The sequence below is a fragment of the Manis pentadactyla genome, chromosome 8 (assembly GCF_030020395.1).
Source record: "Manis pentadactyla isolate mManPen7 chromosome 8, mManPen7.hap1, whole genome shotgun sequence".
Lineage (NCBI taxonomy): Eukaryota > Metazoa > Chordata > Mammalia > Pholidota > Manidae > Manis > Manis pentadactyla.
In genome coordinates this window covers 130,219,745-130,508,102 of record NC_080026.1, presented here as the reverse complement: position 1 = coordinate 130,508,102, position 288,358 = coordinate 130,219,745, and the positions used below count along the sequence as shown (strand labels likewise).

At 44.4% G+C, this 288,358-nt stretch overlaps 1 protein-coding gene across 2 annotated transcripts; it reads right to left on the bottom strand.

The window, feature by feature from the left end:
- Positions 1–57,518: 57,518 nt before the first annotated feature.
- On the bottom strand, positions 57,519–181,943 carry PLPP4 (phospholipid phosphatase 4). 2 transcript variants are annotated; one of them, XM_036898974.2, is made up of 7 exons: positions 181,286–181,930; positions 135,368–135,476; positions 126,609–126,699; positions 121,877–121,940; positions 119,868–119,992; positions 71,735–71,905; positions 57,519–58,066 (listed from the first exon to the last, which is right to left on the bottom strand). In XM_036898974.2, the coding sequence occupies exons 1-7, from the start codon at positions 181,339–181,341 to the stop codon at positions 57,867–57,869; spliced, it is 816 nt and encodes a 271-aa protein (XP_036754869.1). In that variant the 5' UTR covers positions 181,342–181,930; the 3' UTR covers positions 57,519–57,866. The 2 variants fall into 2 exon arrangements, with proteins under 2 accessions (XP_036754869.1, XP_036754871.1); XM_036898976.2 differs by lacking the exons at positions 119,868–119,992; positions 121,877–121,940; positions 126,609–126,699 and having other exon boundaries at positions 57,931–58,066; positions 181,286–181,943.
- Positions 181,944–288,358: the final 106,415 nt, after the last annotated feature.

The following is a 288,358-nucleotide window of genomic DNA, read 5'->3' as shown; positions in this document are numbered from 1 at the left end:
CACCAGTACCAACTGGAACTTAGGAGCCCTGCAACACATGTGTGCAGACACAGATTGGGGCAGGGGAGCTGCGACTCAGAAGAGCTCTTGACTCCTGATGGATCAATGCACATCCCTCCCAGTTCCAGAGAAATAGCCCAAAGCCTGTGCCTTTCTAGTACATGGTCAACAGAGCACATCCAATTTTTGCTAGTGAATCACTAAGCAAAGAAATCCAAGGCAAACCCAGAGGGAATAATTATATTCTCCCTCGGACATTGCATTTAAAATATCTCTCTTTGCAAATAATCCAATAGAATGAAGCTGCTTGGCTTTAGTGCAAGGTCTTCTAAAAGGCATGTTTTGAGAAAAACAGCAATTTTCAGACTTTTTTGCTTACACACTGCTAGATGAAGGCGCATAAGACCTGCCCAAGCACTTATAAGTAAGAAAGAAATGATTTTCTTGGTGGAGACCCGAAGCCTATGGGGCCTGAACTTTTGCTGTGCTCACCTCCTACTGGGCTCAGAGATGGTGGTGTTCTAAGAACTCAAAGGAGCTCAGATTCATGGCTTGTTGTTATTATTATGTACTTGTTCTAAAAGGATAATATCCACATATTAAATCTACATACACATTTCAGTGATGTTACCATTAAGATTCATTAAGGTTCAGCAATAGAATCGGCTCAGAGTTGAAAATATGCTTACTCTAAAGCAATCATCATCTCCATACATTACATTATCAGGGCAGAGAGGACGTAACAGATCGCTCTAATTTGAAAACTAGCCTGAACATGCATTTGTATTCCCTCTGGTACTGACTGTCCTGGGAACGCAGGCCAGAAGCCTCTCTGTGTAGATGAACTCAATCTAAGGTCAGGGCCACTCCAAGCATTTTCTAGAGCCTTTGGCATTCTCGTCTTGGACAAGTCAGAGAAGGCTCTGTCTGATGCAGCCACGTGGACTGCAAACTAGAGCTTGCCTAGGAATCACCAGGAGGACTTGTTAAAACAGGTTGTTACATCCACCACCAGAGTTTCTGATTTAGTAGGTAGAATAGGTTCTGGGAATTTGCATTTCTAGTAAGTTTTCAGGTTGCATTTCTTACAATCTTCCCAGGTGATTCTGAAGTTACTGGTCCAATACTTAGAGAGCCAATGGCATGGCTGGTGCTGCTCATTAGAATGTGACTGTCATTAGGTGTGACTGACTGTGCATTAGAGTCATCTGATAATTTGACCCCTCCCCTGTGTCTGACTTAACTGAGACTAATAAAGTAGAGCAAGCAGCCTCTCTGAGATAGATGACAGCACCACCTTTTTAAAAAATAAAACAGACATGAGAAACACACAAATCTATAGTTCAATGAATTCGTATACGGTGAGTATAATTGTGATCACCACATGGGTCAAGAAATTGAACTTTGTCACCCACCCCAGAGTTCCTCCTTAGGCCCTTCCCAATCATAAGGCCTTTCACCCTGACTTTTATAGTCATAACTTCCTTGGGGTGTTTTTTTTTCCACACTTACATAGCCCTAGACATTAATTTCATCTTGCCAGTTTTAAAATTATTTGATACTTAAAAAAAAATCTCTTTTAATTTCCAGAGTTACCATCATCCCTTTCTTTTCCTTACATTTATGTGTTGAAAAACCTGAACCATTTCACCTACCAAGTTTCCAACAGTCTGGAGTTTGTGGATTATATACTTATCATGCGGTTCGGTATGCCCCTGTTTCCCATATATTTCCTGCAAACTGCAGTTGGATCCAAAGGCTTGATCAGACTCCAGTTTGACTGCATTGGCAAAGGCAGTAGGCATGTTGTGTTCTTTCATTAAGAGGCAATATCTAGCTTCTCTCTCTTTGTGATGTTAGCAGCTATGAATCCATCATGCTTAGGTCTGTTCATTCACTGGGGATATCAAGATGGTGGTGTCTCAGTTCCATCATTTTTGTTTGCTTTTAACTAAAATGCCTTCAACTGAAATGAAGGAAATGATCCTTTCCTTCATTTATTATGTGGTTACCCAATAGGACAGTTTATTTCCCAGTTTTAAGATAATGAAAGCCCATGAAGTTGACCCATCTTTTTAAAACTATTATTATGAATCACGGACTTAAGAAAAGTACTCCTTTGTTCTAAGCAGCTCTGTCCAAGAGAACTCTCTGAGACAATGGAAATCAATACATGTGGTTATTGAATGCTTCAATGTGGCTAGTGCAAATGAGAAACTGGATTTTCAATTTCATTGCATTGCACTAATTTCAATATAAATTTAAATATAAGACACGGGAGCTTGCGGCTACCATGCATATTTCTAAGGAAATCTGACTGCTTTTACTCACTGACATTTTTTCCTTTGGGCTAAGCTGTGGTTTATTAGAGAGACACAGATAGTATAATACCCTGGTCTGAAGGAACTTAACACTTTTTAGTAGGAATCTGTTGAGAGGGGGTAAATCCCTGCATTTCACAGACCAAAAAGTAGTTGGTGTTTCTGCAATACAGAGATTATACCAGCAACCTGGAGTCAAACCTGAGTTTTTCATGATACACAGAGTAATTTCAGAGAACTGCTTAGAGTCAAGACTTTTGGAGGCATTGCTTAGAACATGAGTAAGTGTAAGCTACTGTTTTCCCCAAACTTGAAAATATCCTTGTTTCCAATGTTTCCAAATAGTAATATAAGAGCATGAATTGTTTCTGTTTTGCTCCTCATAAATATCAGATGCTCAAAAAATATTTATTGACTCCATGAATTAGTACATATGAGTCAACAAACTATTACCCATGGGCCAAATCTGGCCTGCTGCCTGATTTTTGTATGGTCTGATGGCAAATGGTTGTCACATTTTTAAATGGTTGTCACATTTTTAAATGGTTGGGGGAAAAGAAAAAGAGTAATAATATTTTATGACATGTAAAAATGATATGAAATTCAAATTTCAATGTCCATGAATAAGGTTTTACTGGAATACAGCCATCCTTACTTGGCTAGTATTATCTATGGCTGCTTCCACACGACATGGGTAAGGTCACACAACAGAGACTGGGATGGCCTGCAAAGCCTAAAATATTTCTCATCTAGCCCTTTACAGAAAAAGTCTACAGACCCCTGAATTACTCAATACATGCCCATTATTTTCCCAGGAGAAACTTGAGCTTCACATTTTAGAAGAAATTAAACATTTTAAGAAGCTCCCTCTTAGCTGTGTCCAGAGAAAATTACATTCCACACCCAAACATACACAGCTGGGTATTGGGAGAAAAGCAAGAGCTTTAATGGAGTTATTAATGTTGCAGCATAAGAAATAAAATTCTCCACAGAAATTCTTTTAAGCTCAGAAAACTTGAGGGAAGAATTTAAGACCCTGTTTCTTATTTGATTTCATAAAAATGCCTGGCGTGAAAGCAATTACCCATCCAAACTGCTTCAACAGAGAAAATATCCACTTATTCCTCCCAGATTTGGGGGTGAAGCAGGCGACATTAGCTAGTAGCATCATAAATCTTCAAGGGATCTGAACAAGAACCTTCTGAACATTTTAAAACTTAACGAGAACTAAACTCCAGCCCTGAAGAAATGAATCAGGGTGCAGTTCAGCCCTCTGTGAATCTCCATTTCCATCTGGAGTCTTTCTTGCAGGGGGGAAGTAAACATCATCCTTTTTAAGAGCAGACAAGATCAGAATTGCCTGTTTGACCCTCATATAGCTTCTCCACAGGAGCAGAATTTAATGTATCCTATTTGGGTATTGACAGTCTACTCGTGAATATTCCTCGTCACATAAAATAAAAGGAGATACGTTAACACAGCTGAATAATTGCAGTCTCTCTATGGAGAGAGCAAGTGGTGTTACAGCAAAACCATGCCGAAAGCTGTGTCCCCAAAATGACACTGCAACTTTTCAAGCTTTATCAATAAAGATGATGGTGCATAATCAAATAAAGCCACTTATGAGACAAATCAAGATAGAAATGGAACCTTTGTCATTTGATATTAAAAAAAAAAAAGACAGCATAGTGAGGACAATATATTCTAATATTCTAAGGTGGCTGCCACCAGAGAATTGCTTGAGATGGGTTCACTTAGAATCCACATTTCCTACCCCAGATTATCGACAGGGTGTTAGCAGTTTCAAGTACGTTCTTTTATTTTTGTTACCTTTGAATCTTAGGTAAGGACTATCACGTGATTGCAAAATCTTCCTAGGAGCAGAATGATGGTCCAGAGACAGACAAGGTTTAAGGCAGAGGAGCAGGAACAAGAGAAGTCAGTTGAAGCCTCATGCGATAAATTTGCTGCAAACAAAACCACATAGACAAAGACATTGGGCTTATTACGAGGTGAGAGATCCATAAAGAAATCAGGAAACTATGAAAGGTGCCACAGCATGGTTGCCTCAAAGCTTATGGTTTGGAGCTAGATGGATTTGGGGTAGAATTTTTGTTCTACTTCTTACCAGATGTGTGATCTTCAGCAAGCAACTGAACCTCATCTGTGATATTGGGATAATGATAGTATCTGTCTCTTGGGGCATGTGAGAATTAAAATAAATGGCGCTCTTAGATGCTTACACCGAGCTAATTTCATGTACTTTTCACATGGCACTCCATAAACAATTACGACAGCCAGGGTAATACAGATGGCACCTGTTGCCATCTTTAGGCTAGTGTTGGATGCAGTCTGGTATGGGATCTCATCTCATGTGGAAAGTGGAGACCACCTCAAACCCCTAAAACTGCACAAGTGAAGAACTGGGGAAAACTAGGGGAAGAAATTGCCTTATGTATAACAATGCTGATTGTCAGGCAAGAACAAAAGAATGAGGGGAGGGCCTATCTCATGAGCTTCCTGAGAATCTAGGGTCCATTTGACTTGCCCGACAAATAGATATGTTTGGGGGTGTCCACTATTTTTTCCTCCCCTTTCTTCAGGGACAAAGGTGCCCCCGTGGTCATATGTCTGCCATAATGGGTCATATTTGAGCAGGGCCAACTCTCCCAGCTCCTCCCTGGCTATAGTCAATAAGACCAGTGATAGACCCCAACCAAGACCACACGGGGCCAACCTAATCCCCTTTCCAGGAGAAACTCCTCTTATGCCTGGATGCCATATTATCTTAAGTCCTTTTACAAAATTCACCAGCAATTTTCAAATAAAATTAATGTAGATTTACAATTATAAAAACAAACACTTGTAGTAGAATATTCGTAGGGATGAGAAAGAGGTTGCAACCTTAGATCAGAAATAAAGGTTCGAAATCTAAAAAGTCAGTGAGCGCAGTGTTGGCATAGACAACCTGGGGGTACAAGAGATGAGAGCCTGGCTGGGAGAGCAGAGAAGGCACAACGCAGTGCGGTGCGTCAAGGGCCGAATGGTTTGTACAGAGAAGAGGTGAGCAGTGGGGCTCTGTAGAGCAGTGTGTTCATCACCCTGTTGCTGAAGCCCTTTGTTTATTGCAGTGAGTAGCTGGGAATGGCTCTTGGGAACCCCCAAAGTCTTCACTCTTCCTGCAAATGTCCCCAGGGGACATTAGCATGGTTTTCTGTTTGGTTGTTTTTTTTTTTTAATCTCTATTTGGCCACAGGTAGGGAATATTTTGAATTTTTGAAGAAATGAGAAATGGGATTTTCATTTCAACCAAGGAGTAATAAACTGTACAAATTAAATGGAAATTATAAAAAGCAAGCAAAGGGTCAGCTTTCTGCTATATTGTCTTTTATATTTCTCCTTTGTTCTTTCTAGTGAGCTACAGGAAACTCATTTCAGGAGCAAGGGAAGACCCTGGGTGCTAAACAATCTGGCTCCTTATCTCTGACTAACTCACAGCACCAACCCACCCATTGCACCCTGCTTCCTCTTACAAGAAGACTACACCTTATACCAAGGAAGAGCAGAACCACTTTCCACAGCCTAAGGGCACCCGACAGGATCAGCCATCTCTGGATCCCCTCTCTTTTCCTGAGTTATGACTTAAATTTGCTATTTCTCCCTTGCTTTTCAGCCATCTTTTTGGGCCAGTGATCTTGTTACACTATCAACATTACAACACAATGGCAAGATTTCACCCTGGTCCTTGTGCTAGCTTAAGAATAATGCTCTAAGCATCTAATCCTTGGGAAAGTTTGACACAAGTGGAACATAAGAGGCAGGAATGGGGACAGGAAAACTTAGTCATTTACTAAATAACCATAAATTCACTAAGCTGGAAACGGTCCAGTTCAGAGAAATATTTGCAATAATCCATATACAAAGGGAGATCATTGGACTGTGTTACAAAGATTGAGAGTATTATTCCTGAATGTCAAACTCATCCAAACACTAAACCCATTGGAAAGGTAAGTTTGGGGAATTGTATGAGGAGTATTGCAGAGAAAAGTCATCCACAGAGCTGAGTTGTCCCCCACTTACACACCCTCCTAACACTTGCAGTTCTCCCTCAAGGCTCTGGCACCCACAAAAAAATGATTGTGTTTATTAGTCATTAGAGAAATGCAAATTCACACACAACCAGAAACTGTGACCCACCAATTAGAGTGGCTAAAATTTTTTAAACTGACCATACCAACTCCTGGCAAGGATGTGGAGGAACAGAACTCTCATGTACTGCTGATACGGGTGTAAAAAGAGTACAACTACTTTGAAAAGCACACAGTTTCTTCAAAAGGTAACCATATACCTTTCACATGATTAAGCCATTCTACTCCTAGGTATTTACCCAAGAGAAATGAAAGCATCTCTCTATACGAAGATGTGTGTGTGTGTCCACAGCAGCTTTATTTGGAGTAGTCAACAACTGGAAACCACCCAAATGCCCATCAAAAGTAAGCAAACAAACTGTAGTATGTACACACAAGGGAATACTACTCTTGCAAAACTGGAATGCCAGACCCATTAAATAATTACTCCCCATTCCCCTCTCCCCTCCGCTGGCCCCTGGCAACCACCATTATGCTTTCTGTCTCTATGAATTTGATGACTCTAGGGACCCCATCTATCTTAGTCAGTTCAGGCTGCTATAGCAGTATACTGTGGACTGGGTGACTTATCCACAACAGGAATGTATTTCTCAAGTTTCTGGAGGCTGAAAGTCAGAGATCAAGTGGTGCTGGTGAGACCCCCCTTCCAGGCTGCAGATGGCTGAGTGGCATGGTGGAAGGGCTGGCTAGTTCTCTCGCCTTTGCTTATAAGGGCGCTTGACCTCATTCCTGAGAGCTTTACCCTCACGACCTAATTAACTCCCTAAGGCCCACCTTCAAATACTATCACATTGGGATTAGGGTTCAACATATTTTGGGGAGACACAAACTTTCAACTCATAGCATCATGTGAGATGAATCTCATAATTTTAAGGGTCACATTTATGTGACTTAGGTTTTTAAAGATTCTTTTAAAAATCAGAATAGTAAATGTCTCCCTTGGGAAGAGTGCAGACATATGGCTACAAGATGAATGAAGAAAACAGCCATCCTAATACTATACCGCTGAGTTCTTGGGATAGAGGAATAGTTTTCTAGGGAGAGCAGATTCACAAACTGTTTTAACTCAAGGCAATTAAAGAGAGGCAAAGATAAGTGGCTCAAGTAATTATGATGCCAACCTTTCTCCAAGAATGAATGTGAAGAATTTGAATATTTTTTGAGTATCTGTTCTCCTCTCTAAGGTACATTACCAAAACTTTGGATGGAGTAAGTCAAAGCATAGATAATTTTTCTTTTTATGTGAGATCAAGTCACAAGGTACTGTTTCAGTCTTGACTTTAATAATTATAGGAACTGTAGTTCAGATATTCTTTAAAAGACTTAAAAACAGGAAGTACAACTTTCATTCATACTAGAAAATAAAGGCAAACAAATCAGAATGAATATGCCAAAGAGAAAACCAAGGTACTAGCAAGGAAGTGAAACCAATCAGCACTCTCCCTATCCCAAAACACCCCCAAAAGCATAGAACAAGAGACGACAGAATTAAGACCAAACATATAAAAATCACTTCAGTAATTGTAAATGGTTTCACTTTACCTATTGAAAAATAAAATGAGAACAAACGATGAACAAACAAGCTAGCTTGAGCACCTTCCTCCCCCACTCCCTCCCCCACAAATGGCATGACCAGGGACAGTCAAACTCGGGGGTACAGGGTGGGCTCAGGACCCAGGGAAATGGAAGCCAGACATTCCCAGAGGCCTCTGAGCTGCTGGGGACCCTGTCCAAGGAGCCTGGAGGTCGCAGAGAAATTCCACACCATGCAGGGAAACCTCCTCCACAAAGGCCAAATTCCTCCCAGCACCTCATCAATTCTGGAGATAGTAAATTAAGTGTTTCTAAAAAAATAATAATCTGGTGATGGATTATTAGAGAAAGCAGGAAGGGTGTGCAGTCACCTCAGCCACAGGTTTTCAAATTAGAATCAGATGGAGAGGCCTGTCTATAAACTTAAAATCAGATGGGAAATTATACATGAATGAGAGCAAGTGTGATTTTTCCTTCGCAGGGACAGTCTCAACACCTGCGACCAACTGGTGTAATAACAAGCCCTGGAGTTAAAAGCATACACTCTATGTTCAGATTCCCTAGATTCTGGGCAAATACAGGTTTTCTAGGGCTCAAAATGCCCACAATCTTTTGAGCTCTCTTTAAGAAAAAGAGAACAAAATATATGATTATGAAGTTAATTTGGAAAGAGAAAAGGAATTTTTTAATTCCTTAAAAATTCTTAATTATAGCAAATACCAGTCTTAAATACCAGGCAAATATCAGAAAAAAAGCACAATAATTTTATTGTCTTCCATATTTTTCCCACATTCCTACTTTTTGATTACTTACTCTCTGATCTCCTCTTCACTGACAGTGACTTTATAATATTTTCTATACAGTAAATAGAAAAACCAGCCTTTGCTCTAGCATAATTTATCAATATTTGTGTTTATTTACCAATAACCAAGCAACATTTCTTTTAGCTTTACACCTTCCTAACAGTAATATCATGCAATTATGAGGATTATTGTTAAATTTGGGGAAACTCTATCATGTTTATGTATTCAAGCTGTAACGTTTGGAAGAATTTTCCATAGACCTACCTCGGAGCTTCATACAATTCAAGCTTTGTTTCTTCACATCTTACCTAATTCTGGTGTAAAATACCAGAAACAATGTGTCATGATTTCAGGTGAGTAGACATGTGGTAGAGCATTCCTGGAAGTCATTCTTACATCCAGAAGGAAAATATTAATTTAATTCTATACAGAAGTGACCACAAACCATGAAAAAAAAATCTCACTAACTAAACCAAATGTTTTCCAATTCACCACCCTTTCAGCCAGGTGCCAACCATGCTCAAGCCACTCCACCATTAAACCAGTTAAGGGTGAAGCATGGTGGGTGGAAAGATGGAGTGCAAAGAGACAGTAGTCTTAACTCACTGCAAACAGAACATCTTCCTTTTGCAAATCTTATCAAAAATATACAACCACGTGAACATCCCAGATCTTTGGAAACAGTGTTTGCAGAGAGGGTCCCTGAAGATTAAGCTTGACTGGCTTCCAAGGAAATCCACTTCTGCTTACAATCAAAGCCTGGCTCTGCCAGTTACTAGAGCTTTAGACAAACCCCTTATTCACTTGGTCACCTCATCTCTAAAATGGGGAGAAAATGCCTACCTAAAAAAAGGTTTATTATGAGGACGAAGTGTGATAGTGCATAGGAAGGCCTGAATCAGGCTAATGCTGGCTGCTGTAACAAATGCCAACCTTTCAATGTCTTGCAGAGCAGAGGTTTATTTCCCAAACATCAGCCCAGTGTGGGAATGCATGGTCAGCAGGTGGCATTGCTCCAAGTGGCATTCAGGTATCCAGACTCCTTCTGTGCCATGACCCTCCATTCCCCAGGGACTCAGAGATCCATACTTGAAACTAAAAAAGGAGGAAGAAATAGTGGAAAAAGGAGACCCACTTAAAACATGGACCTGGAAGTGGCCCGTTGTACAAACTCATTATATGGACAAGAATAGTCTCGTGATCGCAGCTTCACAGAAGGAAGATTGAAAAAAGTAGTCCAGGGCTGGGCAGTGGCCTCCCAGGAATAACTGGATCCTGTGCGGAAAGGGGATGGGGGTATGCTTTTCTGAGGGACACCTAGTTATCTGCCACGCGTGATGGGAGCTCAGTAACTGAACAAAAAGCCCAGAGGGGCCCATGACCTCCACAAGGTCTCTGATCTAAGCTGGGGCAGCAGCCTCAAGTGCATACAGGGAACCAGGTAGCACACATGCCTGAGGTAGGCCAGGAGAAAGAAACGTATCTCTGCCGGCCTGAGGAGGGCTGGCATGTGACACTCAGCCTCACCACTGAGGGGACCACACGGTGGGGCTGAGGCAACCTGGGGACTGCAGGCTTCACCTAAAGATGACCAGCAGCACTGAGGCCTGGGGAAGTGTAGCCCTGTGGAAATAGAGGTCCAGCGGCCAGAGCATGTGATGTTTCAAGAGAAGCTAGAAATCCAGACTTTAAAGTGAAATTTTCCAATTGATAAATGAAGTCATCGTTTAGGTATCATTAATGTACAATTACATGAGCAACATTATGGTTACTAGACTCCCCCTATTATCAAGTCCCCACCACATACCCCATTAGAGTCACTGTCCATCAGCATAGTAAGATGCTATAGAGTCACTACTTGTCTTTTCTGTGTTGCCCAGTCCTCCCTGTGACCCCCCCTACATTATGTGTGCTAGTCATCATGCCCCTTTTTCCCCCTTATCCCTCCCTTCCCACCCATCCTCCCCAGTCCCTTTCCCTTTGGTAACCGTTAGTCCATTCTTGGGTTCTGTGAGTCTGCTGCTGTTTTGTTCCTTCAGTTTTTGCTTTGTTCTTCTACTCCACAGATGAGTGAAATCATTTGGTACTTGTCTTTTTCTGCCTGGCTTATTTCACTGAGCATAATACCCTCTAGCTCCATCCATGTTGTTGCAAATGGTAGGATTTGTTTTCTTCTTAAGGCTGAGTAATATTCCATTGTGTATATGTACCACGTCTTCTTTATCCATTCGTCTACCGATGGACACTTAGGTTGCTTCCATTTCTTGGCTATTGTAAATAGTGCTGCGATAAACATAGGGGTGCATCTGTCTTTTTGAAACTGGAGTCTTTCAAAGAAGGCTCCTGCATTCTTAGGTAAATTCATTCCTAGTTGTGGAATTCCTGGGTCAAATAGTGTTTCTATTTTGAAGTCACTTATCTATTAATGGGTAAAAGAAACTAACACAATTAGTGTCCAAACACTCCAACTCTTGCTCATGATTCTACAGGTGAGGAATTCGAGCGGGTAGGGTAGGGACGGACTGTCTCTGCGTCATGTGATGTGTATGACCCAGGCAACCCTCCAGGGTCTGGAGAACCTGAGGTGGCCAAATTCACACGGCTGGAGCTGCAGCTGAGGGGGCTGGAGCAGCCGGGGGCTGACTAGACCCCTCCCTCCTTCAAGTCACTCATGATCCAGGGCAGGGGATGCCTGCAGGATCTTGTTTTTATAAATAAAGCTTTATTGGAGCAGAGCCATGTCCATTTGCTTACATATCGCCCATGGCTGCTTTCACTACAAGGCTGAGATGAGTAGCTTGACAGACATGATTGGTCGGCAAAGCATCATGTGTACTGTCTAGCCCTTTACAGAAAGAGTTTGCTGACCCCTGCCTATTAAATTTCAATAAGAGGTGCTGCTCACCCAGCTTGGACTCTGCCTGCCAGAATATCCTTCATCTCATTTCATCCCCACACTGCTGTGAAGCATGTGTACTATTCCTACTCTGTAGAAGAGGAAACAGAGGTTCAGGGCAAGGGGTGACTTGCCCAAGGTGTCCACAGGCAGTAAGTAGATTCACCTCAAGTTTGCAGGCCTCCTGACTCCAGTGACCCATGGATCAGGCCACACTGCCACTGGAGTGGGCCGTGTAGGGTCTGGTGTCAGGAGGGGGAGTGGGAGATGCAGGGGAGAAGAACGGCTCCCTCTGTCTAGAGGATCATGTCTCCACAGAGGTGGTCATGGAAAGTTCCTCTCTGGGCTAGTCTGGCCTCCCCTGGCAGTGTCATCTGCCTCCCTGTTAGCAGGCCTGAGCGTTGTAAACAAACTTTTACTTAAAGTGTTGTTTGCAAACTGTGTGCTTGTAGGAATCATGTATTCACGTATAAATCATGTATTCACAATTACAAGTGTTTCTCGAATGATTTAAGTATTTATGCATTTGTATGGGTTGTAAAATTTGTATATTGAGAGAAGTGATTGGTTCCTTCTGTAAGCCTGCGCTCCTCTGCAGCCCCCAAGAGGAAAAAGGCCCCCATAAACAGGAGCCACATTGTAGTGACAGGTAACTAGTCACCAGGAGCAGCCCTTGAGGAATGGCTTCCCGGGCCTGTCCCCAGAGAAATTCTCTGCTGCCACTAAGCCAGCAGGGGACACTGGAAGTTCCACAGAGCTCCAACATCCTCCCTGGCTGAAGAACCCCACCACCCAAGGAGTACCCCCATTCCTCCTTTCCCCCTTCCTCCTGCCCTGGGGGCCAGTTTGGGATCCAGGACAACCAAAGTAAACTGGGGAGCTGGGTGGGTGGCTACACTCTATCATCAGGCAACCTTTGCTGCAACCACATCTACTTTTATGGGGAGCCACTGGCGAGAGCAGGTGGACAGACCCCAAACCCTCCTACCACAGATTTGCCCGGCAGCCAACCCCAAACCCTCCCTCTGCCTCAGGGGGCTTAAGGGCAGCAGCCCAGAAGGGCCCTCTCGGGGGCATGGGAGAAGTGGGGACTATTTTTGTTTCTGAGTTGGGGAGATGTTCAGGGTACCACCAGGGGTGTGTGGGGATTGACTACACAGACGGCATCCGGTGGTGAAAGTGAGACCATCCGGTCTGGTGGTCAGAGGTGTCTTCTTCAGAGACTCAAAACCTTGGAAGTTTCACACCGGGTTCATCTCAGCTGTGTAACAACACAGATGTAATCACTGTAAAAGACTGCAGGGCAACCAGTGGTGCCAACCTTGATTCCGGGTGCCCAGGATCCCGGAACTCTCCCTAGGGAGTCTGGCGGCTGGAGAAGGAATGAGAGCCAGACCTCGCCGGGTGGTGAGACCCCTCTGGCAGTGAAGGTGTTAGAGCCCCATCAGAAAGCTTGCAACAGGCAAAGCCCTACAGTTCTTGGGCACAGAGGAGGAACTTGGCCTCATTTTCCTCCCAAAGGAGTTCCCACTTAGCAGGGACCCTGGAGCGAGTCTGGATGGAGACAGGCCAGCCCTTTCTCCTCTTCACCTGTTCCTAAAGGGCCAGAGCACAGATTGGCCGCAACCATCCTATGTGATAAACCCACAGCCAGCCCAAGAGAGGACGGTTCTCTATCTGCGTGGGCAGGGGCACAGAGTGCACGAGGTAATGCTCAGTGCCTTGTTAACTAGTTTTAAACACAGGTGCCTAGACATGTCCTGCTGGAATTCAGAAGCAGATAGAAAATGCATTGCAGAGATTTAAGATGTGGCTGAAATGATCCTCACCCCACACAAGCATATTGGGTGAGGGTTTTACACAGCGAGGCTTCGTAGTATCATGCCGTCAGCATCCTACTGTCATTTAGAACCGCGTCTAATTTTACAATGCTGCCCTTCCTCCCACCCCTCCCCTCCACCAGTCACTGTTTCTCATCTCTGGCTCTTTGTCTGGATGTTTGTTCATGGAATGACACCCAGGTATTAAAACAATGTTCCTGTAATCTTCCTTCCAGACAGACCAGTGAGGTATAAAGGGCTCTGGAAGGGTGTCAGGAAACCTGAATTTCGAAGGCTCCTGCCTTGGACAATTCACTTAACCTCTCAGGAATTCAATTAACTCATGTCAATAAAGGAGTAGATTACCTCTAAAATCCCTTGCAGGTCCCAAAACTATGACTCTAAGTAGGCAAACAGGAAATGTCTACAAATAACAAAGGTTGGGAAAACAGAAAATCCATTAATGTGGAAGAATTGAAGGAAGCATTCCAGTATCGAGGCTCACTTCGGAGGAAATACTTGCTGTCCAGGCATTCCACGAGCCGTTTGCACTGCACACGGATAGTCCTCACTGTTCAATGGCAAGGGTGTTGAATTTGCATATTCAAGGACAAATTCTCACTACCGTTGACCACCAATGCAATTAATCAATTTAGGAACATGCAAAGCTCTAAGGGTAAACTCGATTTGGATAAAGAACAGGTAGTTAGATACTACATGCCCTCCACCCTAGAAAATGAAACAGATCCTGTTGTGATTAACCTATTATTACTTTTTATGAGGAGGGAAGGTAAAGAGTCTTGCACCTAAGATATTCTAACAGTGCCTCACTCCCTGATGAGAGTATGCACCGAATGCTAATTAGTTCAGGTGGAATTCTCCAGGGCTGTGTCACGCCTGGCCTCTTCCAGCCTTGGCTACTTTTCTATGAGATTGGGATAAGGCTGTCATGTCTGCAGGTTTATGGGGAAGAATGGCACTCACCCAGGGGCCCATAGACCATCAGAACAGGAAGACACAGGCTGATCTACTGATAAACAGTAGGTTGCAGAGGTTTATAAATAGTTTACAGAGTGATTGAGTGTTACACTTGAAGAATCACATGCCTTGATGTCAAAGTAGCACAGAGATGTTAGTCATTATTTGGGGCATCCGGTTCAAACCCCCTTTCTACAGATGAAGAAACTGGGGCCCCTGGAGGAAGTGATGTGCCTCAAGTCACTAGCCGGAGAATGGCAGAACTGCTCCTGGAAGCTGAGGCCCGGAGAAGCGGCAGACACCTCTGCTCCTCCCCCAGCTAGGCTCTTCGTATAAATCACATAACAGCTATAGAGGACAACTGATCTTTTAACAGCTTGAACCCTTGGACTTCACAGAATCATAAAATGCTTTATTTGGGATCCCAGGTGTGTTTGGGGAGCCACAATTAACTCTAGGACTTCAACAAATCAGAAAAGTAAAGCCCTGATGTGCAGAAATCCCATGAAATGGGGAGTTTAGTCTAATTGAAGTTTATGGCAATTTTTATCTTCCGATCACAAGTTTTTGGAGTACCTCTTTCATGCCGGGAGCTGGAATAGACATTTCAGCAGCACTTTCTTCACATAATCTTCACACAAACCCTCTGGATGGCTGGCATTCCCACTGTATGGTGGCCACCCCAAAAACTGATGCTGATCGGGGTGTCACACACAGGCCTCTAGGACAGGAGCCTCGCTCATGCCCCCAGCTCTGCTGGGATGTTGGCCCCCAATGTGGGCTGGGCACAGCCAACCACAGTGGCCCCTTTCCTGGATGATGTCAATGACCCTGAGAACAACAGCTAATCTGAGACAAGCCACCAGCTCTGTCCCAACCCTGGGACAAAACTACACAAAGAGGAAGCCAGCTGGGGCTAAGTTATTCTGAGGACAGTACTCTCAAAACAGAGCCCTTGAGTTCCTATCCCCAGACCCCGAGAGCTGGGCCACAGACTTTGTCCTTCTCAGGTCAGTTTGTCCCACAGTCCTCCAATTCCTTCCTTTCACTGAACGTGAGCTCCTACCCTACCCCTGCTTTTTGTGTTACGTTGTTTTAACGGGAATCTTTGCTTACAAATAAACCAAACTATACATCGTTGTACTGTTACAAAGGAATCTTTTGTTTTTAAATTTCAACCTTTGTAATAACATTCTAAAATCTATACCATCCACATTTTTGCCTTCTTACACACAACAATGAACACAACATACAATATTATTTAATGAAAGATTTTGGGTGGCATAAAATAAATGTAGAAGGCACAGTAAGTTGGGTCAATTCTTTGCTGAGCCCAAGACACAGTGGAAGATACTCTTGGGAAGGGAGCATTTGCTTCTGTTTTTTCTTGTCTGCTAAATCCAAACATGAAACTGGGCTGTGCCTCAGTCCCCTGGATCTCCTAGGTTACCTTGGACTCCCTACTATAAAGCCTGAAGCAGACCTCTCCCAGCCCCCAGGCGTCTCCCCTCCTATCCTCCAGTTAGTGCCAACAATGCTGCCTGTCGTTCACCTGGCCTCCAGGGCTGTTATTACCCAGCAAGGTCTCAGCCTCATTGATCTCCTGCAACTCAAGAGCCTGGCCCTAGAGGGGGACTCAGAGAGAAGCACACAGCTTATGCAAAGCTATTTTAATGCTGTGGAAGGCAGGAGAGAGTTTGAGTAACAAATACAAGGAAGGTTATAGAAGGTCCTTTTGAGTCTCCTGTGCCATGCCTGCTGTCACTGGCCCATGCATGCTGCTTGGCCCCCATTTACTCAGCAGGCTCCATGCACCGCTGAGCCCATTCACTCCCTGGACTTCATACCCTTTGCCTAGCAGGACAGTAGAAGCCAAGCTACCCCAGGGCTGCACAGCATCTGAGATTTCCCTGCACATGAGTGTACTCTCTCTCATTTACTCTGCCAAGTGGGCCAGAATCTGAAAAAGTAGGACTAGTTCCTTATTCTCAGGGATCCCCTGCTGGGTTTGACTACTGACCAATACCTGGAACTGCGTCCACACCTACCTCTGCACCAGGAGGGGCACCCAGCGAGGCTCACACAGGCTCCAGACCTTTGGTGAGCACCTGGGCTGTATGCCAGGCACTGTAGTAAGCAGTGAAGATGTATGGTTTGATAAAAGAGTCCCTGCTTTCAAGAACTCCAAGACCAGGAGGGAAGCCAGGCAAGTGAAGAGATCATCACATTGTGGTGGTGGGTCCCATGTGCGCCACACGAGACAGGTGGGTGGGCATGCTGGTGCACAGGCTGCAGAGAGGCAGAGGGCGTCTGAAGCCCCGAGAACACCCCCTTCTCTACGCGCCTGCTAATGGAGAGCTGTGCTAAGTGAAGAGTTGCAGTCTATCCTGATTTCTATTGCTGTTTTGGGTTCATGCAAAATTCAGGCGCAGACCTTAGCTTTCTTATGTGATGATTAATCAGTCAACGCATATGTATCAGACACATCAACATCCCTGGCTCTCCCTCCGAGAAGGACCATGTGACAAGAAGCCTCATTTAGGCGATGGGCACCTGAGCCGGCCTGTCATCACAAAGCATCCCCGGCTGCTCTAAAGGAATCACTGGACCCTGTGGGGAACACCACTGATGCATTTCCCAACTGCTTCATTCGTTCCCCTTAAATGTATGAGGCTCATGAGTGCTTGTCACTCAGGGATTTTCGTCCTGGCCCCTTTCGGCAGCCCACACGGAGACTCAGTCACATAGCTTCCTCAGTGAATTCACATCTAAGGTTGGAACTGCCTGGAGTACGCAGGCTGGTCTCTGCCTAAAAACACAGGCACATGGGGCAGCTAGGCAGGGCCTCAGAGTGGACCTGGGCAGCCGGCAGTGAGTTTCAACTTCCTCTGACTCCTCTTCTCTGTGCTGAAGTTCAGAATTAACTCGCTGTCCCCCAGACCTCAGCTTTCTTTCCTACCCCCTAAACATGGAATGCCCTCTCTTTCAGCTGCCTTCCTCCAGATCTTTGTAAAATCGCTGGTTAAAGTCAGCTTCCCACAGGAGAATGTAACTTCCACTAGGGAAGTATCTACTTTGCCCTCTGCTGTATCCCCAGCATCTCTGGAAATGCCTGGCACATAACAGACCAAATCGCTGCTGGGTGAATGACACTCTTCTCCTCTTCAGTGCCGGGCTCTGTGGGGACGATGTCAGTCTCAAACTTTCTCCTAAATAGTCTTAGATTTCCAGTTGCTTGTCTGCATTTCATTCTGCTGCCAGCTCACACTGAACAGGCTTGCCAAGGAAATCTTCTTCTTTCTCTCCAGACCAGCCTCCCCATACGCTCTTCCAATTTCTGCCAGTAGCACCATCATTCAGTCAGCAATTCCCGGGGAAAAGCCCCACGTGCCTCCTCTCCTTCTACTGAACACAGGATGCATAAAAACCGGCATACTTGCTCACTGCAAGGTTTCCAGGTACCTTCCCTTCCTTATCAGTCCAGATCCCAGGTCTAACTCAGAATCTCATTCCCTTAGATTTACCCTATTACAAACAGCCTCCTTACTGGTCATCACCTTCCTAAACCACTGAACACTCTTCCTCCAGATTACATTCCCCAATTCCTATATGCCTCTGCCGCTTCTCTAACCCAATCAAAAGTCATCAGTCACTCCCTGCTGCCTCCTGTTCTGAGCTCTGGCATTCAGGGTCCTCCAGGGTCCTCGCTTCAACACCTTGTCCAGTCTCACCTCCAGTGATTCCCAAGTAAGGACCTTCCTATGATCCAGCATTGTCCCTTGACAACATCTTACCTCCTCCCCTATCTGGACTCAGGTCCTCTCTGCCCCCTGCCCCAGGAATCTCTTCTCAGTTCTGCACAGGGAAATCTCACCTAGCCTTCAAGACAGCCCAGGTCACACCTCCTCCATGAAGCCTTCCCTTCCCTGACCACAACTCTCTTCCTTCTCATCTGAATTCCTATAGTTTGAGTTCTCTGCACCACTGACTTGATCTTAGCATGGAGTACACTGAGTCATTAGTAATTTTGTCATCTGTCTTATCTCCACAGCCAGCTTGTAAAGTCCGTTTGAACAGGGCTCATGGCTTATGGTCTCTTACATTCCTTATAGCAGTTAAGCTCCCTGCTTTCCAAATCCAGGCCTAACAGAGTAGAGAGTCAGTGGATATTAGCTGATTTGAAAGTAAGATAAGATTGATGTAAATGTACATCATAGGAATCAAACTATGCATATTGAGGGAATGGCATTTCCTTAAGGTATTTTTAAACCATTTTCCCTTCAATAAACTTGGATATTTTGAACAGCACCAATGTCTTGTATTAGATCTGAACTACACTAGCTTACATTAGGACTTATTTCACTGTTACTAATTTACAGAAGAAAGAAAACTGGAGAAACAAATTCCAGTAATGAAAGTAGGCTATGGAATTGATCCTAGTTTTCCATAGTTAAATCTTAGCACAAATAGGGAGGGGCGGAAGATGGCGGCGTGAGTAGAGCAGCGGAAATCTCCTCCCAAAACAACATATATCTATGAAAATATAACAAAGACAACCCTTCCGAGAATAAAGACCAGAGGACACAGGACAATATCCAGACCACATCCGCACCTGAGAGAACCCAGCGCCTCGCGAAGGGGGTAAGATACAAGCCCCGGCCCCGCGGGAGCCGAGCGCCCCTCCCCCCAGCTCCCGGCGGGAGAAGAGCAGGCAGAGCGGGAGGGAGACGGAGCCCAGGACTGCCGAGCACCCAGCCCCCGCCATCCGGGCCAGAGTGCAGGGCCCTCGATACTGGGAAAACAGGGCAGCAAGAACAGAGAGCGGGCACTGGAGGCTGGGCGACAGAGGACATAAGAAAAGCGCGCGACCATTTTTTTTTTTGCTTTTTTGCTGTTTTGTTTTGGCGAGCGCTTTTTGGAAGTCTTAAAGGGACAGGGACCCCAATACTAGGGAAACAGGGCAGAAAGACCGGTGAGCAGAGGCCTGAGGCTGGCACCGGAGAATAAAGAAAAACGAACGACCACCTTTTTTATTTTTAATTAAAAATTTTTTTTTTTTTTTTTTTTGGTGGGCGTTGTTTTGTTTTGGCGGGTGCTTTTTGGAAGTCTTAAAGGGGCAGGGCGGGCCACTTAGTCCAGAGGTAGGGAATCCGGGATCTCTGGGCACCCTAACCCCTGGGCTGCAGGGAGCAGGGAGGCCCCTTACGGAGATAAATAGCCTCCCAGCAGCTCCTGCTCCAACGCGACTCCACCACTTTGGAGCAGAGGCCCGAGCCAGGCCACGCCCACAGCAACAGCGGAGATTAACTCCATAGCAGCCGGGCAGGAAGCAGGAACCCTGTCTGCGCGCAGCTGCACAGCACAAGCCACTAGAGGCCGCTGTTCTCCCAGGAGAGGAGGGCCACAAACCAACAAGAATGGAAGTTCTTCCAGCCGTCACTCGTCCCAGCTCTGCAAACTATTCCTATCACCATGAAAAGGCAAAGCTACAGGCAGACAAAGATCACAGAGACAACACCAGAGAAGGAGACAGACCTAACCAGTCTTCCTGACAAAGAATTCAAAATAAGAATCATAAACATGCTGACAGAGATGCAGAGAAATACGCAAGAAAAATGGGATGAAGTCCGGAGGGAGATCACAGATGCCAGAAAGGAGATCGCAGAAATGAAACAAACTCTGGAAGGGTTTATAAGCAGAATGGATAGAATGCAAGAGGCCATTGATGGAATTGAAATCAGAGAACAGGAACGCATAGAAGCTGACATAGAAAGAGACAAAAGGATCTCCAGGAATGAAACAATATTAAGAGAACTGTGTGACCAATCCAAAAGGAACAATATCCGTATTATAGGGGTCCCAGAAGAAGAAGAGAGAGGAAAAGAGATGGAAAGTATCTTAGAAGAAATAATTGCTGAAAACTTCCCCACACTGGGGGAGGAAGTAATCGAACAGACCACGGAAATACACAGAACCCCCAACAGAAAGGATCCAAGAAGGGCAACACCAAGACACATAATAATTAAAATGGCAAAGATCAAGGACAAGGAAAGAGTGTTAAAGGCAGCTAGAGAGAAAAAGGTCACCTATAAAGGGAAACCCATCAGGCTAACGTCAGATTTCTCGACAGAAACCCTACAGGCCAGAAGAGAATGGCATGATATATTTAATACAATGAAACAGAAGGGCCTTGAACCAAGGATACTGTATCCAGCACGACTATCATTCAAATATGACGGTGGGATTAAACAATTCCCAGACAAACAAAAGCTGAGGGAATTTGCTTCCCACAAACCACCTCTACAGAACATCTTACAGGGACTGCTCTAGATGGGAGCACTCCTAGAAAGAGCACAGCACAAAACACCCAACATATGAAGAATCGAGGAGGAGGAACAAGAAGGGAGAGAAGAAAAGAATCTCCAGATAGTGTATATAACAGCTCAATAAGCTCGCTTATTGCCTAACAGCTCAATAAGCGAGCTAAGTTAGGCAGTAAGATACTAAATAGGCTAACCTTGAACCTTTGGTAACCACGAATTTAAAGCTGGCAATGGCAATAAGTACATATCTTTCAATAGTCACCCTAAATGTTAATGGGTTGAATGCACCAATCAAAATACACAGAGTAACAGAATGGATAAAAAAGCAAGACCCATCTATATGCTGCTTACAAGAAACTCACCTCAAACCCAAAGACATGTACAGACTAAAAGTCAAGGGATGGAAAAACATATTTCAAGCAAACAACAGTGAGAAGAAAGCAGGGGTTGCAGTACTAATATCAGACAAAATAGACTTCAAAACAAAGAAAGTAACAAGAGATAAAGAAGGACACTACATAATGATAAAGGGCTCAGTCCAACAAGAGGATATAACCATTCTAAATATATATGCACCAAACACAGGAGCACCAGCATATGTGAAACAAATACTAACAGAACTAAAGGGGGATATAGACTGCAATGCATTCATTCTAGGAGACTTCAACACACCATTCACCCCAAAGGATAGATCCACTGGGCAGAAAATAAGTAAGGACACGGAAGCACTGAACAACACAGTAGAGCAGATGGACCTAATAGACATCTATAGAACTCTACATCCAAAAGCAGCGGGATATACATTCTTCTCAAGTGCACATGGAACATTCTCCAGAATAGACCACATACTAGGCCACAAAAAGAGCCTCAGAAAATTCCAAAAGATTGAAATCCTACCAACCAACTTTTCAGACCACAAAGGCATAAAACTAGAAATAAACTGTACAAAGAAAGCAAAGAGGCTCACGAACACATGGAGGCTTAACAACACGCTCCTAAATAATCAATGGATCAATGACCAAATCAAAATGGAGATCCAGCAATATATGGAAACAAATGACAACAACAACACTAAGCCCCAAATTTTGTGGGACGCAGCAAAAGCAGTCTTAAGAGGAAAGTATATAGCAATCCAAGCATATTTAAAAAAGGAAGAGCAATCCCAAATGAATGGTCTAATGTCACAATTATCGAAATTGGAAAAAGAAGAACAGATGAGGCCTAAGGTCAGCAGAAGGAGGGACATAATAAAGATCAGAGAAGAAATAAATAAAATTGAGAAGAATAAAACAATAGCAAAAATCAATGAAACCAAGAGCTGGTTCTTCGAGAAAATAAACAAAATAGATAAGCCTCTAGCCAGACTTATTAAGAAGAAAAGAGAGTCAACACAAATTAACAGTATCAGAAACGAAAAAGGAAAAATCACGACGGACCCCACAGAAATGCAAAGAATTATTGGAGAATACTATGAAAACCTATATGCTAACAAGCTGGGAAACCTAGGAGAAATGGACAACTTCCTAGAAAAATATAACCTTCCAAGATTGACCCAGGAAGAAACAGAAAATCTAAACAGACCAATTACCAGTAACGAAATTGAAGCGGTAATCAAAAAACTACCAAAGAACAAAACCCCCGGGCCAGATGGATTTACCTCGGAATTTTATCAGACATACAGGGAAGACATAATACCCATTCTCCTTAAAGTTTTCCAAAAAATAGAGGAGGAGGGGATACTCCCAAACTCATTCTATGAAGCTAACATCACCCTAATACCAAAACCAGGCAAAGACCCCACCAAAAAACAAAACTACAGACCAATATCCCTGATGAACGTAGATGCAAAAATACTCAACAAAATATTAGCAAACCGAATTCAAAAATACATCAAAAGGATCATACACCATGACCAAGTGGGATTCATCCCAGGGATGCAAGGATGGTACAACATTCGAAAGTCCATCAACATCATCCACCACATCAACAAAAAGAAAGACAAAAACCACATGATCATCTCCATAGATGCTGAAAAAGCATTTGACAAAGTTCAACATCCATTCATGTTAAAAACTCTCAGCAAAATGGGAATAGAGGGCAAGTACCTCAACATAATAAAGGCCATCTATGATAAACCCACAGCCAACATTATATTGAACAGCGAGAAGCTGAAAGCATTTCCTCTGAGATCGGGAACTAGACAGGGATGCCCACTCTCTCCACTGTTATTTAACATAGTACTGGAGGTCCTAGCCACGGCAATCAGACAAAATAAAGAAATACAAGGAATCCAGATTGGTAAAGAAGAAGTTAAACTGTCACTATTTGCAGATGACATGATACTGTACATAAAAAACCCTAAAGACTCCACCCCAAAACTACTAGAACTGATATCGGAATACAGCAAAGTTGCAGGATACAAAATCAACACACAGAAATCTGTGGCTTTCCTATATACTAACAACGAACCAACAGAAAGAGAAATCAGGAAAACAACTCCATTCACAATTGCATCCAAAAAAATAAAATACCTAGGAATAAACCTAACCAAAGAAGTGAAAGACTTATACTCTGAAAACTACAAGTCACTCTTAAGAGAAATTAAAGGGGACAATAACAGATGGAAACTCATCCCATGCTCTTGGCTAGGAAGAATTAATATCGTTAAAATGGCCATCCTGCCCAAAGCAATATACAGATTTGATGCAATCCCTATGAAACTACCAGCAACATTCTTCAATGAACTGGAACAAATAATTCAAAAATTCATATGGAAACACCAAAGACCCTGAATAGCCAAAGCAATCCTGAGAAAGAAGAATAAAGTAGGGGGGATCTCACTCCCCAACTTCAAGCTCTACTATAAAGCCATACTAATCAAGACAATTTGGTACTGGCACAAGAGCAGAGCCACAGACCAATGGAACAGACTAGAGAATCCAGACATTAACCCAGACATATATGGTCAATTAATATTTGATAAAGGAGCCATGGACATACAATGGTGAAATGACAGTCTCTTCAACAGGTGGTGCTGGCAAAACTGGACAGCTACATGTAGGAGAATGAAACTGGACCATTGTCTAACCCCATATACAAAAGTAAACTCAAAATGGATCAAAGACCTGAATGTAAGCCATGAAACCATTAAACTCTTGGAAGAAAACATAGGCGAAAACCTCTTAGACATAAACATGAGTGACCTCTTCTTGAACATATCTCCCCGGGCAAGGAAAACAACAGCAAAAATGAGTAAGTGGGACTATATTAAGCTGAAAAGCTTCTGTACAGCAAAAGACACCATCAATAGAACAAGAAGGATCCCTACAGTATGGGAGAATATATTTGAAAATGACACATCCGATAAAGGCTTGACGTCCAGAATATATAAAGAGCTCACACGCCTCAACAAACAAAAAACAAATAACCCAATTAAAAAATGGGCAGAGGAACTGAACAGACAGTTCTCCAAAAAAGAAATACAGATGGCCAACAGACACATGAAAAGATGCTCCACATCGCTAATTATCAGAGAAATGCAAATTAAAACTACAATGAGGTATCACCTCACACCAGTAAGGATGGCTGCCATCCAAAAGACAAACAACAACAAATGTTGGCGAGGCTGTGGAGAAAGGGGAACCCTCCTACACTGCTGGTGGGAATGTAAGTTAGTTCAACCATTGTGGAAAGCAGTATGGAGGTATATCAAAATGCTCAAAACAGACTTACCATTTGACCCAGGAATTGCACTCCTAGGAATTTACCCTAAGAACGCAGCAATCAAGTTTGAGAAAGACAGATGCACCCCTATGTTTATTGCAGCACTATTTACAATAGCCAAGAATTGGAAGCAACCTAAGTGTCCATCGATAGATGAATGGATAAAGAAGATGTGGTACATATACACAATGGAATACTACTCAGCCATAAGAAAAGGGCAAATCCAATCATTTGCAGCAACATGGATGGAGCTGGAGGGTATTATGCTCAGTGAAACAAGCCAAGCGGAGAAAGAGAAATACCAAATGATTTCACTTATCTGTGGAATATAAGAACAAAGGAAAAACTGAAGGAACAAAACAGCAGCAGAATCACAGAACTCAAGAATGGACTAACAGGTACCAAAGGGAAAGGGACTGGGGAGGATGGGTGGGTAGGGAGGGATAAGGGGGGGAGAAGTAGGGGGGTATTAAGATTAACATACATGGGGGGGTAGGAGAAAAGGGAGGGCTGTACAACACAGAGAAGGCAAGTAGTGATTCTACAACATTTTGCTATGCTGATGGACAGTGACTGTAAAGGGGTTTATAGGGGAGACCTGGTATAGGGGAGAGCCTAGTAAACATAATATTCGTCATGTAAGTGTAGATTAGTGATACCAAAAACAAAGCAAAAAAAAAAAAAAAGGGCAGTTCCTGTGTGGTAACCTCCAACGAGTTCTACACAAGGGTATAAAGGGCATATAAAAGTGTAGGCAAAGGGTCTGTTTGTGTTTATACAGAGGATCAAAGCCTAATTGGGCTACCCCGAAAATGAACTAAGATACGACATGAAAAAGAACTTCCAACATCTGCATTCTCTGGAAGACTCATGCCAGAAGATGATCATCAAAAAACCCCAACAAAGATCCACGCACTGCTACAGCAGTAGATGCACTCATCCCACCAGTTCCTGGACTTGCCATGGGAATGAGGAAGGAGATATCTAAGCTGGCCTGTGCATACAGTAAAACAACAAATTTGACTGGATCTATACTGTTGGAACTCAACCAAGAATTTGGAGAAGTGCAAATTGTAGCGCTCCAAACTCTTACAACTACAGACTATTTACTGTTAAAAAAACATATGGCATGTGAACAGTCCCCAGGAATGGGTTGTTTTAATTTGTCTGATTTCTCTCAGACTGTTCAAGTTCAGTTGGACAATATCCACCATAGCATAGATAAGTTTTCACAAATGCCTAAGGTGCCTTAATGGTTTTCTTGGTTTCACTGGAGATGGCTGGTAATTACAGATATGCTTTGGTTATGTAACTATACTCCTATTATGTTAATGTGTGTGCGCAATTTAAGTAGTAGCTTAAAACCTATATACGCTGAAGTTACTCTACAAGAAGATATGTCAAAGAAATAATCAATCTTCCCATGTTTTCTTCCGCCTGCTACTTCTATAGCTTTTCTTCTTCCTTCCTAATTACAACCCTTAAATAGAATTCGTGCCTCATATCAAATTTACCGAGTATCATAATTCTTCCAAGTGGTAAAGATACCTCAAGACAAATGCTGGGCATAGAAGCCACAGGGCATAAATATGCAAAGAAGTAAAAAGCTAACTTTTTCAAACAATAAGGCTTCTCTCTCACTTACCAACTTCACATTTCCCTGTATGGCCCCGGAAGATGACTGGTTAGCCAGAGACGGGTAAGATTCCTCAAGGGAGGAACAACCTAAGACAGGCACAGTCGCAGGGGGGCCATCAGGTGAGAAATTGGGGATCAACAGAGGTGAGGCTTAGAACCTCACCCCCCCTGTTCTGAGAGAAATCTTCTGCATACGTGGATGTTTTATTGCCCTGGTCTAGCTTGGATTAACACATAGTCTACAGGCACACACCTGATCATCTACATTTGCTCTCTTACAACACTAAACTATGTTTTCTACCTTTATCTTGTATCTACCTACCACTTCAGCATTTTATTAAAAATAATAATAATAAAGAGAGAAATGTGGTATCCACATATAAATCAAGTATAAAAACCAAATGAGTATTCATATTTGAACTGACTGTTTAGAGTTCATAATGCATGAGCAAAACCAAAAGTTTCTGTGATGACTGCCCTTGTACTGTTCACCATGTAACTTATTCATTATGTAAGAATTTGTTCTACATGTAAGAACTTGTTTGTTATGCCTCAGAAGATTGGAGACTGACGAAAATTAGGCTTTGGGTGGATTAATGATTGTGCATTGAGCATTGACTCCCCTATACAGAATTTTATTGTCGTCAACAACCATTTGATCAATAAATATGAGAGATGCCCTCACAAAAAAAAAAAAAAAAAAAAAAAAAAAAAGGACAGACTTCCAATGGTAAAATAAATAAGTAACCGGGATGTAATGTATAGCATAAGGAATATAGTCAAGATATTGTAACAGCTTGGAAGGGTGATAGCCGGAACCTCGAATTATGTATATAAATGTTCTACCACTGTGTTGTACACTTGAAACTCATGTAATGTAATACTGTGCGTCAACTACCCTTCAATAAAAAATATTTAAAAAAAAAAAAAATCTTAGCACAAATAGTTAAATCATCTTATTTCACTAATAACACAGTAGATTTGGTAATGATAAAGGTCTCACAAAGTAACTCTTTTGTCATGTTTGTTTTAAATGAACACAAAGGTGTTATTCATTTTGCTGATTTAAATTGATTAAACTACATCAGCTTTGGATTTTAGGAAACGTTTCCGTGCGGTTCTGGATTCTAAAACTCAGATTTTCCTCTCCCGTATGAACTGTTTGTTTCCCCCCCCCTCCCAAAATTCATTCGTAGAAGCCTAATCCCCATGGTTGTTTTAGGAGGTGGGCCTTTGGGAGGCGATTAGCTCATGAGCATGGAGCCCCCAGGGGTGCGACCAGCACCCTTAGAAGGGACAGAAGAACGCCGGCTTCCTCTGCCTCTGCCCTCCGATTCCTCATCCCTGGTCTGCCACAGAGTCTCACTGCACCTGATGAGAACCCTTCTTAATGATTACATCTCCAGAAGCGCTCTATGGATGTGCAGACATGTTATTCCCTCTGGGTCGAGCCATTCAGAAACTGGCCTCAGACAACACAGCGACGCAGCCTCTGCTGAGCCAGGTACCACAGGTACCACAGTACCCGCACGTGTGTGTGTCCCAAACTAGACAGGGCTCTCAAACTGTGGCGCCGGGACCAGCAGCACTGGCGTTCCCTGGAGACTTGTTAAAAATGCAAATGATCAGATGTCTCTCCAAGTCTACTAAACCAAAAGCTCTGGAGGTAGCATCCAGCAACCTGCAATATAACCAGTCCTCCGGGTGACTCCAATGCCCGTGAAGTGTGAGCACCTCTAGAGTGAGGGTTAGTCCCCGAAGGCAAGGAGCACGTTTTATATTTCTCTATGTCCTTCCACATGGCTAGCACCACAGATGTTCATATGTTTGTACAATGAAGTTTTATGAGTGAGTTGAAGAGATTAGTATCAATCAAATAGAACTGAGCGTGAGCCTTAAACCCCATACACCTGTAGATGCAAAGTAGGGAAGTGAACACTGAGGCGCATGTGCTGGGAGAAGACACAGAGCGGTAATGGAGGAGCGAGAACGAGAGGATGGCAGTGCCAATAACACACTTAGCCTGGTAACAGTTCCACCTGTGACGTCCCAGAACACCTGTATGTTTTGCTTTGATGTTGGTAATAAAATAGGGCACAGATGGAGAGAAGAGTAAAAAAAAAAAAAAAATGCAACTCTTTCTACTTTCTCCCTGTTATTTCAGGATGGAAGGACATGCACGCATTTGTGCTGTACCCAGCCCACCGAGATGGGCAGCCATGCACTCACTGGCCTCCCCGACAGCCGCCGTCTGTGGAGTTGACCCTGGTTCCCGCCCAGCTGTAGGATGACTCAGTGGTGGCCTCCAGGCCCAGCCTTCCACACAGTTTCCACCCAGAGATCGGCCAGCCCTCTGATCCATCACCACCTGTCTTTAATGTCCTTCAGCTGCCTGCAGGGCATTGATTATTGATGGGCCTGGGCGGGCGGCAGGTTGAGCCAAAGAGGAACGAGTGAGAACAAAGCTGCTGCAAAGGGATGCAGGTCTGCAAAGGGTGTGATGAACTATCAGAGCTGATCACTCACCTGCTATAGTGGCCACAGGGGTGCTTATACCTCAGCTGCTCCCTGGTCTGTTTCTGTTCCCAATGAGTAGGCACCCCCCTCCCCCACCCTGAGAGCCGGAGACATACAACTCTGCTCCTTGGCTGTGGTGCTACGGAGAGAGGGGAAGTGGCCGGTCAAAGCCAACGGTAGTGACAGCAGTAGCAAAGACTCAGCAAGCACATGCTGAACACCAGGCAGTGCTGCGCACTGTACATACCCTGCTCCATTTCACTGCTACAAAGTCACAAGTTTGGTTTTAGTTGGGGACTCCCGTCAAGGTCCAGAGGTAGAAAATGGAAAAATCCACCAGACTGTAGGATGGAACCCCAGCAAGCATTTCCCGAGCACGGCTTGGGGAAGAGCACAGGGTCTAGTTGAAGAGCCTGGGCTCGGACTCTGGTTCTGCCTCTCAGCGCCTCTGTGCCTGTTTTCTTCTCAGTAAAGTTGGAGCCATAGATACACGCTTCATATGCAAATTGTGAGGAGTAGGTGAGGCATATGAGGCGCGTGGGAAGCCCTCAGCGTGCAGCAGCCCCTGCTAGGCGCACTTGAAATCTTAACATTCGCTGTCCTTTTAATCTAGACAACAACTCTATGGAGAAATAGTTTATTATTCCCATTTTGCTGATAAAGAAACTGAGGCTTAGGTAGGGAGCAAAGCTAAATATTTTGTTCAAGACCATAGAGTTGGGAGGAACCAGAGAGGGGCTGTGAGCTCAGGCCTCAACCCAAAGCCCACTTTGCTAAATTCATCTTTTCCTTCCTCGACTCTCTCCCTCCGACAAGAAGAACTTCATACACAAACACAAACAAAACTACTTCCAGAGAGCACATTACCATGATAGCTCAGGTCCTCTGAGAAACAGGGGCCGCCGAGAGGAGACTGTGAGAGATGGCGTGTCAAATGCTGTGGAGGAGAGACAGCAGGAAGGAGCAGGAAGACTGCACAGCCATCCTAAGAAAGGTTTGGCAAGGCCACGGGGAGCCTGGAGCCCAAGTCTCCTGTCAGAGGATTCTCGTGTCTCCCAGGCACAGGCCTCCTTAAAATTCCTACCAAGCTCAGTCACTGGCCAAGAGCATCTTGTGGGAAGCACGATGCAAAAGGGCTGATGGACTTCAGCTGGGAACCTGGCCAGCTGCGCTCCTTGCAATCGGAGATCTGAGAGGTGCATTTTCACTATCTTCATCATTATCAATTGAAAGCAAGAATATCTAGTGAAATATTCTGGTGGGGGGGGGCACTGGAGCTCTGACCGAACAATGTTTTGATGTTATGCTTTATAAATTACATCAGTTCCCTCATAAGAGAAAAGCTCAACACAATAAATGCCTCTTGCTCCAGGCAGCCTTCCCAGGAAACACAGGCCAAGGCAGGTGCTGCTGAGTTCTGCCACCTGGGCAGCCATAGGCTCCGCCCTGCATTGCTCCTTTAGGCCCTGCCAGCCTCACCTCTTCTTTGGCTTCAAAAGCCCCCGTTTGCCCCCTACTGTTAACTTCTTTTGTTCTTTGCGACTGTGCCCTTGTGACTTGTTTCAGCTCCTAAGAAATGCGTCCTGATTCCTGAGTTGGTCCAAATATCTAGAGGCGCTGTCAGATTCCTGGGCGGTGGGGGTATTCGCCAGGGAAGTTAAAGATCAGGTGTTTTGTGCAGTCACTGAATCTTTTGTTTTCAGATGTGTGTGTGTGTGTAATTTCTAAATCCATCCTTTTCGCCACATTTCATCTCCTTCCTCGCTCTCGGGCAGTGCGATTGCTCCAAAGTGCAGTCGGGGAATACAGAAAGCAAGTCACACTGATGCTTCTGAGTGGGAGACTGATTCCATTTGTTTTAGCCCAAAGGGGTTTAAGGAAAATGTAAAATAGAAACATACATTAATTTATAAAGCCACAATCTCTAATAACCCATGCTTATTACTGTTTCACTTAGTAAATCATTACCTCGGTTGGCCTTTTTCCTGGATTATGGCTGAGAAACAGTATAAATTGTACCTTATTACCATTTGTCATTTATGTCATTCTTTTCTTCTTGACCTAGTTCTGTAAAATTTTTTATTGAGGTACATACAATAAAATGCACAAATCTTGGTCTACAGCTTGATGCATTTTGACATGTGTACACACTCATGTAACCACGACCTGCTCATCCAGTTCTTTTATGTTTTTTAATAGAAGTTTCATGATTTCACAGAACAAGTTTGCTCTCAATCACTTACTGGATACTTGACATAGGCTGACTTTCTACTTGCTAACTTCTAATGACTAGAAGAGGTCTCCCCATCTAGACTGTGTGTCACCTATGGAAGGGACTGTATATGTTTGTGTGACTTCCAGCACTTAGCATAGTGACTGGCATATGGTTAAGTGTATTAATAATCCTTTTTTGGAATGAAAAGATACACCTTTTCCAAGCACTGAAGCCTAGGGTTGGCAGTGATTCCGAACCCAAATGCCCTTCCAACAGGCAACTGCTAAAATAAAATGAGAGATTCATTGTGAAAAGAAAAGAGTGACACACAGCAGCAATTCACCAGAGAATTCTGCTTTATTAGGGAAAGGTGCTGGGTTATATAGGAAGGGGCATGGGGTGATTGTGGTGTCACTTCTATGGGGCTGGTGGCTATTGGCTAGGTGCTGGGATTAGGGGGGTGAGGGGTGATTGGGCTTCAGGTGGCACCGGCGGGAACCGAGGACCCGGAAGAGAAGCAGGAGGTTCGCCATCTTATGGGTGGGGGCCCTTCACATTGATGACTCCACCTAGTCGTTTCTGCAGCCAACACTTACTGAGCATCTCCGTATGTCAGGTTCTAAGTGCTAAAGATACAGCACTGAATGAAACAGAAGCTCCTGCCAGCAGGTAGGCTGCACGCTCTGACTTTTTCTCATTGCCAGGTGTATGTTTCCTGCCTCCTAAGAAATGTAAAATCTGATTCTTGAATCTCGTTCAAGTCAAGACCATACTGGGGTAAATCATGGAAAGAGTCCACCTGATTTCCATTTTGCAACTGAAAATTCCACTTAATCCATGTTTCCATTTATGTCAACATACAATTTCACTAATAAAACGCCAAATACAGCCATTCTTCAGTATCTTTTGAAGGTCAATAACCTTGCAATTACTATGTAAGCTAAAGACTTTATAAAGATTTGAAACAGTTTACCAGGTGCTTTTGTGTAGAATGAATATTCATATTGCAGACTGAATCGTAGGTTAATTTATAGTTGAGTTCACAGCATAAAATCTCAGTATTAATTTTAAAGATTTTCCTTGTAATTTTAACCTGCAATGTAGCAAAGGGTTTCTATAAGCTCAGAAGGACACAAGAGAGAAATAGCTGAAGGAGCTCCCTTAGGGGCCATAAATGTCAAGTTTTTCTTTGGTTTCCCAAATGAAAATTCAGTCTTCTTAGGGAAGGCAGAAATACTGCGGTAAGCAGACACACCGTTCAGAGAGGCATGGAGAGAGGCAGATGTCCAAGCAGTGTTCAGAAATATCTGCTTGAGTTCCTCCTGATTTAAGCCTTTGTTACCACTTCCTGATTAAGTACTTATCTTGGTTTGTACAATGTCCAGTTATTATTGTGGCTAATATTCTGAACCAGGGTTTCTGAGCCTCAGCACTACAGACATCTGGGGCTGGATCATTCTTTGTTGGGGGGCTGCCCGTGCACTGCAGAATGTCTGGAAGCCCTGGCCTCTCCCCACTGGATGCCAGTAGCCCCCACCACTCTCTCACTCATCCTTCCGTTGTGACAATCAAAAATGTCTCCGGATCTCACCAAAGGTCCCCATGGGGGAGGAGGACAAGATCGCTCCTGGTTGAGAACCATTGCTCCGAACAAAGACTATGACTATTAGCTCCTTGTTCTTTGCAATCGCGTATCCTCTTGGTACTTAGAAAACAAGACTACCAGTTATGGTTGGCAGGTTTCATTGTGCACAGGCACCTGGCCAAAGATATAAGGAAGAGCTGAAATCCAGCCCTTGCTCTGCTTGCCAAGCCCTGCGCTGCAGAATGGGGCTAGGTCCTGGAGAAGAGGCCTCTTTAGATCTCACGTATAGGGCCTTGTGGGCCAACTTAGCAAAATCAAAAAATGATAAGAAGACTAGAACGTCAGATGCTAAATTCATCAAGCCCAACTCCTTCCACCTTACAGACCGGAGAGCTGAGGTCCAAGGAGTTCTTTAAGGACAACTGTGAGGAAATGATTTGGCCTGAACTTTAGACAGAGCACTTGGGATGAGAAAGGGGAAGTTATTGCTCTTCAGGGAGCTTGGCCATCAAACAGGAGCATATGTTTGGGAGAAGGGCCCTTCCATGGGGGTTGGGGGGACAGTGAGGAAGTACAGTCCAGCTTGCTGGCAGCTACAGACAAAGAAGAGATGACCCTTCACGTGAAAGATGGCCTGTGGGGAGGAATGGAGTGCACTCGACCACACAGGAAACGTCCTGGGGGAAGAACACTGTGGTGACACTGCTGCAGTGGGTTCAGTTCAAAACCAAGTCCCGTGTCGGATTCATCTTTGCAGCCTTTGGGTTTAGGCGTGGCCCATATTGGCAGGGAGCAGAAGCACAGCTTAGCCCAACCCTGGGCAAAAAGTTGTTGACAGTGGAGGCCTCTCGGCCGAAACAGGAGGCCCTCCTGGGTGGAAAGGGCAGGCTGTCCAGGAAAGAGAATTCCAACAAGCCAGCGCTTCAGCCCCCGTGGCCTCGGAGGGTTCTCCTCCATTAGAAAGCGTGGCCAACTGTGACACCCTGCCTCATGACACCCTGTGACACTCTCCTGCAGCCAAACACGCGACAGGTCTCACAGAAGCTGTAGCAAACGGCATACAACCTCAGGAACCAGCACCGGCAGGTTTCTCCTCCCTGGGTTTAGGGCTGCAAGCGCAGGCAGCGCTCCGCCTGTGCTCCTGCCGGGAGCTCCAGTTCACTGACGCCTCTTTCCTGTCCCTCGGCGGTGGTATTCTAATAGGGACTACAATGCACCAACTAATCAGAACAGGTGTGAGGCAGCCCCTCTCCCCGACCCCGCAGGGTCACGTGCTAACTGGCTAGTGGTTGGATCACATGGAGACGCTGGGTCCTGGGCACGGTCCCCTTTGGTACAGGAATGTATTCCAGTGTTTTAACTCGGGCCGGGTCTTACCAATGGATATCAGCCCCGAATCTCCCCTCCTTCCTGTTAGTGAACTTGACTCTGCCTGGCCCCTGCAGACTCACCCAGGCTTCTTTCAGCAGGACCCTTAGGGGCACATAAGCTCAGGAGACCCACCCTCCTCAGAGGTGATGGGGTCGAGAGATAATATTCCCTGGCAGTCTGGCTTTCCACAGAGCACCAGCAGTGGCACCATTTTAGGGAAGAACCTCATAATATAACCCAAGCTGCCGACTCCCCTATTCTGCTGCCAAACTTCACAGATGTTTTGGCAGGGCCTGGCTGTAACAACCCATAAGGCACTAACCACAGCTATAACTAACCTGTAAAAATCAATCCAGCTGCGGCATGCAGCTGGGGAGGGGTCCGTCTCCGGCAGCGTCCCAGTGGGCCATAAGCTTCCTCCGACTGCCAGGCATGTGGCAGAGGGCTTTATGTCAGCAGCGTGGAGGCCCAGAGCACACCTCTGGCTGTTAATTCCACTGCAGGGGTTTGGGAATTCATTATTGGCGCTGCGGTGACAATGGCATGGAAAATTACCCCCTAGGGTAAGTGTTAAGATGAGGGCCTCTGAGGCTGGAACTCTTAAGAACTCTGCAGCGAGGGTATAAGATCTGGTGCTGGGAAGGGACCAGCCAGGGTTAGGTGCACAATTGGGCAGAGAAGGTAAGAGACCTGAGCCCAAGAGAACCAAGGAAGAAAATGATCCAGGCCAAAGAGGAGGCAGAACCCCCACACTTCAGACTAGGATTTTTCAATGGTAGAAATTACCAACCAGACCCATTAATTTAATTAAATCCACTTGGCATTTAAAATTTGTTCATGTCTACTTAAGATAACATGGGTGTGTATGTACATTATTTCACAAGTGAATTTTGTTTTCAATGACTCCTTCTGTTATCCTCAAAAAATTCTGGAATTACAGGAATCTCCTTGCCCTTGTTTATTGAATAATAAACTGAATCTGCATTTGGCACAAGTGTTCTGCAGTGTGGACCGAAAGCAGTCAGTGACCACAAGCCTTTTTCTCTTTTATGTGCCCACCCCTCCCTCTCCCCAAGGGTATATCACCAGTGACCTATGAAGTGACCTTATTTAGGAAGAGTTTCCCAGAAATAATTTAAGTGAAGGAAATCAGGATGCGTTCATCGTGAACTAGGGTGGATCCTAACCCCAATGACAAGTACCCTTAGAAGAGAAACGGAGGGAAAGCACAAAGGAAAAGTTGATGGGAAGACAGAAGCAGAGATTGGAATGATACGTCTCCAAGCCAAGGAATGCTGTGCATTACTGGCACCCACCAGAAGTTAGGAGGAGGCCTGGAATGAATTCTCCCTCAGAACCTACCCAGCCGACACCTTGATTTTGAACTCCTGGCCTCCAGGCTGTGAGAGAATGAATTTCTGTTGTTTTAAGCACCCGGTATATGGAAATTTGTTATGGCAACCATGGGAAATTAACACACATAATAACTGTTGACATGGCTTGGGGAACAGCATCTAATGCTGGCTGTGGAGTCAGAGGAACCTAGATTTGGATTTAAATCATGCCCCTGACACTTTCTACTTGTACAATGTTAGACAAATTATTTCTTAATGCTCCCTTCTACGCAATCAGGATAGTAAATAATATCTATTTCACAAGGTTATGAAAATGAAATGAGATACAGCTACAGAGCACCTGGCGTGGTGCCAGTACTGGATGTATTTTAGGTTATTATCAGGACCTATTATTAGAAGTTGATTGAACCCCTAAGTTACTGACTAGTAAAGAAGGCAGAAAAAGACATACGTTACTTTGAAGCAGGCATTCCGGAAAGAGAAGAATGGCTCCTCTTCTGAGAAGAAGTGGGAGTAGAGGATATCTGGGAGAAAAATTAAAGAAAAGAGTTCACTGGCTGTCTTTGAAAAGAGGAGAGAGGAGAAGAGAGGAGTAGGCTGGGAAAGACACAGGAGGGGGACTGATTTTAAAATAAAACAAGTATTGCTATTTTGGAAGATGAATGGGGGGTGTCGCTTTGTATTTGGGAGGAGGATGGAAATAGAGAAACTATTATTCTAGAGAGCAGAGGCACAGAGGCTATAATTACAAAGGGGGGTTACATATCCTGAGTGCTATGTGATTAAATGAAGGGGCTTCAGGGAGGGAATGGGAAAGAGAAGCCCAGGGAAGGGTGAATGTCCTACTCAGGATGCCTCCAGGCAACTGAATGAGCATCTGCCCATCTCCCAGGCTGGGAGTGATGGCAGGTCACAGAGCTTTCCAGGCAACTGCCCAGCAAGAGGGAAAGAGCACGTCTTGGAAGGCATGTTGAGCAGAAATTTAAAACCCTGCCAAAAGGCTGCAGAACACGTCCATGGAGATCTCACCAAGACCGAGCGGGTCCTGGAGGTGTGGTTTTGACAGCAAAGACGGTGGAGTGTGTTCTGGGAGGAAAGAGCAGGTTAGGCAAAGGTAGTGGGTGCATCATAAATGACGGGGCTACAGGAGCAGGGGACAAGCATACAGGGTGTTTACAGGGAATACAGTAAAGAAAGGAAAGAGAAAGTGGGGCACCTATCACTCCTGAGCAAGGGGGTGCTATGAGCAGTACTCAGGTTAATTAGGCAGCTCTGTGTAGAATGAATGGGAGGGGGATAAGACCTCACAGTGTTTTATCTAAAAGCTTCAATTAGTGCCAATATTTAAAAATCAAGAGATTTCACTTAAAAGCCAGATTACTGGCATGTCTTGAAAAATCAGAAGGTCTGCCAGTTCTGGGCCCATATTCTGGTGTGGCCTCAGGGAGTTTGAGGCAAGGCATTGCTGATACTCATGCCCTCCTGGTTGCAGCCCTACCTTACCCCCCACTTCACTCATCTCCATGAGCTGCTTGGGCCCTGCGAGCCAGACACAGCAAATGGCACAGAAGGGTGATGCAATATACGCCCACTCTCTTTCCCTGCAGGTCCTAGTGCGGAAATGCACCTCTGATTGAGGCAGTTGATTGACAGTGTTACTCAAACTTTCTGTACCCTTAACTACTTTTTTTTTGGTTTTGTCTACTTGTTCTATGAATTTCTGAGAGAGGAATGCTAAAATCTCCAACTACAGTTGTGGACCTGTCCATGTCTCTGTTTAGTTCTGTGAGTTTTTGCTTAATGTGTTTTTGAAATTTTGTTATCAGATGCATATACATTTAAGATTGATATGTCTTCCTAGCAAATCAACCCTTTCATCATTAGTCTAATATGGGCTCTCCAGCTTGCTTTTAGCCACAAAAATTGAGATTTTTAAAAATTGTTGTATTGTTGGCATTGGTGGTGGTGATGGTGTCTGAATCAGCCAGCGTCTTAGGGAGGAAAATCTGCAGTTAAGAATCAGAGCTCACACAAAGTCTTCATAGCTTGGCATCTAAGTAGTGGACTCACATGCATCCAGTTCTCCTTCCAGAAGGTGAATTCAAACATTCTCTGGTACCTTCATGATGTCTTTTGCAAGTTGCCAAGTATGTAGATACAGCCCCTGGGTAGACCCTATCAGGCTTATTAAATCAAGATTCTGGAAGTCAGAGTTATTAAAACCAAGTTAACTGCTACAAATTCTATATTAACAAGGTTTCTTTCTTTCTGGGTGGAATATAGGATATAAAGAAAAACTATGGGATTTTTTTTTTGTTTCTTCCATGGTTTCAGTCTTAGGGTAGACGTATCTATGGAGCACATTAGCTGGGTCCCAGACCTTGTCTCAATATAGGCATCACCCCCATCTTGATTTTCCCAGGGAAAGGTTCTGGCAAGTTCTCTTAATGTGAAGATACTATAACACTCTTCAATCAACCTTGAAAACGTTAAATGCAGCTCAGACAAGGAATCTGGATTTAAAAAGATTGAATTCCAACACTCTTAGCAGAAACTGCAAACAACTAATCGTCACCATGCAATTCCATTTGAATTTAATTAATACTTATTATTTTTACTGCTTTGTGGCATTTCCTAAAGTTTGTTTCCATCCTTTGAGCAAACTTCTCTTTGTTCTCCACCAGAGAGTTTTCAAGTTCTGGTCCCAGCTTATACAAGTCAAACAGTGACAACAGAGGCCCACCCTCTGACCTGACTAAGAATCAGTTCCAGGAGCAAAATACATGCTGGAAAAGAACCATATACCCCACAAGAATCCTGGCACACAGGCTATAACAAGATTGCAGTGGCTATGAGCTGGAGCTGAACTTGAAGGCTAGAATATTGGTGGGCAGAGAAGACAAAAGAGGTTTTCCTGACTGGGGAGTTGGGGAAGGAGTTTAACCTAGGGTAAGCCCTCTCTAACAACAGCCTCTCCCATTTGGCCTCATCTGCTGCATGAAGGCATCATCTTTCACGGGCATCCTGTCTGGGTGAAGGGCCCAGGTCCTTGGGGGAAAAGGCAATGCATGGTCCAAATTGGTTTATTGGGTCAAGATTAGTATCTGTTGTCATTCCTCAGAAAAGCATGGCTGGGACAGGGTAGGCCAATATTGATAATGGGAAGGGGAAGAATTTTTAAGTCAGGTTTAGATGGGTATCCATGTGGGGACCCTGGGAAGATCAGAGTGTGGTCAGCCTATGCATATCTACTGTCTGCCCAACAGGGGACTTACTTATATGACTCTTTTCTCACTGAGTTACAGTCTCCTCTCCAACCCCAACCTCTGTGACCTACTTCCATTCAACTGCTCATGTTGACCACAGTGCAACAAATGCATTGAGGGACTAGGAAACTGAGAACTTCTACTTCTGGCGCTGACAGACTAACTGGTAACAGACTTGTCTTCCAACCATGAACTACTAGAAAACCAAACAGAACATATGAAACAACTATTTTTCAGACATTGGACAACATAAGACAGTGTTGGCATAAGGCAGCATAAGACAGTGATCCCTAGAGAAGAGAAATGAACAAGGTGAGTCCTACAATCACCCTGGCTTTCTGCTTGGAGGCACCTTCCAGATCTCAGTGTAGGGACAGAGGTCCCAAGCAGAACACAGCAGTCTTGCTGAACTGAAGAGGCAGAGATCAGAGTTAAGAGGCAGCTTCACAGAGGAGAGGAGTGGAGAGGAAGGAACTATGCAAAGCAAGAGCTCCAGGAGTCTTCCTAGGTGTCCTTTTGAGTCTTTGGCTGTATAATAAGCTAAATATTTTTAGAAGGAAACTCCATGGGACTGGGTAAAGAACAACAATCTGTGAGCTGTGAGCTGAGTAATTCCCAGAACTCACGTAAGGTAGGGAGATACTTAGTTGCCACTAATCAGAGTGGAAAGACCATGCTGAATAGTCAGTGTGTTTAGTAGAGACTTCACAAGGGTCACCACACTTGTAGTAAAGGTAAATTAGCCCCTAGAATAAAGGCTACTTTAGGACCACTCTAACAAAGCTAAATAACAAGGCTCCACAGCCTAGATTTGATCTTCAAATACTTTAACTGCCTGCCAGGGCAAAGTCCAACTCTCTTTAAAGGAAGGCAATAGAATCCAGATGCTCAAAAAGGTAAAATTTACAGTGTCAAGCATACAATTAAAAATTACTAAACATGTTGAGAAGCAAGAAATGGTGGACTACAACCAGGAGAAAAATTAGTCCATTGAAACAGAGAGTAAGAAACTAAATGCTTACATGTATTTGTGTCTCTTATCCAAATTCCTCTTCTCATAATTAGCAATTAATTTTACTCTTGTCAGACTCTGAACATGAAGCTACTCCTGTTTATCTACAATCTGATGTGCTAGACATTTAATTAACTAAACATTTATTTAAAAAATCCTCAGAGACCAGCTGACAGCCTCTGCCTTAGCAGAGCTCTTGGCTGGCCTTGCTTGGATGGTATTTTAAAAAGCTGCTCGCCCATGGCACATGAGAATAATAAATACTAGATAGACTCCTTCTAGGGAGGTGATGTGCCCATTTCCTTTTCACCTTCTCTGGGCTTTGTAAAATTATCTCCGATCTCTACTTCCCCGTCTCCACACCTATAGTCATTTAAAAGCAAATGAATGAGAATCCACATAGCAAATATTGGCAAGCTCTTAGAAGATGAAAATTGGGAAATATAAAAGTGAGACTCTGTTCATTATTCTTGAGGAACTGTACCAAATTATGTCTTTTCCTTAATGAACATGTTAAGAAGTGACCCAACATTCAATAACCATGATTTTACAAACAGCTACGGAGCACAGCCTACAGAAAGTGGCAGTCACCATGTCCATAAGACACAGTGTTGCAGGAACAGGTGGGAGAGGGAAATTTTCTTCTCTAAATGGTAGTCCAGGAACTTAGCTTTTGCTAAGTTTCATTAAAAATGTAATCAATTCAAATTTAAGCCTCTGTTTCACATGTCAGCCCCCCACATACACACACACACACACACACACACACACACACACACACACATGTACAAGGCTCTTGATGCATAGATTTGTGTGTGAAAGCCGGTCTCTTACCATGAGGAGGATGTTTGTGCCCTCTGCCAATACACTGAGGATCACTGAATTGCAGGGCCGTGCAAGATCTCCAAATGTTATATGCTACATGTCCTGGAGTTTAAGTGGCTTCTGTCATGCCTCTTACTCATGTCATTGTGTGGGTGGCAATGTGCTGGCCAATAATGACCATGCACAACTCGGGACTGAGTGACTTTTATAACGATCTCACTCGGTTTTGAGAGCCCTCTAGGGTTGACAGCATAAGGCTAATTGGAAAGGTGACTCAAGTTATTTACCAAATAATGAGGGGAAATGCCTGTGATTTAACTTTTTACCTACTATTGTTCCCTGTGGGGTTTTTGAAGGGAAGTAATCGCCTCCTCATTATTGCAAAGAGCTACTGGTGTGTGTTTTGTTACCGCAGCCATAGTTGTTTCCTCCTCCGAACTCTCCATGGGCCTCAGTTACCTGCTTCCAAATGGCTCGAGCTTCTTTGAAGTATTCCATGAAGATCACCTCTTAATGTCCAGGAGTCACACTTGAACCAGAGGCTTGCAGTATTAGCCGGTCTAACATTTTCTAACAATGTATGAATTCCCCTTTTAACACACCCCCTACAAGAGTCTCCTTGCCATGCAAGAGGCAAGTCCACTCAGATGCCCAGATGATGGCCCGAGTCACACACTGCTCTAACCCTTCAACCACACCCCAAGCCCTGTCAACCCTTCAGTGTCCCCCAGCTGATGATACTGCAGTAGAATTCTGCCCCTCTCCATTGCTCTTTCTTTTCCTTTCCCCTTTTTTCTGTTTTTCCCTCCGTTCTTCCTTTGTCCTCTCCTCCCTTTTCTTTCTTTCCTTACTCCCTCCCTCCCTTTATTCCTTTTTACCTTCCCTCCCTCATTCCTTCCTTTCTTTTTATTAGAAGACATGCAATTTGAAACACTGTTCAGAACTACCATAACTTTCCTCCCCCGCCACCCCCCCACTGTTATTCCCCCATCTCTTTTCCCCAAGACTCAATCAGCTCCTAATAAGGACAGCTCTCTTGATCCACAAAAAATAGAATCTTGGGACCTATTTACCCAAGAAGTCATGGCAAAAAGTTTGCTTTCGGGTCTTATTTGGGCTCAACTTTTCATTTCACTCTATCTTCTGAGCTCAAAATGGAGCTGGGGGTCAAGACAACTACTTAACTCGATTCACATAACAAACTTTTTGGTCTAATGTAGCAGGTGGTAGGAGAAAAAGTATTTCACGAACCTGAGCCTTCTGGTGTATGTCCCAAGCCTCCACACAATCACATAACGTGAAGGCTCAGCCTCCAAGTGTACACCAAGATCAGAAACTCCTTAAACCTCTAAGCTAGGTGTTTCTTCTCTTAATGAGCATAAACTGAGATCCTAGAAACTCCCCACCTGCCTGCAAGGGGATATGTCATTCAGGAAAAGAGGTAATTGTTACAATTCTTGTGAAAAGCTACCATTGTAACTGCAAAAATAATTTACAGATGGTATTCATGGTGTTTCATTATTGTTTGTGATATTGCCAATGTATTAATCTACTTTTTTGTTTCTATGGGAAACAAACCACAAAGACTGCATTTCCCTTCAGATCACACCAAAGTAGCAGTGGATTAAATTGTATTTATCTACACGTATTTGGAGAAACTGGTCAGCCATACACCTACATTTTCCAAATGACATAACGGGTATCAATAATAGGGTGAAATTGTGGCCCTGAGCCACCAGACACGGAAGTTGCCCCCCAGCTGCTGCCCAGTTGCAGTCAGGCTGATGAGGGGAGGCTGTGGAACTCAAACCAGCACGCTGTGGTGCTCTGCGTTCAGCCCGCACCATCCGCGACAGAAAAACAGTGTGCTGCCGAGGGAGCGAGATGAAGGACACAGAGGTTCCCGGTATCAGCTGGACACATGGAGTGCCACGGCTGGCTCAAGGGCTGGGGGAGGGCAAGAGCAGCGATCAGGAGCAAATGAAACTCACAGAAGAGATGTCAGCCTCCAGCCGACTCCCACTCGGGAGGAAGGAGGGCAGCGGGAAGGGAGGAAGCGGGCACTGCCGTGTTTTAGGATTTGGACTCCTTGTTGCTGACCCTTCCTGGAAGCAATGTCCATTTTGCTTAGGTGCCTGGGATACAAAATGAAAATAAACCTGGTGACGGAGAGAAAGGGAATTCATTGGCTCAAGTAACTGGAAAGTCAGGGGCAGGGCTGGTGTCTGGCACAGCGGGATCCAGAGGCCCAGGTGTCACCCGTTCACTCCCTCCGTTTTTGGCACTGATTTCCTCTGTGTGGGCCCCACCCGCGTGCAGGTGGCCCTCTACTGCTGGTAAGGTGGCTGTGGCTGTCCAGGGTTCTAATCCATCCTCACCAGCAATGCCAGGCAAAAGAGGGCTTCTCTTCTTCAGTGGTTCCCACAGAAGGCCTGGATCTGAGTCTTAGCAGCTCTTATTGGTCTGCTGTGGGCCATATGTCCATACTTCAACCAATCACACTAAGGACAGAGGATGTGACATTCTGATTGGCCAGGCTACGTCACTCACGTGCTTCACCTCTGAAGCTGAGATGCGGCCAGCCCCACACTTACCACAAAGACAGAGGGAAGAATACATATTTCCCCCCCAAAAGTTGAATGCTATCAAGCAGACAGGACACAGGACAGAAAGCCAAAGTAGGTAACCACCTCAGGGTAACAAAATTGATTGAAGGGACTGGGACAGAGTTCGTGGATGGCAAAGGACTACTAAACAGAACATAAACGGTGGCCTCACATACCATCATTCTAATCAATCCACACATTGTGGTTATTCTTTAACCCCTTCAGGTTCTGCTCTTTCAAGCCATCATCTGACCATGGTCATTGCCAAAATACTACAGCTTCCAACTAAGTCTTGTCTGAGGATAAAAGCATGAGATTATCCAGGATGGTTAGAAGTTAATTTGTCCTCATCAGTCGGCAGACATTTGGAGGACTGATCATGTTTAAAATATGCAGTGATTGCCTTTAATTATTCTTGACAGCTTGTAAGTTTCCATATTTTTTTACTGACTTAATGGTGAAACCACTTTTATGGCTATTATACAGAAGGTAAGTTTCCAGTGTGAACTTGCATAGTTTAGATGTTTCTCTGTCATTTTCTGTTTTATTCCAAGTACTAGAAATCATCGTTTCTGTTTGTTAATTATGTTGATGCCTCTCTCAACTGTCCTGTTGTCCTTAATGTTAGACAAGAACACTGTCTTGTCTAGAGAGATTGTTCTGAAAGTCACAGACAGCAAACAAGAGCCTTCTGGCTGGTGAATTCATTTAGGAGATCATGAAATGGCAATGTATTCTCTCTAGAATCTCTATTAGTCACTTCTACTGACTCACAGTAATTCCCTCTCTGAGCAGAAGTTCCCTTGAGGCAAGTCCCTACCATATGGCTATTTCAAAGGGGAAGAGTTTAGAGTGATGTTTACAAAGCAGAGAGGTCTTGTGACTCCCAGGCAGCAGATACGTATCTACTGAAAGGAACCAGGCCCAGTGGTTGTGCATAGCCCTGGCCGGCACTGCCAAAGGTGCCATTTTAACCACCTTACTCTGCTTCATGCCCACTTACTCCGCTCCAAGTCTAGCCATTCATCCCACAAATGCCTGACAACAGATAATAAGGGCATAAGAGGGTAAGAGAAAGAACATGAGATCTTTTCTGCTCACAGTCCTAGGCTTTCATACTCATTATCTCACAAGAGCCTGAAGGAAATAAAATTCTGTCACCCCAAAATATCACACTTTGACATAAGGATCACTTTGAGCTCAAGGCAGTTAAGACAAAAAGATACAAAAAACAACAACAACAAAGGGTTCTCTGCCCTCCCCTATATGCTTAAAAGCAGGGTCTCCCTCTCCTTCTCTTCAACAAGAAGGAAGAAGTTGTAGACACTTATCAGTCTGGAGACAGCACCAAAAGAACCTTTATTTAAAACTTTACTAACTAGCCTTTATCCACCATCAGTTTCTAATATATTTGCCTTCCTGAAGCTTGCCACCCTTTGCCATCTCTACAAATTTGTTTGTTGGAGATGTTACTTAAGCCTGAATTCTAAGCCACCTCTTTGAGTTACTCATCTCTGGGTATTCCTCTGTGCTACATGTGCAATATATATGTTAATAAACTTTCTCTTCTCTTCTTAATCTGCATTTTCTTATAGAGCCTCAGCCAAGAGCCTGGAAGTATAGAAGGAAAAGATTTTTTCCCTGCCCCTACAAGCCTAATAATTACCTGTGAGTTCAAATGGCAGGTATCATCACCATTTCACTGATGAAAAGACTGAAGCTTATCCAGGGTCACACAGCCCTCTTGGGTCCACTACCTAGTAGTGTGTGAGGAATTCTTCACTAAGGAACTGACGGTCTGCCCTGCAGATACCCATTAGTCAAGGTCATTGGTGTATTAAGGACAGCCACTGTCCCTGCCCTCCCACTATTTCATATATTGCCCAATCTCAAACTCTAGGCCGACTTGAAGCCATTTTCCCTCATCTTTCCAAGGGACCAAATGTAAGATACCCAAAGGGCCCTTGAATGTTCCAATCCAAAGAGAGACCCAGAGTTTACTCAAGTGAAAGGCTTTGCTAAAACCCCAGCTGCCATCTAGAAAATGCTTTTACGGTAGGATCAACCTACTTCATTGATTCAATGTCCTCTCCACTTTTATTCTTCTTCCTTGTTTATTTATCAATCTATTACTCACTCTTTGATCTGATTTTCATTACCTACTGGAGGACCGAGGTTTCCAATGGAGGTAAGATGAACTGTGCTGAGAATGCTATAGTGTACGTAAACCAAACCTTGCCCTATCTTCTCCCTGACATGACTCAGATTGTTGGTTGGCCTTCTATGAACCCCAGATCTTTCTCTTAAAAGAGTTAAGCTCTGCATCATCAGTCCAATTTGTAACCACTGTATCATCAGTTCAATTTATAAGCATGTTTTTTATGCACTGTTAGTTAAAGAGCGAGAAGAGAAGAGACAAAGTCATATGAGACAGCCTTGTCTCTGGGATTTAGAAAAGGACAACTTCGGAAGCCATGTAGATCAAAGCTTCATGGTGGGTGTTCAATAATAGTTCCTTTCTCCAAGATCAGTCACTAAGAAATATTAAAAGAAGAACTATTATTGCTCAGGTACTTGTCAGGGGCCCAGCATTTTTTCTACAAGCTTCACATGCATTGATTTAATTCTCATAGTAACTCTCAGGTGAATATTGCCATTATCACCATTTTATAAATGAACAAACTAAGGGTAAGAGAATCTAGGTAATTGGCCTGAGGCCACATGGTAGAGCTGAGATACAAATCTGTGGGTATGAATCTGTGTCGAGATTAGATCTGAATAATTCTAGAGCTGTCACTCTTACCCACTCAGCTATGCTTTTCTACCAAAACATAGGACTGAGCTAATAAATCTATGGGAAGTAAGGGACAATATTCTGAATAGCCAAAAAGCAGTTACCTGTAGAGTGCCATTAAGCACACACCTTCCATCACAGTCTGGGAAGAACTGAAAATTATAAACTTGGGTGGGCAAGACATGTCAGGTAATTGTCTTTAAATCAAATTAGTTTTGATACTGAGTTCCTACCCTAATCCTACTGGCCTATCAAGGAATTCAGGCTCAGTGAATCAGGGGCCTGGTCCTACCCAGCTCTGGGGTTGTAACTCCAGGGGGGGAAATCCCAGGGCAAAATACCTCTAAAACCAAAATCCATCAAAGGGAGAGATAAAATTAAGAAACCTGTTTATTTCTTGCAAGCAGTCCTCCCTTCTCTCTCTCGCCCAGGCTGCAGTAGAAGAGCGCTCCACCCAACCTCTCCAGTCCAGATAAACCCTCCCAAGCCCTGTAATTATCTATTGATATGTAAATGAACTAATTCTCTCCACCCTTTGGAAACACCTATTGATATGCAGATGCACTAGAGCCAGGCAAGAGATTCTGGAAATCCTGCAATTTTACCCACAGGGGTCTTACATAAAGGAGAACATTTCAGGGGCTCCATGGCTGCCCAAGTCTTTGCCAATCCACTCACAAATCAAACCTGTGGTTTCTCAGGGGCAGATTCTGCTGCCTTCTTGCTACTCTTGTGTCTGTCCATCTTTGTTGAGGTTGAGGGCTCCAGGGCTGAGGCCCGGGGCAGGGGGGGGGGGTCCTTCCTCTCTGGGCAGACCACACAGCCAAACCTCCACTTCCCTCCCACTTGACCCAGGAGGCCCTCTCCCCCTCACAGAGACCATCACGGTGTGAGCTCCGTGAGCGCAGGGATATTCCTCTGTTTTGTGCACTGATGTTTCAGTTCCAAGGCCAGAGCTTGACAGACTTGTGCCACCTCTGCCCCTCCCAGGAGGCCCTTTCTGCCTCCCCACCCCTGGGGATCACCCATCACCACCCCCGTAGTAGCCTCAGGCCATCCAGAAAAGCGAATCCTCAGCCTGGGGAGAGAAAAACCCCGAGAACAGGACAGCAATGCTCTCATTCTTTCTAATTCTCTTTCAGCAGCAAAGACAGAATCCAAACTAATATCTCAATAATCCAGCCTACCCTTTATGGACCAGCCAACAAGCATTCAGCACTATTTACCCCTTTTAGCTGTTGGAAAAAAAGACACAAGTGTGAGGATCATTGTAAAGATTTCAAAGTTCTTCCTCGCTGAAATGCCATGGCTTGAGAGATTCCACTTTCCAGACTCGGGATAATGAGACAGTATTTGCCTACCTAAAGGGATCTTTCTTTCTCTGGAATGTTCTTTTAGTCCACCAAAGAGCTTGGCTTGCAAGGTGGAGTCCCTGGATGACTGAGCCGCCTGCCAAACTGCACCCATCGGCACAGGCAGCCTGATGATACGACAGCCAGAGACACACCAGGAGGCAGAGACACGCTGGCACAAGGGGCAGATGAATGTAGAAGTCACAGACACACAGCAGCGCACAGAAACCAGATAAGTCACTCTGAAGGACGTAGAGGCAGAGAAGGAGTCACCAGAAAGAAAACAGCACTGAGCAGAACAAGCGGTGGTGTGCAAATCAAATGTTCCCTCATTCCCCAAACTCACTAATGTTGCATTAAAGCAGAAGCTATACCAGTTGGGCACCTTGGGAAAAAATGACTTCATTTAATGGACTTAGTGCAAACCTGCTTCAAGGCTCAGCCATGTAAAGAAGGAATATATTTGCTATCCTTTGCCTGCTCTCATTTCCCAGAGTTGTCTCCACATCCCTCCACATGTACTCCATGTTTCGGGTTTGCCCTCTCAGAGCATCAGATTAAAAGCTGCCCTGGCCTCTCCTTTCCTGGCCTTTCTGGCAAATGCCTCTTGGTGTGCAGGGATGTTTACATCAACAGGCCTGCAGCTCTCAGTATGCAAGAGGCAGCTTCTTGAAACGTCTTTGTAAATCAAATTGTAATGAATTACATCATATGGGGATGGATTGAGGTGTTTGCTTTATAAATTATTGTGATGGTCAACACCGAGGTTAAGAAAAGAAGGCTTTTGTTAAGGTGGTTGGCTTTACTTTGTTTCATGCAAATAACCTCCTTCGAGGTATCTGGGTTTGGTTGATATATTGCCATTGCTATTATTTTGGCTTCTTTCTCCCCAGCCCAAATGAGATAGCTCTGAGCCTTCTGAAACACTTCCAGGAGAATAAGCATTCCGTACCCCATAAGAAGGGAAGGACAGTGATTTTTTTTATTCAGGGAGGCCCTCTGGGAACTGGGGAGTAACTGGAATGACACGGGACCAGGAGTCAGGAATTCTCTCCTTCTGGGCTGTGTCACCCTGAGTAGGAAGCCTAAAGTCAATGGGACAACCTTACAGGGACAATGATGAGAACAAATAACATGTGGTGCTGTTCATTAATGCAGCAGTATGCCCAGGGCCCCGCTCTGTGCCAGGCCCTGGGGACAAACTGAATGAGACAGACAGGATCCCTGCTCTTGTTACAGAAAAACCTGAAAAAACCTGGACTGGATCGCTGATGGAAGAACCAAGAGGCACTCAGAGGTCTTGGAGTGTTGAGGTTTTAATTTTACTTCGGCGGGCTCAGAGGGGAGTCATCTCCCAAGGTCTGAGCCCCGAACAAAGGCAAGGGGAGCGAAATATATATATATATCTTTCTGCTTCTGTATGTGCAACATTTCTACGTGCACAGCAAGCAAACAAGGGGGAGTAAGTTTAGGGAGTGAGCGCCTGGCAGAGCAGGAAGTTAAGGGAGTTTCTGTTGTCTTTGCTAAGAAGAGAAGCAGAAGGGAGTCACCTGGACTAGATTGATGTCCTGGTAAATTTTTCCCTATCACTCCCATGAGACCTACAGTCTGGTAAGGGCAGAAAACGGGGGGATGGGATAGGGGGTGGTAGCATTCGTTTGTTAGGGTTACAGTAATGAGGTATCACAGACTCAGTGCCTTAACAGACATGTATTGTCTCACCCACAGATCTGGAGCTAGATATCCAAGATCAAGGTTGTTTGCTCCCGAGGGGGTGAGGGAAGGATCTACTCCAGGCATTTCTCCTTGGCTTGCAGATGAACCTCACGGTGGTGGCCTTCCTGCTGTGGGTCTGTCTCCACATTTATGCCTCTTATAGGGACACCAGTCATACTGGATTAGGGCCCACCCCAATGCTCAGTAACCTCTGTAAAGACCCTATCTCCAAATCAGGTCACATTCTGAGGTTTTGGGAGTTCGGGCTTCAACATCTGAACTTAGTGAGAGACACGGTTCAACCCATAAGGATATATGAATACTACAACTGGGACATGAAGGAACTTCCTAGGAAAATATGAGACAAGTATCTGTGTGGGTGGGAGAGGAGGGAGTGTCGCGGGAGGGGAGGACCCCTCGGCAAGGAAGCGCTGAGGAGGGGCATCCGAGCTGAGCCCTGGCGAGAAAGACACAGCCAGCTTAGGAGGGGCCGGGGCAGAGCTCCCGGCACCAAAGGCACAGGGTGTGGAGGCAAGAAACCGCTTGACAAGAAATCACTTGGCTTAGTGGCCCCAAGGCACACAGCACCCTGGGAAGCATCAACCACAGACAAAACAACAGTGTCATTTCTGAGACCCTTCCCAGCCAGCGTCGGGGACACTGGCCTCTAAGCTAGTCTCCTGTCCACTCTGCCCCAAGGAGGAAGGAGGCAGGGGAAGCCCTTCCCCCGCTCTATGACCCCGGCTTGGATCTTCAGCTTGGGCTCTTCGTCTTCCCAGCCCCGACTTCTCCCCAAATCCGCATCCCTCAGTGACTCTGGTCCCGCTGTCCCTGCACACCGGTGTGAGGAGATGGCCCTTCGGCTTCTGAATCAAAAGTCTGCTGATGGGATTCCAGCCGACTAGGAACCACGAAGCAGGAGACACTGTGAGGGCAGGGGCTCTCTTCTCCATTCCTCGCTGTTCCTTCATTCAGCAAACACTAACTGAGCCTCCAATGTGTGCCGGGTGTGTCCTGGGGCTGGGAATGTGCTTGGGGACATCAGCCGCAGTGGATGGCCCCCTACTAAAGCTGTTCAAGTAATAAGATGGCAGTGGCTGGGACGCACAGCAGCCGAGCATACCTGTGTACCCTGCTCCCTCCTGAACCTGTGCACACTGAGAGTAAAGTCATGAGGACAAGAAAGCCGGACAGGAGATCAGCAATATTTTGAAAGATAAAAATCTGATAGACAACAACTTTGACTTCCTTTCTCTGCTCTGGCAAGTGTCCGCAGAGAGAGCAGTGCCAAGCACCCCAGAAAGGCCTGGGGACTCGCTGCCAGGCTGCGAGAAGGGTGAGCACATTCACCGCGAGCCAGGGACCTGCGGTGGTCAAAGTGTGCGGTGGTCAAAGTGCTGAGGGCTCGCACCCTAGTCCTCCACTTACTCGCTGTGTGACACACGTCCCATTTCTGAACCTCTCTGTGCCTCTCCTCACCTGTGCACTGGGGAGAGCGATAGTGCCTCTCTGATGAATCTGTTTTGAGTGTAACAGGGAACACAGAGTCATATAGGGCAGCCACAGACAGAGTGGGCAGTCAGGAAGTGGCCGCTGTTACTAGTGTCAATCTTTTCTCCCTCTGCTCCAAGGATCTTCCCAAGGACCCTGTGGTCTCAAACCACAGGGTCCCTGGTCACGAGGCTCTGAGCCTCCAGGCCCCCAAAGTCAGCATTTCCCTCTGGGCCTCGATGACTGTCCCTCACCCAAAGGTGCCTGGACAATCAGCCATCAGAGGAGTGAAGAAGGCAGGTCAGGTTTGTCTGAGGAACGGAAATCAGGTAAAGGGACCACCACAGCAGGGAGATGAGCAGGACGCCCCAGACACAGTGTCCCCACTGGGTGGCCTTTCCCAAGTGATTTCAGGCTGGACAAGACCCCCAACTTCTGGGCTGAGGAGTCCGGGCTCAGCTCTTAGGGCTTGGGGGGCCCCTGGGGACCTGCCTCCTGCCTGTCTCCAGTCGTGTGCCCACAGTCGGCCCCTCTGGAAGTCTATCTGGCAGCTGGGGGTCAGGGAGGGAAGGACCTGCTAGCCTAGCCCTTGGGGCCTCCCTATAGCCTCCAGGCCACCTCTGCTTTCTCTGCTCCTCCTGGAATGTGAGGGCTTTGGCCCCCAGGAGCCTGGCCCTTCCTCCTGACATCAAGGCAGGAACTGACATAGCTATAGCACAGACACAACCATGTACATACTTCTGCAAAGCCACAGGAAGTGCGGGCTCTGTTGTCTCACAGGCTGGATGTCACTGTCTTCCGGTGAAAGCTGTGTGACCTTGGCAGGTGGCTTGCCTTCTCTGATCTCCAGCTTGTTCATATATAAAGTAGGAGAAATTATATGAATGTCCCCATTATTACTCATCACACAGTATTGAAGTGCTGTTTAAAATCATGGCGCTGGGTTCTTCAAGCAGAGATTATGTTCTAGGAAGCAACCTCTGGGAAAGGCAGGCAAGGGGTACAGCATTCATCTGTCAAAGATTTTAAACAGAAAGGGAAACCATGTGAGAAAGTCTCCTGAAGCTGTTTTTCTGGAAAATGCACTCATGGGGAACATCCCGTGCTTCACAGCACAGTGACAGGCTCACTGAACAATAACATCTCATGTTTATTGAGGGTTTACTATGAGCCAAGCCCTGTGCTAAGCACTTTCTGTGCACACCTTTCTCATTTAGTCCTCACCAAAGCCCCATCTTACACAAGGACACTGAATCTTCAGAAGGGTTGGGAACTTGTTCAAGGAGGTGTCCCAGCTGTATTTGATGCCAGGCACAGCCCAGAGCCCCCTCTTTCCTGTTACGTGCATGGAACACAGTGTGCTATTGTGACTGTACTTGTTAATCAGATCAGCCTCAAAAAGCAGCCCCTGCTTTGCTTTAAGTTTCTGCCTCTGAGCCATCAGCAGTGAGCCATGAGTGCAAGGGCTTCCTTGATCCTCAGGGTGTGAACGTGGGGCCCTGTGGCAGGCCAGGAGGACCAGCTCAAGGTTAGACTGTCCTACAAAGTCTGCTTCAAGCTGTGGCAGGCTGAGGTGAGGCCTATAAAAAAGACCCACCTTCAAACAATCTCCCAAGTGTGTGTGTGTGTGTATGTTTACAAGTGCACGTGTGTAAGGGGGTATGTGATTCCCATTTTAAAACAAGGCTGTGCTCACCATTTCCCGAAAGCCCCTCTCACTGAAGCCAGCCCTGCCCTGTCTGCAGGCACTCACCCTCTCTCACTCAAGGAGATCCTGGGCACCTGGTGCACAGGGACAAGCAGTGTGCTGGGGCTGTCCCCATGTGAACTAGAACCTTCTGCCATCCTTAAGCTCATGAGCCTTGGTGCCTTGTGGCTTTTTTGAATTCCAAGTGTTTCTCTAGTAATTCCAGTACCTGTAGGTTTGGCTGCCCTTCGTCCTGGGGTTCTAGGAGGTCCTCCCCGCCCTCTTGCTGCTCCTCTTCCTGCCAAGACCCCTACCACCCCTGAGCCGCCTTTCTACCTACCCTGCCTTTACCATGGGTGGACTCTTCTGTCCCATTAGTTGGTGGCTGTGGCATCAGACTTATTTTGAGCACTTCTGAGGTATTAATTCTTCTTAAAACGCACAGAGTGAATTTTTCTGTAGTATTAATTCAACCGTCTTACAGCGGGGACCGGAGCCCCCTAAGAGGATAAACTGTACTGCAGCAATTAGTGGACAGATCATAATCCAGTTAGGGCTTCACTGCTTGATTGCCATCACAGCATTGCCAGTGAGGAAGAACTCTTCTTCCTTCCCCTAAAATGATCCTCCACTCTTCAGAGCGTTCTCTGCACCTGCCTCAGACGCCCCAGGATTTCTGAATAGCACAGCTGTCAGGGCCCGGCATCTGACCTACCTGACCCCTAAGGCATCTCTGAGATGGTGCTATTCCCATTTGCAGATGCAGACACTGAGGTTCATGGAGATGAAGCTATCTGAAGGGCTACCCCACCCCATTCTGCATGCTTCCCATTCTCCCTGCAGTGCCTAGGGCACAAGCATCTAGACAAAACTGAGTGTCCAGCACGACAGTGTGGGAAGTACCCAGGGGCACCCATGACCATGGTCTGTATCAGTCCAGGGAAATTTCCAGGGCAGATCAAGACGCAAGGCTGTATCAGAGCAGAAGGGCCATCACTGGGCCTCACTCACGCACCACGCAGCATTCCCTGTGTGAAGGTGGCACTCACACGGTCCTTCGAGCACTGTTATTCCTGATCATTTGTAAAAATCCACCAGCAGGCTGTCCTGGAAGCATTGCAGCAAGCCCTGGACTGAACGTCGTCATCCAGAATGAAAAGAGCGTGATTCAGGGTCAGTTCTTACGTGCAGGACATTTCAGTCTTTAATACGTTATTGTACATTTTGGAGCTCTAAAGGAGGAATTCAGACTATGTGAACCATACCTGTATTGTATTGTGTTCTATTGCACGTATTACATCATATCATACTATATATGCAGAGCCAGAACAGTTCTGTGAAACTCCCTTTGAGAAACACCAGTTTAAGGTCACCTCTTCTTTTCCCCTCTCCTCGCAAAAGAATTGCTTCTGGAATTTTAATTATAAATTTCCTCTATGTCCCCAGATGCCCACCCCCAAGAGAGCAGCAAAGGTGCAAAGCACACTGAATTCTTAATCTGAATTGAGACTGGGTTCTTTTACACTGGGAAGGCTATAGCCATGGGTAATCAACATCATTTTATAATATGTTAATAGTTGTGCTTCATGAGAGCAGGGTCCCCATGTCCCCAGGTATGAGCTGTGATGAGAGGAGCTGGCTCATGCCCATCAGAGTTCTAAAGGCATAAATGCCAACATACACTTGAGGGAAAAATACTCCCCAGGGAAGTCCCAACATCAGGGTAAGTTTTCCACTGAAATTGGTGTTTCACTTTCTAAAACTTAAAAAGATTTTTTGTTTTGTTTTGTCTTGTTTTTTGAACTGGGGACCAAGGGTAGGATCAAAGCACCGTGCCAGGCCTTCCTCACCTTAACTGTCATGCTGGGTGTTCTGTTTGGGGTGTGTGCCAGGGTTCGGAACCACTGGCCACTAGACTTGGAGAACCCTCCAGTTTAGATTACTGCCTGCAGGAGTTCTCTGGAATTTCCAGCTGGGGTTTGCATGATGGACAGGCTCACCTTGGAGGGCTCAGTTTTGAGTTGGGAGTGGAATTTGAAGGCTGGTATCCTCAATGCAATGTCTGTAAACTTAGAAATAATCCCTCCTCACCTGGGAAGCTGTGACTGATGAAATTAGAGGGTTTTTTAAAAAGTAGTTTGATTGTAAGGAACAGAAAGCAACTCCAGTGGGGAGAAAAAGTGCATATCGGCAGGCTCCAGGTAACTCATAGGACTGAGGAGGGCAGGCAAGACAGGGCGCTGGATCTCTGGAAGTGCGGGCTTATGTCCATCTTCTCTAAGAGGCACCAGTAAGGCAGCTTAGCTCTGTCCAGCTTTCAGGAGCGAGACTGAAATTGGCTCACACGGGTCAGGTGTCTCCTTCTTGACCAGTCACCTTGGGTGGGGAGGGGGCACGGCAGGTTGCCAGACATGGCCCTGGCTCCCACCCCTTTGGGTGGGGAGAGATTTTTCCCAGTACAGTGAGGGCTTTCCCAAGTGGGGTCAACTCCAGATGTAATCAGGAAGCAAAGAGCCACAGATGTGACCCAGTGACCCTGAGCTGGAAAGAATGGGCATGTCACTAGCACTGAAGTGGAGGGAGGTGTGGAAATGATGAGTTTAAAGAAAATCACAGTGATTCCAAAGAGGTAGAGTTGGGGAACAGATTGTGCCAGAATGCTCCAGGAGATGGAGGATGCCTACACAAGTTCCATGGCTTTAGTTAGACAAGCTTTTTAGAAGGGAAATTCAATAGGGCTACCGCCTGACAGAAGAGCTGGCTCTTTTGCTCAGATTCTTACCCACCAAGAAGTCATGTGATCTGCAAGGGAGATTGCAAACAGCCTGCCATACACTTTATTTGATCTACATTTTTGTTTGCATTGTAATTAAGTTACGTGCTATCTTAGATACTGTTGGTTGTCAACTTAACAGCCATCCTTCTCAACCTCTTCCCAAGCAGGTAGAATCCACCTCCTACCAAAAGGCTGAAAATACTGGATATTTCTGTGATATAGTTCTAGCCAATGTAGATAAAGGGAATTTTTCTTAGGGGTGCTGGGAAACATTTTGCCCCTCCATAAAGAAAGACTCAAAAGTAATTATCTTGTCTAATGATCGGAGTCCTTTCTTCCTGCATTTGAGCATGATTGGATGAAGATATGATTTCTGGGGGTACTGCAGCCACCTTGTGACCATGAGGGAAGTACCACTGCTATATTGAAGATGGTGGAACAAGAAGATAGCAAGGGCTGGGGGTCCTTAGGACCACCTACCTCTCAGTTCGTTGTTATTTAAAATACTCATAAACCCCTATTGATCAGGCTGATTTCGATTGAGTGTTTTGTTACTTACATCCCAAAGCCTCTCAGTGGAAATAGTTGCCCGATATTAAATCAAACAATTTTACATTAAAATGCAGATTCTTGACTTTTCTTGACTGGCAACACTGGGCTTACCTTCCTACCTGGCAATAACAGCCTAGGACTTACAGAGGATCAGCACCTTTTGCCTGCGGTGTGCCCCTTAGTTCTCCAGTCAGTCTCCACCACTCCCTAACGTTCTGACTTACTCATTCACTGCATTCCTTTCCTAGTCCTTCCACGTATTTGGCCTTGTGCCCAGTGATCTCTAATTCAATTCTGAGCAGGTCCACTTGGAAGGAGAAAAAGTCTTCTGGACCGCAGGTTCCAGGATTGGCTCTGACACCCTGTATCATGTGCAACCTCCTTTGCCAAAGAGACTGAATTAGTAAACCCTCACATTCAAAAAAAATCAGGGACTGAGCAGCAATGCCTTCATTCATGGCCATTTTATTAGTGCATTACGGTGTTATGTTTCCTTTATATTAATGGAACACGAAGTAAAATATATGGATCTACAAAACCACCTGTCTTTTGTGAACAGCCTTACACATTTACGACTCCCAAGATTCTGGCTATAGCTTCATATTATTATGTCCTTTGTAATTTTAATTACAATTTAATGAAAGCTTTTACATAGCCTGTCTTCGGATTTTCAGTTTAATTCTCGGCATTAACAATGCTCGGTTCTTTGTTTCTTTTCAGAGTCCTTCCATTTATCTTTAAATGCAAGTGTTTATGTTAAATTTACATTTCATGGTCCAGAATTTTAAGTCATCATTAACCAAAGTGTTATTTCTTCCACTTTCCTCCTGCTTGCCATGTAGAACGTGGATAAAACTAGAATCAAAGAAGTATACAGACTGCATCTGGTTTGGAGATTTTTTTTTTAACAGCAGCAAAGGATCCTTTTCCTACATTTCTTTTCATTTTTGAAAATTATAAACTTTTAGTTAAATCAAAATATTTAATTTTCTAATTTAAATGAATTGTAACTCTGGATTTTACATTTTAAAACTTAAAACTTAAATTATGTCTTAAGAATTGCTATGATTTAGCTTTTCAAATATCTCACATTCATTCTCAGAGTTGCCTGTGAGTGTCAATGCTGTGATTTAAAAAATCAATACTCTGATTTTGGATCTGTTAATTTGGGAGTAAATTCAAGCCATCCTAAAACAGAATGGCCGCCGCATGGCTCTGGGCTGACACTGGTTTGGAGGGATCATAACAGGAGAGGATCACACCAGGTTCCTTTGATGAGGCCTTCACAGGGTGGTATGCATGCTCAAGGGTGGAACCCACAGGCCAGATGGCTGATCACGGACATCTTGATGGTTCTAACTGACTTGTCCAGCCCAGAACCACTCAGGTAACAATTTATACAGCCACTTGAGTCCTTCTAATTGAGTCTAGTCTGTTACACTAACTGCTGGAAAGTGACAGTCTTTAGACATCAAAAATGCATCCCTTCACAGCAGACCAGGAACCTGGAGAACCACATGGTGCCTCTGGGCCGAAATGAATGGAGGGAAAGGATGCCGCTGTGGAAAGAACACGCTGGCCCAGGAGCAGTGTGCTCTATACTCAGACTAAAGAAGGTTTCTCGACTTGCTGCATTTAAACAACACGAGGAGCTAAGCCAGAGAGACGCAGGGCATCTGGAATTCTGTTCTTGCACCTTCTACACGAGCCTGATCATGCTGAAACACTCTCCACCAGACAGGACTGGGAACACACTGCCACTTGAACTCTTCCAGAAGAGTCCCGCAAAGCTCAGACCCTAACGAGGAAAACCCCCCACGCCGCTCACCTAGCTAGCGCCTAGCAAGGATGTGGTACCACCAGCCCTGACAAATGCAGTGACCTCTGCCCCATCCTTGCACTCAGGAGTCTTTATCTTCACTGTATTTGACGGAAGCCTATGTATGAAGTTACTCCTCTCGTTTTCCTTCCAAATTCAATGATTCAAAAGCCCTGGAAACGCTAAGGCTACAGCTCCAAGCTGCAGCTGCATTTCAGAGACATGCGCTCTGAGAAGCTGACCATTCAGAAAGCTTCCGAGCCTTTGCTTCCTGGCTCAGCAGCTGGAATGATCTACAGCTGGAGCTAAGCTGAACGGGCTCCCCACCCTGGCCTCGGCTGGGGAACACACTGCATCTCCAAATGACTCCTGTTGCCCTGGACATCCAACACCATGTCTTCTTCCAAGTGGGGGGTTTTATTATGGTTTACGACCATGAAAACATAGGATGGTAGCTGTTACGTCAAACATTTCAGGTAAAGGGAGTGACCACGCTGCACCCACACCACCCTGCAGCCTCTTTCCACACGTCTCTCAGAAGCTGTTCCTGGGTCCTTCCTTTGCAAATTCAAGAAGGTTGAAAGGAGATATTGAAAGTAGCAGGAACACCATCAACAGAATGGAAGCAGAAGGGTAACTTGAGAAACAACTGAGGAGAAACACGCTACAGAAAACCTCTATGGTGTTATGGTGTTGGGGTGAAGAGTGCGCCCCAGCTCATCGTCCCTTGCCCTGAGTCACTAGTCATACGGGGCCTTCGGTGATCCCCTCCAGAGGCATACTGGGCACGCTGTCGGCTGTGGGTCCCTCATCTTTCTTCAGCGAGGTTGGAACTCGGAGACTGACGTACGGTTTGTGACAGGCCGTGTTGGCCAGAGGAGGGTAGTGCTGTCTGTAGCAAATGTATGCAAAAATGAGGCCGATGACTCCACCGACGAAAGAATCTAGGCAGGAAAGAGAGAAATGGGAGGAATGTGTTATGATTCAGTCAAACATGGCCAGTTATGTTTAGGAAAGCACTTCTCCACCTGCCCCGGAAGCTGGTTGGCTTACTAGACCCCCTAAAAAACTAAAGGGAAGAGAAACCATGCCAGAGGCATCAGTCTGGGTGGCCTCTGCAGGCTCTTAGCGTTGCCAGAACTTAAAGGTTCCCCGTACATGTGTGTTTGATTCTCTTTAATTCTTTAATGTGCACCTGAGCATTGCACAAACTCATATTTGCATTCCTGACTCCTAAAATCAATTCCAGATTACAGAAGAAGAATTCCAGCCATCTCTATAGGATCAAAATGCAAGCAGGGGCTGTCATTTCTTTTTCTTTAGCAAGCTCCTGCTGCAGTCCTATAGTAATGCTGGAGTGCCACAGGACCCCAGCTAGTGTTCTGGTCTTGGCTGTGTGGAAAGTGACTGCCCAGGGAAGAAATGAGCCTCCTGAGTGACAGGCAAGTGAATAAAAGAACTCATGACACACCAGGCTTGGCAAACTCAATGGACCTCTGTGGAGAGGCCCAGTGCCTCCAACAAGCTGCAGAGCTTGAGCAGGATGGCGAGCGGGGAGGCAGACAAGGCAGGCGGGTCACCTGCAGGCAGTGCAGGCCCCTCTACTATGGGCGGCCCCTTGCGAATTAGGGCAGTCAGCTGGTGCCCAATAGTGACCCCATGAAAGCAGCCTACCTAATAATCATCATTTTGTGTGTATGTGTGCAAGTGTGTAAGCACACAAGTGCACTTTAACTGTGTCTATGGATTATTCTTGCCAAAAAGATCCTAACACAATAGAAAACCTCTCCTGACAAAAGAAACTTTGAATTCTCATGAAGCTTGCTGCCACGAGGCACTGGCATTCTGTATTTCTCCATTTGGGGCTTTGCCCTTCCACACTTATCATCTTGTTGGATCGCACGTACCTCCTCTATGCGGGTACATCAAACCCATTTTACATTTATGGTTCAGAGAGGCCAGTGGAACTCTCCACAGCTGCACCTCGTTAAGAATACAAGTGCACTTGAACTCAGGTGTCCTGCTTCTGTGCCCCACTGTTCCACAGGGCTGTGCTTGGCCCCTCGCAGGTTTGCTCCAGGCTTTCTGACATCCCAGCTTGCCAAATGCAGCAGGCTATGCCCGAGGGCAGTCCACTGGGATTCAGTGAGGGACTGTGGCTTCCTTAACTGATCACGGTGGTGAGTTTCCAAACACTTCCCACTAAGCAACACACTGTATACTGGGCTCATTGTAAGTCACAAGCTGATTCTCCTGTGTCTCCTGCAGGGTCTTCTGGGCTGGCTGTCAAGGAAATGTATCTTCTGAGAAAACAGTTTAATGCTTAGGTATCTGCACGATATTGATCAGTCCTATGATCCCATTGTAGGTATCCTGGCTCCAACTAGACAGATAACAATAATTTTTGAGGATAGAGACAATATTTTGGTATTTTATTATCTTTTGAAGAATTGCTTTTCTCTTCAGCATTTTTGTTAGACTAATAGTAAAAAAAAATATTAAAAAGTTCCATAATAGCTTTAAGCTCTTTTAAATACATTCAGTAATTTTGCACACGTCACATTGTTTGTATGCAACAGCAAAACAGCTAAAGAACACAGGCTTTTCTGGGGTGGCAGCATGTTCAGCGGCACCGTGTGCAGAACGAGGGCCCGGTTGCTACTCTGGCAACAGGAATGTGGGCACAGCAGCTCAGGACGTTTTCTAAGTGCAAACAGAGAAGGTTATTCTCCCGACTAAAAGCCATCCCACTGCTCGCAGGGAACTGACCCAGTCCCCTCGGCTGTCAGGGCTGCACACTGCGTCCTGCCAACCCCCAGCCATCCCTCCACTCTCCAGGGCAGCTGCTGTCTTCCCTTCCTTTCCTCATCATACTTGCTTCTACTCTCTTCCCCTCCTCTCTGCAGAAGCTGCTGCAATCCTGGGAATCCCTTCCCTTCACCCCCTCACCTATTCACCTTCTACTCCCCCTCCACAGCTCAACTCAACATCGCTGTGTGACAAGGCCCTCACCTGACCCCAGACTAGACCAAGTTTCCCAGATACATCTTTTTTTTGCATGTATCTTCTTTTTTAAAATTGTATTATTATTATTATTTTTTGGTATCATTAATCTGCAACTATATGAAGAACATTATGTTTACTAGACTCCCCCCATCACCAAGTCCCCCTCACACACGCCATTACAGTCACTGTCCATCAGCGTAGTAGATGCTGTAAAATCACTACTTGTCTTCTCTGCGGCACAGCCCTCCCCATGCCCCCCACCCCCACATTATACATGGTAATCGTAATGCCCCCTTTCTTTTTCACCACCCTTATCCCTCCCTTCCCACCCATCCTCCCTAGTCCCTTTCCCTTTGGTAACTGTTAGTTCATTCTTGGGTTCTGTGATTCTGCTGCTGTTTTGTTCCTTCAGTTTTTCTTTGTTCTTATACTCCACATATGAGTGAAATCATTTGGTATTTGTCTTTCTCCACCTGGCTTATTTCACTGAGCATAATACCCTCTAGCTCCATCCATGTTGTTGCAAATTGTAGGATTTGTTTTCTTCTTATGGCTGAATAATATTCCATTGTGTATTTGTACCACATCTTCCTTATCCATTCATCTACTGATGGACACTTAGGGTGTTTCCATTTCTTGGCTATTGTAAATAGTGCTGCGATAAACATAGGGGTGCATCTGTCTTTTTCAAACTGGGCTGCTGCATTCTTAGGGCAAATTCCTAGAAGTGGAATTCCTGGGTCAAATGGTATTTCTATTTTGATCTCTTTGAGGAACCTCCATATTGCTTTCCACAATCGTTGAACTAATTTACATTCCCACCAGCAGTGTAGGAGGGTTCCCCTTTTTGCACAACCTCGCCAACATTTGTTGTTGTTTGTCTTTTGGATGGTGGCGATCCTTACTGGTGTGAGGTGATATCTCATTGTGGTTTTAATTTTCATTTCTCTGATGATTAGCGATGTGGAGCATCTTTTCATGTACCTGTTGGCCATCTGAATTTCTTCTTTGGAGAACTGTCTGTTCAGCTCCTCTGCCCATTTTTTAATTGGATTATTTGCTTTTTGTTTGTTGAGGTGTGTGAGCTCTTTATATATTTTGGATGTTAATCCTTTATCGGATCTGTCATTTACGAATGTATTCTCCCATACTGTAGGATGCCTTTTTGTTCTATTGATGGTGTCCTTTGCTGTACAGAGAATTTTCAGCTTGATAGAGTCCCACTTGTTCATTTTTGCTTTTGTTTCCCTTGCCCGGGGAGATATGTTCATGAAAAAGTCACTCATGTTTATGTCCAAGAGATTTTTGCCTATGTTTTTTTCTAACAGTTTTATGGTTTCATGACTTACATTCAGGTCTTTGATCCATTTCTAATTTACTTTTGTGTATGGGGTTAGACAGTGATCCAGTTTCATTCTCTTACATGTAGCTGTCCAGTTTTGCCAACACCAACTGTTGAAGAGACTGTCATTTCCCCATTGTATGTCCATGGCTCCTTTATCATATATTAATTGACCATATATGTTTGGGTTAATGTCTGGACTCTCTATTCTGTTCCATTGGTCTGTGGCTCTGTTCTTGTGCCAGTACCAAATTGTCTTGATTACTGTGGCTTTGTAGTAGAGCTTGAAGTTGGGGAGTGAGATCCCCGCCACTTTATTCTTCCTTCTCAGGGTTTCTTTGACTACTGGGGGTCTTTGGTGTTTCCATATGAATTTTTGAACTATTTGTTCCAGTTCATTGGCTGTTGGTAATTTGATAGGGATTGCATTAAATCTGTATATTGTTTTGGGCAGGATGGCCATTTTGATGATATTAATTCTTCCTAGCCAAGAGCATGGGATGAGTTCCATTTGTTAGTGTCCCCTTTAATTTCTCTTAAGAGTGACTTGTAGTTTTCAGGGTATAGGTCTTTCACTTCTTTGGTTAGGTTTATTGCTAGGTATTTTATTCTTTTTGATGCAATTGTGAATGGAATTTTTTCCTGATTTCTCTATTAGTTCATTGTTAGTGTATAGGAAAGCCACAGATTTCTGTGTATTAATTTTGTATCCTGCAACTTTGCTGAATTCCGATATTAGTTCTAGTAGTTTTGCAATGGAGTCTTTAGGGTTTTTTATGTACAATATCATGTCATTTGCAAACAGTGACAGTTTGACTTCTTCTTTACCAATCTGGATTCCTTGTATTTCTTTGTTCCAGGTACATTTTGATTGCCCCCACCCCACATGCAAGGACAATGGTAAATAAGGCCAGACTGTGCCACTGTTTAACCTTTAACCTTGGACTCTAAACTCCATGAGGGCTGTGTTCATCTTGATGACTGTTGATTCCTCAATACCCAGAACAATGCTTTGCTCACACAGAAGTTGGTTGAGGACATGGATGAGTGAGCGTGTACAGTAACCGAGGGGTTAGACTCTGGCTGCTGCCCTGTGTGTGCCCTTGTGTGGGTCCCTGTCCCCTCTCTGGGCCTGTTAGTTCATCAGTAACATAAGGGCACCGAACAAGCACATGGCAGCTGAGAGGCCTTCCCACACCAGTGTTCCAGCAATTTGGCCCCTAGGGTCAGCCTACTGAGACCAGGCATTCAGATTATTTGGAAACTCTGCCAAGGCATACTTAGAAAGTAGGTTATATCCTTGGTTGGCATTAAACCTCACTTAGAAGCAAAGATCATTCTAACTGGTCAATGGGAGAGGCCAGTAATTGTGGCTACTTCCTCTCCACAGCGGCTCAAATATAGTGAGACTGCATGGCACCATGTGGCAGCAGAAAGGCAATTAAAACATATTAGTGTCTGTCAGCTCTGGTGGGCAGCCACCAAGGTAGGACCATCTGGGACACAGGGGTGAAATCCAGGAGCCCATGCTAGCTCCAGGACAGGCACCTGTGGCCACGGTAAGGTACCCGGTGCCTACTCTCACCCCACACCCAAGAACCCTCCAGCTGCGGAATCCTCTAGGGGAGACACTGTAGCCCCCACCAGGGCAGGTAACTGCACCTCTGAGCCTCAGTTTCCCTCCCTGTCAGTACCCACATCATTGAGTTATGATGGTGATTTAATGAGACTGCTTCTAAAGATTATGCCAGATATGCCACCAAATGGGACCTTAAAATACAGTGTCTAAAAGACATAGTGTCCATCACTGTTGTTCTTACTCAGTCCCTCTTGGAACTACTGGGGGCTTCCTACCCCTCCCCTGCCCTTCTCACATAGCAGCTCAGCAGCCTAGGACTCCAATCACCTTCACCTAGCCAGGCTTGCGTAACATTTTAAACACACTTCTAGTGAACTTAAAAAACATTTGTTACCCAAGAAATTAGAAAGTAATATGTACCATGAGTTCCTGCGTGGGGTCACAAGGTGTAATTAATGGTACTAAATCACCCTCCTCAAAGGGAGAAGCTCTTCACATAGCCTGTGGCCAGCAGCCTATAAAAATGTGCCAGGGTTTTTCTAGTTCAAAGTCTTAGAGTTGCACCAATGTCCTGGTTTGCCTCCTACCCTAAGAAGCAGATCCGTGGGGTGTTATTTTTATTAGCATCGGAGATGATCCACAATGTCTGCACTTGAGCCACTGACTACTGAACAGCCCAAAGAGCAAAACCTACCAATGATGTCATTTGGTTTTCTATTTTCCATGACACGGCATTTCATTAGGGGCATCACTGACCTAAAGATAAATCACTCCAAGTATACACTCCTAGGCTTACTGATGTAGCAACATGTGTAAGAACGGTGATTCCTGCTGACGTGTTTCCCATTTAATGGAATGAGTGGAGAGTGGCATCGCAGGCCCACCAGAGTTATCCCCAGTAACAAGGCCAGTGACGGGTCTGGCCAAGCCGCCTACTCAGCAAAGTCACTCAGGGCTTGGTTTATGACGAAGGTGGCAAACAAGATCCAGAAAATGACTTACCGTATGAGGGGGCTGGTCATCAGGGGCCTCAAGCACGCTATTGTTATTCAGACAAAATCGCACTCACATCCTGAGGGATATGTGCTGACAGTAAAGCGGGGAGGGGACAAGCAGACCTTCACTAGGGACAAAACCACTTGGGAATGACTTTGCCCTGAGTATGACAGTATAGGCTTAGAGGGCTCCAAAGGGGAATAAACAGACGTCAGTGTCCCTGGAGCACAAGCGTCGCTATCTCCATACTGAGCATTGATGCCCTTCACCTGACACACGGTTATTGTTGGGGTATCATGTGTAATGCCCCATCCCAGGCCACGAGGCTGAGCAAGACAGACATGCTAAGGGCAAGATGACACTAAACAGTGCCAGCCTCATCAGTGGGCTGCAGCTCTGATATGCACTGTGGAGGGGAAGCATGGGTCGGTGACTGCCCATGGAGTGGCCTCTGGACCAGGGGCGTTTCACTGAGGACCTGACCACAGGCCAGCCCCGCAAGATGAGCAGGCATGGGCTGGGGGAAGTGGGACATGGAGGCAGGCACCTGCAGTCTTCCGGGTAGAGGAGGGAAGGGGCCTGGCATATTTGAGAAACTGAAGAAAGGCCCATCTTTTCCCAGAGGGGTGGTGTCTTTATAATGCTGCTGGACATAAGGTGACCAGGCTTCAGTGCAGGCCAGAAAAGCTCTTCCATGTACACACACGCTCTACTGAGCCCTCAGCATGGACCAGGTCCCCACTGACTCTCAGGACTAGTGTCTGAGCACCCCTTAGCCTGCACCTACCACTCAGCGATGACTCCCACCTAACTGCCCAGCTCATCTTCATTTCCCCAGAGCTCAGCAGTTGTTCAGTAAATGTTTGGGGAACTGAGATGCACTGAACAACATTTACAAAGTGTACCGAAAATAGACATCCCCAGCCACAAAAATCCACACATTGTGTGACCCAATGTATGTGCAATGCGCAGTCAGGGAAATCCCTAAAGCAAAGCAATAACTTAGTGGTAGCCCGGGATTTGGGGGAAGAAAGATGTGAGTTCCTTTTTGGAGTGACAAAAATTTTCTGGAATTAGATAGTGGTGATGGTTGCACAACTATGGATATACTAAAAACCACTGAAATGTACACTTTTAAAGAGATGAATTAAGAGTTATGAATTATACCTCAATATAGCTCTTTAAAAAGGTAAGAGAGAACCAATACCCGATGGGTTTCAACGGTAGTGGGAAGCAGGCTAGACTGAATCAGGCCACCTGGATTTGAATCCTTAATGTAAAATGGGCAGGACCCCACTCCCTTCTCATGAGGTCAAAGGACAGCAAAGGATCCCACGGGATCTGGTACACTAAGATGCTCACCTGTGCTGGGGCACAAACACGCAGAAAGGCTTGTCAGGTACCCAAGGAGGGAGGGGGCAGGAACACATCCCTCTCGGTCACCACAGCAACATCCAACGTCACTGAGCTGCCTTGACCCGGGACCTTGTATGCCTTGGGCTCTGTGACCCAAGATATTAGGGTAAAATCAGCTCTGGCAAACTCAAGAAACCCACGTGATTCTTGCTGTCCTTTTTATTCTTCTTTCAGTGAAGCTTCCTGTTGGGGCCTTTGAGTTTCTATAAAGACCTTACATAGCACAGAGGATGCGTGATCTCCCTGGGAAACTAAATTGGAAGGGCAGTGGTATGTCTGTCTTTCCCAAGTCCATGCCTCATCCAGAGAATATGCCTGACATCCAGGCACAGGAGACACAATGAATGAATGAATGAATGAATGTTTAAAGTCTAATTTTTGGGGGGGGTCATTTTTTAAAGGGAAATAACTTATAGAAAGTAAGGTTAATTTTAGTAAAACCAGTGAAAAGAAAAAGTGATACTATAAGAAAGGAATAAGATTTAGTCAAAATCATTCATTCATTCGTTCAACACATATTTATTGAGCATTATTATGAATTGAATTGTGTCCCCAAAAAAGATATGTTGAAATCCTAATCCCAGAACCTCAGAAAGTGATGTTATTTGGATATAGTCTGTACAGAGCTTATCAAGTTAAAAGGGAGATCATTAGGGTGGGCTCTAATCTGACCGTTGTCCTTATAAAAAAGGTACATTTGGACACAAAGAGAGACACACAGAAGAAGACAATGTGAAGAAACAGAACAAAAACACCATGCGAAGGAGGCGGCGATTGGAATTATGCTGCCGTAAAACAAGGGACATCTGGGGTGACTGGGAGCTGGAAGAGGCAAGGGAGGATCTTCCCCCTACCTGTGTCAGAAGGGGTGTGGCCCTGCCACCCCTCGATCTCCGGACTTCTGGCCTCCAGAACCATGAGACAGTTTCTGTTATTCTAAGCCACTCAGTTTGTGGAACTTGGTGACAGCAGCCTCAGGAAACTAACACAAGACCTACTACGTGCCACACCAACAAGACACAAAATCCCTGCCCGCATGGAGACTATATTCCAGTGCAGAGGTCAGCAAACTGTGACCATGCATTTGAATATGGCCTGGCAGCTTTCACACTGCCGCAGCTGAGTCAAGTACTTCCTGCAGAGACTGTACGGCCCACATACAGTCTAAGATATTTACTATCTGACCCTTTACAGAAAAAGTTTGCAGACTCCTGCTCTGGAGGATAAGGACAGACAATAGTGGGTAATAAATGACTTAAATTGTAAGATGGTGGTAACTGAGCCAGGTGAGAGCAGTAGGGAGCATGGGGGAGGGGAAGCACTTTCAACACAGAGGTCACCGCAAGGCATCCTCACCTGGTAAGTGACAACCTGCAGGGTGAGAACAAAGGCAGGAGAGGGAGACTGGCTGGGAGATTTTGAGAATCCTGTGGTTTGGGCTACAGGAGGAAGAAGAAACTGGATTCTGGAAAAGTTTTGAACATACAGCCAAGAGAAGAAACCCGAGAAAATCACAGAAAGCAGAGGGAGGAGCCCCTGCAGCAAAACCAAGCAAAACAAAGCTGTTGATGGGACGGGGTGGAGGGAAGGGCAGTCAATGTCCATCTTCGCTGGGAACCTTTCCCCCCATCTCCACAAGGGGAAAGGCCAGGGCCAACCCAGAGGCAGAGGGGGCAGAGGGGCAGAGGGCCGGGCTGAGAAAGCCTCCCTTGAGCCCAAAAGCACCCCATCCAGGGTGTCTGATCCCAGGGAGGGTGACCTGGGGCTGCTCGAGCTTCCCTGTAGGGATGCCCTGGTAGGAAGGCAGAGATGGGCGACTCACGCGGCAGTCAAGGCTCAGACCCCGGGTGGCATCTGGCAGCTGATAATAAATGTGAATGCAGCCCCCACCGCACAGGGCAGTCGACTGTGGAGGCAAAATAAGGTGAGATCAGTCCACCCAGGACTGAGGGCATCAGAGGGAGATTCCGTTTATGGTCTGTGCCAGGTGGGTGTGTCTTTGGTAGTTGAAGGGCTCCTTCTCAAGTCACTTCATTTAGAAAATCCAGAGATTGATTCTGATGGCCAAAGAGAGGCCTGGTCAACAGTGCGTGTCCCTCGCTGGTGTCTGGGGTTGGGGGGGGCTGCAGGGTTGAGGAAGGGGGGCAGGGAGGGAGAGGAAGGAGCAGCTTCTGCCTGGCTTTTCAGTGTGACACATGTACAGTTGTTCAGAGCACCCCTGGCCCCCCAACACCACATCTGCAGGGTTGGCAACCTTCTGAAATCTGGTAACAACACATAACTTCATTTCAAATCACAGCCCTTCACAGCCCAGTCAGGGAGATGTGGTGAAGGTTCTTGAACACTTCAGCCCTGTCTACTATGGTGACATGGATGTCCTCGGACCTCGGGCTGGGTGGGAACAGGTGGCTGTGTCCTCCCTTGAGACCCTTTGTTCGGGATGACACTTGGAAGAAGATGCTCCTTCTTATAATGCAACATCACACAAGGCACCCAGGGCTGCTTAGAAGGACCTGTGGTGAGAGGGAACCAGTGCTGGCCAGAAGGTCACCACCAAAGCTGGGGTTACAGGAGGAAAGCCTGGGTCCAGACCCAGGGATGGGAAGGGCAGAAGGAGCTTGTGATCTGCCCACGAGTGGAGTAAACAACCCACTCCAGCCACTCCACCATGACCTTCCGCAGGCTGGAAACCACAAACACACACAACGGAGTCGAAGCAGAAGAGGGCTCAGCGATTTGCTCTGCTCTTTCTCTGCATTTTTCTCCATCTATGATTCCCCTAACATGGGAATTCCACAAGTCTTAACACTTGAAGACACACAGTTAATCACAAAAGTAAGCCTCTTTGTAAGGCCCCTGGCTTTGTAATTAGTATCACCCATGAAACTCTACGGCTTCCAGGTGACCTGCAAGCCAGCATGTCACAAAGACGTGGAGAACCTCAGCCACACACAGATTTAGCATCCATCCAGCTGGTTTTATTTCTGAAAGAGTCCTGTTAGCTAAATGGTTCATGTGCCCCTGCACACCAAAGCCTGTGCCCTCCATTTTCCCTTAATAAAGCAACATACATGTATTTGGAGTGGAGCTGGGAAGGCAGAAAAGACTGTAAGGATACAACTACGATAATAGGCAGAGCAAAGCATTTGAGATTATGGGCTATTTATTGGATATGAATATATAATCAAGTAATGGGATGTACTTCCCCATTAGGCACAGTTGCTTAAATCAAAATTGAAATGGAGTCATAAAATCCTCATAATATTAATGCTGTTAACCAAAGTCTATAATGAGAGAGACTCGGGTTCAGCTGACGCCTATGGGGCTCCGCATGAATTCTTATCCTGATGGATGGCATCTGCCCATGGGCACCGGGCAGCTCAGCCCACCCGAGAAAAGCAACAACTTGTTTATCTCAATCAGGCATCCTGCCTCAAACACCCGCCTACACGGCAGTCGAAGGCCTCGCCATCCATCCCTTCTCCAAGCTGGGAACCTCGGAGGCCTCCCTGATTACTCCCTTAACAAGTGAGGGCTGAATGAATACAATTTGCTGCTCGTGGTACACTCAGCTTCTCACCGCGTAACAAGCGAAGGACAGACCGACCGGTGCGGATCAGGGTTTTCCAACGTCAGCAGCAGACATTCAGGACTACTGGCCTGGGCAGTGACAGATGGTCTCACAAAGGGGAATCAGGTAAAATGGGCCTCACTCAGCCCATTAGAAGATCCAAGGAAAGGCACACACTTTTCCTGGCTGATTCCAGGGGCACATACTGAAGAGCTAAACTAGTACTTGGGCCACATCAATGACCCTTACCAACTACTGCACACTCAGCTTCGGCTGCACCCGTCCACCATGACACAGCTATGGTTCACCCCCTAAGTATGGCCATAAACACCTCTGAATATCAGTCTCTTGCTTTGCTTTCCCATTTGCCCACAGAGCATTAATATTCTCTTTCTACTGCTCCAAGTTCCTTTCTGTGCCAGCTGGATGGGATGAATGCAAAGCCCCGCTGCCAGCAGGCCGTGGGTACACCAGCTGCATCATGAGCCCGCCGTTTCCCCAATGCCCAGCACTGCTGCTTCTCCCTTTCCTGACACGCCGGCTACAGCTGGGTAATGACCAACAGGACCGGTGAGTGCCGAGAAGGTGTCAGTGAGGCCAGCCTCATGTCTTAGGTTTTTAGGCCCAGATCCCTGCACAAAGTCCCTTGCTGCCTTCCAAGATGAAGCAAAAATCTATTCAATTCTGAAACCCTTAATCATTTCCCAAATCCAAAGTAACTGAATAAAAATGAAAACCAGGGATTAATAGCTTACAGGAAGATTGTGTTCCAAAGACACATCTGCCTTCAAATCAGTTGTTTGGGAAATAAAACACATCCCTCTTTAGAAACAATGCCCACAGCAACAGCAATACCAGTTCGTATCTCTGCAATATGCTTTCATTTATAAAGTACGTCCAAATTCATTATTTCATTCACTCCGTGAAAGATTTGGGGATTACTGGTCCCATGTTTGGAAGAAAAAAAACTATAGTTCACAAGGGATCAATGAGAAGCAGTCCCTAAAACACCATAATATTGTGGCGTGTATTTCCCACAGTATTCTTCAGCCCATAATATTCTTCATGGAGGAATGCCCCAATCAGATGGGTGACAATGATTCTGCTGGAAAATATTCCCAGTTCTCAGGGAAATGGGGCTGTACTTCTGCTATTGGCTCAGCAACTCTCTCCCGGCTTCCCTCTCATGATGGAGCTTCATACTATCCAGAACTTCAGCCAAGTCAGTGCTGAAAGCAGAGAAGAAGGGAGGGGGCAGGACGCAGCCTCATGCCCGGCACTGACCTCCCCGTCAGCACAGCCATAGGACCCTGAGCTGCACTGGACGCAGTCACATGTCCAGAGTAGGAATTACCTCTCTTTCCCCTGCACCCCGACCCTTCGGATTGAAGCTGTGCTAGAGGCTCACTGCACCCAGAGTGTGGGCTCCCCAGGGGACAAGGAGGAGGCAGAGGCCAGGGAGGAGCTAGAGAAGCTCAGGAGGTACTGGGAGGTGCAGAGACCCCCGGAGAAGATGGGGAGAAAGGGTCTCAGCTAGGAGTCCCCCTCACTTCTGGCCTCATCTGTGGCCTCACTGCCACTGGAACAAACACCTGGGAGAGGTGAGAAGCAGGCAGGACCACAGGCAGCTGGCTGCAGAGACAGAAATGAGGAAGGATGGGGACAGCGCCTGGTGGTAGCAGGACAGGAAAGGAAGAGAAGGGGCAGGCCCCAGACTGATCATGCCACTCAGCCAGGGAGGCTGGATTGAGGCCCATTTAATTCTGTTTGTTTGCATAAAGTTGACCCATTGGAGCCCTGCACCAGGGCTGCTCAGGCCCTGTCAGAAATAACAGACTCACTTGTGAATGCCAGCTCCCGGCCACGGAGCCAGACCTACCCCAGGAGTCTGATTCCTAGCTCAGGGTGGCCTGATCAAGGTGATCTGAGGATTGCCCTTTGGGAAACACGGCCCCTAATCCTGCCCCCCCAGAAGCCTGAGAACATCACCTATGTCTCTCCTTCCTGTTTGCTGGGACAGGTGCTGCCACGAGCTTTTCATCCAGTCAGGTCTAAAGCACAGTCGCAACTCAGTGAAATTTAAGGTGGCCCAGCAGTTCAGGCAGGCGTGAGCTGCAGCTTATCTGCAGAGGGACACAGCGTGGTTCAGTTTTATTGCAGGAACAAGCCCTGGTTTTGTGTTATTTTAACTTTTCCCAGATACCCGAGGACTTTATATATACAGGTAAGCCTCATCCCAGCCCTGTAGCGGCTGCTCGGAACACTGCATGTGACTGACTGATCCCTGGGCTGAACCCCGCCTTCGGAAGGGCATCTGCACTGCAAAATATGTCCTTGTGAGATGGATGTGAGAAATGAAAGGAGCCAAAACCACTTGGCACCAAGCCCGAGGACTGAGGCAAGCACTCCAGCAGGGAAGTCACAACTGGTTCCAAGGCCAAGGGCCTGCCCCCCTGGCAGGACTCAAGCAGTCGCCCTAAACATGAAGGCAGAAGAGAGCTACCCATCTGTCCCCAGCAAGGGCATAACGGAGGCCCGAACTCACTTAACAGTCATGTTTCCTTTAAAACTGTATCTGCTCTGCCATTTCCGACTCCTGACAGTGCGCGCTGAGTTCTCCCTGAAAAGGTGCATTTCAACCCATCCCTCCAGGAGAGTGTGAAGCTGCCCTGGGGACCGGGCAGGCCCAGGCAGGGACTCACCTTGCCAGTGATGCTTGTAGTCACACATGCGGGACAGGGCGATCATCATGGCACAGTACAGGGGCAGGATGGCAGCGCAGAGCCGCCAGCTCTTCCCCCGCCCGCTCTCGGTGAAGCAGTGCAGCTTGCCAGCCAAGTAGAACGTCGTGAAGCCAAGGCCCGAAAAGGCAACTGCCAAAGAGAAACAGCAGGTGTTACTCTAGCAGGTAATGAGTGGCAGGGACATAGGGCATCCTGGGCATCCTGTCTGCCATCTTGAACACCTCCAGGGCCAAGGCCATGTTGGCACCAGTCACCATCCAGGCAATCTGTGCTCTTGTTAGAACCACGCTGGTATGAGGCTTTCCACGGTGAGAATGACCTTCCAGCCTGCATGTGACCAAAGCCTGTTTCATTCATTCATTCAGCAGTGATTTGTGGGCTAGACCTGCCTGTTCTGGGTGGGGGGGATATAAAAAGATGCATCAGATGCCATCTCTGGTCTCAAGAAGCTCATGGTCTCATTGAAAGCCATGGCAATGCTAACAGATAATTTTAATATAATGTGTTGCATTCGATAAGGAAAAAGTGCATAACAGAACAAGAGATTGGGATGACTGCTTAGATTTGAAGGGTGAGGGAAAATAAGGGGTTTGGGACTAAGTGGCATTCAGTAGGATGGGACCAGCAAATGCTATGGAGAAGGAGGTTTGATGGAGAAGCCAACTCATGACAAATTCCTTGTTTCCTCTTAGAAATTAGGGCTGTTGGTTATTGATTTTTAGAATTGCAAAGATGACCCATGGCTACGCTAAATCCATCATCAAAAGTGTGGAGGTTGGATGTAGCACAGGTAATCCCCAAGCTTTTCATCCAGTCAGATCTAAAACACAGTTGCAACTCAGTGAAATTTAAGGTGGGGGTCTTTTGTGGGCTTAGAACCATGGTCCTCAATCCTGGTCACACATGTTCACCTTTAAAACCTCAGAGCTTTAAAAAATACTGGTAGCCAGGTCCTGCTGCCAGACATTCTGGTTGTAATGGTCTACTGGTCTGGAGTGTTATGTGCATGCATGTGCACATGCCCATGTGCATGTGTATTGTGTGTGTACTTCCCAGGTGATTCTCATGGCAGCCAGGACTGAGCTCAGGTGCTTTTGTTGAAGTCAGGTTCTACAGTATCTACCATCTCTGGACACCAGCCTAATCAAAACTTTCCCCTTGACTCAAACATACTCCTGACTGGCAGAGGTCTTAGGTAACCAGCCCACATAGCGACTTGGTAAAGAGGTGTTTATCAATACAGTAAGTGCCAAGACACCAAGGACCTTAGGTCTCACCTGAAGCTCGAGCAGCAATCTCAGTATCAGAAGTTGTTGCAAACACAGAATCCCAGGCCTGCTCCAGACCTACTAAGCAGCATTTGAATTTCACAAGATCCACAAGGGACCTCCTGCACCCTGAAATCTGAGAGGCCCTGGCCTAAAACATCCTCATCCTCTTTGTAAGAAATCTCAGAGAATCCATCGTAAGGAAATAATATAAAACTATGGGGGGGATCTAGAAGATATTTTTTTGCATGAAGTTATTAATGATTAAGAAAAATTAAAGTGATCAATGCAGAAGCAATGAGAAGGAAACTGTGATATTTCCATTCAACAGACTATGATACAGCCATGAAAATTATTGTGATTATGCAGCACTATGGACAATACTTAAGACACCACATTCAGTGAAAAAAGCAGGACCCCAAATTGTAGGCTCAATATAATCATGGCTATGGTACATACAAATGAGTAACCTGCAGCTTTAAACAAATGATCTCTGATAATAATGTGCCTTCTTCAAAGGGATCCCCCAGGTCTGAACATAGCTTGTACCAAAGAACTTTTTCAGCAACCAAATTAAACAAGGTAGCATATTTTTCTTCTATTTTAAACAGAATATTAAAGTGGGTTTATCTCAGGAATAAAAATGAAGCACTTAAACATAGTTGAATAATGACCAGCACTCAAACAGCAGAGCTGTGCCAACATACATTGACTAATTCTGTTTAAAGTAAGAAATGTGAGAAACTTCATTGCCCAGGCCTGTTCTAGACTGTTTGTTATGATGTAAGACCTTTAAGTGATTTACAGGGCCTTTCAAAGTGCCCTCGTTTGGCCACTGTCCCAGCAAGCACAACGGGTTCTTAATTTCCCATCCTCTCCCACTTTGCTCTGTTCCTTCTATCCAATTACTCTCCCCCAAGGTATCAGAGTGGGAGGGGGAGGCTGGACAGTCGGCTCCGATGGGTACTGGCCTCATCCTGAGCTCTTACGTGAGGAGTAATGGACTTCAGTCAAATCAGACAGTTTAGCAAGTCTAACACCTAATTACACTGAATGTGGGAAGCAGAAAAGAACTGCCCTGGGCTTTGTAGGGTTATGGATGAAAAATCTCCAAGATTTCAATCATAGGAGAGGCAGCCCTGAGTGTTGCCAAACTGCCATTTCTTAGGAAAAGAAACAGGAAAAAAAAAAAGGGGTCAGTGAGTGCAGAGTGGATATGGAGCAGCAATCTGCACATAAACCCATAAATGGTCTGGAGACTTTCAGACAGATGAGCCCCAGCTCAAGCAACCACTGCCATCCGAGCCTCCAGGCACATTCACAAGACAGGCAGGGGAAGAGGCTACTGAAAACCCTCCAAGGTCAAGTACCGGGGCAGATGGCCCAAGGTCAGACCCTCGGCCCACCCTGGATCACCTCCTTGCTCCCCAGTAACTCAACTTTGGCCAACTTTGGCCAGTTTTCAGGGCAGACATCTGTGGCTCATGTTTGGAGAGCAGGTGAAATGTCTTCTCTACCATGCAGTGGGACCCATACTGCAGCCCTTGACAGTGTCGAAGCACGTGCTTCTTTGAAAAGGCAGAGCAATTCAAAGATATTTCTAAAGGCTGAATTCTACAGTCTACATCCTCTGGGCATCGGGCAGCAGCCAGTGTTCTTTAACACATTCTACCAGGCCTCAGGGCAGTATTTTTAAAGCAGCACAGTGTGCCTAACTTTTCTAGGTGACATGGTAGACTCCAGGTTGATGCTTGTCACTTTCTCACTGACATACAGTTATTGAACCAGCATAATGTCCTTTGGCAAAGGGCTTCTAAGGCACTTCCTTCTGACTCGGGAGGCACATCTAACTTTGGATGGCATGGGTGCTTTGCATTCCTGCTCTTCCAAATACCATCTGAATAAGAATAAGGCTCTCCCAACCATACTGAAATTATCTGATCCTACATTTTTTCTGCCACCTCTTCCTGTGTGATTGGGGGATTTGAGACCAGGATGTAATCTTCCTTAGCTTTCCAGCTCTGAGATCCCCAAACCCATCAACGCTCAGATTCAAATTCAACTGGGAGGAAAATAAAACAGGGAGTTTTCTTAAGGAAATGCTTTCCAACTCTAGTCAAACTACACCCTATCCTCTGCTCAAAGAAACATGCATTTGAGGCCCCAGAGGCTGTAATGCTTCTGATGCTGGTGCAGAGCAAGCGAGATGATGTTCAGTCCAAGTGACTCTTTCCCCCAAACACAGCCCTCGCTTCCCACATGGTTAAGAAATGGAACTGAGGGCAGAGCATTCAGAGCACTGGACATTTTAGAAGATAGGGATTATTAAATAGGATAAATGTATTCACACTTAGCTAAATTATTAACAACAGAAATATGATTAGAACGCTCCGAAGCCAGCAGGGTAAAGGATACTGACAGTTCCCAGTCCTTGGGGTTCAGAACTTGTTCATTTGCTCTCCAGAGTGTAAAACACTCACACACACACACAGACGTGTTCACAGTGATCTGTGCGGAAGAGCATATGCCCCTTGCTATCAGAGCCTGTAGCAGGTTTTCTTGGCTAGAAGCAGCTGATGGTAAATATTTATATGTTGATCTGGCTGTGGAAAGCAAAGATACTCTTGGAGCCTCTAAACGAGGGAGCAGATGAAAGAGGATGGGTTCCCCACCCTGTTTCTGTCACTTCCAGCGCTCACTTGGTGGTTGTCAATGGGAATAGACAAGCAAAGTATCACAGTACAAGCTGCTGGCCCAGGACGAGACTCCAGGCCTGGTCCATAAACAGCACTACCTGCCTGCCTGTTTGCAGGGAAAGGGAAGCACTGATTCTTCTTCCAGGCTATGCAGATGACTGCCACAAGTTTACAGCTCTCCCGTTGCAATAAAGGTCTACTTATTGACCTGGCATAGTGAAATAATGTGGTTTGCTTTCCTCCCAAGTTGACTTTTAAACCAAGTGGAAGGCCTCTGGATCCCAATGATTGCAAGAAATAAGAAGGTTGGCACAAAAAAAAAAGACAAAGCTTCAAAAATAAATGAGACCAGAATCAAGGGGACAGACCCTGCTTTTTGTGTTGTATTTTTCACTTTTGCTAATTGTAATAAATCTCCCCAAACTGATCATTCCTGTCACTGAAAATGAAATCGCACCCTGATGAGGTAATCTTCACAAACTGTCCATATTACGAGGCCCAAAGAGTTAGTATTTTCATCTTCAAAAGAGAGAAGGGCAACATTAGGTGGCTGAATACATCTTAATATTGAAGGATGTTTTGAGGAGGATGTCACCTCTGCCAGACCATCAAGGCCATGGACATGAGAACAGGCGTGCCTGGTCAGCAACCTGCAGACCCCTCCAAGCAGGAGAGTGCTGATGGGAGTCAGGGATCCGGGTTCCGTCTTGGCTCTGTCACAGACTGAATACATGATCTTGGGCAAGTCACTTTCCTCTCTGGGGCCTCAGTTTGTTCTGTACAATGATAGGCTGAGCCACAATGGGCCACCACGTTAAGCCCATGGAGGCCAGACACACAGCAAACATGAGAAAACAGCTGGACACTGAAGTCAACTTTTTGTAACAGAAAGCCCTCTTATTCTGTCTTCTATTAATGTACTGTTTCTAGACACTCAGGTAAGAGATACTTTACTTTCTGAAAAAAAATCAATGGCCCATTTGTGATGATAGATGCCAACTAACACCTGGACTCCCTGCTGAGAGACAATTGGGAGTGGTGAGGACTAGGGTGAAATGGACATCATGGTCTGTTTAAAGATACAGCACTGCATCCACTGCAGCTGGGGTTGCCATGTAGAAATGTGGGCTCTGTGTTCCACAGGTTTTGATCTTCTGATGGAAGAAGGAAACCCTGATATTTATGGGAAATGTTTCCATTTAAAAATATTAACAACTAATCAAAAATTAATACAGTGTGGACCAAACAAAACTTCTCTGTTGGCCAACAGGGCAGAGTCTGCGAGCTACCAGTGTGAGAGTTCACTCAAGTCCCCGCCTTCCAATGCTGCTGATTGTAGACTGTTTAAATAACCCTCTAAGCCTGAGCTGAAAATCAAACATGTCAGCTCATGCCTACTCTCCACAGTAGAGCAAAGAAGCACTTAGTAAATTTGTGGTGATTTTGTTTAAACCAATAGCAACACAAATTAAGTCATGCAGGATATACGGGGACTAAATAATCCATTCAAGAGTAGGGGCTACAGATGACCACCGACTTACGAGGTTCTACAATTTTTCAACTTCACGAAAATGCAAAAGCTTTATGCTAATTCAGGAGAAACCATACATTGAATTCTGAACTTTGATCCTTTCCTGGGCTAGCAATATGCAGTACACTCTTCTCTTGTGAGGAGGCAGGACAGCGATCCGCGACTCCCAATCACGAGGGCAAACAACTGATACACTGACAACCACTCTGTCCCCATACCATCATCTGTTTTCAGTTTCAGTACAGTATTCAATAAATTACATGGGCTATTCAACAGTTCCTTATAAAATAGGCTGAGTTACATGTTTTTGCCCAAAAGTAGGCCAATATAAATGCCCTAAAGTATGATATTCAGTAGGTTAGGCATATTAAATACATTTTCAACTTAATGGTATTTTCTACTTACAATGGGTTTATCAGAACATAACCCCATTCTAAGTCAGGGAAGACCTGTAGTGTGTGCTGTTGAAGAGGGTGGGCAAAGAGAAGGCACGTGGCACTCAGCTTTGCTACTAACCTCCATGTGAGCTCACCTCTCAGGGCTTCAGTTTCCTCATCTATACAATAGCGTGAGTAGCACTTAACTCACAAAGTTATCTTGAGGATCAGTTCATGAGGAATTGTAAAATGCTTAGCACAGTGTTTGGCACCAAGTGATCACTTGCCTAACACTTTGGGTTGTAGCAGCTGTTATGGAAATTTCCAGAAAGTTCCATTCAGAAAGAAGATGACTTCACAAAGTCTACTCCTGCAATCTGCAGCTCTTTAGTTGTATAACTGCATGCTTGCTTAGAAAGAATTCTAGAGTGAAACTCTCAGGCTGTTATAATTCCATAGCCCCTGAGGCTCTCAGTAGATGTAAAATAATCTTAGCTGGTAGAATGAACAAAGAAGACTCAGTGAGAAGAGCCAGTGGAGGTATCTCTCCCATCCCTCCTCGCAGAATACCTGCAGATGAGAAGGTCTGACAGCCAGGGGGCCACTCCTGTCTTCAGTGACTTATAATACAGCTTTTCTCCTAGGATTCCAAAGAAAGAAGTTCCACTGTGTTAGAACCTACTTTAATGTCGCCATGGCCCCAAGTCCTTTAATATGACTTGTTTCTCATTCATAGTTTCAATTTCATAATTTGTCAATTCATAGTTTGGCCTAGCTAAGATGTTTGTTCTGTTTTCTTTTTATGACGAGCTCTATTCATTAATACTCTAAGGTATTGATCAGAGAGAATGTGGGCCCACAGTGCATCTACAGCCGAAACCATTCAACAGTTTTAAGGAAAGACAGCTATTTATTCTTCATGGAATTATCAATAGAAGATCATTAACACCTGATTTAGCTTCCCAACCAGTCTTAACAATTTCAATGGAAAATTTTGATGAAAATTGCATTATTAGATTCTGGAGCCAGTGGCTTTTTTTTTTTTTTAAGCTCACCTTCTTTCCAATTCAGCAGCTATGACACTGTTTTGCTCTGATATAGGACAAAAAGTCTCTCTTTGTTGGAATGAAGAGAATTCTCAAAATCCTTGAAATATGGATCTCACACCAATGATTCCTTTAAAATTTCTTTTAAGGACAAGACTTCATCACAATCAATGTAACTCGACAACCTCAAAAGTATCAATTAATCCCAGTAAATAATGTGGGGAGAGGATTTGGGTCCTGATATATCTTAGTAAGCATGTACACATAATTCCTTTTCTTTGCATGCGTATGGCTAGGTAGACATAGATCCCACTAGACTGTAACGCCACTAGGGCAGGTCTTACACCGCCTTCTTCACTCTTGTATCTAGTCTTACATACTGATTGTCAATTAGCAGCCCCTAATAAAAATGTGTTGAATGGAAAGAACTTGGCCCCATGGTATGCTGTTATCATCCATTCCGGCATCCATCCTCCCAACACCTATTTATTAACATCCTCTCTGTGCCAGGGATTTTGCCGGATGCTAGTGATGGGAAGATGCATAAAAGACCCACTTCCTGCTCTGGAGGAGTTTTATTTGGGAAGAGAACTGGAGTAACAAAGGAACCTCCATGGAAGCAATAGGACTGGAGCCTGGGAGACAGACAGAGGGAAGGGAGTGTAAGATAATTTCACTTATCTGGAATTCAGGGGTTAAATTCATTCAAACCTGCAGTAAAGTTGCCTGCAATTCTAGGCAGGGTCAGAATGGCTGTTGGTCTCAGGTAGAATTACTTCCTCTAATACCATGGGCCTTAAGCTTTAACAAATATTGCTGGGCTGGTGAGCAGCTTAAACCACCTGCTAGGACAAAGGGGATGGGGTGGGTCCTAAGCACCAAAGGGAAGGCAGGTTGAGCCTGGGGCTTGGAGCCAATAGCACTCGACTGTCTGAGCCACAGGGATGGAAGGAATCATCTTGGCCCCACTGATGGAGGCCAGGTAGTCAGGCAGATCTGGTAGATACGACCCCCAAGGTGTGGAAATTACTGAAACCTATAGCTGCTCAGAGGAGGAGGGTGGATCTAAGCACAGTGCTCCTGTAACACAGCCAGGCGGCCCTGGGTATGCACCTGGGGTATGCCCTTTCTGTGTGACTGAGGGCAAGGTCCTGAACCGCTAAAACTCAGGCTTGCCACCTGTGGAGTGGACAAGCCACAGCTGTCCAGCAGAGCAAGTGGGGAAACCAATGAGAGAGCGTCCGTGAGCTGCTGGGCAGAGTGCCCGACGTGCATCAGGCCCTCAAGGAGGTCTGTGTCTTTTCCCTCCCCTCTGCTTTCTCTGTTTAGGCCCTTTCTCAAAACCATGCTGCCTCACCAGGAATCTGAGAACATGGAAAAGGAAACAAAGCAAATGCACATACAAAGACAGAATGAGAATGGGAGCTCCGTGATGCAGTGTGGCCCCGTGACCAAGGCGGTGCCCACATCGGTTGCCATGACATACCCTATATCAGTGTCAGGCACATCAATGATGCTCAGTAAATACAAATGAATGAACAAATTAATGAAAGGAGGGAATGGTAGGATAATAGGGAAACTGGACCAGACAATGTGTACTCTTGGGGGTTCGAAGGGACCCACGTGTTGGGCATCCTTTTTCTGCCTAGTTCCTCCTGTTCACTCTGTTCCAGTTTCAGTTTAAATGTCATTTCCTTAGAGGCCATTCGGGGCCCCACCAGTAGGTACGGCAGATTCTCATGCTGTAGTGTCTGTCCTTCCTGACACTTGCCACCACTCTTTATTTAGGTCCTTCTCTCTTGTCCTAGATTCTAAACTCTGTGAGGGCAGAAGCTGTGCCCCTGTGCCTGAACTCAGTAGGTGCTCAATTAATGTACATACAGAATGAAGGGCTGAAGACCTAATAATAAGGGTCTTCACCCTTCACAAAAGAAGGCAGGGGTGCACCCAGTGGTGGAGAAGGGTGAGATCAGGCACTGGCTCAGAATAATGGGAGGAAGGTGAGCTGGGGTCTGAATTCCCCCTGACCATACCCCTTCTCCAGACATGTGCACAGCGGCCCTCCCTCCCTCTCCCTCCCCACTCCCCTCCTTCACACAACACACTTCCCTGTGCTGTTCCTACAAGGATGACCCCAGAATCCTCCTGGAACCTTCAGAAGAGAAATCCATCCCAGATACCTAGGCTAGACTCCAGGGAACAATGTGGGCTGCTCTCAGAGTTCAGAGAGGGTGAAGCTATAGAAAGGGAGGCAATACAAGATTCCAAGGGTCTAAGGTATAGACAGGTGAGTAGCACTTCAGTGAACTAGAGGAGAAGAAAAGAGAAATCTGGCAACTTGAATGGGTAGCAAGAGCATTCCATCAGAAGGACAGTCAGGTGTTGCAGGCCCCCCACCTGCCAGGCACTGTGCTAGAAGACTTCATTACCTGGCCTTACTTCATCCCCGGAACACCACAACGACATAGGTAGTAGGTCCATTTTATGGATGAGAAATGTAGGCGCAGAAAAGCCAAGTTATTTACCAAAGTTCAGTGTAGCCCTTAAGAAACTGTAAGTGATTTCTACATAGAGCCAAAAAGAGCAGCTTTTCTTAGCATGATTACAGTTATAGCACTGCTCACTGCCTGCTTGTTTTTATGCTGCCTATAAGTATGTGTCAATCGGGTCACCACTGAAGCCCTGGGACCCAGCTCACTGCTGGCAGGAGAAGTCACCAACATATGGTGACTGAGTGAACATAGAAATGGTGGAGACCATTCATTCATTCCACAAACACAACTGGATTCCATTAGGTACTCTGGCAACAGGCCAACATCCTTGGGGACAGAAGGACATATTTGGCCAGGGACGGTCATGCCCCTCATCTCTTGCTTCCAGGCAAGGTGATAGCTTAGCTACCTGGGTCGGATGAGATTTCCATCTCATGATGGAAATGGCGGCACAGCCTTGTTTGAGGATGAGCAATGGGGAAAAGGAAAAGGAAGCAAAGGCTCATAGTCTGAAAGCAAACGCCAGAGGCAGGAAACGCAGACAGAAAAGGCAGACTACCACGTAGGCTCCCCGAGTAACCCCCGACCGCATCCCCACAGGGGATTCTGTCCGGAGAAAAAGAACCCACCCGGGATGCACAGGAAGTGCAGGGGGGGCACGAGCCACAGGGAAGGGACTGGCTCTGGGGGAAGGACATGGCAGCTCTGTCGTCAGTCCCCAGAGGCGCTGATCTCGGAAAGGGGCCGAAGCAACAGCAGAGGAGGATTAAGGGTTTTTAAATGACAGAGTCACTTTGCCCCCCCCATACACCCCACACTGCTGGATGAAAAATTCTTATTAGAAATCTTAAATGTTACTCCTCACCCTAGAGAGAGCTGTGAACAGTCATCCAGATTGTGGGTGGTTTGAGCAGAGCACCCTACTCTACAGCAGGTCTAAATCCCCAGGATAACTTTTGCTTTTTTCCATTTTAATTATATGCCACAATGATCTGAAATACACATGCAAGAATAAGTCTTCAAAATGGAGAAATGACCTATTTCCATAATATCATTAGGGGAGCTGATAAAAGCATGGGCGGAATTCAGATAAAGATAACATTGTAATGAAAACTAATTTTATTTTACCTTCAAAGGCCTTAACAGAACATGCATTTGATGGCAAGATCTGAATACTAAGGCACATGTCTGAGAAACAACTAAAAAGGCACTAGCCATTAATGTGCCCAGTGTGCCCATCTCATTAGCCTCTGCATGGGGTGCACGGACTCCAGGAATGGTTGCTCCTGCCCAGCTGTCTCCTAAGGAAGTGACCTCAACTGCACCTGGCTTTCATGACCTGTCACACCACCTGCATGCAGAATTTGCTAGGGAAAAACAACCCTTCCAACTTGCCCCTAGCAGCCGTGAACAGACCACCACCCATCCAGGAAGAGAGTGTGAGAGAACAGGAAACATATACTTGTCTCTCTCCCTGGTTCCTGGCACAGGGCTTCTAAAACCCTTGTAAATTCCTAAGTGGTAGGAGTGCTAGGAGCATCTCTTGTTCTAATGAGGCAACTAGGTGGGCTCCTGGGTGGCTCCCAAATGCGGGCTGGTCACCAGAAAGATTAAGTCCGGGTTAGATGCTTGGAATTTTCAGCCCCTCCCCACCCCCACCCAATTCTCCAGAGCAGAGGGAGGGGCTAGAAATGGAGTTAATGATCCATCATGCCTACATGGTGAAGCCACCATAAAAACCCAAAAGTACAGGGAGAGCATCCAGGTCGATGAACACATCCACATACTTGGGCTGTGACCCCAGTTCCATGGGGTAGAAACTCCTGTGCTCAGACCTTCCCCACCCTGCTCTAAGTATCTGTTCATCTGACTCTTCATCTGTACCCTTGATCATACCATTTCATGGTGAACTGGTAAGCGTGTTTCCCTGAGTTCTGTGAGCTGCTCTATCAAATTCATCAAAGCCAAGGAAGGAGTCTCGGGAACCTCAGATTTGTAGCCAGTGGATCAGAAGCACAGGTGACAGCCTGGACTTGCAATTGGTATCTGAAGTATGTGGAACAGTCCTGCGGCACTGAGCCCCTAACCTGCAGGATCTGAGGCCATTTTCAGGTAGACAGGATCAGAACTGAGTTAAATTGTAGGACACCCAGCAGAGAACTATCTGGTGGGGGAAAATGCCCACGCGTCTGGAGGCAGCGGTGTGGTGGATGTGTCTGTGGAGTGATGTTAGCGGAGAGCCACGGGAGGACACACTGGGCTTTCCTACACAGAAGGCAATGGGCTGGGCATCAAGGGGCACGCCACCCCTGAGGCGCTTGACTCAAGCTAAGAGGAGCAGCTCCCAAGAGGCATGGAGGCTGACCACACAGCCCTGTCAAATGGTCTCAGTCCTGCACGAGTGGCAAAGGAGCACCACACTGACTTCACAGTTCTGTCTTGAGCTATGCTGGGCCATTGCTTTCATTACTGAAGAGAACAGCCTGCCTCCCAGTCTCAGGGCTAAAGCCGCACATGCCCAGGTACTGAGGGGGTGGCTTCCCAAGCTCCCCATGTCCTGGATTCTTTCATAACCAACTCCTGTTACTGAAGACGTCCGTGCTCATCTCTCACTTACCCCCTAAGAAGACAGACCATAATTATAACAAGAGCCTAGTGTATCTGACATACACAAAGCTGCCCCCCACTATCACTTACATCATCCAACTTAAAAAAATATGTGTTTTATGTTCATGTAAGAATGTTAGACTTTTTTTACATTAGGAGGACCATTTAAACTTTGGATGCAAATATGTGGCATTTTCATCTCCTGTGACTTTGGAAGACACTGCTGATTGGTCAAAGGGACTCCATCAAGAAACCATCTTTGGGCTCAGAATCTTCTTCTAGACAGTGTCCCAATAGTAATATGACCCACACAACAAGTTGAAATCCACCTGGCTTCTTTTAAATCATTTAATCCAAGACAACACAAAATAGAACACAAAGAGAATCTTCTAGGTGTTAGAAGATTTGGGTTCTGGGTCAGAGTGGTGTCCCCCACAGTGGTCTCAGCTATTTGCCAAATGCAGACAAGGTCTGCCTCACCCAACTCTCAAAAGACATGATACAGATAACCAGAAATAATGAAGCTGGTCTTGAACCCTCATCTGTCTGCTTCCAAACTCAAGTTTAGTCCCCTTTCCAAATAGAGAAATAACTTAATTCCCAAACCCATGGACTTTATTTTCAGCACTGTGACAGACTATATATCCTGACTTAAGTAATTAGATATTGGATGAAATATAAAAACAAGAAAACAATCTTTTAAACATACCACTGAGTTGATACAAAGAAAAAAAATGAATGAAAGTAAGGTTTCCCAAATGAAAGGAAAGCAAGGGTCTCAGACATAAGGGCGCAGCAAAACCAGACTGGGCACTGTGTCTGCAGAAACCTGTAGACCTTGAGCTTCTACTTTGATGTCTCCATGGGGCACAGGATGAAGAGACAAAGTCTCAGCCCTATACAAGGAGGGAAAATATACCAGGAGGCCCTGAATAAACCTTAGATCCCAAACGCTTAAGTCAGTAAGAAAGGGAGCCTGCTCTTCAGAAGAAACAGGGAAACTTGTCTGCCTTCACGCGCTGTGTGGAGAGATCTCACAAGGACAAGATGACTCTCATATGTTTTTGCTGCCCAGTTCATGGTTCTCATATGGTCCCCAAAAATCTCAACTGTAGATTTAATTTTGGATGGCCCTGGAGTAGGTAGTACTCTCTGGAGGAATTCATCTTCAATCCAGACATCAAAACGCTCCACAAAATAAAGTTCTAGGAAAAATTAAAAGCCTACGATAAGAAAACTCAGAAAGACAAAAGATTTCAGGGCACATATAGGAAAAACTGACTTAAAATAACTTTAGACAATATAAAGCACAGAATGTAAAACAATTATTTGCAATGTTTAAGGAAATTATAGAGAAGCAAGAAAATAAGGATGAAGAACAAACATAAAAAACTATGAAGCAGTTTCCAAAAGACCAAATAAAACTTCTATAAATAAAAATATATTAACTGAACTTAAAAACTCAAGAAGATAGATTGGACAGCATGTGAGACAAGGCTGAATAGAAAATTAGAAGATCAAAAGATAGATTCAAAATTTTTCCAGAATGCAGTTTAGAAGAAAAAAGAGAGAGAGATGAAAAATGTGAAGGACAGGTTAAGTGACAAAGTCAAACAAATGTCTGTCTACCTGGGGCTCCAATTCAGAGGAGAAGATAATAGAATACGGAGGAAGTGCTATTCAAATAAATAATGGCGGAGGATATCTCAGATTGTTGAAAGACACTAACATGAGATTTGGAAAGCCCAGTGAATCTCATATAAGATATATACCAAGATATCCACAACCAAGACACATAATAATAAAACTTTATTACACATGCAAAGAAGCAAGATGCTAAAAGCACAGAAAGGGAGAATAGAGTATTAACCAACTGATTTCAAAAATGCCAAAAAACCAAAGCTAGAAAACAGAAAATAATATCTTCAAAGTTCAGAGAGACAGTAACTGTCAAATTAGAACTCCGTATTTAATAAAGCTGTTTTCCAGAAATGAGTTCAAATAAAGAATTAGAAAAATAAAAAACATAGCATTTACCACAGATGAATTTCAAAGCAGGGAAAGGATCTATTTTAGGCAGAAGGCAGAAAGGCTGAGATGGAAGAGGGAATGGTGAGCAAAGGTGGAGTCATGTATGTGGTTCAACTATGCACAGGTTGGTGGTTTTGTTGTAAGGAGAGAGAAAGAATCAGCGAGAATTAAAACACCGAAGAAAAACACCAGACAAGTTTGAATGCATTTATTAGAACTAAAGCATTTGATGTCTTTGAATTAAAGGTCCAGAAAAAAAAAACCAGACACTAATTAACTTGAAACTTTGTTAATTATGTGTGTTTAACTACAGGCTTGATAGAATTTCCAAACAAAAAGAGGAAATAAGAATGAGAGCATGAAAACAGTTAAAGAAGTAAGGAGAAAGCAGTACATAATGAATGATATAAATAAACCCTAACATGTGAGTAATGATATAAACAAACCCTAATATATGAGTAATCACACAGATACACAATTGATATTTGCTCCCTAGCTAAAAGTTAAAAAAATATATACATAAAATATAGAGCACAGTCATAGGATTAAAAAAAGATACAAGAAGCAAATATTAACCAAGAGGAAGGTAGTGTCAATATTAAAAGTCAGATGCTCTTTTCTGTAAAAAGCAGCATTAGAAATAAAGATGGTCAGAACTATGACATCTACCACAGAGTGGAAAATTTTAATGTGCATTTTTATAATTGATAAATGAAGCACAAACAGAAAAATTAGAATATATAAGGTTTGAAAAGCACAAGCTCGGTCTAATGGACATATATAAACTGTATGTCCAGCAATGTAAGATTTTACATTCTTTTGAAGCCATATAGTACATTTATGAAAATTGACCATATGCAAAGCCTCAGAACTAGCCTCTAGATGAAAGGATTGGTAATTTTTACAGATCTCATTATCTAACCACAATTCAATTAAAAGTATAAATCATTTAAAAAATATGACAAGAATAATATGTTTAAGAATCTGTTTTTAAAAAGCTCTCTAAACAACTTATGAGTCACAGAAGAAAAATGAAAATTAGAAAATTTCAAAAGTAAATTTAATGAAAACAACATGCCTTAAAGCTTATACAATATTGTTAAAGGAATATGAATAGGATACTTCATAGCCTAAATTGCTTAAGTTAGAAAAAAGAGAAAGATTTGATTATTGAGCAATGCATTTAAGTTAACTCAGTCAGTTAAAAAAAGAACAGAATAAATTCAAAGCTGAAAGAGGGGAATAATGAAGATAACAGCAGAAATAAGGTAAAATAAAACAAACAGCAAAGAGGCTCAAAACAAAAGTTGGCTCATTGAAAAGACTAATAGATTGACCTCTGGCAAGATTAACAACAAAAATATTTGGGAGATGGGGGAAGGCACATCTAAGCAAGATAGAAATGAATAATGCAGATATTAAATTTATGGATATTATGAAGTACTTGTTACAATCTTTTCATGCGAAAATAGAAATTACACACACACAAAAAAAAAATAACCTCGAGAAAAATTTAAAACACAAGAGTTTTATAACCTTAAGTAAACTGACTCAGTATTTTAAATTTCTGGACCAAATATTGTAGGGCCATATCTGCCAGACATCCCAAAAGGAAACAAATAATCTTATACAGACTTTCTAAAGAGAATTAAAAATGAGGGAACACTCGTTTTATGAAGCTGTTGACTGTGCTGTTCAAATCTTATATATATTTCCCATTTATGTCAGCTCTCTCAGTCACTGATATGAGTATTAAGGTTTCCAACCATTTTGGGTGGATTTTGTAGATCTTTTACTTCTCTTTTGTGCTTCTGTCTGGTTTTGATAACAGTGACTACAAAGTCAGACAAGTGTGGCACAAGAAATGAGAATTATCAGCCAATATAACTCAAAACATATTGATAAACACCTTAAAGAGAGTATTATCAGCCAAATCTAGCACTAATTAAAAAAGCGAATGCCTCTTAATCAAAGTGGGTTAATTCCAGGATTTCACACTGGTTTAATACTTTATAAAAATTGGTTACTATAAATCACCACATTAACAGATTAAAGGGAAAAATACCAACTTCTCAGATGCACAAAATTCAAAATTGATTCTTAGCAAACTAGAAATAAAAGGAACCTAATAAAGAATGTCTACCCAAAAGGTCATACTTAATGGTCAAATATTGAAAGCATTCCCTTTATATTAGTAACAAGACATGGATTCTTGCTTTCCCCACTTCAAGAATATTGTAACAGGAGGTCCTAGCTAGTAAAGTAAAATAAGATAACTAAGTAAAAGAGTTAAGTATTGGAAAGAAAAAAATAAAACTGCCATTATTTGCAGGTGATACGGCTTTCTTTGTAGAAAACTCAAAATAATCTATCGATAAATAATTAGAATTACTAGGCAAATTTAGCAAAATCAATCACCAAAGTCAATTATATTATATTTCTGGATACCAGGAAACAATCAGATAGAAAATGTGATTTTAAAATGAAATTACAATAGCAGTAAGAATATAAAGTACCTAAGAATTAATATAATAAAGAATGTGCAAGTCCTTTAAAGAGAGTACAAAACTACTAAAAGACATTAAAAACCTAAATAGACAAATAAATATACTATATACTCAGATAGGAAGATATCATTTCTCCCCAAATCGAACCACAAATTCAATAAAATGCCAATCAAAATCTCAATAAGGATTTTCATGGAACTTCATCAGCTGATTCTAAAATACATATGGAAAAGCAAAGGACTAAGAATAACCAAACCCCAACCAAAGAAGACCACAGTTGGAGATGTGGTAAACAATCCTCTAATTCCAGTAATACAACAATTATATCCCCCTACACCCTTGAAATAAGGTGTGGTCATGCAACTAGCTCTGCCAATGAAATATGAGTAGAATAGGAGGAAGCATTAATGTTGATGTGTAATTCTCCATGCTCTCTTCTCCCTTGTGGAAGCACATGTTGACATAACAACAGAGCCTCTGTCTATCTGGACCCCTGAGCATCTATAATTAAAATGTAACATAAGTAAGAAACAACCCTTTTTAATTTGAGGCCATTGAGATTTATATTCAAAGAAAGCCCAATCTAATCTGACTAACATGGAGATTTGCCCGACTAAATCTCATTGCTATTAGGCTATAATGGTTAGAACACTGCAGCAAATGGTACAGGAATGAGCAGAGAACACTGGTGGTCAGCCAGGGAAATCTGAAGATGGTTTGCCTATGTCATGGAATAAAAATGTACTCAAATGGGGAGGTGGAAATTGCTGGTTGGACTTTCATTTTGATTACAGACACACACACACAAAAATGTCCAAGCCAGCAGAATACACGTTAAGGTCTTCATACTGGAGACTTCTGGGCAGTAGGAATATAAAGTTCTTTTAAAAAAAGTTTGCTTCTCTGTATACCCTAACTTTCTACATTACACATGCACTGCTTCTATAATAATAAAATAATCATTAAAATAAATGAAGGAATAAATACATGAAAGAATGAATACACCAACTATGGAAAGCAAGGCCCAAAAAACATAAAGATAATGAAGAAGACAAGCAGAGAGAGGGAGTAGATGTTTGTCACACAAATAACCAACAAAGAACTAATATCCAGAATATTTTTTAAAACTCTGTAAGTCAATGAAATAAAAGCAGACAAGCTGATTGAAAAATAGGCAAAAGGCATGAACAGTAAAGTCATCTAAAGAGGAAACTAAATTCCATGAAACTTACAAGATGGTGATCCAGTTTATTAGTTATCAGGAAGATGCAAATTGCAACCCCCTGGAGCTACCATCACACTGTCTGAACTGGCAAATACTCAATCCTGGCAACACCAAGTGTCAGCAAGGCTGAGGGCAATGGGAACTCTCAACTCGCTGGTGAGAGTGTAAAAACAGGGGGCATTATTTCTTACAGCTCAAGGTGAGCAAATGCCTCAGAAATCTCACTGCCAGGAATACATCTGAGAATTACTTTTGCAGTAAGTGCACCAGTAGTTCACAGCAACACTGTTCATAACTAGTCCAAACTGAGATGACTCAAATGTCCAATGACAGAATGATTCTTTTAAATTATGGTATAGGCATGCCTTAGAATGTCACACAGCAATGAAAATGAATAAATGTCTACTACAGACATAAACGAATAGAAGTCTCAAAAAGCAATGGTGAGCAAACCAAGTCACAAAAATATATTCTGTATGACTCCATTTATGTAACCTTCTTTTTTTAAAATTAAAGATAATCACCATAGTGGAAGAGAGAACAATAAGCCCCAAGGAGAGTTATATAGGATATCTAGGAGTATAGTTAAACCGTATATATGAATCTAAGTGTTGAACACGTGATAATCTGTTTCCTGTTGTTATTTAATATTTAGAAATACAACTATTTAACAGTAATAATAATATTTATGTAAACCACACATACATGTATTTTACTGTTAACTAATTATCCCAATAAAACAACATTAGGGTACTAAGAAAACTTTATGGCCCAAAAACAAATGCAGAATTAGAGCCAGTGTATTTTAAATATTTATAAATTGTTTGCCCTACCACAGGGACTCTTCAGCCCTTCATTTGCTCATCGAGCAACTTGGGCCACTTAAAACAAGAACAAGTTCAAGTCCCCTAACCCTGGTCTCCTTTCATTGTAAAGCTTAACTAAAAACTCCAAGATCAGAAGGCAGGCAGTACACATGTCAAGGCTACAGGTGCCAACTCCAGAACACACTGGTGAACGTAAAATACAGGATCTGGTCTTTGGAGATGCTAAGTATCATAATTAAGAAGGTTTCAAATTACATTTTTATGACAATACCAATTCGTTTAACCAGAAAACAGAAGCAAAAGTCCTCAAGAAAAAAACAACAAAGGAAGCCTATCCAAACATCACCTCATTATTCAAGTGCAATGAACCCCAGCTAATACTTAATTGCAAGGGGCATTTGGGGGCTGCAAGGAGAAATAAGACATGGCATTCTCCCAAGGCATGTGATTGATTTTTCAGATTACAAAATTCAAGCCACTGAGAATTCTAAAAACATTGATTTAGCCAAAGAGAGCCCAGGGAACACTCAAAGCTTGTAATGGGAATAAATACAGAATAAATGAAACTGGCCAGGATGCCTGTTACAGCTCTTACACCGGGACATATTTCAAGCTTCACTGCTATTTCATTTTTCTAAAGTAGCTATTTCTTCAGGGTGCAATGACAGATCTCATCTTTTTCTCTCCTGTTCATTGCAACCCATACCTGTGACTCTCTGCCATTTATTATGATGTGTTTGCATGGTTTACACATGCTCAGAGACATGCTAAACCAAGACTTGGATTATTTATTTTCTTTGGAAATTATTAGCAGTGAAGCATGCCTCACAAGTCTGAACATAAAATAAAATGCTTTTGTTACAAAGTTTTTGAAGAAGAAAATAGCTACGTTGTACATGAATCGTCAATTGGAAATTTCTTCACTGGCATTTTGAACTAAATATAAGATAGGTAGCCATTTATGCAAAGTAGCATCCAAGTGCCTGGGTTTGAATCCTAGCTTCACTGCTTACTAGTTGTGTGACCTTGGGCAAAACCCTTAACCCTCTAGGTCTCACTTACAAAATGGGATTAAGAAGAACATCTATTTCATAGGGTTTTCCTGAGGATTAAATAAAACATTGCATGTAGAACATTTGGTACAAGCCTAGAATAGAGTAAATGCTCAATAAACATTAGCTGTACAGTCAGTGGAAAATCTCCATGCTTAGTTTCATATGCTCTGCAGGAGACTGAACTTTCTCTGTGTTCCTTCTATTCCAAGTGGCAAGCTTAAATTTAATACTCGTGTCTACAGCATTTGATGTCCAGCCCATGAAATTTGAATACACCCTGCATACCACTAATCAGACACTTGGGCCAGAAACTATTTCACTCCCAGTATGATTTCAACATGAGAAACAGGATAAACACTCCCTAAGACACTAAAAGCCCTTCCTCATGGGATCAGAAATTTAAAATCATGGACATCAGGAAAGGTGCCAGAAGTCCTGATGACAGGGAAATATCCTGATTTTTTAAAATGAGACTTGAAGAAGAAATTAGAATTCTGGAAATTAAAAGACAGAAACATCCAATATCAGTCCCTGGCAACATTCATACAATGGAGTGTGTGATCTCCAAACAGTGTTCACCATTTTCCTAAGGCAGCCAGGGGAGAGGGAATTAGTCATGCAAAAACAATAGATCCTGGGTAACCATGTCTACAAGTTGGTCTCTCTCAGCATACAGAGCCAGTTACACTCTTGGAAGAGTCGCTTCTTTATTGTTTTAACTTCCTTGCTAAACCAGAGTTCCTGGAGAACATGCTGTCTTAATCACTTTTGTAGCCCCAGCACATAATTTAGTGTTTGGAAGCCATGCGGCAATCAAACAATGTTTGTGGGGTGAATGAATACAGACAGCATCAACCTCCTTAAGGTCACCACCGGAAGTGATAGATATGAGACTCAAAATTACATTCAGTCATTCAGTCATTCAGGCACTAAGCTAATCAGACCTGCCAAGTCCCATGCTCTTTCTGCCTTGCATGATGACACTCTCAATGGGTCTTAATCTTAGTAAGGCATTTACCAAAGCCACACCTGAGAACTTCAACAGACTTAGCGACAGGGGGGCTATTTTGGAGTTTTGGTAGCTGACTGAACAACTAAACTAAACAAGCAGCAATGCCAAACACACCAGGGGCCTTGGTCCTGTTTGTGTCCACAGCCTTTCTGAATGACCAGGCTCAAAGGGACTCAAGAGCAGGTGCCGACTAAAGTTCTTAGGATGCTGAAGAGAAGTCAAGGTTCTTTTCCTCTCAGCAGTTTCACATGTCAGGTGCTCAATGCAAGGAAAATATAAAGTGTGATTCAAACACCAAGGAAAAAGGCCAGTTGGGGTCAGCCCACCATTTGGAAGCTTCTACATTATTTAGGTCAACAATAGTACTATGGAGTGAAACTTCCTCCACGGAGCCAGGAGTTCCTTTTCTTCTCTAGAGGCAAAAACAAGGGCTTTGCTGTTTGGGTTCTGCTTGTTGTCAGTGTTTTGGGTTTTTTTTCTCCCTTTCTGGTACTATTATCTATTCCTTCCCACCTCCACTCCCTAGATTTGGCCCTCAGTTTAACTAACAGCCTCTGGGACATTAGCAGTATTCCCAAAACTTCCTACAGGCAGGTTTGGGGACAGGCCCGGCAGTCATATGCTGCCCAGAGTGGGCAGGCAAGGCCAACTGCCGTGGACCTCTGGGTGGGCAGGCGCTGGGGACACTGAGGGGAACAGCCAGCTCTGGGTGGCAGCTCGGGCCACTGCACTGGTCCTCCCAAACATCTCTCTCCTCCTCTGATTCTGGGGGCATCTCAGATACCCATGGGCATCAGAAAGCCCCAGGTACATGAGCCCAGGGTACTGCGTGCTCAGGCAATCTCACTGACAGCAAACAGCTAAACTTACAGGGAATTCACTCAAAACAGAGCAAGATTTCATACTAAATAGTGCAAAAAGCCTTTAACTGAGATTCCAGCTTGACAAGTTAAACTATAACTCATGAAAATAAATGTATATTTAACACAATATGAGTTACAATTGCACTAAACTAATTGGCTGAACAAAGACTAAATCAATTTTTGATTGTTTTTGACGTAATTGAGGAAGTAAAAGTATGCGGCAACACAGCACAACATTTTTCCCTCCAAATCAATCAGGGAGATCTATTTTTACAGAAATAGTAGCAGTAGTCATCACTTTTCCTCATTTATCTCTCGTAATTCTTTGGTATTTGAATCAGTCTCTTCTGAAGCAATTGCGCTGGCTTCATGCTACTGGGTTTGCTCTATTTCAGTTGTTAACTGGTCTAACTCTGATGCAGCAGTTCTGCAACTTGACTTTCACTGACTTCATGAAATCCTGCATCTTTCTAAAGAGAGGAAGTTTTATTTCATCATCAAGTTGCCTTGTGTTTAGCTTGTACTCTCATATTACTACATCAGCCAATGATCAGTGAGAACTGAACAAGGATGGGAGGCTCCCCCAGGAGCAGGAACAGATGTTTGGGAGCAGGTTGATTCCGAGAAGTGGTCGATTCATGACCACAGATTTCCTGTCACGGCATGCTGACTTTAGCTTCCCCACACAACTGCGTAACTACAAAGAATCAGGTGAGAAGAATTTGGGTGCTGAGAACCCCGATTCTTTCCAGTGCTGTGGAGCTCTGTCTATTCTATAGCAGTCATCTGGGGATGAGAATTTTAGGGGCGGCGTTCCAGCTCCTTCCATTGTGGCTTTCAAAGGCTTTTCCTGCATCAATTCCAGCTCCAGTCCTTGGCACTCAGCTCCTTGAAGAGATTTGGAATTCAGCAATGCTGATGTGCCTTTCCAATCACTGGTGCCGGCCTGCAGCTTTGGAGAAATGAGACTCAGAGGGGAAAGCTGGTTGGTGTTCTGCAAAGTAGGTTATGGACTCAGTCAGTTCAGTAGAAGAGAAGCGAGAAGGAAGGGGAAGAGAAGTAGGAGAAATGGGAGAAGGACAAGAAGAGGAGAAAGCTGTCACCACCACTTGTCAATTGAGTCAAAATGGTCCATCTGGTCCACCAGTCAGACTGCTTTCCTGGGAATGAGCATAAAAGTATGTGCATGTGGAACACAGGAAACGATAAACTTCCCAAGACTTCCCAAGACACTCTTTGATGGCCAACAGCGATAGAAAAGGGATGGAAAATGTCAAAACCCTGCAATCGAATCAAATGCCAACTTTCTACCCAGAGGGATGATGATGTATTGTCCCAATTTCAGCTTCAGTGTTTTACACATTAAATAAAGAAGCTGTGATTCAGTGAAAGGTCATCTAACTACAGGCAACCGAATATCTGAGTTCAGAGAAAAAGCACTTTATTCCCTATGACGGTACAGGTTTTTGTCAATGAATAAGAATCTGGCCTGCCGGGATTAGAAAAATGTGTGGACTTCACAAGACATACATATTTACTCAAAATAACTATCATCATCACCACCTGGGGCTCTAAGGTTCAGAGTTTTATTATGAAGCCAGTAATTCAACAAATACTTACTCAGTTCCTGCTATGAGACTGGCCAGGTACTATGCTCAGCTGTGGGGAACAGTGAGACAGACCTGGCTCTTGGCCTTATGGAATCTAGAGATAGACGTAATCACAAACTGTAGACAGTATTAAGAAAGGAACAAATAAGCTTTGGGGAGAGAGAATAGCTGATAGGGCCAGGGAAGCACCACTTTGTATAAACTGGAAAGATGAGGAGTAGATATGCAAAGGGCCCTGGAAAGGTAGGGAACAGCAATGGAGGCCTCGAAGAGGGAGAGCTTCATACCACCAGGAACTGCCAGGTCAGTGTGGCTGGAGCAGAGCATGACTCAAGATGAGGCTGAAAGATTAGGCAGAGGTTAGCTTTTTATAGGGTTTTGTGGAACATGGTAAGTCACTTGAATTTTATTCTAAGAGTTTGATTTTTATCCTAAGACTTTAAAGGGAAGGCTAATGGAAAATAAATTGGTCACTGCATGAGTGGTAGGGAGATGAGCAAACGTGGAAGCCGGAAGACTGAGGAAGAGTCCTTTGGCCTGAATCACTGTGCCAGAGGACAGCCACTGACCTCAGGTTGCCCTGTTGTATCGCAATGTCATTTCACATACCACCTAAATATAATCACAATTTATAACCCGCTTGTTTCCCAAGTAAATGCTATATGGAAGCCATCAACTAATCAAGCTGTTCTGAAATATCCTTGAGATTCACTAATAGGTAGTCAGTACATTTTGAGTGTCTGAAAATTGTTGTTTTTGGTCTAGCCTTTTTCTATTGAGATAAAATTTATATACAAGGAAATGCACAGATCTTAAGTCCTGAAAAACTTCTAAGCAACTCCCCCCAAAAAGATACTTATAGACATTTCCAGTCCACCCTCCTCCAGCCTATGACCGCTCTCTTTGTCAAAAAGTAAACCAACCATGTGTGTGCGGGTCTATTTCTTGACTCTGTTTGGTTCCATTAATCTATTACTTATCCTTAAGCCACGCTGACTTGATTATTATAGCAGTCTTACTGTCAATACTTTAAATTTATGCTTCTTTTTCCAAATTGTTTGGCTATTTTAGGTCCTTCAAATTTTCATATAAATTTTATAGTCAGCTTTTCAATTCCTACAATAAAATTTTAAGTAGGATTGTGCTAACCTCTAGCTCAATCTAGGTTCATATTTTATTCTCTGCATGTCTTTGTCAGATACTGTTATTGGGATTATTCTATAACCTTATTTGCACTATCTTACAGAACTGATGGAACCAGTTGGGAAGTATTCCCTCCTCTCCCATTTTTTTGAAAGTTTTCTGTAAGATTGATAATACTTCTTTAAATGTTCAAATGGAAGATACCACTGACACTATCTGAGCCTGGAGATTGATTTCTTTCTACAAACATTTTAAATTACAAATTAGGTTTCTGTGTCATCCTTGCCAGTTTTGGTGAGCAGTGGTTTGCAAGGAATTTGAGCATTCTGCATACATAGTTGAATTGACTGGCATGAAACTGTTCACAATATTTCCTTATTGTCCTTTTAATGGATTTAAGGTCCTTAGGAGCAGCTCTTCTTTCTTTCCTGATATGGGTAATTTATGTGTTTTATTTTTCCCTCAATCAGTCTTGCTAGGAATTTATAAATTTTGTTCATCTTTAAAAATAACAATAAGGGTAATTCCAGCACCAGTTTTTCCCTCATAGCTGGGAGTTTTGGTATGCCAAACAATTGCTGGCATCTAAATCAATCCCCAAAATCTAACACCAATCATCTTGGGTCCATATGTACTCATTATTCTTAAGAAATTCAAAAGCATGTGACTAAAGCAAATGAAAAAATTAGCATATTTTGAAAGTTTATTGATACAATCCTCACATCATGAAATATTATTACATCCATTTCAAAAAATGAGAAAACCAAGGCTTAGAGAAATTAAGCAATTACCAAAGTCACAAAAGCCATTTTGGATTCGAATTCATATGCTCCAATTCTAACACCTATGCACTTTGCACTCAACCTCCAAGTTTCCATGAGAAAATGATTCAGGACCACATGACCATCACTTGAGCAGCCAGCCTTTGGAAAAATATTACACTTCATGAAACTGGGCTGAATGCAACTGGGAAAAGAACTTTGGAAGGAAGATGTCCATTGGTTTTTCACAGGGCCGGAAAGGGTCACATTATACTAAATAAGCGCTATTGTTGATGGAAATTACAGAAAGCAACACTTTGGCCAAATCTAAATGAAGGTAGCTCCTTTTGACTTTCTGATAGTCAATCATTCTCTCCCTGGGTACCTCCTCCAAATTACCAATTGTTTGCTTTTTTCTTTTTTAAATACAATTTTCAACTTTTGCTCCATAAGTTATGATTGATAAAGACGGGAAATGTCACTTGCAAGCTTATGACATGCTGTTTGATCAAAATCATTCCATTTCTGTTAATTTAACAATAGGTCCTTATAGAAATATGCTTTGCCTCCCAATTTCTAGACATTTCTTTGAAAAGCATTTGTTTCCTCTTAGCCAAGAAATACCAGGGTTTAACTAAATACTTACTTCAATACTGTTCTTACTGAATGCCTGATTTTAGGAAATGGAGAAAAGTAACTGTCCTTTACATTATCTTTGCTCATCACTCTTACAAATTTAAAAAAGCAACTACTTCACGGACATCGATTTTGGGAAGAAGAACATTGTCTTTGAACTCTGTGAAATACTGGACATACATATCAGACTGATTTCTTGTGAGCTTCTGCTATTCATTTCACTTGTTACTCAAGGCAGACAATAAATTATTCAATTCTAGAAAACAATCTAAATGCTAAAAACAAACTGTGCTTTCCATTCTCCTTTACATTTGAATTTACAATGGGCAACCGTCTGTGTGCATATTCTCTGGCATTATCCACATAACCACTCTGCCAGAGCAACAAGGTAACTGGTGCAGAGAAGGGAATGAGATCTTTCTAATCTCAGAAGGTTTCCAGGAAAAGATGGGGAAAAGATGGGTAGGTAGGATGTACATCCATTTTCTCAACATTCTTCTGGACCAGCTGGGGTGGCCTGTAGAGAAGAATGCCCTTGGAGGGGAAGAAAACGGACTGCAGGCCAGGGCAGTGACTGTGGGTACTTGAGGCTGATTGGTTAGAGAGCATGTGGTGGAAAGGAGAGGAATGTGCTCACCTTAAAGGGGGTCAGAGAGTGTGGTGATTACTTTATGTGTCAGCTTGACTGGATCACCAGGTGTCCACAGAGAGTTGGCTACACTTTATTTCTGGGTGTATCTATGAAGATGTTTCTGGATTAGCATTTGAATTGGTGGACTGAGTAAAACAGGTTGCCCTCCCCAGCATGGGTGGACATCGTATCACTCAATATATTGAGGACCCGCACAGAACAAAAAGGTGGACAAGGGAAGAACTCGCCTTCCCTCCCTGACTGACAGCTTGAGCGGAGACACCAGCCTCCTGTCCTTGAACCATCAGCACTGCTAGTTCTCAGACCTTCAGACTCAGACTAGAATTTACACCACTAGCTCTACCGGGTCTGAAGTTTGCAGGCGGTAGATCATGGAACTTCTCAGCCGCCATGATCACATGAGCTAATTTCCCATGATAATTCTCATTATATAGACACTACTGGTTCTGATCTCTGGAGAACCCTGACCCTGACACATGCAGAGAGAAAATGCCAAGTGGTTCACGCACAGTTTAGGAAAATCCCCAGATTGGAATTCCCCGATGAATTATTAAAGCCACTGGTGAGTGACTGTGAGTGATCCAGACCTCTACATCCTCAAGGCTGGTGCCAGAGGGCCGCTGACGCCACCACAGTGAGAGAAGGGAAGTCTGCATTTGGGGGCTGGGGGAACAGAGTCCAGCTCAGTATTTCATTATAAGGAAGGATTAAATGAAACCCGGAGGCCAGCCAAGCCTCCATGCAGCCCACCTTTATGCTGCACTGCCATTTTCAGGGCAGAGTCGGGGAAGGAAACAACATCCCAGGACCCTCCTCTGGGTCTCACGGACCTCGCAGGCTCTGGCTCTTCCCACCACTGGAACTGGCAGTGGGCCACAGGACGGCCACACAGGCGGGGCAGCCTGTGACAGGCAGCTGTGCGGGTGCCAGGATCCCCAGGCCCCACCGCGACTCTGCCTTAGCCATCTACAGGCAATGCTGGTGCTGCCTGAACAGGCAGGCTCTAAAGGCACCGGTCACGAGGATACAGCTTCTCCTACCTGCCTGCATCCCGGAGACCTCCTGGCGTCTGAGGCCTTGGGACATTAGGCGCTGAGTCTCAGTGCACGGGCAGGCGAGTCTCAGGTGTCAGTGGGTCCTGCTGGCTCCTCCTCGCAGCAGTGCCCACCAAGGTGGCCCAGCCCTGCCACCCACACCCACGCCAGTCCAGTGCCCTGGCGATGGCTGAAAGCTGCAGACGGGCACCGCGTTCTTCACAATCCCCTCCTACCACTCATAGGATCCCATAACAGATGCTTCGTGTACCAGCCTCTCTTAAGAGAAAGCATATTATCAGACTGCCCTGGGAGAAGAAAAACTCCATCCAAGTGAGTGTTGCAAGGGCATGGAGGAATTTTTGCAGACTTTCCAAATGAAGTCAGTGTTTACCAACAATCAGGCACCTAACTGTTGGGAATGCCCGGGGTGAGAAAGAAGCATCACTGAAAGTCACTCTGCAGTGGGCTGTGGCTGTTGTGGCCAATTGCAAAGCTTTTGAGTGCTCATTTCTCAGGAGCAGTTGAGGAAGGAGGGCATGGGCTGGCTGCAGGGGAGTTGCTGAACATACTTGCACAAAGTGCCTCTCCGCTGAGGTGCACCCAGTTCCCTGGGTTGGGCCAAAGCCCTCCAACAGCACCTTCTTTTCTGGGGCAGGCGGCCAGCTCCCCTGCAGCGCACTTGTGCTGCCATGCCTGTGCTAGCACAAACCCCGTCTCTCCTGAACAGACCGCAGGAGGCCCAGTAAACAGTGGCTCCCAGGTTGCCTCCACATTTTTAGGACAACCATCCTAGCTGTACCCAAGGACTTCCCTTTGCATCTCACACAATTATGTCCGTAGAGTTGGCCATTCACTTAGAGAACTGTCCCTTCTGTTCTTCAACTTTAGCCACCATCCAATGGGCAATGCAATGGAGGAAACCGCAGGTAATGACACTCAACATGAACATCAGGCTCCGACTCTGGCCCTCTGTGTCTGGGTCGGCGCTGGCTGACACACTGGCTGACCTCACTCTCAGTCCCTGCCTCTGTGACCTTTCCAGGTGTGGGGGCAGCCGTCAACTGTTCTTGGAAATGACCCTCCAGCCTGAGGCAGACAGGCAAGAGCGCCACCCTGGGCTCACTGACCTGGCCACGTGCAGAGGCCTTGCTCAAGCAGGGCGCCTTGGAAAATACATTTGTTTTCAAGAATGCTCTAAGTGGCACACTGCAATTCTTAAATGCACAGCAGGCATGATTGGAGAAATGTTTTTTCAGTTTTTTTATTTCTGCTTTGAAAAATAGTAAGACACTGAGTTTCTGAAGCATAGAGATAGGTATTTAGAATCAAATTAATTCTGCAGGTATAGACATGAGAACCACCACAAAGTAGTATGTTGACTGAATGCACCACACAAGTCTCACAGCTAAACACAGACCGGGAACAAATTATTCAGAACGTAATAATCAGACACATACCTTTCGACAGGGGAATAAACTCAAGTGATGCATTTGTAGTCTACTGTCATGCTGCGACAGAAACAGCACATTCAAGTAGACACCTGCTGGGACAGGACATGGCACTCCATGACCTCATTCAATTTTCCCCCACACCTTGAAAGGTAGAGATTAGCTCTCCTATTTACACAGGCCCAAAATCTTGAATCCACTTGCCCAAAATCACATTGTTATCAAGTACTGGAGGCAAGCCACACTGAGCTCTGTCTGCATTGGAAAATATTTCTCTATCGTAATGAATACAGAAGTGTTCTTGGATACAAAATAATTTATTTATGTAGAGCAATTTAATGCCTAGAAAAGCAAATATATCATTTTGAGCCCTAGGCTAAATCTTAAAATGGCATTCTTTTGACATCCAACAACATATAATTATGATCATATGGAGAAAGAACAAAAAAGTGAATGCTCATTGTATTTAGGCAGAAATACAAACATTGTAAAATGACCTGCATGCCCTGGCCTTCTTCCCCATCACCAAACAATTACTTATTGCATGCCCATTGCTGTCCATCAAGGCTGCCAAGAATGGCTGTTGGAATACTGACTGCCCAAGGATGCCCAGGTGACAGGCGAGGTCTGGGCTCTGCTCGCTGCGCCTGTGCATGGGATGAAATCTGCAGGGAGGAAGAGATGCCCTGTCCTCATCGGCATGAGGCACCAGCTGGGCTCACAGTGGCCCTGTCCTGTGAGCTCTGCTAGGACAGGGATTGTGTCTGTCTTAGTCACCACTGTTCAGTCCTGCGTCATGCGCAGGCCCAGCCCAAAGCAGGCATCCAATAAATATGTGTTGAGTAAGTGTCCACATCACTAAAGAAATGAGAGAATGAATACCTTTTAAAGCATTTACAGAGCATTGGGAGTTTCACCTAAGACTTCGTGCCCAAGGCCGAATGGTGAAATATTTGACACTACCTCCCTTGGCTGAGCAGCTCGAGCTGGAAAATAGGCTGAGATGACCTCTCAGTTCATAGGTCATGGGGGCAGAGGGAGGGCAGCTAGCTGTTCACAAGGCTCCCTCGCTCCAGCCAGTCAGCAAACACCAGTCACCCTCCTTCTCTTTTCAGAAGGGAATCATTTTGAAAGAAAACAAATGGAATTTGTTTTATTTGTGAGCTGTGGTAAATAGCATCCAGGCCAAAATATTCGAACACCTGACCAAAAGACCATACTAATAAAGGACAAAAGCGTGAACCATACTGTTCACACAGGGATGCATCACTGCAGGGTCTGGGGAGGCTCGAGAAGGTCAGGCTTTACAGGGCATCTCGTCAGTAAATGAACTACAAGGAAAGCAGAGGTTTCCTTCCTTCCTGCCTTTTTGATAAAAAACAGCAGAGTTCCTCCTGACCCAGAAAAGGGAGATCACCCAATACGGGCAAACTGTTGCCTGAAATGGAGTCCATTCATTGGTGGAAATAGGCACAAAGAGGATCCCAGAGAACTTTGAACCTCTTAAAATGTCTGCTTATTAAAAAAAAAATCATGAATGTCAAAGCTCTGGAGTGAAAAAGCTAGTTCATCTCTGTCCCCACAGCCCCAGTCTCCAGGACCCACTCAGGCTTCCAGGCAGAAAAGACCCCAATTCACAGCCCACATGGTCTCCACAGACATTATCAGCAGGAATCCCCAGCTCTGCTGCAGGAGGCAGAGACGGGAGTCAGTGTTCCAGAAGCACCTACTATGTGCCTGGCATGGTATAGGGTGCTTCCCTGCCTTATCCCCTTTGATTCCCACAACAGCTCCTCTGGTAGGTATGTTTAAACCCCCTTGTTAAATAAGCTGATAACACTGCGACTGCAGGAGACCACAGAATTTCATAACTCAGTGTGAGCTCTGAAACCCCACCCCAACCCCATCCCTTCATCTTCTAAGTAAAGAGAAGACTCAGCAGTCCAGGGGTTTGCCATTAGAGCCCACTGCTAATTAGCAGCATTGCTGAACACACTATCCCAACAGCTCAGGTCTCTCTCTTACTCTAAACAAAGGAGAGTGTTGGGTGTTCTGAGAACTCAGGGTCAGCGGTGAGTCTGAGGTCCTGATCACACATTCACAGCATAAATGTGGCTTCAGTTGAGTCATTACTCTACTAAGCTGATGACTCAATTAGTTCAGTAAATATTTTGGGCCACCCATAATGAGCCATTCGCTGCACGGGGCACTGGGAATATACCAGTGCTGGGAATGGTCGCGGTCCCTGCCTTCAGGGAGCAGTTGTGGACAAAAAACAAATAAATACAAGCAGGATGAGTGCAGTAGACACAGCTAAGTGCTATGCCAAAAATAATGAGAGTGGCATCCAGGGTATCAGGTCAGTTCCCTTTAATAAGGCCACATTGAGGCTGAAACTCAAGGACTGAGCAGAAGCCACGGCAAAGTCTTAGCCTGAGTTCCCTCAGGATGAGACCCTGAGATGGGCTCAAGTGCAAGAGGTTTATTAGGACAATGATCTCAGGAAACCTCAGTGGGGAAGTGAGACAGGGGTGGAGAGAAAGCCAGCAAAGCATGTGACATCAGGCTGGTAACCACTGTGAGCAGCAAGGACTCAATCCTGCTGGATGACTCTGGGAGACAGTGTAAAATAAAACATGCTCCTCAGAGTTGTCTCACCTCAAGGGCAAGGGAGCTGGGGTACTTATCACCATCCCCCACTGATCAAGGGCTGAGGGCTGCCCTAAGGGATGGCGTAAGGGTTTACTGACTGCATGTCCAGTCTGCCATGAGCACGGGTAGCCAGCAAAAGCCCTCAGAAAGAGAAGCAGGTGCTGGTAGTTGGAAATTGGATTGGTGTGCATGACACAGTAAGTGCTGAAGAATATGGGAAGGGTTCTGACAGCATTTGAGAAGTATGGGAGAAGGGCAAGGAAAGAAAGAATAAGAATACCTAACGCAGAGGAAGCTGTCAGGGTCAGGCTCTGAAATGAAGAGCTTGGGTTCTGAAGTCACTGATCTTGGTGTAAATGCCCACTCTGCAACATGCTGGTGGCACGCTGTTGGTGCATATTATCATCCTCTCTAAGCCTCAGTTTCCTCATCTGGACAAGAAGACTAATAATAATAAAACTGACTGCACAGGTCTGTTGTGAGTATTAAATGGGTAACTCCTTTAAAGCCATTAACACAGTGCCTGAACACATTTTACATGTTCATACGACAGCTGTTTGCATTCTCATCAAGAGGACAGGGAGGTTGGAATACAGGAAGCAACTATTTGTGAGGAGCAGGACATGAGATTAAAGAGGCAGCAGGGACCAGAGCCTCATGCAAGGGCCCGAAGATTATGCAGGCAGACTGGATTATCCTTCAGGTGCCCTGGAAGCCACTGAGGTATTTTAAGCTGTGGACTGACCTGATGTCATCATTCTAAAATGCCATTTTCTTCAAAGGCTTGAAATACTTTTTCTACTTCCATGTCCCCAGTGCTAAACCCACTCCTGGCACTGAAGGAAGGTGCTGTTTAGCACTAATTAGCAGACTCCAGAGGCTGATGGAAGGGAAGATGCATTGGCTTGAACTACCCAAAGACTGCACAAACTTGGCTGTAGAATGATCTCTTTCATTTCCTTTTGGCAGAATTAACTTCCTAATTAGGTTGGCTCCCGCACACATTAAAATGACTTTGCATTTTCCAAATAGACGCCAACAGAGGCAGGAGGGGTAGCCCTCAGACCCACGGGGAGGCATAAGGAAGCAAGCCTAGAATGAAATGTTTGCTGTGGAACCCCCACGGGAATAACTTATGTACTTTTATGAGTTCTAACCCAAGGAGAAAGGAAACACACTGGATCAAAGGATATGCATTCTAGATATGAATCTGAAAAACCACAAAGAAAGGGCCTGGTGGTTAAGAACCCGAAAGATAATGTTTCTATGTCACAGCCCCAGCTGAGGATGGGTCCCACCTCAGGATGGGACAATTTCTAAGAAAGGGAATTGTGGAACAAATCTGGCTCATGATTGATTGGTTGAGTTCTTTCTTTCTTTCCATCCATCCATACCCCAAAAGATGTCCATTACAGAGGACTTGTAGCAATTTGAATTTCTATTTTTGGAACACATATAACATCCTAAATGATCTCTAAGCCCAAATTTGGAAGATTGTGTTAAATGCCAATGGTTTGAAACAGTGATGAAAGGAATGCACACAAAATATCTATCCAATGATTCCTTACCAACTCAAGTCCATATGTCACCAAGAACAAGATCTCTCTGTTATGAAAATGTTTCACAGGATGTAACATGTGTGAGGCACATTCACAAGATGTCATTACACAAAACAGGAACAGTCCTCCCATCCACAAGAAGTCATTACATGAAATAGGAAGATATAAAATAAGGAGCAGGGGACATTTCCTAATGATAAAAAGATCAAAATATCAAGAATACATAACAATCATAAATGTATATGTGCCTATAAACAGAGCTCTAAAATATATGAAGGAAAAAAAAAAAAGAGAAAGAGACAAATCTATAATCATAGTTGAAGATCATCAAACCCTACTCTCACAAATTGATAGAACTTTGAGACAATGAAGAGAGGTAAAAAATGTCTGAATGACACCATCTTAGCTGATACACATGAATGTCACATCCCACAAATGCATAATACATTTTCAGGTATGCATAGCACATCCATTGAGATAAAGTATACACCAGGCAATACAACAAATCTTACTAAATTTCAAAATACTGAACATACTGTTTTCTGTTTACAATAAGACTGAATTTAAAATTCCTAACATTAAAATAGCTACAAAAGCCTTAATATTTGGAAAGTCTAAAAATCCCCTTCTAAATAAGTAAATCAAAGATAGAATCAAAAATCAAAAAAGAAATTACAAGGGAACTTAAAAAATACTTTGAACATAATCACAACAAAAGGACAATATACCAAATTTTGTGGGGTACAGCTAACCTAGTACTTAAGGAGAATTTATAGTTTTAAATGCTTTCATTAGAAAGGAAAAGGACTTAAAAAAATGATGATTTAAATTTCCAACTTAAGAAGCTAGAAATTTATGAGTAAGTTAAACACAAATTAAAAACAAGGAAACAATTCAAAGAACCAAAATCAATGAAGTAGAAGGACAAAAAAAATACAGAAAATCAATACAAAGTTTTGATTTGGTTTTTTGAAAAGATTAGTAAAATTCATAAATCCCAAGGAAAATTAATTTTAAAAAGTAGAGAAAATACAAATTAGTATAACAGAAATGGAAGAGGGGCTATCACTACTGATTCTATACATCAAAAAATCAGTATGGGAATGTTGCAAACAATTTTATACTAATAATTCAACAACCTAGATGAAATGTACACATTTAAAAACAATTTAATCAAGACTGACATAGGAAATTCCATTTCTAGGATAGCAATGCGAGGAGCTATGTGGACCTACTCCCAAGCAAAACTGGGGAAAATTATTTCTTAAAAAATAATTTTAATCTCTGGAAATAGTCCTAAAAGCATACGGTGAAGGAGCAAACATCTATTCAAGAAAATATATTAAAACTCAGTAAGAACAGCAAGAGTCTATGGCATTTGAATCATGATCCATACCCCCCTCCTTCTCTCCCAGCCTAGTGTGATGGAAACCCCATTTCAGGTGGGTGCAGCCCAGAAAACAGGGCTCCCTCATCTTCCTCCCCCATCTAGTCAAGGACAATGGTATCTTCCTGGGCGGGGCCAGCTATCAGCATTTCTCACCCTCAAGAAGACCAGAAGCTACCCTGGTCTCCAGTGTCCAAGTCCTAAGGCATGAGAATCAGTCAGAGAACCTACCACTCCCCTTGACCCCAGCTTCAGAGACTGGTAATTGCCAAAACAACCTTGAGGAAAACAGAACAAAGATGAAGGATCCCAACTGCTTGCCTTTAAGACCTACCATCAAGCTACAGCAATCAATAGAGAACATGGTTCTGCCATAAGGACAGGCACACAGATTAATGACCAGAATATAGAGTGCAGACACAGACTCACATTCATAACAGCCTATTAATTTTTGCAAAGGCATCAAAGCTATTCAATGGTGAAAGGCAAGTCTTTTCAATAAATGGTGCTGGAAAAAAGAAGGATACAGAAAAATACAAACTTCAAGCTCTATCTCACTCAATGAACAAAAGTCGATTTGAGAAAAGCTTAACTATAAAATAAAAACCATAGTTTTTTAAGAAAACATATGAAGATATCTTTGCAACTGCAGAGTGAGAAAAGATTTCTTAAAAGGACACAGAAAGTGAAACCAGATTAAAGATGGCGGTGTGAGAGGAGAGACAGAGGCTTCCTCCTAAAACTGGATACAGTTAGAAAATTTAATTGGCACAACTAATCCTGAGAGAGCAACAGGAAAGAGGACGGCATCAGACTGCACACACCTGGAGAAAAGAGCAGAGCTCACTGAATGGGGTAACGTACCAGAGCTGTGGCTCCCGGGACCCGAGCCCCTCCCCCACCCCAGCTCACCGGCGGGAGGAAGACAAACAGAGCAGAGAGGGAGTGGAAGGCCTGGGACTGCTGAATACCTAGCTCCAGAGATCTGCTCTGGGAGCACAAACCTACATTTCATGGTGCTTTCATGAGACTCGCATGGAAAGTTACTAAAGGCAGAGTTCCTGGGGAGACTGGGATTCCGGCTGCTTGTGGAAAGCGGGGATCCATATCTGGTTGCTCTGGGACAAAAACTTATACCTGTGTGACCGCCCCACTGGCTCAGGCAGTGGAGACAGGCACAGCAGCCAGAAGGTGGGGTACAGCTCTTTCCTACCCCCAGGCACCAGTACCGCTCCCCTGCGACCCCTGACATTGCTTTAGGGGCTCAGCAGCTCCAGAATAGAGCTTCTGGGCACTAGAGGCCGCCAGATACAAACATGAAACGCCAAAGGAACCTTGTCCAGAGGAAAATTATTAATACAACTTCCGAGAAAGATTTAAATGATATGGATCTCGTGACTCTTCCTGAAAGGGAGTTCAATATAAAAATCACCAACATCCTAATGGAGGTACGGAAAGACATCCAAGAACTCAGGAATGACTTCAGGTCAGAGATCCAATCGTTAAAGAACACGATGGAGGGTATTAAAAGCAGGTTGGATACGGTGGAGGAGACAATAAATGAAATAGAAACTAGAGAAGAGAAATACAAAGAAGCTGAGGCACAGAGAGAAAAAAGGATCTCTAAGAATGAAAGAATATTGAGAGAACTATGTGACCAATCCAAGCGGAACAATATTCACATTATAGGGGTACCAGAAAAAGAAGAGAGAGAGAAAAAGGGATAGAAAGTGTCTTTGAGGAGGTAGTTGCTGAAAACTTCCCCAATCTGGGGAAGGAGATAGTCTCTCAGGCTATGGAGATCCACAGATCCCCCTACACAAGGGACGCAAGGAAGACAACACCAAGACACATAGTAATTAAAATGAGAAAGATCAAGGATAAGGACAGACTGTTAAAAGCAGCCAGAGGCAGAAATAAGATCACATACAAAGGAAAACCCATCAGACTAACATCAGACTTCTCAGCAGAAACCTTACAGGCCAGAAGGGAGTGGCATGATGTATTTAATGCCATGAAGCAGAAGGGCCTGGAACCAAGATTACTTTATCCGGCAAGATTATCATTTAAATTTGAAGGAGGGATTAAACAATTTCCAGATAAGCAAAAGCTGAGAGAGTTTACTTCCCACAAACCATCTCTGCAGTCTATTTTGGAGGGACTGCTATAGATGGAAGTGTTCCTAGGGTTCGATAGCTGTCACCAGAGGTAGTAAAATCATGGTAGGGAGGGGGGAGCAGCTGATTGCGAGGCAAATGCAAAATAAATTGACTTTCCCCAAAGTCAATCAAGGGATAGACAAAAAGTATAGAATCTGTTACCTAATATATAGAGAATGAAGGAGGAAGAAAAAGGAGGAGAAATAGAAAAGAACCTTTAGATTGTGTTTGTAACAGCATACTAAGGGGGTTAAGTTAGATTCTTAGATAGTAAGGAAAGTAACCTGGAACCTTTGGTAACCACAAATCTAAAGCCTGAAATGGCAATAAGTACATACCTATCGATAATCACCCTAAATGTAAATGGACTGAATGCACCAATCAAAAGACATAGAGTCACTGAATGGATAAAAAAACAAGACCCATCTATATGCTGCTTACAAGAGACTCACCTCAAACCCAAAGACATGCACAGACTAAAAGTCAAGGGATGGAAAAAGATATTTCATGCAAATAATAGGGAGAAAAAAGCAGGTGTTTCAGTACTAGTAACAGACAAAATAGACTTCAAAACAAAGAAAGTAACAAGAGATAAAGAAGGACATTACATAATGATAAAGGGCTCAGTCCAACAAGAGGATATAACCATTATAAATATATATGCACCCAGCACAGGAGCACCAGCATATGTGAAACAAATACTAACAGAACTAAAGGGGGAAATAGACTGCAATGCATTCATTTTAGGAGACTTTAACACACCATTCACTCCAAAGGACAGATCCACCAGACAGAAAATAAGTAAGGACACAGAGGCACTGAACAACACACTAGAACAGATGGACCTAATAGACATCTATAGAACTCTACACCCAAAAGCAACAGGATACACATTCTTCTCAGGTGCACATGGAACATTCTCCAGAATAGATCACATACTAGGCCACAAAAAGAGCCTCAGTAAATTCAAAAAGATTGAAATTCTACCAACCAACTTTTCAGACCACAAAGGCATAAAACTAGAAATAAATTGTACTAAGAAAGCAAAAAGGCCCACAAACACATGGAGGCTTAACAACACACTTCTAAATAGTCAATGGATCAATGACCAAATTAAAATGGAGATCCAGCAATATATGGAAATAAATGACAACAACAACACAAAGCCCCAACTTCTGTGGGATGCAGTGAAAGCAGCCTTAAGAGGAAAGTCTAATGCCACAATTATCAAACCCCAATGAATAGTCTAATGTCACAATTATCAAAATTGGAAAAAGAAGAACAAATGAGGCCTAAAGTCAGCAGAAGGAGGGGCATAATAAAGATCAGAGAAGAAATAAACAAAATTGAGAAGAATAAAACAATAGAAAAAAATCAATGAAACCAAGAGCTGGTTCTTTGAGAAAATAAACAAAATAGATAAGCCTCTAGCCAGACTTATTAAGAGAAAAAGAGAATCAACACACATCAACAGAATCAGAAATGACAAAGGAAACATCATGACAGACCCAACAGAAATACAAAGAATTATTAGAGAATACTATGAAAACCTATATGATAACAAGCTGGAACACCTAGAAGAAATGGACAACTTCCTAGAAAAGTACAACCTTCCAAAACTGACCAAGGAAGAAACACAAAATCTAAACAAACCAATTACCAGCAAAGAAATTGAAGCGGTAATCAAAAAACTACCCAAGAAAAAACACCCGAGCCAGATGGATTTAACTCGGAATTTTATCAGACATACAGAGAAGACATAATACCCATTCTCCTTAAAGTTTTCCAAAAAATAGAAGAGGAGGGAATACTCCCAAACTCATTCTATGAAGCTAACATCACCCTAATACCAAAACCAGGCAAAGACCCCACCAAAAAAGAAAACTATAGACCAATATCCCTGATGAACGTAGATGCAAAAATACTCAACAAAATATTAACAAACCGAATTCAAAAAATATATCAAAAGGATCATACACCACGACCAAGTGGGATTCATCCCAGGGATGCAAGGATGGTACAACATTCGAAAATCCATCAACATCATCCACCACATAAACGAAAAGAAAGACAAAAACCACATGATCATCTCCATAGATGCTGAAAAAGCATTTGACAAAATTCAACATCCATTCATGATAAAAACATGATAAAAACTCTCAGCAAAATGGGTATAGAAGGCAAGTACCTCAACATAATAAAGGCCACATGCGATAAACCCACAGTCAACATCATACTGAACAGTGAGAAGCTGAAAGCTTTTCCTCTGAGATCGGGAACAAGACAGGGATGCCCACTCTCCCCACTGTTATTTAACATAGTACTGGAGGTCCTAGCCACGGCAATCAGACAAAACAAAGAAATAAAAGGAATCCAGATTGGTAAAGAAGAAGTTAAACTGTCACTATTTGCAGATGACATGATATTGTACATAAAAAACCCTAAAGACTCCACCCCAAAACTACTAGAACTGATATCGGAATACAGCAAAGTTGCAGGATACAAAATTAACACACAGAAATTGGTAGCTTTCCTATACACTAACAATGAACCAATAGAAAGAGAAATCAGGAAAACAATTCCATTCACAATTGCATCAAAAAGAATAAAATACCTAGGAATAAACCTAACCAAAGAAGTGAAAGACCTATACCCTGAAAACTATTGGATACTCTTAAGAGAAATTAAAGGGGACACTAACAGATGGAAACTCATCCCATGCTCTTGGCTAGGAAAAATTAATATTATCAAAATGTCCATCCTGCCCAAAGCAATATACAGATTTGATGCAATCCCTATCAAATTACCAACAACATTCTTCAACGAACTGGAACAAATAGTTCAAAAATTCATATGGAAGCACCAAAGGCCCCAAACAGCCAAAGCAATCCTGAGAAAGAAGAATAAAGTGGCGGGGATCTCACTCCCCAACTTCAAGCTCTACTACAAAGCCATAGTAATCAAGACAATTTGGTACTGGCACAAGAACAGGGCCACAGAGCAGTGGAACAGAATAGAGACTCCGGACATTAACCCAAACATATATGGTCAATTAATATTCGATAAAGGAGCCATGGACATGCAATGGGGAAATGACAGTCTCTTCAACAGATGGTTCTGGCAAAACTGGACAGCTACATGTAGGAGAATGAAACTGGACCATTGTCTAACCCCATACAGAAAAGTAAATTCAAAATGGATCAAAGACCTGAATGTAAGTCATGAAACTATAAAACTCTTAGAAAAAAACATAAGCAAAAATATCTTGGATATAACATGAGTGACTTCTTCATGAATATATCTCCCCGGGCAAGGAAAACAAAAGCAAAAATGAACAAGTGGGACTATATCAAGCTGAAAAGCTTCTGTACAGCAAAGGGCACTATCAATAGAACAAAAAGGTACCCTACAGTATGGGAGAATATATTCGTAAATGACAGATCCAATAAAGGCTTGACATCCAAAATATATAAAGAGCTCACGCACCTCAACAAACAAAAAGCGAACAATCCAATAAAGAAATGGGCAGAGGAACTGAACAGTTCTCCAAAGAAGAAATTCAGATGGCCAACAGACACATGAAAAGATGCTCCACATCACTAGTTATCAGAGAAATGCAAATTAAAACCACAATGAGATATCACCTCACACCAGTAAAGACGGCTACCATCCAAAAGACAAACAACAACAAATGTTGGCGAGGTTGTGGAGAAAGGGGAACCCTCCTACACTGCTGGTGGGAATGTAAACTAGTTCAACCATTGTGGAAAGCAACATGGAGGTTCCTCAAAATGCTCAAAATAGACTTACCATTTGACCCAGGAATTCCACTTCTAGGAATTTACACCAAGGATGCAGCACTCCAGTTTGAAAAAGACAGATGCACCCCTATGTTTATCGCAGTACTATTTACAATAGCCAAGAAATGGAAGCAACCTACGTGTCCATCAGTAGATGAATGGATAAGGAAGATGTGGTACATATACACAATGGAATATTATTCAGCCATAAGAAGAAAACAAATCCTACCATTTGCAACAACATGGATGGAGCTAGAGGGTATTATGCTCAGTGAAATAAGCCAAGTGGAGAAAGACAAATACCAAATGATTTCACTCATCTGTGGAGTATAAGAACAAAAGAAAAACTGAAGGAACAAAACAGCAGCAGAATCACAGAACCCAAGAATGAACTAACAGTTACCAAAGGGAAAGAGACTGGGGAGAATGGGAGGGTAGGGAGGGATAAGGGTGGAGAAGAAGAAAGGGGATATTATGATTAGCATGTACAATGTGGGGGGTGGGGGAAAGAGGAGGGCTTTGCAACACAGAGAAGACAAGTAGTGATTCTACAACATCTTACTATACTGATTGACAGTGACTGTAATGGGGTTTGTGGGGGGGACTTGCGGTAGAGGAGAGCCTAGTAAACATAATGGTTCTTCATGTAATTGTAGATTAATGATAACAAAATAAATTTTTTAAAAATTAAAAAAAAAAAAAGGACACAGAAAGCAATACCCCTAAAAGAAAAAAGTACTAAATTAGATTTAATCAAAATTTAAAACTGCTCAAAATTTAAAGACACCTTTAAAAAAATGAATAAGCAAGCCACTGATGGGAGATTAGAAGGCTTGTAAATAGAATATGAGGAGGTTCTACCAATGAATCATAGACAAAAAGAAACTGAATGGGTGAAGGACTTGAACAGCCACTGCACCAAAGAATATATGTGAGTAGCGAACATGCAAATGAAAATGTATACATCATTAGCCATCAGAGAAATATAAATTAAGACAACAAGGAGATAACTACTACATATCAAAATGACTAAACTGAAAAGGACTGACAGCAGCAAATATTACCCAAGACGAGAAGCACCAGGAAGTTTCATACATCGCCAGTGAGAGTATAAAACCACACAAGCATTTTGTAAAAATATTTGGCAGTTTCTTCTAATGTTAAACATACACAACTTTCTACCATACAATGTCACTCGCAGTTAGTTAGACAAGATAAATGGCGCCACAGACCTCTAGAAGAACTGCTCATCATTGTTCACAGCAGCTTTATGAAGACTCGAGAACATTGTATACAGTGCAAATGTTTCCCAAAGAGAGGATGGATACACAATTTGTGGAATATTCATGACAGTGGGATACTTTGCAGAAATAAACATAAATTACTGATACTCCTAATGACATGAAGAATTTCAAGACATTATTCTGAGCCACAGCTTCCAGACACAAAAAGAACACGCTGTGTGATTCCATTTATATGAAGTTCTAAAGTAGGCAAAACTAATCCGAAGTTTAAAAAAGAAAACCTGAACAGTGGCTGTTGGAGGGGATGAAAACTGCCTGGAAATTGACAAAAAGGGACTTTTTGGGGTTATAGAGATATTCTATATTGTGACAGGAATATGGGTTACATAGTAGGCCTGTTGTCAGCATGCAAATGGCAATGAGTTATGCCTTTCAGTGCAAATTTTACCTTAAAAAGCTAAAATATTAAAAAATATCATCATCATTATTGAATGGCAGTAGGAAATGGGCAGAGAAAAAGCAAGAGGGGCAGAATGTTGTACCTGGAGCAGAGGTACTCATTAAGCTTCTGTTTCCTTTTATATGTCTAAGACTTTTTTAAATAAAAGGTTAAAAAAGAAAGACCAGAGCAAAAAGGCATTAGGTTTTAATTATGACCTTTAATCTGGCCCTGATCTTTTTTTCATAGAAATCAAATAGTCAGCCAAGCCTTTAAGGGAGAGTATTCTGAATGAATCAGACAGTATTCATTTCTAAAAATATTCTATTTATTCAGACCAGGAACTTGGAGAGTGGATGAATTTAACACCTAAGTGATCAATTTCTATCACATATTTGTCTGATTCCCCTAGAATAGTGGTTCTCAGTCTGGGCACTATTCACACTGGGGGGGCTGGATAATTATTCATTGTGGGGACTGTTCTGTGCACTGCAGGGCGTTAAACAGCATCCCTGGCCTCTATGTACCAGATGCTATTAGCACCCCACCCCCAGCTTGTGACGACCAAAAATGTCTGCAGACATGGCTAAATGACCCCTAGTGGGCAAAATTGTCCAGTAGAGAATTACCACCCAAGAACATGGACAATTATCACCCCAAGGGGCTGAAAATTGGTTCTTGGGGTGATGAGAAGATCTCAGGTGTATTTGCACAGCCACCACACATAGCCAAATGTACAGTACACCTGTGGCACTAAAATTCCATGGCAAAGAGGAGCAATTGGGAAAAAAGTGTCTACAATAAGGAGGAGGGTGGTAATCATCATAAAAAGATAGAGCAACACCAGGCTGCAACCAGGTTCTGATTCTGCATAAAGCAGTCATTCCCTGGGGGTTTGGCCCTCCCAAAGCAAGCCTTTCCGAGGTTCAGGGGAGTCTTCATTTGGATGAAAGAGCTATGTCAAAGTGAGTACAGTTTGTTCCCGAACCTCTGAAATCATCTTAGAAGCTTGAGATGCAGGATAACACACACCCAGGGAAAAAGCTATGCGGGGCTCTCGCCAAGCCTGGTCATGTCCTTTGACAAGATAGTGAACGGGAAGCTTTCATTGCTAGGTTTTAAGAGAAGCTACACAAATTGAGTTGACCTCAGACAAATGACCACCAATTTGTTCTGGTCGAACCAATGACCTCAGCAGCCATGCCATTTCATACCATTTTTCCAAAGAAGAAGAAAGTGGCATTTTTCAAGATTCCCATCTACCAACAAAACCCCCAGACAGCAGTTTCATTAAATGGTACAAAAGAAACGAATCGTCAGTCCCCTCTGTTTCCCTTTTCCTGTTTCTTTATGCACAAGCCTGCCTCATCACTCCAGAAGCCAGATGGCTTATAATCCTGAATATTCATGCTCCGTGGGGTTACACCTGGCCAGTTAGCAGAGATGATACCTTGTGATAACTTCTCGATCCATGGTTAAAACCCATTTAGATTCTTTCAGGAAAAACAAACCCTCATATGCTCAGCTTGTAAAGACCCTTCTGTGTATACACTTCACTCTCAAGGACTCTGCCATCAAAGGAACACTGAGGCAGAATGAAAACCTTCGAACATACGGTACCTATGAAACTAAGAGCATTATGATGGTATTTCTGATTTTAAAACGATAGGGAAAGAAAAGAACAACAGTATAATGGTTCATTTTATCTGTCACGGCTAGGCCACGGACCTATCTGTTTTGTCAACACCAATCTAGATGTTGCTATGAAGATATTTTTTTTAGGTGTGATGAGCATTTATAACCATTTGACTTTAAGTAAAGGAGCTCAACCTCCAAAACGTGGGTAGGCCTCATTCAATCCGTGAAAGGCCTTAAGAGCAAAACCTGGGGTTTCCCAAACAAGGAATTCTATCTCAAGAAGGCAACACAGAAACCCTGCCTGACTTTCCAGCCTGCTGGCTTGCCCAGCCAATTTCAGACTCGAGAGCCCTACAATCAAGTGAGCCAATTCCTTACAACAACTATTACCCCTTCCTCCCTCTCTTCTTCTCTCTCCTTCTCCCCCTCCCTTCCCCACTCTCCTTTTCCGTGTACACACACACACACACACCCCTGGGTCTGTCTCTCTGGGGAACCCTGACTAATGCAAACAGGAGCAATGCAAACAGAATCTGTATTAACATAGAATCTGCCTTAAAGGGAACCAGGACCACCCCAGCTGCCCACCACAATGTATGAGGCGAAAGCAGGGGACAGGAAGCTTACTGACTTGCACAGCCAAGGAAAGGTGAATCTAAGATGCCCACAGAGGTGCTGATGAGAAAGGCCTGCAAAGCTCTGAACTGGAGCACCAGGTACTACAGGTGGCCAGGGGAGATGTGGACGGGAATCAGAGAAGTAGGTGGAAAGTCCCCATTCAGAGCAGTTCGACTTTCACAGGAATGAAGTTTCCTCATGCTGGCATTTACAATTCAGGGATTTTTTCCTCCCTTTTTTTCTGAAATCTATACTCTTCATGGAAGTTGAAACAATACCCAGTCCAAGGCCAAGATTATGTTATGAAAGACAATTCCCTTTTCAGAATGTCCCTGCTTAAAGCTCCCTTGCCTTTCTCCACTGTAAACCCCAAGCCTCTCGTCATTCTGAAGGAAATCACTCACTCTTTGAAACTGTGATCTGTTTTTCCAATAAGCGTGGCTTAGGCTGCCATACAGAGCAAGTCCCTTAACGTGTCTGCTGTGGAGACATACCATTTGCCACGTCTGCCACATGAGCACTTCAGTTTGTCTGCTTAGGGCAAAGAAAGAACAAGATCTTTTTCTTCAAAAGAAATCAATGCTTGCTCTTCTGTTTGAAGAAAACCAACCATTCTGCAGGATAATCTGTGGACATCGACTCCCTTCCAGTCACCAATTATCTGTAAACAGAGCAGAAGCAAGCCCACGTTTCCCTCTCATGGGGAATTGATCTTAGGAGAGATCCCTTGGTCCAGGACTCTCCTCCATCGGCTCATTCAAGTGCAACCTATACAACTGATCGCATTGGAGGGAGACAGGGTGTGTGAATTACAATGGCAGTCCACTGCCATGACCCCTCTGAGGTCCGCCACCTCGTCTGAGGGGCCAAGAGCCACACTGACAATGAGGCTTCCCATTTGCAACGATAAGAAATCCAGAAACTGCACTGATGATTTTTCTAAGTGGATTGGGCAGCTCCCTGCAAGGCAACCACTGACCTGTCATAGATGAAAATACCTTCATGAAAGCCTAAATCTAGACTGGGTAGGATTCTGAGCCTGCCAAGCAGTAAAAACCTCTAACACTTTAAGTAGCATCTTAAGCAAAAGATGGTAATAGCCTCTATAAAAAGCTTGTCTACCACGGATGGGACTTCAGCCACACACTTGACAAGGCAGCTGGCAGGCAGCCCTGGGAGAAAATGCATTTGGTAGGGAGGGTGTGCATCTTAAAAAAAACTTTTTTGTGGGGCCTGGCCCCTACTCCCTGTGGTCCAGCCACCTTCTAACTTGCATTACTCACATGGGAGCTACTTCCTTCCCAAGTTCAGGTACAACAGTAGATACTACACTGTGCTACAGTCCTCAGTCAACCATTTGAAAGGCAGAATTAAGGTTTTCGCACAGGGCTTCCTCTCATTCTGCTTTGAATTCTGATGCCCCTGAAAGTTCAGCCCCAAGTCTTTGGGAGGCTAGAACATGTTCTAAGACAACAAAGAATGTGAGTGACCCTACAGGGACAGAGAGGGAGAGCAGATGGGAGCCAAGCCCAGGTGAATCCTCTTTGGGTACCTCTAGACAGCGCCAGCATGGGAATCCCTGACTGTAAGGAGACAACAGCGCGGTACAGCAGGCGTCCCTCCAGCTGGCGGCAGCAACTCCTCCAAACAGATACTCGCTCAAAAGGAGACTGAGAGGAGAGACAAATTCGGAGAGGAAATGATTCCAAATGGATGTTCTGCCTTAACAGGAATGACTAAAGCCTACAGAACCTGGAGCCCTACACCTTCGTGCATCGCTGTGCCTCCTGCCACGTTCACTTCAGTGGGAATTTTAAGGAAGCACACACACACCGTAAAGGGCTTCCTCTCCATCACCTGGGTGGCTCTGAAGACACACCCTTCCCACTAACCAGTAAGGGTTCAATCCAAGTCCTTGTATGCTTTTCCCAGGGCGCTGTAATAAATGACCACAAACCCAGTGGATGAAAACAAAAGAAATGTATTCTTCCAAGTGCTGGAAGCCAGAAGGCCACAGCCAAGGTGCGGGCAGGCCACGCTCCCTCGGACGGCTCTGGGAGCAGAGCCTTCCTGGTTCCTTCCAGCTTTCGGTGCCCCAGGTGCTCCTTGGCGTGGGGCTGCACCACGCCAGTGTCCACCTCCATCTTCACAAGTCCTTCTCCCCTGTCTCTCTGCATCTCGAATATTCCTGTCTTTCTCTTAAAGTCATTGGATTTAGGGCCCACCCTAAATCCAAGTTGATCTCATCTTGAGATCATTAACTTAATTACATCTGCAAAGACTTTTTCTGAATAAGCTCATCTGCACAGGTTCCTTGGGCTCGGACTTGGACGTACCTTTGGGGAGGCCATTACTCAACTCACTAAACTTTGCAACACACTACAGGAAAATATGAGCTATTTATTTAAATGAATGTGGACCCTGAATACTCCATTCTACCAAAAGCCCCAAGACAGGGTCGGAAGGTCAACTAAATGTCCCTGAATGAGTTACTAAATCTCTTAGAGCCTCACTATTCTTAATGCTTAAAATGGGGACAACCTGGCCTGGCAGGGCTACTGTGCAGGTTGACAGTGATTCACTGAAGAGTGCCTGGCACCCTGAATCTTCTGGCTGGCCCAAGTCTCCAATGGCTCTGAGCAAAATAACTCTGCAAGAAAAGACCTCCAGTTATTCCTTGATTCCACCACAATCGGTGTGTCTTAGGCACTTAGAAAAAACAGATAAGGTCATGGTAGCAGGCTTGTCAAAGGTAAATATGATCACTCCTCTGGGCAATCAAGGACTTAGATCATGAGAGCAGTCTGTCCCCTCCCGCATGGTCATCAGTGGCTGTGGTTCTTCACTAATTATCCCAGAATCACCAACCTAAATATACCATCTGTCACTGCCTGGGGACTCCCAGGATATGAGCTATGTCTCATTTTTGTGTCTCCAAGACCTGGCACAGGGTCTGGCACCTCAGTCATTCAGTTCACATAGATGGATGAGTGAAGGCATGAGGCCAGATACCCTGGAACCTGGTAATAAACGATAATATTGGGAACCACTATTTATTAAGCACTCTACATATACTGAGTGGATTAAGTAAGATAATGCACCCAAACATTATGGCATGTTGGACACTCCAGAAATGTCAGTGACCATCATCGCTTCTTTTAACCCCACTCCAACCAGTAACGGAGGCATCCTCATTCCCATCTCACACGGCAGGCACTGAGGCACAGAGAGCTTAAGTCACAGAGCTAATACCAGGCAGAGCTTTGCTTGAAGGCTGGTCCTAGAGCACAATCTATAATTAGACTATCTATTAGCAGTGTGCGTGTGTGCATATGTGTACATGCATGTGTGCATATGTATATATGTATACACATATATGCTGTGTACTGGTATGCACACACACAACATACCTCCATCCAAGGAATAAACTAGAGAGAACACTGAACTGAAAAGCAGAAGGGAAACCAGTGAATTCCTTTGCACTGCCAAAGTCTTCAATCATACTGCCAAAGGGTAAAGTGTCCCATGTCACACTCTGCCAAGCTCAGAAAATTGACACATACAATGTTTCATAAACTTCAGGGCCTCATCTACAGGCTTATTACGTCCCATTGAATATCTTGTTTCTAAGCCAACCACCCCACCCAACAGTGAAGAAAAATGAATTGTACTCAACATTCATGTACCAAAGCCTTTGTCTCCACCTAAACTCCCAGACTGATGAGGAAACACGACCAGGGAGGGGCAGGGTGTCCCAGCCACGGCACTTACAGGAGGAATGGATGCTGGGGAAGCTTTTGCGGCCCTCGGACACCAGATCAGGGTCACCGGTGCAGTGCATTTCCGAGTTCATCACTCCATCTGGAAAGCAGCGGTAAAAGAAATCGGGGCGAGGTCTACAAAAGACACCATGGACATTTTCAATATAAAATGCTGCCATCACAAACGAGCCCCAAGCTGACCCCCACTACTCCCTACAGCCCCGAGCTCCCCAGAGAACACTGTGGACATGGTGGTCTTGGGAAAAGCTCGGGCTTTGGGGTCAGAAAGATCTGTGTTGGAACTCCCGCTCTGCCCCCTCATAGTGTCCTGGCCTTCCTGTAGCCTCCCAGCCTCAGTTTCCACATCTGTAAAAAGGAGGAGATCAATACCTACCCAAAGGTGAGGTCCTGGGGTTAAGAGGAATGACTTACAGGCAGGACCTAAGCACAGGGCTGGCAGAGAAAAAGGTAGATCCTGCCCCATCTCCAGCTCTGCCATGCATAAACTGCTTCCAGCATCCAAGACTCCAGGCCCCTCATGTCCCTACATCTTGAATTTGGGTGGCCTATCCCCCTTCCCTGAAAAGCAGGTCTCACTTAACCTCACTAGAACACCTGAAAGCTTAGCTCCGTGAGGGCTCCCCTGGTCCAGGTCGTGGGAGACAGACTCTACAGAAGAGGGTGGAAGCCAGCCCTGATGTCGGGCCCCCTGCCACAGACATGCCTGGCACTTAGTGAGCACTTACTGGGTACCAGACACAGTGCTAAGCACCGCAAGCTCATCAACATCAGACGATGCTTGTGACAACCCTGGGGCAGCCCTGGGGACCTTCTTCATTTCACAGGGACAAAAACGAAGGCTTAGAAAGATTACATTCCTGCCCAAGGTCACACAAGTGGCAAAGACGAGCTCTGAACCCCTGTAATTGGATTCTTCAACCGACATGCTTCACCCCATGATTTTCCACCTCACTCGAGTGAGGATTCTCATGTAGATATGTGGTGGTGGGTCACTGCACATTAATTCCATCTGCGTTTGCTGAATGCTGGCCAGGGGCAAGGCTCTGCTATGGGGTCACTTTGGTGCACATAACAGTTCACAGTCCCCACATACTGACTCACTGGTCCTCCCAGCTCTGGGATCTAGGCCCCAAAATAATCTACCAATATTTATAAATATCCATAATCCATCAGAGTTGCTGGCATACTGTCTCTCCCCTACTCAGATAGCATTTCTCCAAGCGTGGCTATTCACCTACTGATCTGGGACCTCAGAGCATACAGGCTTGAGAATCAGCATTCTACCAGAGCCCAGAGCAACTCCAAGCAGGGACGGTAGGAAGTACAAGTAGCCCCAGGATGTGCAGTGCCTGACTTGTGTCCACCTTCTGCCCCCTCATTGCCGGCCCGCACCCTGACCAAGCAGGTAATCAGGGAATGCTGAGGTTCTGAGCGGGGAGAACCTGGCCAAGGCCAACAGCAAGTCGGAGCCGCAGTCAAGTCTTGATTCGCAGCTTTGACGATTGGTCTCTACAAAGACTGGCTCACTTCCAGAGCAGCTGGGGGAGAAGTTAAGCTCAGTGGAAAACAGGACTCATTTCCCATGGGTGTACAAGAAATGTGCCAGAAGCCAGAGCTCAAATGCCAATTCATTCCTCTTATCCCAAAGAGAACAATAAATAAGTCATCTTACATATATTTTTGGAGGCCGACACTCACAAGTGACTGGGTGTCTGGCAAGGCCCTGGCATCGTGGTGGACACCAACACAGGCCTTGGCTCGCCGGAAAGTACAGTCAGGGGGCACTTCCTCACTACTGATCTCCCACTTTCTGAAATGAGTGAGTTTGTAACTCAAAGGAGAGGCAACATCTGTCCTGAGACAGGAACCCCAGAAGGACCACAATTTAAGGGAACATCAGAAGAACTCAAATCTGCCCCATCCAGTGTCCAGTGGCTAAGGAGTCTATGTAGATGACCTTGAGCGTCTAAGTTGTTATTTGATTTTTTTGCAACTTACCTTCCCACTATTAATTTAATAGTGTTTGTGCAGACTCCATTCAAAGCAAGGGCCAAGGACACCGCTACAAAATAAAACCAACAGACAGAAAAATAACTAGCTGGCTCTCACACCAAAATCATCATCAGATTCATCACTGTTATATCATAACAGTATTTAATGTATGACCATAGAAATATGAGTCTTCATAATTGATAAACAGAGTGAAGTTTCGGTGGCTAGAGTAAAACAAAACTAGGACAGGGCTTCGGAAAGTGAGTCTTAAAATGCCAAACCCCTAAGATGTGAAATTTACCTCTCCTCTTTGACTGAAATGTTCAATACTGCAGGAAGCCCATCTATCATGTCCTGGCCTGATACGAATAGTATATAAAATTTAATATGACAGCATATAGGATTTCTTTGCTAGTAGCAAGAAACATAACTTTTCTGGCAACCTTCTCAGACAGAATTCTAATCATAGCAGATGCTAGAAACCTACTTCAGAGTAGGACATTCCCACTCAGTAATTATCTCCTTGTTGACCCACCACCCACTGATAGCTATCCATGTGTTATCAAACAAATAGCTGTTCCTGAGAGAATGAATAGTCCCAGCACCTCACTGGGTTTTGAGCAGGTTTGCCCAAGTGGTGCTTTGTTCTACCTTAAACAGTAGGAACATCTAGAATACATAATTTTAAGACATACAACATAGGGACTTTCTCTAAGCAGCTTGGAAAGAAGATATGGCTGGATGAAGTACAGATCACCAAAGGTTCAGGTGACAAGAGTCACAGAGCTTTCTGTGCAAGGACCTCACATCTCCCTCCTGTGTTACCAAGACTGCACAAGGGTCAAATCAATGTGATGGAAGATCAAATGCCTGGCATAAGCAATAAATACCTATTGATGGCCTGTTTCATTGCTTTGTTGAATAATAAAACACATGAGCTACTTTTCCCTTTGGCAAATATTAGCTATTCAATACTAGCTGAAATTTATGTAAGAAAATAGCAGTGGAGGAACATTTTCAGGAAAGAGCTACCTAGAGTAATTTGTGGTCATCAAGGGAGACAAATGTGTTGTTCTACAAGCAGAGAGTTCTGTGGGATGGCCAGCAACCCAGTCACCAAGGGCACAGGCTAGAGATGGAGACAAAACCCACCTGCTTTTAACAAGTCATGGGAAACAGAAAGAATGGGAGGGACCAGTTCAAAAGCACACTTTTGCCAAAGGGAAACTAACCACCTATGTGTAAGATGGGGAGCAACTGGCCATACCTGAGTGTGAAAGCAAAGGAGAAATGAGCCGCAGGGTGGAAAGCAGAGATGAGTTAACAATAGGCAGAGCCATGCATGCAACTGGGGTGTGTAACAGAACTAAGTGGGCAGAGGCTTGGAGAAATCCTCCCATTACATACTGCACACACAGACCCTTCCAGCCTAAAATGCTGGCTTTCCTTCCCTCTTGCAAGCTCAGAGCACCACTAAGAGGTCTCCTATCCACAAAGGAGCGAAAATTCCCTGGGCTCTCTCACTGCTCTATCCTCCCTGGAGCCATGACAATTAACAAGCTGTCCTCAATGGACTGGAGTCTTTTCCTGTTAGTGCTGGTCTGGGGCTCACTGTTGGTTCCCAGCTGGGCCGGGCTCCTTACCCTGATGCTAGAATGGCCTTAGCTCAGAGGTCATCTCCAGGAGAAAGCATCACTAGCTCATCCCCTGCTGCCGTTGGGGAACTTCTTGATCACTATATCCATCCAGGACACCATACCCATTTCCAACCTCTGCACCAGCTGGGTTTATAGTAGCACAGAGTAATTCTTTGAAAAGCTTCAAGTAGCTGGGCTAAAAAATGTGTGGATGTGATGTAACCATCAAAGGCTGGCAACTTCATTCTTTGATCCAAAAGCCTGAAGGAGACAGAAAAGAGCTGGGATCTTCCCTATTTAGGGTGGAAGTCACCTCCGCATCCAGGAAGTAAACTGAATCGATTACTACTTTCATCTGAAGAGCACAACCCCCAGGGGACAAACGTGGGAGCCTGTTGCAGAGACCAGAGGGAAGGCTGGGCTTAGATCAGGCGTGAGAAGGGCTGGCCGAGCTGGAAATGAATGGCCCCAGTCAGAGTGCTTGTTGATTAACAATAACCCAACAGGCCGGTTCACAAGGAATGTGTTTACAGCGTCCTGCAGTGCTACAGGTTTGACAGAAGAGTCAGGAAAACAAACCAGACTGTCTGATAAAGAAATTCAAAGCAATGTGACATGTGCATTGGCCTGCAAGTGGCCTGTATTGAGGACACTACTGCTTATTAGCATCCCAGGGAACCAGAGGGCTTTTGTTGTTACTTTTGTCATTGGGAGTCAGCACTGCAGGATTTGTCACCGGGTTCTCTGTTCCGCAGACTGGCTGTTCTGCAGGATAAATCCTAAGAGCCCAGTGCTGCACGGGACAAGTCTTCCTCCTCAGTCTGACAGCAGATGCACAAATGTGGCTGCTGTGGACATTCAGATAAGGGAAGGTCTTGGGGTCCAGGTCTGCTGAAGATGCCTGAGTACAGAAGCGGCCTGGACACTAAATCACTCTCACTGTGAAAGTCCTGAATTCCAGAGGCCATTGGAAAAGCTACACCTGGTTTTCTGTCCTTGGTTTTTAAAGATCACTCCCCCACCTCCTACCTCCAAGGCTCCCTAAAAGAAGTAATTTTTTTTTAAAAAAAAGATGTACACTAGGAGGCTCTCCATCACTGTTACAGGGCAGACTCATTTATTTAGGCAAACAGAACATCCAATAACTGCACCTTCTCTGTTACTGTATAGGAGGCAGGGTGTGGTGTGCAATTTTGAAATGTCACCCTAAGGGAGATTTAGCTGACAATGAAAAGGTCTGCAGAAAGTAACTGCCAGCTACTTCCTGCCATAACAACAGCCCAGCTCCAGAAGCCAGCAGTAAATCATCCCCGTAACCCTAAGAGACCGTTCTTACCCTCAGACCTGTATCTCGGGACTCTGAGCCAGGGAGCAGCTGCAATAAAAAGTGAGGCACATGGATTTCCAGGTCAGCTGAGAGGGCTCCCAGCAGGACATCCTGGGGACCAAACAGCAGCTGGTCCCCATGGTGACTTGAGCCACGTGTGAGAGGGCACCTATGCCCTTCTTGGAAAAACTGACCTGCCGCCTCAGTTGAGGAGACTTAGACCATGTCACCACCAAACTCCCACACCACAGATGAGCAGCTGGGATTCACCCCTGACCTGAGGCGGGGCATCTGCAGGCTGGCAGAGACTCATGACTTTTGTGTCCAGCTGTGAGCAATGAGCTGAGCCTCAGTGTCTGTGTGGTCAGGCTGGACCGTGAGATGCAGTCCAACCTGGAGGTGGGCCTTGGAGCTGAGCCATCGTACAGAGCACCCACACTACCAGCCCAAGCCCCAGAGACACCAAACGTTGGGCAGCAGAAACAATGTGTGAGGAGAAGAGGGAAGGCCTGCTACTGAGGGGAGCTGACAGGAGCAGAGAGGGACGCTCCACCCCGAGGGCCCAGCTCCCTATTTCAGTCCCCACACGCTTCCTCTGTCCTTTTCTCCCCTGTTCCTGGGTGTCTGTGAGATTGCTTGTAGAGCCCCACAACTAAACCCCTAATTTATGTGAGCTAATTTGGGAGGGATTCTATCCTTTCCAACTAGACAGAACCTAACCAAAGCCTGGTTATGTAAGAAATGTTTCCTTTACCGCTTCAGAGCAGAAAGCCCGGTAACGGCTCTCTGAATACCCTGCATATTCCCCTCCCCTCGCTCCCTTACCAAGAAAACGGAAGCCCATGTTCTGCTACATGTTCATGTCCTCAAAGCCCAATCATTAAAAAACATATCCTTTTATGAGGAATCTCATTTTTCCAGATTTATACCTAACTGAATGGTATCCATTCAACACACCACAAATACAATTTGTGTGAGGGGCTGGATAACTTTTCAGTGAAGTGTCAAAAAACAGCAAAAATTCCGTTCTAATTGTCAAAAAGCTGAAAACCTGGCTAGTTTATTTTGGTTGTTAAACAAGCCAAACAGTTTCACCTGCTCTTAATACTGTCATTTACTCAGTCACAGGATTAACAAGCACATCAGAAAATAGATGTAATCCTAAAAACAGCATACTCATGTCACATGCACATGTAACTTAGCTTGGAGAGAAGTTATAACCATATTATCTATTCAGTGGTAAAGACTGTAGCACTCTATATACAATAACAATTGCTTAACTGCCGAGATGTCCCCAAACTAAAGATGAGTTATGAATTTTCTCTCCAATTTTGATTACATTTTACATCTGTTGTGCCCATTTTTGTCTCTAGCCCATGAGGACTGGTCGTCAAGGAGCCTGTGGTTGATTCCTGAATCTTCCATGATGTGGGCCCACTAGCCACAATTGTAGAGTTGGACAGTCAGTGGTGACACCTGATGCACTTTGCCTAACAGCCAAGAACTGCCCAGCACGCGTCGAAGCAGCCCAGATCTCCATGTGGATACTGACTTCACATTCAGCACCGAGGACAGTAGCAATGGGCGGCCACAGAAGATACAAGACCTCTCTGTGCATGGCCTTTTAGGGCTGAAAAGTTTATCTTGTTTTGTTTCTCCAGAGCTTAATTTGTCTAAAAGAAAAATAAGTTTGGTGCAACTGAGGTTTTTCAAAATCTTGTGTTCTAATTAAGTTCAGCCCCATCCCCTAAAGCAGGAACTGTGAATACTCTACCTAAGAAGGCTTCCTTAATTTCAGTCTTGTCTGTTCGCCGGATTATTTTCACCACACAAATAACAGCCAGGGGTGTGAGGAAAGAAATTGCCTGGAAGAAATAACAAATAATCCCTTATGAGGATGGCAGTTTGCTATCAGAGGGCTGATTAATAATTAGTTCCAGCTAGCTTCATTTAGACTCACTGGTTGAATGATCTTACTGAATTCCTGACCTCAAAGAAAACAGGAGGATTTATATCTATACTTAGAGACTCCATGGACTTGAGAAATGGGAGGCCTGATTGTGGGTTATAATTGATTTGTAATTACTGGGGGCCACATTTAAAGTGGTGGCTTTTTAAACAGAAAAGAATAGCCTATAATTATGATGACTCATCTTTGCCAGTGAACCCCTCATGTCCTCCCCTGCAGAAGGTTGGAAGAACTCTTGGCCTCCCTTCCCCAGCTCACTGGCAACAGGGGAGCACGTAGGAGTTGCTTGGGGCCAATCGACTCTTCCTTTTTTGGTGTTCTTTTGTTGAATATTCATCTCTCTGCAGAGCAGAGATTAGTCTTTTTGCATGAAGTCTCTCCACTTCCCCTCCTCCACCTCCTTTCCTCCCCTGGCCCAAAGCACACAGAAATACATTAAGTATTCCATGAATCAAGCTGGTGGATTCAGAGGCAAGCAATACTCATTAGAGAACCCTCCATGGGGCAGAAACTATGTTTGGGTAGCATCAGCTACTGGCGACTCTTAAATCCTCACAATGGCTCTGTGACTGTGCCAGGTTTGGGAATGAAATGATGTGCCCGAGGTCACACAGCTGGTGAGCAGCAGGGTCAGGCTTTGGAGGCCTTTGCTTCCTCCCATACCTGGTCTTTATTCAGCATTCTATAACTAGTTATAATTGTTTTCAGCATTCTAGCAACCAAAGAAAAGGTATTTATGCTACTTCCTTATGATTATAATGTCTCAGGATAACAAAATCAGAAGTGACTAAATATCTCACAGATCCACAGCTGGCCCTACAGACAGTACCAGGAGGGATGAGGTCTGCTAACAACTGACCGATTGTGTTCATGCTTTTGGAAATCATACCTGTGCTGAGTGTGATGTCACTTTTTGGAAAGGGGCTTTCTAACGCAGCTAAGGTGTGGCTAGAAGATACTTTGGTTTTATAAAATCAGAGTTCATCCAAATGAGCCCAGTCTTTCCAAATAATCAACGATGCTCTACACTCTTGGTACAACCACACTGCCAGAGCTCATGCCATCTGGGGGACTCCTCTTTGGGAACCATCTGCACAGACAGTTCATGCAACATGAACAATCTGCCTCTCCCTCCTCGCTGGTTTCCTTCTGACCATAAATGGCAGTAGCCGGCTTGATGAGCTTCCTTGTCAGCCACGGCCCTGAATGGCATGGCTGTTAAAACAGCAAAGAAGCAAGTCCTGTTGCCAGGGAGGATGTTCAGAAGAACATGGCACCAGTCTAAGGGCAGCTGTATGAGAGGAGATTCCGAGCCAAAGCAGAGAAGCAAAGCATTTCCCAGGAATGACTCAGAAAGGCAACACTCACATGGGTTAACAGTTCCAGGACATTTGTGGAAGTTTCCACAGGTGCCTGGGTGGCTCTCACAGCTGAATGATGGCAGGGCTTATTATAATGCTGAGCACCTTAAATACACTGACAGGACAGGCCTGGGAATCTACATTTTGTAAGGAGCATCTAAAATGATACTGATGCTGGTGACTGAGCAACACCAAATCAGGGTTTTGACTCCCTCATTCAGTGTTGAGCAATGACGGGAGCCCCTGCTCACTCAAGTCCAAAATTACAGTCAAGGTCGAAGAAGTCCTTGGCTCCCTGGTTCCTCTCACTTCAGGCAGGGCGGACCGGGCCACTGCTCCCAAATAGGAGTAAGCCCGTCACTGAGCACTGAACAGCACTGCAACAACCCCAGCAACCGTCAGACCTTATGTATGAGAACGCAGGATTGGCAAACATACTACAAGACGATCCCAGGTGACACACATAGGTTAGACAGAAATCAAATCCCAGAAAAGAAAAGACCTGGGAAGACTTTCTGAGACTCCAGAGGCTGCCTACAGGGATGCTGAGCAGGAGCGGACCCACCAAAGGAGATGGGCCCACATGGGAGGCCACAGCTCCAAGCTGCACCTAATGTCACCCATTCTACAACTTTCCAAGCTAGACACGTTGGTCTCTTGCTGTAACCACTACCATCTGCCTCCTGGGCCAAGCTAAGCAGCCCACAGGGCCTAGGGCTCCCCAGCTCCTACAGGCTGCACAGGCGGGGCTGCAGCCCTCCCAGGGCCCCAGCATCCACCCAGGCGGCCACAGCAGGAATGCCTGCCCCTGACCACGCGGCCATCCTTCTCTCCTCTCATCCTGATTGCATTTGGGCTCCACTTTCATTTCTTCTTCCTGGAAACATACCTGTCAGGCTCTTGGGCAGCACAGTCCTCAAATCAGGACACAAAGAGACATATTTACACTTATCATCTGGTGCCCCCCTTTCTAAAAATATTTTTTGACTAAAAGTTGGAATTAAGAGATGAGATCCCAGAAGGCAACACATGAGGAAAACAACTTCCTCCTGGGAAAAGCACCTCTGGATGGAGTGGAGGCGGAACGAAGAAAGGCGAGGCACCCCACTTCCACTCGGCAAGCCAGGTACCCTGAGCCCAGTGCCCACCCCTGGCACAGTCCCATCAGATGCCTCTGGAAGCTGCTCCTCTCCTGCCCGAGCCCGTGGGGGAGACACCAAGGAAGGAGTGCTTGGTTCTTCCACCTCAACCGGAGGCATGGAGGCAGGGCAGGCAAAGTCTCCCCCAGGGCTGTTCACCCTGCGATGAGTGTTTCCATGGCTTAAAAGAAAAGGTGGAAAATCCTGGTAATGAGCCCAGTGGCAAGACAGTTCATGCTTATAAAATGGACCTGAGAGAGAAGAGAACAATAAATTCCAGCCAGCCACTGCCGCAGGGTGCACAGTGCTGTGGGGTGCAGAGAGCATACTGAACCTTCACTGTGCTTGAGTTTTCCTCATCAGCTATGAGAACACAGCTGCTGAGTGTACACACATAGGTTAGACAGTACGTTAGATAACATGTTCTGAAAACTTACTATGGACCATCATCTGTTCCAGGCACTTCATGCAAATTAACTCATTCCATCCTCACAGCAACCCTATGAAGGCTCCTTATTTAAAAGATAGGAAACTAAGGCACAGAGAGCTTCAGCAACCTGCTGAAAGTCACACAGCTAATAAGTGGTAAAGTGGGGATTTGTACCCATACTGTTTTAAATCAAGCCCTGTGCTTTTTTTATCCAGTGTGATACAGTTCTCACCTTAGAAGTAAGGAGCATTAAGCTAATATGGTAAATGCCTTTTCTCTGGAGATGGAAGAGGAGGTAAGGAGGCTCATTTCTAGAGACATGGTTCAGTCATAGAAATGTCAGTGGCAGCTGTCACTCAAACAGTAGGTGTAAGCATCTACTGTGTGTGAAGGGCTTTCCTCACATTTGTCTAATCCTCTAATTATTTTGTTGGGAGAAACATTATTCTCCTTGTTCAGAGAACAAAACTAGAATGCAGACAGATAAGTGAACACACAAAGGCATGCAGCTAGTAGGACAGGGCACCCCCACCCCGAGCTGCCATGCTGCCCGGTGGCATCCTGCATTGCAGTGATCACCTTAGTCCAACAGCCTCATCTTACAGATGGGGACACTGAGGCTGAGATCATGTTTATATTAAAGAACATTTTGTAAACTACTAAGGAATTGTACTACACGGCACCCTCACATCAGAATAATCTGTATAAATCAGAAGCAGGATCTGGTACGTGGTCTTGCATGATGCTATTCCACAGGCTGGAAAGCAGAGCTCCATAGAGGGAAATATGTGGAACAGATGCAGATTAGAGGGCAGCTGCATGGAAGCCCCAGCTCTGACCCTTACAAGCTCTGTGACCTTGGGCATATCAATTCACCTCACGACCTTTGAGTCTCAATTTCCTATCTGTAAAATGATTATAATAATAATATACATAGCAAATACTGTCCCTAGGATTTATGTTCCCTAACAGTTACCAAAAGTTTTTTATGTACCACACCCAAAGTGAAGTGTCATAAGTCCACTGCCCCATTTGATATTCTCAGCACCTGGGAAGGGGAGGGAAGTGTTGAGAAAACCCCGCTTTACAGACAAGGAAACTGAGGCAATGAGCCGGAAGGTGGTTTTTCAATTCACATAGCTAGAAAATGGCAAAGCTGGGGATTGACCTGAGGCAGGCAACCCTGGAGCCCACACCAGCTGCCCATCCACAGAGTCCAGCAGAGAGCGAGGATCCAGTGTATGTGGTTGTTGGCTATGATGTCATTACTTCCCTGGAAAAACTGCTAACATATTACCCAAGCCAGTAAAGGGGTGCCAGACATGGGAACAAAACACCTCAAGCTCCAGTGCACCCGTGCCCTTAGGTCTGAGTGGTGCAGAGAGGAGGTCTGGGACACAGACAAGGCAGATTCCGGCAGGCACCTGGCCCATGCCCTCCATGACCAATGTCCCCAACAAGGGCCCGCCCTGTGCATATCCGCCAGAGAAACCAACCTCAGAATCACAGTCAGGCCCAGGCCGCTGCTGCACCCGGAAGGTGGGTCAGCCCCGGGCACTGAGGCAGGGCACTGTGCTGCCGAGGCTTCCAGAAAATGACAAAGCCTGGAGCCGCATGTCTGAAGCGGGAGAGACATGAGAATGCCAAAAACTTTGAACAACTGAAAGGGTGCAAAGCCCAAGTGCCCTGCTGGTAGGGTGCTCACCGAATAAGAGCTGGTCAGGGGGTTCATTCACATCAGACAAAACAATGGGCCTAAAGTGCATTAATTTCTGGCGTTTGACAGAAAGGTATATTGGCAATGAGCTTATGAAGACAGCTCAGGACACGCAGACACCTGGAAAGGCCCTGCTGTGGGTAAACAATTACAGCTAGTCACCAAGAAAAGAGCTGCCTAAGACTTTTCAAGAGAGACTGAAAATTAAACTGTCTATCACAAGCCAGTGTTGTCTCCTTTCCTTCCTCCTTCCCCAAAACTGACTTTCTGTCCTCCTCAGAAGCATCATGTTCTAGAACAGGAAACCTGTTATCAATTCAACACGGTATCAGCAATATTCTACATAAGTAAATTTTCTGGACATATTGTAGCCCAAGCAAGAAGAGACGAGGGCAAAGGAGAGGTCTTGGGTAGATTCTTTTTAGGGCTAGGAAATAAATTGGGGAACACCTATCATTCCTTCAATTCCCTACCTGGGTCTCGCCTGTTTTTCAAAGGCTTTCCCATGATGCTGAGCAATGTGCCTCACGTTCATCCGTGTGCCCCAGTAGACTAAGAACCCCTGTCTTATTCAGCTTTGCATCTCCACTACCCAGCACCCTGCTTGGCTCAAGGCAGACACTTTGTAACTCTCGGCTGAACTAAGTAACAGCAAACTAACCGGAAGCTGTCCACAGTCAGTCAGCTCCCATCCCTGCCTCCCTCCACCCCCCTCACCCCACAGACCCTCCTGTTCACTGGGACCAGCTGGCCCTTCCTGTCCCATTTCTGTGCCTTTACACACCAGCAGTCCCGCGTGTGACCCGTACTCACCAGCTCTCCGCATCACCCGAGCCCCCAAGGAGGGATCACAGCTGAATGGCTCCACGGGGCTCTGCACTCTGCCAGGGGCGTTCATATCTCCGTGCAGCCACTGGTGGCCATATAACTTTGAATAAGTTGCTAAATCTTACTACAGTTTAATTTTCTCCACTGAAATTAGGGGATAACAAAAGTGCCAGTCTCAAGGGATTCTGAGAAGGATTATCTGAGGTGCTGCTTTTAAAGAGATGAGCATAGTTCCTGTACTCAAAGAGATGGTGGCGCTGCTTGGTACTATGATGATAAAAATGAAGAGGAGGGTGGTGGTGGTGGTGGTGGTGGTGATGAAGCCCCCTAAAAGTTTACCTGAGCCACTGGCCTTTTCTAGATTCTAGTTTTCTTTAGCACGCCATCTCCCCCAGGAGCCTTCAGGGTCCCAGAGAGTGTACCCCAAGTCTGATTTGACTTCCCATCACCTGCAGTTCCGACAGCTTTCCTCACCCACAGTGGGCTCCTGGAAGTGTTCCCTCCACGTACAAAGACACAGCTACTAAAGGCAAGAAAGAATGTACTGAACTTCCTACCCAAAAAGTAGATTTGCAAAGATGCTCTGAAGCCCTCATGCTCAGCAAGGAACCTCTTCTGAACAAGGGAGCAGCCTTCCCTACAGGCAGCTGGGAGCCTGGGCACATCCAAGAAAAGCGAAGGCAAGACTCAGGACATGTGAAAAGAATTCTCAGCCTGTCTCCCTGGTCAACAGGAACCTGGAGTCAGCACAAGCTCTTGGAATCAAACAGTCCAACCACACCCAGTTTTCATGTTGACGGCCATGTCACCTCAGTGCACCATGCCAAAGACAGATGACATGCAAGTTAGGGAAAGTCCCAGTGATGTTATTACTATTTACTGTACACCTAATCCCTTAACATTCGGATACTATTTTGTAGTATACAAAAATTACTTGCAGTATACAAGTTACTTGGTAAACTTCTCTAAAACACACACACACCCCTCCAGAGGCACTAATGTCTCAATAAAAAAGCACCTGGGTTAATGCCAGATGCCTTTAAAAGAACACTTTGGTTAGAAAGAGGCCCCAGGATTTTGTTTATACATTAAGTAATAAAATTTGAGCTCCCTAAGGAAACCAAGCTAAAAAGAAAAACAGTAAAATAAATATATTCCATTATATTCTTCCACAAACACCTGAAGGTTTTAAAGGATCAAAGCAGACAAATGGCATCATATTAAACTCATAACAAAATCCATGAGTGCAAACCTAGTTTATGTGGTGACAAAGTATTTTTCATCCTTTTGTTATAGGTATTATAAATATATCTATCCTTGATATATATGGAATCCCACTAAATCGTGTGACCCAATGAATGAAATTCATCATCTATTATTAACAAAACAAAAGGTTGACCTTATTTCATTAGGAGATTAGAATGTATGAATCAGGATTTGTGGCTGAATACCCTTCTATTCTCTGAGAACTCGTAGCCCTAAATACCTCCTTTACTCTCCCCTTCCCACCACTGCCAACATGCAGATATGCTCCATCCTATTTGTGTCTGCAGCCAGAATTATTTGTAGCATTTGTATCCAGACTTCAAACAATTCAGATATCGAGGACACAGCACAAACTTCTCACAGTAGCCTATGTGAACATTCACCTCCAAATCATGTTTTACAACACATGAAATGTGAACTCTTTGAGGAATGGGGATAAGTAATAAATAGAGGCTTCCCCCTATTAAAACCATTGAGTAAGCTAGTTAGACACATACTAGCTCCTTTATTTCTAGGATTTATAGAAGATTTGAGTTAGAGAAAAAAATGAAAAAAGTCTAATATTAATATGAGCATTAGGTAATGCCCTACTCACAAACACCCTAATGTTTCAATCTCTCTAGTTTAACCCTAGCAGAATCCCCCTACAAAAACCTAGCTTATTTTCTAGCAGGAAAGTAACTATTAAAAAGCAATTAAAGTAATACTCCAATGCTCATGTAGTATTATGGGCATTTGGGGATGTTTGCAGACACAAAGATATATCCAATCATCATTAATTAACATTCCCTCCATAAAATCAGAGGAATTTCTTTCAAAATGCAGAAATATTCCTCACACGTTCTATGACAGTCACTTATGTCCCCAGAGGCATGAGAAACAAATGGCTGGTCAATAGGAATAAACTTCAAGCTGTAAGGCTGGCCAACCAAAAGTTGCATGTATTGTCCTGTAACAAGAACTCAAATATTTCCTCTGCTATAGAAAGGCCTGATGGGAAATCTCCAGGAGTCGATTAACATCAGTAAGGAGTCCTGGACACCTGGCTCCTAACCTACAGGGCAGCCTCACGGCTGAGAGCTGGGCTCAGGGCTGGCTGCCTGGATATGGACCCCGGCTCTGCCCCTCACTAGCTGTGTGGATTTGGACAAGTTCCCTCATCTCTCTAGGATCCATTGTGCAGCTTTAAAATGTGGACAGTAACGATATCTTCTTCTCTGGGATGTTGGGTGGGACTGAGATAACCCTTTCTTAAACTCTCAGCCACGTGCCTGGCACACAGGGAGTGAAGTGTAAAAGGCTGCAATCACCATGGGGCAGAGTGAAGAGGTAAAAATCATCCCAATATATCCACCAGCTGTTTGGATGTTTTCCCATTTATTCTAGAAGCAGGAAGACATAAGACACCATCCAGGGGTTGAGTCATGCATGGTGGTCAAGTGACCAGCTAAAACCAGTAAAATGGTTGACACAGCTCTCCAAGGTACCTAAGTTTGGCAAAGTGGAGGTTTGTCCTAAAAGGAGATGGAACAGAAAAATCTGTTTCTTGTCTTATTTTACTGTAAATATTTGGAAACCGCTTATCATAGCTCAGGTAATCAGGCCCCTTCTTCTCCAAAGTGGCAGGCAACTGCTATTTCTCCCACAACCAAGGAGCACCCTTCATGACCCAGAACTGAATTTTAATTCGAAGGGCTGCTCACCTGCTCTTTCTTTCGGAGCGCTCACCATCTTCAGCAGTGGGGGGAGAGAAGCAGAAATGAAACCCATTCGGTTCATACTTGGGAGAATGGTCAAATCAGCCATGAAATCATGGTACTTACAAACATGAGGCGGGTAGGTACGTTGTCTGACTGCACCAAAGGATTTTTATAGAGCCAGATCTCCTCTGGCTGGATGACTCTCTGGAATGGGTCCAAGAACTCTGTAAAACTAAAACAAACGAAAAGATGTGTGAGGGTCCCGCACGCACTCTGCTGCCCACACCTCCTGACACCCTCAGGTGCAGAATCCAGCCGCTGGGGAAAGGGGGATGGGTGACAGGCTGTCCCTACTGAGGGAAAAAGCAAGTGAATTACTGACGCATTGTAGAACCTTTTGTGGACACCTGCTAGCAAGAAGCAATTCTGGGCATAAGAGAACAGTTGTGAGGCTGACATACAAAAACCTCAAGAACCCGGGGCTCCAAAGTGATGTGGAAGCCTCAGAGCAGAACGGTGGCCCGACTGGGCCAAGACAAGGCCAGCAGGACAGTCTCTGGGCATGAAAAGGGCTTCAGCTGGAGCCAAGGTGAAGGGGCGGCGGGCACCAGCCAGGCAGGAACTGACCCGGCTCTTCCCTCGTTACTTGACGGCATCTTGCAACACTGCCACCAGTAGGGGGCAGAGTGAGAAAGAAGAGCTGAGGACAAAGACGGAGACAGAAGGTTGGGACCGGAGAGAAACCCAGAGGGAGGGAGGGAGGAAGGGAAAATGGGAATGAGATGCATTCTGGGACCGCTGCCAAGAAAGCACACAGCTCTAAGCACCCACCTCCTGTCTCTTCACCCTCGGAACCCACAAGACCTGGGCAGATGGAAGGTAATCACCCTGAGAGAGAACAGGAAAGAAGGACAGAGCTGCGGGCATGTGGCTGCTCTGTCAGCTCCCAGCCATCCGGCCACCTCCCAGGAACCCGGCCCCACGCCTGCCTGAGGAACTCGGTTCAGAATGGGGGTCCCGCGAGAACCAGCAGACCTAGGCTCAGGAGTCTTGAGGTGTCACTGGGTTATAAATGCGTCGTAAGGTCAGCCTAGGTTCAAGAGAGAACTGACTCCACCTCTTGGCAGGTCCCATTACAGCAAAGCAGGTAAGTTGAGAGATACGGCGGCAGCCACCTTCAAAATACCATCTGCCACCCACAGGCTGACATCACTGTAATAGCCTCAGAGACCCCAGAACCTCGATTCCCATTTCTCCCCCAGAGATCCGGCCACAGGGCCAGGGCACCAACACAACGCTGAGTGCCACACCCCCTCACCTCGTTTGCCTCCCGGGTCTTACTACTCGGATGGCAATTCTTTTAAGCCTCATGTGCCCAGCCTTTTGCACATTTCCTCACCCCGCTACAATCACTCACACACACACACACACACACACACACACACACAAGCCTGAACATAAGTAAGCAGAAGGCAAGCAAAGGCAATATTCTAAGATACAGAGAGAATCCACTAAAATGAACTGAAATAGAAAGGAGAGAATCCACTAAAATGAACTGAAATAGAAGAGAGGCCAAGGGAGATATGTGCTGGGACAGAGCGAACAGCACACAGAAAACTAAAATAGAAGTGGAGCCACAGCAAAACATAACAGAAAACCTTTTCCCTTCTGGGGACCTCGGCTGCCGGTTACTCCTTCTTTGGTCACCTGAACCTTCACCTACAAGCAGTGGGTGCACAGCCAGGGGCACACACAGCACCACAGGGGGCTCCCCAGGCCTCTGAGCAGCCTGGCAACAATAAAGACGTGACCTTGCCCCTCGGAGGATCCGCAGTGAGGGCCGGCCGCGGTACCTAACCCGCAGTGCGAGAGGAACGCCGCTCACACGGCTCACCCACCTGCCCTGCCCCACGCAGTCTGTCTGCCTGTCTCCCTCTCTCTCTCTGTCCCCTGGCAGCTGGCCCTGTTTTCATCACCAACCTGACTTTAAGCTGCCTGGGATACACATCTGCTTATACAGGAAGTTGCTCGGTAAGGGACAGAATGGACCAGCATTTCTGCCTCGTTTATTCATTCAGCAAACATTTACTGAGAGCCTGTGATGTTCCAGATAAACATATACCCCAGTGAATGAACCCTAAACACAGTCCCCACTCTTGCAGACATGACAGTCAGGGGACCCTAAGTGCCAACTGACTGGGGAATGAGATGTCAAAGTGTTTAGCTATAGGTATGAGAACACTATGTACACAGATCTCCTACCCTACCTGTTTTGAGTTGTGCTTGTTTGGGCGCCTCACTAATTGGATCCACGAGATGGCTTCCAACTTAGGGCTGCTTGAGGACCCTGGCCCCCTAGGGATGTTCCAGGGTGTGCATGTACCACTGTCCACATGCTGAATGGGGTAACAGAATCGGCCCAAGCCCTGAAGAGGGACCATCTTGACATCACACTAGCAAGAACAGCAAGTCCCTGAACAAGAAACAGTGACGCCACTGTCCCTGCGCCTCTTCTAACTCAAAGTCAAGTCCTCAAAGGCCCAGGATCTCCCCATCATCTAAAAGATTCCCTAGATCATATACCTTGATAACAGGCTTTTTTCAAGACAGGTTCACACTTCAGTCACATACTTGACACAGATTTCTACCTCCTTTACCCACAATCATAAATAACACAAGATTAGACTGAAATACGAATTTAATCAGACCATTAAATTTGGTTGAAATCCCTGCTTGGCATTTGCCAGCTGGGTGGCCTAAGAAAAGTCGCTTAACCTCTCTGAGACTTCATACTTTCCTCCCCACCCCCAGGATGGCCACACCTTCCACAAAAACACTGCTATCCTGGCAGGAAGAAACGTTAGTGTGGAGGGCCTCAATCACAGCAGGCTGCTGTTCTGACAAATGCGAACATGAGTGATGCTGGCGGTGCTCGACCAGGTCTGAGAGAGCCTCCTTCCCTCCCCACCCCAACCAAGGGGCAGTGAGGTCGCATGCTGGGCAAGGGGCTCACACAGAGGAATGTCAACAGCCACCACTCATCATCTGGCCATTATACGAGCAAACCGTGGCCAGAAGGTCACGTTCAACTTTGTGGTCCGAAGGAGGGAAAACAAGACGCGTGATGTAGAAGCTTTACAGGCAAGAGCAACAAGCATGCTTCCTAATTGCACTAATGGCTTTTCCTGTCTGGTGGACCTCTCCTGTGCTCCTGTGCAAAAGGGAAACCACTTAGAAATGGACATCGGATGTGGTCAGCAGCCCAGGCAGGCAGCCCCGCATTTAGCAGGGAGGAGGGGTATCAGATTTCCCGTCAGTCCTGGGGAATCCGGGGAGATAAGGCTATTGAAAGAACATACTGATCAATTACCTCTAAGCCTCCAGACAGGCCTTACAGTTGAGTCGGGGTGCTGGCCCCCCACAAAGACAAGAATAATAGTTATAATAACTGGTATCATGTTTGGAGCCATCTCGCGCAGAGCCCTTTATGGGAGCTTTCAAATACCACCTCCTTTCACCTGCATGAGAACCCGCTGAGACAGCATTACTGTAATTCCCATTTTAGAGATGAGAGCGCTGAGGCGGCAGGACAAGGGCGTCTTGCCAAAGGGTGCACAGCTCTACGCACCAGAGAATGTCCGCGATTCCACGTCCTCCTCGGCATGTGTGCTGGGTAAAATCCCAGCAGGCAGCATCATGAAAACACACACATACACACGCACACGCCTCCCATCAGTAATGGCATCAGTGTAATGGCATCAGTAATTATTTCAATAGGAGATAAAATTTTCCTCAATTAGAAATACAGCCTTATTCTTAGGAAACACAACATGTAGCTCTCAGTTCTCAAGCTGTGTGAAACCTGAGATCAGATTCTGGCAAAGAACAGTCTGAAATCTGCTGTGCAGGAAGGATGAAAAGAAAACACAGAGAAGGTGGTGGGAAGAGAAATGCAGACCCCAAGCAGAGGCTCCCGTGCACTGCCTCCCCCAGGTGCGCAGAGAAGCAGGAGCGCAGGCAGCGGCCTTCACTGAAGCCACCTGCCGTCACCTGGCTTGGGGAGAACTGCCTCCAGGGGGCCAGCTGCACAGTGAGAGAGGCCCCTGGAGCCGCCATCCCAGTTGTGGGTGGACCCTCTTACTCTGCACTTAGCCTCTGCAGGTGAAAGGACTGAGGTTCAGCAGCATAACCGTCACCCGAGGCCCAGGCCAGGGCACAGGCAGAGCCAGGCTCACGGCCCCCTCTCCTCACCCCAACCCACATGCCCTCTTCTGCTGTGTGGGCACAGCCTCTGGAGGGGCAGTGGGGTCAGATTTCCACTCCCCTTACCGCCATGTGACCTCGGCAGAGCACATCACCTCCTGGGCCTCAATTTCCTCCTCTGTAAAGTGATGCAGACAAAGCACCTGCCTCAGAGGGCTGGTCTGAACAGACGTGTTGCTGCTGTGAAGTGCTGGGAGAGGCACCAGCATACCGCAAGCTTCCTGCCGTGTGTTGCTCTACTCCAGCCCATTAAGGCCCAATATCATGTCCTGCCTTGACATCTGAAACCACAGGGGCTTTGAACGGCCTAACCACAAGTTCCTCTTCCCACTCTGCTCTCTCAGTAAGGTCCCCTAGCCAAACAACCCTCCCGACCAAGGGGGCAGCTACAGTTCCTGTTATTCCCTGAGTCTGGGGTCTAGTCCCCTGCCAGCCCATAGAATCATTCCAACAAGCCAATCACGTCCTCCCGCAGGAACCAAGGAGCAGCCCACCCTCTCTGTAGTACAAAGCCTGCCGTCCACAGCCTGTGGCCCTGCATGCCATGCAGCGGCCCCCTCCCTGGGCTGTGAGCCTAAGTGACTGATAAACTGCTGCCCATCTCTTCTGCCCAGTGTCAGGGGCCAGCCCATCCCCCCAGGGCAGGCACTCCCTCCTTGCCAAGGGGGTAAATAAAACGTGTGCTCCATGGCCAGGCCCTAGTAAGCATTATGGGGCAGGCAGTGGTGGCAATATGTGGGCCAAGCCTGGAGCTGTCACTGGCCTATCCAGCTCCCAGGAAGAGGGAGAGAGGACCAGGAGGGGCTGCAGGGTAGAGCCGGCTACCCACTACAAGACTCGCCCTGCTCAAAACAACGCTACTTTCTGAAGTATCTATGTCTTGCCAATGGGTTTCACCCAAGGGCAAATTCACTATGGATTCAATGTGACCAAAGAAATGACAATAGAATGTTCTTGGGGTGAAAGGGTTACACCCAACTTCCCACGGTGACAGGTCAATCACTAAAATTCCATCCACTCAGAGTGAGTCTTCACGCAGCAAGTTGGTCTCTGCCTCTGGGCCTCTCTGTCCCCGCATGGCCGTCCTCTAGGCCTCTGTCCTTGGCACTGCCACCACTCCAGCCTCTGCTCTGGTCTTCTGCAGCCTTGCAGCTGTGCCACCGTGTCACCCAGGGCACTGGGCAGGGCTCTTTATATAGAGTCAATAACAACACATTGCCCACACGTGTGTAGTGAGCTAGCCAGCCAGGGCCAGGTGAGAATCCTGGCCACAGGAACTTTCACTTCATCCACACTCCACCCCTCCAGGATTCTCACCTCCCATTCTATGTGCCCTCAAACCTCTGCAATGGTCCCTGTGCAAGAAAGCTGGAGCACTGTAACCAAATTCCATAATAACATAATACAACAAACAAATAACAAACTTTACAACAAATATAATAACCCTCAAGCCTGAGGAGATCCATTGCCACCAGTGGTCACCCTGGCTGTATCCAAGCCAGTTCTACTCAGATGAGTTAACCAACAGGACTATGGGTGGGCCTTACAGTACCCACCTTCTCCAGCCTCTCCTGCAGAAGGTCCTGCAGACACACAGGCGCATCCTGGTGCCACAGCTCCAGGCACCCAGTTTCTTTCCATCTGCTCCTGCCTTTTCAAACCAACCCACACCTGGGTCCTTGCAACCTTCACGGGGCCCTGTAACTTCTTCCTCCGAGAAGCAGACCGTATTTCCTTTTGTGCCTGAGCCTGAGGACAGAAGCAGAGCGCGGAGCGCCCCACAGCCTGAGGAGGGGGCTGCGCCTCTCCTGGAGGAGCCCGCGGCTGCAGAGTCCTCCTGGCTGTCCACCCGCTTCCAGCCGGGTGGGGTCTCCACCGAGGAGGGGCCGATGCCTCCGCACCAGCAGGGCCTCCACCCCCACCTGTTCGTCACACCTCCGCTCCTGCATGTCTGGGGCTGACGGCTCCACTGCACCCTCCACCTGCCTCCTGGCACCTGGCAGCCTGCGAGCCGCTCCTTCTCGGGCCTCTGCTCCTTCTCGGGCCTTGGCTCCCCCTTGTGCCGCCTCCTCTCCGGCCTTTACTATTTCCACAGCACTTCGTAGTGACGCCATTTCAGTCAGCAACAATTTTCTTTCTCCTGGGGTGGGCCCCAGTCCTCCACCCTTCCCAGCACCACATGTCCACAGGGGACACTCGAATGTCTCCCCGTCCACAGGGGCAGCTGCTGACACACCCCTCCCACGAGGGCAGCCTGTTCTTTTTCTTTGGTCACCAGTGAACCAATTGCTGATGTTGTGAATTGTCTTGCCAATGGGTTTCAGCCTCGGGCAAGTTCACTATGGATTCAATGTGACCAAAGAAATGACAGTAGAACGTTCTTGGGGTGAAAGGGTTACACCCAACTTTATTTCTAGGTCGCAGGTCAGTCACTAAAATCCCATCCACTCAGAGCGAGTCTGCCTGCAGCAAGCCGGGCTCTGCCTCTGGGCCTCTCTGCCCACACAGCCATCTCAATCTCCATCCTCTGCTCTGCTCTGCTCTCCTGCAGCCGTCCAGGAGCGTCCGGAGCACTGGGCAGGGCTCTTTATATAGAGTCAATAACGATGCACTGCCCACACATGTGTAGTGAGTGAGCCAACCAGGACCAGGTGGGGATCCTGGCCACAGAAACCTTCACTTTATCCACAATCTACATATGAAATTATGTCCTCTCTGGGATTTGCATTAAAGTACTCCCACCATAAAAGAGGGAGTGGGAGCAGTGGAGGGGAACAGATGGAACAGAAGTGCTGATAACTGGTGGAGGGCATTTGCAAATGTCCACAACAAAAAGGTTTTTTTTAATGATTGTGCTCATTGGCCAGCAAGATACCACAAAATTGTTTTTTCGGCCAAAGTAACTGATACTCTTGGAAAGTATCAGCTGTGCCTGGATTTCACTAAAGTGTGACAATGGGAAGAGAAATGAAAAAATAATCAGGGAGAAGAAAGGAGGATGGGGAAAAATCAGAAGCAGAAGAAAGGAGAGAAATGAGAAGGTCTCAAGTCTTCACAAAATGAGTTCCCTTCAAAACCTGCACACCTGGACATACCAGAAAACCCTCCATTCACAGGTGATGGAGAACTTAATGCAATGAGGAACCCTCTCCTGCCTTATGCGGCCCAGACTGCATGCCCGGGAAAGGAGGTGCTTCATAAATAGGCTGATGCGGGGCCAGGGTAGGTGAGCTCTGAAGAGGCAGGGGACAGGGGCAGAGCCAGGCTGCTGAGCTGGGGACTCAGGGAACCTGTGGAATCTGCCTCCGCCTGCTGCCGGGGCTCCCTAGCAGGGCCAGCAGCACAGAGCCCCCAGGGACTGAATACCCTCTAGGGCAAATACAGTCCTCGCTGGAAAATCAGGTTTGGTGCAGGAACCACCGTGCTTTACTAAGCTTCAGGCAAACAAACGCCACTCCAAAGAAAAAACTAGTAAAAGATGGAAGAGGAAAAAAAGTGTACAGTAAATTTCTTTGCTAACAGACCTCAGTCTCCAATCAATCTTTGACCCTAGATGCTCAGTGAACCATTCAGTCCTGGATTAAACAGGAGTCTTCAGGAATTCAGCTTGAGCGTAAAGCACTCTGGAGCATTCTATGTACCCCGCCTGGACCAGGCCACACAAGATTCCAGAATACCCCACTGAGTAGTTCTGGGGCAGAACAGAGTTCCACTCAACACACAAGGCAAAACACAGTGAAGACAGAACTTAATCTGAAGGGGCTTTCTGAGCTGTAATTTTAATTAAAATACATCAGCCAGAGAGCTCCTGTTCCTATACAGGGGCCTGGAAAGTGTCTGGAGATTTTCCTCCAGTAACACAGTAACACAGGTGGCATCAGACCTTTCTTACCTGAGTCCGTGGCAGGTGTCAGCAAAGTTCAGACCTGAACAAAGCAACCATTCTCTCCATGACCTATTGCTCTCCTGTGAGTGATGAGGCCAAGTTCCCCTAGAAGGGTCTTCAGTAGGGCTGGTAGGCGAGAGGAGGCAGATGCAAGACACAGAACAGCAACAGCAACAAAGCAGGTCAGGCTGGGGACGCCGTGATCAGATGAGAGGCTGATGGTGGGAGCCCAGGTCAGGGAAGAAAACACGTGAGCATAAGATGCCAGGATGCAGCTTCCTGGAGCATGCGAACCTGCTCGGCAGCTAAGGGCCAGAGAAGGTGAGTTTCCCCACTACCCTGAAGAATGGCCAGGACTGTGGCTTCTAAGTGGATAAGGAGCCCTCACTTTTGCCCCCAAAAGTTTTGCTGTCTGTTAGCATCACCAAGTGTCTCTGTGGCCACCTGCACTGTAAACCCTGAACTCTTCAATGCAGAGTCAAACTGAGTCCCAGGCTGTGGACTTGGGCTTGACCTTGGAGATATCCCCAGGCTGGTGTCTGTGGCCCCAACAATAGCCAGCTCCTGAGTCGAGGACCACATGGTGGCTGCCCATCAGTATGACTGGGCTGCATGGCTGGGATCCATCTGCTCACCTGAAATCTTCTAAGAAGAGGATCAAAAATAACCATGTCATCATCACTGCTGTGAAGACAGAGCATAGTGGGGCAGCATGTAAGGGCCACTGCAGAACATCAGCAATAAGAGGGTCCAGGGAGTCTCGTCTGCTTTTGATCTGAGCTGTACCCCCAGGGCTCAGAACAGTGCCTGGCATGTAGTAGGTGCTCAACAAATATTTGTTGAAGCAAGACTAAACAAATAAATCCATGGCAGCTGCTTCAATGAAAACCCAGTCCTCCACCACATGGACTCTTGAGTCAGAGGCTGGCAGCTGGCCTCCCTTGGACAGAATGCAGCCTGCTGCTGTTTGGTCTGGGCGTCTCAGTGTTTTTAAAAAGTGTGTAATTTATGGCCAGTATCTAAAAACCAGGAGCTCTTACAGAAAAAAAATCTGTATTTCTGGCTTCCGTTGAAGAATTAGGTCTGGCAACCTTGGGCTCACATCTCTCTGGGCAATACTGAGAAGCAGCTGTCCACTCTGGGCAGGACAGAGTCCAAGCAGGGACCTGCCACACCCATTTGTTTGCAAACTCCCCAGTTCAGCTGTGCTATGCAATGTCTGTGCTCCTCTCTGTGGCTGCTTTACACTGACTGCCGGGTGGCCTGGGAGTGGGCAGCATTTAACAGTCCCCAGGACTGCGTGGGCTCACCCTACACAGCCAGCTCCCTGTGGACAAGTGCACCTCTCTCTTCTCAGGGAGCCCGGCTTCTCTGGCTGTCCCTTGCTGAGAGGTTTATTAGGGCTCATTGGTCCACAGCAGTGTGTGCTTAACTGTCCCTGCCACCGCGGCCACCACTGCCTCCCTGCTGAAAGGGCCACTTGCAGACTTGCTCTCTTCCCCACCTGTCCTGAGTGCTGGAACGAGCCCAGCCCCCTGGCACCAGTGAGAACTGGGCTGCATGCACAGACTGCCAGAATGGCTCCTAGTCAGAGAGTGAATGAGGTTATCATTCAGACAAAGACAGACAAATACTATGTGATCTCACTTACGTGTGAAATCTAAAAAAGCCAAACTCATGGAAACAGAGACTAGAATGATGGTTATCAGGGAAAGCGGAAAGGGGGAGATGGTGATCAAAGGGTAGAAACTTCCAGCTATAAGATGAAAAAGTTTTAAGGATCTAATGTACAGCATAGTGATTATAGTCAATAATACTGTATTATATACTTGAAATTTGCTCAGAGTAGATCTAAAATGTTCTCACCACCAACAACAAAATATCGATCATATGATGTGATACAGGTATTAGCCAATGCTACAGTGGTACTTTTCAATATATGTGTATCAAACCAACACACTGTACACTTTAAACTTACACAATGTAATATGTCAATTATATCTCCATAAACCTGAACAAAGAAAAAATAGAACCTAAGTTTAAAGATTAAGTAATACTGATAAAAGAAGGCTAATAGTATGCTGCTAAATAAATCAACTTGGCTTCTCTACCTTAAATGATTTCCCAAAGTCCTTTAATTTGTCGTTTTACAAGTGGTATCATATGAAGTGAATCAATAGCCAAAGCAAATGGAAAAATTACCAATCAGAAAGACCACTTTATAAAATAGCAACAGTGTGGCAAATCACTAGATGCCCAATCAGCAGATGGGTTGACTACCTTCCCACCTGGACATGTAATTGCTTTGTTTAAAAACATAACAATAAAACTCCCCAGCTGTCTCTAAAATATGAAAAATCAGAAGCAGAAGAGTTAGTCTTGCCATTCTCAGCCTATTGGCCAGCCTGCTAGAGTTACCAGAGAGATTCCCCAGAACGTGCAGTCATTCCTGGAAGGTCTTACTCGGCTTTCAAGATTTTTGCACAGCACTGTGTATCTGGATAATCAAATTTGGGAAAGGGTATAATCAAGCTGATTTAGCCACAATTATCTCCCCCTATTATACTTTTCGTTACCCCATTCTGCAATTACTTGCATGGAAAATTTTTATGTAATGGGGACATGTGGGAAAAGGCAGAAGATCCCTTCTGAATCCTACAGTGAGCAAGGCTCAGCTCTGCCCACAGAGCCTAGGCCCCTTCAGAACACAGCCCAGTGCAGGCTGACCTCAGTCAGGTTGGTGGGATAAATGACAGGCAAATGTCCAGTGAGCCCCCTCTCCAAAGCTAGTGCTCCCCAAACCCTACACTCACTTGAAAACACAATTACCAGCCTCCAAGAGCGGTCTGGCTCCCTGTCTGATCAACAAGACACCAGTGACCACCACCAGGCACGCCCAAAGGCAAGCCGAGAAGTAACCCCTAAAAAAGAGGGACTGATGTTTGTTCCTGGCTCTGACACCTGAACGTCCATTCTCCCCCCAAATCAGTAGTAATTTAAACCAGTATCATTTGTAGTACCTGGCATTCATGTGCCACACACTGAATGCACAATACTTCTCTTCAACTTCATATCCCTTAATGTTGTATTACTAGTACCTATTACTCCCATTTTATAGATGGTCGGACTGAGGCTCTCAGAGGCCACCCAGTATTAGTGCAGCCAGATCTCAGAGCCATGTTTGAATGGCTCCAGAGCCTGTGCCCATACTAAGCGATCTTTTAAAGGAGCATTTTGGGAAGGAGCAAAAAAACTAAAGAAACTGAAGGAAAGCCGCTCACAGATGGAAGCTCGGGGGGCCATCCTCATGTAAGGTTGCTGGCAGTGCCAGAAGGCCCTGTGGAGGGTGTGAGAAGCCCACAGAGGCCTTGGTCTCAACTGGCACCTCAAGGTTGAGGCACAGGGCCTCAAGATGGCACCTGCATCTCTTAACCTCGGTTTCTCCATCTGTAAAATGCATGGGTGGCCCCTAAGCAATACCATTTACTGACTTTCAGGGTTTGGGGAGCTTCTAAGTGAGAACAGAGCAGAGCAAGAATGTCCTCAGCCTTGGCTGCACACTGCACCACTCCAGGACCTTTTAAAAATATCACTGCCCTTGCCCTGCCCCAGACCAATTAAATCAGCACCTCTGGACATCCAGGGTGGGGCAGCCCTGCTCCGGAGCCACCTTACAGAGAGAGACAGATGGGGGGCCCATAGGACACATAGCTGAATTCTCTTTGCTTTTACTGCTCCTCTCTCTTTTACTTTGGATTTTCTCTTTGGTTTTGTCTTTACCTCATTTATTTCTCTGCCGAATGAATCAATAATGGTCCATTTAAAAATGTGACAAGGAATCCACAGTATTCGGCCCCAAAACACATGCATGTTTCAGTTCTGCCCACAAATCCTTCTACTTTGCAGGAACTACCCTTTGGAAGGAGGCACGATTAGTCATGAGCTGAGCCAGCAACAGGAGGTCAAGTCCAGTCCACATTCAATCTCTCTGACCCTTCCTTCTGTCTCTTCTTCTTCTACTTTTAAAGACAGAGAATGAAATTAATCCTATCCAGAAAGTCCAGGATAACCTCTCCATCTCCAGGGGAGCTGATTAGCAAATGTTCATCTGCAACCGTAATTCCTTTCACCATGTAAAGTAACACAGTCATAGGTTCTGGGGGTTAGGATGTGGACCTCTCTGGGGGAGCACTATTGTGCCACAGGATGTGGACCTCTCTGGGGGAGCACTATTGTGCCACAGGATGTGGACCTCTCTGGGGGAGCACTATTGTGCCACAGGATGTGGACCTCTCTGGGGGAGCACTATTGTGCCACACACTTGGCCATCTATGGTGATAGGCTGTGGCAATTCACTCTTAGCTGCAAGAAAAATCCTGGGCCCTCCCATTTTTGTATTATTTATATTACATGTAACATGTACCAGAAAAAAAAACGGACAAGAAGAAAACCCCTAAGATGTTAATAATGGTTATATCTGCCACTATATCACATTTGTTAAATTTCCTGTGTGTGGCATTTATTCCCACAGATCTTTGCTTACTGCTGGGGAGTCCCCACCCCCAGGTGAGACGCTGCATGGGAGCTGAGCCCTGCCTGTCACTCACATGCCAGGCCAGTGTGGTGACCACAGGGGACACTGACCGAGGACTCACTGTGCGCCCAGAATGTTCTGAGCGCTTTACATGCATTAACTCACTCCATCCTCACGAGCCCCCTCAGAGGATGGTGTCACTGCGCTTTACTGTCTTCTCTGAGCAAACTGTTGCAGCCCACCTCTCTCAAAGCCACCCACACAGCCCACAGGGGGTCTCCTGGTACCCTGACCCACCTCTGCTAATGGAGGCCATTACTGATTCTGAGTCCTGTCCTCAAACAATCATTTCTAACTCATTCTAATTCTGACCTGGATAAAGACTTTCTGGAGAGCTGCCACATGGACAAGGCTGAAGCCCTGGCCAGGAGTGCCCCATGGGGTAGGAAGCAGGGCGCTGTTCCTGGTCAGCGCCAGTGGACACCCCTGCAGGGCTTCAGTTCCCTGGGCCTGGGAGGCGAGGCGGGAGGCCTGCAGGAAGCGAGGCAGCGATTCTGAGTAAGGGATGGGGGATCTCAAAGAGCCCAGCCCAGGGGAAGCAGCCAGAACTTCAGAGCCCGGTGGAGCTGGGTCAGCATGCGGGCTCTGCCCCCTGGAGCTGTGACCCTGCTGTGCCCCTTACCCTCCCTGAGTCTCTGTTGGGGCTCATGGCCTCTGAACAGTGAGGAGGTGCACAGGCAGCTGGTCTCCCACCCGGGGGGTCCGTGCTCCTGTCCTCATCACGCTCCCCCTGCACTCCGGTACACTGGCTTCCCTGAGGCACCTGGAACTTGCCCCCTTGTCAGGAATCTCACCCTTGCCATTCCCTGTACCTGGAATTCTTCCGCAGATGCCTGCATGGCCTGCTCCTCACTTCCTTTAGGTCTCTGCTCAAACAGGATCTTGTTGGTCAGTTTTCTTGAACGTTTCCGCATATGATAGCAACACCCCAGCCCGAACCAGCCGCTCTCACCTGGATGTTCTTCCGCTCATCACCACCAGCAGAGTATCTTCTTACTTGGGTCCCCACTCATGGTCTGCCTCACCAGATAGAACATAAGGTCCGTGAGGGCAAGCACTTTACATTTTGTTCACTGCTCTATCCCCCGGGTCTAGGGTTCTGCCTGAATGTCTAACAGGTGTTCAAAAGAATTTTCTGAGGCATGAATATCCCCCCTCCATAATTTACAAGGGGAAAAAAACGCATACATTTACTAACACGCCCTCTAACAAATGGCCTGTAATCATACCTTTGGCTACAGGAGAGAATTCTAGGAAGTGAATTCTGCATTTCACAGCTGAGGTTCAGAGAGGTCAAGTCATCAGACTGTAGTCATATAGTCAATAAGGAGCAGCAGGGACTCAAACCCAGGGCTCCCTGGCCTCCAGCCTGGGAGGTCCCCCCATCGCCCCACACCGCCGCAAGCCTGCACGAGGCCAGGGTCGACGTGTCAACCATGCTGACGCGCTTGGCCACTCCCTGTCCCAGGACCCCGGGGGCTCCACCGCCAGAGTGCCCAGGGTCATGCGCAGGCCGTGAAGGGTCAGCTGCCGACCTGAAAACAGTGATGGGGAGGCAGAAAGGGGCTCTAGGAGACGGGCACCATGTCCACAGCCACTGGACTCCCATACTTCCCAGACACTAGATGGAATGTCGTTAAGCCCCAAGACATCAGCATCATAGCATCAGAGGCCCTTAGAACAGGAATGAACTGCAGTCGTCAGCTGCTTACTAGCTGGGGTCCTGGAACAAGGTCTTGGTGTCCTCATCTGTCCAGTGGAGACACCAGCACCGAACCCCGCAGGGAGGCCGTGAGGACTGGCAGCCACAGACAGCCCGAACGGTCAGCTGTTGATGTCGAGGTGGTTTTTATCATTAGTGGACAACTCGTCCCCTTCCATTTTTAAAACCCTCTCTGCAATTCAGCATTTGCTGTTAATCAGTGACAGCTCTAGCTGTTTCAAAGCTCTTCCATTCAAGGAACTGTGTTGGCCCTTCTTCTGACATCCCCTGTGCTGCCCTGGGGCCCCCAGGGTGGTCCACACCCTCCTTCCTGGGTGGCCCACACACGTGCATGGTCTGGCTAGCATCCACAGCTCCATCACCTGTTCCTCACAAGACAAGGTCTGCAAACCGGCCACTGCCTGGTGGCGAATGGGCGACAAGATCCAATGGCATGGGGTCCAGAGCCCTACCCCACACTCTGAGAATGGAAAAACCACCAACCAGGGCATCTCCTGGGCATCTACTGTGTGCTGGCCACCAGGCCACTGCTCGGGGCAGGGCATCTAACAAGGCAGGTATAGGCCCTGCCTTCCAGGAGCCCTTGGCACAAAGTGGAAGATGGTCCATCACAGAGACAACAGCTTGGTGAGCACAGCATGGGGGGAGAAGGGGTGCCATCCATCTTGCAGGCTTAGGGACAGCTCCTGGAGAAAGAGCCCAGCCTGGCCAGAGAGGCAGTATGAGTGGGTGAGGGGGCAGGACAGGGACAGTGGGAGGCGTGCCTCGGGGGGATGTGCTGGGAGGCAGTTTACCATCCTTTACATCTGGAGGCCCTACTGCTCGTAACAGCAGAAGAGGCATAATTAATTTTAAAAATTGGCATCCAGGAAGCCCACAGGCCTGCCTAGGTCTTTTGTACCCCAACTGCCTCTAAGCCAGGCCTCTCCCATGGCTGGCGGCTGCTGCTGGCTCTGCCCAAGTGGCTGCAAGACTTCACATGTAATCCTGTTAAGGTTTACCTTGTTAGTTTCAGACCCATCATCTCTGCCAAGAATTTTATGAATCTTGATTCCATTATCCTACATATTAGACTTCCATCCTGGTTTTGTGTCATTCGCAAATTTGATAAGCCTGCTTTCTATGTCTTCATCCAAGTTGCTGAATTGATAAAGTCTTGAACAGAGGAGGTCAGATCCCGAGTCCTGAAGCGACATCTTCTCCCAGCTGTGCCCCAGATACACAGCCAGCATAGTTCTTTCTGGACATACTACTTGTTCAACGTCTAACTACTGTATTAGCCAGGAGACATTCTCCTGTAATACTCAAGCGGGGCACAAATTTGTAATGAGAATTATAATACCTCACTCATTGAGAACTCGGCTACCTACCTCTTCCCAGATAAGAACCAGCCAGCAGTCAAAAAAGCCTCTGAGCATGCAGAATACTCAAGTACTTAAACAGAGGTGGGCTATCTATTCAGACCTTCAAGCAAAACCTATTCACTCTTATTTTACACATTATTTTAATAAGGTGACTATCTCCTTTCAAGGAGTTGGCAGATTAGGCTACAAATTGGAACTAGAACCAGAACTTGCTTTCAGTAAGCATACTTTCTATAGCCTTTCAAGAAGAGAGAAAAAAATTTAAATGATAAGAAATAAACCACAATCATGAAAACCCCCAGTTAGTGCATGGGAAAGGGATCTTACACTTCAATACACCAAAAGGGAGCCCAGGACCACCTGAGGACCAATAGATCAAATTATATTTGGCACCCTTTGTTTTAAAATAAAGACAACTTTTTTAAAAGATACATGATGATATAAGGGTCATTGACAGTGTGCATAAACATTTATTCATTCAGCAAATGTGTCCTGCACACCAAGATGCACAAGTATAGTGGACATGGTGGAAAGGCACTGCCCAACACCAGTGACCCCAACAGGCAAGGTCCCTGTGCGCAGAGCTTACAACCTGTTGAAAGGGGACAGATAATAAACAGGGTACCAATAAATAATGGACAGCATCATTTCAGATTAAAACAAATGCTATCAAAAAATAAAACAGGGTAACACAATAATGCGATTGGCTGGGGCATAGAACATGGAACAGAATGCTTGGTAAAGGTTTCTCCAGCAAGGGGCATTTAAACGGGAATGATGAGAAGCAGCCAGAGCAGGCACTGCAAAGAGGAATGTTAATTGGTACAACTTTTCCAGAGGACAATTTGGCAAAAGTAAAGGGAAAATTGCTCTAACCCAGATATTCCTTATCCAGGAATTAAGCCTAAGAATATAATCAGAGATGTGCACAGCACATGAGCCAGGGTGTTCAACACAATGTTGTCTACATCAGCTAAAAACCAGAGAAAACCTACTAATGTCCAATACCAGCAGGCTGATTGTTTTTAATTATTTGCCTTCATTTAATGACCTGTGTTGCAGCTGTAGGAGAGGAAAAAATAATTTCCCTTCTACTCTTCTGAGTTCTTGGCTGGAACCCCTATAACAAAAGACAGATTAACAGGAGAAAAACAGAAACTTACTAACCTCATATATACATGAGACATACCCACAGAAAAATGAGTAACTCAAATCAGTGACTTAGAACTCCAGCTTATATAGCACCCCAGTAAAAAACAATAAATTAATGGAGAAATAACAGGACAAATGAAAGGAGTTTTAGGCTTCCAAGGGCAGCTGACTGTGGGAAGGTCAATATATGAAAAGAGACTAATGGTGCATAAAAACTAGTTAGTAAAGCTGGTTACCATTCCTCTGGTGCCATATCCAGGCTCATTGTCCTCAGTGACCAATTTCTGTCCTTCCTGGTAGAGAGAGGAGAAGGGACGCCCTTGAAAATTTATGTCCCAGTTTTAGGCAAAGAGAAGGGGGCAGGGAGCCCTAATTGCATCCACCTCCTCTCACCTGCCTTCAGCTCAAAATAATCCTTATGCCAAAGTGGCAGATTTGGGGGTAACATATTCTGTCACCCTTCACAGCTTACAAAAAGAGCAATACCTATCAGCACAGGGAAATATTGAGGGTGTAAAGCCAAATGAAAAAGGCAGGCTACAAAATTTTATTTCAGACAAGACATATTTTTTGCGCAGAAAAAGTATTATGTGTCACGGCAGAAGAGGGGAAAAAAGACTAAAAGAATACAAACCAAAATGTTAACTGTAGTTTCCTCTGGAAGGCAGGAACATAAATAATTTCACCTTCTTTCAATATTTCTGTCCATCTTATATACATTTCCTGCATCAGCCTGTATTTTTTTCATAATTTTAAAGATGTGTTTATTTAAAATAAGAGCTAGCAAAGATAACTCATTTAAAAACTGTGGTTTTGTAAGAGGTAAACTTCTTGGAGTTAATACAACAACACAAAAGCACTCACCCCTGGGAAGAGGTGTGAAGTAACTGAGGTGGGATTTCTGCCTAGAAAATGCGGCTGACCTCACTAAGGACACCCTATGAGAAGGTTGTAGACAGTCAGCTACAGGCATGAACTCTGAGGGGGGTGGAGACCTGGTAAACCATGGTGTGGATCTCGACATTTAATAAAGTCACACATGACCATACTACCCCTGTGTCCTCTGCCTCCACTATGCTTGGTCTACTCTTCACAGCCTCTAAATGACAGAGCCCAATGGAAGAAGTCCAGGTGCCACCATTCCCAAGGAGCTCAAAGCTGCAAACCCAAAAGATGGCAACATGAGAGGTGAGAAGAAACCTCCTTTGAAAACCACATATATTATGAAAATATAACAAATACAACTAATCCTGAAAAAGCAACAGGAAAGAATGCTGCAATAGATTGTCTACAACTGGGGAAAAGAGCAGACCTCACAGAAAAGGGTAAAGTACCAAAACTGTGATCCAGTGGGACCCAAGCCCTTCTCCCACCCCAGCTCACCAGTGGGAGGAAGAGAAACAGAGCGAGGAGGGGGTGGAGGCCTGGGACTGCTGAACACCCGGCCCTGGAGATCTGCTCTGGGAGCACGAACCTGCATTGCATGGTGCTCTGGAGACTAGTGGGGTTGCAAAGCTAAGACAGGTGGAATACTTGGAGAGACTGAGATTCCAGCTACTTGTGGAGAGCAGGCACCCACAACCAGCCACTCTGGGACAAAAGAAAGGCAGGCACTCTGAGAGACTTCCCAACAACAAGAGGGCTGCTAAAGGGACAAGGATTGCACAGAGCTTGCTGCTCAGGAGAAAGGATAGGCGGACAAAATTGTCCCAGCACACTCAGCCCAGCGGTTTGGGAACTTTCAGGAGCTTCAGGCACTCCATCCCCCTGGCTGGCAACACAGCTCCAAGGCCCGCCATCACAATATGCAGCCTGCTGCTCCTTCCTCCCGGCTAGCACCAGCACACAAACCTGTTGCCCTCACCATTGGGCCAGCCAGCCAGAGGGCAGCACTACCTACAGCATAGCAGAGAGGCTCCTACCTGCATGCTCAGCCCACTGGCCCTGGCAGTGGAGGCAGGCTCTGCAACTGGGAAGCAGGAAAGACCTCCTTCCTCCTGGAAGACACCAGCGCTGCTCACCTGGGACACCCGTCATCACTCCAGGGGCTAAGCAGCTCAACAGAGTAGAGTTTCAGGGCACTAGAGGGCACCACCTAAAAATATGACACATCAAAGGAATCTGGTTCAAACCAAAATCTCACAAACACCAGAAAGAGGGCCAAGTGAAAAATGAACTCACCAACCATCCTGAAAGAGATATCAAAATAAAAATCATGAACATGCTCATGTAGCTACAGAAAAATATTCAAAATCTCAGGGAAGAGTTCAAGAAACAGACAGAAATTTTGAAAAATACAGTATCCAAAATGAAACATACAATGGAGGGATTTATAAGTAGATTAGACAAAGTAGAGGAGGCAATAAATGAAATAGAAATTAGAGAACAAGAGTACAAAGAAGCTGAGGCACAGAGAGAAAAAAGGACATATAGGAAAGAAAGAATATTAAGAGAACTGTGTGAACAATCCAAATGTAACAATATTAGCATTATAGGAGTGCCAGAAGAAGAAGAGAGAGAAAAAGGGATAGAAAATGTCTTTGAGGAGGTAATTGCTGAAAATATCCCCAATCTAGGGAAGGAGATAGTCTCTCAGGCCATGGAGGTGCACAGATCTCCCAACAAAAGGCAGAGTTTTAAAGGCAGCTTGAGAGAGGAAAAAGGTCACCTACAAAGGAAAACCCATCAGGCTATCATCAGACTTCTCAACAGAAACCTTACAGGCCAGAAGTGAGTGGTATGATATATTTAATGCAATGAAGCAGAAGGGCCTTGAATCAAGAATACTGTATCCAGCAAGATTATCATTTAAATTTGAAGGAGGGATTAAACAATTTCCAGATAAGCAAAAGCTGAGAGAATTTGCTTCCCACAAACCATCTCTACAGTGTATTTTGGAGGGTCTACTATAGATGAAAGTATTCCTATGGCTAAATAGCTGTCACCAGAGGAAATAAAACCACAGTAAAGGAAGTAGACCAATTAATTACTTAGCAAATGCAAAATTAAATCAACTACCCCTGAAGTCAGTCAAGGGATAAACAAAGAGTACAGAATATGATACCTAATATATAAAGAATGGAGGAGGAAGAAAAGGGAGGGGAAAAAAGAACCTTTAGATTGTGTTTGTAATAGCGTACTAAGCAAGTTAAGTTAAACGGTTAGATGGTAAAGAAGCTACCCTTGAACCTTTGGTAACCACAAATCCAAAGCCTGCAATGGCAATAAGTACATATCTATCAATAATCACCCTAAATGTAAATGGACTGAATGAACCAATCAAAAGACACAGAGTTACTGAATAGAGTAAAAAACAAGATCCATCTATATGCTGGCTACAAGAGATTCACTTCAAACCTAAGAGCATATACAAACTAAAAGTGAAGGGATGGAAAAAGATATTTCATGAAAATAATAGGGAGTAAAAAGCAGGAGTTGCAGTACTTGTATCAGACAAAATAGACTTCAAAACAAAGAAAGTAATAAGAGACAAAGAAGGACATTACAAAATGATAAAGGGGTCAGTCCAACAAGAGGGTATAGGCTTTATAAATGTCTATGTACCCAACACCACAGGAGCACCTACAAATACTAATAGAATTAAAGGGGGAAATAGAATGCAATGCATTCATTTTAGGAGACTTTAACACACCACTAACTCTGAAGGACAGATCAACCAGACAGAAAATAAGCAAGGAGACAGAGGCACTGAACAACATATTAGAACAGATGGACCTAACAGACATCTACAGAACACTCCACCCAAAAGCAGCTGGATACACATTCTTCTCGAGTGCACATGGAACATTTTCAAGAATAGATCATATACTAGGCCACAAAAAGAGTCTCAGTAAATTCAAAAAGATTGAAATTGTACCAACCAGCTTCTCAGACCACAAAGGTATGAAACTAGAAATAAATTATAAAAAGAAATTAAAAAGCCCACAAACACATGGAGGCTTAACAATATGCTCCTAAATAATCAATGGATCAATGACCAATAAAAAGAGAGATCAAGCAATATATAGAGATGAACGAAAACAATAGCTCAACACCACAAAATCTGTGGGACACAGAGAGAAGTATGTTGCAATACAGGTCTACCTCAGGAGAGAAGATCAATCCCATATGAACAGTCTAAACTCACAATTAACAAAACTAGGAAAAGAAGAACCCAAAGTCAGTAGAAGGAGAAACATACTAAGGATTACAGCAGAAATAAATAAAATTGAGAATAAAACAATAGAAAAAATCAATGAAAGCGAGAGCTGGTTCTTTAAGAAAATAAACAAAATAGATAAACCCCTAGCCAGACTTATTAAGAGAAAAAGAAAATCTACACACATAAACAGAATCAGAAATGAGGAAGGAAAAATCACTATGAACATCAAAGAAATACAAAGAATTATTAGAGAATACTACAAAAAACTCTATGCTAACAAACTGGATAACCTAGAAGAAATGGACAACTTTCTAGAAAAATACAACCTTCTAAGGCAGATCCAGGAAGAAACAGAAAATCTGAACAGACCAATTACCAGCAATGAAATTGAATTGGTAATCAAAAACTACCTAAGAACAAAACCCAAGGACCAGATGGCTTCACTGCTCAATTTAATCAAACATTTTAGTGAAAACCTAATACCCATCCTCCTTAAAGTTTTCCAAAAAGTAGAAGAGGAGGGAATACTTCCAAACTCATTCTATGAGATGAGCATCACTCTAATACCAAAACCAGGAAAAGATACCACAAAAAAAGAAAATTACAGACGAACATCCCTGGAGAACACAAATGCAAAAATACTAAACAAAATATTAGCAAACTGAATTTAAAAATATATTAAAAAGATCGTCGATCATGATCAAGTAGGATTTATTCCAAGGATGCAAGGATGGTACAATATTTGAAAATCCATCAACATCATACAGCATATCAACAAAAGGATGAAAACTACATGATCATCTCCATTGATGTCGAAAAAACATTCAACAAAATTCAATATCCATTCATGATGAAAACTCTCAACAAAATGGGTATAGAGGTCAAGTACTTCAACATAATAGAGGCCATATATTACAAACCCACAGCCAACATAATACTTAACAGTGAAAAGCTGAAAGCTTTTCCTTTAAGATTGGGAACAAGACAGGAATGCCCCCTCTCCCCACTGTTATTCAACATAGTACTGGAGGGCCTAGCCATGGCAATCAGACAACAAGAAATAAAAGGCATCCAGATTGGTAAGGAAGAAGTTAACTGTCACTGTTTACAGATGACATGATATTGTACATAAAAAACCCTAAAGAATCCACCCCAAAACTACTAGAATAACTGAATTCAGCAAAGTTGCAGGATACAAAATCAACACAAGAAATCTGTTGCATTCCTATATACTAATGATGAATAGCAGAAACAGAAATCAGGAAAACAATTCCATTCACAGTTGCATCAAAAAGAATAAAATACCTAGGAATAAACCTAACCAAGGAGATGAAAGACCTATACCCTGGAAAGTACAAGACACTCATGAGAGAAATTAAAGAAGACACCAATAAATGGAAATACATCCCACGCTCGTGGATAGGAAGAATTAATATTTTCAGAATGGCCATCCTGCCTAAAGCAATCTACAGATTCAATGCAATCCTTATCAAAATACCAATAGCATTCTTCAATGAACTAGAACAAATAGTTCTAAAATTCAAACAGAACCACAAAAGAGCCCAAATAGCCAAAGCAATCCTGAGAAGGAAGAATAAAGCAGGGCAGATTACACTCCCCAACTTCAAGCTCTACTACAAAGCCACAGTAATCAAGACAATTTGGTACTGGCACAAGAACAGACCCATAGATCAATGGAACAGAACTGAGAGCCCAAATATAAACCCAAGCATATATGATCAATTAATATACGATAAAGGAACCATGGATATACAATGGGGAAATGACAGCCTCTTCAACAACTGGTGTTGGCAAAACTGGACAGCTACATGTAAGAGAATGAAACTGGATTACTGTCTAACTCCACACAAAAAAGTAAACTTGAAATGGATCAAAGACCTGACTGTAAGTCATGAAACCATAAAGAAGAAAACATAGGCAAAACTCTCTTGAATATAAACATGAGCAACTTTTTTCTGAACACATCTCCTCAGGTAAGGGAAACAAAAGCAAAAATGAACAAATGGGACTATATCAAACTAAAAAGCTTCTGTACAGTAAGGGACACCATCAGTAGAGCAAAAAGGCATCCTACAGTATGGGAGAATATATTCATTAATGACATATCTGACAGGGGGTTAACATCCAAAATATATAAAGAACTCACACACCTCAACAAACAAAAAGCAAATAACCAGATTAAAAAATCGGCAGAGGATATGAACAGATACTTCTCCAGAAAAGAAATTCAGATGGCCAACAGGCACGTGAAAAGATGCTCCACATCGCTAATTATCAGAGAAATGCAAATTAAAACCACAATGCGATATCATCTCACACCAGTTGGGATGGCCCACATCAAAAAGACAAACAACAACAAATGCTGGCAAAGATGTGGAGAAAGGGGAACCCTTCTACATTGCTGGTGGGAATGTAAATTAGTTCAACCATTGTGGAAAGCAATATGGAGGTTCCTCAAAAAACTAAAAATAGAAATACCATTTGACCCAGGAGTTCCACTCTTGGGAATTTACCCAAAGAAAACAAGATCCCAGATTCAAAAAGACATATGCACCCCTATATTTATTGCAGCACTATTTACAAGAGCCAAGAAATGCAAGCAACCCAAGTGTCCATCAGTAGATGAATGGATAAAGAAGAGGTGGTACATATACACAATGGTACATTATTCAGCCATAAGAAGAAAACAAATCCTACGATTTGCAACAACATGGATGGAGCTAGAGGGTATTATGCTCAGTGAAATAAGCCAGGCAGAGAAAGACGAGTACCAAATGATTTCCCTCATTGGTGGAGTATAACAATGAAGAAAAACTGAAGGAACAAAACAGCAGCAGACTCACAGACTCCAAGAAGGGACTAGCAGTTACCAAGGGGGAAGGGTGAGGGAAGGTGGGTGGGGAGGGAGGGAGAAGGGGATTCAGGGACATTATGATTGGCACACATGATGTTGGGGAGGAGATCACACGGAAGACAGTGTAGCACAGAGAAGACAAGTAGTGACTCTGTGGCATCTTACTACGCTGATGGGCAGTGATGGCAGTGGGGTGTGAGGGAGGACTTGGTACTACGGGTGAATGTAGTAACCACAATGCTTTTCATGTGAAACCTTCATAAGAGTGTATATCAATGATACCTTAATAAATAAATAAATAGGTAGGTAGGTAGATAGATAGATAATAGATAGACAGACAGATAGACAGATAAAAAAATTTTTAAAGCTGCAAACACTCAGGGTGTCTCAGTACAATGGCTAGACTTTGCCTTGCTGCATTTCATCCTGGGGATGAAAACTTGTCCAACTCAAGTGACCCATGGCCTCCCCCAACTCTTCTTCTGAGATACTCTGTACATCCAAAGGACAAGCCTTGACCTCTGTCCCCCTGTATGCAGACCCAGGAGATGAATACGGAGGGCTCCTTCCTTTGTAGGTGTAAGTGTGCTCCAAAGTCACCTTCCTACAGCTGCCTCACTCACTCACTGAATACTTCCTGAGCATCTACTATGTGCCAGGCACATATCGGAGGTAGGGGTCGCAGTGGAGGGACAGCAGTGAACACCAAAGTCAAGGCCGCTCCTCTCAGGAAGCTCACAGTGGAGCAGGGCAAAGGCTTTCATAATCCCAGGACACACCAAGAAATTATACCTGGACTTATTTATATGACATTGATTTGTACTTAGGACCTGACTCTGTTCAGTGTGAAATCAAACCCAGCTCAGCCCACAGGCAGATGTGCTTTCTGATTTCCCACTTTAGACAAGGGCTCAGGATTTCCAGCACAGCCAGCAGAAAAAAACAGAGCAATTTTCAAAATACCTCAGAAACAAAAAACTGCCAATGGCAACACTTCTGGGGCACAACCTTCACAAAGTTCTTCCTCTTCTTTTTTCTTTCAAGCTTGAAATAATTAAATTTAATTCAAAAAGTATTCAACAAACCTTTAGATTCTCAGAGAAAGAAAAAGAAAACCCCCAGGCAGTCATTCTAAGTGCTGACACAGCAGCAAGATTCTTTTCTAAACACGGTTCTGGATTGATTCAAAGCAGGCAGCTCACGATCCAGAGAGGAAAATGAAAACCGTGAGACACACCTTAGGCGTAACGTACACAGATAATTCATCAGGCTTCATCCAAGGCTCTTGGTGCTTTTTATGCTGCCTGTTCCCAGGCAGACACTGCTTTCCAACAATGCCTGCTGACCTGCAGAGAGAGCTTCCACTTGTGCAAAAGAGAAGCAACGATTATGGTGAACTGAGACAGATAATTCTTACAAAAAGGTGGCTCGCACAGGCAAGATAAGGTCAGGCTGACAAGAAGACCACTGGAATAAGGGCGTAGCAAAAGACAGTTTGCTATGAAGATGGGGCAAAAAGGGCAGGGGGATTTCTGGAAGGGTTATGGACCGTTATGACGACAGTGGCTTGAATTTGTAGGGTGCTTCCTGCATGCCAGGCTCCACACTGCCAGCACTTATTCCCTGAAAGTTTCCGGTAAGTACTATTTTTATCCCCACTTTGCAAATTGGTAAACCAAGGAAGGAGAGTTGTTAAAGTAACCAAGCAGATGTGGAGGCAGCATTTGATGCCAGGCAGTCTGGCTCCAGATCCTGGGATCCCCGGCACTACAATCAAATGCATCTGACTGTGGGTTTGTTATGACCAAGATCCATGCCAGGCACTGCAGGCAGGAGGCCAGGGTGTGGGTGGCTTGGGACAAAAGCACTTACCCTACTGCAGCAACAGAGCGGTGAGCATACAGAGCTCCCGGGGCCAGGCAGACCTGGCTCCCATTCCACCTCTACCTCTGGTCGGCAAATGACCGCTCCCCTCCCTGCATTCCCAGAGCGACAGTGAGAAAAATAACAGCACCCACATCGTGACGGTGTAAGAGTTAGATGGGCCAATTAATTGCACATAAAGTATAAGAACCTCATCTGGATGCATTTTTAGAATTTAAGGTTACTTGTACTATATTTCTGCAAAGTAATACAACTGTATTTCTTTTAAATATACTATAACTCTGACCATTCACTAATTCACATAGAGAACCCTCCAGGTCACCCAAAATAGTGTCGTGAAACAACAGGTAGACAATATTTGGCAAAACCGATTTGATAATGAAAAAGGTACTGATTGAATTTATTAAACTGTACTGTTTCAGGCTATACCCGTTTGGATTTTTTTGCAAAGGTAAATATACTTTCTGATGTTGAATACTATATGTCTTGAAACATTCATTAATAAGGTCATACTCATCATCAGTAGTCTGACTTGAAGCATGAATTTTCACTTTTTAGATTTTCTTAAACTAAATGTGCTTATAATAATAATAATAATAATAAACCTATCTAGCACACAGTAAGCACTCAGAAAGAAAGAAGCTGTTATTGGCCCTGGAAAGCAGTTCCAAGGGCGGGTCCCAGCTGCAGAGCTGGCAGCAAGGTCAGCGAAGAGGAGGGCACAGCCGGCCCCGGCAAAGCTGACCCCCGACTCCTCCTCTCCGCATTGCCTCCCAGCTCTGAGCACTGCCATTCTTCACACCCAGGCCCCCACCTCCACTGAAACCCCCTAACTCCCGGTAACTTCCCTGGCCAGAAAGACTGGTATGCCTGTATCCCGATCTATAAGGCCCCTGCTGTCTCCCAGCATTTGGCCCCGACTAGTTATCTTTGTGCTTCCGGGGCCTGGCACAGTATCTCACACAATGGGATGCAGTCAGGGCACGTATGAGGCTCCAGGAGTGCAGGAAGAAGGTGGTTTTAATACTGCCTTAAGTGAGAGGAGTGAACTCTGCCCTGTATGTCATCCACTTCTGCTCCCAGGACAAGGGAATTGGACCCAGACAAGCAGTGGGTCACCATCTGCAGATATACTGCCAAAGTGCAGATGTTGTCAGAGTGACACACGGGACCCTCCAGGTTTTAAGTCTGGACTTTACAGAGAAAACACTTCCAGAATCACTCACCCCTGAACTTTAGGTTCCATTCCTTTTCCTGATACTTAAAACAAAGTCCACATGAAACATAAGGTGGATAAGACCATGAGGAGAGGACACCACCTCACAGCCTCATGTCCAGAGGTCCCTGGGCCTGTGGACATGTCTCTCCCACGTGCCCCACAGAAATGTGATAAATGCACAGAGTGGAACTGTCAGGAATTCCTTTTTTCCAGCTTTACTGAGATCTAATTGATATTGTATATGTTTAAAGTGAACAATGTGTTTTTTTGGCACAATATTGCAAATGGTTATTGCCATAGTGTTAATGAACACCTCCATCATGTCACATAACTACCATTTAGTTACCTTTTTTATCATCTTTTTTATGATGAAAACACTTAAGGTTTACTCTCTTAGCAACTTTCATATATGTAATACAGCATTGTTAAATTATAATCACCATCCTGTACACTAGAGCTCCAGAATATATTCATCTTACAACCGCAAGTGTTGGAGGAGGTGGGGAGAACATTGGTCAAAGGACTTCCTTGGGAGCGAGAATCTGTTCTGATGAAAAGCAGCTCTCCTGCCTCACTGCCCCACGGAGGCTGTCAGGAACACAGCTGCATTTAAAGGATGGCAAAAGGACAAGTCCAGATGTGCAGAACCTACCCCTTACTTGGAGCAAAGGAAGTCACATGCTACCATAGCCACAAGTACTGTAGCTACCGTAGCCTGCGGGGCCAGGAGTCAAGAGCCTGAGGTTCTAGGCTCAGCTCTGCTGCTGAACAGTAAGGAGGATCTGAGTAAGGCCCTCTGAGAAAAAACAAAAGAAGGGGGAGATGGATGAGACTGCCTAGGGACTCTCACAGGCCAGACACTGCGTGTACTGTAACTCACTCTGTGGTGTCTTCTGGTAAAATGTCAATGTTCCATTTGCTTAGTGCATGTCAATCCCTTTCATATCCATGATTTCACAGAGGTTGTCAGGGTCATTTAATTATCAGAAAGCCTCAGTGCCAGTCCCCTCTCTCGTCCTCCCAACCCAAATCTGCTGTAAATCATTCCAACACATAAAACCCTTAATTTAAATTTTTCACTGAAAGCACTTTCATCTCACTTTATTAACAGTATGACACTGGGTAAGTTCTTTAGCCTCTCTAAGCCTTGAATTTTTCATCCAAAAATATGAAGAATTATAAAATTCTGACCTCATAGGGCTGTTTGAAGATTTAAGGAGTAAACTGTCATAGCACACTGCCTGGCATTTATAGTAAATAATAAACATCAGTTATAACTACCATTATCATTACCATCAGCATCATTGCCACCATCCCCAGAGCCAAACAATCCCAGTTTGCCACTTACAGCAAACACTAAAAGGATCTTTTGTGTCTGGAAAAATTAAAGCATCTCTGTTTCATGTAACTTTTCATAAATAAGGTATTCACACTTTTAAAGTCCAATTTGATATGTTCACATCACATAACTGAAAATCTTTTCATTGGTCCACGAGACTGAATTAAAGCACAAAACATCCAGAACCATATATTTGAATCATGAAAAAAAAGATAAATGTGGGATTTCTACATAACTTTGTCATCAGTATTATGTACATTTACTCAGAGCTGATGTGGTCAGACAAGATATCATAGAAAAGTAAATTCTGAGCCAAGTATTGGAAAATAGGAAAGACTTCAACGGGCAAAGAAAAAAAACCATAAAAACATTCATAGGTGAAAGTAAGAATCAATGACTTTTTAAGAAATTTTGTTTTGTATATGAAAAAATATAAACCTTGTGTCAAAGAAAAATTTGCACTATCTTTTTAAAGAGACATACACTTCAAGATGGCTGATTAAGCCCATACATTTTGTCTCTTTTCCCTCTCAAAACATCACAAAGAAAACATAAACAAATCCAAAGCCAGACTGAAGAGCCTCAAGGGGTGCCAATCAGTGAAGCACAATAGGAAAAGTAATTATGAAAAAGAGAAAGCAGATGAGAATAAAATAATGGACAATACAACAAAAAATAAATGTCCCTGAAAGGAGGTTAGCCAGAGAGGAGAAACCCAAAACTTGGTACACAGATTTCTTTCAAACCACTGGCAACTCAGGAACTGCACTGTGCAGGTCAAGACCCCAAGGACCCCAGTGGAAAGGAACAGCACAGTCTAAAGAGTGAAGCAGAGATTTCAGCAGCTCACTGGTGCTGAGAGATAGAGCTGAAAATTCTCCAGGTTAGACTATCTGCTGAAACCTCAGAAGAGCCACACCAAAGGAATAAAAAACACCTCCCAAGACTACAGGATGCACCTAGGATCAAAGGAAAAACCAAGACAGACTTATCCAAGCATAGCCTAGAGTCAAGGCTCCAAGGATTAAGGTGACCCAACAGTAAATTCACTGCATGCAAGAACAAAACTCGGAATCTTTATCAGACAATAATGGCCCAGCATCTCCATAGTGCATGATTCACTGTGTCTAAATAAACAATGTAAAATTACTACACATGTAAAAGAAGCTAGAAATTGTGACCCATAAACAACAGAAAAAAAAATAGACCCATGGATAACCTGTTGTCGGGATTAGCAGAAAAGGACTTTCTATTAGGAATATATTAAAACATTATAGGGAAAGATGAAGAGAATGGGTGAACAGGTGGAAAACTTCACTAGAGAAACTAAAACTCTAAAAAGGAACCAAATGGAAATTCTAGAACTTAAAAAATATGAACACCTGCAATAAAAAGAAATTATTGCATGGGCTTAGACAGAATAGACACAGTAGAATAAGGAATTAGTCAATTTGAAGATAAGTCAATAGAAATTATCTTAAACTGAGCCATAGGAAGAAAAAATATTTTTTAAAAATAGAGCAGCCAAGTCATGTGGCACAATATCAAACTGTCTAATACATGTGAAATGGAAGAACCAAAAGGAAAGGAGAGAGAAACTGGGAGAAGAAATAATATGAAAAAATAATGTCTTAACAATATTTAATTGGTTAAATGCATCAAACCATAGCTCCAAGAATCTCCATGAATCCAAGCAGAATGTATACAAATGAAACCAATCTAGACAGATTATAGTCAAACTTCTGAAAGCCAAAGATGAAAGAAACTCTTAAACACAGCCAAGCAGAAAAACATGTCATTCAGGAAAGCACCACTAACAGTGGCAGCTGACTTCTCATCAGAAATAATGGAATCTACAAGGCAAATCAAAACCATCTCTAAAGTCTTGAAAGAAAACCGTCAATCTAGAGTTCTATACCCAACAAAAATGTCTTTCAAACATTAAGGCAAAATAAAGAAAATTCCAATAAAACAACAGCCAAGATACTTCACTTCTAGCAAACCTGCCCTGCAAGAAATGCTACAGACAGTTCTTCAGACTGAAGATACATAATCCTAAAGAAAAAAACTAAATCTGAAAGAAGTAGTAAGGAGCATTTGAAATGGTAAATATGTGGGTAAAACATGTTTAACTTAATTTCTGTAAAAGTACACTGGTTGTTTAAGATGCAAACAATTTAAATGTTTTATGCAACTTATACAAAGAAGTGAAATCTATGGCAATGTACCAAAGGCATAAAAGAAGAAATGAAAGGAAGTTTTACATTGTACATGAAGTGGTATAATACTGACTTAATAGTGGCAAGTAAAAAAAAAATGCATATTCTAATCTCTAGGGAAATTACTTAAAAATTTTTAAGAGGTGTAGCTAAAAATAAAATAAAGTTGATAAAATGGAATATTAACAAGTATTTGATTAATCTAACAGAGAAAAAAACAGATGGGACAAATAGAAAACAAACAGCAAAGTGGTAGACCTAAAGTCAACCATATCAATAATTGCATTAACTACAAATGGCTTAACCACTCTAATTAAAGGGCAGAGACTGGCCAGACTGGAAAAAATTTAAAGGTACAACTAAATTTTCTGTTTAAAAAAGACATACAATAAACATAAAAATATAGATAGGTTGAAAATAAAAGAATTTTAATAATAATAAAATTTATAATTTTTTTATAAAATCCTATTCTGTGCAGAAATTAGTCTCAAGAAAGATAATACAGCTCTGTATTAAATAAAGTAGACTTCAGGATAAGGAATACTAACACAAAAACAGAAACTTCACAATGATAAAAGGTTCACCAGAAGGTAATATTTAAGAATACTAACTAGAAATGTAGACATAGGAATTTTGACTTCTAAATCACTAGAGGGAAAAAAAGAGGGTAGAAAAGAAAACTTGGGCTATTCAGGCAGAAGCAAGAAATGAAGAGGGAAAAAAAACATTAAAACACACAAAAAAAGGAAAACAATACTTTGGTAGCAGTACAACAAAATATTAGTTCATCTTCTAAAAGAAAGTGAATGTTTATTTACCCAAGTTTGACAAAGGTAGCATATCTTCACATTTAGACCAAATTAAAAATAATGAATTTCAAAGAAGGCGAATAGAGAATATCTGAAAAACACAGCTAACTTGCTTTAATATAGAGCTTTGTACCCACCAAACAGAGAGAAAGCAACCTCCAACTTCACATAGTTAGTAAATAGCAGATTAGTGCTTTGAACCCAGGCATCCTGGCCCTGGAGCCAGCAACCTGAACCTTTGGCTATGCTCCTTCCCAGGGTGAAGAGGTCATTTCTCCTAAGATATCTAAATGTACTATAGAACTACAATAACTCAAATGTTACACTGAGCCACCACCAGGCAAACAGATAATCAGAATAGAATTCACTTACAATCCCATAGATATATGAAAATCTGTATCCAGTAATGGTTACAATCCAGTCACTAAGAAAACAATGTCTATTTCATAACCAAAAAACCATATGCAAGAAAAATTAAACCCTCTACCTCACTCCATAAATAAAAAACAAACTTCCAATACATTAAAGCATTAAAATCAAAAAACAAAAGTATACAATACAATACAGAAGAGTAATTCTATTTTAGATTAGAAAGAACTTTCTAAACAGGACAGCAACTCTGAAACCATAAAGGAAGAGATTGAAAGATTTAAATACATAGGAATCAAGATGTGCACAATAATAGAAATTGCAAAGAAATTTAAAAGTCAACCAAAGATACGGATAAAACATTTGCAACATATGAAAGAAACTATTAATATCTCTAAGGCATAAAAGCACTCCTACACATCAGCAAGATAAATTTAAAGATCCAGTAAAAGCATGGATAAAGGGAAATAAATGACAGATATTTCACTAAAGATACACAGAGTGAAAAGATGCAAATGCTATCTTCCCTCCAGTGGTCTAAATATAAAACATTAATAACATCCAGCATTGGCAAGGATGTCAAATAATAGATGCCTTCACACTGTTGGTAGAATGTAAGTATGTATAGCCATTTGGGTGGATGATTGGTGGTATCTGTCAGAATTTAAACAGTATGTGCCTTTTGACCAAGAAATTTCACTTGCAAAACTTTACCACAGCAATACTTTAGCAGGTGCACTACAGCGTATGCACAAATGCAATGTTGTTTGCTGTAGCAAATAATGAAACCACTCTAAAATTCCATGCATAGTATTACACAAGGGAACGCTACATAGCCAAATAAAAGAATCAAGTAGCTCTATATAGTGAGAAAATATCTCCACGATAAAGTAAAAAAATTCATAGACAAAATGTCTTCTCAGCTTTCTTTTTTATTACATATAAATGTGGGTTTAAAAGTTTAAAAGGTGAAGGGAATGGCAGACAGAAGTGAAGGAGTTCAGGGAAACTTACACTTTGCCTACTGTTTTATTTTTACAACTGTTTTATAATCTTAAAAAAATTTTTTAATGAGGGGAAACACACTCATTACCATCACATTCACTTTTGTGTAATCCTTTTGAATATTTGCCCAAATCAGACATATTTCCAGTTGTTGCAATTCTGAAATATATTTTTGTGTAGGGCTTTTTTCTTAGACCATTACATCATAAAATTTCACCATGTGTCTTCCTGATTTTCAAACTAATTCTTCTAATAGCCATATAGTATTCTCTTTGTGTCCATAATTTATCAAACCATTCTTTAAATGTTGATTCTCTGAGTTTTAATTTATTTAATTTTTGACAACTATTTTTGCTTTGCATTATATGGAACACAGCAAAGAACATTTTTATACATGAGTATGTTAGCATCTCTACATCAGCACCTCGATGTGTTTTTCTAAGAGTACAAGTCAAAGGACAGGAGTGATATTATGCCTGTCTATGCACTGCAGTACTGCTCTTCCAAAGGATTGTGTCCATTTACAATTCCACCTGCAGCATCTGATCACAACTGTTTCACCAAAATCTTGCAAATGCTACGTGCTAATCCTTACTTTCTAAGGTAACTACTTTCCTTTAAATATTTTAGTTGATATAAAATGTGGAAAGGTTGACTTTTGACGTTTCAGATATTTCTAAAGCGATCACACAAGAATCATCCAGTGCCCTAACGATATCTCGTTAATTTCTTTTTTACCCAGTAACAGGAAAGGTCCATATTGGTTTTCCTGATTATGTGTGAAAGTAATAAATGTTTATTATAAAATGATTTAGACAACAAATTGTAATAAAAAAAAGCAAATATTATATAATCCCATCAGCCCAAAATAACCACCATTAAGATTTTGTTGTACATCTTTATATCTACTTTTCTTACAGAAATGGACACAAATCGATTTTATTACATGACCACACTAAAGCAGCATTATGCATACTTATTTAACCTGCTTTTTAATCACTTAATCACTTAACCACTTAACAATAGTTTATGGATATCTTCCCAAGTCAACAAATAGTGATCTACATAATAATTTCAATGGCTATACATTCTTCCATTGAACCACATAAAAAGCTTGTGCTAATCTATATGCAACGTTATTTTGTTGTTTACAGATGCATATCTACATTTCTATGGAAATCACATATTTAAATGTGTATTAGTTATTTGTGTTTTTGTTAGTTGGCTCTTCCCAGATGTTGTCCATTTTTCTTTTAAAGAGCTCTATTCGGATGGGAGGTAGAAGATGGCAGCATCAGTAGGGCAGGGGAAATCTCCTCCCAAAACCATATATATTTTGAAAATACAGCAAATACAACTATTCCTAAAAGAGAGACCAAAAGATAAAACAGCCAGGCTACATCTACATCTGCCAGAACTCAACATCCCATGAAAAGGGTAAGATACAAAGCCGTGACCCAGCTTCCCCCCACCCCAGCTCACCAGCAGGAGGAAAAGAATCAGGGTGCGGAGGGAGTGGAAGCACAGGACTGCTAAGTAACCAGCCCTAGTAATCTGCACCGGGAGCACAGACACACATCGCATGGTGTACTGGATATTAGAGAAACAGAAAAGTAAAATCTGAGATGGAGACTGCGAGCAGGTCCCCACAGCCAGCTCCCCTGGGACAAAAGAAAAGTGGGCACTTTAAAAGTCTTAAAGGGACAGGGGTATAACAGGTGGACAAAATCGTACTGGCACACTCAGTCTAGCAGGCTGGAAATCTTAAGGAACTTCAGGCGCTCTAACCCCCTGGGTGGCAACGCAGCTCCAAAGCCCCTCACGGCAATAAGCAGCCTGCCGTTCATTCCCCCACCCCCAGCACTGCAAGCAAACCAGCTGACTCGTCATTGCTGTGGGCAAGCCAGGGAGCAGCCCCGCCCACAGCAACCACACAGAGTCTTCTCCTACTACGCAGCTAACCGGGCCAGACCCATGGGCTGCCCCCAGCGCACAGCCGCCCGGCACAGGCAGAAGAAGCCGGGGAAAGTCCGGAAGGCATGAAGGGGTGCCGTTCTCACAGGAGAACACACCCGGCCTGCCTCCGTCCCCGGCAGTGCCCTAGGCCATCCTGAGGGCCACCCCGCCCATGACAGCTCAGGGAAAAAACCCAGAGACTGCCCCCTGAGTGCGAATAACCAGCACAGGCAGTGGAGAAGGGCAAGGCGACCAGCAAGCAGGAAGGGACTTTGTTCTTCCAGCTGACACATGCACCACATGCCGGTGATCATTTCTATCACCATGAAAAGGCAGAAGAACCTGGTCCAGTCCGAAATCACTCAAAGAACGCCAGAGAGAGGGCCTGGCAAGATAGATATAATCAAACTTCCTGAAAAACAATTCAAAATAAAAGTCATAACCATGCTGATGGACCTGCAGAGAAATATGCAAGAGCTAAGGGATGAAGTCCAGAAGGAGATAACAGAAATGAAACAATCAATAGAAGGACTTAAGAGCAGACTGGGTGAGGTGCAAGAGACTGTTAATGGAATAGAAATCAGAGAACAGGAATACAGAGAAGCTGAGGCAGAGAGAGATAAAAGGATCTCCAGGAATGAAAGAGTATTAAGAGAACTGTGTGACCAATCCAAATGGAACAATATTCACATAATAGGGGTACCAGAAGAAGAAGAAGAGAGAAAAAAGATAGAAAGTGTCTTTGAAGAAATAATTTCTGAAAACTGCCCCAAGCTGGGGAAGGAAATAATCTCTCAGACCATGGAAGCCCACAGATCTCCCAACACAAGGGACCCAAGGAGGACAACACCAAGACATATAATAATTAAAATGGCAAAGATCAAAGACAAGGACAGGGTATTAAAGGCAGCCAGAGAGAGAAAAAAGAGATCACCTTAAAAGGAAAACCCATCAGGCTATCATCAGACTTCTCAACAGAAACCTTACAGGCCAGAAGAGAATGGCATGATATACTTAATGCAATGAAACAGAAGGGCTTTGAACCAAGAATACTGTATCCAGCAAGATTATCATTTAAATTTGAAGGAGGGATTAAACAATTTCCAGATAAGCAAAAGCTGAGGGAATTTGCCTCCCACAAACACCTCTACAGGGTATTTTAAAGGGACTGCTCTAGATGGGAGCACTCCTAAGACTAAATAGATGTCACCAGAGAAAATAAAATCACAGCAAAGAGAGCAGACCAACCAAATACTAACTAAAGGAAAAAATAAAATCAGCTATCCACAAAAGCAGTCAAGGGAAACACAAAAGAGTACAGAATAAAACACCTAACATATAAAGAGTAGAGGAGGGAGAACAAGAAGGAAGAGAAATACAGAATCATCAGAGTGAGTTAAAGTTAGACGGTTAGATAGTAAACAAGCTACCCTTGAACCTTTGATAACCATGAATCCAAAGCCTGCAATGGCAATAAGTACATATCTATCGATAATCACCCTAAATGTAAAGAGCGCTTTTCTTATTGATTGGTAAAAGCTTTCTGTGTATGAGGAACATTAACTCTTAACTCTGTAAATTAGGGAAACAATATCACCTTTTGGGGGATTACAAACTTAAGCCATCTAAGGTGTGACAAGTGCCTAAGACAAAGCTGTCACACAGTAAGTGTTAAATCTTGTCTCCTTTCTTTCTTCTCTGGCCAAGGTGGGGATACAGGTCAATTAAAAGATACCTACTCAGACATACGTATTGGCCATTGCTTTTTCTCAATGGCTTCCCAGACAATTATTTGGAATGCCTCTTCCAAACTACCTACATCCTAGTTCAAGTCTCAGCTCTACTGTGGCGTTGAGAGCTTCATTACATTGTGATATGGGGTATATTTTAATTGACCTGTATCACCACCTCCCCAGAGGAAGGAAGGGGGATGGAGGAAGGACTGGAGCTTTAACACCTACTCTGTGCCAGCTTTGTAGTAGGCATGTGTCACACATTACATCACTTCTTCTTTATAGCCTCCTGGAAGGTGATATTCTTGTCCCCACTTTACAGATGAGGAAGCTACATCTTTAACTCAGCAGTCCAGATTTAACTCCAAAGCCCATAAGTTAACTGCAGCGCCATGTTGCCACCCTCCTGCAGAGCGAGGATCAAAATCGAGGCTTCCTCACCACTCGTCAGAGCCACCATGTGCTTTACACAAAGTAGCTGTTCAACAGATCCAGATTGAGGCAGCATGCACACTAAATCTCTCTTTCATAATTAGAGCAGGACTAAGGGAAGCCAGTTCTTGTTTAAAAACCTCAGATGAATAACCCAGCATTTCCACTCCTAGGTATATACCCAACAGAAATTACAAATGTGTTCACCAAAACCAACAGCAGCATTATGCTTAGCAGCTAAAAACAGTAAGTAACCCAAATATCCATAAACAGTAAAAGGAGTTAAGAAAGAGCTGCAGTTAAATTTCATTGCAGTGCAATGAAACACTCTACAGCAGTGAGAATTAACCAACAACCGTGCACAACAAGGAGGAACCTCAAACACATGCCGAGCAAAAAGTGTCACACACAGGAGTACACACTGTGTGATTCCACTGGCACAGAGTGCAAAAACGGTGTTAAAGCTCAGGGTGATGGAGACCCTCGAGGGGTGGAAAGGGGCCTGGTGGGTAGAGGGTATTCTGGGTGGCTGTGCAATTATGAATCATGCACTTCCTTTGTGTGCATTATTTTTAGATTGAACTAAATGAAATTCTTGTTTTTTTAGGTCAAAACAGTCAAGTATCTGCAATTTCATGTGGTTTAAATTAATACTTCAATAAAAACACGTTTTTAAAACCCTCTGGTAAGGAAAAAACATGTAGCAGTGACTGGCAGACTGCGACCTTTCTGGAAACCAACCTCAGTGCTCCTGGAACTGATTCCTGCTCCTTTGTCTTAGGTGGCAACAGCATGACAGCTAGTCTCTAGACTCCGTGGGACAATTTTTCGAAGTCAACATATTGAAAGACGGTGATAAAGCTGTCCCCAGGCTCCACAGTCCCAGCTCTTCTCTGCTTCCCGCTCACCCATCCCAGGCATCTCCAAGCCCCTCAACACCTTCGGGCCTTTAGCTGAATGATGAGGACACACCCACAGGTATGTATGGTCCTGTATGAATTCACCTCCTCACCATGAACCAGTGTTTCTAACTCACCCACACAGCACCAAGATTATATTTTTTAAAGAAGCGGTATTACTAAGATGATTTTCATATTTAAAAATTCTATTATAGACAAATAGAGATATGGAGGTTTTTTGAGCCTTGTGTGGGTCATAAAAGGCATAATCTTTTTAACTAATTGAGATAACTTTATCCACAAGTTATGAAACTGATGATCTCTTTTTGTATTGTTATAAGCATTTCTCTCCCTCTGGGAAAATGCCATTGATTCCCCGAATTCTGGGAACAGCCAACTCACTTTACAGTGGCAAATAATATTTCAAACAGAAGGATGTGCCATTTGTCAGATGACATGGCAGCAGGCTTCCCAGGGAGGGGAGAAGTGCTCGGCACATGTGGTCCCACATGCCCGGCTGGGAGTGGAGAGGGTATCTGATGGAAAATCCCTGCAGCAGGCACCCAACAGAAGTCTAGGTAATGGATGCAGACTTGGAAGGAAATGATGGGAGCACAGCGTTTTCCTGCCTCATTATCTAATGCAGTTATGCTAATAACACATTTGATTCTATGTCCTAGAATCACAGTTGTAAATGGCCAGCAATTTAAGTCACCATTGAGAAACTACAAGCTGGAAGCCACCCCTCTCCATTAGACAGCAAGCCACCCACACTGCCCTAGAGGGATACACATGGCTCATTGAATGGTGAGAAAAAATATGCTGGGGCACAAACATCCTCATGTATAAAAACATTCATTGCTGTGTTCCATACAAAGCAAATACAGTTGGCAAATAAAAAGAAAATAAAAACTCAAATGATTTGAGTTCAAAACATTTGAAGAATGGTTTCACAAATTATGGAGACAAAGAGAATCCCACATAGCTATTAAAAGAATTATTTTGAAACTCAGCAAGATACATGGTGAAATTTTATGATGTAATAGTTAAAGAAAAATGCCCTACACAAAAATAAATCTCAGAATGACAAGTATGGAAATACATCTGATTTGGGGCATATATTCAAACGGATTACATCAAAATGAGTGGGATGGGAATGAATGGCAAGTTACATACCTCACTTTGGTGGTGGGGGGAGCTAAGAGGAATCATTTAAAATAAATTTAAAGGTGTTTATTATTCTATAGAAATCCTGACTAAACCATTTGTAATATGAGTATCACATAGTCTTAGCTACTTATGGCATTTATCTTTAGTGTACATTATGGATTCATTAATAAAAAGATAATAACATTTCCACTTGTTGAGCACCCACAATGAGCAGAATACTCTCTTGTTTAATATTCATGACCCTTATATTCAGGATCCTGCTAATATTCCCATAGGACAAATGGGAAAACAAGGACTTAAGCTGGATAAACACTTTCCCCAAAAGGCTCACACAGCTAATAATCAAAACCAAGATTCAAGTTTTGGCTACAATCATGACCATTATGGCTACCCTGCCATTCTTAGACACTTCATGTATTTAATAGATACTCTAAAGAATGGGGAAAAGGCAGCTAATTTTTGTTCTGTGCACTGTAGGCATTTAATTATCTAGTAAAATCCAGTGAAGTAAGCTTTATTCCCATTTCCCACACAAAGAAACTGAGGTTCAGAGATTCTAGGCAACTTGCAGGTTAGTGGCAGAACGAAGATCCAAATACAGACCCGTCTAGACCCAAAGCCCATGGTCTTTCATTATACCACTGTCGCAAACAACTCTATTTCTAGAAAGTAAGCAAAAATTTTACAGGTGTATGAGTTAGATAGAATAGACTTACATTACAATAGCCTAATCAATCTCCAAATCCCAATTAGCACAGGAAGTTTCCTTCTGTCCCATGAAGTCCAAACCCAACAGCATGACACTCCGGGGCAGCTGCCCTGCTGCAGGCATCTTGCAGCTCTGCCATCTCAACACATGGCCCCCGTGCTCACCACCAATGGAGAAGGACTATGACAGGCCACTAAAGGGACATATGTTGCCTCAACCGAGAAGTGGCACCTGTCATTGCGTCCATGTTCCACCTGGTCTACCTTAGGGCCGATAGTAAAGGCAGGGGTTTGGGAAATGTAGTCTCCTGCATGGCCAGAAAGGAGAGAAGAACTGGAGGAGACCTTTGACCGCACGAGGGTGCAGACTGATGTCAGTAGTCCCCAAACATGGTGACAGAAGGATCACCTGTTGACAATGCAGATTCCCAGAGCTCCAGTCTGTCTGCTGATCCCATCCAGTCTGAACGGAGCCCCAGAGAATTCTGCTGCAGGTGGTCTGCCAACCCCCCTTTAGGAAGCCTTGCCCTGGACCGATGCAGAGCACTCAGAGGTCTATAAAAACGATGGCTGGAAATCGAGTGCAACCTGGTGAGCATTCAGGAGGCACCAAACATGCTTGTGCCAAGGCCTCGGTTGGGATATGAGGAAAGCAAAGAAGATAAAGATACGGTGCTAGCTCCACAGCACAATAGTTCCCATCCAGAGCCCGCTGTGCCAACTACTGACCACAGGCCAGGCGGAATAAAACAGGCCCTGGAGAGCATAGTGGGGCCCAGCACAGAGACGGCACTGTCCTCACAAAAGTAACAGGGCCTCCCTGCCCTACATTCCACCCCTGAACAAGAGTCTGATCATGGCACTTTTTGTCTGAAGCCCCCCAGCGCACCCAGTTACTGCCTCTAAGGGAAGGCCCCCCCCTCCCTGCGGGGCACTCACATCATCAGCAGTCTTGGTCCAGACTCATTTCCTGCTACTCTTATACCCCACCCCAAACTCTCACTCTATGCTGAGGTCATCCCTGGGGGTCTGATCCCAACCAAATGTGCCTCCAGGCTTCAGCTTCCGATGCTCCGTCTGCAGGAATGTCACTGGGGCAGGACCTCTGTACCTGCCAGACGATGCTGAAGACTCAGGTGAGATGTGAGCTATGGACAGCCTTCCCTGGCACCCGGGTCCTCCTTCTCATCCCTCCCGGGACTGATTAAAGTAAACTGAGCACTTTGCTCCAACTACCACAACCGTCCCCAGCCTGGAATCCCAGTCTGGACGCTTACAGGTAATCATGAAAGATCTGTTCCTTCCTGTCAATATTCCAAAAACCTACCTGGCAGCCAGTGCCCTCAAGCAACTCACCGCGAACAGCTGAAGCGCCAAGTTCCCCTACATCTGTTTGGAATTACACCAACCAAAGTATACGAGTGAAGGGGAGAGAAAATAACTACCACGAGGGCAGGCACCTAGAAGGGGCCAGCTAAGCATCTGTAAACTGGATGAATGGTAAAATGTTTGGAGGCAAACTTTCCAAAGTGATCACACCAGGGAAAATCACTAATTGTGCTCTGTCACACACTTGCTTGCCAGACTGTGAGCTCCTGGGAAGTCCTCAACCTACCTTCTCTGATCATCCCCCAACACCTGGCACAGGCCTCCTGCAGTGCAAGAGCTCTAAGAAGGATGCTGGGACCATCTGAGTAGAGGCCAACACCGTTTCCTGGGCAACCTGGTACCCTGAGCAGACCCACAGCTCCTGGAGGGACATCCCAAACAGAAACCAACCAGGAGCCACAGAGGGGAGAGAGGAGAGGCAGGGATGGGGGGATGGGGGAGGGACTGAGGACCCCCGGGACCCCAGGCTCACAAGTGTAACAGGTAGATGGCCTTTCCCCCAGTCAGCTGCTCAGTTCACCATCCTGTTCCCAGGGCCCTTCCTGCTGTGCTGTCAGTAAAGGCTGTTCCAAAGGACCTGATGTCCTGGAGGGCGAAGGCCAACAGCTGCGAGAGAAGCAGTATGCCTCTAATTCTTTAATGCTACCACTTACATTCTTACCTGCAATTTATTCACCACATCTTCCCCTCCAAATACGTAGCATGCCCTCACTCCATCTCTTAGGGCATGTGAACTACAACTGCTACCCCTCCACCTTTGACACGGCATCTGTGGATAAAGTGAAGGTTCCTGTGGCCAGGATTCTCACCTGACCCTGGTCGGCTCGCTCACTACACACGTGTGGGCAGTATGTCGTTATTGAATCTCTATAAGGAGCTCTGCCCAGGGCTCTATGAGACATGGTGGCACGGCTGCAAGGCTGCAGGAGAGCAGAGCAGAGGCTGGAGTGGTGGCAGCGCCGAGGACAGAGACTGAGATGGCTGCAGGGGCAGAGAGGCCCAGAGGCAGAGACCGGCTTGCTGCATGCAGCCTCACTCTGAGTGGATGGGATTTTAGTGACTGACCTGCCACCATGGGAATAAAGTTGGGTATAACCCATTCACCCCAAGAATGTTCTACTGTCATTTCTTTGGTCACATTGAATCCACAGTGAATTTGCCCGGGGCAGAAACCCATTGGCAAGACAGTCTCCTAAGAATCTGGTTTGAGAACACCAGTGACATCTCTCCCCACCCATCACTCCAGGCTGTGCATCGGCTCCTCTGGAGATGACGGGTCATGTAAGGGGATGACTTCCAGGATGTAGTCACTGTCGCCCTAGCTTGGAAGCTGGTGCCTGAAGTATTCTATCTTTGGCTTTGGGGCATGGGTCAATTGCCTGTTCGAATCCAGGTTATACCTCCTGCTAGCTGAGTGTCTGTCTGTTGGTGCTTAACCTTCCTAAACCTTGATTTATTTTTAAAGTGGGGAGAATGAAGGGTCCACCTCAAGTGAGACAGGCTTAAAAAAGAAATCCCAAGGAATGCCTTTTGCACATAGTAAGCCCTCAAATGTCCAACACTGGCTGCTAACTTTTCTAAAACAGTACGGCAAAGTGATGGAGAGTCCAGATACCACAGCAGGAGCATCTAGGCTCGGATCTCAGATCTTAATATTTTCATGCTTCAGTTTCTTCCTGCATAGGTAGACTACCAAGAGACCTCTTCATCAGGTGCATATAGGCTCAAATGATATATGCAAGCCTCTCCGTTAGTGCCCGGCACATAGTAAGCCCTCAATAAATGGTAGTTACTGTACTGGTGATAGGAGTAAAGGGCAAGTAGAATACCATTGGTGCTGGGGCTACTGACTGGCCCCTCATTTCCAAACTGCTTTCTGAACAAGGTCAGGTGCTGGCTTTGGCATGCACAGAACCATTCCCAGAATCTCTGCTGGAGTCTTGCGTGGCAGCAGGATGGAGGAAGCCCACTGGTACCCTTTCTGTCTGCTCAGCACCCAGCCCCTACATAGGAACAAACAGGCCTCCAGGCCCATAAGACGAAATGCAGCCTCAGAGCTACACATCTAACTTTGATTTTTTCCTAAACACTGGACTCCTCCAATTTATTTCTTGTTATGTTAAACTATGTGCCAGCCCTGATTTGCATGACTTACTGCTGATTTTCTTCCCAGTGATTGAGCTTCTTAGTCAGAACTGCCCAGAAAGTCTGAGCACCCTTTGGGCCATCTTTGGGGGTTTTTTCTGGAGCACATCCTCTTGGAATTCTGAACCACCAAAACTCAGCACTAACCCTGGTTATGGACGGAGCAAGAGAAAAGCCTATATCTCTACTATCCATAGGTCCAAAAATGCATTTCATTAGCACTAACTTCAAATCTACAGGGGCACATGGGCATCAGGCAGTGGGGTCCTGCTCTCATACAGAGTAAATATGATCAGAGAACAGGTGCATCTATGGATGATGTTTCCCAGAGGCAGCAGTTTGCAAAGAAGTAAGGTATCCCCACAAAAAAAGATTATTCTCTTATCCTGAGAAATAGAGTAGATCTACCAAGCAGAACCAGATGATGAATGTTATTAGCTAAGAGAAATTAGATTCAGCTTGACCAGAACTTTCTAAACTGACTGGGGTAACACCCTACTGCTGAGACCACCATCTCCCCAAGAAGAGGTGGCTACCCGCCACTGAATCTTGCCATCAGACCAGCACTGGCAAAAGGAAGAATAAAACTTCCCCCAGAAGTCAGCCTCTGTCATCTCCCCAGAAGCTTATCTGAGAAAACAAAGGGTCATCTGTAACCGTGCTCCAAGCCTGTCCTTCCCAAGTCGTTATCTGCCTGATGATAAGAGCATCTGAACATTCAACTCCCACCCAGGGAGTCTTGCGCAGACACAAAAGCTGTCTTTGCAGGTAAAAGCCACAAGTTGGACACACTGTTCATATTTCCGATTTGATATAAAACCAAGGAATCATCCAAAAAACCAGGGAATCAGCCATCACTGCCCAAGGGTTTCCCTTTTGGGGTCAGCAGATCCCCCATTAAGTAATTAATACAAAGGGGAAACTTGGAGAAAAAAAACATAAACCACTTGCCCAGTGTTCACAGGACATCCTTAGAGGGAGCAAGAACCACATATAATGGTGATTGTCAAGTTTTCAAATCCAGTGCATTGACCATTATATATTTGTAAACATTTCATAAATGTTTTGGGGGATGTTTGAAAACCATATAAGTATTTACATATCATTGGAGCTTTTTTAATCTGACAAGTCCCAGCAGCAATCAAACCAGGCAGCCTAAGAGCCTACCTCACTTTATTTCAGCACTGCACATGCACATTAACTAACCAATAGTAAATCCTACTGTGCACTGAGCACTATCATTTCTACCACATCATAATCCAATGGGGTATATCCTGTCTGCCATTGGAAATTGTCCCCATCTGATCACACAGCAATTACCAGTTTTCCTGTATATCCCAAAGGTACAAATAGAGTAAGAGGAAGGAAACGTGTTTTCTGTTTTCCCAAATACATCAAGACCCAACTGAAGTTTTTCTCGTTTCTTCTTCCCACTGAATAACACTAGTGTTTAGTCAAAAGCTGGAAGAGGGGGCTTGCCTGCATCTGGGGGAGCTCACGGCCCTTTCTGGTGGTGTGAATAAATACTCTGGATGAATTTAATCCCTGGTAAAGAAAAACATGCAAGAAAGGGCCTTTCTTTCCATGTGCATACCCTGGGCTGCACCGCACAGAAGTCAACTCACAGCCTTCCACCTGCCATCAATGACTCCGGATTTGGGGCAGAAATCCAGAGAGGGGCCTCCTGTTTGGAACAGCTCAGTGGGCTTTTCAATACAAATAAAACGCCAAATCCAGAAAAAGTCCATGTAACTTCAATACTCAAAATTGATCAGAAAACAGCCATGGGCAGAGGGGGAGAGTGAACCTGACCCACCAATGCAGGGAGAAGCTGTGGGTGCCTAGGTGACAGGAGATGGCAGGGGCTGCAGAGTGGGTCTGAACTGGGTTTCTGGGCTTGGGCTGACAGGTAGGGACACTGACATCTCCCCGCTGTTTGGGCCCAGAAGGCCGGTGGGCAGTGGGTCCTCGGGGCGCCTTAGGGTCCAGACATCTCTGAAAGAAACTGAGCCAGCGCCCCCTCCTCTTTCCAAGATCTCTTATTACCAGCCCCTCAGAGCTACCCGGGGCATTGCGCGGCTGCCCTCAAAGGGCCCCCGCCCGCACCCTAACCGGACGTAGACTCGGCACAGGGTTTCGGGGCGCTTGGAGCCCATACCTCGGACTGCGGTCCCCGACTTCCTCAGCCTCCGCACTAACAGTTTCCCGGCGGGAGAAGCACCGCAAACGCCTTCTGGGAAAATCCTCACCAGGACCTGGGGGGCCAAAGCCAGGGACACGGAAGGAGACCGAGCCCGGGCCTGGGCACGGCATGGGACGACAGGCGATGGGCCAGGGGCGAAGCTTGCAAACGCACGCAAGGAGCAACTTGCCCAGGACGCGGGCGCGAGCGAGTGAGTGCCCGCGTCCAGGGGGGCAGCCCTGAGTCCCGCGCAGGGCTGCGGAGCCGGCGACGGGCGCAGGCGTGGGGACCCCTGTGGCGGCGGGACCGCTCCCCGACGCGATGGGGTGGCAGGAGCAACGTTCAGCCCGGCGCGCGCGGGTCCTTCCGAGCACAGGGTCCCTGGAAGGGAACCGAGAGGGCCTCCATTGGTCCCGCAGGACACATTCCGGGCACTGGGCGGGGAGGGGACCTCGAATCCAGGCCCCGCGGGACGCGGTGGCGCAAACAAAGTTGGGGCTCAGAGACGCTCGGTCCGTGGGTCCCCGCGGCCGTGCACCCCGCCCGCGGCGCGCCACTACTTACACGAAGACCCCGAAGAGCAGGGCTCGGACCCCGATCTCGATGGCCAGTTCCCGCATGGTGCGGCCGGAGCAGCTCCGGGGCGGCGGCGGCTGGTGCTCTCGGCGACTCCCGCAGCTCGGCCGGCGCCGGCTCGCCAGACCCGGGGCGCGAGGGAGGCGCTCCAGGCCGCGGGCGGGGGCGGGAGGCGGGAGCCGGGCGGGGGCGGGGGCGGGGGCGGCGGGGAGGAACCAGCGCCACCCCCGTCCGCGGGCCCCGGCGCTCCGGCGCTGCGTTCCCGCGCCCAGCGAGGAGCGCCTCGGGGACTCCCCGCCCCTGCGCGCTGCCTCCGCGCCCTGGGCCCGCGCCGGGCGCCCGCGGCCCGGGAGGGAAGCCCGGGGAAGCCCCGCCGCCGCCTCCCCGCCCCTGCGCGCTCCCCGCTGCCTGCCGCCCCCCTGCGCTTTCCCGCCGGGCCTCCGGCTCGCGCTCCGCCGTCCGGCCGCCCGGCGCACGCACGTGGGCTGGTAGTAGGAGCGCGCTGGGGATTCTCTCCGGCTGGAGGCGGCCCTGGCGCTCCCTGTCTACACCTTCCCACCCTGAAGTACGTCCTTTTTCCTAGGAAGTTCCCCCGAGATCATTCTCAGGCTGCGTATTGCCTGCAGGAAGCTCCAGCCAGGCGCCGGAGCCCTGGCACAGACTGAAGGCAAAGGCAAGCCTGGCTCCTCTCCGCGCCACCATCGCCAGGTGGCCCCTCGGGATCGTATGCCCCCACCCCGACCCTCGGCAGCTTTGGGCTGCTGGCTGTGAAATGTGAAAAAGGCCCGCCCAGTCCCTGCCCCCGGCAGGCGGCCGGGTAGCTCATCGCTTACACAGGTTTCAGTCATAGCACCTGAGGGAGCTGGGGCTGCAGGTAGGACCAGGAGCCTCAACCTCAGGGACCAGAGTCAAAGGTGAGGCTCAAAGGCTTTGCAGGTGACCTGGGGGGTCATGGCCTCACGCCAGAGCCCAGCGGGGGTTGGCCTTTGCTTTCCCTTTAGTCAGGATTATGCATATTTCTTCTAGCTTTACTAATTTAAATCACATGGACATTCAAGCTGCAAAACTCCACCAACCGTAACCATCCATAAGATGATCCCTGGGCAACCCAGATCGCTCCTGGCTCTTAAGAGAGACCCAGGCAGGGTTTCCTGAGCTAGGGAAACAGATTAGGAGGTGGCTCCTGGAAATGGGGTGCCACACCTCTGTCCCAGAAAAAAGGGGGAGTAGGCAGAAAGAAGACCTTAGGAGGAAGGCTTTGGCATCAGCAAAGGGGCAAACAGACCCCACCTCCAAAGGGACACATGCCAGATCCCAGATACCGAGGCAAGACATGTCAGGGTCGAGGGAGACATCGGTGGGCGGAGCGGGAACAACCGGGGCTCTGTGTGAAAGGAACTCCACACCAGAAGCCCCACAGGCAGGGACTACATTTAATTTGTTCATCACTCTACACCCAATGCCTGGCACGTGCTTGGTGAGTCTTGGTGAGAGGATGAATAAATGACTGACTGACTATCTCATCAGGTATGTGGGGTATCAAGTGTGGGTGGAGTGGGAAGGACTCCGAGCAAGGAGGTATGGTTCTGTGTCCTCTGTGTCTTGGGCCCTGAAACTATCCCGGACACAACTAGACTTCCATAGGTTGGCACAGTGGTGGAGGAGAGCCTGTGTCGACCAAGTGAACCCTAATAATGCAGATCCAAGACTGTCAGGTGGCCGGATGCCAGGAGGGGATACTCACAAGATCCCGGGATAGTAAAACATCACTAACCTGTAAACATCAACTGAGCACAACCTGTGCAAAGCTATGTGCTGGGTGCTAGAATTCATTGTCCATATCTGCCCTCTAGAAGATGGTGAGCCAAGAAATCATGAAAAAAGGTCAAGACACTATGCAAAGCAGTATTAGTAAGTGCAAAGCAGTGCTTTGGAAAACTAGATCACTCAAAGGTCTTCTGACCTTCGGAGTCATTCCTTTGGTCTGGGTTGGCCAGAGGAACATGAGAGTCAGTTCCTGTAAGACAAAGGAGGAAAGCAGAAAGGGAGGAAATTCCCAGTAGAGGCAAGAGCCTAGGTGCAGAAGGTGGAAGGGGTTTTTGGAAGACATAGTTGGTCAACCCCCCTGACAGAGCACGGGGATGAACCAAGGGGAGGTTCGTGGTAGAGACCTAGCTGTAGTATTCCTGCCCACCAGGGTCGGTTATCAGGGTCACCGAATTAGAATCTTTGTGCCATGCTATGTTTATCATTTCTTGCTTATACTAAAGATACCTAGAGAGGGAGTTTGAAAAGGCTATATGACTTCACTGCTGTAGTCATTAAGAAGTGACTTTGATACATATAGATCTAAAGAGCTGCCCAGTTCAGCCTTCCATCTGATGCCTGAATTCTCTGCTATCCCCCTCTAAATGATCATCCTGTGCATAATGGCATCTTGCCACTGATAAGAAATTCACTCTTGAGGGAGGTCATACCCTCTTGGGACAGCTCTGTTGAAAGCTTGTCCTTACAGGGAATTGCAACACACCATCCTGCAATTTTTATCAGTGCATTAGTCCTGCCACACCTGTTCCCACACCCTGCCCAACAGCTGCACAAAACTGATGGCAGTCAGAACCTCTGGAGTGGAAATCAAGAAAAAAAAAAAAGAATTGCAAAGTCCAGGGGAAATTAGGCTTCAGGCACAGCTGGATTCAGGGTCCAAGCAACAGCATCAAGATATAGTTCTTTCCGTCTCTGCTCTGTCTGCACTATACTGGCTTCAGTCTCAGGTTCCTGGTAGTTGCAAGATGGCTGCAAGAATTCCAGCTTTGCACACTCTCTGGGCCAAATCTGGTGGAAAAGACTTTTACCTTGACCCAGCACTCCCAGCCAGTGTCATTGAATACCACTGGTGCTGCCCAGCCAGAAACTGGTCACTGTGGTGAAGGAAACATGGTGGAGTGATTGTCTCAGACTTGAGTCACATGCTTCATCCCTCAGTTAGGAGTGGAACCTTCACCAAAAGCCCCAGAGCTGAGAGTGAGGGAAAGGCATAACCCCCAAATAGAGGGCTGATACTTCGGAGCAGGAACAACTTTTGATGTGGAGCAAACAAACAAGGGCCAAGACACCCTCTTTCATTCCACAATCAGGCAAATAGAAAACAACTGGCCTGGCCCCCAAGTTCTTGTCAACCTCAGAGTCTATATGCCATGTGCTCCATGATAAGGAGCTGCCCCACCTCTGCCTTTGTCAATACAGACTTGCAGGACTGCCTTTAAACAAAGCTGTGTGTCACCCTGAGGCTTGTCTGCTGCTGCCCAGTCTCTTCTTCACTCCTTTTGGCAACCCTGTCATCTGCCTCTTCTTCTTTTCCATTTACCAAAGTCGCCTTCAAGGGAAAACTCTAGCTCAGTTCATTATAAAAACCTCAATCAGGATACTGCATGGGCTCTCTCACAGAAGAACTTGGCACTCAAAGCAGGTCCCTCTTGGAGGGCAGACAAGCTCTGCCCACCCTGAAAGGGCTGAAGATGACATCCTTGTTGTCCCACATCCCCAGATTCCACAGAGCAGCCAGCCACTCCCATGAATTTGGAGGTGGCTAGCTCCGGCAGCTGTCCAGCTGTTAACGTGCCAGACTGTAGAGCCCTCCAGAAATGCCATGTTGCGGCACCAGCAGATAAATGAGTCACAAGGGAGAGAAGGAGTAAAGGCGGGTTAGGTAAAGCATCCCAGCCATAGTAGTCAGGTGCCCATCTTGGCAGCCCCTGCTGGGTCTTCCTAAGATTACCATGGAACATGATAAGTTCTGTAGTGAAGGAAGCATGAGTTAGAGATTTCAGCAGCCTCGGAAATGTTCCATCATAAGAAATAAACATGCCAATCCCTTGCCTAGACATAATAAGCACTGTAACTATAAAACATGAGACTGATATTTGAAAAATCACTTTAGTGTAGACACTCAGTTAAGTGCAGGTTCCCCAGTGCCTTTGTGGCTGCATACACTTTCAAAGTGCCATTTGGGGAAAATCTCTCATACTGCATATTGAGCTTATGGGCGTGCCAAGAAAATCACTTTCATCCCTCCATTGTCAGGCCTCTGCTGCTGGATTTTGTCCCAGTTTTGTCCACTACGGTGACCCTGTATTGATCAATCTTTTAACTATTTCCAAAAACCAAGGCCACTTTCAGAAAACACAAATTTGTAATAATCTTTCATAGTAATCTCATTTCCAAAAGTTACATTTTTTATGTCAACAACACCTACCTAGCCACTCTAAGAGTATACCAGGGCAACAGGAAGCCAGATGGTTGGTGACCCTTATCTCTGGAGACCCACACATCCAGGCTTCCCACTGTGGCTGCCTGGTATGAATCTTCTGTGCCTATGATGTGCCTAAAACACCAGGGATCCAAAAGGAATTTCAGAGGAGGTCAATTTCAATTTGGTCCACGAATATCTTCCACCACAGTCTCAGTGAATACCTGTCTGCTCGAACAGTTCCAGGGATGTAGGCTCACTCACTGCTCATTCCATTCCTGGAGAAATCCTCTGTTGTTTTGAGTAGAAAGAGACTTACCTGTAGTCAACATCCATGGGTCCAAATTGTGCTTTGGGGACTACACAGAATAAACATAACACCTGTCCACCCACGTTAAAGCCCTTTATTCTACTACTGGAAAGAGAGCTAGAGAGCTGGAGATGGTGACAAAGAGAGACGTTTCTGTTCCAAGTTAAATATTCCCACGTCTTCCATTTGCTAACATTTGTAAGACCTCTGTGGATATTAACTCCGCAGACCTAATGCTGAGATGCATTAAGCCAAATTCCACATAATAAAGGTAACTTCTCTACTCCAGGAAAGCACACAGAAAGTGAATTAACCCTTTCATATCTTTGGAGTAGTTGTTCCTCCATCAAAGGAAAACATATGAATTAATAAAGTGTCTGGGGAGAAATGTTATCTTTATTTCTTAGAAAGTTCTATGTTAGGAACTTACTTTTCCAGCAGGAATTTTGTCTATTTTCAAATTCACATGTGAAAAGTCAGACATCACTTCCCTTTATTTCATCCAAATAGAAATCTCTGTGTGGGTGGCACCTCCCAGACTCCCGTTGTCATACACGCTGGGGCACAAATTAGAATCCTGGAATTTTAGTGCAAGAAGAAAAAATTGAAGAGGAAGAAGGCTTTGTACTTAGTGCACAGCCAGTTCTACTCCTTTGCTTGTCAGAAGCCTGGGGCCTTGGCAAGACCCCCAGGGAGTCAGGCGCAGGATCAGAGGCAGGACTAGAACCCGAGTCCACTCACTCACAGTCCTGCACACCTTCACTACCAAATTCTGGGAACAACCCAAATGTTCATTAACAGGAGAATATGGACAAATGGTGGTGTGTTCATGCTACGGAAAACTATTCAACAGTAAAAACAAAGAAGCTCCTGGTACATGCAAATACATGAATACATCTCAAAAATATAATTTTGAGCAAAAGAAACCGGACATAAAAGAGAGCATACCATATGATTCCATTTATACAAGCTTCTAGAACATACAGGCAAAACTGGGCCATCACTACAGGAAGCAAAATGATGGTTACCTCTGGGTGGATACAAGAAAGCAGCCCAAGGGAACTTTTGAGGTATTAGAAATAGTCTACAGTTACCTGAGATGCTGGTTACACGGGTTCCTACATTCGTCAGCATTCATCCAACTGTACCCTTTTAATCTGTGTATTTAATTGTGTATAATTTGTATCTCAATTCTTTTAAAAAGAGGAAGAACAAAAGAAAAAAAAAGGTCACAGGATGTGGAGGAAATTCTCAGTGGAATCCCCCAAGCCAAGCGTGCCAGCTCCTCAGTTTGTCCAAGTATTTCGTCAGCCATGGGGTTGGATGCATTCAGCTCAAATGCTATGGCTGCCCCTCAGAGACTCAAAGGGAAAGGTCGCCTCCAGAAACTGTCTGGAAGCTGCCCAAATGTTCTTTGCAAGGAGGCACTCAGATAACAGTAAAAGTTATTTCCCTGGCCACTGATCTGGTGAACTCAGGACTTCCAGCCCATTCTTTTGGAACAACTTTATTTGTTTTCAAATGCTTCATAGGCAGACACTCTCCTCCTGGTATCTTCATGTGTTGGTTGCCTTTTTACCTTCAGAGGAAGGCATGGACAGCTCTGCACAGCTCCCCACCCCACTCTTCTCTCCCCATCAAGGGAGACCAGGCTGTTCATCCATCAGCCTTTTGACCTCCACACCACCTTTTGATTTATGAGTGCTGAAAATATATCTACCAGCAAAAAGAAAAAAATGTTCTTCTTTATTAAGAACCAGGGTCCTCCAGGTCATAACTACTATCCTGGGATGGAAGTGGGCTGCAGGACCCACCCTACAAGGCCAGAGGAGGAGGTGCCTGCACGGGAGAGTTGGAGGGTCGGGGGAGGATCTCCCCTTCCCCAGCCTTGCTAAAGGCAGTTATTTCGCTATTACAGCTTCATTCATTCAGCAATGGTTTCTTCCCCTTTCAAAGAGCGAATCCTCCCAGGTGAAGTCATATCTTAGGTATGTTAATGATCATGTCTTCTTTTTCATATGTTCACCTGCTATTTACATGTCCTCTCCCATGCATTACCTCCTTGATCTTCACCAGAGCACTTGTGGAAGAGAATGTTATTGTTTTTGTTGTTGTTGTTATTATTATTTATTATAATACCTACCTTTTTTGGCAGATGTTGATGGAGGGGATGGGGGTGAGATAAAGCTCATGCAGTTACACAATCACTAGGCCACTTAGATGACTGGTTGGAGCATAGACGTAAAAGGCAAGTCTTCAGTGAAGGTCAGTGCTCTGCCCTGCATGCCGAGGCCCCCAGCCCTCCTTACCTAAGAGCGGATGGACTGATGGCTGCGAGAGCAGAAATGGACCCAGGACCAGTGTCTGGGAAGGTAGGAAGGGTGCATGGGGCAGGGTATTGGAGTGAGTAGCAGGGACTGATAATGGGAAGGCAGGAGTGAGCAGGCCCACCTTCACCTGCCCCACACTTCGGCATAGCTGTCCTCTGAGAAGCTTGCATATGCCAGCTCCTCACTCAGAACATGCTCGTAGCTGAAACTACTTCACCAAGGCTTCTGGGCCAGCATGTGAGTCAAGTATGGTTCCTCCAGTACCAACTGACAGAAAACCCAACTCAAACTGACCAGGACAATAATGTCCAGAGTGAAACTTTGGGTTCAGACTCAAGTTGATCCAGAGCTCAAACAATGTCATGAAGCCACAGTGTCTTTTGCACTACCCCTCAGCGATACCCTTCTGTTCTCCATACTCAGGTTGGTCCTCTCCTTGTGGGCACGTTGACTGAGAGCTCTAACTTATAGTCTCTCAGGTTCAAGTTCAGCAGAAAACATGTACATGTGTATGTGTGTTTTTTTCCAATAGCTTCTGCCAAAATCCTGAGATTTAGACCGGCTTGGGTCAGGCGACATTGTGGCTGGGGATTCAGGATGCAGTGATGCTGACTGGGATAACTCCAGGTCATTGACCTACCCCTCAAACCAAGAGGACTGAACATGGGAAAGGGGTACAGCCTTGAGCTCAAGTTAGTTACCATGGGCAGACAGATATTGGGAAGGCAAATCTCAAGTGCTCACCACTCAAAATGCCCACCATGTAGATCTCACTAGAAGGTAATCACCATTAGAACCAGGACTGTTCTACTGTTCAGCCCCCTAGATAAATATCAGGCATAGAGTGGGTACTCTGCAAATATTAATATTTGCCATATGAACAAATAAATGAGTGAAACTCAAGCACTGGGAGAATCTACTAAATATGGAATTCCATGATGTTCTTTTGCTCCTCTCTTCCTTTGTTCAACGAGGGTTTGAGGAAAGAGTTGGGTTCACAACTACACCCGGCAGCTACGCCTGTTCTGTTAACCCCTCTTACCTGGAAGTCCACTTGCCAAAACAGGGGACACATCAGGGGACACATGTTGTTTTCTATCAAGATGCAGGTCACATTGATGAGTTTCACAAGTTAATATATATACATATATTAAGACTGCAACTTGGAGCCCAACTTTTAAAGAAGTCTTTTCACTCCTTATTCTCCTTCAAAGAGGTTAGAAAGAGTCTACTGCAGGGCAGCAGTATGTGGAGGGCAGGGATGGGTGGGTAAGTGCACCTTGGCACGGCGGCCCCAAACGGCACGACCGGCCACCCACCGCACAGCCCTCTGAACTTTCAAAGCCACTATCCTGCGCATGGACAGCCTCTTCTGACCTGAACATAAAGCGGCCTCCCTCCTGGGAACGAAGGTTGTCTTTCTAACTTCCTACCGACCGACCCATCCGATTATGACTCCCAAAGCTGTGGGCTTCTCTAAGCATAACGTGTGTATAATGCTGAGATTTTAAGGGCACATGAAACCTCCATAAATTGACTGTAAAGTTTGGAGTATGTCTTTATGTTTCTGATGAAAGAGTGTATCATTTTTTGTCTGACTCTCAGAAAACCAGCATCTTGCCATCACACAAATCCTGAGAATTAAGCTAATATGGAGGAAAGCAGAGGTAAGACTGGAGAAATCAAGCCCCATTGACATCGTATGAGGCCCTGAGGTGAGCTATGCCTAATGCTACTAATACATGGGCTTCCCAGTTATAAAAGCCACTACATTCCTGGTTTGGTTGAGGACAGTTTGATTGCAGTTTTTTCTCTCATTGAGACCAGACTGAATCTTTAAATCTATTCCATCAGTCACAGAGTGTTTGCCAAATACCTGCCATGTGCCAGGCACTGTTGAGGGGTATGTGGGGGCCACAGATGGTATAGAGGCTACAAGGGCTTAGTGTGAAAAGCAAGAACAACACCCACAAAGCGAGAAGCTAACGATTATGCACTACATTAAATGGTACAGACACTGGCAAAATAGTTGAGAGTGGTTATTCTGTCCATCCAACGCTGTCAAATAAAATGCCATTCCAGAGTGACTCCTGCCCTCCTTGGCCTCTAATGACCATGTGCCTGACCAGGAATTGTCAGCAGGGGACAGGAGGAGAAAACAACGTCACCAGGACAAAGCTGGCCCCTTCCCATTTTACCTGAAGCTCATCTCTTTACTTAATTCACAGATCTGCTTTATCACTTTCCAGGACACAAGATGTTCTGACACTTGAGAAATAAGTGATATTCACAAGATGTGCCCCCTCTCCATGCAAAGGGTGCTAATGAGAATGGCTGCCAGATCTCCCCTCTCCCCAACCTTTGTCCCAGGACTAAGGTAACAGTCCTCCCTCCCTTTCAAGTTCATCATCACAGAATTGAAACACCAACAACTTTCTTAATCTATGTAAGGAAAAGACAACATAGGGATGCCAATAACTCAGGTTTTCTTTGATTTCTCAGGTTTGCCCTGGTGGGCTGGAGCCAAAAGTTAAAAATAATAGGCCAAGTTCCCAGTTGTCCCACCAGGTAGGGCAGCCAGGTATCTCTTTTAATCACTAAGAGCCATTCTCTAAAGCAGGCATCTCTGGGACAGGGGTGGGCAGGTGAGTGGACCGGCCACTGTTCACTGACAGAGACACCCCACAAAGGATGGTTCTACACTACAAGAACTGCACTGTTGCTTTTATCTCAAAACTTAAGGTTCAAAGAATTATTGGTGACAGATAAACATTTGGGGAGGGTGGACCGCTGTGGGAGACAGGTGTTGTATAGTCTACACATCTACACATTGGGAACATGATGCATGATTCTTCACCAGTTTTCCCTGAGTGCTACCAGCATTAGGTAGACAGAAGACACCCTATTCCAAGAGGAGAAAGCCCCTTGGTTTTCAGCATCTTCTCATTTGTGGTGTTGGAATGAGTTAATAAACTGAAGTGCTAGTTAATAAAATGAAGGGAAGTTCTTGGGAAACAGCAGCAGATCTTGGAGGCTGAAGGAGGGAGGGGCTGGCAATTCTGCCGGCCACGTGCCACGATGTGGCAGTTTCAAACCTGGCTCTGGGTCAGAGGCGACAGTCAAAGGGGTACTGTGTTAAAATACATAGTAACCCCTTCAAAAGCTGTCATAAAAAAGAACATACACCTGCTGGGTTGCATACACATGAAATGTGCAGCCACATAAGCTCATGTTTGTGCAAACTCTAGGGGGAAGAAAACCTGTCTTCCATCTTTGCATAGGTCTGGGCTTTGCATGAAGGCGGCAGCAATGAGGAGGCCACACTGCACTGGTCATTTTAAACATTCTGGTCTCTGCACGTTTCTGCACATGAAATGCACAAACAGGGACACCATGGCCTGCCCAGTGCATGCCCTTTTCACTTTGAAACAGTCAGCTGTGCAGTGACATGAATGTCTGAGCACTGACACTGTGCAAATGGGGCAGCTGTCTCAGGAGGATAATCCGTATGCTGGAGGCTGTTTCGTGCTTCTTAAAAGGTTCCTCTGCTCTTGCTTGACTAAGATTTCTGGAATGGAAGTAGAACTGGTTCCAAACCTCAGTTGGTTCTAGGTTGACATCTGAACTGGCCCAAGGGGGACAAGGAAAGAGAGAAGACAGAGGAGGCCACTCTGGATGGGTAGGGGACAGATTGAATAAGCAAGGGGACTTACATTCGAGGCTTCTCTTGGGCAGCCTCAGCCTCAAGATCGTAGATTTCTGCACCCTCCCACCAGAATCTTTAAAGTCTATAACAAAGTGCTGAACTGGGGTTCGTCATGTATATCATCACCCAGATGGTCTCAACAATGTCTCTAGTCCTTGAAAAGGACAGGGAAGGGTGACAAGCCTCCTATTGCCCAGGGCCAGCTGGAGGGCCAACCTGAGGCCACAGGCTCTCAATGACCTTCCCCAACAAGTGGTTACCAGATCTTAATGATTCAGTCCTGAAAGCATTTACTACCCATCTCTCACACTTCTGGAAGTTCAGCTGAGAATATGTACAGTGATTGCCAAGTGAGATCTTAAAAAAAAACATCATTAGTATTTGTAACAATGTACCTGTGTGAAATCAGAATTTTTCTTTTCCATGTGATCCAAGCAGCGTGCAGAAGTGAACGGAATGCGGAGCAGGAAACAGGCAGCATCTCTCAGGCCTCCCCAAGCTTAGCTTGGGTTCCTCTAGAGGCCAACCCTAACACAGCACTTGTAGCTTATTGAGGAAGTAACCCCAGGAAGCCCTTCAGGAGCGGCAGGAAATGAGACAGGGGAGAAGGGACAGCCAAAGCAAGGTCATTATCATTGTCCAGCAGGTGGCTGCTGTGGCAGCGCCCCTGGGGAACTCAGCAGAGGGTCTCAGAGTCACCCCCACCCCGGCCCGGGAGCCAGGTCCTTGTCCACCCCCTCCTGTCAGTCAGCAGTTGGGAGCCACTCCTGGGGGTGCCGAGGGGATACTTCTGGGCACATCTGGCCTCTCTGAGCTCCAGCCAAGTCGATGACAAAGCTCTCAGCAAAAGTCACAGGTGTTTGCATTTGGAAGCTGAGGACCCTTGTAAGAGGGATGGTGAATACCGAGGGGTGGGGAGTGGCGTGAACAGTCCCTGCTACTCCCCCACCCCCACCAATGTCAATAACAGGAAACTGTTCAGTGTGCCAGACACCTTGCCTGTGACACCGACCTCATGAAAAAGGTTCTATTCCTACTCCCATTCTACAAATGAGGAAACCGAGGCTTGGAGAGATTAAATAACCAGCCCGAGATGCCATCGAATAAATTACAGGTTCAGCACTTAAACCCGGAGCTATTGGGCTTCAAAATCTTTGCCTTTTATCCTTGCACCAACCTCCAGTCTTATTCATTCTCATGAATAATGTTAACTAATTGGCTGCCCTGTTTGCTATCCCACAGCAGATCAGAAACAGAAAATGCCAGCCAGACAGGCAGCAGCTGCAAGTCAGCATTCAAGGATGACAGGAGCACCACCTCACCGAAGCACCACTCAGCCTAATGATGAACACCCTATACAAGCAAGCACAGAAAGGTTAGTTATGTTCAGCACCTCCTCTTTTAAAAGGAGCATAAGGGATGTGGTCTCTGGAAGACTTCCAACAAGATCGTGAGCGATGTCCAGGTTTGTGCTTCAGAAGTCTATTTTAGTGATCTGGGTGTAGCCATGCCTGGGCAGAGCTGGGCAAGTGAGGTGCTACAATCCCCGTTACAGAAGCTAAGCTAGCTAGACGAGCTCAGAACCAAGGAGCAGAAATGGCTGGCGAGCCGAGGGGTTCCCTTTGGGAGAAAGCCGGATGGCCTCTTGGACTGTCAAAGCTCCCCAGCCCCCAGAAGAGGAGGGCCACTGGGACAGGCGCTGCAGCCTCTCAGCTGACGGCTCCTGCCAATGACCTCCGGCCCGACAGGGAAAGAGGCCTCTGGTTTTAGGGAGAGGCCGTAAGGCCATGTTAAATTAAGGGAGAACATCAGGAAGAGACAGCACCTCCCTTCATCTTCAAAGCTCTTCCCCAAACAGCCCAGCTCCGGGGAGGCTCTGCAGGAGAGGCTTCTGTGCAGTTTCAGAGGAGGGAGTGAGGCGCAGGCTCCCAGCAGAGCCAGACCAGAAGGAAGAGCCTCCTTTACAGCAGGTGCTCGGGTCTGACCACCCACCACTGCTCTGGAGAGTTCACAACTCGGAAAAACTGTCCTTCAAAAGAAATAGGCTGACCACCATTCCTTCCATCACAGTCTTGGAAATCGATGGTAAATAACGTTTTTACCATCAGATTCTCATCTGATGTCTTGTTCCTATAGATCAATCGGCATTTGAAGGGGAAAATTCCCACAAGCTGCTCAGAAACAAGCCCTGCCTTATGGTTAAGTCACCCCTGCTTATGGAGACTCCTGTCTCCACAACACTATAAATCTGTCAGACAATTAACAAGCAGCATTTGCCTCTCATTTGAACATCAAACAAAATTCACCAGTTCTCTTCTGCTCCACGCTCCACCATGGTTTAGCTAATTCTGCAATTACACCATGTAAGCAAAACAATGCAACCTGCAGACAGAACAATATTTCATGCAAAAGCTTGAAGCTGATAATAATATTATCATCTCCACTCCAATCATTATTATTTCATACGATTTCAAATCACCTAATGAAATTTTTAGGTCTCATTAAATTAAAAAATAAAAAACTCTGCCTACAAGATTTGTTAAGTATCTCCTTGTGGGAGAAAATGCAACAACTTCTAAAACGATGGACTGCATAAGAAAACTAAGCTGCAAGAGAAATTATGAATAGGTTGGCCAATGATTCTGGGTGTTCAGCCATTTGCTGAGCCCATCTCCTGTTCAGTGTTACTCAAGCAATGGACAATCCCTTCCCAGCTCTGGAATATCAGAGCAGACTTGGCAGAGGGGGGAGGCAAAGGGTCACTGCTTTTTATTATTAAAGTCCCCGGCTGGAGGATCTGTACACCAGCTGTAGCCTTATTCACAACCCATGTTTCCACTGAGACATGAAAGGGTAAATAAAATGTGATCTACACACAGAGTGGAAAATTATTCAGCCTTAAAAAGAAGGAAATGCTGACAATGTGCTACAGCGCGGGTGAACCTTAAGGACATGATGTTAAGCCAACACTAAAGGAAAGTATTGTATGATCCCACTTGCCTGAGGGGCCTAGAATTGTCTAATTCATAGAGCCAGAGAGTAGAATGGGGGGAGGGCAGAACGGGATGTTAGGGTTTAATGGCCACAGAGTTTCAGACTAGAAAGATGAAGCTTTGGGAATGTTTGGATGAAAGATTGGGAACGTTCTGGAGATCGCTGATGGTGATGGTTGTACAACAGTGTGAATGTACTTAATGCCACGAAACTATGCACTTAAAGATGGCTTAAATAGCAAATTTTAGGTTACTTGTATTTTACCACAGTTAAAAAAAAATCCCCTACTGCAAGAATGTCCCATTTTGATGTCTGCACATCAACCAAAGAACAATGATCATTCACAGCATCGCTCAAAACTCACGTTGTTTACCATTTGAATTCTCATTTGCATCTATTTACATCCCATTTGCATTTTCACCTCCTCTTTTCTGTGGCTAACAAGGTGTTGTTCTCTGTTGACAACTAAGTTGGAAGCATCCTGAATAGACTTTCCACTGGAAGTAAGAAGTTGGGGGGAAAAATCAAGAGCAATAATCCTAGCACTTCAGGCTTCCTATTTCAAAAATTTGGCACAGAAATGATGTTGGGTTGAATTTTTTAATATAGAATAGTAAAAGCTTTGATCTTTTTTTAAGTTGAAGATTTTAGACATACATAATTTTCTGCTAATAACCTAAGAGCAATTTATATAATTTTTCATAATTTGCAAGAAATGAAAAGGTCAAATGGAGAGAGACGGAATGTTTTTAAAGCTTTCTACCCAGTATAGATACATTCTTCATTTTAGTGCCATCGCTCATATCTGTCTGGCAGCTTGGTTTCACTGTCTTCCTTTCAAAAGGGACTTTTGTGCCAGCAAAGAATTACACAGAAGATTCTAAAACAATAATAATAATAATAATAATAATAATAATCCCCCTTTAAGAAGAGATGGAGCTGAATTCCTGAAAGTATGTTCCATGAACAACCTGCTTCAGAATCACTATGTGCTTGTCAAAGATGCAGAGGCCGCACTGAGGCAGAAGTGCTGGGGATGCGGCCTGAGGGAAGGCCCGACTGAGGCAAGAAGGTGGGTAAGACTAAGTTGCTTGTGGCTCAGCAGGGTTGCATGTCCAAAGGCTGGCTAGCAGGGAGCAGACCATGGGCCTGGGGCCTGACGCCACAGCCCCCACCCTGACCCCAGGTGTCCTGTCCCATGTACCTCATGGCCTCAAAATCCCCACCTTCAATGACCTTAGACACTCCCATTGGCTGGCTTTGAGCAGACAGTGGACTCTTGCTGCCTCAAGACCATTCGTCATTGAGGACAAAAAAGTAACGGCCAACCTGGCACTGGAGCCTCAACACCCTCCTTCGGCTTCTCTGACTGGCCTGGCCGCTGTGGGGTGACCCTGCCCACAGCTGCCACCCGTCTGCGCCTCATTCAACCAGGCCCCCCGCCACAGGTCCACAAGAGTGGCCACACCGGGGCTGGCAAATGGAGGTTTGTCTCAACCACTGCCTGTGACTCACTGACAGCTGCGGCCAGGGGAGGGCTGAGTCAGGGACCTGCCTCTGTGGACTGGCGATGCCCGACATGGGCTAACACAGGCAGGACAGCCTTCCCAGGATGCCCTTTCTGCCCTTGAACTGCTTTAAGACATACATCTCATACCTCTGTGAACTACTCACTCATTCATGTAGTTACGAGTGCTTATATGGCATTTTCTTTGTTCAAGGAAATCTTCTAAGTGCTTTAAAAAATACTAACTCATTTCATCCCCGTAACAACATCGAAGCTAGGACTATTTTTAACCTCATTTGCAACTGAGACAATTGAAGCAGAGAGAGGTTCGGAACCTTGCCCACAGTCACACAGCTTGCAAATGGCAACATCCACTCAGGCCAAGGTGGTCTGTCTTCATAACATCTGCCAAACTGTTTAGTAGGGCATGTATTTAGTTAACGGCAAAATAAATCCCATCAATAAAATCAGTGTAGTAAGTTCTGGTTGCTGTTACCCATCCTGAGTCTTACTTTCTCTTTGTTGAAAGAGGAGATTAAGGATCATTTTTGAGAGGCATTAAAGGAAAGAAGCCTTCTTACTGACATCACTGGAACTCAAAGAGAGTTGTAAAACGAGTAACTTTCTTATTCTGTGGGTCAATATTATTTAATGCTGCAAAGGGCACAATTTATGGTGCCTTTTAGGGAAACAAGCTATTGACAAATTACTGCTTTGTATGTAGCGCACCTATGAGTGCCAGAGGGCGGTTTGCTTTCTTACAGTTTAAACCTTTTCTTGATAACCAGGTGTGCTATTAATTCAATGAAAAGACCTTATCTTTTGTGAGCAGAGAGCTTAGCCCTGGTCACGTGACTGGAAAATCTTTGCAAGTTGGGTCTAAACTGACAAAGTCTTTATAGTGGAATACTTCCGGTCAATATGCAATCATCAACTGATACTGATATTGATCAGGGACAGTGTTCTCAGCATGTGGTCTCAGACCAGCAGGAGCCACATTACCTGAGAACTTTGTAGAAATGTAAATTCTACAGACCTACTGTATCTAAAGCCGTAGATAAGGCCCAGTATTCTATGTCTTAACAAGACCTCCAAATTTGAAAAACTGGCCTAGAAAAAAATAACCAAATAGAGTCCATACCATATTTGTCAGTCCCTTGTCATGAGTTAGATTCTAAGAGTTTAGCAAAGAATCAAATACAGGCTCTACAATACTACCTATGTGGCCTGAGAAAGTCATTGAACCTCCCTAAATCTCACTTTCCTTATTTGCAAAATGGGAATAATAAGACCTACTATGTGGTATTACCTGGATTAAATGAGAAAAATGCATCCAGAATGCTGACCGTGCACAGAAGGTAACAAAATGCTCAAGAGGTTATTAGTGTTGTCATCTGTATGGGTACAATAGCATTTGATAAGAACTGTTTTAAAAGGGAAAGGATTGTGTCATGGGTAGGAATTCTAACACAGAAAGATGGATCCCCACTCAGCAGCTCAGAGGGTGTCCAGAGAGAACCCATCTTGGCCAAAAGATGTGGCTGTCGGCCAAAGTCTCCTCTCACTGGGCCACCATTATCCTAGAGCAGCCACACTCCCGGCGTTGAAGATCCCTGGAACGTAGACATTGATCCTTTCAATAGACACTTCCCGCCAGACTCTTCTCCAGACAAGGAAACATCTGAAAAGAATGAGTGGGGAGGCCATGGGGGCAGCAAAAAAGACAGCCAGGATGGAATAGGAAGGAGGGAGGAGGGGACCCTTCCGAGCAGATCCCAGCCTCCCTCCACACCTCGGCCCCTCACCTTTGCCCTTTTGAAGCCAGCATGGCTTGCCTGTAAAATGTGCAATTCCCCTGTCCCTGGACACAAACCTTTCCCTGAAATCTACCCATACAGGCTGGAATTTTCCAACCAAAACTATACTAAAACCAAAGGGGCCAGGGGAATAAACATAAAGGAGTCAGAGAAACAAATACAAACCCCCAAAACCAGTGGTGCTCACTGAGGACTGGGCTTTGATCCCATAGCAACAGCTTAACAAGTAGCTGCTGATTGATACTTTCCATTAAACTGGAACCACAGGGCCGCCCATGGGGAAATGCCACCTGCCAAAAGGAGACGGAAATCATGTTTTGGGCAGGCTCGATTTTCTCTCTCATCTGAATTTCTACCCCAAACCTTCATTTATTTCTACCCCGATATCTTCACTGTTCTTCCCACTTGCTCCTTTGTCTAAGTCAGCCAACAGCAAGTAAAGTCAGGACACTGCACAGAGGGGAATTGAGTCACATCTGAAGGATGAGAAAGAGGCCATCAGGCAGGGATGGTAACAGTTAACCACGACTGGGTACCTGCTACTTGTCAAGAGCTATACTGAACATGGTACATCCACCACTTCAGTTAATCCTCATAACAAATTGACAAGGCAATAATAATATTAGCTATTGTTCAAGCAGGCGCAGAAAATGAAAGCTCAGTCTCAGATGAGAAAAAAAGTTGAGAAGTGAAGAAGACGAGCTGCTCTATCCATAGCTACATCGGGGGTCTTGGTTGTAAAGAACAGAAACCAAAGTTAGCTAACTTAACAAGCAATTCTTTGGATGGATTTTATAACCTCAACAGAAAAGACAAAGAACCAGACTCAAAAAAATAATAATAATAAGCAAGAACAAGCATGACCCAAGCTGCAGAAAATCTCCTGTGGTCACACCCAAAGAACAATCTGGCCAGGACAGTCCCCGGACCCTCTGCAGTTCTCTGGCCCTGACTCAGCCGCCGTTGGCCATGGGTTACTTCTAGTGTCCCTTCCTTGGTGTGTCACCACCTTAGATGGACGCAGCAGATTGGCTGAGTCTGGGGCAAAGACAAGCCCTTGTTCAGCTTCTAGAATCTCTGGCGGAATTCCCTCTGCCACCAAGATTCAGACAGTGCAGGATGCCCTCTTAGACCCCTTCAAATCCATGACGTCAGGCATAGCTGCGGAAGCCAGCTTGAGCAAATATGTCCCTGTGCCAGGATAGCAGACCCCAAAGGCCAGCTAGCCTGACGCTGAAGAATAAAAACAGGTAGGTAGCCAGGCGTCCGGGAGAGAGGGGAACTGGCATGCCTCTCTCATGAGGTAGTTCAGCTTTGAAGACACGATTCTCAAAGCCTTTTCCCTGGAGTCAGTATCACCAGCCTTGTATCAAGGCCCTGTCTGCTCTCTAAGGCCTTGAGGCCCCAACTCCATCTGGATGACAAGGTCCTTATTATAAATGATGTGTGGTGGCGGATGAAGGTGACAGATAGAATGCTCCAGAGTCAGCAGGCTGGAAACCTCCCCACCCCGAGCACACCACTCCTCGTGGCCGGTGCTCAGAGGAACTGGAGCAGGGAATTGTGCTCCAGACGGGTAAGGTCGTGAGTCTCTGCCGAATTCCTTCAACAGAAGGAGTCGCCATGACCTTGGGCTGTTTCTTCCATCTGAGCAGTCTGGACCTGCATCCAAATTTCCCAGCGTATGCTTGTGCCGACCTGAAAATCTCAGCGTGAACTCTGTTGCACAGTGATGCACTTTGTCAGACTCCCAGAGCTCCCATTATTATAGGTTCCTCTTTTTGCTTATTTCCAGCTTGACGCTGGAGGGTCGGATGAACCATTAAATAGGACTCCGTGCACATGCTGAGTGCGTAACGAATCTGGCCACTGAAACTAAGGCACGAACGTGCACATGGTGAGGAGAGAAAAATTACCACCACGAACATGAGCCCAGCAGCTGACGGAAGGTCCAACAAAAGGAAACTTTTAATGGGGAAATTTAATTTCAAAGGAAAAGGCTCCAGAAAATTATAAACACAATCACTTGACTTAATCATCAGCATTTGAATAAGCTCTGTATGAGAAACATATTTGAACATTTATAAAATTAAGATGCTAAAATTAATGTTTAGCTATTATAGAAGCGCTTATAATTGTCCCACAACCGTACATAATTAAATATAGCAATTTCAAACGTTACGGGATGGGCCCCATTCAACGAAACTAGTGTCAAAAGAGAACATGGAATATTTACCAGAGGAAGTTTGTGAGCTGTGAGCCCCCCTGTGGCCATAAAGCCCCTGTGGCCATAAAGTGCCGCCAAGGCCCCTGGGCACCCCCTCCCCACCCTGCACCCAACTCCCCCGAGCTCTCAGTCCTGGAGGAGGTGGGGCGTAGGAACCACAGCCCCAACGAGAGGCCTGACTCCTTCACCAGGCCAGGTGCTCTGATTCTAAGAGACTGCTGGGCAGTAAAACACGCCCTTCTGTCCGGTGCCAATCAGGGACATTAGAACAGAGCCCAGACCCTCCCAGACCTCTCTGTTACCTGGCAACAGCGTCTCACATTTATGGAGCAACAGTTGATGGACAGTGTCATTTGACCTGTAAAGAAAGCACCATCATTCCCACTTGCAGACACTGAAGCCAAGGCTCCAGGACACCATGGGACTTGCCCAAGATCCTTCATTCTTCAGACCTGATTTTAAATGCCTCCCTGACCATTCAGTACAAAGCCACACCACCGCCCACCCACACCACCTACTGTCAAGCAGTCCAACATCTTTGCCTCCACTTCTCAGAACAGGAGCAAATTATTCGATCCACGTTCCGGTCAGGTTTGCTCTGTGTCTCCCATACTAACATGAAAACTCCAGTGGGCCTAGAGCTGTCTCATTCACCCACGTGCCCCTGGGCCTTGGTGCTCAGCTAGTATCCGGAGCCAGGAGGGATGTACAGCGTGTGGCTGGGCCAGCTGACTCCAGACTCGTTGGGGAGCCTATTCTCCCCCACAGCTCGTTGGCTTGGTACGAGCTCCTGGGCATCCCACGTGGGTCAGCCGGCAGACCCCTCACACTCGCTGGGCGCAAGGTGAAACTCTGCATTTTGTCCCACAAACTCATTCCTCCTCCTTTATTCAGCATCTCCATAGGAGGCCCCATTCCCCCCACCCCCACCCCGCCCCAGCTGTTCTTGCAAAACCTGGGCATGTCACCTGGACTCCTCTGTATTTGAATAGCTCCTTCACCTCCCACCATATCTAACAAACAGCAGGTCCTGCTAATTCTCCCTCCAAGGCACCCACCTGACTGCATCTGCCAATTTCCTTCCCAGCCACACCTCCTGGCAGGTTATCATCATGATTCACTTGCATCAGGGCAGAAGCCTGTCAGCTGTCCTTCCCGGCTCCAGGCTGCAGGCCCTGGGGGCTTCTGAAAAGGCAGAGCTGAGCCTGTCTCTGGCACTGAGAACCCTCCAGGGGCTCCCTGTTGCCTTTACGAGAAAGTGCAAAATGGCTAAAGGAGCCCTTTGGTGATCTGGCCATTGGTCCTTCTCCATCCTCGCCTCCCACATCCCACCCTAGCCTTATATACTTACAGAGCTCCTTAGTGCCAAGCACTACACCAGACCCTTTCAGGAACATTATCTTATCAAATTCCCACAACATCCCTACAAGGGAGATATTACTCTTCCCATTTTTTTAAGTGAAGCAGGCTGAGGCAAAAGTGACTTGCCTGGGACCCCCAGGCCTTCAGGTTTGGAGTGGATGGCTCCTTCTATCTCAGCCGGCTGCTCCTCACCCTCATTACCATCACTGACAATGTCACCCACTATGTATAGGACATGATGCAAGAGAGACTCCAGGGCACGCTCCCCACTCAACAAGTCTAAAAGCCCTCTTGTTCACACACAGGCAGCAAGGTGCTAACTGGCGACCACCCAACAGTAGAACTTTGAATCCTCAGCACCTAGAATAGTAGCTGGAACACAGCAAGTGCTTGAAATCTTTGATAAGTGGATGATCGTCCATACTCTATTTCCTACTCCATGCTGCTTTTTAAGAAGCATTGTTCTCTCTGGTGTTTCTAGAGCAGTCCACCTTGTAAAAGGTAAAGCATAAGAGAATATGAGCTTGACTCATGTTCTTCTCTGGTTCTTTCAGGCTCCTGTGGATCTAGAAAAGATGCTTTTCATTCTCCAGATAGAACACTAATTCTATCATGACACAAGCTCTACTCCCTTTGGCAAGTTCTACAATGATGTGATTAAAAGCTGGGGTAAACATGCTAGGAGACATGAGCCATTCACAGACTTTGTCCCAAGGTTGCCGTGTGTGTGACAGGGCTTTGGGCTAACCTGTTTTCGGTTTGGAATATAGATCTGAGCTCTTGCAAAGCCCCAGTAATGCTGTGGATATGCAGAGGCAGCCCCAGGAGGAGGAATGTTCTAGGCAACTGCTCATCCAGTTGCAGGAGTTGTCCGTTTATTCTAGTTGCCATGACAACTTTGCCCTTCAAATTCGGTAAGTTTCATGAATAAGATCACCCTGGTATTAAATTTCATGAAATAAAAAAAACCACAAACAGGCTGACTCAGCCCTGGGGGGTGTACTTTGTGTGGAGGACTTCTCCCATAAAACCAGCCACAAGATAACAAAAGTCTCTGAAGCCTAGTAAACATGAACAAGAAAACAATGAAAAACTCCTCAGTTTTCATCGCATGAATTCAGGATTTGTGAAACTCAAAAACCTTCGCCTTGGCCAGCAGTTGGTTCAAAACTTATATTTTGGCTATATGAATGAAGACAGGACTATTTCTTAATAAAATTGACTCTACTTATAAATAGATATAGATATAACGCAGTGTGGATATGTGTAATTGTCACATAAAACTGCCTAGAAAAATTACGTGGCTCTGAAGGTTGGATTTTCCAGTACATGGTAATGTCTGATTAGAACATCAACACTGACTAGTGGGAAAGCTTGGGATTTGGGCCTAGGATCATATGCCACTAATAAGCTATTTTTCTCATTGGAGGGCGGTCATGATAATAAATAAGATAGTGCGTGCTTAAAAACAGTATGGGTAACTTTTATTTAATCCCATCTTAGCAGACTTGGGTTCTTACGCTCCTGCTAGTTTGGACCCTATTTCTCTTTTACTGCATATTAAATATTACTACTCTGCTGCCTTAGACAATCACATCAAATTAGAAGGTTAGACCAGCGAGAAGTTTGTAGATTGGGTACATTGATGGGCACTTGGCTACACGTTCGTGCACGAGTAGACACTCAGCATCAGGACACCAGTCACTGAGCAGAAATCCTAGGCCTTCCTGGCACAATAAGCAAATGCCTGATGAGTGAACTCTGAGCACTGAGTTTACTCTAGGGCCAATGACTTCAGTCTTGGAAATGAGAGGTGCCCGTAAAAACCCTTCCAGGCTGAAATGTCCATTATGACCTTTTCTGTGCACGTGATCACAAAAAATTGCTTCTTCCAGAGGCATCTCAGTTTCTTGACAGGAATCACCATACCTGGGGGCCATAATTTATCTGAAGGGCCTTCACATCCCTTCCAGACTAAAATGCCCATTTATCTCTCCCACTTTCCAGCTGGTTAGCATGCCAAAGCCCATAACCACCTGCTTCTTCTCCAGAGGCTAGAGTGAATGAAAATGGGCAGATGGTATGTGAGAGCAGAAGAAATCCTCTAACCCATTCCCAGCATCCCTTCTTTCTTTACCCATTCATCCATTCATTATTCACTCATTTATTCCATGAATTTGCTGGATACCTATACACTGATATGCCCTGTATTAAGCACTGGGATACCATGGTGAACAGAAGCCAGAACTGACTTCTCACCTTTGCTCTCCATTTTCCTGTCACATGGGCTCTGTTCTTGCACACTATTTCCTGCCCCAGGACATTTACACTTGCTGTTTCCTCAAACTACAATGTTCTTCCCCCAACTCTTCATAGAGCTCATGCCTCCCATCCCTCTAGCCTCAGTCACAAGTCACCTTTATGGAGAGGCCTCCCTCAACTACACTAAGAGGAATCTCCCCTCCCCACACCACCCTGCATTTATTTCCTCATAGCTGACATGAAATTATTCTCATTTTTTTGGACAGTTCTTTGTCTTCTTCCCTGCAACTGGCACACTGCCTAGCATACAGTAAGACATAACAGAACTTACTTAGCAGTTAGTACATGTCAGTTGCCTTTTAGAGTGTTTTATGTGCACTCTCCCAATTAATCATCCTTACAAGCCTATGACATGGGTACTAGTAGAGGCATAGAGAAGCAATTTAACTTGGTTATACAGTTAGTAAGAGATGAAGTTGGTTTTTGAACTCAGGAAGTTTGATTCTAGTGTCTGGGATCCTAACCCCTACACTAGACCAGCACTCAATTTGTCAGTGTTTTGAATGAATGAATGTATAAATATATAAATGAATGAATCTAGGGTGGAAGACAAACATTAAACAAATAATAATGTGACAACACATCAGTAAAAAGAAATGTAGGCTACGATGTGAGCACCTGAAAGAGAGATCAGGCCTAGTTGAGAGCATCAGGGGAGTCCTGTCTAAGGAAGTGATACTTATTTAAGCAACAGAGTGGAGGGCAGCTGGGAGTTAGTGGAAGATGAGGGCCATTCATCATACAATCTGTTGGTGACAGAGAAGCAGGCTGACCACAATCGTCAGACCTCAGGTTCAAAACAAATCTCTTTATGATGTTGTTAAGAAACAGGCAGGGCATACCAAGGCAGGAGTGAAAATTGGTAAGATTTTTAGAAGGCAATTTGCAGAATCCATGCTACCTGTTAAACAACTTGCAGAATTTAAACTATACCCTCCTTTCAACCCCACAATTTCCCTTTTAACTATCTTTCCTACCAGTAGGCTTGCAGATGAATAGAGAGATAATGTATAAGAAAGATAGCTTTGAAATAACCCAAAATTGAAGAATAAAACCCAAGTGTTTATCAATAGGGAAATGGATTAAATACATTTTGGTGCCACTATATTGTGCGAAATATCCTGGAACAATTTTTTAAATGATTTCATTATGATGCAATAGCATGTACATCTCTACCAGACATAGGGCCAAGTGCAAAACATCAAGTAACTGTTCACTACGCACAGACTCATCCTATTTACGTATTTTAAAAAGAAACCAAAGCTACGCCTATGTGCGCGCACACACACACACACACACACGCGCGCGCGCGCGCGCACAGTTATAAATGCATGTTTTGAAATGGCTGGAGTGCTCTGAAAGAACTTTCAGCAAATTCTTGTCTGTGGTTTCTTGGGAGGAGAAGAAAGGAAAAAAAAGTCTAACTAAAAAAAAATCTGAAATGTTTGAATTTTACAATGAAAATGTAGTCATATATTGCTGTGATTTAAAAAAAATAAGTAAATCTAATATTGAAAGAAAAAGGTGTAAGTGCATTGTGTCATCATTATAAATAGAAGTCCCCCTGGGAATACACCAGGGGTTCCGCAGGAGGCCCCACCTCGCCAGAGCCCAGCAGGCCGCCCAGCTCTGATCTGGGCCATCTTCCCAGAATACCTGGCTTGCTCTGGGTTGCCTCCTCGTTCACGCAGGTCGGTGGCTCTGGGATTGACTCCTGGCTTACCCCTGACTCAGCATCTGAGCTTCATCCACGGCTCAGGACGCCTGCCTGGGCATCCACCGTTCCACTTGGGCCTCGCTGTGGACCAATCAATATAGTTTAATTTTCCTGCTCCACGGGTTTCCTTTCCCTACTGGGAAGTAAGGTACAGTACTCCCCTCAACTCCCCAATTTAGCCTCAGAGCTGATGAGAAAGGAAACTCTGCATATCTGTAAATGAGGTAAGGGTACATTCATAGCACTGCCTGGTGACAAGATCAAGATTAAGCTTTCCACTGGAATTTACCCTTTCTCTGCTGGGCATGCTGAATCATCCATTTGGCTTAGTTTTCTTCCCAGGATTCTGAAATACTAGCTCAATGAATGGGAAAGCAAAAGCATTTTTGGTTGGTTGAGTTTTTAGTTGCATTAACAAACAATGTCTTAATTGGGTGCTTGGACATAGCCATGACTACTTCTCTGATTCCCCCCTCCCTTGGCATCCTGACCCCTGCCCTCCTCACCTGTCCCAACAGCATCAGTGACCTGTACCTGGTACTCTGTGTCCAGCCCAGACAGTCAGCCAGGAGAAAGGAAGAGAGCACGCGTGTGTGTGAATGTGAGGAGAGCAAAGCATCTCCCACTTTAGTTCAACAAGCTCTCCGAGCCCCTGATGAGGGCCATACCCTGTATTAATGCCTGGAAGCTAAGAGCCAATAAGACAGAGACCTTGTCTTCTTGGAACTTCTAGTTCAGTTCAGGAGATTGACACAGGAACACATTACCCACATACTGTCTGGTGAGGGATAAAAACAGTCATATGTGCAGGGAACTATGAGTACAAAAACTAGGGGTCTTTAGCTTAGCTGGAAGGTTCTGGGAAGGCTTCCTGGAGGAGATGAATGAGTAAGAGTATCTGGGCAGAGAAAGATGAGGAAGCAAAGGGAGAAGCAGCAGTGAGTGCTTGCAGATTGGCATCGCTCAAGCATTAGTCATGGTTGCTGGGTCAGTGAAAGGAGGTGGCGTGGGAGAGGCAGGGTGACAGAGAACCTTCGTGACAGCTCTCATGATTTCCAGCACTTCAGAAGGTGGCACCGGGCCTGTGAGTGCTGGCCTTCCCAAGCACTGACCGTTACTTCAGCATCCTTATGTAGATTGTGTTGTATTTAAATGGGTTAGGGACAGAAATGTCCTATTTGCTAAATCTTGGTTAAAACTGTACTTGACCCTTGTTGTCATTCTTTTCTAAAAGAAAAAAAAAGGTCCATTTTAGAAAGCTCTAGGCAATGAGCAGCAGGATGACTGCTTTTCAGGGACAGCCTCCTGCATATCCAAAAGGCTTACAGTCCTGAGGAGGTGAACGCAAAGCTTGAGGACATGTCAGGCTCAGGACGTGCCCTAAAGAGTTTCTCTCCATTTTGCTGAATCTCTGGTTTGGAAAGTGTGTCTGCAGAGGTGATTTGCCTCCCTCTTCAAAGGACAGAATGACCAGATTTTCCTTGATACTGGGGTTTTGCAGTACAGCCTGGATATTGGCACTGCAGTGTGCTAGTGGATTCTGATTTTGTGTGCTAACAGGAATGAGTTAAAATCTCTTTTCTATTTCAGGGCACTTCTCACTGTATTCCCTGCCCTTTAGTCTTCATATCATTAGATGCTTTGTTATTTGGTACATGCATTGCTGCTCTAACAAATTACCATAAATTTGGCAGCTTAAACAACACAAATATATTATCCTATAGCTCTGGGGGTCTGAACACTCCTTGGCCAGAAATCAGGGTGTTTGCAGGGCTGCATTTCTATTGGAGGCCCTTGGGGAGAGTCTGATTCCTTGCCATCCTTGCTCCCAGAGGCCACCCATCTCCCAGATGGCCCTCTTCCATCTTCAAAGCCAGAAATTCCATCACTCCAACCTCAGCTTCCATATCCTCTTTTCTCATTTTCTGACCCCTGTGCTTCCCTCTTTCAGTTACAAGATCCTTGTGATTACATTGGGCCTTCTAGGATAATCCAGGATAATCTCCCCATCTCAGATCCTTAAACACATCTATAAAGTTCCTTTTGTCATAGTCAGATGTTTACAGATCCCAGGCATTGTACGTGGACAACTTTGGGGGCACCACTCTTCCATCTACCACAGAATCTGAAGATCTAGATAGGTAGTCATTATGGTCTCATTGTGCACAACAATGTCCTTTTGTCACCTTAAAGTGCCACTTTTGCCTTGTTTTAATCCTTGGATTTGAATTACACTTTGCGCGATGTTAATACCATTTGTTGGTATTCATTTGATATGTCTATGCCCAGCCCTTTGCTCTTAACCTCACTGAATCACTTACTTTGAATATCCTTGCAGTCAAAATTTGCATTCTTAAAAAAACTGAGCCTGTGGTTTTCTTATTTTATTGAGTGGATTTGACCCTGTCATGGTTACTGGTATCCCGTTTCACCTCACTTTGTTATCTTTTCTTGCATGAGTGCTGCTTTTTAAGGTTTTGATGCTTCCTTTTCCTGTGTGGGTTGCCTCTCAATCTTATTTAGAGTGTATTGCTTTTCCTTCTGATATTTAGAAAGTTTGATTCATCTGCCTTTGGTTCTTCAAGTGGTTACATTTATACATTAATAAAGAGAGAAGCCTGAACCTCTCTAATAGTTGACTTACCAATATTGATGCATCTGTTATATCTTCTCCATGTATGGAGACAGTTATTTATCCTTCCTCTCATCTCTCTGCACAAATACATCCCTAATTTTCATTTGCAATATTATTATTCTTATTGTTGTTGTCATGGTATCAACCACATTGTAAAGATTTATGGCATTTGCCTTCAGTTATGGTTTGCAGCCCTGTTCTTTCCAGATGTACCCATGAGTCAACCCCTCACTGCCAGCTTTTTGGCCCCATGGTCTCCATTTAGCTCCCTCTGCCCAAGCCCTACCCTCAAATGTGACCCACTTGCCATTTAGATACCTGAAGAACTCTTTCTTTCCTTTTGCATTTCACTATCTTTATTGGTCTATGTCTTACTATTGATCATTCTGCATCTTTTGTTTCCAACAATAAAAAAAATGCTTATTACCAGAGAAGGAGTCAGCACCAAGAAGAATCTGTAAAGTGCACCTTATTAAAACAACCCTTATCTTCCACTAGTTCCTCCATATATTTTCGAGTTTCTAGGGAATTGCATCATCCCTTGAAATGCAAACCCTCTTACCCGTGTAAAAATGAGCACATATTCTAGTGTATAAGCCCCCAAATCTAACTGCTTCTTTGAGTTTCACTTCTTTCCTATAAATTTGTGTGCACATAAAATATTAGCAGAATTTTTATTCTTTTTCTCCTGTTAATCTGTCTTTTGTCATTTAAATTAGCAGCCCCAGTCACTAAATGTAAGAGGATAGAGGAAAAGTTTTTCTTCCCTGACTCTCTCCCTACCTGCTAAACTCAGCCACACCTACCTTCCCCAGCTCCTGGAATGCACAGTGCTGTCTGACTCCTGCACAAATCTATCCCTCCACCAGAAATGGTCCCTTACTCCCCAATCTCTGCCCATCTCATCTCCAGGTTTCAGCTTAAATACAGTAAGTAGGTTCCCTCTCCATCACCACACAGTTTGTTTCCTCAGCTCTTCTCAATATGTTTTTGTGCTTAATTATTGTCCCATTAGAATGCAGACCCCAAAGGGCAGGAACCATGTCTGGCAGGCTGACCACCAAGTCCCTCCAGCACCCAGCACAGCACCCAGGTATGCAGTAGGTGCTCAGAAACACTTGTTGATGAAGGAGTGCATTGTCCTGAGTAAATTATTCTGGTCAGGGAAGAGGCCTCCTACCCTACCCAGGATTGCTTCTGCTGACTTCTATTTTCTCTATGTGTGGATCCACATTTCCAGAACCAAGCTTACAGTTTCCCACACTCAACATACCTTCACCATTCTGTCATCAGGAGACACTTCTCCCAAGAAACCAGAGTGATGGCAGTCTTCCCCCTCCTCTTCAATTTCGTACACACACACCCCAAAGCCAGCAATGGCTCCACAGTCCACCAAGACAATTTACACTTTCTGTGAATGACAGAACTACAACCTTTCAGAGAACCTGAACATTGCCACCTAAAAACCCTTCCTCGTGTAACTTTCCAGAGAAACTCAGAAACAAATGTTACAACATTTTATAGAGATTTGGCATTTGCTGCACCTGAGGATACATAAGTGAATTAATTATTTAGCTATTTCTGTAAAGCAGCCCAGAAATACCTTTGCGGTGCCTGTGTTTAATTCTGTCTCCCTTTCATATTTTACTACCTTTTTTTCCTTCTATGTTTACTCCATTAAAGTCTATAATAGCATTAAAGATGAAAGAATGCATCCAGTTCTTTTAAAAGGCTAATTTCCGCCAAGCCTGTGGTGGCTGTTCAAGCTGATTTCTCCTTTAAGGAGGAAATGACTTGGTAAATTTCTGGGAGTCAGTTCTTGGTCAGTTCTCAGCCTTGCTAATTTATGTGCTTATTTGATCAAGAGTCAGCTTACATTGCAAACCTACTAAACCTGAATTTCCTTCATTGTTGGCAACAAAAAAGAGCCAACTTGGTGTATGTAAATCAAGTATTTGCTCCTCTCTGAAAGTCAGAGTGTAGTAATTGTTCAGTAATGGAAACCATGAGTTGGTAGAAATTCCATGAGGCCAGAAGCTATGAGCAGATAGAAATGACAGGATGGAAGGAAATTCATGAACTAGCAACTATAGGAAAAAAAGATTGTTACCACTGTTAGGCAGAAAAATAGATATGAGAGGGCGCAGGGAGAATAAGGCCAGTAAAGCCCACTAAATGGGACTCAAAGAGTTAACCAGATAAAACCAGGGAGCCAGAAAGGACTCACAAAGTTAACACCCTTTGCAATGTGCATTCATTCCACATGTTCTGAATCTGGGCTGATCTTGAGACTTGTTCTCGCTAATGCAGGTGAGATGGAGCAGAGACATGGGTCCAGCATCATGATTCATTTTCCTTAAAAAATGTCAAGATATGAATAGCATAATAAGAACAGGAAGGACTTATCTTAAGGCTAAGATTCCATTTTAAAAGAGAATTGGGAAGTTATGTTCCTGGCATATTCTTTGGTAATCAGCCAACAACCTATCTTAAGATAAGGCAAACAGTTTTAACTGGTGTGTTCCCAGTGCTTGGGGGTAGCCACTGTCTGGGAGAAGAACAGGACATTTATCCTGCAGAATAATCTGGAGGACTGACTATGGATAATGCGACTGTCTCTCTCTGGAGAAAGACATGAGACCACATGACAAGCTTGTACCTGCTGCCCCTTTACCTTTATCCCATTCTTGAAAATCCTTAAAAGACAGAATCCCAGCTTTGAAGTGCGCCTTTTCTCTGAGGTTGTCCGCACTCCCCTTTCTTCGAGTGTGTACTCTTGAATAAAGCCTCCTCACTGCTCAGCTTACTGGGTTTTGTCTCTGCGCTCTCCTAATGTGAAGAGTCTTTGTTACTTTGCTATTTCATTTTATTCTCTAGGCTTAAGCACAAGCCGTCACTCTGTCTCTGTCCTACTTCAGGTAAGTAGGGATGGGCTGCTGAGAGCTCTGACTTGGGCCTGCAAGTTCTTATCACCTGGGCAACCCAGATGGAGCTGCCGCTCCTACTCGTGCTCTTTAGCAGCCTGCCTGAAACTCTCCTTTCTTTGCTTTGGGAAATCCTGAGAACATAATCCCTCTCCATCCAGTGCTCTGTGGCTCCCCCAAATCCTGGCATGGTGGGGACTCGGTTCCCATGCCGTGCAGATCCAGGCAGGCACTGGACATCAGGTGACACTGGCTTCAGGACTTGGCAAGGGAGGTGCCCCATACTGAGCAGGAGCTCAGTAAACTCCCCTTCTCTCTCTCTCCTTCCTGTTCTCTGCTGCCTGCAAAGTAGCTGCCATTCCTTCCCACTCTCGTTTTAATGAATCCCTTCCTCACCTTGTACTCTGACTTCCCTGCATCTCTGAACTGAATTCCTCCCCAACACCATGAGGCTTGAACTCCAGGAAAGGGAGCAATGAATGGCCACCTTGAGTGGCAGATGTCATAATGTGGCCTCAAGAATAATAATAGAACCCAAGTGTCTTCCAGTCCCCCTCTGAGGCCCAGCTCTACCACTGAGTTGGGAAATATACTTACAGCTCTCCCTATTGTTAGGGGGTAACCAGAATAGGTCCTGGCAAGCAAAGCTCCAAGCCAGGGCCATTAGTCCCATAAGGAGGTCAAGTGGTAGGTATGGCTGGCTTGGTGCAAAATATCAGTACTGGGGAGAAAAACAACTCAAATACAGGTTCACTTGAGGGAAGGACTATGGTGTGTCTCTGTAGGTAAAGGAAAGCATGTTTCCATGGTCAGGTTGGAGAACAGTCTTCATCATGCACTAAACAAGTAGTGTGAGGCATGGAGTTGGCAGAGCCACACATATGACCATGCAGACTGTGCAAAGCCTAAGTCCCACCTCCCGGTGCTACAGGGAATACAGTAGTGAGAATAGAGTCCCTGCCCTCATGTAGCTTATGCTCTAGTTGGGGTTACAGGGAATAAACAAGTAAACAGATCATAAATGTTACTGATCAGACTGTGATTAGTGCTGGGGAGACAATGACACAGGGTAAGGGCTCATGGAAGATGCATTAGTTTCCTATTGCTGCTATAACAAAAGTAATACAAACTTAGTGGCACAAAATTACTCCTTTACATATCTGGGGGGCAGAACTCCTAAAATCAAGATGTTGGCGGAGTTATATTCCTTCCAGAGGCTCTAGCAAAGAATCCGTTTTCTTGCTTTTCCAGCTTCTAGAAGCCATCTGTATTCCTTGGCTCCTGACCCCATCCTCCACCATCACAGCCAGTGGTGTGGCATCTCTCTCATTATATTGCCTTTGCACACTATGATTCCCCTGCCCCCTTTTATAAGGATCACACGGTGATTATATTGGCCTCTTATGTGGCTACATTGCCCCATGCAAACAACTCAGGGCAATATCTCCAATTCAAGATCCTTAATTTAATTTAAAAAGTCTCTTTTTCCACATAAGGTAAATGTTCATAGGTTCTAGGAACTAGGATATGCTATCTTTAGGGGACCATTACTTTTTCTATCACAGAGGGGTGACCTTTCTGAGGAGCTAATACTTGCACAGACATGTAAGTCATGCAAAGAAGTCAGCCTCAGGAAGGCATGGAGATGGGGGATCTGAAGCAGAGGGTCTGAGGCAGGCGCAAGCTTGGCTCAGTCAAGGGCAAATACTTGTGTGAACAGAGGTTGGATGAGGGAAAGAGGGCATGAGATGGGGCCAGAGAGGTGTGAGGGGCCGTGGTGAGCTGTTAGGATCTCACTCTACATTTGAAAGGCAACTATCCAAGGATTTTAAGCACAGGAGTCACATGATTTGATTTCTTGTACCTTAAAGATCAAGATCATTCCAGCTGCCCTGAGTAGAATAGACTGCATAGGGCAAAAGTGGAAGTGGAGAGAAAGTGAGAGGCTATAAGGGTGTGACAGGCGTGCAGTGCAGGGGCCCTAAACAGGGGCTGCAGCGAAGATGGTAAGAATCCAGCGGGCTGGGGACATAGTCTGGAGACTGAGGAGACCCTAAGCAAGCAGTTTACTTGGGATGCAGATCCCAAGAAGCACTGGGAGGGCGTGGGGCGCTGGGGCTGGGAGGGGAGAGCCCCAGTACAGGGCGGACGCTGGGGCTCAGTCCAGCGGGCACTCTGAGGGTCAGGACTCCCCAGCAGAGGGCGAGGACACTGTGGCAGGTATCCACTCCTCCCTCCCCTACTGACTGAGGGGTGCTCAGCCCTAGCAGATCGCCCCACCCCCATGGCCAAAGAACACCCCTGGGCAGAGAACCGGGAGGCTGTCGGCATGTCAGAGCACTTTCCACGGCAGCCCCCAGGGTGGGCTGAGGGGAACAGGTGGGCTGCCCCAGCACCTGTCACGCTCACAGATCTCTGTGTCTTCCAGAAGGGACAGGGCTGGGACCCAGGTAGACTGGCTGCCCTGGAGAGTAGCATGCACAGGGCCAGTAGGGCTGAGGTGGAGACCAGCTCAGAGGGGTCGGGCTGGTAGACCCAGAAAGATGGGCAGCTCTCATTAATTTTCTCAGTGAAATAAAAACAGAGGTCATCAGCTAGGAAAGTGGACGGGGAAGGTGTGTGAGGTTTGCGGCAAGCGAAGGTATGAAATCGTCCATGAGGAGTGTGGAAAGGTGAATTTGCTGAGGGAACACAGTGTGGGTTGGAACAGTGCCCTGTGCCTGTTTAGAGATCAGAACCCACCAGCCCAGTTAGTACTTCCTCCCAGCGACAGGCAGTGCTTGGATGTCAGCAAACAGGTCTGGGTCAGTCAGAGCTTGGACATGTATGTCAGGTGTGAAGATGGGCAGATGGCGGGTGGGGGGGGGGCACCGGAGAGTTAAGGCTTTGGCATGAGGAGGAATCCAGGTTTTGTGGGGCCTGAAATGTAAGCACATCTGGGTGCCCTCTCAAAGAAAAAGCTTACAAAATCACAAATATAAAATGAAATATTTTAAAATGAGAAAATAAAGCATAAGAAGTTTTAAGACTCAACACTTAGCACAGACATCACAGAAATTCAAAAAAATCAATGTTTTATTAGTTGCCTATGCCAACTTTCTTCCCTTCTTTTCTGTCTCTGTTTCCTATCCGTATGACGAGAGTTTTGTGTTATTTTCTATACAGAGAATAGAAAGATACTTCAATGTTTCCTCTAACAAGTTGATTGATATCTGTTTTTTTTCTTGCTGATGGTTGGTGAAATAAAGCCTGTGACTTCACACAGATACACTTACTGTTTATAATATTGCTACAGGCTTTATGTTACAAACACAGAAATGTGGACAGAGTCTGTTATACACGATGCCTATCAAAAAATACATAGCTCATTTATAATTTAAATGTCGCATCATCAAGGACATTCTTTCTGACAAGGCATCTTGGAGAAATTCCACAGACTAGCTTCAGGGTTCATGCATTTCAAAGCTTGGTTCTCCCCCATTACTCATATGCTTCCTGTGGTGGTCATGTGGAACATGCTCATCTCACAGTATGACCTCAGGCCCTAGCCCCTTGGGTCATGGTGGCAGGTGAGTCAGCACAGCAGACAGCAGGAGTGTTCCTGGAAGCCATTTCCCAAGAGAGCAGTTACTGAGATCATAACTATACACACACATTACCCCTCTAACCTAAACTAGATGTATCCCTAGCTCATTTCCCCTCAGCCACATCCCTTACCACTGCCCACAGCCCCCACCAACCCTGCCCAATGAAAGGGCATGTGCGACAGGAAGTTTGAGTAGAGAGAGAGAGAGTGATTTTAGCTGACTATGGTTCAATATCTCACTTTTGCAAATTTCGCAATAATGTGATCTTGTGACCTTGCTAGCACCTCTCCCAGGGCCTTGGAAGGAGCCCTTGCAAGTGGGGACAGCAAGGCTGAATGTCCCTAGCTACACAGTCAACCCCCTCTGTAGGCATAATTGTAGCGATGGGTCATCTCATCTCTAAGCTTGATGACAGGTCTGGACATAGCGGCTCTGGGCAGTAAAAATGAAGGAAGGTAAAAGGTCAGAAGGTGTGGATCATGTTGAAAAGTGTTGAGGTGGGTGGCCTTGGAAATACAGGTTGTTCTCAGGCTGAAATGCTTGAATTCAAGATCTTGGAAGTTTCAGAGGCAATAGAGCTGCTGTATGGCCATGGGAGCCACAGGGCTTACACGGAATGGAAGCAATGACCACTGGACACAGGAATTCAAGAAACTGAAAAGCCAAGCATCACGTGTATTCTAGAACCACACTGTCCAGTATGGAAGCCACTAGCCACATGACACTATCACACTCAAAATAACTAAAATTAAAAATTCATTGCAAGAGCTCAGTCACCACATGTAGCTAGTGGCTACTGCACTGGACAGTGCAGTTATAGGACATTCCCGTGATAGAACATCCTATTGCACAGTGCTGATCTAAGAGATGCTGAAATCAGGAACAATTATGACCAAAGTATTGGGATAAGAAAATGAGGCGGGGTGTCTGAGTTTAAATCCTGGCTCCCCCAGTGCCTGGTGATTTATTGCCTTGGACACATCACTTTTAGCCTGTCTGTGCCTCAGCGTCCTCGTCTTTAAAAGTACTGTTATGGGAAATAACAGTACTTACCTAGAGGGTTGTTGTGAAGATAAGTTAATATGGTGCTTAGAACAGTGCCTGGCACATAGGAAATGCTACACAAGTGTTAGCCATGTCCATTACGTGCAAAAACCTGCAATGAACCAGGGAGAATAAAAGGAGGAACCAGAGTCAGAGATGGTTGCAGCAAAGGGGGCAGCAGGTGGCATAGCTTAAGGGTGGTACTGGAGAGATGCTGAGACTTTGAAGGGAGGAGGGCAAAGCTGGCCACAGGACAAGGGAGGCCCTAACCCCTCTCTGGGCTCTAAGAAACGAGGTGTGGGGTGTGTGCAAACTGGCCTGCTCCTGAGAGGGCTGCCAGGGAAGCTGGACACCCAGGGTGCAGCGTCATTCCTCCCGCTCAAGGAAGGTGGCAGCATCGTGCAGAGCAGGGGCCCATGCTGTGTGGAATTTTGCTGATGGCAGCCAGTGTCCCAAATGGCACAGGGTAAAGCTGGGAAGGCAGAAGAGGGGAGAACCCACTCAAATGGCACAGTCTCACCCAGGAAGAGCCACGGTGGCAGTGCTCACCTGGAGGCTTGCCCTTCGGTGGTGACACGCAAGCCAGGGCTAAGGCATGAAGGCATGCGGAGACCGGGGCTCTCCTGGGGGACGTGGGGAGCCAGTGCCAAGTAGATAAGGTCACTTGGCGGTTTACAATGATATGTTGGATGGTGTCACAGCCAGGCGTGCACAGCCTCAGATGAGTTAGTGTCAAAAGTCAGGTGAACTTTTAATCCACCTCCCCATCACTATCTACCCATCCCCCATTCGTCTGTCCCCCTGTCCATCTATTCACCCATAAATCCATACACCCACCTATGCATCCAGCTGTCCACCCTCCTACCTGCTCACCTGTCTGTCAGTCCAGCCACCTACTACCTACCCATCTATTCATTTATTTAAACCCTCGCTAAGCACCTGACACATGCAAGGCTTAGGGTTTCATTTAGACACCTGAAGCCTTTTCAAACGTATTATTTCCATTTGCATTTACTCCATTTCTCTGTACAAAGATGCATTTTGTGCATGTAAATGCCCTGTCTCATTTATAATTTCATTTTCAAGACCACAATTCAAGCCATCTTTCTCCCCACAGAGGCCTCTCTCCTTCATGCTATTTGCAATGCTTGTGCGTGACTAACCATCTTCTCTAATCATAATAAGCCTTCTCCCAACACTGTCAATGTTAGGCAAGAATGCATCATAAGCACTGTGGTGTCATTTACCAAAATTTAATAAGAAAACGATAGCTTGGAGTGTGTAATTTTTCCAACAGCAGAGACATTTGCCCAGGGAGAGATGGATAAATAAAATCCAGTTACATAGCTAATAGAAAAACCAATTCATAGAGGAAAGAACTGTTGGGAATGTGTGCTGAGCCTCTACTGACTCCAGAATAGTGTTTAGAGAAAGATATAATGGCTGACATGTATGCTCTTACTCAGTGCCAGGTTCTTTGCATGAACTGTTCTATTCATTTATTGCTTCACTAAAAGACAAACTTAGCTGTTACCCCACTTTGTAGAGAAACTGAGGTGTTGCTCAATGTTGCAGCCAAGCAGAGGCAGGGAAGCTGGAATCTGCAGCTCAGCAGCCTGTCTCCAGGGCCCGTGCTCTAACCCTACTCTCCCACCCTTTTGCATGTGGGAGAAACCCCAAGAGTTGAGGCTTAATTGGAGACTGGGTAGACAGTGGAAATAGCAAGGCCTAGAAGTTAAGGGTTCCAGGCTCTAGCCTCCTTTGGGCTGTCACAGCATCGTGTTACCTGCATAAGTAACTTTACCTTCTGGTTCTGATAAAATGAGAAAGCTGGATTGATGATCTGCATGCCTGGTCCAGTCTCAAAGCCCAGAACACCCACCTTGCAGTCTGCAGGATTCATTCATGGCAGTAAGACGAAGTCGCTGCCAAGTTACCCAAGCAACCAGAATGGGCAGAACAAGGACGGCAGGTGGGAATGTCAACACACCAAGCAGGAAACACAGTCTGCACGACTGTGTGCCTAGCGAGAGACCACAGAAGAGCCGGCAATCAGAAACTGTCTCCACAGCCCCTTGATGCCATCACCCAGAGGCTCTGCAAACCCCGCAGCATCCTTCACAACAGCTTATAAGGAGACACATATCCCAGCACAGAGAAGACCACTGAGTCACTGACTCCTCCATTCAATAAACACATGCTGTGTACTTACTACGTGCCCCAAGGGACCCAGTTGTTGGAGACACCAGAAGATTCGAACACAGAGGCAGGAGACAGACACCCAGACACCCAAGCTGGGGAACTCCAATGCACCCTGCATTGGAAGAGTGCACAAAGGTTTTGAGACCACAGACTGAGAGCCTTTCATCCATGCTCTCCCCAGTCCCTCTGGCTTTTTCCAGTTCCTCGAACTTGCCCTGCTCCTTCCTTCTGCTTTTCCCAGGTTCTGAAACGCTCTTCCCTTGCCCTAGGGATGCTGGCTTCTCATCCTCCAAGTGACAGGCCCTTGGAGAAGCCTCCCACTTCCTCCCCTGTGAGCTCCTGTCATCCTCCATCTCAATATCCAGTTATCTTTATATAACCTGCCACTGTTGAAATCACTATTTACTTACTCCCTTTTTGATTTATGCCCTTGGTAAGCCCTGGGTTCCAGGTGCTGGACAGCAGGACAGGTGCTGGGTCTGCTTTATCTACCAAGTGTCCCCAGTATCCAAGCAAGTGTCTGTTACAGAATTTCAAATACTTTCTGAATGAACAGTTGTCTAGGGAGGACAGGGAGGGCTCCAGAGGGATAGGGAAAGCAGGGTACCCAGGTATGTGGTGACGTTAGAGCTGTTCAGGAGATGAGCATGTGTAAACGCACTGGGGCGAGATGCAGAAGGGAGAGCCCAGCAGGACACTGCCTGATGGGGAATGAGGGACTTTTACCCCATTCAGTACTTGAGGATCTCAACCTTGGAAATACCTGCTCTTCTGTCTTTCTTCTTTGGGAAAACCGCTCAGTCTAAAACAAAACAAGGCTAATAAAAACAAGGAAATAATGCAGATTACAGCTTATCAGCTGCATAAGGGGGGGAACCTCATGGTTGATGAAACTGCACATGAAATGAATCATGATATTTTTCCAGATTTTTCTACTAAAGAAGAATACACTATGTCTGTCTTGGTATAATTCCTAAAAGGACTGACAGTCATTACCACATTAGTCTAATTTATACTTGCTAATAGGCCCATTGCATCATTCTTGTAGATGAGATCAACTCCAGACAGCATAGCTCTGACAGGGAAGCGGGGTGAGGCCTGGTCAGCTGGAGTATCTGTCTGCCCCTCATCCACCCCAGTTATCAAATGCCTTCTTCCCATCTCATCCTGGCTTCATTCCTAAGGACAGGATGATGTGATTCTTAGTCTGCACTCAGGACTTCCTCTGGGTCTCAGAGCATCACAGAAATTTGGTTTGTGTCATCTTCCAGTCTCCACACAAATACAGATGCTTTGTCTGTTCCGTCCATGTTACACATTTACATAGAAAGTATGCCCAGGGGCTTTTAGTCGTGAGACAGGACATTTACCAATGCAAATGACAAGGATGTCGCGTTACATTCAGATTAATTCTGAACACGCTCATCACAGGGCTGGTGCCACAGTGCACACACCAAAGGAATTAATGATGATTAGACACCCTCCTTGTCGAATGGAATTGGAGAAGCTCCAATTACTTGGAGTATATGCCTCCTCAAATGAAATGAATGAACACGTCCTTCCTAACAGTGAAGCCCCCACGTCTCAGCGTTGGCTGCAACCTGGATTTCCAGTGATGCCGTCTCTGTTATTAGCCATCCTAACAGGAGCATTTCACAGAACTAAGGCTGGAGACTACGCTACATGAATGTTCTGGTGAGATTCTACAGCAAAGCTACAACATCACATTCCAGAAACTTCTGTGTCATAAAACAGAGACAAAATTATGCTTTGAAATACCCTTGATTGAATACAATGAAGAGTTTCCATTTAAGCAATAAAATGTTCTTCTCCCCTTGCCAAACTCACTTTTGAATTCTTCTGTGGAAAAACTTGATGCTTTTCCCACCTAATAACACTTGAAATTTTTAATTAGCAATGCTCTTCCAAAGAGAAGTTAAACTTTAGAGTCAATTAGAAACTTATTAGGAATTAGTTATTTCAATAATGCCCTGTCTTTGTGGTTTTGGAGCGATGTCTGTCTCATATCCCTTGAGGCCACTTGACAGTGTGAAAATGCAGAAAAAAGCCTCCTGGGGACAGCCACTCTAGAGCTATTCTACACAAGTGACAGCCACGTTCCTTGAATTCTAGGAAAATGTGGGATTGCTTTCCTGTTTAACAAAAAACTCTTAAACCAAATAGCTCAGGCCCAAGGAATTTGCTATCCACACAAAGATAATTAGGAGACATCAAGGCCTTACTCCATTGCCACAACTGCCACAGATTAGACGGAATGATAAGTGCCCCCACAATAATATTGACGTGAACAACTCCACTGAGTTTCTGGGAAGTTCAAAACACACTCATGAGCAAGGATATTTCCTCCAGGAAACTTGACTCTGCTAACATCAGTGATCTGCAGGCATGAAGTATACAACAGATGATTGTCCAAAGGCCTAACTGGCTAGTTCTCCCTTACACTCTCAGGCAAGGTGCTTCGATAAATTTATGGGGCCCTTTTATCTTTATTGAAGCAACTGTATAAAACAAAGGTGAATAATTCTATAATTTGGCCTATAAAATGAAATAGACTGGGAGTTTGAAAAAGACAGATGCACCCCTATGTTTATCACAGCACTATTTACAATAGCCAAGAAATGGAAGCAACCTAAGTGCCCATCAGTAGATGAATGGATAAAGAAGATGTGGTACATACACACAATGGAATATTATTCAGCCATAAAAACAAAACAAATCCTACCATTTGCAACAACATGGATGGAGCTAGAGGGTATTATGCTCAGTGAAATAAGCCAGGCGGATAAAGACAAGTACCAAACGATTTCACTCATCTGTGGAGTATAAGAACAAAGAAAAACTGAAGGAACAAAACAGCAGCAGAAGCATAGAACCCAAGAATGGACTAACAGTTACCAAAGGGAAAGGGACTGGGGAGGATGGGTGGGAAGGGAGGGACAAGGGCGGGGGAAAAGAAAGGGGGCATTACAATTAGCATGTATAATGTGGGGAGGGGTTACGGGGCGGGCTCTACAACACAGAGAAGGCAAGTAGTGATTTTACAGCATCTTACTATGCTGATGGATAGTGACTGTGAAGGGGTATGTGGGGGGGACTTGGTGAAAGGGGGAGCCTAGTAAACATTATGTTCTTCATGTAATTGTAGATTAATGATACCAAAATAAAAAATAAAATAAATAAATGAAATAGACTGGGTCTTCCATAAACTGGAGTCCTGGGCCTGGCAGGCATGGCTCATCCCAGGTTGTACCTGCAGTGATCAGCTCGCCTCCGTGTCACACTGTCTGGGAGAGGACCAGTGGTGGGCAAGCCAGTGGCTCCGCTGGCTTGTTTCCCACCCTGGACTCAGGACTGCTCCACAGAGGACCAGCCTGCAAATGTGATAAAATGAGTACAAGGAAATTTCCACCAGCTGTCTTCTTCCCATGTTATATTATTATTCTTATTTCCATAAAGACAAGCATGCCCAGGAAGGGGAAGGAAGACCTCAAACTCTGCAGAGAAAAGTTTAAAATAAAACAGAACCACTCATTCCCCTGCCATTTCCAAAGATAACCACTATCCACATTTCTTGCACATCCTTTCAGTAAAATATTGATGCATGTAACTGCATATATTTGCATATACTTTTAAAATATTCAATTAGGATTATGTTTTATGTATATATGCCATTCTTGATTTTTCTCTTAATTGATGTTGACAATCATTTCATATTACATGTATCTCTATTTTTATTTACATTTTGATTTTATATTATGGAAAAATATACATAACACAAAATGTACCCTTTTCAGTGTAGAATTCAGTCGTATTAAGTACATTCTCAATGTTGAATGCATAATCATGTGCAACCATCATCACTATCCATTTCCAGAATTTTTCATCTTTCCAAACTGAAACTCCCTATGCATTCAACAGTAACTCCTCACTCTCCCCTTCCCCCTCCCCTAGCAACCTCTATGCTATTTCCTGTCTCAGTGAATTTGTCTATTTCAGGTACCTCATACATGTGGATTCATACAACATTTATCCTCTGAGTCTGGCTTATTTCACGTAGCATAATGCTTTCAATATTCACCCACATTGTTTCATGGATCAAATTTTCATTCCTTTTTATGACTGAATAATATTCCACTGTGTGACTACACTACATCTTGTTTATCTATTCATCTATTGATGGACACTTGGGATGCCTCCACCTTTTGGCTATTGAGATGCAAGTATTGTTGAGACCCTACTTTTAATTCCTTTGGGAAAGTAGCTAGAGGGGGAGGTCCTGGAGCATATGGTAAGTCTATGTTTAACTTTCTAAGGCGCCACCGAACTATTTTCCGCAGCAGCAGCACCCTTTTGCATTCCCACCAGCAGTGTAGGAGGGTTCCAGTTTCCTCACATCCTCACCAACACTTGGAATTGCCCACTTTTAGATCAAAAACATCCTAGTGGGCATGAAGTGGTCTCTTACTGTAGTTTTGATTTGCATTTCCTATTGATTAGTGATATTAAGTATCTTTGAAGATATACCTAGTGAAGTTCTTGTTCCATATTTGAAGTGGGTTGTTTGTTCCTTTTTATTTTTGAGTTGTATTTATTTTTAAGTAAATTTTTTATTGAAGTATTATATATATAAAGTGCAAAATCATCAGTGTAGAGTCTAATGAATTTTCAAAGTGCACACATTCAAGTAATCACCACCTATATCAAGAAATAGGCTATTACTCAGCACCCCAAAAGGCTCCCTCATATCCCATTCTAGTCATTACTTACCCCCAACAAAGCTTACCCCCTACCCTGGACTTCTATCACTACCATTCAGTTTTACCAAATTTGAACTTCAGGCATGTAGAATCATGCAGTATGTACTATTACACTCTCTTTTACATCTGGTTTCAGTCACTCAACATTATGTTTGTAAGACTTACCTTGGTTGTTGCATGGAGCAGTATTTTATTTGCTTCATTGCTGTATAGTATTCCAATAGTACGACTATTTCACAATTTATTGATCCAGTGTTTGCAGTTTGGACTATTATAAATAGAGCTGTTATGAACAGTCTTGTCTTTGATTTGCATGCATATCTGTAGGGTATACATGCTGGGTGTACTTGCTGGGTTATATGGTATGCATTTGCTCAGTCTTAGTAGATGCTAATAAACAGTTTTCAAGTTATAGAGTTGTGTTCTCAATTTAAATAAAGTTACTTGAATTTCAAACATAAATAAGGTGATTGTACCAAGTTATACCCCATCCAGCAGTGCAGTTACCCCAGAAAAAGTACCCCACTTCATTTTAGTAATTCCTTATATAGATGCACATAATAAAATTATCCAATCTTCTATTGAAAAATATTTAGGTTGTATGTTAGAGTTCTCCAGAGAAACAGAACCAATGGAATATAGATAAATATACAGAAAGAGATTTATTATGAGGGACTGGCTCATGTAATTGTGGAGGCTGAGAAGTCCCACAATCTGCTCTTTGCAGAGGCCCAAGACAACTGGTGGTATATTTCCAACCTAAATCCAAAGGCCTGAGAACCAGGAGAGCCGATGGTGTAAGCCATGCTCTGAATCCGAAGGCCAATGAACCAGGAGTGTCAGTGTTTGAGGGCAATAAGCAAGAGTCCAAGCCCAAGCAGGGAGCAAATTCACCTTTCGTTGGCCTTTTGGTTCTATTCAGGCCCTCACCAGATCGGATGATGCCCATCCACACTGGTGAGGTCAATCATTGCTCAGTCTAATGATTCAAGTGCTAATCTCTTCTTGAAACACACTCACAGACACACCCAGAAACAATCCTTCACCAGCTCTCCCAGCATCCCTCAGTCTAGTCAAGTTGACACATTAAATTAACCTTCACAAGTTGTCTCCAGTTATTTTATTTTTTCCACTATAAAAGGTGCTACCATGAGCATCCTAGCACATATAACTAAGCAAATTTTTCCAAGCATAATCATAGAGTGAATTACCCACACTGCATAGGAACCTGTGTATGCATTAAACATTCCGATAGACATTACTGGATTATCCCCTAAGAGGTTGCAAACACTGCCATTCCCACCAATATTCTGAGACTGACTGCCACATACCACCTCCCTTCCTTGTCCACAGCAGAGCATAATTTAATTTCTCCAATTCGACAAGTGAACAATGGCATCCCTTTGGTACTCTGACTTGCATTCTTTAACTATAAAGTGAGGTTCTCACTTTCATTTTGAACCTGCAGTCAGTGTCAGGAGGAGACAGCAGCTCCAGCCCAAAGGTAGGACGAGCAGCTTCCCTCTCCTCCCACCAGCAACCTCACCACGCAAGGCAAACGGTAAATCTGACTCAAGTTTTGTTGCCAGAGAGACCGACCCTCAGGCTAGGAAGTCTCAGAAGCAGCGAGTGTGTCGTAACTTCTGCCATTCCCGTAATAATTTTTCTTAATGCACCAGGGGTGAGGTGGGGTTTCAGTAGAGCACGTGGCTGTCTCACGCCTGGCCGCTCCTTCAGTCCTAGCCTCGATGACCAGCCCCATCTCTCTCTCGAGGCAGAAGGGGATCACAGCTCCACCACCGGCAGCACATGGCTCCTAAGGACTTGCCTGAGCTGCTGAAGGTCCTCACAGTCTCCTTTGACCAAGAAAGTTTGAGTTTTAAGTTCTCCCTGTGGTTGGACCCTGATCTGTGTGAAGACTAACAGTGAGTCCCAGGCTAGCTGGTTTTTAGGAAATATTGAAGCCTACTGTATTAATTTCCTGTGGCTATTGTAACAAATCACCACACCTGGGTGGCTTAAAACAACAGAATGTATTCTCTTTCAATTGTGGAGGCCAGAAGTCTGAAATCAAGGTGATGGCAGGAATATATGCTCTCAAAGGCTACAGGGGAGAGTGTGTTTCATGCCTCCCTCTTGGCTTCTCATGCCACTAGCAATCCTTGGCATTCTTTGGTCTGTATCTACATACCTCCGATTTCTGCTTGCCCAGTTGTCACATGGCATATTCCCTTTATGTGTCTGTCCAAATTTACCTCTTTGTTTAAGGATACCAGTTATATTGGATGAGAACCCCACTCCTGCGATTTCATCTTCACTTGATTACATCTGCAAAGACCCTGTTTCCAAATAACATATTCACAGGTACAGAGTGTTGGGCTTTAACATATCTTTTGCAGGGATACAAGTCGATCCATAACAGCTGCTTAAACCTGGAAAATTGTCTCTAAAACATCACCTTTCCAACCCATTCTTCACCTTGCACCTGAGTCATTTATCTAAATTATAGGAACTGTCCCCCAACTCCCTCTCTCAGAAATTTGCCACAGCTCCGGACATCAGAATCAGATCCAAACTGTAGCACAGGAGCCCACCACTATCTGGCCCTTTCTAATTTCTGCCTCTTCTCTCACTACTTCCCCACCCACCCACCTTTCCCCAAACATACCCTACACTTTGACCTTTATTTCTATGCCCATAATGCCTTTCCCTCATCTACTCTACCTCCTGAACTCTTATTCACATCTCAAGCCCCAAAGCGAATCCACCTCGTCCAGGAACCTGTCCCTGAAGGTGAATCCCTTCTCCTCTGAAATCCAGAACCTCCTCCTCGCATCACTTCATTCTGCCTATAGCCACATCCTGATATATCTGTTTTCCCTGCCACATAATTTCTTCAAACCAGGAACTGTGGCCTATATGAATGAGTGCCTCACACGTAGTAGGTGCTACCAACTGGAAGAGACACATGCATGACTATTTAAGGATGGTGGTGTAAATCTCTAAATTGGTTGTAACAGAGTAGAATAGGCAAATCACCATGTCAGATGATCATAAAAATGAATAGGGACTGGGGAGACAGCAGAGTAGGAAGCACCAAGAATCTCTCTCCCCACTAGGTAAAAACTGCACTGGTGGACTCCATCTGATGGAATCATTTTGGAACTCTGGAGTCCGTTGAAGGCTTGCAACTTCCAGGGGAAGTCTTGGATGGTAATTTGTGTTTGATTTCTGTCAAATTCAGCTTAGTAGCAGCTCTCCACCCCCTCCCCCAGCCCTATGGCAGGCAGCTGAGCACATGTTCCTGGCAAAGCTTGTGCACAGCTTGCAGGAGCCCGAGTGGGCAAAAAAGATCCTGTCCTCCGAATATTGAGGATTTGTGTTCTGACTGGTGATTCTGGTCGCAGAGAGGCAGACAAAGAGGTGGGCAACCATTTTTGTTGCACCTCCCCACACTGTTGCGAGTCCTTTCCCCTCCAACTAAAGTAACTTCCAGGGGATTTAAAGAGCTAACACCCTTTTTATCTCTATCGTTTTTTTTTCCCCCCTTTTGGGAGCTAGCCAGTAGAGACTAGGACATTCAAAAGAACTGCATATATGGAGAAAATTAGAAAGTGATCACTCATGCCCAGGAAAAGGTGCAGTCTGAAAAGAACTGAGAAAACCTTCTGTTTACACTGCAGGCTAATCCTTGACAGAGACAGCCTATAACAATGAAGCAATAACTATAACAATAACAAGACAAAACAATAATTACAACAAAAGCAAATCTTGGGGAAGTGGGTGAATCCAATTTCCACACTTGCCACTTTATTAGATTCAAATGTCTAGTTTTCAACAAAAAAATCACAAGGCATACAAAGAAACAGGAAAGTATGACCTTGCCAAAGGAAAAAAATGAAACAGGAGCTATCTCTGAAAAAGAACTTATGGCAGATCTGCTAGACAAAGACTTTAAAACCACTGTCATAAAAATGCTCAAAGAACTAAAGGAAAATGTAGAGAAAGTCAAGAGAATTGTGTATGAAAATATCAATAAAGAGAAAACCTAAAAAAAAAAAAAAAGAAATTCTGTAGCTTAAAAATATAATAACTGAAATGAAAAAGTCACTAGGGGGATTCAAGGCAGATTTGAGCAGGCAGAAGAAAGAATCAGCAAACTTGAAGATAGGACAATGAAAATTATGGGGTCTGAGCAATAAAAAGAAAAAGACTGAAAAATATTCAACAGCCCAACGGACTTGTGGGACAGCTTTAAGGGGTAACATATGTATTGTGAGAGTCCCAGAAGGAGAAGAGAAAGATAAAGAGGCAGAGAGAGTATTTAAAGAATCAATGGCTGAAAACTTCTCAAATTTGATGAAAGAAATGAATATGAACATCCAAGAAGTTCAACAAACTTTAAGGCGAACTCAAAAAGGCATACACCAAGACATATTATAATCACACTTTCAAATGACAAAGACAGAATCTTGAAAGCAACAAGAGAAATGACTCATCACACATAAGGGATCCTCAATTAGATTATCTGCAGATCTCTCATCAGAAACTATAGATGCCAAAAGGCAGGAAGATGATATAATCAAAGGGCTGAAAGAAAGAAACTATCAACTAAGAATCCTAAATCCAACAAAACTGTCCTTCAGAAAGTAAAAGAGAAATTAAGACATTCCCAGATAAATGAAAGGTAAGGGTGTTCTTTACCACTAGACTTAAACTGCAAGAAGTGTTGAAGGAAGTCTTGCAGGGTGAAATTGAAGGACACCAGACAACAACTCAGCCATATGAAGAAATAAAGACTTCAATAAAGTTACTAAAAGGATTCCCATGCTTTTGATGTGCTGAATCCCCTGTAACTCATCCTCACCATTAAAACTCTTGTATGTTGAAAGAGATAAATAGACCCAGATGATCAAAGATCCATTCTAATTAATGGATATATTCATCAATAAGGTTCACATTCTTACCCATACTGCTGTGGAATTTGGGGAGACAAAAGTGAGAACATTATCCTCTATAAATATTCAAGGAAGAAGCAAAACTTTCATTCGCTTTTGAAACAGAGTAATTAAATTCCTACATAGTAAAAGGAGCATGGGACTTAGATTTGGGCACATATGTATCTAAGTCTGAGCTTTGCCTTTCACTTGTATGGTGTTGGAAAACCAGTTAACCCTTTAAGTCTCAATTACCTCATAATAATACCATAGTATTTGCCAAATTATAGAGTTTTTATGAGGATTAAGAAGGATAATAAGTTTAGTAGGGAGCCTGGAATGGTTTAAACACCAGAGAAGTTGCAAACAGTTGTAATTATTTTTCCATTGCATTTGTAAAGCACTTTTCAAAACAGGCATGCTATTATATCTCTATATTGATATATACTCTATATTCCATTCTCTTTAGGCAAACTTTTTCTTGGCTCAACAAATTGAATGAAAGTTTTTAAAAATGAATAGAATAGGGATCTCAAGCCAACTCCCTTCCCTACTGAGGAAACAAAGACCCCTTGTACTGATTGTAGGTAGAGCCTAACACAGCAACAACCCATTTGTTTCCACATCTGTCTCCCGTCTTCCTTCACTGCACCCTGAGGATAGATCCATGTTCTGTTTGTATTTATATCCCAAGAGCCAAGCACAGCACAGTAGCCTCCTGGCGAGAAGTGTCTGTTTAGTCCATCAATTCTTGGACTACTGAATCCGAATTAGGCCCATTGCTTGCTGGTGGTCTGACTTAGAACCAAGTTTAGATAAAGCTGCAGATGTTAAGCACCTCGCACAGTTGTCTTCAAGGAATGGTAGCTATTTGCATTGTTATTTATTACTAAAAGGAGGGTGAATGTGACTTAGACTCAGTCTAGATGAAACTGCATTTCTTTCAGAGGTTGAATTGAGTTCTCTGAGGAGTAAGAAAATGGAGCAATTAGGTGATAGTAATTGAGAAGAAATCTGAAAGCTGGTTCCTAGAGGTGCTGGTGGCACAAAATTCAGGGGCACGTCTTCTATGTGCAGAAGTGAGTACAGGGTGCACTCGAGAAAGCCCCGAGGTGCTGTAAGGAAGAAGTAATGCCTTCCCAACACTACCGCCACCCCATCTCCTTCATCTCCTTGGCTCTTTCCCATCTTGGTGGATGGCTCCCCTGTCCACCCTGTTATAAGTTAGAAACTTCAATGTCGCCCTTCACCCTTAACCTCTCCATCACCACCACTTCTAAATCCAAAACTAAATCTTATCATGTTTATCTCCTGAATTGCATTCAAAAGTCCACATTTTTCTATCACCCATCTCAGTTCGATTTTCCACCATCTCTCGCTGGTTTCCTACCTGCTCCCCAACTTCCACTCCTGCCCCTTCCCACAATGCAGCCAACAGGTGCTTGCAAAATGGAAATTAGATAATATATAACACACACACAAAACACCCATTCTTAAAACCTTTTAACAGTTTCTCACTGCTTTTGGAATAAAAACAAATTCTTGGCAATGCCTATCAGACTCTCCATAGCCTGTATTAGTGCCTCCTCTCCAGACTCATTTGACTTGTTCACCCTCACTCAGTGCCACAATGGCCTGTTCTCAATTCCTGGAGTATGTATGCTCTCTCTCACCTCAGGGCCTTTATACTTGCTGCTCTGTCTTTCTGGATGCTCTTATTTCACCTTTGAACCTTACTGGGACATCCTCATCCTTCAGATGTCCATTCAAGCACCACTTCCCCAGCAAAGTCTACTTTATCTCTTCTGAATAGGTCAGATCTCCTATACTATGAACCGCATGTCTGAGTAGGTCAGATATCTAGGACCATACATGCCTCTCCTCTTTGGCATTTATTGTTGTTTCCATTTTAGTGTTCCACTGTATGATTCTTTGATGCATGTTCTCACTGCACTGCAGGATCCGTAGGGCAGACACCATGTTCCTTCCTCATTACTGTGTTCCTACAACTGACAACAGTGCCTGGCATGTAACAGGTGCAGAGTAAACTTGATGAATGGGTGAATGATGAATGAATGAATGAATGAATGAATGAATGAACACATACCTTTATACTTGCCCATGATTGAAATTTCAGTATCCTGTGCCAAATTGCAGAGGAAGACGATTGGCTTTAGGGAATGTATAAAGGAAAGTGTTACTGTCACCCAACTTGTCATTCAATAATCTCAGTAGGGCAACCCCTGCAGCTACAAACACACTGAGTAATTTGCAGGCATCTGCTGCCCAGGGGATCCTAGTTAAAAATCCTCCTCAAGCAACTTGGATGAAACTGTTCAAAGAAGTTATTTGTGTTGACTTGTCCATTGGAACATTGGGGGATGTCTGCCAAAAATAATGATTTCCATTTCAGCACAGTAAGGGTCTCTTCTGAGAAAATTATCCAACAGGTTTGGCTGCCTCTCCAAGCACCTGATTGAAGGTTGAGAAATGGTGTCAACAAAATAGAAAAAGACATCTTTGTCCTCATTTACCATGCCAATAGCCATGTAGCCTTTCAGCTAAAACCCAACTAAAATAATTCAGACAGAAGTAAAAAGAAAGGGGGGAAGGGTGGCAGCAAACGATGAGAATGGTGCTTTGCGATGATGGCTACCGTGTGCCGAGCTCTCTCTGTGTGCCAGGCTCTGTGTAAAACTCCCTCTGGGTGTTGTCTTACTCAGTCCTCAGAAACACCCTCCAGCCGAGGGCACCATGATTATTGCCTTTCGGTTAACTGAGGAATGAGTGGCTCAAAGAGGTTCAGTGACTTGACCAAAGCCCACATCCAGGAACACAGCCCAGAGCACAGACCAGAATCTCCGACCTGGGTCCCTATGACTCCAGCTGCACGTATGTCATTGTGGATTATAAACCAAATAAATACCTACCTACTGCCCCAACTTTCCCAGTCCCCCTGCAGCTAAGCACAGTGGACCAAACCCACATCGGGATGCCAGTTGTGTGACCAGGAGTTTGGATAAACAGCCCTGTGTGGGTATTGTTATCCAATCTTACAGATAAGAAGCCTGAGTCCTGGGGAGGTCATTGACATGCCTACAGCCACACAATTCTACAGAACCAAGCAGAGGTTCCCAGGGATACCTAAGAAAAGGGGACTGAGAACTGAGACTTGGGTTGATGGAGGACCTGACGCCCGCTCTTTTAAAGCCCACTGTGGTTTCTTTGCATTCCCTGCAGATGCTGACTGAAACAATTATTCCTCTGTTTCCACGGATGCTGAAACCATTTCAACATTAAGGCAGTGATCACTTAGCAAAATAAATACATTGTATGAAAGTCACAGGTCTGACTTACATTAATGCTCTATAGTCCGTCCATGTGGGGAGATCAGAACCCCAACAGGCTACTCATCCCAACACTGCTTTTCCTGCTTGTCCTGGATGAAATCTCCACTAACAAGGGTCTGAAACAGACCTCAGACCTCTAAAGCACTATTTCCTCTCCTGGAGGTTCTAGAAAGAAGTCAGGTTTCCCCGGAGACCTCTGTCTGTCCCCAGCCACCCCAGAGCCTGAGGAAGCCTCAGAATGATGGTTCTCCGAACAGTTTAAATTACATCTGCTGAGAAAGGAAAGTGGCCCAACGCAAGTGAGAAATTCCATCAGTGTTTCCCTCACAAATGATCTCTTCCCTTAGGACTTCAATTATTCTTCCAGCGATTCTGATTAAAACATAATCACTTTCACAGGAGTTCACATGAGACAGAGTTCTGGAAAAGAAAGGATTCTTTCTGCATAGAAATTAAAGGTACAGAATTTTAAAAGACACAACCTGGAATCAGATATGTGGTATTGGCAGGACCCATCGATTTGTAAAATCTTCATGCTCTCTGACACACCAGACCCCAAAACCTGCCCCGTGATCAAGATGGGGGTACACACGTGTGCACTGCAAGAAACTACACGAGGGCAGGAATCTTGGTCTAGGACAGAGGCCAACATTTAATAAATGTTTACTAACTATCTATTCATTGATCAAATAAGCGGAGACAACCCGATACTAATCAGTGGGGGATAGTTCAATGAATTAAGGCAGAGTAAGGCGATGGAACAGGTTACTGTAAACATGTGCCCACATATAAGGTGTCCTTGGTATGCTGCTGACAGTACAGGGCATGTCTTGAATTATTGCATTTTTTTGCCAAAATGACTTGAAGAATGAAAGTCCTGGAGGCATAGCATGTGTGTGTGCATATCCATGGCATTGCTAAGGGTCTGGAAGAGTACACATTAAACTGTTAGCCACTGTCAGCAGTGTTGTATCCAGGGAGTTGGACAAGAAGACGGGGTTTAAACTTCTGCTATTTACTTTATATTCTTATGTTGGGTTTGAATTTTTAGCAATGTGCATTAATTTTGCAATTTAAAAAAGTCTACCAATGGCAGAAAAAAATTAAATCTGTTGCCTGTTTGTAACAGGTAGAGAAAACTTGGCATCTCTGCCTCCATACTGTATTGGTCTCCTTTGCTGCCTTACCCTTTGGGCCAAAAGGAAAAAAAGAGGAAAAGGGCTTCTGCTCAGCCCTGGAGCCCAGCACATAGGCTTGTGAATCATCAAAAAGAATCTTGCCTAAAGGTTAAGATGTCTGCAAATAGCTCCTCACCCGAAGCTCACCTCCTCTGGGAGACAGGGAAATGTGTATGAAAATACTGATTGCCCCATCGGAGAGTTTTAGGAACATCATGGCCAGACTTGGGTGGACAAGAGTAAAGTAACCAAGCACATGGAGTTTCTCAGCTCCCCTTGGACCTTGCTGGTGCTCAGATGTCTGCAGCCTTCAGTTACCTCCTATCCTGCTCCCCCTCCAGCTCCCCTTCTCCCTAGCATAAAAGAAGCTTGTGATCAACCCTGAGATAAGATGGGGTTTCAGGACATTAGTCTACTATCTTCTTGGTCTGTGGGTTTTCCAAATAAAATCACTTTCCTTGCCCCAACACCTTGTGTCTCGACTTATTGATAAGTCGTGTGGCAAGCGGCACAGCTTGGACTTGGTAACATGCTTCCTTAAATACCGAGGTCTCAGCTGCACAAGCTTCTGAGTTTCCAATTCTCTGAAATAGTGGCATTCTCTGGCATTGCTCTGCCTCTCAGGAACTCCCGGGGTTCCAGATTTAAATGTCATCTGCGCTTGCCTGTTAGCCACAGTTCAAGGGTGATGGGAGGGCCGGGATTGTAATGGAAGTTAATAAAACACAAGGGTTAGCCCTGGCCAGTCACTTCGCCTGAAACATCAGAAATCAAATATCCACCTGACATAATAGGAAAAAATCATGTAGATTACCTGTCATTGGCGTTTGGAGATGAAGCTCTGGGGCAAGTGACACCGCTGATAGTTGCAGTGAGCATATTACATCCACGGGTAGGGGCTGACAGTGACAAACATAAGTGCCCACCACCGAGGCGGTCCAGGCAGCGACTGTGGCAGGGCTGAGAAGGGGTCAGAGGCAGTAACTGGTGGCTCTACTGGCCACCCTGTGTCCTCTCTTCCCTTCTTCTCTTGTTTTGCATCCTCCGAGCCCTCTGAAGGGCTTCCCTCTCCAGTGCCAGGGTTAGCACTGCTCTGTTCACCTTGCTGTTCCTCCAGCGCCATCTCTTGGGTTGTCCTCCCCAGCCAGTGTGTGGCTCTGGAATAAAGCACTGGTTCCCTGCTTCCTGAGTCTTAAAAATAAGCACTGCAATCTGCCTTTTTGTTCATTTGACAATGTTTATTGCCTATTAGGAAGGACAGGTAAGAGATTACAAAAATAGGCACTTAAAGGAATTATAAAAACATGAAGCAGCCATCCAACTTTGTACTCATCAGAAACATGCTAGAAGCTTGCAAACGGCCCCGTCCCTAAAGGCCCCTGGGGTTGATATATGTCCACATAAAACTTTCCATATACATTTAAAATTTTTTTCACATGTAGTTTATACTAGTGAAATCACTGGAAGATTTTCTAAACCACTGAAAAGAAAGCTAAAACAGTACTGACAACCCAATAAATCATATTCCAGTAATAACATAAAGAATCCTAAAAGAGCAGGAAATAAACATAGGCCACAAAGAAAAAAGTCTGCACCTCTTCATGCCTAAAATTAAGCTGAAATGTTTTAGAATATCTTCCAGAAAATATTCTAATTAAATATTAATTGTATCATTCATAAATGTGTAATGGAGATACAGATCATTGGTTTCTTCTTAGAAACCCACAATTCAGTCTTTAACGTTTAGAAATTCAGAATAAAGCAGATGATACAATTCTTCTTCTGTCATTACACGAAAGTGAAATACCAAAGACATGAACACATGTGGAAATAGAATGGTAGGCAAATGGAAAACACTATTTCTGGCTGATAGAGAAACCTAACATAAAAGCAGCCCAGGAGAGCCTCTTGAGGTCACAGTTGGAGAGTTACCCTAAGGCCTTTGTATCCCCATTCCCAGCAAGCATCTGCTGTAGTATAGGCTGAGCTGTCCAAGAAGGGGAAACAGAGTCAGGCTACAGCCCTAAACCAGAAGGGGCAGAGGATGCAAGATAGGCTGAGGTCATGCAAGGACCTCGGTCTTCCCACCAGGCCACCTCTGTACGAGCAGATTCTGGGGAACCAGGGATGCATGGGACTTAATAAGATCCCAGCTGGCAGAGGGCACCACGAGCTTCAGATGTCCTCCTTCCATGCCCAAACTATCAAAATTTCTTTGATTTGCAAGTGACAGATCCACTCGAGCTAGATGGGAGTGTGGGGAAAATGAAAGGAAATTCTCGGAATGATACTGGAGCATTGCATGCATTGTTGTACAGCTGGGGAGCCTGAGACCTTCTCTCTACGTTTCTACCATTAATACGACTTAGCTCCTGCAATACTGCAATGCAATTCTGATGCTCATCATCTGGAGTTAGGCAGACTCGCAGATTAGGGGCTCAGTCCCCAAAGAGACTGGTCCTGAAGGTCCTCATGAACACCTCGGGTCCTATAATTCACTAGAATGACTCAGAGAGCTCAGGAAAGCCCTATACTTACAGCTTTGTTCTAAAGGACTAGCCAAATGAAGAGACATGTAGGGCAAGGCCTGGGAGGGTCTCAAATGCAGAGCTTTTATCTTCCCCCATAAGAACAGGGCTCATCCCCATGCTGGCACACTGATGGGTTCACCAACCAGAAAGCTCACTCAAGCCTGGGTGTCCTGAGATTTTGCAGGGCTTCATTGTGTGGATGCAACTGACTGAATCATCAGCCACATTATTGGACTTGATCCCCAGACCCTCTTCTTCCCCAAGGTCAGGATGATATCACTTGGCTCAATTTCCAACCTATTAATCCACATGGTTGGTCTTTCAGACACGACCACCCCTATCGGGAGTCCCCTTAACATAACCCAGGTGGGTACAGTCAGCCACTTAAACAACAATTCCTGTCACTTGGAACACTCTGAGGGCTTAGAAGCTCCCTTCCAGCAACCAGGCAGCAAAGGCCAGACAAATTCTGTAATATACAGCTCTCTAAGCCCTGCTTCTGGGTCTCCATTTCCTTTCTTAGAAGAACAAATCTAACTGGTCCAGTTTGGGTCCCAAATCCACTCCTGATTTAGTAAACCACAGAGCCAAAGGGCAGAAATCAAGATGCTAGAACAGGACTTTGGAGAGGAGGGAGCAGGCAGAACTCCTCCCCCACGGGGTCCACTGGGCCCTGATTATTAGCATCAGATCAATAGTCCCAAAGTCTGGAACCAGGAGACCTGGGTTCTAGTCCCAATTATTCCCTTGAAAACAGGTAATATATATATTTAATGGTAGTATATATAATTAATGAGGAAATTGAATATATCCCTGGACACTGTGAGTTGAAATAAGTACCATCCAATCTGTCAGAAATGTGATAAGAAGCCTGGGGAGGGTGGAACTTTGTACAAGACAGTTTATTTCATTAAAATGACAACATTTTCTTCAAGTAATTGAAATCTTCTTCAATCTTGCCCAAGTAATAGCAAGAATGTATTGATTGCAGGAAGTTCAGAAATTAAATTAGGTCCCCAACTTGATAAAATAATTTAAGAAATGTATACTAAAGAAACACCTATCACTCTGAAAACTACTTTCAGAAACAGCCGAGGATGGAAGGAAAAAAGACTGGGTATGTTTGAGTTAGTGAAACAAACATGGGTGATTTAATGGAAAAGACAGCTCAAAACTATGAAATGGCATTGCGCCACCTGCACAAAGGCAAGTCAGCGTCATCGGGAGGGATGCAGAAATCCCACCCAAGTGCCAAACCCTGAAGGCACAACATTCCTTATGCTTTAGACTCCTTAATCATATATCCCACAGAAACTGCTGCACATGGTCCCCCCATAGAGTGAGTTGATGAGGAAACAATATTTCTCTTTTAGAAACAATTGGGAAAAAAACACTTGGATGCTTGGAATCATGCTATGTTCGTGGGACACTTTCCCTTTTCCAACTTGTCAAGTCCACCTGGAAAGAAAAAGGTGATGCCCCGTAAAGGACCCTTAGGAGCACTGGTGTGTCCAACCAACACTGACCCAGGGACGCCCTCAGGCAGCAAACAGAAGGGCTTCGGGAAGCTTCTTTTTCAATATTGTATTTACATAAGACTATACACATTTTAGGGAATAAATATCAGGCTTATCTTCTTACAGCGCCAGTGGTTTGTTGCCTGGGCAAGAGGTGCAGGCGGGAGAGCTCAGGCGCGAGCACCAGGGCAGATCAAGAAACCCCGAGCCGCGGTGTGAGTGGGAGAAGGCAGTGTTTCTAGTTTGGCTTTAGGCTGCATTATACACAGCCGGGGAGGTTTAGCTTCAGACGGACTCATGTCACCTTTGTCTTTCTGCAGATGGGCTGGCTCTAAGTTGTGCACACACACACAAAGTAACACACACATAGGGACAAGTAAAGCAATTACAGAGAACGAGAAGGTTGGCAGGCCGTGCTGCTGGCCAGATCCTCAACAGTGCTATGCCTTCACCGTGCGGCTTGATCAAAAGGACAGTTTAGTGCAGTGAGTGGCGTCCCATGGGTTATAGAACTGGGGAGAAAAAGGAGTAATTTCCGAGAGCATGTGAATGCATGTGGCCGCAAGCACAGCCATTTTTATCTTCATCTGGTTGCCATAAAAAATAGAATGACACCATATTTGTGCCTATAGGTGCTGTTGAAATGAAATAGAAATTCTTTTCAAACCTACTTTAAAAACACTCCTCAAATTATCCATAGCATTATTTGGTCATTGCATCCAATCTCAATTAACAGATACTAAAAGTACAACTATATACAGTGAAAATCTGGGCAAGTTTATGCCATTAAAATTCCTCAGCCCCTAAAAGCTGGGAATCACTTATCTAGTCCACTTGTGTTGGTACCAGTGAGAATGCTTTACTCATACCAGCAAATGAGGACTCACTGAACTCAACCAGCAAACAGAGACCTGCATACATGGTGAACTGCTTTACAAAGGGCTTGGTGAGTTATGCTCCATGCAGACCAGCTCAGGGGGAGAAAAAGTAGACTCACAAAAAACTCCTACAGATTGTCAAGCCTGACAATTTTAAACAGGAGTGGCTTTTACAAACAGTAATTAAAGCCTCTTTATGAAGCCTATTTGTCCAAGCAGAACACCCACAGTTGTTCAACAGGAAGGATTCAGGGCAGCCATTCATTTGTTCTGTGCCTTCCCTGCATGCACTGTCTTATAAGATAGCTAAGGGTTGGTGATACAGACTGAATTTTTGTTTCCCCCTCTCTCCAAGTTCTTATGTTAAACCCTAACACCCAATGTTATAACGTTTAGGAGGTGCGGCCTTTGGGAGGTGTTTAGGACATAAGGGTTTGAGGGTGGAGCCCTTATGAGTGGAATTAGTGCCCTTAAACAGAGACCCCAGACAGCTCCCTCACCCCTTCTGCCCTGTGGGGACACAGCACGAAGACGGCCATCTGTGAACTGGGAGGGGTGTCTTCATGGGACACCAAATCTGCTGATGCTTTGATATTGGACCTCCCGGCCTCCCAAACTGCGAGAAATAAATGTTTGTTGTTTAAGCTACACAGTCCGTGTATTTCATCATAGCAGCCTGAACAGACTAAGACAGTTGGGCTCTGGCCTCAAGGAGTTTCCATCTGGCAGGAAAATGAAGAATGCAAATGATGCATACATATACTCAAATACAAATGCTGCATGTCCCACCTATGCATGGGATCAGCACATACCCAAGTAAGAGAAGTAAGAGAAGCACGAATTATGTGCCCCAGTAAACCAGAAGATGGAGAGAGATCTGTAGCTGCTGAAGATCAGGGAAGACTGCCTGCAGAAGGCAACATCGGAGCTGCTCTTTATGAAGAAGAAGACTTGTTGCCACAAGGGGAGAAGGAGTCAGATCATAGGCAAAGTGTAACTTGGGGACTTGGAATTTGTACGTGCTTCACAGAATATTGACTTGTTGGAGCCAAAAGATGGGTAAAATGTTAATAGTCTCTTTGCTTTTCCTGAGTCACTGAGGGCCATGTGCACCCAAGAGGTAACACAGGAGCCAAGGCTAGATCAACCTGGGCCCCTGGCATTCCCAGTCGGTGGCTTCAGGGAAAGTCCCAGGAAGCACATCAGCTCAGATGTCCCTGGCTTTTCCCATGTGCATAATGCAAGCCCCCCCAGCCCCTTGAAATGCTCATCTATGGTCTCCCTCTATCACACACACACACACACACACCCCTGCTTTGATTTCTATATCACACACACAGCTGCTTTGATCTCTCTCTATCACACACACACACACACACACCCCTGCTTTGATCTCTCTCTATCACACATACACACCTGCTTTGAAGAATCACCAGGGAGCCTTCACATAGGCTCACAATAGTTCTTGCTCTCTGTCTGTGCTGCCACTGCCAGCCAGTGACCACAGAGCTTACACTAACCCTGGAGTCAAGGGAACAGTCGCTCCATTTTCCCTGTGCCACCAGCCTACATGGGCCAGGTTAGGCCGCCTGTCCTTCTCCAAAGCCCCGCTGTGCTCCACGCATATGCAGGGGTTGGGGTGGGGAGACATCCTCTCTTCGTCACATGTTGTCATGGCTCTCGCACAGCCAAGCCAGGGGTGACCCTCGTGGCTTCATTCCCCTGTGGCATCTCTCTCCATGGGCCTCAGACACCGTCCATGGGGGCAAATCACTACCACCAACAGAGACCCACGCCAGGCCACTCTTGCTTCCTCCATACAAAGCCTTCCCCCCATCAGCCAAACACACTCCAATGGCCTCCTGGGAGTAGTTTGTTAGAAGGTAAATTATGGAGAAATAATTCGGGGCCCTAGACTTGAAGGAAAGGAGTGGGAGACACCTCACCTCACCTTCTCAGTCCAAGTCAGCCAAGCCTAGGCCCAGAGCAACTCTCAAGCAGTAGGCATGGGGAGGTGGCTGAGCACTGACACTTGTTTACCTAAATGTCTTTAGTTGATGCTAACATGCACTTGAAGCCAAGAACCATGTCTGGGTGTCCCCTACTATCAACATATTATATCATCCCAAGCCATCTGGGAAAGGAAAAAGATATCATCAATACCAAGGATCGTTTTTAAACCAATAGGCCATTTTGCTAACCTGTGAAACGCATGCTCAAGGCCTAGAAGAGTTGGGGGCCAAATAACTCCCATCTTCAGGTGTTTTTGAACCAGGCACAGAGTGGGGTACGTGCAGTTACCCTGGGGCACGCGCCTTGGTTTCTGCCTTGCTTTCCCCATAGCTTTGTCCACAGCAGGGAAATTGACAAAGCAGACTCTTTTCAACAGACTTCAGCTGGGCAAACCATGTTATGACCAGCATGATAAAGACTGAACTGAACTAAATGGAGAACCAGCAGACTATTAGAGCTTTAGTGTACCTTCTGGGCAAAATTCCTTCTTCCCACTGTTCATACTCTAACCAAGTGACCCATCAGTCTCCCACTGCCCACTCCGCTGTCATTCCTGCACAGCCTCTGCAGACGCACTGGCCAGTTTCCCCAAAGCACGCACCGCTCTCCAGAAGGGCAGACGAGAGCTTCTTTGACGTGCTCCATGAGGGACTTCCTTAAATCATACATTTCAGACCCCTAGTTCCCTTCAAAATAGAAGAGGGAAAAAAAATGACCCATCCAGCTCTTTTGAATGCTTACATTTTAAAAATATCTTACAAGAAATGGTATTTTAAAATAGCACTCAGACATCAATATTTTTAAAATCTTATAGTCTCGTTATTGAAATTGTTACAAAGATACCAGCAAAGCATAACCTTGCTCCAAGTGGCTAAAAAAGCTATTAAAAGTGGGTCTTGTTCTTTTAACCTTCTTGTAAGCATATTTCGATAACTGCTTAAATCTATGTTAATATCATAATGGCTCTGTGCTGCCAGCTAATGTGATGGACTATGAAGTACAAAGAACTGAGTAATTTCCAGATTATGGGACTCAAATCTATTCTTAATGGGCACCTAAATGTGTATTTATGTATTACCTCACAATAAATCACAGAAATTATCCAGAAGATTTTAAGCACATATTCGAAAACTCCTAATAGCTTCAGAAACCTCAATAAATCTCATTTGTACGAGTTAATACATAATGTTTCATTTGACTTACACAAGAAAAATGCATTTTAAATGCCTGTGAGCCAAAAAAAAAATACATCTATGCATGTCACCTTGGCATTCAATTTTCCAAAAGGTAAGAAGGAAAAAATAATGATCTGCCATAATACTGAAAAGTCTATTCATTTATTTCTACTTCTTATAAATGAGATATTTTATTTTAAAAAAAAAAGGAGACTGCACTTTGAGAAAATTTGAGTTAATTATCCCGATAATTTAAATTAAATTACTAGCTATTTGAAATATTTAGACTATTAGATCCAACCTGAGATAGAATGGTTTGAATTACTTACCTCATATAATCACACCAATTGTCAGTCTCCATTCTAGGATTGTTTCAGCTCTTACCATAACCAGTTGTGGTTATAAAATGTTGGTGTATTCTTAACTCTCTATCCAAAAAAGTCTAGATTGCCTTTTCTGCCATGGAAAGTGCAAACTAATTCTGCTGACTGAAAATTGGAAATTGCCCTGTAATGAATTGCAACTCATTAGTTGCAAATGAGCTTTTCCCATGGCTTGGGCTTCTCTGCACACTTTCTGGGCTTGCTCCTCCCCAGCCCAGGATGCTGGTAAGGCAGCCCTCTCCATCCCAAGCCCTGCCAGCAGATGATCCTCAGGCTCCAGCCTGCACCCTTCCCACCGGCCCTGTGCCCTGGACTCCCCCACAGCCAGCACCCACTGGCCTTCTGCCTGATTCTACCAGGAGAGGCGCTGCAAGGTCATGAAGGCGGGAGAAAGGAAAACTGGGGTGTCTGTAATCTTCGGCTCACTTTAGATCTCTGTAGTTCGGCAGGCCCCCAAAGGCCACAGCTCCTGCCCTGAGGTCCTCTCCTCCAGCTTCTGCTCCTCCTTCTGGGTTCCAGCAACTGCCCCTCAAGCCAAGGGGAGGTAAGGACAGCCTCAGGGACCCCGGTACCACCCCTTGGGGTTTTCTCTTAATCCTGCTCACACCTCATAAACAGCCACCTCCACTGTGTTTTCTAAGTTACTTTGTACATGTCTCAGCAGCAAAACCAAACTGGGTCTTTAGCTTTATCCCTGTTTCTTGCAAGGAAAGAGCCTTTATATGATTGGACACATTTTGGTTTTTCCTCATTGAGAATTTTAACCCTCTTTTGTGTTACATCTACAATAATTTGTGAACTTATTTATTTCTACCTGCTTTTGCATTTCAGGTCAGATTTTTTATACTGTACTTATTTGTCAACATAAAGATTCTCCCATAGTAAAAAGTAATTATTTACTTATATAATTTTATGTATCTATATAATTATAATTTTTATGTGTCCGATTAAATATAATTTCTGTGTGGGTCTTTGTGGGTGTTTCTGGGAGAAATTAGCATTTGAATGGGTGGACTGAGTAAAGCCCCTGGTCCTCCTCAATGCTGGTGGGCACCATTCAGTGCCCTGAGGGACTATTTATACGTGATCGCACTTGGAAATGAGGTCTCTGCAGAGGTAATGAGGTAAGATGAGGTCATACTGCACTAGGGTGGACCCTGATCCAGTGGCTGGCGTCCGTATGAGAAGAGGACGCGCACACGCTGAGGAGACAGCCACGTGGAGCGGGAGGCAGAGACTGGAGGGGCGCAGCCGCCGGCCCTGGAATGCCAGGGCCGGCCGGCCCCCACAGGGGCTAGGACGGCAGGGAGGACTCTGCCCCAGCGCCCTCACAGGAGCGTGAGGCACCTTGGCTTTGGACTTCCCGGGGCCAGAACTGTGAGAGAATAAATTTCTTCTAAGAAATTTCTTTTAAGCCACCCGTTTGTAGTACATAGCTTTGGAAGCCCTGGGAACCCAGCAGGGTTGGGGTGAGTGCTCCCCCGCCACCCACACGCCTGCTGGGGCCTCCCAGGACACGGCATCTCATTCTGCCATGCTGTCAATACTCCCGCCACTTCAGCACGCGTCCCATGGTCAGTAACGTGCATTTGGGCAGTTGTGTCTGCTCCCCTAGAACCTCTCCCTGCCTGCACCCCCCTAGCAGCATTTCTTCCTTCACACTTCGCCCCTCATGCCGCCTTTCTCTCTAACCAAGGCCCCTTCCCCACTTCCAGGGAGAAGACAAGCGGGGTGACATGAGTCCCATAAAAGAAAACCTGATGCCCAGGTGCTGCCCAGGTGGCCCCTTAGGGCACAGACAGCAGCAGCTCATGTCAAATGTCACCACCCAGGCCACATGTGCCTCTGGCTACCACCCTCCTAAGATGCTGGCCCAGCAAAGACAGTGACACTTTAAGATGGATTCCATTTCTCTCCTGAACTGTCACCTTTCCCCACTGAGGCAGGGACACGGTTCTGTGGTTCATTGCTGCAGCGCAGGAATACGCCAGGGCAGAAAGCAACCAGCCTGAAACTTCCTGGCTTCCGTTTTCCAAATCCTGAGCCCACCAAGCTGGTAGGAAGAAGCAGGGTAACATGGTGAGGGGCTTCTCGGTGAAGAAGAGATGTCCCCAAGATGGGGAGAACAGCAGGGCTCTGGCGCCCCCCACAGAGACAGCCGGTTCCAGGGAGGAGGCCCGAGGCTCTGGTCAGAGGCATGGAGGGTCCCAGCCCGCCCACAGCCCCAGGCCCCACGGCCTAACGGCCTGGTCAGCGGAGGGACAGACAGCAGTGAGACCCTTTCCCTTTCCTGGGAATGGAACGAATCCCAAAATGACTAAGATGGGACTCCCCCAGCCTGGTGGCAGGAGAACTTAGATCTAATAATTCGGTTTTAATAAAATAATTACTTATATTTCTTATACACCTGAGTTACACATCAGTAAGTCTCCCTTTTGAGTTAAGTGATGATTGAGATGGTTGAAAGACAAGTAATTTACAATTAAAATGAATGGAAGCCAATATTTCTTCTACATTACACACAACAGAAATATGGTCATATGCTTAATAGAAGACATCTTCTAGCATGTCCCAAGGAACACTTTCCATAACAGCCCAAAACTGGAAATTTCCCAATACCCACTGGCAGAAGAATGGATAAATAAACTGTGGCACCTGCATACAATGAAAGAGTGCCTGGCAATGAGAACAAGCAGCTCAAAGCTACACGCAGTGTGGATAAGCCTCACAAGTGATTCTACTACAAAAGCAGGCAAATGCATCCACTATTAGAAATTAGGGGCATGGCTGCCTTGGGGAGAGAGAGTGATTACGAGGGACGTAAAGGGGCTTCCAGGGAGCTGATTACAGTTTATGAGAATCCTTTCAGCTGAGCTTCTTATGCTTTGGGCACATTTCGGCATGCCAATTATATTCTTCAATATTTAAAAAATTTAAGGGAATGAGAGAGTTTCAAAGAGGGCAAAGATAGAGACAAAGACAGAAATACACTGGGACAGACGGAGACAGAGAAGGATGGGCAAGGAATAGAACAGACATCCCACCCTCCCCAAAAGCATGTGATGTGTGGCCGTCATTAGGGTACTAAGTACATTGGCTTGGGATGGGGTGGGGGTGGAGTAATACATAAGATGTTTCAAACTACTAGGTCTGAGTTGACATTCTATTTGTAGGAAAATGTTGGCACTAATAAGCAACCACAAATGTTGCTCCTGCCTTCCCTCCCCTATCACCTACTGACTATGAACAATGGTGCTAAGAGTTTGAATTTTATAATAAGCAGAGCTGTGCAAACTCTCATAAATACCTGGTGCAGGAGGAAAGGACTTCTATAGTCAGAGACAAACATTTGCATTGGTTTGTTTCTGACTGTGGTAAAATATACAGCTTGCAATGTTTCGTGCAGAAATAATGCCACTCATCCGTAAGTCATAGCAATTTAATGCCTATTACAAATAGTTACATAATTGTTTTCAAAAACTGTCATATTGCTGGCATCATGTAAAGGCACATAAAACTATGCTCAGGATATTTCCATTTTGGAAAGCTGGGCTAGCACGTGCCCTGCCTCCTACTCCTTATTAACTAATGAGAGTCCCAACCAACCTTGTGTATAGCCCAAACGATCTTCAGGCTTAACAAAGACTCTCAATTATGGGTTTTTCCAATGGCTTAAGAAATGTTATTTTATCTGGGGACCTCCAAGCCCCTGGAGGATAGGGCATGAACTATTAATTGCTGGCATCAATATACACCTAAAGAGTATATATTTGGACACGACCCTCATTACTTCTCAAGCACTTTTCCACTTGATTTATTCTTCTCCCTTATATGAATGCATGTTCATAACCTGCATTACAGGTCCTCTAATGATGCCATGTCAGATCCAAATGTCACCTCATTATTTCTGACACTCACAGAACCCACAACAGTCAAAGCCAATTATAGACTACAGGTCTCCCAGAAGGCCTTGCCTGATACAACAGCTAATAAGCTTCAGGATCATTATGCTTGGAGATGGCCCCGTATAACTGAAATCTGTGCATATCCGTCCTGGGCAGTGGGCCCTTCCGTTCACAGGGGTGAAGAGATCCAGTGTGGTATAGCTGCCTGCTGGAAACCCCTCTCAATGCCCAGCAAAAAGATTCATTTTTTTTAGCAGCTTTGTGACTGAAATGCTGTGTTTTAGTCCAACAGACACAAAGAATCGGTTTCAAATAGTGGCTCACTGACTGAGTCAAGGTGGCTGAGCCGGAGCCATGTTTATAGATTTGGTGGACAGCTGGCCAGAGGAGAAACTTGCCTGACATTTGCAAGGTCCAGGTGAAGCAGCAGTCCTTACTTTTGGAAGGCCGTTGTGATTAGCAGGCACCGAAGCGCTGGGGGCTCCAGTCTGTCCTTGTTCTCCCCTCAAAATACATCCAGCTCTCTTCCCAAATGCCAACCTGCTGGTCCACGGCACACCGAGGCCCACCTTGGACCGAGGAGGAGATGTCTGCAGACTTCTCCCCCAGCCCCTTGGTGCTCCCCATCAGCAGTGGGACCTGCGTGGCGGCTTCACAGTTTGCCTGCAAGCTCTGACCTCCCCACTGGGGTTTGTATTTCTGGAGGGCGAGTTCAGATTTTCTGTGACATTCCAACTCTCTTTTCTAGATTCTCCTTCCACCTTGAAGGACTGGCCTGGTCCTTAAAAGTTCTGGAAGGAGCCCTGGTCAGTGGAGACCATGGAAGCAACCAGTGGGAATTCATCCCTTTAACAAATATTTGTTGAGACTTTTCTATGGGCCAAGCACTCAAGATACAGCCAGCCCATCCTCCCGAGCCTAACACCTACTAAGAGGATATGAACTCTCATTTACTGAGAACTTGTAATGTCACAGGCATTGGGCTAAGGGCTTTATGTAAAGGATTTCATTTAATTCTCACAAAAACAATTTTATAATGTAGGTACTATTTACTTCCATTTACAGACAAGGAAACTGAGGCATAATGAGGTGTAGACACCACCAACTCCAGATGCACAGTCTGACCCACTTCACTCTTCAGTCTCCTTGAATAGGAAGACCCAAAACAACCCAGGTAAGGTCAAAGTGCAACAGGCACACACAGCAAGAATAAGCTGGCCCCTGAGCAAGTTTCTCCTCTCATGCTCAGAGCTTTTAAGTGACTTTAGTTGAGGAAGACAGCAATCCTGGAATGATGCTATTGGCACATGAAATAAGTCTGCTCAGAGGATAGTGGATGTGGGGTCAAGGCCAGATGCAGGCCAAAGGCACAGGCTGATAGCCAGACATGTCCAGGTCCAGATAAGTTGTTTATTTCATTTAATGCATGGAGATATTGTTACACATCAAGCTCAAAATACGTTACTTAACTTTTTCCTCTGTTAGTAAACAAACAAGTGGTATAATGAACACAAAAGAAGAATGCCCACAGTGAATAGCTGTTTTTCTTTGAGATAAAGGAGAAGGGAGGTGATTTCAGAAAACTCTCACTTTGCAAGTCAGATATTTCTTAATATGTCCATTTTTAACAGTGAAGTTACATACTTCTGTAACCAGAAAAACAAACAAATGAATCTGCTAATGAGGCTAGGAGTTTATGTTACAGTATTGATTCAATTAGAAGAGGCTGTCCCAGCAAACACCATTTGTGCAGGGCAGCTGCTGGCCCAGACCACGCCTTCCTCACTTCCCTCTCTGCCCCATCCCCTTGTCTTCACATACTTCAGAGAAGAGCACTGAATTAGGGATTGCTCCACAGTAATGAAGTCCAAGTTCACCTGTAACTGATCTTGCCTTATATCTCTTTCTCAGTTCAAATCAAGGCCAAACCATTAATCATTCTAGCAGAGCCCAGAAAAAAATTGCATACACTGAGCCTTTGAATTTTATCACATACTGCTCGAGAGTATATTGAACCCCCAAAATTTGACAGTGATTTCATTACAATTTAAAAATATCATTTATAGGAGATTTTCAAGACAGCGGCATGAGTAGGGTGGTGGAAACCTCCTCCCAATACCAAATATATTTTGAAAATACAGCAAATATAACTATTCCTAAAAGAGTAACCAGAAGACACAGTACACCAGCCAGGCTACATCTACATCTGCCAGAACTCAACATCTAATGAAAAGGGTAAGATACAAAGCCATGACCCAGCAGGACCCAAGCACTCCCCCAACCCCAGTTCACTGGTGAGAGGAAAAGAATCAGAGTGGGGAGGGAGTGGAAGCACAGGACTGCTAAATAACCAGCCCTAGTAATCTGCACTGGGAGCATAGACACACATTGGATGGTGAAGCAAAATCTGAGACTAAGACTGTGAACAGGTTCCCACAGCTAGCTGCCCTGGGACAAAAGAAAAGTGGGCACTTTAAAAGTCTTAAAGGGACAGGGTTTAACAGGTAGACAAAATCATCCCAGCACACTCAGTCCAGCAGGCTGGGAACTTTAAGGAACTTCAGGTGCCCTAACCCCCTGAGTGGCGATGCAGCTCTGAAGCCCCTCACAGTGGTAAGCAGCCTGCTGTTCATTCCCCCCCATCGCCAGCACTGCAAGGGAACCGGCTGACCCACTGTTGCTGCGGAGCAGCTGGGGAGCAGCCCCACCCACAGCAACCACACAGAGGCTTCTCCCAGCATGTGGCTAAATGGGCAAGACCCAAAGGCTTGCCCCTGCACACAGAGAGCAGAGACCAGCACAGAGTCCAGAAGGCACAAAGGCACTTTATTCTTGCAGCAAACACTGCAACCCTCACCAGTGCCCTAGGCCATCCCAAGGGCTGCCCCACCCACAGCAGCTCAGGGGATGAACCCAGAGGCAGCTCCCTGTGTGCAGTAGCCCAGCACAGGCAGCAGAGACCTGCACAGAGTCTGGAAACCATGAAGGGGTGCCGTTCTTGCAAGACAAAACGCCACTCACCTGCAACCCCCGGCAGTGCCCTATGCCATCCCAAGGGCTGCCCCACCCAAGGCAGCTCAGGGGATTAACTGAGAGGCTGCTCGCTGTGTGCAGTTGACTGGCACAGGCAGCAGAGATGGGCAAGGTGACCAGGAAGCAGGAAGGGACTTTGTTCTCCCAGCTGACACATGTGTCACTTGCTGGCAATGACTTCCATCACCATGAAAAGATAGAATAACCTTGCTCAGTCCAAAATCCCTCAAACACCAGGGACAGAGCCTGGTGAGACCGAAATCACTAATCTTCCTGAAAAAGAATTCAAAATAAAAGTCATAAGCATGCTGATGGAGCTATAGAGAAACATGCAAGAGCTAAGGGATGAATTCCAGAGGGAGATAACAGAAATGAAATAAACAGTAGAAGGATTTAAGAGCAGACTGGATGAGGTGGAAGAGACTGTTAATGGAATAGAAATCAGAGAACAGAAATACAGAGAAGCTGAGGCAGAGAAAAAAGGACCTCACCTCTAGGAATGAAAAAATATTAAGAGAACTGTGTGACCAATCCAAACAGAACAATATTTGCATTATAGGGATACCAGAAGAAGACAAGAGAGAAAAAGGGATAAAAAAGTGTCTTTGAAGGAATAATTGCTGAAAACTGCCCCAAGCTGGGGAAGGAAATATTCTCTCAGACCATGGAAGCCCACAGATCTCCCAACACAAAGGACCTAAGGAGGAAACACCAAGACATATAATAATTAAAATGGCAAAGATCAAAGACAAGGACAGAGTATTAAAAGCAGCCAGAGAGAGAAGAAATATCACCTATAAAGGTAAATCCATCAGGCTATCATCAGACTTCTCAACAGAAACCTTACAGGCCAGAAGAGAATGTCATGATATATTCAATGCAAAGAAACAGGAGGGCATCAAGACAAGAATACTGTATCCAGAAAGATTATCATTTAAATTTGAAGCAGAGATTAAACAATTCCCAGAGAAGCAAAAGTTGAGGGAATTTACCACCCACAAACCATCTCTACAGTGGATTTTAAGGGGACTGGTCTAGAAAGAAGTGCTCCTAAGGCTAAATAGATGTCACCAGATGAAATAAAACCACAGCAAAGGAACTAGGCCAACGAAATACTAACTAAATGCAAAATAAAATCAGCTATCCACAAAATCAGTCAAGAGGAAACACAAAAGAGTACAGAATAAAACACCTAACATATAAAGAGTGGAGGAAGAAGACAAAGAAGGGAGAGAAATAAAGAATCATCAGACTGTGTTTATAATAAGTGAGTTAAGTTAGAAAGTTGGATAGTAAACAAGCTACCCTTGAACCTTTGGTAACCACAAATCCAAAGCCTACAATGACAATAAGTACATATCTATCAATAATCACCCTAATGTAAATGTACTGAATGCACCAATCAAAAGACACAGAGTAATAGAATGGATAAAAAAGCCAGACCCATCTATATGCTGCCTAGAAGAAACTCACCTGAAACTCAAAGACATACACAGACTAAAAGTAAAGGCATGGAAAAAGATATTTCATGTAAATGATAGGGAGGAAAAGCAGGTATTGCAGAATTTGCATGAGACAAAATAGACTTTAAAACAAAGAAAGTAACAAGAGACAAAGAAGGACATCACATAATGATAAAAGGGTCAGTCCCACAAAAGGCTATAACCATTATAAATATCTATGCACCCAAAACAGGAGCACCTACAAATGTGAAACAAATACTAACAGAATTAAATGAGGAAATAGATTGCAATGCATTCATTTTAGGAGACTTTAACACACCACTCACTCTAAAGGACAGATCCACCAGACAGAATATAAGTTAGGATACAGAGACACTGAACAATGCAATAGAACAGATGGACCTAATAGACATCTACAGAACTCTACACCCAAAAGCAGCAGGATACACATTCTTCTCAAGTGCACATGGAACATTTTCCAGAATAGACCACATACTAGGCCACAAAAAGAGCCTCAGTAAATTCAGAAAGATTAAAATTCTACCAACCAACTTCTCAGACCACAAAGGTATAAAACTGGAAATAAATTGTACAAAGAAAGTAAAAAGGCTCACAAACATATGGAGGCTTAACAACATGCTCCTAAATAATCGATGGATCAACAACCAAATTAAAACAGAGATTAAGCAATATATGGAGACAAATGAAAACAACAGCACAATGCCCCAACTTCCATGGGACACAGTGAAGGCAGTTCTAAGAGGAAAGTATATAGCAATCCAGGCCTATTTAAAGAAGGAAGAACAATCCCAAATGAATAGTCTGAATTCTCAACTATTGAAACTGGATAAAGAAGAATAAATGAGACCCGAAGTCAGCAGAAGGAGGTACATAATAAAGATCAGAGAGGAAATAAATAAAATAGAGAAGAATAAAACAATACAAAATAAACAAAATAGATAAACCCCTAGCAAGACTTATTAAGAGAAAAAGGGAATCTACACACATAAACAGAATAAGAAATGAGAAATGAAAAATCACGACTGACACTACAGAAATACAAAGAATTATTAGAAAATACTATGAAAATCTATATGCTAACAAGCTGGATAACCTAGAAGAAATGGACAACTTTCTAGAAAAATACAACCTCCCAAGACTGACCAAGGAAGAAACAGAAAATCTAAATAGACCAATTACCAGCAACAAAATTGAATCAGTAATCAAAAATCTACCCAAGAACAAAATGCCTGGACCAGATGGATTCAAGGCTGAGTTTTATCAGACATTTAGAGAAGACATAATATCCATTTTCCTTAAAGTTTTCCAAAAAATAGAAGAGGAAGGAATACTTCCAAACTCATTCTATGAAGCTAGCATCACTCTAATACCAAAACCACAAAAAAAGAAAATTACAGATCAATACCCCTGATAAACATAGATGCAAAAATGCTCAACAAAATATTAGCAAACCGAATTCAAAAATACATCAAGAGGATCATACACCATGACCAAGTGGGATTCATCCCAGGGATGCAAGGATGGTACAACATTCGAAAATCCATCAACATCATCCACCACATCAACAAAAAGAAAGACAAAAACCACATGATCATCTCCATAGATGCTGAAAAAGAATTCAACAAAATTCAACATCCATTCATGATAAAAACTCTCAAGAAAATGGGTATAGAAGGCAAATACCTCAACATAATAAAGGCCATTTATGACAAACCCACAGCCAACATCATACTGAACAGCAAGAAGCTGAAAGCTTTTCACCTAAGATTGGGAACAAGGCAGTAATGCCCACTCTCCTCACTTTTATTCAACATAGTACTGGAGGTCCTAGCCACAGCAATCAGACAAAACAAAGAAGTAAAAGGCATCCAGATTGGTAAGGAAGAAGTCAAACTGTCACTATTAGCAGATGACATGATATTGTACATAAAAAACCCTAAAGACTCTACTCCAAAACTACTAGAACTAATATCTGAATTCAGCAAAGTTGCAGGATACAAAATTAACACACAGAAATCTGTGGCTTTCCTATACACTAACAATAAACTAATAGAAAGAGAAATCAGGAAGACAATTCCATTCACAATAGCATCAAAAAGAATAAAATACCTAGGAATAAACCTAACCAAGGAAGTGAAAGACCTATATCCTGAAAACTACAAGAGATTCTTAAGAGAAATTAAAGAGGACACTAACAAATGGAAACTCATCCCATGCTCCTGGCTAGGAATAATTAATATAGTCAAAATGGCCATCCTGCCCAAAGCAATCTACAGATTCAATGCAATCCCTGTCAAAATAGTGACAGCATTCTTCAATGAACTGGAACAAATAGTTCTAAAATTCATATGGAACCACAAAAGACCCTGAATACCCAAAGCAATCCTGAGAAGGAAGAGTAAAGTGGGTGGGATCTCACTTCCCAACTTCAAGCTCTACTACAAAGCCACAGTAATCAAGACAATCTGGTACTGGCACAAGAACAGAGCCACAGACCACTGGAACAGAGAGTCCAGATATCAACCCAAGCATATACGATCAATTAATATATGATAAAGGAGCCATGGACATACAGTGGGGAAATGACAGCCTCTTCAACAACTGGTGTTGGCAAAACTGGCAACTACATGTAAGAGAATGAAACTGGATTGCTGTCTAACTCAATACACAAAAGTAAACTTGAAATGGATCAAAGACCTGAATATAAGTCACGAAACCATAAAAGTCTTAGAGGAGAACATAGAGAAAGGTCTTGAATATAAATATGAGCAACTTCTTCAAGAACATATCTCCCCAGGCAAGGGAAACAAAAGCAAAAATGAACAAGTGGGACTATATCAATCTAAAAAGCTTCTGTACAGCAAAGGACACCATCAGTAGAACAAAAAGCCATCCTATGGTATGGGAGAATATATTCATAAATGACATATCTGATAAGGGGTTGACTTCCAAAGTATACAAAGAGCTCATGCCCCTCAGCAACAAAAAAGCAAATAACCCAATTAAAAAATGGGCAGAGGATCTGAACAGACACTTCTCCAAAGAAGAAATTCACATGGCCAACAGGCACATGAAAAGATGCTCCACATCGCTAATAATGAGAGAAATGCAAATTAAAACCACAATGAGATGTCACCTCACACCAGTTAGGATGGCCAACATCCAAAAGACAAACAACAACAAATGCTGGCGAGGATGTGGAGAAAGGGGAACCCTCCTACACTGCTGGTGGGAATGTAAATTAGTTCAACCATTGTGGAAAGCAGTATGGAGGTTCCTAAAAAAACTAAAAATAAAAATACCATTTGACCCAGGAATTCCACTCCTAGGAATTTACCCTAAAGATTCAGCAGCCCAGATTTAAAAACACATATGCACCCCTATGTTTATCACAGCACTATTTACAATAGCCAAGATATGGAAGCACCCTAAGTGTCCATCAGTAGATGAATGGATAAAGAAGATGTGTACATATACACAATGGGATATTATTCAGCCATAAGAAGAAAACAAATCCTACCATTTGCAACAACATGGATGGAGCTAAATAATATCATGCTCAGTGAAATAAGCCAGGCAGAGAAAGACAAGTATCAAATGATTTCACTCATCTGTGGAGCATAAGAACAAAGCAAAACTGAAGGAACAAAGCAGCAGCAGACTCACAGAACCCAAGAATGGACTAACAGTTACCAAAGGGAAAGGGACTGGGGAGGATGGGTGGGAAGGGAGGGATAAGGGGAATAAGGGGCATTATGATTAGCACATATAATGTAGGAGGGGGCATGGGGAAGGCAGTATAGCACAGAGAAGACAAGTAGTGACTCTACAGCATCTTACTACGCTGATCAACTGTGACTGTAATGGGGTATGTGGTGTGGACTTGATAATGAGGGGAATCTAGTAACCGTAATATTGTTCATGTGATTGTATATCAATGATACCTCAATAAAAAAGAAAAAATTGACCACATGTTGAGGTGAGAGAAATCCTCCACTGGTATTCCCACACCTGGCTCTATGCCTTAAATGAGACATTTTTCCTCCCTGTGCCTCCAAAGCTCCATGAGTAAAAGCGAGGGCTTGGTTAGATCTAGGGTGTAAATCAACTTCAATTTATAGCAGTGAGAACTTCTTATTATACCAAGAAGGATTGTGATGCAGCATCCAAGCCTTGTGGGAGAAAGTTCAGATATTAATCAGCAATATCTGAAAATAAAAAAGGTCCATTGGTGCAGGAAGGTTGTCCTGGAGATACTGCTGCTGTGTCCCCGAGGTCTAAAACCCATGCAAAATGGGGCTCTGGCATGTACTCTACTGTCATCTGCTCCAGAATTGGGGGAGGGTTGCTCATTTTAAGAAGAGATGCCAGGCTGTCTCTACTCACAGGAGTTCTGAGAGGGAAAATGCAGAGATGGGGCTGAGAGAGAGGGAGAGAGATCCCTGTAGGGGATCAGAATATGCCACACCAAAATATGTCCCTTTGGAATACAGATGTTTTTCAGCTAAAGATGATGGGAAAACAGCAAATGCCAAAAAAGCACTGTCCTCCCCACCCTCCCCCAGTTGCCTGAAAGCAGGCTCAGATGCACTTCATCACTGCTCTCAACTCTAGACTTTTATCAGCCCAGGAGAAGCGACATAACAAACCGTGCTAAAATAACCCTCATCCTCTGTTGGTCTCTCCCATATATTTACCTTCCCCCAGTTTGCTGCCCTTGGGAGCCGACAGCCCTTTCCTCTGTGTCATCAATTCTCTACTTATTTATTATTCTTTACTTATATAAGCCCAAGCTCTAAGTCCCCTCTGAGTTTCTCATCACTGAATTTCTCCTCATGTGTGCACGCAGGATGTATTGTAAACTCTGCTTTGCTCTTGTTAATCTGTCTTTTGTCCATTTAATTGCCAGGGCCCTAGCCAGAGAATCCAGGAAGGTAGAGGGAAAAGGCTTTTTTCATGTCCTACACCCTGCAAAGGAGAAGCATCCTATTCAGGACCAAGTGTTCTGTTCCCTCCCCAGAGGCTGCATCCTTGCCCCCCACCTGAGCCCAGCTATTTGTCCTACCCACCCCCAGACATACTGAATTGGGGCCTTTGGAGGGGGTTCCAGGAATCTGTGGTTCAACATGCCCTCCTAGTGAGTCTGATCCCAACTCCCACCCAACCCAACGCCCACCAAGGGCTGAGAGATTGCTCTCACTAACCCCACCATGACCAGATTGGAGGACCCTCTGGGTACAGCAGTCCAAACCTTTGCTCTCCCATCCACTACAAGCTTAACACCCAACAGTGCTGCCAGGTCCTCCTGTGTTGCCAGGTTTTCTTCTACACTCTTTGCTCTCTGTCCTTCCTCCTTCCTTGATTTTGCAGTTGCCTAGCTGTGCATGCAGCAGAACAACTTCCGGGTAGGCCAAAGACCTCTCAGTGACCAGAAAGTCTCCTCTTGCACTTGGCCACACTGCGAAATAGCCACAGAGCCATGCTGGGGCAGGGCCCTCAAACCTCATTGGGGTGCTTGATGAAAATACAGATTCCTGGGCCCCATCCCCAGAGAGTCTGATTCAACTTATCTGAGTTCCAGGAATCTGCATTTTAAGCCAATTCTTCAGGTTCTGGGGGAGCAGGTGATATAGGGGACCACATCTGGGGAGCCTGTCACTGGGTGGTGACCCATCATGTGGAAATGCCTAGAGCAACACGTCCTGGAATGAGAAGATAGTGCTTCCTGATTTGTAACTGATGACATCCATCCAAAATGTCTGTGCCAACCACAAATTAATGACCTCTGAGCAATTTGTGTAGGTGGCAGCCCATGTAATCAATCTTAATTCACAAACACTTCTGAGTGCCCACACAAGGGTAATGATGTGCCCAACCTGAAACGTAAATCTCTCAAATGGAAATTAAGCAGATAGATGTAAGACTCTGGTGGGCATAATTCAACGTCCCAAGGGGTAGCATTAGTTAACAGGATTGAAGCTCAAAAATCATTTGAATCATCAGTCTGCCCTGTTCAGAGCACACCTGATTTCAAAGCCAGTGCAGGAGCCTGGAATAGAACCCCCTCTCCTCTCTGACGCAGGTGTCCCAGGAACCTGGAGACCCTGTGGAGGGCTGAAGTCACTTTGCAAAGGAGGACAGTGAAAGAATCAAGGACAAAGGAGAAATCAGAAGAACACCAGTCCTCACACCTCAAAGTGCCCACACCCTGCCTCAAACAGAGGGAATGCCTGTTACACTGGAAGACAGAATCCAGACGTTACAGAGGTCATGGATTGTCCATCCAACCCCTCTGTTTGGGAGAAGGTCCTTTCTCTCCTGCTACGTGATGACCTGTGGGTTACAAAGACTCACCTGCTCTGGAGGTGTAGCAAGGACCCGTATCTGTTTTCCCTGCCCAGTGATTGGACACACAGCTGATCATGTGGCCCAAGCAGAACCAACTGGAGCCCTCCCATGATATTTCATACGCTTGAAATTGGGAGATAAGGAGGCCATGTAAGTTCAGAGATGCCACTGGCCAGTTTAGCTCCCCCACGGCAAGAGCCATCCTGAAAATAAACAACACAGAGGAAGTAGAGCTGGGACATGGAGACAAAGTCCCAAGGCCTTTATTTGAAGCCCAGGTCTATGGCTGAATTCTACATTACATGAGCCAATGCATTACTTTTGCATTTGTTTTTTATTGTAGTAAAAAATCACAATATAAAATCTACCATCTTTCCCATTTTTATTTTATTTTATTTTGGTATCATTAATCTACAATTATATGAAGGGCATTATGTTTACTAGGCTCCCCCCTTCACCAAGTCCCCCCCACATACCCGTTCACAGTCACTGTCCATCAGCGTAGTAAGATGCTGTAAAATCACTACTTGTCTTCTCTGTGTTGCACAGCCCTCCCTGTGCCCCCCCACGCACTATACATGCTAATCGTAATGACCCCTTTCTTTTTTCCCACCCTTATCCCTCCCTTCCCACCCGTCCTCCCTAGTCCCTTTCCCTTTGGTAACTGTTAGTCCATTCTTGGGTTCTGTGAGTCTGCTGCTGCTTTGTTCCTTCAGTTTTGCTTTGTTCTTATGCTCCACAGATGAGTGAAATCATTTGGTACTTGTCTTTCTCCACCTGGCTTATTTCACTGAGCATAATACCCTCCAGCTCCATCCATATTGTTGCAAATGATAGGATCTGTTTTTTTCTTATAGCTGAGTAATATTCCATTGTGTATATGTACCACATCTTCTTTATCCATTCATCTACTGATGGACATTTAGGTTGCTTCTATATCTTGGCTACTGTAAACAGTGCAGCGATAAACACAGGGGTGCATCTGTCTTTTTTCAAACTGGAGAGCTGCATTCTTAGGGTAGATTCCTTGAAGTGAAATTCCTGGGTCAAATGGTATTTCTGTTTTGAGCATTTTGAGGAACCTCCATACTGCTTTCCATAATGGTTGAAATAATTTACATTCCCACCAGCAGCGTAGGAGGGTTCCCCTTTCTCCACAGCCTCGCCAACATTTGTTGTTGTTTGTGTTTTGGATGGCAGCCATCCTTACTGGTGTGAGGTGATACCTCATTGTAGTTTTAATTTGCATTTCTCTGATAATTAGCGATGTGGAGCATCTTTTCATGTGTCTGTTGGCCATCTGTATTTCTTTTTTGGAGAACTGTCTGTTCAATTCCTCTGCCCATTTTTTAATTGGGTTATTTGTTTTTTGTTTGTTGAGGCGTGTGAGCTCTTTATATATTCTGGACGTCAAGCCTTTATCGGATGTGTCATTTTCAAATATATTCTCCCATACTGTAGGGATCCTTCTTGTTCTATTGATGGTGTCTTTTGCTGTACAGAAGCTTTTCAGCTTGATATAGTCCCACTTGTTCATTTTTGCTGTTGTTTTCCTTGCCTGGGGAGATATGTTCAAGAAGAGGTCACTCATGTTTATGTCTAAGAGATTTTTGTCTCTGTTTTTTTCTGAGTTTTATGGTTTCATGACTTACATTCAAGTGTTTGATCCATTTCGAATTTACTTTTGTGTATGGGGTTAGACAGTGATCCAGTTTCATTCTCCTACATGTAGCTGTCCAGTTTTGCCAGCACCATCTGTTGAAGAGGCTGTCATTTCCCCATTGTATGTCCATGGCTCCTTTATCGAATATTAATTGACCATATATGTTTGGGTTAATGTTTGGAGTCTCTATTCTGTTCCATTGGTCTGTGGCTCTGTTCTTGTGCCAGTACCAAATTGTCTTGATTACTGTGGCTTTGTAGTAGAGCTTGAAGTTGGGAAGTGAGATCCCCCCCACTTTATTCTTCCTTCTCAGGATTGCTTTAGCTATTCGGGGTCTTTGGTGTTTCCATATTAATTTTTGAACTATTTGTTCCAGTTCATTGAAGAATGCTGTTGGTAATTTGATAGGGATTGCATCGAATCTGTATATTGCTTTGGGCAGGATGGCCATTTTGACGATATTAATTCTTCCTAGCCAGGAGCATGGGATGAGTTTCCATTTGTTAGTGTCCTCTTTAATTTCTCTTAAGAGTGTCTTATAATTTTCAGGGTATAGGTCTTTCACTTCCTTGGTTAGGTTTATTCCTAGGTATTTTATTCTTTTTGATGCTATTGTGAATGGAAGTGTCTTCCTGATTTCTCTTTCTATTAGTTTATTGTTAGTGTACAGGAAAGCCACAGATTTCTGTGTGTTAATTTTGTATCCTGCAACTTTGCTGAATTCAGATATTAGCTCTAGTAGTTTCAGAGTGGAGTCTTTAGGGTTTTTTATGTACAATATCATGTCATCTGCAAATAGTGACAGTTTGACCTCTTCTTCACCAATCTGGATTCCTTGTATTTCTTTGTTTTGTCTAATTGCCGTGGCTAGGACCTCCAGTACTATGTTGAATAACAGTGGGGAGAGTGGGCATCCGTGCCTTGTTCCCGATCGCAGAGGAAAAGCTTTCAGCTGTTTGGTATGATGTTGGCTGTGGGTTTATCATATATGGCCTTTATTATGTTGAGGTACTTGCCCTATATACCCATTTTGTTGAGAGCTTTTATCATGAATGCATGTTGAAATTTGTTGAATGCTTTTTCAGCATCTATGGAGAGGATCATGTGGTTTTTGTCTTTCTTTTTGTTGATGTGGTGGATGATGTTGATAGATTTTTGAATGTTGTACCATCCTTGCATCCCTAAGATGAATACCACTTGGTCATGGTGTATGATCCTTTTGATGTATTTTTGAATTCGGTTTGCTAATATTTTGTTGAGTATTTTTGCATCTATGTTCATCAGGGATATTGGTCTGTAGTTTTCTTTTTTGGTGGGGTCTTTGCCTGGTTTTGGTATTAGGGTGATGTTGGCTTCATAGAATGAGTTTGGGAGTATTCCCTCCTCTTCTATTTTTTGGAAAACTTTAAGGAGAATGGGTATTATGTCTTCTCTGTATGTCTGATAAAATTCTGAGGTAAATCCATCTGGCCCAGGGGTTTTGACCTTTGGTAGTTTTTTGATTACTGCTTCAATTTTGTTGCTGGTAATTGGTCTGTTTAGATTTTCTGTTTCTTTCTGGGTCAGTTTTGGAAGGTTGTATTTTTCTAGGAAGTTGTCCATTTCTCCTAGGTTTCCCAGCTTGTTAGCATATAGGTTTTCATAGTATTCTCTAATAATTCTTTGTATTTCTGTGGGGTCCGTCGTGATTTTTCCTTTCTCGTTTCTGATTCTGTTGATGTGTGTTGACTCTCTTTTCCTCTTAATAAGTCTGGCTCAAGGCTTATCTATTTTGTTTATTTTCTCAAAGAACCAGCTCTTGGTTTCATTGATTTTTGCTATTGTTTTATTCTTCTCAATTTTATTTATTTCTTCTCTGATCTTTATTATGTCCCTCCTTCTGCTGACCTTAGGCCTCATTTGTTCTTCTTTTCCCAATTTTGATAATTGTGACATTAGACCATTCATTTGGGATTGTTCTTCCTTCTTTAAATATGCCTGGATTGCTATATACTTTCCTCTTAAGACTGCTTTTGCTGTGTCCCACAGAAGTTGGGGCTTTGTGTTGTTGTTGTCATTTGTTTCCATATATTGCTGGATCTCCATTTTAATTTGGTCCTTGATCCATTGATTATTTAGGAGCATGTTGTTAAGTCTCCATGTGTTTGTGAGCCTTTTTGCTTTCTTTGTACAATTTATTTCTAGTTTTATGCCTTTGTGGTCTGAAAAGTTGGTTGGTAGGATTTCAATCTTTTGGAATTTTCTGAGGCTCTTTTTGTGGCCTAGTATGTGGTCTATTCTGGATAATGTTCCATGTGTGCTTGAGAAGAATGTGTATCCTGTTGCTTTTGAATGTAGAGTTCTATAGATGTCTATTAGGTCCATCTGTTCTAGTGTGTTGTTCAGTGCCTCTGTGTCCTTACTTATTTTCTGTCTGGTGGATCTGTCCTTTGGAGTGAGTGGTGTGTTGAAGACTCCCAAAATGAATGCATTGCATCCTATTTCCTCCTTTAATTCTGTTAGTATTTGTTTCACATATGTTGGTGCTCCTGTATTGGGTGCATATATGTTTATAATGGTTATATCCTCTTGTTGGACTGAGCCCTTTATCATTATGTAATGTCCTTCTTTATCTTTTGTTACTTTCTTTATTTTGAAGTCTATTTTGTCTGATACTAGTATTGCAACTCCTGCTTTTTTCTCTCCGTTGTTTGCATGAAATATCTTTTTCCATCCCTTGACTTTAAGTCTGTGCATGTCTTTGGGTTTGAGGTGAGTCTCTTGTAAGCAGCATATGGATGGGTCTTGCTTTTTTATCCATTCTATTACTCTGTGTCTTTTGTTTGGTGCATTCAGTCCATTTACATTTAGGGTGATTATTGAAAGGTATGTACTTATTGCCATTGCAGGCTTTAAGTTTGTGGTTACCAAAGGTTCAAGGTTAGCTTCTTTACTATCTTACTGTCTAACTTAACTCGCTTATTGAGCTATTATAAACACGGTCTGATGATTCTTTATTTCTCTCCCTTCTTATTCCTCCTCCTCCCTTCTTCATATGTTGGGTGTTTTGTTCTGTGCTCTTTTTAAGAGTGCTCCCATCTAGAGCAGTCCCTGTAGGATGCCCTGTAGAGGTGGTTTATGGGAGGCAAATTCCCTCAACTTTTGCTTGTCTGGGAATTGTTTAATCCCTCCATATTTAAATGATAATCGTGCTGGATACAGTAGTCTTGGTTCGAGGCCCTTCTGTTTCATTGCATTAAGTATATCATGCCATTCTCTTCTGGCCTGTAGGGTTTCTGTTGAGAAGTCTGATGATAGCCTGATGGGTTTTCCTTTGTAGGTGACCTTTTTTTCTCTCTGGCTGCGTTTAATACTCTGTCCTTGTCTTTGATCTTTGATCTTTGCCATTTTAATTATTATTTGTCTTGGTGTTGCCCTCCTTGGATCCCTTGTCATGGGAGTTCTGTGTACCTCTGTGGTCTGAGAGGCCATTTCCTCCCCTAGTTTGGGGAAGTTTTCAGCAATTATTTCTTCAAAGACACTTTCTATCCCTTTTTCTCTCTCTTCTTCTTCTGGTACCCCTATAATGCGGATATTGTTCCGTTTCGATTGGTCACACAGTTCTCTTAATATTCTTTCATACTTGGAGATCCTTTTATCTCTCTCTGCATCAGCTTCTCTGTGTTCCTGTTCTCTGTTTTCTAGTCCATTAATGGTCTCTTGCATCTCGTCCATTCTGCTTTGAAGTCCTTCCAGAGCTTGTTGTATTTCTGTATTCTCCCTCCTTAGTTCTTGCATGTTTCTCTGCAAGTCCATCAGCATGGTTATGACTTTTGTTTTGAATTCTTTTTCAGGAAGATTGGTTAAATCTATCTCCCCAGGTTCCTTCTCAGCGGAAGATGTAGAAGATGTTGAAGCTGTCTGAGTTAGTCTTGTCTGGATCAAATTTTTTTGCCTTTTCATGTTGATAGGTGCAGTGGTATGCTATTGACTTATCTGTCAGCTGGGAGAGCCAAGACTCTTTCCACTTGCTCCTGGCCTTTCTTTACTGGGACAACTGCCACCCCTAGGGGCTTGTGTTGGGCAATTGCATGTAGACTGGGTCTCTGTATCTTGCCCCGCCGTTATGGAGGAAGCTCCCTTGCTGGGCGTGGCCAGCCTCAGGCTGCTGCTCTGCTATGGCCGGGCCCCAGAGGGGTAATGGATGGGGGGCCTCTGTTTGGCTGTTTACTTCTGTAAGGGGTCTCAGAGCTGTTGCCCAGGGGGTTAGTGCACCCACAGTTCCCTGGAATTTCCAGCTGCTGGACTGTGACCCGGGATGCTTCCATCCAGCTGTGGGGTCCCTGTCCCTTTAAGACTTTCAAAAAGCACTCACTTTTCTTTGTCCCAGGGGCGCCGGCTGTGGGACCCACTCACAGGTCTTACTGTCCTGTTTCCCTAGTATCCAGCACCCCACGCATGCACTGTGTGTCTGCGCTCTGGTGTGGATGGCTGGGGCTGGGTGTTCGGCAGTCCTGGGCTCCGTCTCCCTCCCACTCTGCCTGCTCTTCTCCCGCCGGGAGCTGGGGGGAGGGGCCTCAGGTCCCGCCGGGCCGGGGCTTGTATCTTACCCCTTTCACCAGGCACTGGGTTCTCGCAGGTAAGGATGTGGTCTGGCTGTTGTCCTGTGTCTTCTGGTCTCTCTTTTAGGGCTAGTTGTATTTGTTGTATTTTCAAAAATATATATGTTTTTGGGAGGAGTTTCCCACGGTCCTACTCACACCGCCATCTTGGCTCCGCCTCCCCATCTTTCCCATTTTTAAGTGTACAGTTCACTGATATTAAATATATTCACACTGTGTGCAACCATTACCACCATCATCTCTATAACTGAAATTCTATACACATAAAATGGTAATTCCCCACCTCCTCCTCCCCTCAGGTCCTGGAAACTCTACTTTCTGTCTCTATGAGTCTGACTAATCTACAGACCTCATGTAAGTGGAATGATACAGTTTTGTGACTGGCTTATTTCACTTAGCCTACTATCTTCAAGTCCATCCTTGTAGCATATGTCATAATTTCCTTCCTTTTTAAGGTTAAATAATACCCTATTATATGGATATGCCACCTGTTGTTTGTTCATCCACTGATGGACACTTCGGTTGCACCATCTTTTGGTTATTATGAATAATGCTGATATGAACACAGATGTACAAATATCTCTTTTAGACCCTGCTTTCAATTCTTTTAGGTATATACCCAGAAGTAGAATTGCTGGATCATATATTTCCATTTTTAATTTTTTGAGGAATCGCCATACTGTTTTCCACAGTGATGGTTATCATTTTACACTCGTACCAACAATACACAAGGGTTCCAGTTTCTCCACATCCTCACCAACACTTGTTCTTTTCTCCTTTTGATAGTAGCCATCCTAATGGGTATGAGGCAGTATCTCATTGTGGTTTTGATTTTAACTTCCCTATTGATCCGTGATGTCGAACATCTTCTCAGGTGCCCATTGGCCATTTGTATATCTTCTCTAGAGAAATGTCCATTCAAGTCCTTTGCCCATTTCCTAATTGAGCTGTTTGATTTGTTGTTGCTGAGTCGTAGTAAGTTGTTTATATATCTTAAATTTAAATTAACCCGTTGTAAGATTTATGATTTGAATGTGTTTTCTCCCACTCCATAGGTTGCCTTTCAACCCCATTGATAATGTTCTTTCATGCAGAGAAGGCTTGAATTTTGATGTAGTCCAATTTATCTATTTTTTCTTTTGTTGCCTTTGTTGGTGTCCTATCCAAGAAATCATTACCAAATCCAGCATCGTGAAGCTCTCCCCTAGCACCGTGAAGCTCTCCCCTATGTTTTCTTCTAAAAGTGTTATAGTTTAACTCTTACGTTTAGGACTTTCATCCATTTTGAGTTAGTTTTTGTATATGATGCAAGGCAAGGGGATTTCATCTCCTACAGTTTTCCTATATTTATTAGTTCTAACAGTATGTGTGTGTCTATACTCCTTAGGGTTTTCTATACATAAGCTTATGTTGTCTGAAAACACGTAATTTTACTTCTTCATTTCCAGTCTGGATGGCTTTTCTTTCTTTGCCTAGTTTTCTGGCTAAGACTTCTAGTACTACGTTGAACAGAAGTGGTGAAAGCAGATACCCTTCTCTTCTTCCTGATCTTGAAGGAAAAGCTCTTACTTTTTCACCACTGAGTGCAATGTCTGTGAGCTTTTCATGTGACCTTTATTATGTTGAGTTTATTTACTTCTATTTCTACTGAACACGTTAGTTTTTAACTTGAGTAAGTTTTTGCTAGGTCCCTGTTACTTGCAATCAAGTGATTCCTCACTAAAACAAGCATATTGTAATGTCTGAAAATACTTAATACTGGCAAAGACGAGCACCTCTGGTATACCTCGGTAGTGCATAACATCACAAAGTTAAGGAACTAGCCACGGCCAGCACATGGTAGTGTGATTGCTGGGTTTACAGAAATGGGTATCCTCGTAGTCTGGTGTGTTTTAATTCCCTTCCAGATAGATAGGCCACTTAGACAGATCATGGAATACTCATGCATGTTGATACACCTTTCACTTTCAGAGGAGGTAGAAATGGACCAAGAAGCTTCACCACAAAAGGTCAAGCACAGAAGGGAGAGGAAATCTGATCAGCACCCAGCAGCTACAGGTCTCAGGCATCGTTTGTAGATGAACAGCCATGGATGGTGCGACCATGTGTGTGGTCTGACCACATGTGACTCATCCTCCCAAGTCCAGAGGCAGAGATGACTCCATGCTGCCTCTGCAGCCCTAGAGCACAGCCTACCTTGCTGACCCCAAGCAGTCCTCACAGAGTCCTTGAGGATGACGTGACTTTTAGATAATTAAAGTGGCTTATGGCAAATGAGAGGAGTTAAGCCAGAGTGCGATTAAACTTGGGTTTGGGGCATTGCTCTTCTTGGACCATTTGTCAGCACCTGGAGTTTGCGGGCAGCATGCTGGATGCTGAGGACAATGAGAGAGAAGACCTGAGGCCAGCTGACCCAGGGTTTTGGTGAACACAGCTGCGAGGACTGAATGGTGCTCATTTAACACTGTCAGCTTCCAAGTACTGATTTTTCAAAGCCCATTCATTCCCACCATCTTCAGATGTACAAGCTGAAACCTCTGACAAAAAGACAGACTGACATCTCTCATGCATAGCATGCTTGCCACATTTATCATCCCTCCTGCTCTCCCCTCTATGATCCCATTTGACTTCTGGGTGACCTGCTCCCTCTCATCCTACGGTGATGACACTGCCTCCAGGCAGCCTTCCCCTCCTATGTGAATGAATCACTCTTCTGGTGTTGCTTGTACCTCCATGCAGTGCTGACTTCACTGTCCCTTGCGCTATGATCAGCTGTCTCTCCCAACTGATTGACAGCTCCTAGACAACAGGGACCTCGTTTAGCTACCTTTGTATCTGTTCCATCCTCTTCCCTCAAAGCCTTGCATAATGCTTATACATAATAGGTACAGAATGCATGCATGTTGCACTGAAATAAATGGAATCTCATATTAAATGAATATGGGAATTACACACACACTGAAGGATTGGGCTTTTAGGTGGTGAGGAGACTCAAATCAAGCAGCTTTGAACAGGTAGAGAAAGGAGTATGAAGACCTTGTAGTCAGTAGACAGTGGGAATAAAATCAGTGCATGCTCTCCACCACAAAGTAGCTGAGTTTTCCACAGACCTCTCATGCCTGCAAAGAGAACCACGTGGAGATGGAGAGGAATGAGTTTTCCTCTCATGATTTGTCCCCCACATCCATCTCCAAGGAGAGAATGGGAGGCTGACTTCTAGATAATTACATGAACTCAGATCATTCCATTGGCTCTGCAAAATTGGATTGAAAGGGGAAAAAAAGTTTAAAGGGAATCATTAGCGTTAATATCCCAGGAAAATTACCCTAAAATAATATATTTCAGCCCAGCCTGAGAGAGACTGGCTGGATGGTAGAACCAGGAAAGCTTTACTGACTCATGAGTGAAAATCATTCTGAAACTGCTGGGCATCAGAGTCACCTCAGGAACTTGAGCAAAGGCAGGAATTCTGATTCAGCTACATGGGCAAGCCTGGGAATCTGCATTTTAACAAGCACCCAATGCTGTTGGTGCAGGTGGCCAGTGACATGGGCTTGGAGAAGCACAGCTGCAGGATAACACTCTCTGAACCCCCTGGGGGACACCGCTCTATGGCACCGTCACTGCTGTGCTTGGCAGTCCAAGCCAAGCCAGAGACATAGGCGGGTGAGCCACTCACCTTCTGGTTGAAAATATGAACAGTTAATCAGGTAGAAATGTGAATGTGAGGCTGTGCTCCTCATTCAGAGGTGGGGAGGGTGAAGCATCGGCTTCTCAGAGAGCAAACCCTGCAGTTTGTACCCAGGATGCCTCCTACACAGGCTTCACCTGCATAGTAGTCAATTCCTAAACACAGTGTGAGTAAATGGGAGGCAAAATCACATAAGAGTTAAATGCAGAATGGATTGTTTTTTAATTAAAACTATTTCATATTTCAGGAGAATTAATTAAACATAACTGTTTCCATCTGATATGTTTTCACACATGCTCAAGAGAGCAGCTTACTATTGGAATTTATCAGACATGCTTAATAAAAGCAGAGAAGGAGAAGACAAGATGGAGGTGGTTTTAGGGCTTAGGAGGAGCCTTTTCATGATTAGATTTTCTGGGGTGGATATGATTAGACTTTGATTTACGACTTCTAATCTCATTTCACTGCATGGAATGGCAAGCCCTCAGCATCGGGTAAACACTGAAGAGATGACTCAGCAGCAGAGAGAAAACAGTCCCAAAACAAAAAATATACCTTCATCCTCCAGTCAACATTAAGAGATATTCTAAACTTTCTGGTGAGATGATGCTGTTGCCAAGTTGAAAACAAGCTTGGAAAGCCTTTTGGAGAGCTCTTTAGGTTTGAGATTGTTTAGCAGACCAAGATCAGGGACATTTTTGTCATACAGTAAAGGGTCTCCTGAAATACACTGAAAGATAATTAAGATTGCAAAGGCAGTTGCTGGAGCAGTTCACTGCTTGGGCTTTGAACACAGAGATCTGGGTTTGAATCCACTTTTCTTAATCCACTTTTTAGCTGTGTGGCCATAGATAAGCCACATAACCTTTCCAGAGCTCAATGTCATCATCTGTAAGATGGGTATGGTGATAGCAGCTATAAAGAATAAATGTGCTAACACAGCCCTAGCATGTCTCAACAGGTGATACAAGTATAATAATAGCAGCTCCGAAGATTAAATGCAGTAACACAGCCGTGGTAGGGAAACCGCTGATTTTTCTTTGTTGATGTCCAGCCTTCCCATTTTGCTTCCTGATCTCCTGCCCATAATTTCCTTTTCTGCTTAAATTAACCAAAGTTGGAGGAACTGGAGACAGGGTTAATCACTAGTGGCCAATGATCCCATTAACTATGCCTACATGATGGAATCTCCATAGAAACCCCTAAATGAAGGGGTTCAAAGAACTTCCAGGTTCATAAATGCATCCACAAGCTGGGAGGGTGGTACACCCCAAATTCTATGGGGACAGAAGCTCCTGTACTTTGGACTTTTATGGACCCCATCTGGCTGTTCGATTGTATCCTTTGTAATATCAATTCAGTAAGCCAGTAAATAAGTACTTCCCTGGATTCTGTGACCTGTTACTGGAAATTATTTAACCTGAGGAGGGGGTCATGGGAATTCACAGTTTGTAGCCAAGTCAGACAGAACTGTGGGTACCTGGAGCCCACTATTTGCCATTAGCATCTGAAGTGAGGGACAGTCTTTTGGGACTGAGCCCCTAACCTGTGGGGTCTACACTAACGGGCAGTTAATGTCAGAATTGAATTAAATGGCAGGACACCCAGGTGGTGTCCCCATAGAGGAGAATGGCTTGGTGTGGAAAACCCACACATTTGGTGTCAGAAGTTTTGTGAGTGTAGAAACAGTTTTCATTTATTGTCTCAAAACAAAGAATTCAAAACCCCAACAGAAGGCAAAACTACTGGCTTTCTATTTTCACTTGAAAGCAAACTGACGATACTGTATTTCTCTTAAACATTGTGCACAGGAAGTCTAAGAGCTGCCTAACCCACATTACCACAGAAACGCCCGCTCTGGATTTCTCTATCAGAAAGTAAACCTCAATGGAAAAAATCCTAAATTTGGATCTTTGAAGAAACAGTACAGTACGGAATTTCACCGTATTGTCTTAGCTACCTTTCGCCCTTCTAAAGCCCTTCTTCAGAATTCCATCCCTATTTTAATATTTGGGTTTCAATGAATTTAAATATAAATCAAGTGAGTTCTTTGAAAATCCAGATTCAAATCAGGAAATGTGCAAGGAAAACTGAAACTATCTAATTTAAGGAAGGCTACCTGACACTGTTCCCACTAGGGTTTTTTCAGAGAAACAGAACCAGTTCAGGACAGATACAAATATACGTACATATAGAGAGAGATTTATTTTAAGGAACTGGCTTATGTGATGGCAGGGCCTGGCAAGTGTGAAATTCATAGAGGTAGCCTGAAAGCTCAGTCAGGAATTGATGCTACTGTCTTGAGGCGGAATTTCTTGGCCAAGAAACCTTGGTTTTGTTCTTAAAACCTTCAACTGATTGAAGAAGGCCTACCTACATTATGGAAGGTAACCTCCTTTACTTAAACTCAACTGATTGATTGTAGATGTTAACCATGTCTATAAAATAACCTCACAGCAACACTTAGACTAGTGTTTGATTAAATACCTGGGTACTATAGCCTGGCCAAGGTAACACACAAAATTAACCATCATCACAGGCTTAGCAGAATCCAGTAATTCATTTCCAGCCTTTCCCCCATGCCCTAATCCAGCCAAGTGAGTTATTTGGCAAGCTATGTTGATCATACAAATTAATTTGATCAACCATGTCCTCATTTCACTCATTTTGCTAATAAACTTGTAACTTCACATATGTGTGTGCATGTATATACACATATACATGCATATACATGTATATGACCCTGGCATCTGTTTATATACCTGTATATATATCTTTAGACATATAGATACATATATATGATACAACATAACTTTGAAATGTGTTTGCTCCAAAACCTTTTCCTGCTCATTTCCTCCTCATACTGGCTGTATTTTAAATGAACATTTTAAATTACTTTTTCTGTAGATGATGCTTTCAGGTTCATTTCATCTCCATTTTTTTGTTGTTGTTATAGTGATTATATTTAACTTGCATTTTAATTTCAAACCATTATGTAGTTATTGTTTAGAGCCTGGAAAATTAATCTGTTCCCTGCTCATCCCTCAGATATCAATGACTTTGCCATATTAAGATGCAAAAAGAGAAAAACTGTGCCATTTCATGTCTAATCTGTGACTGCAGTGCAGCAGGACATTGCTGTCCATTAACCTCTTGTTTAATTACTTTGGCAAATGTGGCTCAAAAAGAAAAAATTGACAAGAAAATCACTTCCTGCTTCGCCGCAATAAACACAGGAGAGACACAAATGGTGCGGTACTGCTAAGACTCAAAGCACAGGAACACAATCATTTCTGGTATTTCAGAGGGCTTGTTTTTTAAATGAAAAAAAAAAATCAGTGAAACTCCTTGCTTAACCAATCCTCATCTATTTGTTTTCTCCAGACTTTATGATGATCATTCTGTTAGATAATACCCTGGACAAGCCATAATTCAGAGAGATTTAATTAGCTTTAATGGTAACACTTGCCTATGCTTAGCCTTCTGGAGATTCATTGCAACATCATGGCATAAATTGGCAAATGCCTACAATAGGGAATGCCTGGCTGTAACTCGCACCTCTGGACTCCTATAAAATCAGAGAAAACCACCAGCCTCTTCTATCTTCACTTTCTGACTGATTATTCTCCATTCTCCCACCAAGTGATGGATGACACCCTCTTTGGGTCCAGCAAATACTCGACACACTGACATTGTCTCAGAAACAAACTAACTTCCCTGCTTTTTCCAAGACATGTTTCTCTCCTTTGAACTGGTATTTTCATCCTTTTCATCAGCATGAAGAGTTACTATAACCGACATCATCTGAGTCTATGTTTGCTGTGATTTGCCTTGAAGGAAACCAAATAGTTTGCCCTCCTTGGATCTCAAGAATTAACTTGGATTTTTTTTTTTTTGCTCAGTCAGGAATGTTCCAGATAATTGGGGATGTGTTTTTGTTTTTAATAATTTGGAGTTATTTTCATTTAATTATTTCCATTTGATCTGGAAAATAATGAATGAAAGTCCACGTAACAAGACAAGGTTTAGAAAGATACCAGTTTATAGAATGTTTGTCTATGAGTTTTCAGGAATTAAATAACTGGAAGATGAATATTAAAACAGAGTGACTGTAGAGACCCTTATAAGTATTTTCCCAGCCTAACCAGGGAAAACTGCTTCCCTTATTTTTTAAAATTTGTTACATTTATTAAATTTAGTCCTTCCACCCCAGAGAGATGCATAACTGAATAGAAGCAAAATATCAGATAACTGTTTTGTGAGAGACTCAAAAGATAACAAAATCTCTAAATATTTTTTCACAAAATGTTACCACTTTCTGAGGTTGATCAGAACTTAATTTAAAATCTTTTTATGTCACCTTTAGTAACTGATGAGCTGCCCATACTCCTGAAGACCTCAGAAAGACATAAAAAGTTCTTCATCTGTAGGTATCAATATATAATTGCATGTAGGTATCTGAGCAATGATCTACATTTCTAGAATAACCTCCCCTTTAATACCTGGGGACAAGGCACAGAGATCCTGTGCACAAATAATAAGTTGCTGATGTTCAGCAGTTGGATTAACAGGCATGACTAACACAAATAGCAGGTATCACAACTTTGCTGAAAGGAGCCCAGCAAAAAAAATAAAACTGGTGATGGGGGAGTTCATAGAAGGTTGAGTGGCTGGGATTAACCTTCCTTTAGGGGTACACATAGGCTTCTTAAAAATTAGGGCAGTCCCTCTCCTCAGAAAAAAATAAAGTATCAAAGAGAAGGCGTAGCAAGCACCGTAAGAAATGGAGGAAGGAAGGAGAGAAGGAAGGGAGGAGAAAGGCACAGAATTGACTTGCACATGCTCCCTGGAGGAAGTCCAATTTACTTTTTGCAATTTTGCAAACAAAATTCAGGATAACATTAAGAAAGTGGAAAACATTTTTTTTAATAAAAGGAAATAAAGAATGGAGAACCTATGCTATCTCACAAGAATCAAATCAAATCAAAGGGGATCTGAAAGTTCCCAGAACACAGTTTCTCTGTAAAATAAGTGAAGGACTGAATGCAGATTTGCAGTGAGTTTATCTGATACAGTTTCAAGTGTCAAAAATTGGTAATACTGGCTACTTGGTAATGGTAAACAGGGATGGAAGAGAAAAGAGTTGCTTGGTTGAATAAAGTTTTAAAATTTAAATTCTTTAAAAAGGCCAAACCAGTTGATCTGAGACTAGGGGTCTGGCCATGCCAGCACCGCCCCCACCCCACTAGACCTGGCTTTATTCCAGATGTGTGGTTGTTCCTCCCAGCTTGGGTTCAAGTCGTGAACGGAAAGGACTTGCCTAGACTCAGACCCAACTTGTTCTTATTATTTACCTGTATACTAGGCACTGTCTGGTTCCAACCATACATCAGAGACATCTTCTTCCAGAAACAGAAAATCAAAACCAGCAAAGTCAACCACCACAACAAATAATGTAAACCCTGTTACTATGAACTGATCAAGGAGCCTTCTGTTGGTCAAAGCAAGACAGGAAGCATGATGTGAACATGATTCTCATTCCATGTGTTAGATTTAAAAAGCATCACACACGTCATCCTGGATTCCTCACTGTCCCAGGCCGGCAGAGCCTGACAATTCCCTGAGCTCCTTGCAGCTCTCTTCCCTGCTCCATCACTCCAACACAGCCTCAGCCCCGCTCACCTCCGGCCCTCCCGGAGCACCTTTCCAAGCCCCCTGTCTCAGGGCCTGGGGCTCCTTCGTCTGCCTGCCAGTCAGATCAGCTGATCAAGTCATTGCCCAGAGGAAATCCTCCAGACACTCCTCAGTGTCTACACTGAGTTTCTAATACCTGGGTACACCTCCCCAGCGGGTATTAAAGAGTTGTACCCGGAATGACAGGAAGCTGCCAAATAAACACGGCCTGGCTTCCTGAAGCTATGATTTTACTCAAAGATAGGGGAGGGAAAACATTTAAAAAAATTTTTTCAACATGGGGTTACTTGCAATATATAAAACTTTAAATGGAAACCCAAGACTTCAAAATAATGTTGTATCTGGATGGCCACTTTGGACTCAGCTCTCAGAGTGTGTTTACTATTCTGTGCTGTGAGGATATTTCAGAGAAACTGTTGAAAAGTTTTGGATTTGACAAGAAGTCTGAACTCTGTTCATGCCTTTTGACACACCAATCTTTTATTTTAAGCTTTTTCTTATTGAAGGGTAGTCAACACATAATATTAAATTGGTTTAAGGTGTACAACAAAGTGATTCAACATTTACATACATTGTGAGTTGATCACCGTAAGTCAAGCTATGATCTGTCACCATACAAAGTTGTTTCACATCATTAAATATATTCCCTATGCTGTACATTGTAACCTCATATATTATTTATTTTATAACTGGGAATTTGTACCTTTTAATCCCCTTCCCTTATTTTGTCCATCACCTATCCCTTTCCTCTCTGGAAACTACCAGATTGTTCTCTGTATATGAGTCTGTTTCTGTTTTGTTTAGTTGTTCATTTGTTTGCATATTAGATTCCACATATAAGTGAAATCATATGGTATTCGTCTTTCTCTGTCGGACTTGTTTCATTAACATAATACCCTCTAGGTCCATCCATGTTGTCACAATGCCAAGGTTTCATTCTTTTTTATGGCTGAGTAATATTCCATTGTGTATATGTACCATCTGTTCTTTGACAATTCATCTACTGATGTACACTTAGGTTGCTTCCATATCTTGGCTATTATAAATAATGCTGCAATGAACATAGAGCTGCATATAGCATATATCTTTTTGAATTAGTGATTTTGTTTTCTTTGGATGATTACCCAGAATTAGAATTGCTGGATCATATGGTAGTTCTATTTTTAATTTTTGGAAGAACCTCCATACTGCTTTCCATAGTGGCTATACCATTTTGCACTCCAACCAACAGGGCATGAGGGTTCCCTTTTCCCCACATCCTCATCAGCATTTGTTATTTCTTGTCTTTTTGATGATAGCCATTCTGACAGATGTGAAGTGGGATCTCATTATGGTTTCAATCTACATTTCCCTGATGATTAGTGATGGTGAACATCTTTTCATGCTGACACACCAATCTTGTTATGGAAATTTACCCTATAGAAATCACCAGTCACATGCCAAATATAGACACAAAACATGGATCATCTCAGCATTATTTATAATAGGAAAAAGTTGTAAAAATGTAAATGACCACCACTCTTTTAGTCTATACATACAATGGAATACTTTGTGTCATATTACAAGATGTGCCTGAAACATATAAAGTAACATAAAAATACGTTTGGGATATATTGTAAGTGAAAATGCTAGTTAGAAAATAGCATTTTATTGTTCATACATAGAAGAACAAGCAAAAGACTGGTTTTGGTTGCAACTTTTCTTCTTTTTGGTTGTCTATATTTTTTGTAATGAACATGTAATGCTTTTATAATAGATAGGCATAAATTAAGAAATTTCTCTCTTTGGGGAGGAGGAGCAGGGAAGAAACTCCAGACCTCAGCACACAACACACACGGCTGAGGATCTAGCCCCCCCCCACCTCCCTCAGCTGCATTTCCTGCTGCTTCTGCGCTGGTCCTTTGCCCACAGCACTGGCACAGCTCTGCAGCTTTCCTGTACTTTTCTTATACTTACATCTACTCTTCTTGTACCTACATCTACGCTGTTCAGGTTCTGCCTCTGCCTGACATGTCCCTCTTGAACGTTCTCACCTGGCACATCACTTTCCTGACGATAATTTGGCTTCCCATTGGGCCTTCACCTGGAGACTGAGCATTCTGGCCACACAGTTCAGTTGTCTTGTCCTCCTTCACAATAACACTCTTTAGTGTAAATTAATATAAAGTCTTCTGCTTTTATAAATCGGCTTTTGTGAGCTTGGTCAGTGCGAGCCCCCTCCCACAGACGGTTCCTCGACAAGTCTCACCACATTGGGGATTTTGGCTCACACAGATGGTGCCCAGGTTTCGCATCATGTAAAACCAGTAAATGTTATCCATTGAGCCTTGCTGAAGCAGCCCACCAATTGGCCTTCATCCTCAGAAACCAAACAACCCCTACGCCACGGCCAGACTGGGGCCCCCGCTTCCCACTCCCAACACGGAAAATCTCAGTCACTCAATCAGACAAGCCGAGGAGCTTCACCCCAGGTGTGCCCCTAAGAGATCTTCACCCCAGGTGTGCCCCTAAGAGATCTCATCATGTGACAGAGCAATGAGAGAATGGCAATAGCCACAGATACATTCCTGTACTTTTCATTCCTTTGCTCCATGTCTAGTTTTGAGCACTGAGTGTGTGCCAGGGAGCGTGTTCATGTACATGCAAGTGTGTAAGTCAGGTTAACAAAGAAAACACAATGTATGTCCTCACTACGGCTTATTCAACCCGATATCTTGGCCTCTCTGATGAAGAACCACATTTCTTAGACAATTTTTACTCACCACGCTGTCCCCAATTGTAAACATAAATGGGGAGGTGAGGCAACAAAAGCAGACTTTGAGCAAGAATCCTGACAATTTTTTGTTTTGGGGAACCAGGAAAAAAACTGTACCAAATTCCAGGGCCCCATCCATCATGGTGAGAAATACTCTTACTAAAGCTCAGCCACTCTAATAGATGATGCTGGAGGTAAAGTTGGATACAAATAGCCTGCCGCAGTAACGATCTTCAGCCAGACATGTCTCTGGCCTTACTCGTCTGCTGCAGTTTGCTTTACGAAGCAATGAAATGTCTGAGGATTTCCCCTTGCTTTTAGAATAAATTTTTAATATATGGTCATAAAGGAAGCCTGTGTCAGCACGGTTTGCACTCCTGACCGCCTTGGTGAAGAGAAAAATAGTAGCTGCAGAAGCACATTTCTCAAACTAAAAAGGTCCAAAGGGGGACGATAAAACTCAGAGATGAGGCTCTTCTTTTTGCAGGTTATCAGGACATATCTGAAGCCTCTGCCCAGACATGAGCTATTGCCAAGTGCAACAGTGCACCCAAGCTTGCAACCAAGTTAACAGTCTGAGCCACAGCGTATCTTCAGTCCCACCTGACTAAGCAAAACTAATGAATGGTGATTACCATGGAGACATTATGTTTATGGCCCAGCCTCTTGCTGTCTACACTGCATCTGCTTCAAGAAGAATGAGTGTTTAAAAAATCCTCAATCTCACTAGTCATCATGGAAATGCAAAGTAACACTGAGATGTCATTTTTCACCTGTCAAAGTACAGATTTTTTAGATGTTGATGCCCAGGACCGACAAGGGGATAGGGAAGCAAGCACCCTGACACTCTGCTGGAGGGGGTGTAAACTGGTGCAGCTTCTGGAAGACTTAGGGCCCACGTGCATTATAAATTTAAAATTTTATATATGCATGAGCTTGGGATTTTTTTTTCCAGTTGAGAAAACAGAAAACTTAATTCCTAATGACTTGATCAAACTTATTATCTCACAAGACAAGTTTTTAAGAAGCTTCAGAGCTGGTCACTTCAGAAGCCCCATGGCATCATCACAGGCCCAGATTCTCACCATCTTTCTGCTCTGCCAGTGTTAGCTTCTTGGCTCAACCCTTCATGGCTGATCACAAGGTGGCTTCTACTTTCAAACATTAACATATTTTTTGATCTCCACAAGACGTAGAAATCTTCTTGAGGAGCTCCCCAGGAGGCTGCCCCCTCTACCATTTCATTGGCCTACTGTAGTGGTTCTCAAAGTGTGGTCCCTGGACCAGCAACAAGCAACAGCCCCTGGAAACTTCTTAGAAATGCAGTTTATCAGCCCACCCTGGACTGCTGAACCAGAAACTCTAGGGTGAGGCGGATTCTGTGGCTCCAGTTTGAGAACCACTGACCTAAGTTGACCACTTGACAAGGGATGTGGAATTAGCACAACTGGCTTTAAACAATCATGGTCGATTCCCTGGGGCTGGGGATGGGCTGCCTCTTCTGAGCACAAGGGTCTTGCCTCTCTGACCTCCCACCTACCTGCCCACTGCATGATGAGCACTACCATGTGGCATTCTGTAGCATTAGGAGGTTTTCCAGCTCTGGGAAACCTAACTCAAAATATCTATAATAATGCAGGGGCTTATTGACTCACAACAAATATAACAAATAAAGATTCATTAATTCAGATGTTTACCTCTCTAAACCAGAGGTTAACTTCTTCCTCTTTTATGTTCCTTTCTTTCTCTCTTTGTGGGGGATGGACGGGGGAGGGAGATCCTGTGCTCATTTTAAAATATATCAAATTCTTTGATAGGCCACCCTTCAAAACATGAAGCCCAATCACCCTCCCCTTGGATGGGGGTTGTACTAGGGACTCACCTCCAACAACAGAATGTGGGGAAAGGGATGGTGTGTCCCTTCAATACTATGTTGTAAAAGGTATCATGGCTTTCTCCTTGCTGTCCTCTCTTGGGTCACTTGTTCTGGAGGAAGCCAGCTGCCATGACGTGATTACTCAAGCACCTTGGGGAGATGCCGGCATAGGAGGAGCTGAGGCCTCCTGCCAGCAGCCATGTCCCACCTTGGACGTGAAGGAACCCGGTCTAGCCTTCAGATGACTGCAACCCTGGATGACATCTTGACTACAGCCTATGACTCACGATACACCCTAAGCCAGAGCCATCTAGCTAAGCTGCTCAATAATTCCTGACCCCTGTAAACTATGAAATGATGTTTGGGTGTTTTTAATGCAATAAGTGTGGCATGATTTGTTATATAACAATATATAACTAATAGAAAACCCTAGAAAGACAGCTTGGACTTCGGGGGGTACACAGCTTTCTTACTTTACAAACTTTTCTTCTTCCCAAGACAAGTCTGATTCCCCAACAGGAATGGGTTGAAGATAACTTAATCCGCATTTTCTTGCTACGCTCAGGCCCTGTTACTGATTCTGATCCATTATGTGGCAAACCCTTTATTGTGCTGATTCTTCTTCATTTAGACTCCTTGGCATCTCATCCTGCATCAGTTTCTCTTGCCATTTTTCTATTCTGCATTCTAACAGGGATCTACTGGGAAGTAAATGCACCCCATTCTATAGCAGTGACACTAGGAGTAGAAATTTCCAGCCGTGCATCAAGGGTGAAGGAAACAGTCAAAAGACTTGTGGCTCAGCCTTGTTGGTAAACTTCAAATCCCCCTCAGAAGAATGGTGCAGACACCTGGTGAGGCATTAGAATTTTCTGGAAATTTTAAGCAAATTGACATGATCTTCCCTGCAGGTAACTCAATTCCTCTGACTTAACTAAGGCTGGTGCTTTTGTTCTGCCTGCAATAGAGGTGAAGGATGCTCTCAACCAGTGTCACCATTTGCCCATAGAAGCTTCCAGGTGGTAGGTGCTCAGCAAGATCAGGGTACAGGGAGGAAATGAAGGTGCCCACCTGGTGCTTATATATACTGCACTGGAGCCTGTAAATTCCAAGTACTGTGTCTGCAGCGCCCACACTAAAACTCTGAGCCTAAGTCGGTGTTTTCCCATAAGGTAGCAAAAGAACCACCTGGAAGGGCTTGTTAAAAAGCTCAGCTTCCTGGACTGCATCCATGGCCCACTGGGCAATTCTGATGCACCCTAACTTTTTAGAACTGTAGCTATTTTTTAATTGAGGTATGAATTACATACATTAAAATATACAAATTCTAAGTGTTCTATTCAGTAATGTTTGACTGTCGTATACACCTGTGAAACCATCCATAACAAGATACAGAATATTTCCATCACCCCAGAAAATCCTCTCTTGCCCCTTTCCAATCAAACCCCACCCCAAGAAGCCATGACTATTAAGTTTCTATCATCACAGAGAATTTTGCCCTGAACTACTGCTTTTTGAAACATTTCAGCTAAAACATAATAAGAAACCTGCCATTTGAGATCTCTGAACAAGCCATTTCTATTCAGCAGGAGGAAGACACTTCAATAGTCTGTTTAAGGAGACTGTTCAATTTGCCCAGGAAAGCCAACCAAATGGACCTTTTAGTGATGCAAATACAGTGTCTTCTGAATTGGCGATGTGGTTGAAATGCAATTCTGAGGAGCTGAAACGACATTTGGAGGGAGAATGTTAGTTTCCGTGTTGGAGGCAGGGCTGCAGCTCTTAGGTGTTGCAGGAAATATGTGTCAAGGACAAGAGAGAAGTTGCTATGGCATCTGCCCTCCCTGAGCTCTTTGGAAGGGGTCCAGCCCAGCATTAAGGGCTGAGATGAACTATTTTCATGAGAAACCTTCTGATACTCTGGACTCAGATGAGCGTCTTCAGCAAAGGCAACTGAATGGCATTTTTCCCCATCATGCTTCCTAACTAACATATTGCTGGCATCTAGGGAAGACTTTGATACTGATATATTTTTTATATCTGCCTCCCTCATTGCATGAATTGTCTTATTAATTCTAATTGCTTTACAGTTAATTTGCCAGGATTTTCTAGATACATATCTTCTGAAAATAGGGACACTTTAAATTTTTTTCTAATTGTTATAATATTTCCCGCCTCATCACTTCAAGCTATCATTATTATAATAGTGTTAAAATGAAGATATTGGTGTTAAACTTTTAGCCAGCCTGAAAATGATACATTTGGAAATAGAGAAACCATAATCAGAGTAAACAGCAAGGAGGCCACATCAGCAGTTTGGGTATGATGTGATAATGGCTGGTGGTGACTGAGAAACAGAAAGAAGAGATACAGGTGAGAGAGATTTTAGATGAAAAAATGTTGAACTGGGGTAACAGAAGGCAAAACCAGTGTAGACCATGGTTCCTAATTCTGATGGTTTCAGGACAAAACCATGAAAAGAGCTCTATTTTGAATCAACCCTTTTATCTTGAAAGAGGTGAGAAGGAGATGAAGCATGCATCTTAGTTTATGACAGATTTATGACTAAGGGTTACAGATAGATTAGCAAACAGCTTTGTTTTCTACTTTATATCTATGCTATGACCCTTAACCTACCAATAAGCAAAATATGTTTAAAGAATTAACATTTGATTTTGATTATCCTACTTTGCAAAGCAATCTTTCTTTTGGGATTTCAGAGAATTAATTCTAAGAATTAATTAATTCCAAGAATCCAATACTTGGGATGCATGGAATTAGAGTGATGTGGTTCACCTGACCACCTCAAGTCAGTTGATGGCATATCAGCCCCAAAAGTCCACAAACATACCCATTTTTAATAGTTCAAAATTTCATTTTTCTCCCCTTCACCCAATTTCTAATCCCATTCCCATCACACTATATGTATACACTCTCTATTTAACATATAACTCCCCTGTATGATTGTATTTATATCTAAAGGCATCCTTAAAATATGAATTTCTTTCCTCAGAAACAATTAAGCTGGGTGTCTCATGTGACTTTTTACTTTTTTTTCATTCAATATTATTTATTGTATTTATCAGTGTTTATATAAATAAAGAGTATTGTGGTTGACAATAAAAGGAACACCTAGTGATCCACCACGTGCTGATGGCTCGTGCTCTGGAAACCCAACCTGGCCTGCCTGATTCAACCAAGTCTCTCCCCCAATGGGTAACTGTATCCCAAACTTTTGCTTATGATTTCCTTACCTTTATTATGGACAGGTGTTCCAGGAGTTCCAAGCTCTCAAAGCCTTGGTATAGTCAGAATGAAACTGGTGCCAATGTTGTGACTGTAAAACCACATGTGTCATGTACTCCTAAATGATACATTGTGCAGTTTTGCATGCTTTTAAACTACAGAAATGGAATTATATGTCTTCTTACACAATTTTTCAAAATTCAATTATATGAGATTCAGTCCCACAGATACTTGAAACTGTTGTGTATTCGTTTTCATGACTGTGCCACGTTATTTATCTATTCTCCATCCTCACAGATTTGGATTGTTTGGAGCTTTTACTATCACAAACAAAGCTGGTATGACATTCTTATGCGTATGTGCCGGAGTGTCTCCATGCTGAAAGGGGAACCACTGGGTCCGGAGCAGGCCCGTCCCCACCTTCCCTAGATGACACCAGATGGCTGTCCAGAGTGGCTGCAGCGCTGGCGCTCCTCCCAGTGGAGGACAGGTGTCCCAGGAGCTCCAAGCTCTCAAAGCCTTGGTATAGTCAGAATGAAACTGGTGCCAATGTTGTGACTGTAAAACGTGGCTTTAATTTGAATTTTCTTGACAACCAAAGAATTTTATAATCTTTTTATGTGTTTATTGATCCTTTGGTGAAGTGACTATTAAAGTCTTCAGTCTTTTCTGTTGGGCTTTTTATTGGGCTTGATTAGTAGGTAGTTATTTTTAACTGCTCTATGATATTCCATTTTACACATTTATCAGTTCCTCTAATTGCTAACTATTTAGCTTATTTCCAACTCTTTGCTATTACAAACAATGCTATGGTAAACGTCCTTGTGTTTTCCTTTGTGTAGGTGAGGCACATAGGTAAGAAATGTCTCCTGAAGTAGAACCACTGGGTTTCAGAGTACGTACATATTCAGTTTCCCCAAAGGTTGACAAATTGCTCTCCTGTCAAAAGAGCAGCACCAGTTTCCATCCTCCTATAAGGTGATTATGTTTCCCATTCATTCCCCCACATTTGCTAGCACGTGACATCACCCACAAGGCAACTTTAGATACAGACTGTCTCATTGCATCTGTAAATAATCCTGGAAGGTAGAAAATTACAAAGAGCCAACATTTTCCTAGTATTTTACAATTTGCAAAACACTTTGATATCACATAATCTAGTTTATTTTATGGTCAAAGCTCATTCTCTTGCTAATCATACTCAAAATCAATGTGCTTTGTGTTCTAAATCCAACATGTGCTTCATACTTTCATGTAAACACAGGTGCCTTGCTCACCCCAAGTGCACCTCCCAAAAGTTTCCCAAACCCTGCTCAGTTAAGAACTAGACCTTGTCCCATACCCTGCAGAAGCACATGAAACCAGAGATTGTTCTCTGTCGTTGGGATCTTCCAAAGGGAGGATGCGGCTCTGACATCTGCTCCCAGATGACCCTGCGTCCTCCTAAGCCACAGAAGGCGGTGATTCCTCAAACATGGAAAGGAATTTGGTTACTCATCAGCCAAAGATAAGGACACACTGCCCAGCAAAGAGATTATAACTAGCAAGTCTGTTAAGGACACAGCTCCTGCCTTTTCTCCCTAAATATACCCTTTCCCCTTCTTGTTTTCATTATCCCATGTTTGGTGATGGGTTGGGATACAGAATGGGCCCTAATATCCTAATCAGTTGAGCATTTCTACCAGTAGCTTGCTCATGAATTGTTTATTTTTCTAGGGCTTTGCAACTGTGTCCCCTATGTTGGCAATATGTCATCCTAATGATTTCATTTTAACAGTAATGAATTATGACCCTGTTCTAACGACAAGGCGTATGGCATCCCTTTTCAATCCCTAGTGAATCCGTGTTGTAGTAATGAATGTTAACTTCATCAATAACATTAGAAAAAATCAAATTGTATTCTCCAGTGCTGTCATCCGCTTCTGTAATCTTTACATTCCCTCATTTTGACTAATATTTTCTAGATTTAGCTTCCTTTTTATTTAGAAAATGTTCTCGTTCATGCATATCTGTCTGAATTACGACTTCCATATTCTAATTTCACTAATAATATTTGAAAACCCGTGTTGGGCCTTTTCACAGAACAAATATATTGTGTACAACTGAGACAACCTGGGCTCAGGAAAGAGAAGTCCTTTGGCCAAAGCCCCAGGGAGGGAGCCAGGATTTTAGCCCTGGATTTAGATCTCAAAATCTCATGCTTTTTCTATTCTGCCACACCACAGCTTTGCAGTTTTATTGTTGTTTTTCAAACAGCTTACACTGAACTCCTAGCTTTTTATTTAATTTTCTTTATAATCCCAAAGAAATTAGGAGGTATCATATCATCTACAATATTTCATAGAGCATCTTGTCATATTATGGCCTTTCCATTCCCTTTCCTTGTGAGATTCACTACCAATAACCTGGGTCTCTGGATTTCTACCTACAAAGCTCTATATGTATAGATTTCTGCTTTTGAATATCTTAGGAATCTATCTGGAACAAGTGAGAATACCACCCCCTTTCAGGTTTCAAACTTCAATCTTCTGATAGGAATTTCATTTTCAAATCAGTGTTACAAACCAAAGGAATTTTGACTCAGATTCAGCTAAGAATACAAAATACCAGATTTCATAAGAATATGATGAGTCATTTAGGATAAAGAGTCTGAGAACAGGCATACTTAGATGTCATAAAATTGTCATTGTAGCAATGTTCTCTCTCAGATTTCCCTTCTAGGCCCCTATACCTTTACAATCACTGTCCCCGCGCCCAACTGCTGTCCCTTCTCACCTTCCATCTGCCTGTAAAACTTCTAGCTCAGAAATGGTGTCCTCATGATGGACATATTTCCTCAGATGTCCACACTAATCCCTTGTGATTGTCACGCCCTGTCTCCATGTGTGCATCCATTCACACACACAAACACTCATTCATCCTACAAACGTTCACTGAGGGCCTACAATGTGCCAGCTACCACTCTGGGCCCTGGGATATACCCAGCACCTGGCAGACACCAATCCCTGCCATGTGGACATTATACTTCAACTGGGGACATCAGACGACATTCATAACACGTAAATGAAATACAGTTTGCTGGCCCATGATCAGTGTGATGGGGAAGACAGAGCAGGGAAAAATGGATCCGGAGCATGGAACTGGGGAGGTTTCAGATTCAAAACAGGGGGTCAGGGTAGACCTCACTGAGCAGGTGACATCTGCGCACAAAGCTGAAGGAGGACAGGGAGTCGTCACCCATGCTGGGGAAGGAACATTCCAGGCTGGGGAACAGACAGTGACAAGGCTTAGGGCAGGAGACCCGTTTGGCTGGAGCAGAGTGAATAAGCAAGAGGCGGTGCTCAGAGAGGCCATGCGGACCAGCCGTGGCAGCCGGCCGGCCATTCCAAGGATGCTGGGTTTTCACAATGAGTGAAATGGGGATATATCAGAGGAATTTTGAGCATGCTGGGGCATGGAGCTGTGATCATTTTAGAAGCCAACAAGACTTCTAATTGGCTAGATTATGAAATATGAGAGAGAGTAAAGGATGGCTCCAGAGTACATTTGCCATGACAGCCCTTAGTGCCTGGGTCATAAATGTTTATGCATCGCTCCCCCTTACTGGACTATGACTTGGCCAGGACAGAAGCTGTTTTTGGATTCCCAGTGTCCAGCCTAAGAATGACACACATGGGCAAGAAATGTGTGTTGAGTCTGATGGTCAATACCAGTGTATCTTGACCATGAGCTTTCTTAGAGAACAAGAAAGCTGAGACAAGCTTTTGGACATTGCGGGACAGCAACAAGGCAAAGGCAGGGAGAGAACGTCTGCCCGGCCCTCTAGCCTCTCACCTCAGGATGGGCATTCACCAGACATCATGAACACTGTTCTTCCAGGGATGGATGTGAGAAGTGCTGGTGTCGAACGACCTCTTTACTCAAGGGTGCAATCGCAGATGGAACCCTTTGTACTTGCTGATAGCTGGGGGGAGACGCCTCTTTTCAGAGTGTTACAGTAGGAATTATTTAGAACCATAGAATTTACCCAACACCTCGATTCAACTGAGCTGGCTGCTTAGGGCCCTATGAAGACTCAGATGGCTGTAAAGCAGGATGGGGGGCGTACCAAGAAGCCCACTAGACTGCCAGGAGATGCCCCTCACTGGCAACCGCAGCTGTCTTGAAAGCGTAGATGTCAGGATTAGCTACAGTGCCTTCTGGATGCCCAGCGTGTCCTCTGATCCTGTTCTGTCAGTTCTACTAAGGATTCCCCTTCACTGTCCTTGACGGCCAAGAAAAAAGCTACTGGGAACAGCATCAGTAAGAGTTTCTAGAAAGCATATTTTTCAGAGACGAACTAGAACAGCTGAAGCAGGAGTGAACATGGGCCTGGCCACAGAATAAAGTGCTATTCTTTGTCCCACTACCCCCATGCGGCCTGAGAGGTGGGGTGAGCAGCCAGGGCTGGATTATCGAAGGATCAAAGTACATACCCAGGGCGCCAGCAAAGCAGGGAAAGAGAAAATACATTTTTAAATGGAGCAAGAAGCCATTTAACTTTCAGCATGTATGTAAGCTTCCTGTCATTTTGAAAAATAAAGTATTTTGTGGTTTACAGTCAGTCTTTCTGAATTCCATATTCCAGATGGTAAGCTCTTCAGTGTATAAAGTCTCTAACCCAGCCCCATCAACAAACCGGGGTGGTTTCTCAAAGCTGCATTTTGGATATGAGAAAACAAAACCACTCCATCTGATTCTAAAAGGCAAGGTCTTCTATGTGACAAATTTACAGAATTAAAGCTTCCGGATTCCAGAGGAGGGTCTGCGGCTTGCCAGCTGCGGGAGGCTACACATGATCACAGAGCTTTCCGGAGCATCGAGCTGCTCCCATGTGGTCCCAGGCTGCACCCGGTGCTCGCCTCCTTCCCCACAGGACGTGCACACAGTCTGTCCACATGGGCCAGAACAACCACCGGTCCCGAGGGGAAGGTATTTCCACCACCATTGGAACTACCACCAAATATTACCTATACAGCTCTTATGCTCCTTGACACTTGCTATATTGCAGTAGGTTTATTTATGCTCTTTGAACCAAGGATGGAAAACATGGAGCACTGTGCCGTGCTCCTCCCAGCGTGCCCATGATAGGTGTTATATCTGACCACAGTGTTTTGGCCACTGCTCCCAAACTAGGTCTCAACATTTCCTTGGCCTGGCGCTCCGTGCCACCGTGACCAACCAGCCAACCCAATGGCAGTGGCATGTGACACGAAGTCTGTCTGTCATCCTAATTCTGACAATTGGCATTTTGAAGGGCAAGAACCATGTCTTCTGCATCTTTATATCCTATTAGTATCTGGCCCCTATCTCAAATTCAGAAAACCATCTAGATTAATTTTCCCTTCAGAACTTTAATATAGATTCAGCAAACTTTCCCCAAACATGTGAGAATACAGAACCAAAGAAAACATGGTCTACAATCTCCAGAATCTTAGAGACACTAAACAAACACTTATGAGGATAGCTCTGATGAAGCATCTATCATAGCAATAATCCCAATGAAATTCTGTGTGGATCACTCTGAAAGGCAAAGAGACGGCCCGGAAATTAGGTTATTTAAGTGCAAGGTGCTATTCTAAACAAATAGCAGTAAAAAAGTCCAGGCTCTTTGGAGAATTGCTTTGCAGCAGAAATACTGCCAGTTCCTCAGAGATCCCAGCACTCAGTGATAAAAAGCCTTCGAGATGACTTCTATCATTACTAAGCCACTCCTTTCCCATCCGTTTTCCTCACTACCATTGTTAAGAAATCGGACAGGAAAGACTTCTGTGACTGGGTAATGATTTCTTCTGAATCCTTTACACCAGTCAGTTGTAAGGAGCTACCCAGTATGACAGTCTGATTTCTTTTCCTTTCTCCTTAAACCACCCCAAACAGGAGTTAGGTTGTAATTCTTGAAAGTGCCTTAAAACTTTTGTGAGCCTCATCAATATACCAGGGCCGATGCGCACACATTTGAGGTGATGCCTGAAATTCCCATTGGGATGGAAGCTGTAGCTCTCGTAACACTCAGTTACCCTGGCTAACGAGGCCAATTAGTCAGTCATCATAGCTTTGGGGAACACCAGCAAAGGGTCTGCTCGCCTTTGGAGCAGGCTGCACAGTCATCGTCACATTTTATGTGTCAAATTTCCAATGAAGTGAGGTGTGGTTGGGGTCTTTGCTCATGTTTACTAACAGTATGCTCCTGTTTTTATGCCCTCCTCCCATTTTTTGAGCAGGGCAATGACTATTTGGAGCAAATAGCCTGAGATTGTGCCGTGGGTCCTTCCGGATGAGCTCAGTTGTCTACATTTCTTCAGCACTGATGCTCAAATCAAGTGAGTGAATGTACGTGAGAGCGTTCTGCATAGCAAACAGCGTTTAGTAAATAGTGATCAGCAAATAGTGGTCACTCACCCCGTAGGCCCCATCATGTTCCAGCCACCATCGGGTCAGACCCCAGCGCCCCACAGTGGCTGCTCAGAGATCCCTGAGGCTCCCTGTAGCTTCTGCTCTGAGACTTCCTGGGGTCAGTTCTGTGATTGGAGTAACGCAGTTACTAGCCAAGGAATATCAAGGCCCCTGGCAGATCCCAGAACCTAGGAGAGATGCATTAAACAGATTCTCCCTTAGAGCCTCCAGAAGGAACCAGCTCTTCTGACTCCTCGATTTCAGACTTCTGGCCCCGAGAACTGCGAGGAATAAATTTCTGTTGTGTTGAGTCATCAAGTTTGTGGTAATTTGTCACATCAGTCCTAAAGAACTAATACATCAATGAATGAAGAAAAACCATTCAATAACATTCAACATGAGCTCATAGAAAAAAACTTTTAAAAAAGCAGGAATGTAAGGAAAGGCACTTACAAATCGGGTGAAGAGGTTCACAGCACACGTTTAACACAGGTTTAATACTCAAAGCGTGGAAAGAATTGCAAGTTGATAAGGAAAAGACAAAAAAAATGGAAAACAGGGTACTACACATGAACTGCCAATTCACAGAAGAAGAAACTCATTCACACAAATTACAATACTAATGATAGTCCGTTTCACACTTACCAAATTGGCTGAAAGTTTAAAGGGAAACTATCAAGTTGGCAAGTGTGTAGGAGAATTAACTCAGTGGGCCTGATGGCTCAGATTCTGTCTCTTCTAGGGAGGGCCTGCCTGTATGACGAGGCCTTGGCTGGATCCTGGGACTGTGCTATTGGACTATTCCCCGTGCTACTCACTGATAAGGGCGTTTTGCATTCTTCAACATACCATACCAGCGTGTCCAGATAACTTGTACAAATGCTCTGATGTATGATGAACAACTACTTTCCTTTGACAGGTCTGGAATTTCAGTACTATAGCTAGTTACAAAGACACTACGTGCCTGTACAGCCAACCTCCAGTCCCTTAGGCTCAGAGAGCTTCCCCTGGGCAGACAACACTCCACACACACGGCTGCAGCTCGGGGCTGAAGGAAGAAGCATGCCTTGTGCAGCTGACAGCCATGGGGAGGCCGACAGCTCTCCCCAGGCTTCGTCCCTTGTCTTTCTCCCCTACGGCTCCTGCTCTGGACCCTCTCATTGTAAGAAATCACAGCTATGAGTAAAAACTCCTTCCAAGTTCTTTGAGTCCTTGTTTTGGGGACCACGGAAACAGTGGTAATATGGAGAACAGGGGTTTTACACACAGCTGGGGTGCCAGTCACCTCAGAGAGCATCATGACAAGACTGGAGGAAGTTAAAAAGACGTACACATGCCAACTCCTAGCAACTTCGTATCTATGTTTCTAATCTAGGAAACCTCTCCCTCAAGGTCACACACAAAAATGCTCACTGCATTGTTTCTAAAAGTGAAAAACTGGAAATAATTTCAAAATCCATTGATAGGAAAATGGAAAACTTAACTGTCATAAATTTAGATAGGAGAAAATGGCAAAGCATTCAAATGAATGACTAAGAGCTATATTAATACAGAAAAGCCTTAAAAACAAAATGTTATGTAAAAGAAGAAAGTTGAAAAATTACATGCATAGTATGATGCTATTTATGCAAAGTTTAAAAACACATAAAGTTAATTATTGAAAGCATAAAAATGACATGCCACCTTGATGATAGAAGTTGTTCTCTAGAAAGAAGGAAAGAAATAGGATGGGAGAGAGGTTGGAGACAGGGTCTTACATAGATATGAGTGTTTTATTTCTTACAGAAAAAAAGATCCACAGCAAATATGGCAAAACATTAAGATTTGCTGAAGCTGAATGGTTTTTGCTATATTATTCTATATATTTGAAGCATTCCACAATTTAAAAAAAAAAACAGGAAAAGGAAGGGTCAAGTAATTTTCTTCATATCACAAGTTACATCAAACCGAGATTTGAGCTCTAGCTCCCAAGCCTGGCTGCAAACTTCATTCACACCCTTTCATTTCAGCAACCTATTCACGAAAACCCAGGCAAATCAACCTAATCCCATGTACAGTATGCTCATGCAGAGCTCTGAATTAAACCCCAAAATCCTCATTTCACTTTACAACTTTAGTTGCTATTTACCACATTTAATTACATTCTGAGTTCTCACAAGCTCTTAATATGATGGTCCCACATTAAACACAAAGATAGATAGACTTCAGGATGTAATAAAAACTCTAAAAAAGAAATGGCTACTAAATCTCTTGAGCTATGTGATGTCTTGTAAAGTACTGAAGAAAACAAAATTAAAATCAATATGAAGGTCTCAAGACGTACAACTTGGTCAGCTGAGTATCAATTAGGAGCCGTTCTTAATTAAATAATCTGTGCATGCTAATGGATTCATTTCATTTTCTAAGAAATACAGGTAGTTTTCAGTTTGTCACTGAAACTTCATAAGCCAATATACTTTATATTTAAAGATGAAAAGCCAGAGAAGGGTAAAGATCAAGCATTTGAGTTCTCAAAAAAAAATAATAATAAGCAAGAGATGTCAGGCATATAGACTGATGCTAGTTTCATAATTTTAACTGAAAGGGGGAATTGACCAGTTTTGATTAATGTTTTAGATTCTCCTTAATTAAAACTTGCCAGAAATTATAAGGAATTG

Bases quoted from the DNA above. Each gene is read 5' to 3' on its own strand.
- PLPP4 (XM_036898974.2), bottom strand. From the start codon at position 181,341: ATGCGGGAACTGGCCATCGAGATCGGGGTCCGAGCCCTGCTCTTCGGG. The intron at 126,700-135,367 runs GTAAGTACCATG...TATTTCTTCCAG, and splicing joins TACCTACCCGCCTCATGTTT to GCAATTTCTTTCCTCACACC. The intron at 71,906-119,867 runs GTAAGTGCCGTG...TCTCTTTGGCAG, and splicing joins CCCCAGCATCCATTCCTCCT to TTGCCTTTTCGGGCCTTGGC.